This window comes from Mya arenaria, chromosome 8 (assembly GCF_026914265.1).
Source record: "Mya arenaria isolate MELC-2E11 chromosome 8, ASM2691426v1".
NCBI classification, from domain to species: Eukaryota; Metazoa; Mollusca; class Bivalvia; order Myida; family Myidae; genus Mya; species Mya arenaria.
In genome coordinates, this window is record NC_069129.1 from 33252582 (window position 1) to 33494655 (window position 242074).

At 35.9% G+C, this 242074-nt stretch overlaps 7 protein-coding genes across 11 annotated transcripts; 3 read left to right on the plus strand and 4 right to left on the minus strand.

Annotated features, from left to right (window-relative positions):
• The first annotated feature begins 65800 nt into the window (after positions 1–65800).
• On the plus strand, positions 65801–70733 carry LOC128243555 (multiple epidermal growth factor-like domains protein 6). Its single transcript, XM_052961397.1, has 3 exons — positions 65801–65991; positions 68397–70019; positions 70248–70733. The coding sequence occupies exons 1-3, from the start codon at positions 65937–65939 to the stop codon at positions 70394–70396; spliced, it is 1827 nt and encodes a 608-aa protein (XP_052817357.1). The 5' UTR covers positions 65801–65936; the 3' UTR covers positions 70397–70733.
• Positions 70734–86718: 15985 nt separating this feature from the next.
• On the minus strand, positions 86719–111223 carry LOC128242806 (RNA cytosine-C(5)-methyltransferase NSUN2-like). The gene is made up of 24 exons (XM_052960142.1): positions 111101–111223; positions 110744–110902; positions 108174–108263; positions 107758–107852; positions 106883–106984; positions 106262–106367; positions 105546–105617; positions 105212–105296; positions 104819–104961; positions 104370–104419; positions 102481–102555; positions 101249–101376; positions 100838–100914; positions 100266–100393; positions 99241–99338; positions 98589–98804; positions 97264–97783; positions 96676–96802; positions 95962–96042; positions 95284–95422; positions 93871–93910; positions 93477–93604; positions 93014–93232; positions 86719–87809 (listed from the first exon to the last, which is right to left on the minus strand). The coding sequence occupies exons 2-24, from the start codon at positions 110804–110806 to the stop codon at positions 87760–87762; spliced, it is 2832 nt and encodes a 943-aa protein (XP_052816102.1). The 5' UTR covers positions 110807–110902; positions 111101–111223; the 3' UTR covers positions 86719–87759.
• LOC128242807 (arrestin domain-containing protein 17-like) lies at positions 110914–125024 on the plus strand. Of its 2 annotated transcripts, none has more exons than XM_052960143.1 (8): positions 110914–111131; positions 112198–112525; positions 115416–115547; positions 116144–116364; positions 117917–118099; positions 119484–119693; positions 120750–120984; positions 121839–125024. In XM_052960143.1, the coding sequence occupies exons 2-8, from the start codon at positions 112411–112413 to the stop codon at positions 122045–122047; spliced, it is 1305 nt and encodes a 434-aa protein (XP_052816103.1). In that variant the 5' UTR covers positions 110914–111131; positions 112198–112410; the 3' UTR covers positions 122048–125024. The 2 variants fall into 2 exon arrangements, with proteins under 2 accessions (XP_052816103.1, XP_052816104.1); XM_052960144.1 differs by lacking the exon at positions 110914–111131 and adding an exon at positions 111345–111478.
• A 1610-nt stretch (positions 125025–126634) lies between these two features.
• Positions 126635–133743, minus strand: LOC128243850 (PRELI domain containing protein 3B-like). Its single transcript, XM_052961829.1, has 3 exons — positions 133586–133743; positions 130241–130343; positions 126635–129817 (listed from the first exon to the last, which is right to left on the minus strand). Exons 1-3 carry the CDS (start codon positions 133663–133665, stop codon positions 129692–129694), a joined length of 309 nt encoding a protein of 102 aa, XP_052817789.1. The 5' UTR covers positions 133666–133743; the 3' UTR covers positions 126635–129691.
• A 3331-nt stretch (positions 133744–137074) lies between these two features.
• LOC128243383 (solute carrier family 12 member 7-like) lies at positions 137075–155025 on the minus strand. 2 transcript variants are annotated; one of them, XM_052961135.1, is made up of 26 exons: positions 154969–155025; positions 154546–154687; positions 154016–154086; positions 153555–153683; positions 152088–152231; positions 150842–151027; positions 150313–150542; positions 149939–150144; positions 149256–149396; positions 148581–148679; positions 148294–148351; positions 147396–147514; positions 146898–147069; positions 146564–146662; positions 146158–146277; positions 144546–144650; positions 144225–144313; positions 143975–144054; positions 143100–143188; positions 142358–142476; positions 141368–141574; positions 140059–140150; positions 139236–139394; positions 138838–138956; positions 138557–138702; positions 137075–138307 (listed from the first exon to the last, which is right to left on the minus strand). In XM_052961135.1, the coding sequence occupies exons 2-26, from the start codon at positions 154643–154645 to the stop codon at positions 138216–138218; spliced, it is 3171 nt and encodes a 1056-aa protein (XP_052817095.1). In that variant the 5' UTR covers positions 154646–154687; positions 154969–155025; the 3' UTR covers positions 137075–138215. The 2 variants fall into 2 exon arrangements, with proteins under 2 accessions (XP_052817095.1, XP_052817096.1); XM_052961136.1 differs by having other exon boundaries at positions 154546–154666; positions 154969–155011.
• Positions 155026–155987: 962 nt separating this feature from the next.
• LOC128243941 (protein VAC14 homolog) lies at positions 155988–183556 on the plus strand. The gene is made up of 18 exons (XM_052961961.1): positions 155988–156166; positions 158569–158719; positions 159140–159307; positions 159907–159969; positions 160673–160780; positions 162157–162266; positions 166912–167021; positions 169314–169461; positions 172985–173197; positions 173634–173678; positions 175721–175847; positions 176417–176488; positions 176806–177134; positions 177341–177515; positions 177868–177986; positions 178895–178974; positions 179345–179501; positions 179760–183556. The coding sequence occupies exons 1-18, from the start codon at positions 156066–156068 to the stop codon at positions 179902–179904; spliced, it is 2421 nt and encodes an 806-aa protein (XP_052817921.1). The 5' UTR covers positions 155988–156065; the 3' UTR covers positions 179905–183556.
• Positions 183557–184282: 726 nt separating this feature from the next.
• On the minus strand, positions 184283–232351 carry LOC128243940 (WD repeat-containing protein 7-like). 3 transcript variants are annotated; one of them, XM_052961957.1, is made up of 33 exons: positions 232191–232351; positions 230157–230343; positions 229704–229810; positions 229221–229299; positions 227087–227255; positions 224226–224296; positions 221120–221236; positions 215900–216045; positions 211312–211329; positions 210011–210095; positions 208148–208328; positions 206949–207031; positions 206474–206630; positions 203914–204131; positions 203530–203725; positions 203131–203254; positions 202789–202982; positions 202134–202262; positions 200081–200383; positions 198864–199048; positions 198258–198484; positions 197933–198041; positions 194346–194480; positions 192984–193185; positions 192583–192609; positions 190880–190963; positions 190471–190593; positions 190067–190253; positions 189676–189801; positions 188429–188576; positions 188106–188188; positions 187546–187753; positions 184283–187194 (listed from the first exon to the last, which is right to left on the minus strand). In XM_052961957.1, the coding sequence occupies exons 2-33, from the start codon at positions 230316–230318 to the stop codon at positions 187009–187011; spliced, it is 4569 nt and encodes a 1522-aa protein (XP_052817917.1). In that variant the 5' UTR covers positions 230319–230343; positions 232191–232351; the 3' UTR covers positions 184283–187008. The 3 variants fall into 3 exon arrangements, with proteins under 3 accessions (XP_052817917.1, XP_052817918.1, XP_052817920.1); XM_052961958.1 differs by lacking the exon at positions 211312–211329; XM_052961960.1 differs by lacking the exon at positions 192583–192609.
• Positions 232352–242074: the final 9723 nt, after the last annotated feature.

Consider the following 242074-nt stretch of genomic DNA (forward strand, 5'->3'; position numbering starts at 1 on the left):
ATGGAAAAAAAGCTCCACAAATATCTAAACATAAGTTAAAGAGGGCGACCTGGTCGTGGCTTACGAAAGATATGCCAGACAGTGGCGCAGAAAGTCGTGGGTTCGACAACCGACTGCGGCATAACGATTTAAAGTAAAAATACGGTTCAAGTTGTTCTCTTGAATTGCGTTCGGCATTAAAAGAGTAGTACGAGGAAATGGTACTGGTTTGTTTAAACGAAAAACGATGTATCCCGTCTCGTCGGAGCCTAGATATATAATGCAATCAATGGACGAGAGCAGACCACCAGACCACCAGACACAATAACAAAACAAACAAGCAATATACTGGTATTTAAAAATGATGCACGGCGTAGATGGAGTGATGATGGCGGTATGTAAACTAAACAAAAATTCCTAGTTTGACAGAAAATAAATATAATTACATTATTGACACAGTCTGTTCTGTTTATTGTAGTGTAGTTAAATTATATCATATTCGCTATAAATTTGTGCAATATTGGTGGCTTTTAAAAGGGCGGCCTGTGCATAGTTCAAACGTATATTTCAATAATAAATGAATAAATAATAATTATCATGTATTTATTCCTGTTAACGGAATATCAATACTAGTTATATCTTAATATCTTTTACTTCTAAAAATAACATGTTATTTGCGACCAAAGGGAAATTATTATTTTTTCTAAATATTTTTTTTTTCGGTTGTAAGTATCAGGTCGTGACAACGAAGTACACTTTGTTTTATTAATTAAGACTTCGTAATAAAGACATATCCTTTCGTGTTTTTTTTCAAGTCAGTTCCCGTTATTATCAATGACAAGCTAATCTTTCATCAATATTATTATATTTACATTATTTGCCTCAATTCCTTGTAATATTTAGTAATTATGATTTAAATTCCATGTGACCTTCTTATATATGAATGAACGATACAACATCGTAAAATTAAGAATTTCGTTCAATATTAAGTCAACGGGACTTAGATAAACTGTCAAATTCGAATAAATATACTCTAAAATGACCAGTCAAAATAGTGTCTGTTGATATTATTACAACATAGAAATATCGCTTCGAAAAGGCCATCTCACGATACGTTCATTTGGTGGGATAGTTTGGGTTTTTAAACCATGGATATAGCGGCAAAACTTTGAAGAGTACTTGTCTTCTGGTTTTCGATGATGAATTTCTCATAAAAATATAAAGTTGAATATGGCGTTCTTACATAACCAAGCTTCCAGTCCTTTGATTTTATTAAAATTTTGCAGATTCGTGTTATCTTTGAAACCGTTTTTAGCTCGCTAAAAATGTTTCAGCGTGTGACGTCTCTTTCTTTCAAAAAATACTTAAGTATATATGAACTGTGTTGTTTGTTGCGTTTTGTGCTGTTGTTCCATGTTTCTGGTTTGTGATTGTTTGTTTTTGGTTCTATGTCTTTGGCGTTTACCCTATGCCATTAAACGGGGTTTATGTTTAAACTTTCGGCAACTGAGCTTGTTTCTGTAGTTTTTCATAAAAATATTCATTTGAAAAAATATAACGATCTTGGAATTATTTAAGATATCTGTTAAACATCTGCAGATTAACAAAACAAACATCCGTTTGATATTTAGGGTTTATTAATTGCATGAATGAGAAAAAGCCGGTATTTCAGCTATATTTAAACAAGATGTTCTCTAGCCTTTTTAAGAGGACTGCAATAAGGTAAGATGTTTCTTTCGATGATAATTTACTGAAAGCTAAGAACATGAAATGAACCATTATCGGGTTTTGGTTCACAACCTTAAACATATCATCTATTTAATATGTTTCAACTTAACATCCAACATCAATAAAGACTTGGTAAAAAGTTATTTATATTTTAAAGACAAACCTATTTGGTGCCTCTCCGTTTAAAATATTAACTAATCAAAACGCTTTATTTTATACTGTTTTTGTCTAAGTCAAAAGAGTGAGTATACTGCTAACGCCGAATTATCGATATTAAAAATATACGAACAACGCTTGCCTGTCGTAGAAGCCCCTAATTATGTAACTACTTTTCATACTCGAAGGGTTGACCAATTACAAACACTGATTTTTCCAAAATTATAATGGCATTTAGAAAATGTCTTGAAATTTTGCGTACTGGTTATAAGTTTCAACTGTATTTATTTAAGCTAATCCGGATTTTTATATTCATAACAGAACACAGTGAACAACTTATGATATTGATAATGACACCAGCACCGATTAACTCCCATAACAATATTAGAAAATCATTTCTGGAAGAAATATCAGATTTAATCAAGACACGGTGTTTGTTAGTTTTGCGTCAAGCTGATGGAATAATTGTAAAGGCGTACTAGATTGACAGGCGTAGAGTCACGTGACAAAAGGCTAACACATTTGTCACTATCGGGGTTTAATGAAATTGGCAGTGATCGTTGTCAAAGTAATATTTGATGTTGCTATAAGATTAATAAAGCATAGCGTGTGCCTCACGGATTGTGAGTAATGCATTCCATCTCGGATCTCTGATATTACTTGATATGCTTGGAGATTTGACGATGTTCCTTGAATAATGGAAATGGACCTCGCCTGCAGTGATTCTCATTTTAACTTGGGTTCATTTTGATAGCTTTGGGTTCATTTGTTATGCACTTTTGGCCCTTTAATATCTGTGGGATTAGGGGAGGTAATTACGAGCAAACAGCAGAGACATTCCAGTCAATCATTTAATAGAATTCACGCAGTCGACTCGCTATCTGAAATACATCAGCGAAAAATAATTGAATATTCTTTATATTTGTTGGTCCAGTGAAAATAATGTCAAACAGCTAAATGTCATTAACGATCAGACTGATTTTGCGATTATCACAAGACAAAGATATTACGCCTGAGGATTTGAAATCTCATGAGATCCAATGAGAATAACAAAAGAACATCATAACGTTGTCTGAGCTGTGTTTTTACGATGAATATGAATCTAAAAACGGTTCAGTTCATGTGAGCGCATCCACATCGAACGGAGTTCGGTAAATACATTTTCAATCGAATATTCGTGCCGTTGAAGTTTTTGTTGGTCCTTTGGGTTTATAGAGGTTTACAGCCATTTCAAAAGTCGACAAACCAAAGCTTGTAATTCCACCAGAAATTGAAGAAAGACTCTATTTACAAAGCAGTTAAATTGTCTCCACGCGTAGCTTACTGACAGAGTGACTCTACAATAATGAAAACTCAACCATTTGTAGCATTTAACTCATGTTTCCAGTGCTCTTCTGGCAAGTGGTACAAAAGGAAGCTCCATTCATCATGAGAAAGTAAACGGATGAAAACGAATGGTGCTGTAGATGTGCGCCATATGCTGGTTGGAGGCACCTGGTGCTGTAGATGTGCGCCCTATGCTGGTTGGAGGCACCTGGTGCTGTAGATGTGCGCCCTATGCTGGTTGGAGGCACCTGGTGCTGGAGGTGTGCGCCCTATGCTGGTTGGAGGCACCTGGTGCTGGAGGTGTGCGCCCTATGCTGGTTGGAGGCACCTGGTGCTGGAGGTGTGCGCCCTATGCTGGTTGGAGGCACCTGGTGCTCTAGGTGTGCGCCCTATGCTGGTTGGAGGCACCTGGTGCTGGAGGTGTGCGCCCTATGCTGGTTGGAGGCACCTGGTGCTGGAGGTGTGCGCCCTATGCTGGTTGGAGGCACCTGGTGCTCTAGGTGTTCGCCCTATGCTGGTTGGAGGCATCTGGTGCTCTAGGTGTGCGCCCTATGCTGGTTGGAGGCACCTGGTGCTGGAGGTGTGCGCCCTATGCTGGTTGGAGGCACCTGGTGCTGGAGGTGTGGGCCGAGTGCAGGAGGCGCCATTATTAGTAATACGTGTATTGGCATTGGTTTCAGTGTCCTACCCCATGTAATCTAATGTCCGATCATCTTGTACCTTTGTTAATACTGTTGTGTTTTAGGAATAATTATTTTACCCATTTTTTTGTAGCCGAATGAAAATATTGCAAATCCTTAGTAGTAGTGACTACATATATTCAATCTTTGCTTTTTGCACGAAAACTGAAAGACATTTTATTTTTATTTTAATGCAGAAGAGTCTACATGCATTTTGTATGATGCTGCAGTTTCTGTTTCTGCTGCTGCTGCTGCTGCTCCTGCTCCTGCTGCTGCTGCTACTACTCATGTCTTCCAAAAAATATGGCGTTACATGGATATTTATATAAATAATGTAAACGCAAAGGCGTCACTGGAGCCCCTAATTGTTGAAGCTGTCGTGTAAGGAAAAAGCTCCCTCTAAATGGTAGTATCTACGTTCGATTTCTACCTATTAGTAAACAACTTAATCCATCCCATTCGAGCGCTACGAATGTGGATAACTAAATGTTTCCATGCTTTTGTCGTTGTATTGTTTCTCTTCATTGGTTACAAACAGCATTACATATACCATCGGCGCTCTTCGTTTTTGCTGCAAAGTCAATATTTAAGAACATAAAAACTGAATATTTTTTAAATAATAATTAAAACAATAGCAATTACCTACTGTAAGATATTCTGAATGTTTTAAAATGTTTTGTCAGTCCGTTTTAAAATAATCTTTATAAAATTGCCTATTTTTTTCTCCTTTCCTAATATACTAACAAAGCTGTGAACATTTCTATTGAACATACGACCTTTTTCATGCCTTTTAACCAAATTTGTTTTATCAACCCAAATCAAACGCTTCTTGAAAATCTAAAAAGATGTTAACTCCCAGCGCTTAAAAGCGGCACGTTTTTAATAAAAATCGTCTTTCAGATTTTTTAACAAAACATGATCAATTTCACGCATGATCAACCTGTAGAGCCGCAACAAAATGCTTGGGAGGATTAATTCTTAAATGAATTAGACTGCTCAAGTGATAATAAAAACGCCCATTGACCCTTCAGATTCCCACCTGCGGGCACTTGAGCCCAAATTTAAGGGACACAAGGGTGTATCAAAGGGCGCTATATACCGAACTGGACCTTTTTTGGCAACAAAAAATGGATTTAATTTTACTAGTGATACTAATTGGAAACGGTTGGTTTTGAAATTCAGCTTATCAAAAAAAAATCAACATTACACCAATTGAACAGACCCCAATTTTTCGAAAATTCTTAAGCATTACTCACTTAGATGTTTCGAGAAATTGAGGCCAGTCTCTTATTTTTATGCTTGTTTTGCTTTGTCGCATTTTTTTTCATTAATATATTTTACATCAATTAATTAAAAGTGAAATTGAACAAGTCAGCATAAACTGAAGCTTTTTTGTGTTTGGGGAACTCAAGCATATTTCCTGCGCAATGTCAATCGTGCCATTAAACAACTGCTCAATTATAAACAGTTGCTTGGTATTCGGCAGAATGGAATGATTTAACCCCTATGCACCCCGGCTCTTTTCTTAAACAACAATTCAAACATTGAAATCCTATTTAACGACAAAATGTTTATTTGCACATTTAGGAGACTGAAACCATGTTCATTTTCAATTTAAGCAGATTACCAGACCATGTTTGGCAAGTTTAGCAAATGTCTTTCAAATGAAGCGTACCCATGTTACGAAAAATATGAAAATGTTAAGCTGACTTTCATTTGGAAAATTCTTCACCTCAAGTAGGCACATCTGCGATATTGCAAACTCCATATGTCTTTTTCTTTGGAGTTCTGAACATTTATTTTTAAAGCTAACCATCTGAGAAAAACACACAAACGTCATTCGAGAACATTTAAATGGGGATTAGATAATTTTTTTCAATTATGCTGATTTCCCTCGTTTCAAAAAGAATCAAGTTGAATACCCACGGAACAAAGCACATTTAACTGATTTATTATTGCGGTTTGATGATTTAATTGGATAATCATCCATTTGTCATATTATGATATTCCAAAGATACTTGATAATTGAAATGTATGTGTAATGGATCTGTTATTAGTCCTCATACAATGCACAATTGTATGCAAGTAGAGTTTGGTTCTGGTGTTTGGTTTAATTATACAAATATACGTATTTCGGTTATATCGAATGTTCGTCAACTCGAAGTATTACCCAACGATTTCGACATGGTGGGATTTGACTGTGTCTGTTGTGAGTTTGCCTTTTCAACGCATATAGGTCGTTTTTTCACGAACTGTATGCGTTAATGAACTGTATGTGGCACTACTAGGAATAATTGGCAACCTTTAAAAATGGTCAAGATTTATAATCTGTTAGAAATGGCAAATACATGCATTCATAGAAGCAAATTTTTCCGAAGCAATCCAGTGAGCGTTTATATTCTTTTTTAATTTTCAACAATGAAATTCTTTCAGAAAGACATGTATCAATAATTAACACAAAACATTTATTACCCCGGCCTAAAATAGTGCAAGAAAATCAAATTAATATTATCAACAATAGACATATACTAATAATTATATGAGTGCCACTATCTCATACTTATATTAAAATTATATTAAAATAAATAACGAATGAATATCGTTGGCTTAAATTTCGATACTGTTTTACACAGCTAATTCACTCACTTTTTCAAAACAATAAATGAAGGAAAAAATGGTTAAATTCCGCTCAGCATACAAACATAATCATTATTTAAAGGACCAAGACAGATAAAAGTTGAACTTGGAAATGCTAGTGAGAAATAAAAACGATCACACGGCCTGATAGAGTGATAATGAACTTGTTATATTATACAAGAGTTTTTTGCGTCAACTAAGTAGACATGACATTGTCTTTCTCTGATTACAAATGTAGGTTTTGTGACAATGATGACGGCTGTTCGTGACTCGTATACCAAACCAAGAAAATCTCATCCTATTCGCCTCGTAAACTGCATGTTTTACCAGAAAACCAATCATCATAATCGTGTTTACAAATATCGCTTTGTACCATGACATATCTATAATTTTTCTGGCCCTTTAGGGAAATCTAGGGCTGCAGTTCTATATTCTATCAATCCAGCTAAGCACATTGATCATAATTCGATTTGAATGGTTCTCTTAATCATTTGGCGGAAATGCAAATAGAATTGAGTCCCAAAGGCGTTTGAAATATTGTTGCTTTTAAACAAATAAACACGGGATTCATATGTTTATGAATATCAAATTAGAGAAATTACTTGCAGCTATAGAACTGCAATTTTACCATAACCAGCGAATGTATATTAAATGTTATTACATTATAATACAATTGTAATTTGCCTGAAGTACCTGGTAATCGCTCTTTAAATCAACATTGGAACCGGATATAAAAAATACAGTTCCAATTCGTAATCATTTATTCGTTTTTTTCAGAGAATTAAAGGAAAATCCTGGGGCTAAACGCTTTATTATTGGATTTGATTTTACAGCAGAGACACAGATATGCGAACCTCAGACAGCAATGGAAAAATATCTAATGTCAGAGTTTTGCTTTGTTTTTAATAATTCGAAAGCTTATAATGCTATCTTCTAGAACATAGAGCTTTGTTTATATGTATTGAATAATTGTTGCAGTACGGGGCAGCCTTGGGGAACACGGATTGTAGGTTATGTATACCATTGCAATTCGATATACGATTGCCCTTATTGTTGTCTGGAGATTAGAACATCAAATAAATTGGCTCTTCAAAAAGATGCAAAAACATTGACAATTTTGATAAAACGAAATTATCTTTGCTTTTCGTTGTTGACAAAGAGCATTCACGCATTTTTAAATCAAGTCATTACTTATCTGTTGCCAATGAAACGCAATAAATATCACTTACTTTATGGCCTTGTGCATTGGAACTTACTAGCAAAGCGATGGATTCTTTCATCTCTCAAATAATGATTTCTCGTGTATAATTTGAGCGTTTGTTTGATGTTACACTTTGTACTAAGTTGGAATATATTTTGTTGTTTGACTGTTAATAAGAGGCGCATATGTCATAATATGTTCTTCGATCCTATATTGTGAAGAACGACAATTCAGTGCATGGAACTTATATTTTAAAATAATGATGGAATTATTTCTTAAACATTCACATGAACTAACACGTGTACAATCCCCTGTAGTAGCTCCATATTCTTTAATCGGCATTAAAAAGTTTCAATTTGTATCAACAATATTTTATATTGGATTCATTTTAATTGTGATAATAATTTATATATTCGCTGTTAGCAAGTTTACAAACGTTTAACGGCGACCGTAATTTATGCCTTAAAGGGGTCGTCTCAAGACAATAAACTTAGTCCACATAAAAAACAATATGAAAGAAGAAGAAAGAAAGACAATTCAAAGAAATATACCACACAATATTCATATGAAATAGCCAAACATGACCCGTGATCAAATAATGTATTTCAAAGGTTTATATATTCATGTATGCGAAACAGATTTATTAACAGGCTTATTCATATCACAGTTATGACAACTATATCTTTAAAATTTAATATAATTTTCTAAAAATCATTCATGAATTATATCTCTGTGATAAAAGTGTTGACCGTGATTTCGCCTCATATACATACACCTGATATTTCATGTACTTACATGTATATTTCATGTCAGAAAATAGCTCATTGAGCTAATGTTTCTTGTTTGCATATACCCGATTTAAATAAAGATTCTTTTATCTTGTATTTTGGTACACTCTTGAGACCACGGTGAAACGCGTGTGATTTTGTTCAGAGTCAGGCAACAACTAAAATATTTTGATAGTATTTAATTTAAAAAGTACGTATTAGAATATAAGTGCTGAGAGAAGGAATGTGTTAATGTAAAAACAATGTTTAATTACAATTATTCACGTTTTGAAAAATATATACATAATTGTTGATTTAAGCAGATTTGTTCAAGTACCCGTGGTACTTCAGTATTCAGGTGGATTAGTTTGGCGGGACACTAGTAACATGATTTCCTCGTGTTTTTGTTGGTTATATGAGGAAAACTATTCTGTTTTCGTCACTCGAGGTTTTGTATTTGGTGACATTAGAAGGTATTTTACGATGTCTGAAAGTGAAGATATAAATTTGATAATATTTCCCGCCCATCCCATCCCTATTTTCAGGTTGAATTTGCTGTATCATGTGTTCTATTAATATGTATATTTATTTCATTTACAGAGTTCCACTGTGAGTGTCTTACAAAAGTTAGTAACTTATTTGTTACGTTTATGATTTGAGGTTCACCGTATATTCAGTTTCGTTCCAGTTGCTTCATGATGTTTTCCAAGATTCCGTTAAAGTTGTTGCTAACTCTTATAGCGACGTAACCACGATTGACCAAGGTTACGATCCAGATGTGCTCAGACGCTATAACCAATCTTCCAGCATCCGAATACTGCTATTACCAATGTTCCAGCATCCGAATACTGTCTTTTCCTGTGTACATGTTCACCAAATACATTGCCAATTCCTAAACCGTTTGTGTTGTTGTATTTTGAGATTAGTGAATAATTAGTTTACTCACGTATTGAGTGAGTAAAGCCCAGTAGCACGAAAAAATACATACAACGCACGCCTCAAAATAACTTTACTGAAAAATGATGAGATAAGCGCATTGAAACTGTCAGTGAAACTCGGAACTGCGGGTCTTCACTTGTTCATATGACCATAATCGCATACTATTCTCAACGTTTATCAATAGTAACAGCATAAACAATATAAGCCTCGCAAGAGCCAGTAATAGTGTGTTATGTGTTTTAGTTAGACATTAAAAGGCCGCATGTTTTAGATGTTTGGATGGTCGGAAGAATTTTGCCTAACACTATATTTATAATTGTGTAGAGTTTGAATTTGTATGGTAAATTAACTTAACTTCATAACACACGAATAACGATATGTCACCCCTGCAGGATCGTTTACCTACAATAATTACGGTGATAATGACTTGCCCTGTCAATCAAGAATTCAATGATCCCCTATATATAAATAATATCTATTTAGCTGAATAGTTGAATAGCTATTCATTTATATAATTCAAAACATAAAGAAATTGATTCAAAATTCAATAGTTTGCGATTTCCATGTTGTCGGGATTATTTCTGATATTTTAACTTTTGTGAACTTACGGATAAAAAAAGTAATACATAGTACCGTAACTATGCCATAACTATGTTAGTCTGACAGAAGCAAAATGTAATCCCCGAAGCCATTTATTTAAAAGGAAGTATCCGCCTTATAGCCGGATCTCACGGAAGGAAGAAAATCAAGGGAATCTGTTAGTCTCTCCGCACGGAACACTGCAGTTGTTCACGACAGCTCCGCATAGGTACTCTAGAAACCTTAACCCCATTGAGACCGTTATCTGGATTATTTCTTCCTTCATTTTTGTTAATGCCAAGATTAATTTTCGACTCACAACAGTTAAACTCCTTTACAGTCCGCAGTGAACCACAAAGAGTTAAAGCATTGAGTTGTAAGAACATATCAACGATTCGGACAAGTGTCGGACTTTCGGATACTCTGTTCCCCCAAAGCATACTACCACACTCACACGTAACAATGTACCAACAAGTTATTAATGTCGTCATATTTTGTTTAACAATCGTTTTTAAATAAATGGGTTTAAGGTTAGCCATCCATCATTAGGGTGCAAAAAAATTGTAAGTGCATTTGGGATATTAACATCGAGATAACTTCAATGTTTAATTCATATTGATTATTTATTATTTTATTTCTGCATGAATTATACACTTTATCACCATAATAACACTGCTTTTATGATTTGATATATTACAGGTGGGAAATAAAACAAAAACAAAAATGCTATGGTTATATAGTAATTCGATTAATTTGTTTCTTACATAACATAATGTTGAATTAAAAAAAAATCGATGAAAACTTAAAAACTATAGAAATTTAACAGTTTTTTTTCTTTTAAATGTATCTTCACCAGTACATTTTTTGTATTAATGTTGGATGGATTACCTAAAAGTCGAAGAACAACAACAAGAGCACCTTATTCCAAATGACTCGCATACCTCTTACGTTTATAAGAGGGGACGTTCCTGTTGCAGGGCCCGGAAATTTATCTGCGTTAAAAAAATCTAACATATTGCTTCAACTGGGAGTGGCGTAGGCGTTTTTAACGCATGTCGTCATGCGAGTTTTCACTCAAATACTACTGTGGTGATGTTGTTACACCGTCAATCGACTCCGTGTTTACGAGCCTGAGTATACTATCATATATAATTTATTTGAGGTTGATTGATAACTTATCACAACCCAAACAAAGTATGCCAGCGATGCCTTGTATGGTGAGGTCCCAAGTGAGTACCCAGATAAATTTATTTCTCATTTTCCATCCTCCCGGAACGCACGTGGTCGTTTTGTGGTCTGTTCTTTGTAAAAGATATCTTGTAAGCCGGTAACTGAATAACGACACATCGCCAAAGGCATCATTTGTATCTGGATTTGGATAGTGATGCCCTGAAAACAACAAAACTACCATTACGGAACAAAATTGGTCACAAGTGTGCGACTATAGTTAACCAGTCCTATAGAGAAAACGTTTCGAGATTTCCTTTATATAAATTATTTTCTAGCAAAATATACGATATGTGTTAATCTTTTTAAGTTTAAGTTAATAAAGAAAAATATAATCATATTATTATAACGCTATATAATGAAACTGCTGTTAGTTTAAAACGTAAATGATTACGTTGCATGTTTCCCCAGTAGCGGGAGTAAAATATAACAGTTAACATTGACTTGGACATGAATGTATTATGCACCAGTCAATTGTAACCACGGCCCCCTCGGTCCTGGGGGATAGCCGGGGAAATGGGCCGTGTTTTTACCTTCCAGGTTGCCCCACAGTGCCGGGTGAATGCGATGGTTTTGTTTTCGCGCCAAATAGCGGGGAATGGGCCTTACCTCGAGTCCCTGGGGTGCAGAGGCATTTGGCTGGAGTTTCACCAGCAATTCGACCCTGCAGGGCGGGGATTTTGCCAGGGCTTGGCTGGACCGAAAGTCAAGGTCCCCGCTATTCCCACCCCCTGGGGCAGCCGTGGTTACAATTCACTGGAGAATTATCATTATCTTAAAAATTTTAGCATTTATTATGTGAAAATCAAAGTACTGAAGTATTGCTTGGGGCGGGACACTTTACTTTGTCATGTTGATTGGAGAGGCAGATTAAAAGGTTAACATGATATAAATATACAGATGAAATATTTGTGTACTAATTCGAAATTTTCAAGGTTAACAGCCCACTTGTTAGGGAATGCCCAAAGTTAATTCCCAATGGGAATGAACATAAAATCCTTAGTATGATTGAAACGATATATGTACGCCCTCTCCAGCTGGTACATTACGTTCGCAGTCTATCTTTGGTGCGACATTCCAATGGTTCGAAACATCTAAAATTCGCGTAACCATTTTCTTTATTAGCAGCGAAGTCAGACGGTTGTCAACGATGTAACTTTTTAAATTGACTGCAAGACTCTGGTGAATACCATCTTAGCTATGATAGGTTGAGTACAGTGTCAAACTGAACATTTGAACTGGCATACGATTTCAGAAAATGCTTATCAACACTGAGAACTACTGTCCTCAGGAAGAACATGAACGTCATCTCAAAAGCGTTCATTTGGCAATGCAAATACCACAAATATCATGTAACATGATCAGAAGACTTAAACTGCGCATTCGATGTTTTTGTATACAATAAAAACAACACAACAGCAAGACTGCCTGCCTGTTTTTATCACAATGTATCTCACATAGCTAGCAACCAGTGTTTATGTCTATATTTTCCATCATGCCTCAAATGTTGCTTAAACCACGTGTCCATATTTGCCGCCATGCCCCAAATATGTCCTTATTATGTGTCTATATTTCTGTCGTGTCCTATAGTTGTCATAACCATGTGCCTATATTTGCCGCAATGCCCCAAATATGTCCTTATTATGTGTCTATATATCTGTCGTGTCCTATAGTTGTCATAACCATGTGCCTATATTTGCCGCAATGCCCCAAATATGTCCTTATTATGCATCTAGATTTGCCATTATGACCCAAGTTGCTACTTTATGCATACTTAAATTGAACATTTTGGGGTCTTAATTAATTATTTAACTGCAGCTGTGCATTCTAAGGCCTAAAGAAAACATTAGTTGAACTGATGAACGCTGTTTAATATCAAATTACTCATCGAAGTGATAATGTTTTCATATATGCAATGTCATCTTTTAATAATTTTCTAAGTATGCATCTATTGTTGTTTTCTTGTAAAGTGAAGCGTCATTACGTTCGTGCTAGAGATAGCTCTGTTTCATGGTCATGGGATGTCCATGTTGCTCGCGGAATTTAGCTCTTGGTGCTTGTTCGTGTAGTTGTACTTTTTTCTAGTACTGGAGGGAAGGCAATGTACGATCAGTGTTTTGCCTGAGTAATTTAAAACAAATAATTCAAATCCCGCTTTGCAGATGATCATGCTCATAACGTAGTCTTAACATACCATAAGTCGATTAAACTGTGCCTGTTCCAATCAACATAATCATACGAGGGCATTGTTATAAGACCATTACCGACAAAATTGTCTGACATTGCCAGTAAAAGCTAGGGTAAATATTTTAATCCAAAGACTAATCGTGACTACAAGCATGAATAATAGAAAGAAAAACAATTAATGAGCCGGCGAAAGTTAATTAAACTCCACTAACAAAACGAAACATTCGTTTCTGGTTATCACATCTTCGAAGATCCAGTAACCTTACAATCTGTTTATTGCGTGCAAAAAGGGTCTATCTGAATACGAGATGAACAAGCTGATAAGCGTTTTAGGCTTTCAATGATCGATTTATATTGATTCAACTCCTACAAATTCACTAACTAGAAATCAATCAAGACGAGCCTCATTGATGTATGTGGTAATGTGAGCGTGCAGTGTACCTAAGAAATGGGGATGGTTTCATTTTAATTTGTATTGAGCTGCAGTACCACACATGCATATCATTCTTTAAATATAATTCTTTACATTAAATCTTTTACATTTAGGCGTATATGTATTTTTATAGTTTTTTTAATATAATCCTTTACATATCATAAGCATTTACATATAATCCTTCACATAGCCTTGATAACTCCTCCTAAACCTAGAACACTACCGACCGAAAGCCGTGACAACGCCTCCGAAACCTAAAACACAATCGACCGAAAGCCGTGACAACGCCTCCTTAATCTCAAACACTATCGACCGAAAGCCGTGAAAACTCCTCCTAAACCTAAAACACAATCGACCGAAAGCCGTGACGACGCCTCCTTAATCTCAAACACTTTCGACCGAAAGCCGTGAAAACTCCTCCTAAACCTAAAACACAATCGACCGAAAGCCGTGACAACTCCTCCGAAACTTAAACACAATCGACCGAAAGCCGTGACAACTCCTCCGAAACCTTAAACACAATCGACCGAAAGCCGTGACAACTTCTCCGAAACCTAAAACACAATCGACCGAAAGCCGTGACAACTCCTTCGAAACCTAAAGCACTATCGACGGAAAGCTTTGATAGAGGATTCTTCGAAACTTAGTTTCTCGGTTGACAAGGCAAGGTGAAATTGAAGATAGTTAAAGTGACACTCTTATTCAAAATCAATACATTCAAACGTAAAACAAACATCAATTTCGACTGATAAACTTTTAAATAATGCATTTATGGAAAATAAAGATTACTGATTACAAGATTGTAACTGTGTATGTGATAGCAGAAAGCGCAAAAATATTAAATGATTGTTGAATGCTAAAACAATTACAGCAATCTACTATATATAGTCTCATTATGAAGATTTTTCATGTTTTATGCGCATTTCTTTCAAATTAAACTCGTATCCTTCATAAGAACCATTGTTTTCGACATTTATTCATCCTTTTTGGAATATTAAAACAATATCATTAATTGTGGTAAATCTGATATGAGAGTACAGTGCATCTTCAAACGAAAACGGGCGATGTCTTCACAAAGGATGAACCATTTGTTAAAGACCAAGAAACTACTAAAGGAACCAGCCATGATTGTTGGATTGAAACCTGTGTTTCCATTTGAATAAGAATTTAACATTCGTTATTCCAGTTCCTGTTTTAAGCTTACGGTAACATTATTTATAATCATCATACATCTTCAAGCGATGCATATTGCAAAAAACGCTTGTCCGTATTCCACCTCGAGCAAACGCTCGTATTCCAATCTGCAAGTATCATTGCATGAAGTTAAAATGACGTCAGAAACCAAAATTGGTCGTCATTAAAATGTAACTTAATATGTTATAACATATACTCTAAGTGATTTAAACCAGTAAAGTATATACTGATATATTGAAAGTTTTATTAGACCGCTCTTTATTCAGAAGGTCGGATATGACTCTAATGGTTTTTTAGCAGATTTTGATTTCATTCAGATCTTGCCTCGTGAATTCCGAATGTTCAAAGATACAACTTTCCGACAAATAAATCTATAATAATAAAGATTGAAATAAGCATATAGAACACTATTTTTTCGTATTCTATTCACAACAAACTTTGCATAATCGTTATCCATATTAAACATCAGTTTAGGTGCTCCAAACATGTCTTGACCTCAAAACAAATACAAAGCTATAAAAAGGTATTAAATTATTCTGCTGCTTTACGCATCCCCGCTTAAGGTGTCACAAACATGCAAATTCCATCTATTCGGTTGCTATAAAACAGGTAATGAAGTTATTATAATGACATGTTCTCTCCAAAAATTAAATATTTACATACAATAAAACTAGCACGTTGACTTTCAGTATTGTTTTATTTTATACATGCACACCAGGGATGATGAGTCTGACATTTATTATTAGCTTTGCTTCGAGATTAACCATTAACCATAACTGCTAGGTCGTTGTCACTGTTGTTCACAGACTGCAACAGGGCCGCTGTAAACATCATATTTTATATGTTCGTTTTCTCTTTTCCTGTCATGTTTTCAACATGCCCAAATTGCTTCTTATTTGCATAATTGTTACATACTTCTTAATTTGGGCCTTTATTTTCTGTGTTTGTCATCCGGGTGACAAACATCTAACGAGCATGTTTATTACGTTGACAGGCGCTGTCAAGCTTCCCGTGAACATTCTCCACCTGAATAATGACAACAGAGAGGCATTAAGAAAGTGTACAATGACATATGATTATTTGTTTATGTTAATGTATTACCATTTATATCATGTAATGAGAAACACATATGTCTTCAAATTACTTAATAAAGGTGTTGAATCTTGAATAATATCACTTATTCAAGTATGCAATTAAATAGTGATTTAGAAGGAAAACCTGATGTAATTTTGACCTTTTCATTGTTTAATTTACACGCAATTAACATAAACGTTTATGGTACCAGCATTTAATATAATATATAATTATATATAATATGCAATTAAATATATGATTAATGTTTCTTTACAAAATACCAAACTTATAAAACGCCTTATTGATAATAGAGGCAACCATGGTGCTTTTTCTAATGGCACTAGTGCAGGAATATATCGGGGGGGGGGTTGGTCCTTACAGTGACAACACTGGCAGCGGCCAAAGAGTACAAGTTCAAGGCCAATGTCAACGAGGACAAGGTCATAGAGATCAAGGCTACATTGGACGTTGGCAGGGACAGAATGTCTGGAGTGGTCATGGTTGGCAGAGATAGGTGGGGTTAGCGTTCTGGAATGTTTATGGCTGCAGTTTGAATATAGAAAGTGATAATTTTAGTTTGAAACAGAACTGTAGTTTTTCTAAACTTAGATATTTTAGGTTTTACTGAAACTCGCTCATGTTGTTGATGATACATATGAGGGAATCTTATGGTTGGAATTTAAAAATAAACTATCAAATAATTTATTTTATACATGTATATGCTATTTGCTGATGTTTTGGATTTTATGATACATTGTTGGCTAATATTTTTACATACCAGAATATTGGTCCGCTTTTTGTGTGTGGAGATTTTAGGCGTCGCATTCGATACAATAATGATTTTATTATTGGAGTTGATAATTTGCAAGAACGCGATATAGTAGACCTTTCTATGAATGTGTATGGTGATAAGCTATAAGAATTTCTGATTGATAGTAGCATGTGTGTTTTAAATAGTCATAAAAAGTTATGCCACTCGTGAAATTGATAGTGTACTGAGTAAATGGAAAACTGAATTTAGTAATTTGTTTGTTGATAGTCAAACTTACACTCTTGATACTCATGGTAATGAACCAAAGAGGGATTTACCAAAGTGTAATAGTCTTAATGTAATTGTGCAGTGTCTGAAGTACAGAAATCAATTGTTAAAGCTGAAAAAAGGTTAATCATGTGGAGTCGATACAATTCAAATTGATATTATAAAGAATGAGTGTTCTATTTCTTTTTTACATATATTGTTCAATGTGTGTTTCAAACTAGAATCATTCCAAGTGCATAGGCTCAAATCATTCCAAATTAAGTCCAATGTCTAAATCAAGAATTCTTAATCCACGTGATTAATAACTATATGAGGTATTGCCTTGTCATGTACTACGTATAAGATATGTTTTGCTCTGTTCTAAATGACAGGCTGCCGAAATAGTCAGAAACATTTATATTCTAGAAGATGAACAAAATGGTTTCCGAAAAGGAAGAAGCACTATTGACCATAAATCTTCATTAACAAATATTATTGAAACTAGAAGAAAATCCAGGCAATCTACATTCTGTGCTTTTATAGATGTTAAAACGGCGTATAATTTTACATGAGTCTTTTATGGAACAAATTAAGTAGTTCAATATTTGGTGTTAATTGTAATATATTGATTGCCTTAAACAATTTATACAGAAATGTATCGTCCGGTGTTAGAGTCAATTGTTTATATACTGACTATTTCAATGTACAGCGAGGATTGAGACAAGGATGTTATAATAATAACAATAATATTAATGATAATAATAATAATAATAATATGGTTGTAAATCACTTAAAAACAACATCGGTCATTTCAGACCCCATTCTGTCTCTAGAACTTCATATAAATTCACTTGTGGGGACAACATTTTCAAAGTGGTTGCAAACTATACTACCTGGATTTATTGCTGGAAGATTTTCTAGACTTTAATCTTACATCAAGATCAGTTGTATGGACTTATGGCAGGGCTCTCGGTCTTCTGATCGCAAAGTTTAAAGTAAATGGGAGTTTGCTTTTCATTGTATTCACTTAACTTTATGACAGAACAGTATGGCCTATTAAAGCATTTGGCAAATTATAGGGGAGTAGATCATTTTCTTCTTTTTACACAGTTTAGAGTCGAATCATTAGGTTGTGCTTGAGTATGTGTAAATACACGGCCAACAATGCTTTCTATAGTGAATTTGGTTGGCGGCAACTACAAGTGTAACAGTGGAGATCTGCGTCAAAACAATAATATTGACCTGATCGAATGGTTACGAATAGAGTTAATTTTCAAATTATAAAATTCTATTGTAATAAGAGTAGTAAGAGATGTTAAAATCGGCAGTTTCAGTATAAGAACCATCTGCCATTTATGAGTTCACTTCAACTGTTGGATGGACATGAAAATATGACTTCAAAAAAGGAAACTGAAAACTAAGTTAAATGTTCCAGTATAGCTAGAAAGCACCAGTCAGCAATGGCTAAATTTGGATGTGGAGTTACTACAAATTGAACTTCGTTCTCTCAAACGAAAATATGTTAAAAATCAATGCTAAAAATTGTTTCTTGATTCTAAAAGCCAGAACTGATATTTACAAGTAGTGTGTGTGTATGTATGAATACAAACCAACACACTATTTCTTATCTGCTGTTGGTATTTTCGAAACAAAGTTTTTAAGTTGGCTGAAAGCAAATTTTAAAACCCTCTGTGTAATATTTAGCTTTTGCTATTTTAATTTATAGATAATTTTAGAATGTATGTAGATAATATATCTTTTTTAAAATATCATATGTAACACCTTAAGTCAGATGTAAAATTGTTCTGCTATACCGACCACAACAGATCTGATCAAATATGGATTCCTTATCTTACCCCGATTTCTTATTTGTGAAAAAAATAGGTATATACACGTATATGTGTCTTAGTTCAATAATAAAATTGGTATAATGCACTTGTATGTAATGTTTGTTGAATGCTCATTAATTCATGAATGCACAATTCATTGCTAAGACTAAAATAAATTATAAAACTGCTTTAAAATAAACTTTGATACTAAATTTTATAAAATTAAGAATATTGGTGTGTTTTTGTAACTGTCATTTCGTGAACATTAACATTGCAAATTGAATATTCGAAGACATTCCTTCTTACAATTTGTTTAATGAATCGTCATCGAACACGATCCGGAAAATAAATGTGCAAGTCTGTCTGTGTGTCGGCTGGTCTTTAATTCAGATTCAAATTTACACATTCGGGTCACGGACGAACATTGCAAAAACACCACAGAAATATAACACCAAATCATAATTTGTTGAAGACAAAATAAACTAGGCCAGAAATAGTCTCCTTTAAAAAAAAGCTGACAAAGGGGACACCATTTATGCTTAAGACGTAAAGTATATACGACTGTAAACAAGGGTGTACCCCCCCCCCCTTCATTGATTCGCCATATTCTGGCCCATATTTACCACGGTATCCCGGCTGTGCAGATGTATTCCGGATGTCGAGGTTAGGTACGCCCAATCAGCTTAAGAGTAACTTGGATTCGGATTCCATTAGAAAAACACACAAATAAATGCTCATAAATGAAAGTAATGCAAATGGCAATTGTTTACCAAAACAAATCGTCAATCTGGCACAATTTTCAAAAATGCAAGATTTCACTGGCAAGAGTCCCCGAACCCATCGCTGTCCATCTACATTTAGATAGATAAATCCAGGGACTGCCGCTTAACACAACGTTTCAATATTAAAGTTAAATCTGATAACATTAGGATAGCGAAAATAAATAAGATAGTCTGTCATTTTAAACAGTTTCATTATGGACCCAATTCCTAAAAATGAAGAAAAATGAATTTCACGCATTCATTATGGACTCAATTCCTAAAAATGAAGAAAAAATGAATTTCACGCATATAACGGATTCTGCTCAACTTTCCTGGCGCCCATAAATTTCATTTATTATTTAACAATTGTGAAGAATTATAACAAATTATGCTAATCACTTTCGTTGGAACTATGTTGAGCAATATTGTGGTTTTGTATTGTGAGGGAAACCGGAGTGCCAGGTGTAAATCTACTTGTCCGGTTTGATTATCACCAACCAAACTCTCATAATTTTATATGCATAGGCCGGGAATCGAGCCTGGCACCTTTGGGGCAGCTAAATGTTTGGTAGACCCGCGCAATTCTGAGAAACGTCTAGGCTGAATCTGAAGTGAATAACAAAGCATGAAGCAAAGAATGGCTGGCACTACATGTTTGGGAGTGATAATCACACAATTTCGGTCACTAACTATATTTACATTCCTTTTTTTTCGCTCGCTATGCTAGCTTGTCATTTATGTATTGCATACATTATAATGACATTGACTGTTATTAAATAATAAGTATTAATGCTTGCGTGCGACGGATTATATATAGTTTAACAAAGGAACAGAAGACCAGTAAATATGATACTTTTTGTCTCCAACGTCTGAAAACGTATTTACATGCATCTTTTCGGACCACTACCATTACGAGCTTACACATCTACTTTTTTCACCAGGCAATAATACGAAGGAGAATTATAAGAAGAAATAATAAATAAATATACTAAATGGTATTAAGGATTCCAGTTCATAATTCAACGGTTTTCAGAAAGTCAGGCAGTATTTTAGTATTCAAAAAGATTTTTATTCATGTCCTACTCTATTGATCTTTGTTGGATGAATAACATACCAGTCCAACCTCGTTCGATATTGTTATTTATGCATGAATATGTTTATTATTTTTCTATTTCCCTTATATACTTTATATGCAATTGGTTGATTAGAAATGTTTATGTCACGTATAATGTAAATTAAACTTATTATGTATCAAGAAACAATATGTTTACTCTAATAAATTAATATATGTTTGAATCTATTTTGGCTTGTTTCGGCTTTAAACTTGTCCCACATAGTATTGGCTTACATTTTGTCGCACCTCGTTCTTCGAGACATCGGCTTGCACCTCGTCCAACATCTTTGCACCTTTTCCTACATGACTTCTGCTTGCATTTTGACATAATAACACTTTCGGCTTTTATCTTGTCAAGCACGACACCGATTTGAATCGTGTCCTACATGACTTCGGCTTCCATCTTGTCATGTATGACACCGACTTGAGCCGTGTCCTACATTACTTCGGCTTGAGTCTTGTCATACGTGGCTTCGGGTTTTAATAATGTTTTCTTTGTTTATTCCATGAGTTAGTACAATGATACTTTTCATTATGTAACTCTATAATCACACAGTTTTAAACCTTTTAATTGCTTAGGCAGACTGTGTGTGATTTTTATAGTTTCAAACAATAACTGCATCATATCTTTGAAAAGTTTTTGCATTAGGTTGTTTGATTTGTATTCCTTCGTCTACAGATAGGTTGAGATCTCTAATGATAGAAGTACTTGGGGTTTACCTATTAGTTTATTATTATCTGTTTTATTCATACGATTTTTCAAGTAAATGTATACTTTGATGAGATTTACCATTTACATTTTTACTTTATTCGGGAGTGTTGGATTAAGAGTGAGGTTGTGCACACAAATTAGTTTAAAGTCTAGGGATGCAAACGAATATTCGAATATTCGATCGAACGTTTGGTATTCGAATGTCGAAATCGGTATTCGAATATTCGATGGTTTTTAGTTGAAATAATTAAATCATAAACCTTTTGCTTACAACTGTGCTGTTGTGTATAATGTTTGTTTGTCTTGTTTTTATAACAATTGGCCCCTAATGCCAGAGGCGTGAAGTTGATGACAATATACTATACACATGTCATATATCAATTAGGGACATATCGTAGGGTACTTTTCTGCTGTTAGACAAGTGACATCAAACACATTTCAATTAATTTTGGGACATTTAAAAGTTATGCAATTAAAAGTATACACACCAGAGCGCTTTCTTGGCTACCAATTAAGCTGTGCATTATTGCTGATATCGCCGTGATGATATGAAGTACATGTGCTAGTTATGATCTTAAAACTGTTTTCCATGTTTCGATTTCAAGCTTTGAAATGAAACTGTAAAGTATAGCCATTTAGGATATATTTCCGCAATTATTACACAATAGATGAGTCAAATTCCATGTCTGTTTTATTATTTTACTAGTTCCCGAGTTGGTTTGGTGTTAGTAACGGTCAATCCCAGAACGAGGCTGCATGCACTTCGAAACGACTTTCCGTTTCGTAACGTCATTCAACCGGAAATTTATGGTCTTCGCTGATCAAATTGCGCATTGTTTACAAATATGCATGCAATGGAATTGAATTAATTCGATTTTTTATTGTTTTTTTGTGTAAAATATTTCGGGTTTTTTGTTGGGCCTTTTTTATTTTAATGGAGAATTTGGGGGGAATCAGGGTCCATCGCGGGTACCGGGCACGACAAAGAAGGGTAAAAAGGCACCGGATATTACTATAGAGGATAACAATAGATTACTGCAAATTAACAAGTATTTGATTTGGTAATAGAATATTCGAATATCAATTTTGCCATTCGTTTGCATCCCTAGGTTAAACCCCAAGTAAATTTACATTTTACTGACAGTTCCAAGGCGGTATCTAACAATCCTTGATAAACACCTCTAGTTTTATACATCATATATTTGAAGTGTGTTGTTTGTGGGGTTTTGAGTTGTTGTTCCATGTTTCTAGTTTCTGATTGTTTGGTTTTTATGTATATGTCATTGGTGTTGACTGTGTGTCATTAAACGGGTTTATGTTTAAACTTTCGACTACTGGACTTGTTTCTGTAGTTTTTCATATAAATATTGCTCATTGATTAACATGACTTCGGCCTTCATCTCATCCTAAACGACTTAGGCTGTCCTGCATAACTTCGACTTGCATCTTGTTACACATGACTTCGGATTGCATTTTCACTTATATTAATTCGGCTTGCATCTCCTCTTCGCTTTGTATCTTGTGTTACATGGCTTCGGCTTGCATCTAGTCCTACAAAAAATTGGCTTGCTTTGGCTTGCCGAAGTTATCTACATAGCATTGTCTTACATTTTGTAGCATTATATACTTTGTGACGTCGTCATGCACATTGTTGATCATCATTGAACCTAATCCAATATGACTTCAATTTGCAAGGTTGACATCGGCTTGCATACTGAACTACATGACATCGGCTGTCCTGCATTGCTTTGGCTTGAATTTTGTCTTGCATGACTTCAGCTTGCATCTTGCCTTACATTACTTCGGTTTGTAACTTGTCCTTAATTCCGGCTTACATGACCTCCTCGCACATGGCATCGGCTTGCATCTTGTGCTACATGACTTATGTTTGCATCTTGTCTTGCATGGCATCGGCCTGTATCTTGCAGCCTATGACTTCGCCTTGCATCTTGTCCTTCATGACATCGGCCTATATCTTATCCTTTACGAATTTGGATGTCCTGCATTTCTTTGGCTTTCATTTTATCCTAAATGAATTCGGCTTGCACCATGCCCTACATTAATTCGGTGTGTATATTGTTCTAATTTCGGCTAACACGACCTCGTCGCATATGACTTCGGCTTCCAACCTGTCCCACATGTCGTCAGCCTTCATCTCATCATTCACGAGTTTGGCTGTTTGAATTTGGCTTGCATTTTTTCTTGCATTACGTCGGCTTGCGTCTTGTTCTACATGACGTTGTCTATCACCCTGTCTTATATGATTGCGGCTTGTATCATGTTCTGCATGACTTCGGCTTACACCTTGTATTGCATGACTTCGGCTTGCATATTGTCATGTATGACTTCGGCTTATATTATCCTGTATGACTTCGGCTTGCACCTCGTCCTGCATGACTTCGGCTTTTACCTCGTCCTTTATGATTTCAGACTTCGGCTTGCATCTTTTCTTTTATATTTTCGGCTTGCCTCTTATCCTGTATGACTTCAGCTTATAACTTGCCCTGCATGACTTCGGCTTGCATCTTGTCCTGTATGACATTAGCTTATATCTTGTCTTGCATAACTTCGGCTTATATCTTGTCCTGTATTACTTCAGCCTTTATCTTGTCGTGCATTACTTCGGCTTATATCTTTTCCTGTATGATTTCAGCTTATAACTTGTACTGCATGACTTCGGCCTGCATCTTTTCCTGTATGACTTCAGCTGGCATCTTGTCATGTACGCCTTAAGCTTATACCTTGTCCTGCATGACTTCGGCTTATATCTTGTCCTGTATGACTTCAGTTTATATCGTGTCCTGCATGACTTCGGCTTATATCATTTCCTGTATGACTTCAGCTTATATCTTGTCCTCATGACTTCGGCCTGTATATTTCCCTGTATGGCTTCAGCTTGCATCTTGTCATGTACGTCTTCAGCTTATTTCTTGTCCTGCTTGACTTCGGCTTATATCTTTTCTTGTATGACTTCAGCTTATATCTTGTCCTGCATGACTTCGGCCTGCATCTTTTCTTGTACGGCTTCAGCTTGCATCTTGTCATGTACGCCTTCAGCTTATATCTTTCCCTGCATGACTTTGGCTTCAATTTTGTCCTGTATTACTTCAGCTTCCATCTGGTTTTGCATGAATTTCGCAATCGCCTTGTCCAGCATAAATTCGACTTACCTATTGTCCTGCCTACTTTTGGCATCCATCTTTTATGCATAAATTCAGCTAGCATTTGTCCTGCATGACTTCGGCTTGCATTTTGCCCTTTATGCCTTTGGCTTGTATTTCGTCCTGCTTGACTTCGGCTTGCATATTGTCCTGTATGACTTGGCTTCAATCTTGTCCTGCATGATTTCGGCTCTCATCTTGTTCAGTATGAGTTTGGTTTGCATTTTGTCCTGCATGCCCTTGGCTTGCATCTTGTTCTGCGTGACTTTGGCTTGCATCTTGTTCTGCGTGACTTGGCTTGCATTTTGTTCTGCGTGACTTTGGCTTTCATCTTGTTCTGCGTGACTTTGGCTTGCATCTTGTCATGCATGACTTTGCCTTCCATCTTATACTGCATGACTCGAGCTTGAATCGTGTCCTATTTAATTTCGGTTTGCATCTTTTTCCTCATTTCTATGGCTTGCAACTTGTCCTACATGCGTCGGAATTGCACTAGCCATACATAGATTTTGTGTGCTATTCGTTTTTGTTTTTTTTTGCTTCTTGTCTTATATCAAATCGCCATCAATTTTGCTCTACATAAATTCTTGTCGTACATGACGTCAACCTGTTTCTTTTCTAACGGTGCCTATTAATAATCATACATACGTGGTGCATTTGAACACGCCTTTATTTATAATGAATGTTCAGGTTGAAAAATTATTTATCGCCTGTGTTGATAATTTAAGAGAGTTCAGACATCCTTTTAAGATTTCGAATATAGTTATCTCTGTAATATTTCAATATAAATTGAGCAAACAATTCGATAAAATGATTTTCCCATATAAGTCAGGCACAATTAGTAGCTCATTAATCAAATAGCAATTGAATCTTTTTGCAATAATTTTGAGCTTTCAAATCATGTCATTGATCCGTACCTTTCAGAATCAACTGCATTACTCACCTAACAAGCCCGGTTTGTGTGCATTTTCAAAATGAAACATTTCCTTGAATGATCCAGTAATAACACTGCTTTCATTTTCTTTATTGAAAATAAGCTTCACTCAGAAAATATGAATATATTTTCATAATGCTAGGGTTTAGATGTTTTTTTCTTGTTTTTTTTTTCACCCAAATGCTTTGATAGTAAATATTTATAATTATCTCCGCAAGTACTGATTTGATAAGCCCATTAGCACATTAGTATACGCTATGATACCAGAAAAGTGTGGGGGGATTTGCCAAAAACTCAACATTTCCAAAATGCCCAAAACTAGTTGTACTAGTACTACTCAGAACTGATTATAAGGGAAATTTGTGGCTTAACGGACTAGATGAGCTTGTATTTATCCCACCTAAATATGTGTGTGTGTGGGGGGAGGGGGGTATTTATACAAGGATATGTATGGTAACAGTGTATGCGGCCTAACGGACTAGTTCTACTAGTACTTGTCACATCGGAATATTAAGGATATGTATGGTAACAGTGTATGCGGCCTAACGGACTAGTTGTACTAGTACTTGTCACATCGGAATATTAAGGATATGTATGGTAACAGTGTATGCGGCCTAACGGACTAGTTCTACTAGTACTTGTCACATCTCAACATAAAGGATATGTATGGTAACAGTGTATGCGGCCTAACGGACTAGTTCTACTAGTACTTGTCACATCGGAATATTAAGGATATGTATGGTAACAGTGTATGCGGCCTACCGGACTAGTTCTACTAGTACTTGTCACATCGGAATATTAAGGATATGTATGGTAACAGTGTATGCGGCCTTCCGGACTAGTTCTACTAGTACTTGTCACATCGGAATATTAAGGACATGTATGGCAACAGTGTATGCGACCTAACGGACTAGTTCTACTAGTACTTGTCACATCGGAATATTAAAGATATGTATGGTAACAGTGTATGCGGCCTACCGGACTAGTTCTACTCGTACTTGTCACATCGGAATATTAAAGATATGTATGGTAACAGTGTATGCGGCCTACCGGACTAGTTCTACTAGTACTTGTCACATCGGAATATTAAGGATATGTATGGTAACAGTGTATGCGGCCTACCGGACTAGTTGTATTAGTACTAATCCCATCTCAACATAAAGGATATGTATGGTAACAGTGTATGCGGCCTAACGGACTAGTTCTACTAGTACTTGTCACATCGGAATATTAAGGATATGTATGGTAACAGTGTATGCGACCTAACGGACTAGTTCTACTAGTACTTGTCACATCGGAATATTAAGGATATGTATGGTAACAGTGTATGCGGCCTACCGGACTAGTTCTACTAGTACAAATCCCATCTCAACATAAAGGATATGTATGGTAACAGTGTATGCGGCCTACAGGACTAGTTCTACTAGTACAAATCCCATCTCAACATAAAGGATATGTATGGTAACAGTGTATGCGGCCTACCGGACTAGTTCTACTAGTACTTGTCACATCGGAATATTAAGGATATGTATGGTAACAGTGTATGCGGCCTACCGGACTAGTTCTACTAGTACTAATCCCATCGGAATATTAAGGATATGTATGGTAACAGTGTATGCGGCCTTCCGGACTAGTTCTACTAGTACAAATCCCATCTCAACATAAAGGATATGTATGGTAACAGTGTATGCGGCCTACCGGACTAGTTCTACTAGTACTTGTCACATCGGAATATTAAGGATATGTATGGTAACAGTGTATGCGGCCTTCCGGACTAGTTCTACTAGTACTTGTCACATCGGAATATTAAGGATATGTATGGTAACAGTGAATGCGGCCTTCCGGACTAGTTCTGCTAGTACAAATCCCATTTCAACATAAAGGATATGTATGGTAACAGTGTATGCGGCCTACCGGACTAGTTCTACTAGTACTTGTCACATCGGAATATTAAGGATATGTATGGTAACAGTGTATGCGGCCTTCCGGACTAGTTCTACTAGTACAAATCCCATTTCAACATAAAGGATATGTATGGTAACAGTGTATGCGGCCTTCCGGACTAGTTCTACTAGTACTTGTCACATCGGAATATTAAGGATATGTATGGTAACAGTGTATGCGGCCTACCGGACTAGTTCTACTAGTACTTGTCACATCGGAATATTAAGGATATGTATGGTAACAGTGTATGCGGCCTACAGGACTAGTTCTACTAGTACTAATCCCATCTCAACATAAAGGATATGTATGGTAACAGTGTATGCGGCCTACCGGACTAGTTGTATTAGTACTAATCCCATCTCAACATAAAGGATATGTATGGTAACAGTGTATGCGGCCTACCGGACTAGTTCTACTAGTACTTGTCACATCGGAATATTAAGGATATGTATGGTAACAGTGTATGCGACCTAACGGACTAGTTCTACTAGTACTTGTCACATAGGAATATTAAGGATATGTATGGTAACAGTGTATGCGGCCTACAGGACTAGTTCTACTAGTACTTGTCACATCGGAATATTAAGGATATGTATGGCAACAGTGTATGCGGCCTACAGGACTAGTTCTACTAGTACTTGTCACATCGGAATATTAAGGATATGTATGGTAACAGTGTATGCGGCCTACAGGACTAGTTCTACTAGTACTTGTCACATCGGAATATTAAGGATATGTATGGTAACAGTGTATGCGGCCTACAGGACTAGTTCTACTAGTACTTGTCACATCGGAATATTAAGGATATGTATGGTAACAGTGTATGCGGCCTACAGGACTAGTTCTACTAGTACTTGTCACATCGGAATATTAAGGATATGTATGGTAACAGTGTATGCGGCCTACAGGACTAGTTCTACTAGTACAAATCCCATCTCAACATAAAGGATATGTATGGTAACAGTGTATGCGGCCTACCGGACTAGTTCTACTAGTACTTGTCACATCGGAATATTAAGGATATGTATGGTAACAGTGTATGCGGCCTAACGGACTAGTTCTACTAGTACTTGTCACATCGGAATATTAAGGACATGTATGGCAACAGTGTATGCGGCCTACCGGACTAGTTCTACTAGTACTTGTCACATCGGAATATTAAGGATATGTATGGTAACAGTGTATGCGGCCTTCAGGACTAGTTCTACTAGTACTTGTCACATCGGAATATTAAGGATATGTATGGTAACAGTGTATGCGGCCTACAGGACTAGTTCTACTAGTACTTGTCACATCGGAATATTAAGGATATGTATGGCAACAGTGTATGCGACCTAACGGACTAGTTCTACTAGTACTTGTCACATCGGAATATTAAGGATATGTATGGTAACAGTGTATGCGACCTAACGGACTAGTTCTACTAGTACTTGTCACATCGGAATATTAAGGATATGTATGGTAACAGTGTATGCGGCCTAACGGACTAGATCTACTAGTATTTGTCACATCGGAATATTAAGGATATGTATGGCAACAGTGTATGCGGCCTAACGGACTAGTTGTACTAGTACTTATCACATCGGAATATTAAGGATATGTATGGCAACAGTGTTTGTGGCCTACCGGACTAGTTCTACTAGTACTAATACCATCTTAACTTAAAGGATATGTATGGTAACAGTGTATGCGGCCTACCGGACTAGCTGTACTAGTATTAATTTCAATATAAAGATTGGTTGTGTAAAGTATGGTATGGTTGTGATAAATCTTACACTCACGGCCATAGAAGATACTTATAGTCTTCCTTTTCTTTTTCATTCAAAGCGAAGTCACCCGATTATGTACGAGTTCATCTCTTAGAATACAATACAATCATATAAAATGAATTGTCATCTCTGGAGGAAAGCAACATGTTTCAAGCTTCTGTAAAGCGTTGTCTGAGCTCGTAAATCACGACCGCGATGACGGGTCACACCTGTGGTATACAGAGGTACATACTAAACAGTTGTTCTGTCGTGTTATTACCGGCCAACTGTCTCATTACAAAACTCCTCATTTTTCTCACATTTTAATGCTGCGATTACCAACCGCAAAAAAGAGACATCCACCGCAAAAAGGGTTTATATTAAACGATTGTCTTAAATGTGTGTACCTTTTTATATATCAGCTAAGAATTGATGGATATGTTGTTGTTTTAAAAAAAAATGGAAATAATTTAAAAACTATCTGGTGAAAAGTAAAATAAACAACAATAGTAACAACAAACATTGAACAAATGTCCAAAGTAATTAATGTTAAGCATTAATAATAGGCATGGTTGTCATATAAAGCTAGACCTCTAAGAGATGCGGTATTTTCGGAGTTTAATAGTTATATAAATTGAAACACACTTGGCCGTGCATAATAAAATCAAGGTATCTGTTTCTAGTGTCAATATATTGTGGACAAATCAAAACAAAATGGTATTCATCTTTAATACCTTTTTTAGTACATAAAACACATTTATTTTTTTCTTCTTTTTCAATAATTGCATATCTACCTCTTTCAACTTTTAACATGTGATAAGACAATCTTAACCTAGCGATAATATTCCAAAGTTTATAGCTATTCATTTTTTCTATATAAAATAACATATAGATACACGTTTGAAGCTCTCTATATAACAAACGTGAACTCAATGTGTTGATATCATTTTTCCAGTGCCAAATAAATATGTCAAATAATCTAGTCCTAAAATAGGAGTTAAATCATCAGTATTAATAGACTCTAGTAGATACAAACTTTGAATCCTGTGTTGAGTAACACAGTGCGTATGTTGGAATACCAATTACTTGAGTTTGGTTTATTATCTGCATCATATCTTAAGCTTTGCAATGCGTCGTATAAAATGCAATTATCTCTTTTAAATTGATAAAGGAAATATCATGCTTGTTTGCGTACAAGTCTAGTGACATAAAGCGGGTATTACCCTAGTACTTTTTTTACACCAAGAAGTGTTTTTAAATAAATTTTCAATGGACCCTCTCCATATTTGCAGCTTTACAAAAGCCCCAGACTTCACATGACATTACCGAGAAACATAAAAAGTTCCAAACCGAACAAGTCGAGCGAGTCCGCTGAGCTATATCTGTAACCACGAGTCTTACTCATTCTTTATAAAATACCATTCCTACAAGTTTATAATTTTTAAGAAACATGTAATATCTTATTTCTATACTTAAAATAGTCGAGGCTAGGGAAATGAAGCCATATCCATTAGTCAGAGCTGTGGGACCACTCTAGGTATCATTCATCGAAGGTCTCTCGGTATTTTGTTTACAAAATAGCTCTTTGACGAATATCCCAGAAACCGGTGGGGTAACATCCCCCTTTGGATTCAAAATTATGTTTACGACACACTTGTGGATTACACGGGGTCAAGCCATAATGCAGCCATTAAAGGGCGCGGACAGATTTTTTATAAACTCAACAACAACAACAGCCTTGTAAACATCCTTCTTCGCGAGTTGTCGAGGAGTATATGTTTGGTATGTTTGGTTTGGTAAACGAACCATGTAAACACAGCAATTAATATTTTATATAACTTTGTTTTCAACATTAAGGAAAGAGACTGTTATACTGGAAATGTTTATTGAAACTGGAGCTGTTGTGATTTTTTTATGAAACTATTCATTAAAACGTGGCAGAATATAGCTAGTGACCTCGATACTATCCGGATATCTTTGGGCGTTGGAGGTAGAGTTATGTCATTGCGCATGCGTATAAAATTTATAAGAGTTACTGAGGTTGCTATATACTAATTCTCATCATTTGCTGAAACCCGGTTAGAGCTACCCTGGTTCATTAACGTGCACCAGTGTATAGCACTGACACACGGGACCCCCATTTAACGTCCCTCCCGGAAGACAGTTAGTATTTTAGGTGATGCGGCGGGTATCGAACCTGCGATCCCTGGATTCACAGTCAAGTGTTTTACCAATAGACCAAGGATGCGCCACTATTTCACAAAGTCAGGGTTATTCCTTATTCCATTTTATACTGAGCGGAATCGCATTTTAAGGTCCGCCTGCCTGAACGACGCCCGCCAAACGATAAACCCATTCTAATAATCCAGTGTTTATTGCAAATCTGTAATTAATATGTGAAAAAAGCAAAGCAGATGATAACGGAAGTGTACTGAGCATGTTTAAAAGGTAAAAAAATATATTTTAAAACTCAAACATGATTTTAAATTTAAACCTATTAAAACAAACATATTCCCTTAATGGTGAATACATACAGATATTGTTACTGAAACTTCCTTATTAAGTTATATCGCCTGCAATAAATCATGAACGCTTACAAACAGCTTGTTTCACACCGCATTGGTTCAAGTCAACGCTTCATCTTAATCCATTAGCTTATGGTTTATCATACTTCATTTCCATACTTCTGAATTATTCAAAATAGAAGCAGTTTTAGTGAATATTGTAACTTATTCATGTTTGGAGTGCCCTTGATAACCAAACTAATAATAATATCAATTCTTATGTAAAAGGAGTAAAACTTTGTAGCAAATCTGATCAAGAAGTAAAGCCAACTGCATTTTTTTAAACTGTAGTAATGCAATGTTATGTAATTTAAATTTAAAAGGGGGCAAACCTATGATGTTTCTTGGGAGATTTATCTCATAATCGAAGTTGGTTAAAATTAGTATTTATGTGAAAAACTACAGAAACAATCTTAGTAGCCAAAAGTTTAAACATAAGCCCCGTTTAATGGCATAATAATTACATTATTATCTGCACAGTTTATAAAGCAACTATATTTTACAATGTAAAATGGGATTACTACATGGTTACTGAGATGGGTTACATACACCATGACGGAACTTGGCCGAGAGATTATGCCCATAAACAAAATCACTAAGTGTCACATTTTCATTTTAAATGCTTCAAACGTCATTAATTAACCTGACTTTAGGAATTTAAGAATTGTATTAATAAATCGTCTCCTTACATTTTAAACACAATGGAGCAAAAGTATTTCAGTTTAACGTCACCCCAATTCCAATACACTTATTCGATTTTAAGGTGACGCCTCCATCTAGTTCTATGGTCGGCTGTACTGCCCTATGACAAACTTTCTAAACATTCCACTAAATGAGAATTAATTTGGGGGGATCAACACTGATATTGGATTTAAAAAAAAGCCTTTACACAAAGGCATTAACGAAATTCAAAAGGCCACAATTCAAATCCTCAACGGCTATTTGAGGAATTGTAAACGATAAAACCCTTTTCATCCTTCATTGTCACTAAAGTGTATCAGTGATTAATAAATGTTTAATAAAGCAGATTCCAGAATACTAATTATCAATTGAAAACTACAAGGACAAGCCCACTATTCGAAAATAAAACAATAAACTGAAGAAGCACAAGGCAAGGGCCTTAACGACAATGAACTAGAGACACAGACGACAATGAACTAGAGACACAGACGACAGTGAACTAGAGACACAGACGACAATGAACTAGAGACACAGACGACAATGAACTAGAGACACAGACGACAGTGAACTAAAGACACAGACGACAGTGAACTAGAGACACAGACGACAATGAACTAGAGACACAGGCGACAGTGAACTAGAGACACAGACGACAATGAACTAGAGACACAGACGACAATGAACTAGAGACACAGACGACAGTGAACTAGAGACACAGACGACAATGAACTAGAGACACAGACGACAATGAACTAGAGACACAGACGACAATGAACTAGAGACACAGACGACAATGAACTAGAGACACAAACGACAATGAACTAGAGACACAGACGACAATGAACTAGAGACACAGACGACAATGAACTAGAGACACAGACGACAATGAACTAGAGACACAGACGACAATGAACTAGAGACACAGACGACAGTGAACTAGAGACACAGACGACAATGAACTAGAGACACAGACGACAATGAACTAGAGACACAGACGACAATGAACTAGAGACACAGACGACAATGAACTAGAGACACAGACGACAATGAACTAGATACACAAGCGTATAAGCACCTCATACACAAATACAAACACCCAACACAGACCACATACTCAAAAATAAACTTACCGATAAATGATTGGATTACACCTTGGAACGGTCATTGAAACAAGAGTTCACTTGAACTAGAGTATACTGGGGGCTTAAACTAGAGAGTATGGCCATAACCTCACAGTTTTCCCAACAGTAATCAACAAAGTATAAGTAAAGCATAAGTTAACGGCCACAAACAAAGGAAGGAAGACAGAAGAACAAGCTACATAAAAAAGAAACCCAGCAGTGTATTGATAAATATTGGGGTACCGCCATGGAACGTTCAATGAAAAGCTCAGGATTTCATTGGGGGCTGCATGGCCATTACCTCACACTTGTCCCAAAATGTATCAATAATTACAAGATTCAAAATACAAACCTCGTCAGAGGAAGCATCAACTTGAATACAATGAAGAATAAAATAAAAAATAACATAAACTGATGAAGTAATTTTAAGATACAAACATCACGTGCAAACGAGAGAAACAGGCCGGAGCAGCAATGCAAGTCATATATACGATTAGAGAGACCAATGTCAATATGATTTTAATTCTTTTGTTTGTATGATGTCTGACAAGTTAACCAACAAGGAGTACTGAAAAAGGTATAACAGCGCTTACAGTCCATACCCGTTTAATGATTTAACACCCGAGAAACACAATCAGCATTGTACGGCTTTGATGAAGAACGGTACAGTACACGGATGCTCCAGAATTATCTGATTAAAGACAACATTTACTACGGCAAGACAATAAACATGAAGTACACACGAACAATAATGAGTTTTTACAAAGGAAAGTAGGCTTCCATATGTTGGTACCATAACATTTAGATAAAACAAGTTGTATGTATTTATGTACCTATAAAAGTTGTGGCTGGTTTATGTCCGACTAGAATATGAATCAAGCTTGTCATTGAGGAACGTGAATGTTTGATTTGATATTGCGTTCTATTTGGAGGTAAAGGGCATTTCTGTTGATACAAAACAAGTTTCATTTTGGGGTTCAGAGGTTTCGGCAATTTGGAAACCTATTTCGAATGTTTTGCTTGAAGCAACAAATGGTTTTGTGTACAGCTTAAACAACATGATGGAGCTACTGCATGGAGCCGTTATTTCTGAATTTCTTCAAAACAATGATACCGCATATGGTCGTTTGTCTGTTTTAACTAAATGTTGTTTCAATGAACGTTTTGATAACTGTCCGCCATGTTGTTGTTTTTCAAAGGGAGCTAGATTTCGGATGGGACGAACTGACGAAACCGCTTCCGGAGGGGCTTTCAATAGTTTCAAAACCCACTTTGGGTTTTCTTTAAATAAACTATAAAACTGGTATTCATTTTAATTGAAATATCATAACACAAACACAGTTTAAGAAACTGATATAAAACCAAAACTAGTTTCTAACCAACAAAAACGCTGGTTTATGCTTGTATAAACAATAGGTATTGTAACAAGAAAGATTGTTTATCTTCTTAAAGATATATTCCATTAGGTCGTTGACAGGTGAAAAGTTGGGGTTTTTTTGTTGTTTTTTTGTTTTTTTTCAAAAATTTGGATTTATTCAACAATATGCATTTTACATAACATAGTATGACACTACATAATACCAATTTACAAGCATGCTATAAGAATGCAGTAAAGTTATTTACGAATAATAATTGAGATACTATGAATGTAAAACCCATCTAAACCGAAAAAAGACTGGAAAAAAATGAAGGAAAAGAAAAAAAAATCTCAAACATGCATGTTAATGATCTAATTGTTCATTTCGATACATTGTTTTATTCATTTGTACAAACAACTTAAAAAGTATAGTTACAAAAACAAATTTCTTACAATTGCCCAATTATTTTTAAATTTATCTGAGATATTTGTATTTTTATAAATGTTCCATGCTAACTGAAGGCTATTTCTGAAACCAATTACTGTTGGAACAATCTTTTTTCTTTTACACAGAAAAATAAATTTCTTATATTCTAATAAAAGTACATCAAACTTAAAGTTATTATTCCCAGAACCTAACAATACAAACATACTGTTTATGACAATACTTGAGTCATTTGTATTCAACTTTTGTAGCATATCCTGCAATACCGGCTGTATTTTATTGCAATCCCAAAATAGATGTAAAAGAGTTTCTTTACAGCATTCAAAAAAGGAGCAATAATCATTTTCAACTAGTTTCATTTTATATAATAATGAATTTGTTGGTTATATTCTATGAAGCTACTCTTAATTGTAACCATTTAATATAAGAATCCTTTGTACACTTAAATACACAGCTATAGGCATTTTTCCAATTAATACTGACATTTTCATATTGTAACAGCCATTTGTGTTGACTTGTAGGAAGATCATTATTATCAATAAAGATTTTGTAAAGAAATCTGTTAACATTTTCTTTTGTCAAAATTGGGTTAATAAAAGTGTTCATACATGGGTTACTTCATTCTAAAAAGTAAAAGACATTGAACACAAGATTACAATGCCTTATATAGGCCTTAATTGCAGAAATCAATCCATTATAGTGTAAAAAGTTGATTTTCTTATCAATTATTGCTTCAATTTCCAATAGGCTATACAGATTTCCATTGGCATCAAAAACATCTTTCACACAACGAAATCCCTTATTGTATAGGGTATGAATAAATACATAGTTTCCATTAACAAAATTGTGGATATAAAATAATGGCATATGCATAAATTGATTAACATTGTCTATGCAAAACCTATCTATATATAGCATATATGCATTCATTACATCTTTCCAGAATGTGTTTGACATCTTTTGACAAATAATTTCACAAAATTTCTTACCACAGTTCAACATTTTATTTACATCAAATAATACAGACATTAATTTGAAACATTTACTACTACCATTCAATATACAATTTCTTATCCATTTTAATTTTAAGCTATAAATATAACTTGTAATATCAATCATATTAATACCACCGTCTGGAAAATCTTTTTTGAAAATGTTACTCTTTATTTTTGCTTTTCCATTCCACACAAACTTAAAAAACAAATCGTTTAGCTCTTTAACAAAATCATTTGTTGGATTAGGTAAGCTAATGAAAAGGTGTGTGAATAATGGTAGTAAAAGTGACTACCGTAAGCCTGCCAATTGGTGTAAGTTTCATCTTTTTCCAATATGAGATACTGTTTTTAACTTTTAACATTTTTTCACCAAAATTTATCTTACCCATTTGATTTAAATCTACATCAAAATGTAACCCAAGCAATTTGAATCTAGTATCGCCCCATGATAATTTAAATTTTGTTTTTATGGACCGCGATGAGTATTTCAGTGGTCCTATCCAAACTAATTTGGTCTTATCATAATTAACCTTGAGCCCTGATAATTGTGAAAAATGATACAACAAATCTACAACCTTTTTCACGGTATCCTCAGTACCATCTAACAGAAGAGATGTATCATCAGCAAATTGTGAGATCTTATACTCCTCACCATCAATTACAATACCCTTTACAGTTTGATTGTTTCTTATCATAATTGCCAGAATTTCTGAACATAAAATAAACAAATATGGAGAAATAGGGTCCCCTTGTCTACATCCTCTTCCTATCTTAAAAAACTCAGAAAGGTGTCCATTTAATTGGATCGCCACTTCAGTATTATACATAAAAATTCTTATCCATTTTTTAAACATATCACCAAATTTGAACAGACAGGTGAAAAGTAAAAACGAATTATAATTCCTGTTTAGAATGTCACTTCGAACGCACTTTGTTATCCTGAAACTATTAAATGAAATCATTATCCATTCTTAAGCTGTCTAAAACTATTTTAGCTACAAATATGTGTATTCTGCTTAAGAAAACGAGACCTTGTAAGACGAAATAAAGCACATTCCGCATTTAACTAACACATAATTGACCATGGTGACGAGTACAAACATTGTTAAACATACTTTTGTCAAATTATCTTCATCATTGGTGTTAACTTCATCGCCAAAAGCAAACGGTTAGTCTAGTATAAGATCGTCAACGCCTATCAAGCTATATGTGGAATCTCAACAGGTCTTCCGCATAAAGCTTACGTGAGCTATATGCGGGACATATGTGTTACAGTGTGTTTATAACACGTGATAAATTACGTCATATTTGCTACGTCGGAAGGCAAGATTTTGCTTAAAATTAAGACTTAAATTAAAGATAACTTTTCTTTACTACACCATTTTAAATGAAACAAAGGGCAGTCTATGCTGCTTAAAGAGCCCCGCCTTCGTTTTATTACAGGAGTTTGATAAGGTGATAAGTTTCATCAAACACTTCGACAAACCAGTTTCCTAAATAATGTTTTGACAGTGCTCCGTCAGATTGTATTGTGAAAAGGTTCGTCGAGGTGTTTTAAGAAACTAAACTCTCAATCAAACGCTGGAAAAAAAACCGAAGGCGGTGCTCTCTAGGCGGCGTAGACTGCGCTTTGTTTCATTTAAAAGTTATCTTTGTTTAACATCGTCATTCGAAGCAAAATGTTGTCTTCCGACGCAGCATTTATGACGCAATTTATCACGTGGTATAAACACACTGTATATGCGGGACAAATGTGTAAGTGCTTTATGAGATGTATGCGGGCTTACATTGGTTTTAGGAAAGGATAGTAATTTGAATGTACGAGTAAATCACGAAATCTTTTTAATACCAAGACATTTTTCTAGCTCAATTAATTAAACCACGATCATTTTGCAAAGGATTGATGATAAGAAAGATACATGTCTGAGAAAAATAATATATGTGTGTTATTAATCATTTTTATCAAATGTTCAATTATTAATTTTGTCACACATCAAATAATTAGAATTGATTGGATGCTTCGTCAGAATATTCATATTCGTTCGTCAGATTATTCATTTAAAGGGACTCGCTCATGTTTTTGGACCAAAAATTAGTTATGACGGTAATGCATTTGAAAACATTTATTTTATCATTATTTTACTCTATGATATCAAAATTGCATAAAAAATACAGATAAAATATTAAAAAATAGTTTGGTTTTATTGGGGTGCGAACCCACGCAGTTAAAACAAAAAAAGAAAACCGATGCCTTAACCACTAGGCCAAAATGACTTACACAATCGGGGTTTATTTTGACCTTATAACAATACATTGACAACGTCAACTTAATTTCGTAATAAAAAAGTCTTTTACAGGCAATGAGCGTGTCCCTTTAAATGAAAGCATATTCATTGCGAATATATAATACTAAAATATAAGTTTTTTTCCATGACTCATTTGCGCTGTATTTTAAGGAGATTGCACATAACCAAGTATAGTCCGACGTTGATATAATACAGTCGTAGGTGAGTTGAAGTGTAACAGAAGGTAGTGAAGTTTGCATGTATAAAGTTGACATTTTTTAGACAGTAATCCCGACATTATAAGTTACTGAAGCTCGAACCCAAATATGGTTTCCTGCGCCCAGTTTATTTTTATATCGGGTCCGATACTAACCCCGTTTGCATTGATCGATTCATTAGGGTGAGGAATCACGTGACTTTGAAGGGGCTCTCACATTGGTCACCACGGGTCAAAACCGATGTAAACAAAACACGGAAGTGACGTTGATTTCTAAATAACTCTTTTGGCAGAAAAGATATGAAAATAGTTCTTACCCTATAAAATCTATGCTATTTTCTGCTTCTACACATGTCAAATATTTTAAGTTTACTTGTATTTTAATGTGCAATCCTTGGACAAAATATCAGCTTTTTAAGATTCCGTCAAGTTGAATGACCGTGTGCAACTTAACTGATCCTAAAGCTGTGCTTGCCACTGTAGTTTCCATTGTAATTGAAGAATAAATCGCGGCAACATGAAAGGTTTCAAAAGTGATCCAACACGACCAATGTTACCACCAGACGACATGGAAAGACAAGATGCAACTCGCACCTGCGTTATGCAAGCCGACTAGCAGACATACGAACCCAGGGCGAAAGCAAAACCCTTGTAAGTGACATTCAAGATTAAAGTATTTAGAATTGTCTCCCTCTCTAAGCGAACCGTGCAACACACGGCTATCCATCATACAGTTCTGCATAATCTGCAGCATTCTATCATAAATTTCATTTTTTCATATGTTTGATACCAGACGGCATGGCGTAAAGGGCCTGATAAACACAATATGGTATTAAAATGGATTGTTTTACAATTACAATTAATATGATATTATTGTGAGATAAAACTACAATGCAATGATAAATGATAAAAAGATGAATTGTTCCAAGAATGAAGTAAATACATTATGTGAATAAGGCAGCATTTGCAGTAAGAGTTTAATAAAATAAAAATGAAAAAGAAAAATAAGATTTCGTTTAATAAATCACTTACTAATTGCAGCAACCTGATGTGAACTTGTGTTTTGAAACATTTGAATACAAGAAACATCTTGCAGCCATAAGGTATCAGTATCTGTCATAATATAAAATGTTCAATGATTACGTTTGGGCTTTGTTTTCAGCAGTTGGTTTTCACAAAGGTGCTTGTCAAGGCGACATTTAACTTTAATTGATATATACAATTTATGTGTTCAGCTGCAGCATGTAACATTTGAAAAAACACAAACAAAAAAGAACGCACAGTCAACTAATGGTGGTAAGTTGTCAGATGCGTACCAAGGTATACTCCTGTACGACCGAGCATACAAATGAATTTGTGTTCCCGCGAAACGGCAAGTGCTTTCAAATCGACATCAGGAATAAAATCGAATGCTGAGGAGACGTATATTATCTGTATATACATGTAACTTTTCAGTGATAAATGTTTGTAATACTGTGACTATTTGTTAGCGTTCAGAATTCTTGATAATGTGTTCCTTTATAACTGTACTCTTAAAACAAATTTACGACAGTGGACACCGCTCCTGCTCCCACCCAATATAAGATCTCCAGACCGCTTTAAAGAAATGCCTACTCGTGTAGACACCACGGCGTGACCACGCTATATTGCACAGGCGGATAGTACACATGTCAATATGACCAAACATAGAACTGTCTGGTCAAATCACCACACCAACATATCATACTATTTTGTCAAACTGGTAAACTGTATATTCCCAAATAATGTGGTCTTATCGACATAAAGTGTGTTCTTGTTCAGTTCAAAACTTCTTTAATTTTGTTCAACTGCCTATCTATCATCTTTATTTTGCAAGAGATATTGTAAAATTGTCGTGTGTGGTATACATACTACACAATAGACAAAAGGAAATTATTTATAAGAAACTTGAAAACGTAAAGCAAATGGACAACAATAGAAAACATTTGAGACATGAGATCGCTTTTTCGGATAAGATTGAAGATTGAACTCTTAAACAGGCTTTGTTTGACTGAACATAAACCTGGCAAAGCCATTTTAACAACAGTGCCTTTTTAACTTAAAAGCAATCAACCTTGCTAGAAATGACGATGGTTTGACATTAGTCACGATAACTGAAATAGTTTACATGATGATTGTTCTATAACAAACAACGCAAATTGACAAATACTCGAAATACACAAGACGGTTTTGTCAGTCTAATATCAATCTTTGACGTAATCGTAAATTATACGATTTGACCTGTGTGAACGTTTCTATTTGTTCTATCGAAAGAATGGAGGTGTATATTATACAATTTCATATTATATCAAATGTTGTGTTGTTTTGCAAAAACCAGACAGAGAGGTCCGATGATATGCCTTCGACACATTACATTATTTGTCAAAATAAAGATTTATTACGAAAAAATAGAAAAAAGCGATGACTTGCGTATGTTTGGTTTAAGCATAATTATTATATGAAAATACATCAAACAAAATACATATATCAAGCTAATATTATAATATCATTTCTTATTGTTGCGCATGTTTTAAACATGAGTAAAATAATCATTCACTTACGAATATGATTAAAGATAATTTATGTTTTATTTTTTGAAAAAAAAGCATACACCTTTAGAAGATAAAAGAATGTATTTACATATTGGGCGTTTGTTTACATGATTAACATGCGATTATAAAGAGATACATTCGTATTAATTATGTGTCTCATACCTAACATGTGACCTCGCTTCCCCCATATTTCAAATCTATTTGTATGATTTTATATTCAATGCTGAACAATTTGTGTAAATTAAAGCCCCACTCTCATAGATTTACCGAAGTTTTTTATTTTATTTTTGGTCTTGGAATGAGCCATTTTGTGTATGTAAATATCTGATAACCAGTGAAATAAAACTGCTGAAAAATATCAGATCGCAGTTTTTCATATTAACGTTCGAAAAGTGTCTTGGGAAAAATGCCAAAAAGTACTCAAACGTTCAAGCTGTGAGAGTGCAGCTTTAATAGAAGCATTTTGTATTGCATTGAACTACTTTACATAAAAACTCACGCTACTTTTGATTTTTTTTAAACTCTTATATCTGCGTTTTACGTGATTTCTTTTTCAAAACATATGCTTTGTTTGCTTATGCCCTTCTTCGGAAATGTGATCTGAGCTACAATATACTCATATTTTTATTTATATCAAGTGATGCATTTAAACTATTGAACATAAAAAATATTACAGACACCAAAGCATTATCCAATATGTGACAATTGCAATGGTTTACATATGGTCAAAATAACTTCAGATAAAACTTTTTTTTCAAATTACATCACAAATGGTAAACAACCTTGAAATTTAGCGTTTTCCTTTAAAATGTGAACTTTAAAAGTAGATCAAGTAGATCCAACATGTTCAGCCTGATTTTGAAACCACAAACCATTCAGCTTCAAAACCTATAAATATGGAAGGTAGTCAATGGTTTCTGATGGCATAACCATGCTTTGATTCACGGCTGTGTGTTCATTTATAGAAATATGGCCGAATCGGTGTTAGACCTTGAGCTGCCAATTGACCCTGCTCCCCCCAGGGGGGAATTTAATTTTGAAGGTTATGATTTTCTTAAAGCTTAAGCAAAATGCTACAAAATGAGATATGTTTACGCCCATAAGTGGGTAACGGACTTTTTAACTACGTTACCCTAAGTAGTTACTTTTAAGTTTTATCTGTACTAATTCTTCCACGTACAATTATCGTTTATGAGATAAAAGTTGGTAAATCTTCGTTCGAAAGTTCGATGAAGTTTTTCTAATATGTAATTTACCCTTTATATGGATGCTTTACAACGTCAGAATTCTTTACATTTAACTACGCTGCATGCAGATCGCGTAGTAATTTAAATTAAGCAGTTTAGCCTAATGCCTTTACTCTTAGGAATCTTAAATATGTATGCAATAATACACTTTCCATGGAATCAATTTAATCATAGTAATTAAAAAGTACACGTTAAAACACTACAATAAATTGATATTATTATTATTATTATTATTATTATTATTATTATTATTATTAATTTTACGAACTACTTTTACAAATGCATCGGCATACATCCGTGGTTCGTCATATGGAGGAGATGGTCGAGGTGTTCCAATTGGTATGAGACGGTATCGCTTTGCTGTCAACTAATGAAGACAGTGATTGATCAAACTTGAAAACAAAGCAGGTAACAAATTGTTTTTGTAATACATTGTCATAATAAGACCACAATCCTACACGCATGCTGACTTATAGTTTCTTGATCAAATGCTGATGTTGACATGTTTCGCATTAATAAAATAGATCATAGTCAGTTTGCTGATTTAAATGAATTATACAGCTATTAAACCTATTCTTTAATATAATTAGGGGCGATATATAGTCAGCAATATAGTTTAAGTATGGTAACTGAATGTTGAAGGGCTTTCAGGGGTTCAAAGGTGAGTGTTGAAGGCAATTATTTAAATACAGAGGTTTCAAAGGTTCATTTTTTAAATTTCAAGAGTAAAACACACATTCGTTGCAACATGTTTTGGAATAATAACTGGATGAGCAAATTTTACGAACGAAGATTTTTGCCCCTAAAAGCATTTGCATTTTTCGGATAAGTCTCTCAGGTGATTTAGGTCAGATTTTGACATAGATATGCCCGTTAATATTGCACTCATGTTTAAATTGGACAATGAATGAAGAGAGCTAGGACTGTGAATTGTTCTTTTGATAATTCAAGGGACATAACTACTGGAGTAACTAACAAGATTTGGCCGGTCATTGAACTAGGTCGAATATTAATATATTCATAAACATTAGTTTTGTGTAGATTGGAATAGAAATGCTTACATAAAGAGAAAACAAGGTGAATGAGGTCGCAATTCAAACTTTTAGAGTAAATTGTGCTGTCTGGCTGGTTATCAAAAATGGTCAGTACATGAATATATCAAGCCCATAAACATTGTTACCAAGTTAAGTAAATGGTGTATAAGGAATACTCACTTTAAAGAAGATAGAAAAAAGTAAAGTCGGACAATACTGGTCATAACTTCAGACAAGGTAACTGCAATATGGTTCGAAAATAAGGAGTACCATAATAAGTTCAATTGCCTACAATCACTGACAATAAAACAAATGAGTGTGAGAGTGTTGAAAGTAATGCCATAATACTACCGAAATAATGTAATCAGTGGACAAGAAATGCTGAAGTAAGGACGTTAGAAAACATTCAAGACAGCGCGTAGACGACACAGAGGGGACAACGCCTGACAACATGATCTAAATATATGTGCCACGAGACGGAGGCGACATTTAACACACCACCCATATGCAAAATTGCACGATGAACAATGGTCGTGTATACCAGCTATAAGCAAAGAGACCAGCTGTATAAAAAAATGAAAATATGCAGCATAATGACAATCGCAACGTTCTGATGGTACTCGTAGAACGAGTTGTTTCCGTGTAAAATCGTCGTAATTCCCCCACAGAAACAATACCTTATAGGATTAGTGGCATTATCTGCAATCTAAATAGAGATTGTTTGTTATCCAATTAATGATTAACTCGACCAGCCTTAGGGCTCACACATGGTCGCTCTGAGGTTTACTGCGTCGCTCGTTGGTGATCAAGCGCAATGCTCTGTCAGGCAATCTGTCTCTAAATAATTCCTACGGGGAACATTATTTTGCCATTGTAAAACATGATCCTATAACTGTTTTGTTTGAACTCCGGGAATAAAACACCGCAATACAAAATATAAAAATGTCAGGTAGCCTAGGCACCGTAATCTGTTTAATATCTGCTCGAATGGTATTGAATAAATTTAGAATCATTCATTACAAATCGAAGCGAGTGAAGAGTAAGGTTTATCATGGGACAACATCGTTTATCGTGCTTAGCAGAAATGTGGTTTTACCTGATTAAGGGACGCGTGACAACCCATTCGTACACGCGTTACAACGCTGTTGCTACCCGCAGCGAAACAAACAACGTGCTTTACGACAAATGATCTTTGATTCTTAACACATCCATACAAAGAAATAGCAAAATGTGTTTAATTAGATGAAATGCTATAAGCGAAATTGCACACGCTTCAAAAGATAACTACGTTGCCACATTTTTACAATAAAATCTTCAAATAAAATCAAAGTACGCCTGTAAGACTTTTTTTCGTTTATCTGATATACCATTTGTATTTAATCAATATGAGCTCAGCAAAATTGCAACAAAGAAATCAGCTTTGAAAAATACCTTATTTCATCTTTAGCTTCGCCTTGTAACCCAAATTGGAATTCTGACTTTGCATAAGAATATTAAACGTAATATTATAGCATTATGAACTAAAGCTGATAGAATGCTAGATCCCGAAACAGTTTATATTAATTCGGACACGCAAATCGTCCATATCGAAAAAGCCATGACTGGGAATTTCTGGTGAGGAGAGTTGTAATTATTTCTCTAACAAAATGCTACAATGTCTCAGAACCTGTGATTACATCGAAAGAAAGGGAGAAACTCCTACGGTAAACATGTGTTTAGAACAAGATAACATTGATTTTAGCCGTTTGGCCGGTCTGTACGCTATTAATACTGATTACCCTACAATGAATTGGACAAGAAATAACGGTGGAACGTGCTGAGCCAACTTAATTTCCTGTTCTGCGCAGCGTGCATCAGTTATATACCGGAAGCTTGCCGTATAAGGACGAGTGTCGAAGAAAAGAATGGCGTCTTAATTAAGGAGCCATGCTCATTTTTCTGCAATGTTTTCACACAGCAGTTAAAGAGACGTTTAATTGGATGTTCCAATAATGATTGGTTATTTGGTGGAGATTGAAACAAACCAAAAACTTATGCTGATTTCAGTAAATATACATATTACATTCAGTCTAATATTTTTTTCCATCTCGTTTGTCGATATAGAATTCAATCTTCATATAATAATTTTTGAACGGTTTTAAGAAAGGTTTTGACATAATTGACATAAAATAGCAAACTGCACCATTTGTTTTTCTGAAAGTCGTACTTGAATAAACATATATTTGTTTAAACTGTTTGCTATAAACGTGAAGTTGGAAATGTTTTGCAATGGGAAGTTGTTGTGGAATGTATTATATATTAAAATATATGTTTTACATTGCGTTGTAAATCTCAAGTTTTACGAACAAACATTTATCACATCTTCACAAAATATGTTCGCAATCCGATTCGGGTTCCTAATTAATGATTTCGTTTTCTTAAGAATATTTCATATCTAGAAGAGATAGTTAGCGAATGACAAGAGTAATTATTCGTGAAGAACACATTTGTTCATAACAATTACAGTGTTAGAAAGAAAAACGAGCGTACACTGAAATACTTTATGAATGTCGCCGTTTGAAAGCTTAGCATGAATCAAGAGTTAGATTAATAAGAAGTATGTATATCGAAAACAAACGTACGGCTTGACAAAACAGTTCTACAGTCACTGTCCAAAAACCATTGCGAACACATGACTGTTTTTAGCTCAGCTGAGCATGAAATACTAATTATTTCGGGAATATTTCAAACACATGATATGAAAATATATTTTATTTTGGCCGAAAAAAGGCTGCATACTTATTACACAAATATGATATAAAACAATGTAATCGCAAATAAATTATATAAATTACAATATTGATACCTTACATAAAGGGCGGAGGGTAAAAATATTGGACGACCGTTCCCGCGACTTAAATTCTAACAATAAATTCGAGCGCCAAATAAAAAAATCAAGCGAAGAATAACCGAATACGTATAATAACGGTACTATAGTTATCTCCCTTGTAGTAAGGATTTTTGAAGCAACCATTGCACATGGTAAGTTATTGTTACCGCCCATGTTCGTCGTCAACGATTTAGTTTTAACATTATATTTTTGACAACGATTGTCATATTTTTTTATTGATAACTTATACTAAGTCAGTCTCGTCGACACGACGTTGTACGGCTTGGTGACCACAACTGAACTCACATACGCCCAGGCCGAAAATCGAATCGAGAAGCGAGTGCGCTAACCACTGCGCTAACCGGACAGCCTGAACGATTTCTTTAAACGACATCTCTATTTTGTATGTAATATTAGCTTGTGATCATTTCTAAGTTAAGTCCCAGCGTAGGTATTGACTGGTCCCGTCTCAAGACGTCTAGTTTTTCTTCCTAGACTAATATATCGCATACTCGTGTCGGAAACCTGAAGGCATAGAATCAAATTATTTTACTAAGTAATATCAGGCTGAGGTGCTTGCAATACATTGCGACTAATATGATTAGTTAACGTCTGATCGGAATTAGTTCTTCTCCGGGCTTTTATTATTTATTCGAACTTAAGGGGCATGTAAACTGTACAGCATAAAACCTTAGCTTGATGTACTTTATAAAATGTGTGTTAAAGGACTTGTCCCAACTTTGCGCTCATAGTGTTTGTATAGACTTGAATGCACATACACTACAAAAATATTGGGTGCGAATCAGGATGGGCCTCGCCCCGTCAACAAGGAAGTTATTTATGGGTCCAGCCTGGCAATCAATGAGGTCATTTATTTCAAGTTATTTACCCTACCCGTGATCACTGAAGACATTTGTTGCCTGCGCCTCATCATCACAATATACTAAGAATATATACTTTTCACATCAAAAATACTTTTTTAAACAATTTTCTTGTCTGATATCAAAGCACCTAAAGTTAATTATATTTATAGTGTTGGGTCAGCAAAAGGTCCTCAGACCATGACCTTGATAAATTAGCATAGTTGTTGTCATTATTATCGAAGTGTTATTGCATTTAACGGTAATAAGCTTCCTTTTGGGGGAAATAAACACTGGCAATGAGGGTGTACAGGACCCATTCGTGACATTCAAGATCAGCCGGTTAACATGATATATAACACGGTATGTGCTATTTTATCCATGGCCAGTCTAATAAACTGACCGGCTGTAGGACATAAATGACACCATTCTTTTTATCTTGATGAATATCAGTCATAGTAAATCATTGTCCAGTACAACTCAGATCATTAATAGACATTAAATACAAGGCTTAAACTATTTAGTGGACATCATTTACTTGTTTACGGGTCAGGCTAAAATTATGGCTCCGAATTTCAGGCACAAATGGTTACAGACCCCACCTAAAACCAAAAGCACATGGACCCTTTGCGCTTACTTTCGCCTTTTCCCCTTGCATCATATTACAAGATGTACCATTATATATCTATACGCCTGTATTTGAAACAGCTTTTTATTACAAAAGATACTATATTTAAATTATAAAAGTTACCCTTGTTCGCCTATTTGCTTCTGCATTATGTTACAATAGCTATCATTATAACATAAAACAAAACCCCTGCGCCTATGAGACACTGCATTACATTAAAATTGCTACCATTATAAATTATTATAAAACTCTAGGTACCCTCTTGAGCCTTACTGCTATTGCATGGTATTATAATAGCTAGACTTACATTACAAGAGAAACTCTCTTGCGCATATTTGCTATTACACAATGTTAGGAAAACTACCATTAATTTTATAATAGCTAATATGATAGTTTCAGAGCTTAACTTTGGTTTGGTATATATGAACCCTTTGTGAGTAGTTACGCGGCGCGCTCCGGCCACTGAGTTATTGCGGCTTCTTTTTTACCTATTGAATAGTTTACTTAAGTTAATCCATCCACAATTAATACAAAAAGCATCAGATGGTTAAAAGTTTCCAGTTTGAATATGTTGTCACCGAGAGCGTTCTTATACATAAATATGTTATTTCAGAAACTAATGAAGATTATTGCTATATACTCATAGTACAACTTTGTAGTATTACCTCCCTTTAATATATCATGTCATAATAGTAGCGTCATATTAAAAAATGTAACCTATGCAAAAATAATAGGATGGTGAATAAATATAAATTAATCATGGAAGTTTTATTAATACTCTCGTGGTTAATATCTCTAAAAAACATTTAAACATCTTTGCATCCGAATGATGGATGACTTACCTAATTGGGATTCGAGTCCGATATTAGTTGGGGGGGGGGGAGGGGGGTTAGTATGTGTACAACATGCTTGTAACAGATAAAACATCTATACAAGTTCAAATTAGATCTAGTGTTCATAATTATTGAATATTATATCCTTATATTCTTATATATTATATGCTGTATTTCCCCCAGAAGTCTTAGTAAAGCTTACATTTTTTCAAGTAATTTTGGTTTGGGTTACCTTAGATATGTTGAACTGAGCACCTGCCAGTGGCTGTTTGGTCGACGTTCATAACCGTAGGCAACATAGATCAATTTAAATATATATATATATATATATATATATATATATATATATATATATATATATATATATATATATATATATATATATTCGCAAGCCTTAACTCTTTTAACTAGTCCATTCCAATGTCGTTCGGTGTCATGCAATAGGAAGCGTGAAGTGACCTAGAAATTTGAATACAACTTTATTTTCATTGGTCCATAAATAATTGCATCTAATTAATATGATAGTATATATTTTACATAAAAACATATAAACAATTTAGCATTGTCAGCATGCTTATAATTAAGCACGTGCATCACCATAATGACTATTACGAAAACATTCGAAGATAAATATAGAACACTATTCGGCTGTGAAAATATGGTAATTGGTCTAAACTTTGATCGATTATAACACTGGTAAGACCTACTTTGACTTACTGTAGTACTTACTCTATATTCCGTCAACTTTTCAGGCTTTAAGATATAAAAAACCCATCTGAAGACACGTTTATCACCAAATGTATGTTTCATTTAAATTAGCAATAGCCCTTTTAAATGCATTTTCTGAGAATGGCGTCATCATTTTACCATAGTTGCTTCCGTTGTGAGCAAATATATCCATATCAAACGCTGCTGTTGTCAAATGTTAGTACATTGCTACATGAAGACACCGACTGTAAATTAAAAAGGTCATTTTTATTGTAAGAAGTATTACTAAATTTTCTATCCTTGCTATATGTATATGTGAACCATTGGAAATGAAAACATTGACTGCTGCCAAAATGGCGTCATTTTGGATAGAAATTCAAGTTGGACACTCTGAGAACTTTATAGGTTATATTTCAGGTGGAGATTTGTTTTGCAGGAATCACATAACCCCGCTTTAAAAAAATAGGTAAAATATAAGCCATACTTCAAAAATATGTATAGCTGTCCGCATAGTCTTCATTTGCTGGAAAATATTTTAAATTTGGTCAAAAATGTTTATAGAAATTTAAGGGAAATTGAAATGGTAGAGATAAACCGCAACACACCTAGAGGTTGATACATATACAAATATTATCTGACATACTATGCATATAGTTTTACCTTTGCAAACACTCATTTATTTCATTAAATTATATATATTATAAACTGACATTATTTGCAAGGCATATACATCCTTTATGTTCTATACTTAGTCTTTGTTCGTCCGGAAGGTGGAAATTGTGTGCTAAAATACATGTAATACTATACGCATTATAGTGAGATGGGCATTTTATACTATAAATAGCTTTTATGTGTATACCAATAGTCAATTTACATAACCAATGTGTTCGCTCTGTCCTAGTTAGAACAAGGTTTTGCTCGATACTTATCCCCCCTTTGTTTCGCGGAATTCCGGGGACTTTAAACGTGTATTCGAGACTCAAGAGGGAGGTGCACGGTACGTATAAACTCCAAATTTGGCACTATTTGATAGGCTGAGATTCAAAATGGTTGAATTTTAATTGTAACGAAGGATTCGAGAATTAGGGTAGCATATCCCTTTGCTTGACATACAAACATGTATTTGCTATTATAAACGCGTTGAAATTGGTTAAAGAAAAGATGCGTGTAGTGCAGCCTTCATATATACACAGTTTTAGCCAAACTCTTGTTTTAAAAAATAACTGATTTCAAGCAATACTATATGCATACGCATGTAGTATGTTTCAATTAGGTCTTTTTGTTATAAGTATCAATGTACTTTTCGAAAAACTTATTGTTCTCTATGTATTTTTTCACGGCTGAACAGAAAAGTATGTGCCTTAAAACTTGCTGACGTAAATGACACAAATGCCATTCTTTCAGGCATTATTATTGTTGTTTAGTGAAATAAATTCACATTACTACTGTCACTAACTCACCACAAAATTTCGGATTATCAGACAGTCTCAGACATTTGATTAAGCGCACGCGAACCCTATCTCATAACCGTGTAATTTTGATTTTAAACAAACAACCCTTGTAGCCATTAGTTACCCACCCGCTGGCAATCCAGCATCCATTAATGCCTATTAGACTAGCACAACGTCAGTTACACTGTCATTACAGTCCTCGCCGATTCCAAGTAAATTTACCTAAACACATGTTTTGTCCATAAAAACATTGATTCCGCCTACTCGGACATTACTTTAGAACGAACTTCACTTATCATCGATGTTCAAGTAATTGTTGCCCTCTGCAAAGGTCACGTGATTAGCACGCGTCGAAGACAGACGATTTAACTTCATTTTCCTGGAAATGTCCCAACAATGAAATAAACGCTCTTGTTTGATTTAAAGCAATACGCTATCAAGTGACAAAATGTTTCTTTCGTTAATGATAAGATGCAAAATGATGGAATGGGTTTAAAACAGAGATTCTTCCATTCCTATGACTATTTCTCCGTTTATAGAATAAACTCGTAGCAGAAATATAGTTATGAACTGTCCACTTTTTCCCAAATATGTTGGTTCCTTCATCGAGCACTAACTCATTTCAGGACAAAAGTTAATATTGCATGGAAAAATGAATCGACATGAAACGTCAACTTTTTACAGGTTGTAGTCATCCAAGAGGGATAATTGTACGGAATTTGGTGAAGGATCACATGACGGTTCAACTTACTAAATATCAAATATCTGGGCCTTGAAGTTTTGGACAATCATGATTATTGCGGTCAGTAAATACAAGTTAACAAAACACAAGTGTAAAATATAATATTTAATTTGGCCGTATATATTTACTGCATGACTTTTTTAAGAGATACAAACATAGTTAAGCTCATATGAAAAAGCAGCCACAAATCCTCCATATAAGCATATGAAACAACATTAAGCATAAATCGACAGGGAATAATATCACGTAAATACTAGCATGAAAAGAAAACATGTTCAAGTGTTAGAAAAAATACTGATCGTTACAAAAACAAGGGATGGAGGGAGCGAGAAAACAAACATCCACTCCGGATTTAAACTAAAGAAGCGCAAAAGAATAATGGTGGATAATTCAATCTAAATCAAGGTAACAAGAATGCTTTCCCTTGATAATTATTTAACTTACTTAAACTTTGTTAAATTATTATAATATTATGTAGACACGTGATCCGGGACGAAACCACTATTGATCCCAAGGGCGTAATTAGAAGGAGTTTGGTGTAGAGAAATACTTGATCATGCTCCATACCAAATATCAAACCTCCGGGTCTTGTGACAAGAAGAGTTTAACAGTTTTCTCTTTTGGTTGCCATTGACACCAACGTTTAGGAACCATTTTTTTAGAAATCCAACCAAAAAACATTTCTGAGACGTTTGACTGAAAATGGTCCTGTAGATTTATTAATCAAATTCAAAGTTTTATTAGCATTCATAATCAGAAATTTTCACAACACACAAAGAAGATAGAAGATGTCATTAAGTGACAATATAAATAAAGTAGATATCAATATTCAATAAATATAAAATAAATATTACAACATTATATCGTAGACTATTCATGGCATATATTTAATTAAACAATTTAATAAAATGAAACTTAGCATGGCTTATATCGGTTGATATTATAACATATATACTTTCTTCAATATCAAGGTTGAGTGCCGAACATCTCAATCTGGTAAGGAGTATCCTCAACTTTTGGCTATTGATACAAAATCAATAATAAGAGAACAAACTTTAAGCAAGTTTTGACTTTAAACACGATTGGCGACGCACACACAATTCTCTAAAATAAGTAATAACATGGCATACACTTGGCTATTAATAATGATTAACTTTCTGCAAATTGCATAAGTGGGATTTATAAATACATCAGAAATACAAAATATGTTAATAAAGTATGCCATGTTGTTGTCCATACCAATTTAAAGTAGTAGCTGAATGCAATCAGCAATGTTCATGCTCAAAAATAAAACTACAATAACACATGTTTGTAGACGTGATAAGGTCAGTCATTAAACTATAGAAAAACAGAAACGTGCCAAGAAATATTACCGTGCTGTTTCACAAAGAAGCTTGAGTGAGCTAGTTATCCCCCGTGACTCAATGATATTTAAGGATTTATTTCTTATTTTTTGAGCCCCGATTTTGCAAATCCATAAGACGCGCTTTTCATTGTTTTATATTTGATGCTAATAATGATCTTGGTTGAAATAATTTTCGCGTTTATCAAGAACAATATTAAGGTTGTTTTTTTTAACTGGTGTTTTACGCATGCAATACGGTCAGTATGTTTCGTGTGTTTCATATACTACATAACAGAGGTTTAACAACTGTGTCCTTCATTGCACAGTGTTATTGTTTTTTCAAAGAAAGAAAATACTTATTTTTGATCACATTAGAGGCACAATTATATTCTTTATATGCAACATATTAACATTATAACAAACGAAGAGTTTAATAATGCAAAAAAACTGATCGTTAAATACCTAAGCCATAAATTCCCTATCTATATCGACTTTCAGATGCAATTTTAAACTATCTGCGCATGCGCGCAGGTAGTTTGAAGACCGCAAACTCCAAAGAACTACTTCTTTTCATGTCTTTTTAACCCATTTTCTGTCTCAATGCGCTCTATATTTAGCAGAATGACGTCGAAACCATAAAAATAGATTGGTTGTATTGCAGTCCGGGTATGAGTTTTTGCTTGTTCGGCTATTTCCGCGCTGTAATTCTGTATCCCGGCGTTTTATTTTAGCAAAATATAACTATTTTTAGATCGCTATATTTATCAGATTAATGTGGATCAAAATAACAGAGGTTCTGGTAGGAAGGTAACATAATAATATTCACTTTGAGTTTAGCCCATGATGTTACAGAAATTATTACCGACCGCAAGTGTCCCACCGCCTGCAGGGTTTGTTATTATAACCTGACGTGAAGCACGCTTATTTGTAATGGTGCATTTTTTATTTTACTTTTATGAGATAAGAAACAAAAATGTTTGTCTGAGTGTCAAAATAGTTGTATCTCAGGTTTTGCGTTGCTTATCCTTCAAATACTATAATTTACCTGCTTCACAATGACAAGATACTATTCATTCTTTGATTTTAGGCGTTTATATTTCTCATCAGATGTTTTCATTTCTTTTAGCATAAAAGCTTCGTTCGGTGTATTCTTGGCATAGTTTTAGACATTAGGCTTTCAATCTATATACGCACACATGCCCTGATACGACAGTGAGTCATGCACACGTTTGGTGAGGCAAAGTAGTTCAGAATAAACCTGTAAAACATCAAAAGAGTACCAAGCATTCATAACAACACTAGTACACTACACAGATACTTACATAAAACATAAATAACATTAGATATTCTAAACATAGTTTCTACATACATTAACTGACCACATGTTTGTCACCGCGGGAAAACGACCATCCGATAAACTCTGCATTTTGAATGGAATTATTGCTAAAGTTGTTCGTAAAATAAAATCATTTTCCTTAAACAATTAAAACGTGTATGTTCATAAAACTTGCCTAACGTATGATATCTAATCAAAGCACCGAAAACCCTTAAGAAACGATTGAAAGGGGCATGCATTGTAACTTCAAAAACATGGGGATGGGGGATATGTCTACTGAAGTAATAAGCTGTGCATTTTGAAGGGAATTATTGCTGAAGTTGGTTTTAAACAAATGATATTTCTTAAACAAAACGTGTATGTTCATAAAAGGAAATGTATATATGATGTATTATACTTTCATATCGTATGATATCTAATCAAAGCAACGAAAAACCTTTAAAAACGATTGAAAGTAGCATGCATTGTAACAAGTGAACAAGTAACGTTCACATCTGGGCACAAGCTCTCTTGACCCTCGGCACAGTTTTCACTTTTATCTATGTGCCCTTCATCTATTCCTATTGTTCAAATCAAATTTTGAAAATGCCAATTCAAACCACTGCGGCTTTTGCAATATGTATATTTAGGATATAAACCATCTTTACTGGGAGTGTTCCCAAGTACAACATTTCTGGTCACAATGAAAATTATTCCTTAACAGGAACAATATTCTAACTGAAATAACCTTCAAAAATATATCTTTTGAAATTATAGAGAAACAAAATCCGAGCGCGATGCTTATCAACTTTTCATACTATTAAAAATTTATATTCATAAATGTAAACTCACAAACGAAACTCAAGCTTTATTAAGTATCTCAAACAAAGAAAACAATTAGGGACTTGTTTGGCAGAATTTAATAAACTATGAGCGGAAAAGGGTTTTGCTCCCCCCACGCCCCCATTTGTTTAGACCATGACTTTATGAAAGTGTATCATCTTACAAACATTTAAAGACATGTTTACGCCTTGGCCGTCTGGGCGTTTGGAAACTACCGCATTTTAAATTTCGTTACCCAATAGTTTTAAATTTTCGAACATAGCTTTCACTTGTAAAATACTGTCGTTTTATAATAGAAAAAGTGTAGAAAAATGTTTTAATTCTATATAATATATGACTTAATTTTACACACCAATAGTTTTTCAGCTAAAACAAACATGTTCCATGGCTCACTATAACGTAATTTACGTTACTTCAAAACTTGCAATATTTTATGACGAAAAACAAGCATCATAATAAACTCCATCGATTTGATGAGAAATCTTTAATTAGACATTAAACTTCAGACGGTAGTGATGAATAAGACATAATGTCAAGTTAAACTTTCACATTTATATTACGTTACATCATCAGAAAAGTATGTTGGTTGTTTATACATATTAAACAGATAGTGCCTACAATGAGCATTTGTCGTCATTTTACGATCCTATCTATACAGTGATCATGTTTATGGCACAAACGAAAATTACAAATATAATTTAGAAAAACAATCACATTTTCTGATGAATGTGCATGTAGAATACGTTACTTTGTAAAAAATACGTTACAGACAATTTCTTAAGTAAACAGGACTAGATTTATGAACTTCACACTTTTCACATCACAATTCTACTCTGTTATGCAAGATTAAATTGGAAAAACATTAATAAATCATTAAATTAAAATTTAAAAAATACTAATCTGCATATAAAATACTTGACTTCAAATTTCAATCACATGACTTGAAATTTTGACCCGATAAGTCATAACATACCACTCCTATATATTTTATGTAAATGGATTAAAAATATCAATTACATTCTTATTCATGTTATCGTTGTATATATGTTTAATTGAATGTATTATATCTATCATGTAATGAGTCGCACTTTGTGTTCAAGTTACTTAATGAATAAGTTGAATCTTGAATCTTGAATCTTAAATGCGAATACTACTGCATCTGTCAATTGTAGTTTACGTTACCAGTGTTAACAAGAATATCCTTAACCATGCAACGGGACAATATATAATTATAATTGTACACAGTATGTTAAAATCACAGTCTAGAGCTGTACACGCTCGTGTGTTCCTTTGCATGCAGTTGTCTTACATGACATTAAAACAACTTGACATTTGTAAACAGTATGTGTCATATTCGTGACAAATTGTAATGCTCAAACATCTTACAGATTTTGCTTAATTTATATGAAAAACAAATGTCTACACGTTTTTTAAATCATTTATTGTAGTCAAATTTTGAAAAACATTCTTCAATCAGTGAAGTCAAGTAACTTTATTTAATGTTCGTAATACTTTTAAAGATGTACTCTTACTCTTAAATATGATTTACCACAAAAAATACAGATGTTTTAATAAACCAAAGAGGATACATAAACGTCGAAAACAATTGTTCTAATAAAGGATACCAAGTGAGGACGCAGCCAACACGGTATTTCTACCTTATGAGACGAAAATAGATCACAGTAAATCTTTAGAACTCACCAATCTCAAAAAACTGCGTGTTAAGATATTAAATACACTTTAGCAATCGTGTTATCAGTAAATAATATTTTGCAAAAATGCATTATTGCGTAAGTTTCAAAAGTAAAAGGTTTTTCACTCAAAATCCATGTGTGTATTGATTTTGAATAAGAGTGTCACTTTAACCGTTATGCTTGTAATGTAACAACATCCTGTTCCAGTCTGTGTCAAATTCATCTTCAAAAAGACGTCAGCCATATTATCAAGCTCCACTTCCTCGTCATCCTTTTCCGAGTCACTGTAATTTTCTTTTTCCCTAGTACACAAACTTAAAATAATTTATTGTGAAACAATCTTACCACATGTCCACACGTTTTCGATAATACTTGGGTTTTTTATTCAAACACTTCATTTATATCTCAATTTTGTAGTGGGTAACTTTCATGGAAGTATTGCCAGACGTATAATTGGTAGTTGACCATGCGTTTTAAGGGGTGCTCTACAACTCATGTTGATACTGTTATAGGAGTCTAGAGAGAAACCTTGAGAATCTAGGTTCTTTTTTTGCAGAATGTGTCATATCTCAATTTGTACACCTGTGTATATTTTGGTTTGCCATTCAGCATTCGATTCTATTAAAAATGAGACCAATTTTAGACTGTGAACCCATATGGAATTGGAAATAGTCATTTTCTAGGATTTAAAGGGGCACCATTGTTGTATCACACCTTGTGAAGCTATGAATGGCTAATATTACTGAACAAATATCTTCTCCTTTGTTTTGACCAATTTCATTTCCAAAGAAAAATCGCCGCTTGTTACCTTTACCTGTATGAAAAAAAAATCGCTCAAACCACTAGGACATCTGGAGATCTAACAATGAACGTTTTAACGTCTGCCTCTTGTTAGGATGAAAACAATGCCTTCTTGTAAATTATTTCAACATTGGCACCTTCAAGCCTTATAAGATTTTAACATATTTCTCTTAGAATAACAGGGTCTCAAAACTTTTCTGCCTGCAAAGTTGTCAATTTTCCCTTGGTCGAAAAGTAAACATGACATTTAGGTTAATAGTATATTTGTCATTGTTGCCCATAAAAGCCATCAATCCGTAGGTGTTCTTGTTTCGGGACCAAATATCAAGAATGTTGCCGCAGTTCTTTTTTCTTTTCTTTTTTGCATTCAACTTACTTGAATAAATCAGGGTCATCAACCAGCTTTTCGAATGTATCAGGTACTCATGGTAGGATTTGAAGTGTTGCATTTCCGACATATGTTTGTACAGCATCCTCACATGGTTTTAAACGCCATTCTATCAGCAGTTTCTAAGGACCATGTAACTTGGCCATAGGAAAGGGGCAGTTTTGTTCACAATTTGATTTTTAATGACCTATTCCATAGTTGCCTAGCCCGTTCCATGAGCACAATTTTAAATCTAATTTATCAACGGATGTTTATGTTTGTAAACTGCATTTTAATGAATTTTCACGCTGTATTGAGTATGAATTAAAATATCCATTTTTTATGCATTTAAACATGTTCTTTTGAACAAATACATATGTTTTTATATTATTGTGTTTTAACAATTAATTGATTGCAACTCTATTTGATCTTACCATTTTCCACATGAAACTTAACAATGACATTCAAATCGTTTGTCTAAGTAACGTAATCATGGTTAAGTAGTTGTTATCACTGTTTAAATAAGAAATAAAACCAGAATATGATGTGTGTATAACAAAAGCGATTAGTTGTGTAAAGGGTATTCATAATTTACCAGCATCAATCGTTATTATGCAAAATATAACTAAAAGTAATGTAAATTACACACTCGTTATCTGCACAATCAGAAGAAAGTTTAGGGATTTATTGATGAAATCGTCTAATACGTATTTAAGATATAGCATACCTCTTTCATCAAGCAAAATAACATGACTTTATTTGTATAAATACACTGTGTAACATATTATGTTTATAAAAACGTTGCTTTTTTATGTTACGTTTTAACAGAAACGTAATTGACACCAATTCGCGCGGTATAAATTATTAGAAAATCTTCATCGAACTTAAGAACGATGATTTACCAACTTTTATCTCATAAACGATCATTATACATGGACGAAATAGTACAGATAAAACTTAAAAGTAACTACTTAGGGTAACATAGTAATAAAGTCCGTTACTCACTTATGCGCCCTCCCTCAGAGCGTAAACACATCTCATTTTGTGGCGTTTCGCGTAAGCTTTACGAAAACCATAACCTTCAAAATTCTCCCGGGGTGGGGGTGGGGGGGACAGAGTCAATTGGCAGCTTAAGGTCTGTCTTTAAGGGCAAAATAAACATATGTGACCAAAAATGGAACTAAATCAATATAAAATGATTTTTATTTTAAAGGCAACCTTATATGGATTTAATTTCTTATTTCACTTAATATTTTTCGCTTATTTTTTTCACAAAACTTTTTTTCCCAAAAAATAAAACATTTCCATCTCATGTGTAACAATTACCAACATCAATATTGGAGACACCTTTCAAATTATATTTATTGATATCTTATCAAATATATTTTCAACGATGTTGTAAAATGTATGGTATGCATTATACCGAAATAAAACTTTATCACAAAAATAATGTATTTTGTCAGGTTGCCAAATATTTCATGAATGAAATAGTATAATTCTTCTGAGCGAGTTAAATAGATTACGATGTGCGTGAGTGAAGTTCATAACTTTTGTTGTTTAATTGTTCAATGCATATAAAATGATCGTACATTCGGCTTTTCACGATTTTCTGAAGATGAACACGTGCTGGATTTCGGTGTCACTTGACTTCATTAATTCTTAGAATTTAATATAGGGACGAAGATAAAAATAATCTAGTACACGATTATTCCTAATTGATTTGAGTTGTCTTCGTACTCCAAACTACGACAGTAATGTGTCAGCCTTAATAAGTGTGACCATACCATGTGGTTTGTGACGTCACCTTTGGTGAAATGTGGGTCGCATCAAAAAGGAAAATCGTCCTATTTATTTTAATCGTATGCACATTTTAAAGAAACATACTGTCTAAGGATGAAGTTTGTACTGTACTTGGTACATGGGAAATATGATGTCCATTGCATACTGTTTTTCTAAACATGTGTATGCAAATTGCTCCGTGCTTATTTGTTATTGACAAACGCATTTGTCTATTTTAACAACTTTAAGTTGCCTTCACATTATTGCTTAGTGTTAACGTCTAAACGACAAATGTCATGTGTCAAGTTCTTAGATTTAAATAACTTAATAACTAAATTGTATACAAAACTACAACTTAACTATAAATACTGAATAACTTATTATTACTTAGTATTTATATACTGTTATAGGACCATTGAAAGCTTAAATAATATTCATCAATAACAGTATGCATTTGTCAATTAGCATATAGACGATAGACGAATGCATCAAGCAGGATTTAATTTTCTTCTAGATATAATTCCTGCACGAAAACTGTTGACTGCTACCGTAGCAAATGTCGCGAGAGTGCTTTCCCGTGGATAAGAAGGGTACCAGCCTTTGGTTTCCATTTCCATTTAATGTTGCTGTCGCAGGATACTAATATTGACTGGTTCCCATCTAATTCCATTCGTTTAGTTGCGTCCGTTTGATTGATGTATAATTAAGTTAGCCTTTAATGGTCTTATTACATTGTATAAATATTATTAGTGATAATATTAAGTTTAATTGTAATCTTGTATTCTAATTAGTGCACAATAGTCAATTAAAAGTATTTAAACTTGACATATGTCATTTATCGTTTAGACGTAGACACTAAGCAATAAAATGAAGGAAACTAAAAGTTGTACGCATAGACACATTCGGTAGTCCATTGCAAACACGAACGAAGCAATTGCATGAAGGCACTTACGATTTAACCGAATGCCATAGCAATTTAAAAAGAGAAATGTCCTAAAGCAGCACGCATTAACTGGCGGATAATCCCTTCCTTAAATAAGTGCGTGTAGATTTTGAGTGTTTAAAATATAGCCATCTACATCTCCGGTGAGAAACAATAAAGTACCGTTAAAGCACATCATATTCACTTCATTTTCGACAATTGAGTAACATACTCTTAAAGGGTGAAAATCAGAGAACAACATAAAAACGTTGAAAATTTATATCATTTACTTGACATTTAAAAAATTTAAACTGCTATTAATGCATGTTTTAATACACTCAAATTTTCAAAGTTCTAATTAAACACACAGTTTAAATCTTACACCCTGTGCATATAAAACATCAATGAAATTGACTATAAAACATGTTTACATGTATAAACTACACTTTTTATCAAAGATACATTGAATATCACTCAGGAAGACATTTGTTTAGCTTTAAGGGTATGCTCAAGCAAAAGTGAATGCAGATCACTTAAAAACTGACACATATTAAATTGAAAAAAAGGAAGGAGAATTTTACGTATTAAAATACAAAAAAAAAATGCACTGTATCAAAACAATACATTACATTTTCTAAACATTGTTTCAGTTATTTCAATATTGGAAAATATCAATAAAGTGAAATAGTTACCAATTTTGAAAAATAAGGAAGTAACATTTTATGAAGGCATTTGAGCTTTAATATTGTGAAAACAATTCCTGAAAAACTAAAAACCAAACTAGACATAGACTTGAGTTTTAAATAGCCTACTAGGCGGGGTCCTAGTTGTGTGTAACCAGATCCATGCTAAGTCCGAATATTTTCGGACCGGGATATTTACCATGGGATGTTCACCAATTCCATTTCAAATTCAAATCTTGCAGCAAATTACCACATCAGTACATAAAAATCACATAGCAAATTAATAAATCTAGCATGTGACTTAACTTTATGTACCAATGATAGTAACAGAGAAATCCATAATTATGTATCGGATATTTTCATCTTCTCCCAACTCCGCCATTTTGTGTATACATGCGTTAACAGGACATCTATACTTCATGCTTGTTTATTTTTCATTTTAAAGAGAATTCCTTGGTTACAACAACAAATCTCATTTATAGTCAAATATCAAGTTCATTACAAAATGAAATGGACTTATTCAAAATAGTTTTCCGTGTTGTTTTATCTAAATGTTTTGCACACAACTCCTGGCATTAGTAAATGTCATTGGCACATGTGTTCAACTCTTTTATTGTTTTTACTCTACTATTAACCCAAACATGAATAAACATGTAATCTAGAATAAACACAAGCTTTACATTGACTCAATGACAAGTATTTCCAAACCATTTTGTGATTTAAGATCCATAAACACCACCGACCGAACTTGTGAAACTACTCACCGGTGTCAACTTTGAAATTTTACTTTCGATTTCACCACTCACACTTACTGCACTGCACACATTTGATATTTAACCATAACATGTTATAAAATGTTTTTCTCACACATAATTTACAGATATTTCTGTCTACTAATTCGATGGCAGCCGCTGACACTTATATTTTTTTTTTATCTATAAACAATAATATTTTCATGACCTAACTTGGCGGGGGAAAAATAACAATCACGTGACAGTTATTGTTTGTGTCGGCTGTTCAATTTACCAGTGTTTATTGCTATTGTTATTTTAACAACTCCTGCATATTTTAATTAATTATTTCATACAAAGAATGACTGCTATCGTCAATTCCGCCATTGCTACCGGCGCTGCCATAACAGTTGACTGGCTCACATGCTATTACTATAAATTGGCGAATACGGCTACGGAACAACAAACCTGTCGAGATATACTGCCTTCGTACTCTTATCTGTTCGTTTTTCTTTCGTTTCGCACCAAAATAAATACGGTCGGGAAAATAATTTTGAAAAAAAAAGTGAAATACATTTATTTATTTTTTGTACTTTTCGGAAAATTAGACCCGCCGGTTTTGTAAACCAATTTATATAAAAGTAGTGGCCTAAAGAAAAAAATAATAAAAGCGTAACATACACACTCTCTATAATAAAATATTTCCTGTTTGTTTTAAACAATATGTAAAATCTTGATCCACATCACTGCTTGCATTCATTTTGTAATACTTGAACAACATTTGAATATTCTGTCTTTATAAAAACTCATATACCACCAGACTTTATCATATTTCTTAGTTCTAGGTTTTGACAAAACACATGGTTGGTTGTATTAAAGTTGTGAATGTTTGTTTCAATAACCCAAAATACATTTTCACAAGATCTGTGAAATCAGTGTATTGTAGCCACAAATGTTTAAAGCCAACATGGCATCAACATTAATCAACATGGCATCGAGTATTAGGGAGCTTGTAAACATGACATCAACATTTGTCAACATGGCATCAACATTTGCCAACATGGCATCAACATTAATCAACATGGCATCAACATTTGTCAACATGGCATCGAGTTTTAGAGAGCTTGTCAACATGACATCAACATTTGTCAACATGGTATCAACATTTGCCAACATGGCATCAACATTAATCAACATGGCATCAACATTTGTCAACATGGCATCAACATTTGTCAACATGGCATCAACATTTGTCAACATGGCATCAGCATTTGCCAACATGGCATCAACATTTGTCAACATGGCATCAACATTTGTCAACATGGCATCAGCATTTGTCAACATGGCATCAACATTTGTCAACATGGCATCAACATTCGTCAACATGGCATTAACATTTGTCAACATGGCATCAACATTTGTCAACATGGCATCAGCATTTGCCAACATGGCATCGAGTATTAGGGAGCTTGTCAACATGACATCAACATGGTATCAACATTTGTCAACATGGCATTAACATTTGCCAACATGCATCAGCATTTGCCAACATGGCATCGAGTATAAGGGAGCTTGTCAACATGACATCAACATTTGTCAACATGGCATTAACATTTGCCAGCATGGCATCAACATTTGCCAACATGCATCAGCATTTGTCAACATGGCATTAACATTTGTCAACATGGCATCAACATTAATCAACATGGCATCGAGTATTAGGAAGCTTGTTAACATGACATCAACATTCGTCAACATGGCATTAACATTTGTCAACATGGCATAACATTTGTCAACATGGCATCAGCATTTGCCAACATGGCATCGAGTATTAGGGAGCTTGTCAACATGACATCAACATGGTATCAACATTTGTCAACATGGAATTATCATTTGCCAACATGCATCAGCATTTGCCAACATGGCATCGAGTATAAGGGAGCTTGTCAACATGACATCAACATTTGTCAACATGGCATTAACATTTGCCAGCATGGCATCAACATTTGCCAACATGCATCAGCATTTGTCAACATGGCATTAACATTTGTCAACATGGCATCAACATTAATCAACATGGCATCGAGTATTAGGGAGCTTGTCAACATGGCATCAACATTTGTCAACATGGCATTAACATTTTCCAACATGGCATCAATATTTGTCAACATGGCATTAACATTTGCCATCATGCATCAGCATTTGCCAACATGGCATTAACAGTCGTCAACATGAAATCAATAATTGTCTTATTTTAAATGTTAATTTTATTGGTTAAGATGAAATGAACAAACTTTAGAACAAAGCTGACACCATCAATAGAATTGGAATACAGTAAAACTGCGATCGCTCGAGGTCGCCAGGGACCGAGCCAAAACCTCGAGGGAACCGATGTTTCGAACGACCCGATTTTCAATTTTCCAGTTTGATATGAAATATCTTTCAGTGTATTTCAAGTTTGAAGTCGTCATACAGACTGTTTACTAATACACCGATTATGTGTTGCGTTGTGGAAATCGCTAATATGTTGACGTAAACTAAATGTAAAACGCAAAAGAAAATACAATAAATGAATAAATAGAAAGGTTTATTTTAACATCTGCGTTAACAGTGAAAAACGGTTTTTCACACCTTATCAAATTGCCTTTCAACTGTCATTGCAATTTTTACTACTTGCGAAAATTTTAACACCTAGCAATTGTTTGTGTATTTTGGAACACGCGTTCGGGAAAAAGTGTGAAATTATGTCCTCGTGGGAGCCATAAGGTTTTGTGCACGATTTGTGTACTTGGGACCGAGGATATTGCTCGACTGCTCGACATAATTAGGTTTCGATGCAGCGTGGGTATATTTTATATGAAAATAGAAGGAAAAAAGTTCGGGACCAAGCTCCGATCTCGAGGGAACGCCGGTTCTCGAACGACCGCTTGTTTGAGGGAACGCAGTTTCACTTGTATATCACAAATATATCGTCCAATAAAATCGCCTTTTTTTCTCTCTTTTTAAAACAAATCTTTACACTGGCAACAATTTTAAACGCCAGAAAGTTGGTCTAAGAATATCTTGGCAATGATCATATTTTTGGCAAAGTAAGGGTCGACGATTCAGCGAAATGAAAAAAGTCCACGAGCAGGAATCTTAATATCAAGGGATCCATCAGTTGGGAAAACACTACGGATAAACACGTTTATTACTCAATGAAATGTTTTTGTTATGAATAAAGAAAAACAACTTTCAAATCAATCTTTAACTAGAACGTAAACACAATAACATCCATCAATGTAAGAGTACAAACTGGATAATTATATTAAATTCGACGAAACCTGAGGTAAGATCAGAAGGTTGATATTGTTTTATGTGCATATCTCCGTCATTTCGACGCATGGCTGTCATTTCTCAGCATTAATGAAAACTGCTTTTCACTGGTTAGCTTGATTACCGCTTATGACCAGCTTCTACCAGTATGTAAACACATATATAAAACAGCTTTGCGTCCAAATTTGAACAACACATTTTTTACAATGGATCTCACTGAACTTGTTCGTCTTTTGTTTGCTGTGACTTATTTGTCGACAGGTAGGTAATTTGTTATTTTTTAACCATTTAGTTATAGTGAAGGGTTGATAGTATGCACTTCAAAAAAGTGGTTTGTTGCGACACAGTCGCATAACTATTTATTGTGTGTAAGCACATACTACCGTTTTAGTGGTCTACAAATAATTGTGTAAACTACCTACTTATTGGGCTATCCACTGTTTATACTCGTATACATTGTTTTACCTGATTTTAATGAAAAAAATGTATTGGAAAACTTGAGAAATACTGATATTGATATGAAGTAACTATAAAACTGAAATATGCCTTTAATTGTGTTACCCTGGATTTCACATTGTTTTCTAAAATGAATTCATAAACTCGTAGACATGAACTCCGTCCTTTGGATCATTTTCATATGGCTAAATGATTCTTGATACTAGCATACAGCTTCGATTTTACATTACTAAAAATAATAACTAAGCTTAAACACTACATTTAATTAATGATACATTATAATTCTAAAAATATGATTTACTTCAACTGATGTACCGGCATACATCCGAGGTTGTTTTCGATAAAAAAATGTCCGAGGTGTTCCGAATGCAGGCCAGCATATTGTCAAATGCTGAAGAATACACTGTAAATTGAAGTACTAAACTTACGGATCTTGCTGCATTTCTTAACCTGTGGATATGATATGAAAACATTGACGGCTGTCAGAATTCTTTACATTTCACTACGCAGCAAGTAGATCGCGTAGTAATTTCAATTTAGCAGTTAAACCTTAAGACTTTACTCTTAGAAATCTTACAGTGACACTCTTATTCAAATTCGATACATACAAAAGTATAACAAACATAAATTTTGAGTGATAAACCTTTAACTACTTACTAAATAATGTATTTATGGAAAATATTAATTACTGACAACAAGATAGTAACCGTGTATTTAATAGCTGAAAATACAAAAATATTAAATGATTGGTGAATGCTAAAATATTTACTGTGATTTTTTTTCTATTGTCTCATAAAGTAGAAATACCGTGTTTTATGCACATTTCTTTCAAAATAAACTCGATATCCTTCATAAGAACCATTGTTTTTGACATTTATTCATCCTTTTTGGAATAATATAACAAAAGTTTTAATTGTTGTAAATCTTACGTGGGAATAATGGTTGCATCTTTAATGATATATGCAATAATAAATAATAAACTTTACTTTTAATAAATTTCACGCAACGGTAACTTCCTCTCACAAACCAATAATAAAAAGATTGTAAAGGATCGTCTTTGTGTGGAAAAATCCTATTCGTTTAAATTCCAGCTGTCAAAAAAGATCTTATTACACCACACACAAATAATTTATTTTTATTTATTTATTTATTATTTTTTTATTATTATTATTTATTTTATTTTATTTTATTTTTTTGGGGGGGGTGTTAAATTTACCACGTTCAAGGGACAGGATCATAAAATTATTTTATTCATTTCTGACTCGATTACCCTTTGTTTTTGCTTTAAAATATTGCATTCTATTGTAGAGGTAACGAATTGAGCTTATATGTAATGTTTAACAGGCCATTTAAACTGTGGTAACATTTTGGAAATGGAAATCTTTTGTTGATGGAAAAGGGGCGAGCAGTTTAAAATTTATTAAAACGATCTCATTTTAACATAAAGTAAAACGTATATTACAAAGTTATTGAAATGGAAAAGTTGAATCACATGTAGAACATGAAGTTTATTTTCCACACCCTTGAACCAAACAAAACGTTTTATTAATCCCAGCCACATGCAATTACATTGTATGATTGTTAATTATTTTAGATTAATTTTCATATATATATATATATATATATATATATATACATATGAGGCAAAATCATACAAAATAACGTCTGAGCTCCTTAGCTTCACTTACGTCGAAGAGGTACAGGTCACAATGAAGTGTGACGACCTGGTTTATCGCTCGGGTATATTTTAGTGTTTATGGTGGATTTATATTGGATTATATTCCATACAAGTTATATAAGCTTGTCAGGAAATGACTGGAGAAACTATTGTGATGGCTAATGGCAATAGCAATAGAACAGTTTGAAGTGAATAAGAATACTTAAAAGTAAACATATGCAGTATACTGTTGTATATATTATACCATTTTAGGTTAACATAACACGTTTGTTGTATTGTGTTTGTATTAATTTACTATTGACTTGTACATATTATTGCTACATATTAACTACATGTTTAAATCCAAATGAAAAAAACAACTGTTAATCATTCCATTTCACATACCCAACCCCTACCCGCCAGAACACATTTAAAAGTCAACAAAGAATCAATTTCGCATGGCCTTAGTTGATTTGACAACTGTTAATGCAATACTGCGAAATAAAAGAAAACATTTGTCAACGGTGTGTAACATTTACAATTTTAATTTCAGTTTTTGGAGGTCATCCGGTAACTCCAGGACCCGCTAGTTGTAACGGATCAAATACACTGTGCACAGCAAACGATAACATTGGCTGTCCGAAAGGCGAAACATGTAAAGATGGAAAATGCTGTCAAATGACCATTATAGCTAGGAAGTGTAAGTCCGGCAAGCCTGGACCCTCCTGTTCAGAGACCACGCCTTGTTCAGATGGCTATTACTGCAGACATGGTACGTGCTGTATTTCACGAAAGACTACCCATTGCCCGTCAGGACCAAGCTGTTCTGAAACCAAGCCCTGCGCCGATGGGTACTCATGTAACGGAGGAAAATGCTGTCGAAAGACCATTATAGCTAGGAAGTGTAAGTCCGGCAAGCCTGGACCCTCCTGTTCAGAGACCACGCCTTGTTCAGATGGCTATTACTGCAGACATGGTACGTGCTGTATTTCACGAAATACTACCCATTGCTCGTCTGGACCAAGCTGTTCTGAAACTAAGCCTTGTGCCGATGGGTACTCATGTAACGGAGGAAAATGCTGTCGAAAGACCATTATAGCTAGGAAGTGTAAGTCCGGCAAGCCTGGACCCTCCTGTTCAGAGACCACGCCTTGTTCAGATGGCTATTACTGCAGACATGGTACGTGCTGTATTTCACGAAATACTACCCATTGCTCGTCTGGACCAAGCTGTTCTGAAACTAAGCCTTGTGCCGATGGGTACTCATGTAAAGGAGGAAGATGCTGCAAGGACAGAAAACCGAGCAATTGCATTTCTCCGGCCAAAGGACCAAGCTGTTCTGAAGTTAATCCTTGTGAGTTGGGTTACTCGTGTCAAAGAGGAAAATGTTGTAAGGAATCTCAACCTCGCATATGCCCAGAGAAGTTGAGAGGTCCGTCTTGTTCGGAGACCAAACCGTGCAAACAAGGATATAGATGTTTGTCCGGAACCTGTTGCAGATCCAGAAGAGAACAAAAACCGGTGAAACGGTGCCCTGAGCGCCTGACCGGGCCATCCTGCTCAAAATCAGAACCGTGCAAATCAGGGTATACATGTGTAGCGGGAAAATGTTGCAGAACACGTGAAGACCATAAAAGAATAGATAAATGTCCCTCAGATAGAGTAGGACCAAGATGTTCAAGAACGGAGAAATGCAAGCCAGGTTATACCTGCACAAAAGGAGAATGCTGTAGGGATCTTGTTCCTCCGTCTGTATGTCCGTCTGGTATCGTCGGACCAGACTGTTCACAGTCAAAACCGTGTAAGCTTGGCTACAGTTGCATTGGTGCTAAATGTTGTAGAGATCCTGTTTGCCCTGGTAATAAAAAGAATGCCGGTTCATGCTTGTCGCCGACTGTTGCTATGCCGAGATGCGCGAAAGGCTATGAATGTATTCAAGATTTCTGCTGTGAAACAAAACCTGTTCCTGTTAAAAGCTGTCCAGGTGGAACATTTACAGGTTGTTCCGATGCAAAGCCATGTCTGGGCGACCAAACGTGCATTGATGGTCACTGCTGTCCACAAGTGACATGCAAACATGGATTCACTGGTCAAACGTGTTCAAAGGGAAACCAAGAATGCCCGAGTGGCTCCACTTGCAAGGCGCCTGGAAAGTGTTGCAGACAATCTCCAGAACGTGAGTAGAAACTATCTAGAACTTCCCCATGCGAGTTAACTATTTATATGTAGTAATAGGAAACTGTTTTTCATTTTGTGGGCCATTGTAATTTAGGTCTAATTAAACTGAATAACTTTCCATTTTACAATTAATGAATTAGTTGTTAACTTTTCATAAATAAGGAGGAATTGTTACTCGCTTTTATTCTAAATGTAGAACCGACTCGCTTTTATTTTATGTAAACAGCTGTAGTTAACCGCTGCCCGATGTTCAGCCCACCAAAAGAGCCGACTGATTGTCCTCCTCCCAGTTCTCCGCCCGCGTGTACCACGGATAAGGACTGCAAAGACGGGCGAGCATGTTGTACTGGGCCCTGTGGACCATTTTGCACATAACAAATGTTTTTAATGCCTTACTGTTTGTCGATAATAACCTCCTGTGATAGAATTTTGCAATGAATTTATACCAGTAGTGTATACTATGCAGCTGAAATGCATTGAAGTGCTGGAACATACTGAGGATGCTGAATTATATTATGTCTTGATGGCAGTTGTACATATGTAAAAAAACATGCGCATTCAAGTAGGAAATGTCATAAAAAGCTATTCAGAGTCCTGAAGTAAAAAGCTTTCAAATTGCTTTTTGAATCGTATTCAAACTGCCGAAAAAACATTTGTTCACATATTAATGCATTTGTTGTATATATAAAAATGAATAAATCGGCCATTTATGCCCTGGTCTATTTTCTGAACCCAAACAAGATACCGCTTACCAGCACACCATTGCTATTGGAAACAAACACATATCGAAAGTGATCTAGAGTATGTGGACACAAACATTCTAACCATGTTTCACTTTTTAGGGTAAAACTTGAGGCCACTGTAGTGTTAAACAGACTTTTCATAGATTTGACATTGTGACCTTGGTTAGGTTAGACTCCAGTAAGGAACTTAACATATATTTTTATGAAGACAGGCATGTGTACCGACCAAGTTGATTTTGGCCAAATTACAGATTTTCCACACTTATCATAGAACCGAACCTGATCTATAATTTATACAGATGAACATTTCATTGATTTGGAGGCAAATAAATGGTGTCAAGAATATTAACAAGGTTATTTTTATTTGGCCTTGCCACGTAGTTTGGAGACCCCACATGAAGCATAATTAAACTTGATTAAAATGTTATGGAGACAAAAACGCTGACCCAAAAAATGGTTTCCAGAGTGTTAGCATGACAGTTCTTAGATTAATTTTTGATCTATCGATCGAATCAATGACTGCATTTGACCAATCTCTAAACTCTACATACATGTAAATTCAATGAAACCAACCATTTTGACAAAGGTTCATTATTTTATGTCAAACATGTGGCATAGTGTTATGAGTTCTTTTCTAGTATTGGACATTGTGACTTTGGTTTTTTTAATCCCATATTACCCATAATCAAGCTTGACCTAGATTGTATGCAGACACACATCCTGACCAACTATCTTTGTATTTGGATCATGTGTGGCCTTTGAAGTGCTGAAATAGAAGGGGTTTCTTTCGTCATTTTTATTTCACTGATAAATCTCATTAAATTACCGGAAAGCACTTAATAAAATTATACATTGTATCACGGTCCTGATTGTATGATATGGCCTACTTAAATTTACAAAATAAATTTAGTAAAGTTTTATATATTTCATGGGTTATAACTCTGGAACAAATAACGAGATCTGCTTGTTTATCAAAACGAATGAGATACTATCCCCATTACTATTGTCACCACATTTGCTCAGGATAAGACAGAAGGACCGTCAAGGATAATTTAGTATTTTTTTAAGATCTAAGGGCCATAACTCCAGATTGAATAGTATGATAAGGCTGTTGATCAGACTTGTTTGATATATTATGCGCTTAAACGTATCGTAACCAGTTACTGCTAGAAGCCAGAAATGCATTTTCAGGTAAGTGGTAACACGAATCTATCTAGTTAACCGTTATTAAGTTACTTATATTAGTGGAATTCTAGAACCATAGCTAGATTATCCATTAGTGTTGTACAACACAAAGTGTAACAGGTGTCAGTTCTGGGCACTTTCAAGTCTGTTTTTAGTCTGATGTTATTTATCTAACTGAAAAAGTCTCGCGAATATTAATTAGTTAGCTAGATAATTATCGCAAAAATTAAGTGGTTAACGCGAAACAATTCGCGAACGTTGACATGTTGTCTTGCGGCAGTTATATGCCACCATAAAATTAGACAGGTTTAACCAGTTAATTTTATCACGCTATTTTAGCACGGTACTAGTATGATACGGAATCAGAAAAAGACAGTATGGTGATACGGATTTATCAATACGGCTTGCTGTAGTTTCACTGTTGGATATGGAAAAGGAAATCGTTAGGCATATAATAAAGAAATATATTGGTCAAAGCTAAAAATGCGTCTTTAAGAAATCGCCTTTTTCTTTCTTTTTTGAATAAATGTTCTTAACACTTGCAACATGTTCAGGCCCCAGAAAGTTTGTCGTAGAATATTTTGGGGATTGTCATATTGTTCTTAGCAAAGTAATGGTCAGCGCTTCAGCAAAAAGAGAAAGTCCTCGAGCAGGAATCTCTGAAGGGGTCAGTTTGTTCAATCACTTGGAAAATCACTACGGATAAACACGTTTAGCTTTCAATGGTAAGTTTTTATTATGAATTAATTAAAAACAAAAACACTATCAAACTAATCTCTAACTCGAAAGTTAACACAAACACATCTATCAACGTAAGATTGCAAACCGGATGCATATGTTAAATATGTCGAAAACTGATGTTATTATTGTTTTTATGTGTTTGTTGGCGTCATTTCGAAGTATGAGTGTCATTTCCCAGCGTATAACTACTTTTCACAAGTCAGCTAGACCGCGTTCTACTAGTGTGTATCTACATACATAAACGCATCCCATTTTGAACAAAGTACTTTGTACAATGGAGTGCACAGGACATATTTGTCTATTCTTTACTGTGACCTATATATCGGCAGGTAGGCAATTCGTTACTTTCAACTATTTAGTATGTACTGTCGCTTAACCACTTATTTTGTGTAAGTACTCATAAACTATCCTGAACTCCTTAAGTGGCCTACAATTTACTGTATGGGCCAGTCATTGCATATGGTTTGAGAAGGAAAATGTTGACCATTTGCATGAAATTAGATATGAACTTCAATGTGTTCCCTGTATTTCACAGTGTATTATAAAAATCATTTTATTGGCCAAGGTCAGGCTAACTCGAAAACCGTCCCACACAATTGTGTTAAATTATGCATATTTAATTTCCTCATAACTTTTCTCAGCTAAATGAGTTGTTATATATTTAATGTCAACAGTAATAAAATGCACATCATTCCATGTACTTCAAACACTGTATTATATACCGAATATGACGTAACTTAGTCGATTTAACGGGAAACGTAAGTAGCTTAAATGAGATGCGAAAGTAGTTTTAACGAGTTACTTAATCGATTTAACGGGAAACGTAAGTAGCTTAAACGAGATGCGTAAGTAGTTATAACGAGTTACTTAATCGATTTAACGGGAAACGTAAGTAGCTTAAACGAGATGCGTAGTAGTTTTAACGAGTTACTTAATCGATTTCACGGAAAACGTAAGTAGCTTAAACGAGATGCGTAAGTAGTTTTAACGAGTTACTTAATCGATTTCACGGAAAACGTAAGTAGCTTAAACGAGATACGTAAGCCACTTAAACGAGTAACTAAGAGATGCGTAAGTCGTTAAAACGAAATACTAAATCGTTTTAACGAGTTACTAAGTCGATTTAACGAGATATATACGTAAATCGCTTAAACGAGATGCGTAAGTTGTTTTAACGAGTTACTAAGTCGATTTAACGGAAAACGTAAATAGCGTAAACGAGATGCGTAAGTAGTTTTAACGAGTTACTTAGGCGATTTAACGGGAAGCGCAAGTAGCTTAAACGAGATACGCAAAGACATTTTAACGAGTAACCTATTCGTTTTAACGAGTTAGTAGTTACTTTTGAAACAAATATTCCGTATTAGTGTGCATATAGATGTTGTTGATTTCTTTCCTTAACAGTAGCTTTTTTATCGTTTATAATTCGCTAGTTCTGTTCAAGCGAGAGCTTACGTTTGTTTTTATTTTGCAATGTATGTCATCTCTATGCCACCGTATGTTTGTCATATTTTTGTCGTTTTAACGACTGAAATAAATAAGTAATCCTGGTGTTATGATGACAAAACGTCAAATTAACGGCCTTTTGGGCGTAGCACATGTTACCATGACCTTCTATTTGACTTTCAGTTACTTTTGAAAATAGAATACAGTTTCAATTTCAAGTAATCTTAGTATAAATTGATGCCTAAACTCTGAATCTGTATCATGTAATTATACTATTGTCATCATGTATTACAGAAATGATGTCATAGCATAAGATCGAAAAAAAAAAATGTTTAATATATGTATTTAAGCATAGAAATATAAAGGGTATTGCAATGGTAGCTTGTACCTACAGTCTATTGTAGGACGTCAGTACGTGTATGCGAACTCATCATTTCTGTTTTCGTTTTTTTTGTAACAGATAGTGATTGAAATTGCTAAATATCGGTGACCAAACAGATTGGTGGCAATACACTCAAGTCTACTAATTCATTCGCCTATTCATTCCAATGTAAACAAGCAACATTTCAGATTTGTAAACAATGCCATTTCTAGCGTCTTATGTATATGACAACCATACATTTCCTTAAATTCAGTTAAAAGCCAATTGATTTCAACGATAAAAGTAGGTCGCGTTTGACCTCTCTTTGAAGTTAGGTACTTTTTTTTGGGGGGGGGGGGGTGGAAACCATGTTGCACCGGGGGCCGGTATTAAGGAAAAATCTTCTCCAGCAGAAAGTATTTATTCTCTGAGATTTTCATGATTTTGTTTTCTTTCTGATTTCAGATATTAAACTGATTTCAAAAACTAACAAATATAAAGTATTTGCATTACTCAGACTTACCCAAAATATCAGCCTGAAGTAGCATCCTCAATCTTAAAAATAGTGAGTGCATCCTGGACCACATACGGGTACTTTGCATTTAGTTATATCGTACCTGTGAAATCAATATTTTGTTCAGAAACGGTTAAACGTTGGAGCAAAAACACTTCCAGTATCGGTAGCGCTAGTCACGTGCCTTGTCTCCTGAGGGGTTAAGATTATAGTCATCATCATCAAAGTCATTAGGTCAAATCCTGGTCGTGAACATCATGACTTAAATCAGATGATAGCTTTTTGAGCAAATATATTCTATAAATGTGAAATGATTGGACGAGAGGCGTCTTGTATTTTTATCATTTTGAACAATATTACATGATCAAATGATAAGCATTTTTATTAAAAAGAACTGTTGCCTCATGAAATTAGGTATTCATTACATTGGGAAACCAACACTTTAGTTTGAAAAATATATTTATTAAATTATATTATTATTGTTTATCCCGGAAGCCGCTTTTTTGTTTAAAATGGTTTACACCAATGCAATATTGGTTTTATATCAGTTATATACATGTCATACCAATCGTAACAACTCGGCCATCTCCGGCAAGCTTCGAGATAGACGAATTCTTGTTTGATACTGGCCGAGGTGTTCCGGAACACGTCGGCCATCTCCGTCATACAACGAACCTCGAAACATTGGCTATTTTTTATTTTTAAAGGTGTTGAAGCTGAATGGTTTGTGATTTCAAAACCAGACTGAACATTGTTTATTATTGCTTCGATTTATCTTTGTTTTGCTTAAGAAGATTCCAGTGTTGTATTTGATTGATCAACTCTATAACACTGATTACAAATTTACTCAGAGACTTAACTAGTCTATGTAAGCCTATTGAGATGAAAACACCGTAGACAGATGTTTGGATTTAAACTACACCCCCTCCGACCTCATCCAACCTTAACAACCAACCCACTCAAAAATAAATAATTTCCTGGTACCAATGAAAACGTGTTTAATAATCCTAAACGCATGTTATTTAAAGATGAGGATTTGATGTTCATATATATGATTGGCGAAATCATACATCTAACGTCCAAGTTACGGCGTTTGCATTTTTAACAATGTTTACTTTTGAAAACTATTCGAAACCGGGTTTTCGACATTCACAATTTTAATTTCAGTTCTTGGCGGTATATATACAACTACAGGACGCGGTAGTTGTAGTGGATCAAAGACTCCGTGTACAGCAAACGATTATCTTGGCTGTCCGCAAGGCGAAACGTGTATAGAAGGAAAATGCTGTCGAGTGACCAAAAACAGAAGAGGACCAAGACCCCGGCCACGTTGCCCCGAGCACCTGACTGGGCCAGAATGCTCTCATTCAGAACCGTGTAAGCCGGGCTACAGTTGCATTGGTGGTAACTGTTGTAGAGATCTTGTTCCCCCGCCTGTATGTCCGTCTGGTGTCGTCGGACCAGAATGCTCCAAGTCAGAACCGTGTAAGCCGGGCTACAGTTGCATTGGTGGTAACTGTTGTAGAGATCTTGTTCCCCCGCCTGTATGTCCGTCGGGTGTCGTCGGACCAGAATGCTCTCTGTCAGAACCGTGTAAGCCGGGCTACAGTTGCATTGGTGGTAACTGTTGTAGAGATCTTGCTCCTCCGCCTGTATGTCCGTCGGGTGTCGTCGGACCAGAATGCTCCAAGTCAGAACCGTGTAAGCCGGGCTACAGTTGCATTGGTGGTAACTGTTGTAGAGATTCTGTTCCCCGTCTGTATGTCCGTCTGGTGTCGTCGGACCAGAATGCTCTCTGTCAGAACCGTGTAAGCCGGGCTACAGTTGCATTGGTGGTAACTGTTGTAGAGATCTTGCTCCTCCGCCTGTATGTCCGTCTGGTGTCGTCGGACCAGAATGCTCTCTGTCAGAACCGTGTAAGCCGGGCTACAGCTGCATTGGTGGTAACTGTTGTAGAGATCCTGTTTGTCCCGATAATGAACAGTCTGCCGGCTCCTGCGTCACGATCATGGGTATGCCGAGATGCGCGCACGGCTATGAATGTATTGGTGGTTTCTGCTGTCCACACCCATGCCAATTTGGATTCACTGGTCAAACGTGTTCAAATGAAAACCAAGAATGCCCGAGTGGCTCCACTTGCAATGCGTCAGGAAAATGTTGCAAACAAGAACGTGAGTAGAAACAGCCCCATGCGAATTAACTATTTTGTAATAATAAGAAACTGCCAATGTGTTGACCATTGAAAGTTTAAAATGTAGGTTACATAATATATTATTGTTGTCCATTTTACAATATATGACTTTTTTCAACTCGCTTACATTTTAAATGCAGACCTGAATCAGATTCTGAGAGTGATATACATTTGTCGCGTAAGATGAACACATGTACTTTTATTTTATTTAAATTGGTGTAGAAAACCGTTGCCCGTTCTTCATCCCACCAATAGACTCGTCGGTGTGTTCTACTACCAGCCCACCAGAGTGTTCAACGGACAGGGACTGCACACAGGGGCGAGCGTGTTGTTCTGGGCCCTGTGGAAATAGATTGTGCATATAACCAATGTTTCATAGTGCATTACAGTCTGTCGGTTGGACTTTTGCAAAGAAGGCTAAAATGCTTTGAAGTGCTGGACCATATTGGAAAATTAAAATACAGAATTATATTATGTCGACATGGCATTTGTACCTCTGCAATCAATAAACTAAAGAATATATAAATGAAACAATCGGCCATTGCTGCCCTGTTTTGTTTTTTCAAACCCTGATATCGCTTACCCGAGCACCATTGCTCTTGAAAACAAACACTTTTCCAATGGTTGATAAATTTTTAGCAGTAATTATGGATTTGACCTAACAAGCAAGATTTTCACAACACATGAACCACAATCAAACTTAAACAAGATTTAAAAAAATAAACATTCTTATCAAATTGTATCGAGTTTGGGCTATAATTATGGCCTCGTGTTTCCAAAATGGTTTTCTTTCATTTGCCTTCGTGACTTAGATTTTGACTGCAAATGACTGCATGAACACTAGATTGTATGAAGACAATCATACTGACCAAGCTTGACCGGAAAAAGTGCATCTTAAGCGTTAACAATGGTTATCTTTATTTGACCAAGCTAACCATTGGTTAAAAAGTTAAATTTCATTCTAAATTATGCATGCGGTGTCACAAGAACGTGACAAATGCCTCCGATAGGCCCCGTTGGACAGATAGCTATTAGTTCTTGGAACTTTATAGACAGATAGCCCTATCTTCCCATATAGTTTGGAAATATTGATAGCAGACAAAGTGTGAACACGAAGATGATAAGTCACTGCAAGATGGTGTGGATGTCACTTAATATTTTTTTGTAATTGTTAATGTGATTGTACGCATTTTTGAGCATGTATATATGAGGTATTTTTGCCAAGGACAAAGGTTTTTAAAGAAACCATAGAATGGGAAAATGACATGAAAACAATAAACTTTTGTGTTAAAAAATAATGTAGGAGGAAAAGTTTTTAAGTGAATAATGTAGTTACATTGCTTGTTTATAAGCTGAACAAGGGTTGTCACAGAGACAGCGCGCTCAACTATTCCGCCGCCTTTAAGTTTAAGGATTGCAAAGCTATGGTGAAAAAAATGCATGAATCATTGTAAAAATAGAGAACATACAAAACCTTAACCAGGATTTCTCAGTCAAATAATAATAAATGGCTATTATATTGCAAAACCTTAAACAAAATTTCTAAGTCTAATAATAAAGAGCAAAACTTTGAATTATATGCAAGATGGAGTTATCAAATTTGATTGTATAAAGTTTCAAGCAATACACCAAGAAGTTGCTGAGACATTGACTTAAATGTGCTTACACATGTACATGCACAACCTTTACCAAAATTTCGAAGTCTAATAATGAGGGGCCATAATTTACATTATATACAAAATAGATTTACTTAACTTGATTAAAAAAACAACAGGAATTTACATGCAAAACATTAAGCAGAATTGCAAGTCAAATTATGGAAGGCCCATAATTTGATAAAAAAAGAAGTTATCCAAATGCATTTATCAAGTAGGTCGGATAGTCGAGAACTCTTTTTCAATGCAATACATGATGTCTTTTCCGAGATAAAAACTTTAGGGTGCTTACATGCAAAACCGTAACGCCGACGCTAGGGTGAGACTTGTACATCGAAAAGGCGAGCTAAATAGGTTTCCGATCAATAACTGAAGAACACCGAAACCCAGGGATCTCAAACTTAGTAGACGGGTTGGTCATGAACAGTACATGACCTCTATTTACTTTGAGGTCATCGGATCAAAGGTCAAAATCGCGATGACCTTGAGCTAAAATACGTCTCCGATAATAGGTGACGATTACCCGGGTCAAGGGACCTCAAACTTGGCTGGTCATGACCAGCAAACGAATCATATCGATTTTGAGGTCAGTGGGTCAAAGGCAAGTGGTCAAAGGTCGTTACCTTGAGCTGAATATCTGTTTCCGATGAATAACGAAGAACATTTGGACCCAGGGACCTCAAACTTGGTAGACAGGCTGGTCATGACCCAGACAAACATTGCCTGGTGAAGGGATACAATTAACTCCTGATTATATGGATTTTCCTACTTCCACAGTGAAGAAGTGGGTGGGGAAGCCCAAAATTAAAACGTTTCAAAAGTTCAGCTTTTATTTAGTTTGGAGAAACAATGTATTTCAGTAGTAAAACATTCATCCCTTGGGACATGTTATATGCTAGCAGTTGACCAAATTTAACAAACGAAGATTTTTCAGATTTTGGATTAGGAATTTGTATTTTGTTTGTCGAAAATAAAACTATGTTTTGGTGTCAACATGCCACAGGCTGCCTATGTTTTGGTGTCAACATGCCACAGTCTGCCAAATCAACAATGTCTTATTAGTTATTGGTGATTTTTTTCAAATAGGAAAGATATTCAATAAAATAATGAAAACGTGGATTATATTCAGTTCCTGTGGTTACAAAAATGCAAATATCCTTCTTTAAAAGCTGCAATCATCACAAAACACAATACCTAGTTGATTGGGTAGTACTGTCTGTTTGACACAAAACATATTCATTTTGTTTAGACATTTTCGAAAGAATGCAAATGCTATTTGATTGGAAATCTGATAAAATCTCCGTTCGTAATTTGCTCAACTCCTGATGTTGCAACGGATATAGGTATTATGCTTGCTAAATATTTAACTTCAAAACTAAATAAAACAACCCGACTTTTTCACTGTGGTAGTAACTTAAGTTTACAAAGTGAATTAGGATAATTTCTGACACGTTACTGGCCTGAACTCTTAAAATAAATTATAAGGTTGGTTTGTTTATTATTAACAAATGAGATATTATCCAAATATCACCATTTTTATGCATTTTTGTTTAAGTCCTTCAACCGACTTTTTCACTATCGTAGGACCTTAATTTTACAAAGTGAATAAGGATAATTTCTGACACTTTCCTGGCCTGTAACTCTTAAAATAAATGGTAAGGTTGGTTTGTTTATTATTAACAAGTGAGATATTATCCAAATTTCGCCCCATTAGTTAAGGCTTGGACAAGCAGTGCTCGAGTATGGGCCGACAGTCAACGTGAATTTAATCAAATTTTGAAAAATTAAGGGCCATATAACATTATTTTTCCAAGGAAAGAAATATGGTCAGTTGTTCGAGCAAATTTATCCTTAACTGTTTCAATATTTAGAGAAATTTAACACCCAGATCAAGAATATTGTATTTAATTTCTGCTGCCACATTTCTCTTTATGGGACCGAATAAAGAAGACGCAGGTGGTAAGTGTGACATACCTTCTCTTCTGAAGTGTGTAATTTGAGTTAAATCATATAAAAGTTAGTTACTGCTGGGGTTGGTGGATTGCTATGAAATCCATATTGAGCAACATGGACCTTCAACTGAAGTACATAACATCATCTTCTAGTCATAAGGAGCCTGCCAATGAAGTTTCGTGATACTAGATCAAACCACTGTTCAGTTATTGTGTAGCCAGACAACACTGTAGGCTTGATCTTGTACTGAGATTATATTTTAATGCCGAAACTGGTCACGGGCAACCTACACGTAAAGTTTCAGGGTCTTCGGGAAAAACCTTCTCCAGTGATCGTGGTGGGGTCAATACATGGTGTTCCATTCGTGGAATCACAATAAAATCGATCGTGAGGTCACGACAAGGTCTATTATTTGTCTGGTCAACACACTGTCTACCAATCGCAAGGTATTGAAAGGTTCTACGATTTGCGGAGTCAGCACATGCCTACCAAACGTGTGCCAACCAATCATCGGGCAAGGACAGGGTATACCATTTGTGGAGTCAGCCCATGCCTACCAAACGTGTGCCAACCAATAATAGGGCAAGGACAGGGTATACCATTTGTGTAGTCAGCACATGTCTAACAAATGTGTGACTACTAATCGTGGGGCCAGGACAGGGTTTACCATTTGTCCGGTCAGCAATGTCTACCAAACGTGTGCAAACAAATCATGGGGCAAGGGCAGAGTATACCATTTGTGCAGTCAGCACATGTCTACCAAATGCAGTCAGCAAATGTCTACCAAACGTGTGTCTACCAATCGTTGGGTCAGCACAGGGTATACCATTTGTGCATTCAGCACATGTATACCAAACGTTTGACTACCAATCGTGGGGCCAGGACAGGGTTTACCATTTGTCCGGTCAGCAATGTCTACCAAACGTGTGACTACCAATCGTGGGGTCAGGACAGGGTTTACCATTTGTGCAGTCAGCACATGTCTACCAAACGTGTGCAAACAAATCATGGGGCAAGGGCAGGGTATACCATTTGTGCAGTCAGCACATGTCTACCATGCAAACGAGTGTCTACCAATTGACCTTACGCCATGGCTCGATAGGCCGCGCCCCCGATAATCAGGAGAAGTTACTCCGCTTATGTCCGACACTGACCAAAGATGGTGGATAAACAAAGGCGTCTCGGTATCCGGGATATTCCTGACAATATCAGCTTAGAATACATAAAAGAACAAATATCGCTAAAGAAAAAACAGAAAGCTTCTGCTTTTTTATCCGGAAGCTACATTAGAGAAATACAATTATTTGAGGGGAGTGAGAATTCGGTCCTGATTCGAGGTGAAGTACACCCGAGTCAGCGGAAATCTAATCCTTGCCATGTAGTTAATCTGGAAGTTGACACTTTGAACAAACGCCTACTAGACGTCCACTGCAAGTGTCAGCAAGGGTATGGGTTTTTTTTCATTTATCGTAAGTATAATAACCATTTAAGACCATTAGAATCTTCCCTCTTGAAACAAATGACGCTGTACACTAAGTGAATATTTTTATTTTTTTTAAGATCGATATATCTGTTATTTACAGATACAATTGTGTCATTACTTTTAAATTAAAATGTTAACCTTTCAGGAACGATGGATGCATACATTTAAATGTATATTTTCCTCTGACTATAAATACCGTCGTAAATAAAACTGCTCCTTTGAACAATCTTAGGCCATACCAAATGTTTAGCGTCAACCCTTAGTACGAAAGCCTGTCTAGCTATCCAGAAACAATAGGAGTCGTCAAAGAAGATACTTTCGGCCGTGGTAAACCAGCGGGATGGCTATGAACTAATGGTTTGACTGTTCGACATGTAACATAGATTGTTTTTGGTTAAATTGTTGTTACGTAATTCCTGATTCAGTGTGGTTTGTTGAATCATAATCATGCAAAGTATAACAGAGTATTGCAATGTTTGCATAAACACGTGTTATTTCACAATATATAAATGTTTTCACCCTTAAAAGGGTAATGAGATGGCATGTGTTGTATGCAATATAATTTTAGATGTATTTTAGGGCGTCAATATATATGACCAACATGAATTGAGGTATTGAGAACGTCGTTGATCGACCTTGACGGTAGTAAGCTAGTTGCTTATGGTTTGCAGCTAAACGCTTTTATAAAATATAAAATATCAACTTCAATGTACATATTATATCATTTTAAAATTAATATTTAACACACTTTATATTGTTCTCAAGTCTTTCAGTGTATCTGCTGTCAGTGCTGCAGGTTCCATAACTGCATCTTTTAACCATTTTTACAGCGGAAAAAAACATTGACGACTATTGACGGATATAACTTGTTTGTCGGACAAAATGGCGGATAGTATTAAAGCCGATGCGGGCTTATCAGCGCGGCTATCTGATTGGTCAATTGACCCGTCAATCAAATTCCTGGCTTAAGGTAAGGCGTGGAGTCAGCACAGGGTATACCATTTGTGCAGTCAGCACATGTCTACCGTGTGACTACCAATCGTGGGGTCAGGACAGGGTTTACCATTTGTGCAGCAAACACATGTCTACCAAACGTGTGCCTACCAATCCTAGGGTCAGGACAGTGTTTACCATTTGTGCAGTCAGCACATGTCTACCAAACGTGTGCCTACCAATCGTGGGGTCAGGATAGGGTATACCATTTGTGCAGTCAGCACATGTCTACCAAACGTGTGCCTACCAATCATGGGGTCAGAACAGGGTATACCATTTGTGCAGTCAGCACATGTCTACCAAACGTGTGCCTACCAATCATGGGGTCGAGACAGGGTATACCATTCGTGCAGTCAGCACATGTCTACCAAACGTGTGCCTACCAATCATGGGGTCGGGACACGGTATACCATTTGTGCAGTCAGCACGTCTACCAAACGTGTGTCAACCAATCGTAGGATCAGGACAGGATACCATTTGTCCGGTCAGCACATGTCTCGAAACGTGTTTTAACCAATCGTGGGGTCAGGAAAGGGTATATCATTTGTGCAGATAGCACATGTCGACCAAAGGTGTGACTACCAATCATGGGGTCAGAACAGTGTTTACCATTTGTGCAGTCAGCACATGTCTACCAAACGTTTGTCTACCAATGATCGGGTCAGGACAGGGTATACCATTTGTCCGGTCAGCACATGGTATACCCATTATGGGGTCGTGACTGGGTCTGTCATTTGTCCGGTGAACACATGGTCTAACAATCGTTGGGTCGTGACTGGGTCTGTCATTTGTCTGGCGAACACATGGTCTAACAATCTTGGGGTCATGACTGGGTTTATCATTTGTCTGGCGAACACATGGTCTAACAATCGTTGGGTCATGACTGGGTCTATCATTTGTCTGGTGAACACATGGTCTAACAATCGTGGGGTCATGACTGGGTTTATCATTTGTCTGGTGAACACATGGTCTAACAATCTTGGGGTCATGACTGGGTTTATCATTTGTCTGGCGAACACATGGTCTAACAATCGTTGGGTCATGACTGGGTTTATCATTTGTCTGGCGAACACATGGTCTAACAATCGTTGGGTCATGACTGGGTCTATCATTTGTCTGGTGAACACATGGTCTAACAATCTTGGGGTCATGACTGGGTTTATCATTTGTCTGGTGAACACATGGTCTAACAATCGTGGGGTCATGACTGGGTCTATCATTTGTCTGGTGAACACATGGTCTAACAATCGTTGGGTCATGACTGGGTCTATCATTTGTCTGGTGAACACATGGTCTAACAATCGTGGGGTCATGACTGGGTTTATCATTTGTCTGGTGAACATATGGTCTAACAATCGTTGGGTCATGACTGGGTCTATCATTTGTCTGGTGAACACATGGTCTAACAATCTTGGGGTTATGACTGGGTTTATCATTTGTCTGGTGAACACATGTTCTAACAATCGTGGGGTCATGACTGGGTCTATCATTTGTCTGGTGAACACATGGTCTAACAATCGTGGGGTCATGACTGGGTCTATCATTTGTCTGGTGAACACATGGTCTAACAATCGTGGGGTCATGACTGGGTCTATCATTTGTCTGGTGAACACATGGTCTAACAATCTTGGGGTCATGACTGGGTTTATCATTTGTCTGGTGAACACATGGTCTAACAATCGTTGGGTCATGACTGGGTTTATCATTTGTCTGGTGAACACATGGTCTAACAATCGTTGGGTCATGACTGGGTCTATCATTTGTCTGGTGAACACATGGTCTAACAATCGTTGGGTCATGACTGGGTCTACCATTTGTCTGGTGAACACATGGTCTAACAATCGTGGGGTCATGACTGGGTCTATCATTTGTCTGGTGAACACATTGTCTAACAATCGTTGGGTCATGACTGGGTCTACCATTTGTCTGGTGAACACATGGTCTAACAATCGTGGGGTCATGACTGGGTTTATCATTTGTCTGGTGAACATATGGTCTAACAATCGTTGGGTCATGACTGGGTCTATCATTTGTCTGGTGAACACATGGTCTAACAATCTTGGGGTCATGACTGGGTTTATCATTTGTCTGGTGAACACATGGTCTAACAATCGTGGGGTCATGACTGGGTCTATCATTTGTCTGGTGAACACATGGTCTAACAATCGTGGGGTCATGACTGGGTCTATCATTTGTCTGGTGAACACATGGTCTAACAATCGTGGGGTCATGACTGGGTCTATCCTTTGTCTGGTGAACACATTGGTCTAACAATCTTGGGGTCAGGACTGGTTCTACTATTCTTGGGGTCAACACATGGTATACCAATAGTGAGGTCAGGACTGGGTCTACCATTTGTCCGGTCAGTACATGGTATACCAATAGTGGGGTCAGCACAGGGTCTACTATTTGTCCGGTCAGTACATGGTATACCAATTGTGGGGTCGGCACAGGGTCTACTATTTGTCCGGTCAGTACATGGTATACCAATAGTGAGGTCGGGACAGGGTCTACCATTTGTCCGGTCAGTACATGGTATACCAATAGTGGGGTCGGGACAGGGTCTACCATTTGTCCGGTCAGTACATGGTATACCAATAGTGGGGTCGGGACTGGGTCTACCATTTGTCCGGTCAGTACATGGTATACCAATAGTGGGGTCAGGACTGGGTCTACCATTTGTCCGGTCAGTACATGGTATACCAATTGTGGGGTCAGGACAGGGTCTACCATTTGTCCGGTCAGTACATGGTATACCAATAGTGAGGTCAGGACAGGGTCTACCATTTGTCCGGTCAGTACATGGTATACCAATAGTGAGGTCAGGACAGGGTCTACCATTTGTCCGGTCAGTACATGGTATACCAATAGTGAGGTCAGGACAGGGTCTACCATTTGTCCGGTCAGTACATGGTATACCAATAGTGAGGTCAGGACTGGGTCTACCATTTGTCCGGTCAGTACATGGTATACCAATAGTGAGGTCAGGACTGGGTCTACCATTTGTCGGGGTCAGTACATGGTATACCAATAGTGAGGTCAGGACAGGGTCTACCATTTGTCCGGTCAGTACATGGTATACCAATAGTGAGGTCAGGACAGGGTCTACCATTTGTCCGGTCAGTACATGGTATACCAATAGTGCGGTCAGGACAGGGTCTACCATTTGTCCGGTTTGAGGTCAGCACAGGGTCTACCATTTGTCTGGTCAGTACATGGTATACCGATAGTGAGGTCAGGACTGGGTCTACCATTTGTCTGGTCAGTACATGGTATACCGATAGTGAGGTCAGGACTGGGTCTACCATTTCTGTGATCTGCACATGGTCTAACAATTGTTTGGTCACCATCCATGGGGTCAACACATCGGCTAGTGACAGACAACAGTTTATACAAAGAATAGAGCAAACAAAAAAACACAACATTTGTATCTGATGTTGTTTTTTATTTAAATCATGAGAACAGCAAGTTAGACATATTTCATCAACACAGTGTTATCAACTTGAGTTGTGGTAAGTACTTCATACTTTTCTGTAAGCCTAGTGTTTCATTAGGCCATATTTTTCACATCTACAAAATTTTATTTTTTTAACAAGAGTTCTATGTGTCATAAAATATGCCATCCTTATTTTAGGACACTGTAAATACAGATTTTGTCATGCAAGGGTCATAACTCTGGAGTAACTGAGGTGAAATGGCTGGTTATCAAACTTGACCAAGACATTCTACCAATACTCATTCTGACCAAATTGTATGATGATTAGAGGAAGGATCTTAATTTATTGATCACACAAGACTGATTTTAGGGATTTCTATAATTGGAGGGCCTCAACTTTCTAATTTCTCAAACAATATGGCTGGATATTGAACTTGACCAAGATATGACGCCCATACACATTCTGACCAAAATTGGTGATGATTGGGCAAAGGCTCCTATAGTCATTAATCAGACAAGACCAATTAAAGGTAATTTCTAAAAATAAAGGATGCTAACTTTTGAATGATTCAAGCAATATGGCTGGTTATCAAACTTGTTTGAGATACTATGTTTATACATATTCTGACCAAATTTGGTGATGATTGGACAAAAGCTTAAAATGTTATTGATCAGACAAGACCAATTTGCGGCAATTTATATAATTAAAGTATGATAACTCTCGAGTGACAAGAGGGATCTGGCTGGTTATTAAACTTGTCTGAGATATTATACCAATACACATTCTGACCAAATTTGCTGATGATTGGACAAAGGCTTCTTCAGTTATTGAGATGACAACATACTAGATGTCACCAGCCCGATGCAGGTAAAATTATTACACATCCTGTTTTATAAACAGGCTTATAAAATGCAATTACAGAATGAAATCGCTTCTTGATATCATTGTTAGGTAGTATGCAACCTTATAGATTGCATCGCTGCATTTCCAGCACACCAAAGCAAATGTATTAAAAATACATTTTTCCCTCCATGTCTCAGTTTTTGGCTTCCCCTTCTTTCCCAGTGTCCATCGTTTCCATGGAAACTGAAATAAAGACACCACATGATGAACCAATGCATAATATGTCATGGTATCTTGGAGATGATCAGGGGCAATAACTCCAATCACAAAGAAGAGACTTGCTACTGCACCAAGTCTTAAAGATTGTGTAAATAAGACTTTCACAGAAATGACATCAAGTTCCAGGACAGTGTTTTTTTAATGAAAGAGGATGTCATTCATAAAGCTACATATATGCCAATAGAAAAAATAGCAAACATAGGCACTACATAATTTTAAGAGTTATTGCAATACAGTAAATTCTATTAATAAATTTGTAATTAAAAATATATATTTCAATTTGATTAAATTTGATAACAATGATTCATTAACATTAACACTGTATCTCAATAAGTAAGTCCATCAACTGTCCAAGCGATAATAACAGAGGACATTGCGTGTAAATAATTTTGTTGTGTGTTAATTTTGATTGTTTATATCTGTAATGTATAGAAACAAACTATTCACTTATACTCAATACGAACTCAGCAAAAAAAATGTTTACAAACTATGAAAATTTAAATTTCCGTTACTGTCGCTATTGATATAATGTAAGTTTGCAGAGTCGATTTTAAGGTTCAGAGTAGCTAAAAAAACAAAATTTTGAGTTTGTTAATCAAACCATATATATCTGCTTACTATTAACATGTTTTTTTAATCATGTATATGTTTATACAGTTTGAAATCCTTACTGACACTTCTGTCGCTGAATTTTTTGAATCCAATAAAATTGCCGTTACTGCAATTAAGTATCTTGTTCAATATCAGATAAACCACGACAATACCTATGAGAATGTACAATTGAGTAATTCAATCTATAGGCATATAAAACAACATCAACCCAAATGGATGCCAGCATCGTCTGCTTCATATTTTATTAGTCTTCTTTTAAATGGAAAACTCGAAAGTAAATTGACAAAATATCCGTTACCTAAATTTGACCAATAACTCTATTAAGAGACAATACAATTATTATTGTATTCAGTAGTTGCCACATTGACAACATATGTTTACTGTTTAAAATGTTATTTAAACTGTTTTTAAAGTATCAGACATGTATTTAGAATAATAAAAAATTTCCGTGACCAAAATTTCCGATACCAAAAACATTTAATTGACAATAAATTAAGTTTACCTGGAATGATGACGTATTTAAGTGACGTCATGTCTTTTGTTGTTCAGCCATTTTGTTTCAATGTCATTGGGAGTACGCACGGAACATGTATTGAGTATATACAGATTTAAGATTTGGTTGGTAAGTACATGTTTCTATTTCTATTGAGTTAAACATTTAACACCATTTTACAATATTGTGTTTGCATGAAGCTCAATAAATGATATCAATTGACCACTTGACACAAAATAAAGTACCTCATATTTGTGTAGGGTTTACTGAGAGCCGTCTGAAATACATAAAATTTCCGTTACATGACAGTAACGGAAATTTGGTTTCACATGTGCACTTCGGTCTCTTAGTCAATTGGAGAATATTGTCTTTACAGCTGTATAAATTAATTTGAAATTAATTCATGCAACAACAAAGCTAATATGTATGCAAGTTTGCAACATCACTTGCACAAAATAGTCATGTTTAACTACGATAACTAGAGCTAAATGATTATTATTATTTTTGTAAGTATATGGGTACACTAAAGAGCATCTTACTGTTACTACGGACATGTGATAAATGAAATATTTGTATCTCTAAATGCCCACATGATAGATGTTTGTAAACTATCTTGTTTTTGTAGCATATACCATATACTGTAGGGCATTTGTGAACGTATTCCTGGTAACGGAAATTTCATGTTTTGGTAACGGAAATTTTATATTTTACAGATTGTTTAATTGCAAGGATGGTGAAGAGTAGGGCTAAAATTCAGAGAGAATATCGCCAGAGGTTGAAAGAAAAGAATAATTCTGACTATCTGAGAAGGGAGAGGGACAGGAAAAACAGGAGTTATGTTCCTTCGTCGTCACTATCTGAAAATGACAGGGAGGAACGGAATCGCAGAAATAGACAAAATCTACGGCGATATTATCAGAAGAAAAGAGCTGAGCGTGCCAGAAATTCAACACAAGAGACAAGTGGATATGAGAGTGACGAACATGATACAACAAATGAGCGAGGGAGAATGTTAGTCAGAATGGATTTTTCAAACAGAGATAGTGGGAAAAGAAAGGGTGCGTTGAAGCGTTGGAAAAGAGACAAGTCATTAGCCACTTCCCGCGTGAGAATGCTTGAACAAGAAAGGGACAAGCTTTTCCGAAAATATCGATCCATCCAACGTTCATTACAAAGGCTTAAATTGCGTCTTAACACAGGTCAAGCAAATGCAGAGATGACACCAAACAAGGAAACAGAAAAAGAAATGAAAGATGCAAAACTTGATAAATTCCAGAGGGAAAAGCTAAAAAAATCCCTATTATTTGGACATGTCCTGGCTAAAGAAATCAAGGAAACTAAGAAAGCTACACCTATGAGTAAATTGAAAGCACTGCACAGAGTAGTATCTGGAAAAATAGTGAAAAAATATAAATTCATCAAGCATTTGTCAGATAAAACAGGATTGTGCAGGCATCAGTTAAGCCGGAGTATCACAAAAAACCACCAAATTAGAACCAGTAGAAGGTCAAGTCGACTACAGAAATACAAGAGTGACGTAGTTGAGTTCCTCAAGCGTGAAGATAACAGTAGGACACAACCAGGCAAGAATGATGCCAAAAGGGTCAAAAAGGGAGAAAAAGTTCAAGTACATATTCTCACTGATTACCTGCACAATTTGTTTAACAAGTTCAGATCGGAAAACCCTGACACAAAAATGTCACTCTCGTCATTCTGCAGGTGTCGCCCAAAATACATATACAAGACAGCATTTACTAGTAGATTGTCCTGTTTGTGCACAAAGCATACTAATGCTGCCCTAGCTGTGAAAGCGCTGCGTAGAGCAGGAATGGATTTACCATTAAATCCAGAAAGAGTTGCCAAAGACATGCCAACACATGAAAGCATGGAAACGAAACTATGTGAAACAATTCCCATAAGCCAATGGACAAGAGTTGAGGTAGAAGAAAGGGGAAAGAAGAAATCAGTTACCCGAATTGTTGAAACTATTATGAACAAAGATAAGTTTATCTCCCATTTTGACACCCAGATGGTAGACTTTGATGAACACGTGAAAAGAATGAACACTCAATATGAGCAGATAAGACACTTGAAACAAAATCTACCACCACACGAAATGATAGTTCAAGTCGATTTTGCTGAGAATTATTCGTGCCGTTCTTTGGAAGAGGTGCAAAGTGCATATTTCAATCAGACGGCTGTAACACTACATCCAATGGTGGCGTATTGGAGACTGGAAACCGGCGAACTGACTCATAAAAGTTACATAACAGTTTCGGATGAAATGGCTCACAAAGCGTCAACAGTCGTCACTTTCATTGATGACATAATACCTGAACTGAAAAAGATTGATGACAAGCTTATCACCATCCACTATTGGTTTTTAATTATTTTCAATTGATATGTATACAATAAAATTGAAATAACCTGAAATTAAGTATATTTTTGGTACATGTTTTTGAAATGTTTGCTAATAAATTTCCGTTACCGAATCACTGCTTTTTCTTTACTACCATTTGTGATGACATGCATCATAATTGAATATTAAACAACCTTGTATGTATTACTAAACAGATTCGCAAATAAGCAAAATAATGTTGTTTAATTTTGGAATAGTATAAAAATTAGTTTTCACGAATGAACGCCTGAAGATATTTCTGGTGTTATTAAAACAAAGGTTTTTTAGAAATAGAGCCATCTAAAAAAAGTAGATACAACAACCAACTTATACACAAACATTATCAATTTCAATCCTTCGGACAGAACATGACACTGTTTGCAAAATAAAGGGTATCTATATAACATATGTGATTATATTGCATTCTAAATTCACTACTTGAATGTTAGATGTCAATATAACGGAAATTTAAAGTTAGCTCATTTGCTTTAGTGTAGTGGTGTTGGCAAATCCAAAATATCTACCAAGCCTTACACGCAATGCATCCGAAATTTTCGTTTCAGCATTAGGAAACATTTCAGAATAAACATAATATAAAATATATGGTTTGTCTCAAAGTAAGAAAATTGATTGTTTTATTCTCCTAATGGATTTACTTATTGAGAAACAGTGTAAAGCTTATGAAGAAGCAATGATAAATGTTTAAGTATGAGAGCTTAAATTAAGCCAAAATTTCACAAAATGTGCAATAATTATTACCACAGTGTTTACATAATTGAGTATTTTTTGGATGAAAACAAAGGTTGTCTCTGTGTAAACCACAGACTTTAAGCCTAAAGTCTAAATGCAGGATTTGTTATACAATTGTAAAACAAATACTGGCAATTGATCAACGCCAAACAAGATTGTGTTTAAAAACCTACTTTTTAATATCATATTTTGGCCAAGGGCTCAATGAATTTATCAAAACAACATGTTATGAAGGGCAATATTTCATTCAAGGAAAATGTTTCCAAGTAATTATAACACATTAACTGATTCATTGTTTTGGCATATTTTACCCATCATTTATAATTTTGGAAAATTATAATTGTGTCAAATGTACAAATTTGGGCATTGCGGCTCAACTAAATACTTTTTGAACTACCTCAAACTCGTAGCGGGTAATGATTTTAAAGGGACTGTGTCACAGATTCGCACCAAAAACTGTTTTTTCTGTAATGAATCTCAGGACAATTCTTTAATAGAATGTGTTACGCTTTGATATCATAATTATAAAATAAGTACCAAAATGTAAAAAAAAAATTTGTGTCGGAAACCGGGTTGGAACCTGTGTCACCCAAATTGCAGTCGAGCGCTGTATCCACTGAGCTACGAAGGATAACTCTAAATGAGTGGTATACTTAATCTATAAACCTAACTTCGTTATATTACGTGATAACATCGACAAGCCAATCACGCATAAGGAATGAATTCTGCTAGGTAGACATACCCAGTAAACTTTTTTAATAGAAAAATACGAAATAACTGCCAAACTTAATACTTTAGTTACCAAGTTCATGTCAGTTTTCGACAATTTTCTTTTTTTCTTGCAAATTGGTCATCTGGTGCACAGTTGCTTTAATTCACAACTAGAAAATTATGAGGTTGGCCGAGGTATCTTACCTTTTTCCAACTCGGGTGGAGTAGATTCTGAATCCTCTTCCATTTCATCTGCCTCTGTACATCGCTGGTCTTCCTGCCCTTGGTTCCACTGGGTAACCTCAGCCTCATCTCCTGAGGGGATGCCCAGCGGAGTTTCCCTGCCCGCCGCACTCCCATGTGGGCTAGCTGGGCTAGACTCAGACATGGATTTAGTCTCTTTGAACTGCTTCACTTTGGCCTCTGCAACACACAATAAGCATACAATAAACAGAATGTAACAGATATTTTAGTTTACTGTAAAATCTGGTTGAACATACTTCTAACATTCTTCTTATGCCTACTTGTAATTGGTTGCACATTCTTGTAACATTCTGGCTGATCATACTTGTGCTGTGTAACATTCTGGTTATATAATGACTGTAAATACTTGTAAACTATTATTTTTCTGTGTATTAAATACAGAGAAAGCTTTATATTTTCTTACGCAGCTCTGCCAACTCTACGCCACACATTCTCAGGTAGTGGGACCTTAGGTCTTTGTCCACAAACGAGCGTACGGAGGTCTTCCCTCGCCATCCACAGAATATTATGTCAACATTTGGCTCTGGGTCACTGTCAAAGAGTTTCAGTAAAGGTTATTCAAGCCTATGAACTCAAATTGCATTGTTAAACACCGACATTAAAATTCAATTTTATATTTTCTATCATAATGCTGTAATATTGCCTGTGCTGAGGATTCATTTAAACTCATTATGGTCTGTATTAAATATAATACTTAAAAAGCTCCATTTAAAGTGAGTAATTGCGTAAATATTCATTAAAATATGAAAATAAGTAGCTGTTAAAAATGATCAAATTATTTTTCAATTGAAGCTTACCTTTCAGTCGGAGTAAAATGAAACACTGCACTTCCAGGATCTGTTAAAGCAAAAAAAACAGTATATAAAATATTTTTTTCTGAGCAATACAAAATTACAATTAGGGGCGCTGTTATGCCACAAAAACAGGCCTTTATTTGTGCAATCAGAAAACCTGGCAAATTTAAGTTTATGCAGTGATCTTCACCTTCTTCCTACCAACCCCAAATCCCATCTACTTCAGCTTGCTGGATATCAAGTTTAATCAATGTACATAATTTATGCCTGCAAAAGCCAATTTTCCAATGTTCTGTAATACTGATGTTGATTCAGGTAAAACACACTCATCATACATATTGTAATTCAAATACAGTAATAAAATCATAAAATTAGACCTTGACTTAACCAACCCTAAATGCAAACCTTAGATAAGTATTTACATTTCTTCATCATCATACATCATTCCCAACTCTAGCTATTGAGCAGAACCTTAGCTATCATTTTAGCAACAGCAACCTTGACCCCACTAACCCCTTACATGATCCAAACATGCATTTCCACCTGAGCAGCTTAAAACCCCCACTTATTTCTTACTCAAGTTATTGGTTAGTAACCAATCCAAAGATACGTATTCACAAGAGCTAGCTATTTTCATGCTAAATAAGAATTTTTTCACTAAACTTTATTATCAACAACCTCGATTTTGACCCAACTGACCCCAAATGCAAGTAAGTCTAAGCATTCACTTGCTATTTTACAAGTTTCATCATTACAATATAACTAACTATGAACTGAAACTATTAAGCAGGGAGCTTGACTGTGATCAAATTGAGCCAAAATGCAGTCCCAAATGTACACCTTCATTTAACTTGATACATATAAATTAAGTTCCAATAATGTAAGATTCTTAAAACTGAAGTTCTAATTTTTAAGAAACAGCTTTATACACCAGCTACCTTCTACACAAAAAACTCCATCCTTAACTCTCACTGAAATTATTGAACTGAAATAACATATCTGTTTCTTGCTTTTGTACCAAAATCTTATAATCATGATTTTGTTGGAAAAAAAAATGATTACAAACAAGCATATATATGATAGCAGCAAATTCCGCAACAGTACAAAAGAAGTAATGTTTGTTTTCAGCTTTTCACCTTGTTAGTTGGAAATGAATGACAAAATGACACCTGAAGGACTACATGTATGAACTAAATCCACCAAATAATTCACACGAGATGATACCTTTTACAAAGATAATTGTATTACTAAATAGAATCTTTTCATTGGGGCAAAGAGTTTTTGTAAATATTTTTTAGTAGATTCAACAAATTTAGTCTGTTTTATTGATTATGCACCATTTAATCATTAATTATTAATCAAGTATTCATGATGCCTATATAAGAGAAGATATTATTTGTTTAAATCCAACAGTACCCATGGTGTGTGCCACCTCCTGAGCCAGTGGGCTTAGTTTACAGATGAAGGGGTTCTCTGAGCTCAGAATCGTGATCATGTCTTGTCTGGTGCAGGTCAAACGTCGGCCCTGGACAAACTTCGCTATTGACAAAAGGCCCTGAAAACAAATAAATATAACAATTATAGTACACCTTAAAATTATGATGATTTCTATATTCTTTTATTAGAGCAATTTAAACACTGACCATAGATAAACTTCTTCTTGGTAAGAAGGCCTTGGGATACAAGAAAATATTAATAGAAGCTTGCATGTCAATCAAAAACGAACAAAAATAATTGTCAAAGCCTTGAGAGTTGTTTGTTGTTAAAAATATGTGTATTAGCATATAAAATGGAGTACACGTGTTAACTATTATGGAATGAAAAGAGAGACTTCGAAAAATGCATTCATGCTTTCTTCTAAATTCTGTAAATGTGTACTTTAATTGCTAGTAGGACTTATTCTTGCTATCTCATACTTACAAATATTTACTATCATGACAACTTTGTGATTGTCTACCATTACTTGCTATTATATATTATGGTTGATATTTTCATTTCATTCCAGCATAAATATTACATACTTTTGCGGTCTTGTGCTAAATGATGCTTCAACGCTTTTGGGGTTTGAAAGAAAGCACAATGGAATATACATACCTCCTGTGAGAGTCTGAAGTCACAGCTGGGGACCAGAGGAGAGGGGGCGTTGGAAAAAACCCTGACTCCAAGATTGATGAACTGAAAATACCAAATAAATACATATGCAAACTACATATTTGAAGTTTATTATTTCTATTTTATTAACTTTGACAATGATAATAATATAAACGAGGAGTCAGACATTTCATTTATTGCAAATAATTGTATAATAACAATCATCAGTCCCTCATTTTTTTTCAATTTCAAATTCAATTATTTTTTTAGTAAAAAAGGGCCAGCAGATCATAATACATGTACATAAATGTACATAAATTCACAATAGCATACACAGCGACAAAAGTAAGCAATGCCAACTCCATAAACATCATGAGCAGTATAGTTGTATGGAAGATGGTTGGTAAGGCACAAATATACGTGATTTCTCAGAGTTCACGATATGGTTAATAAATTTACAGATATCGGATAGTTCTTTCAGCATTTTTTGTTGAAAATTGACTGTCAATACATTGAAAGTTAAACTTGTTTCAAAAAAATGACCCAGGTAAGAATTTCATAGTTTTTTAATACTTTTTGTACTAAAGCAAAACCATATATATTCATCTTCAACCGCATCTACATTATGTTCAATTTCACTGATATGTAGATCATGAACAAGATACCTATTATTTATTAAACAACATGAACAACATAGAATTAATGATGTCCCCTGACCTTGACCCTATCATCGTTGTTGATGACAACACTTCGAACCATCTTGGAGACATAGTACAAACTCCGTTTCATGTTTCTGTACATGATCTGTTCCACACCAAATCCATCTTCTAAGTCATAAAACTCCCTGAAAGAGACCAAATATGCTGCAAATTCTATACAAAACATGCTTCATGTTACATGAGACAACTATCTCGGTTATGTCACCTAAGAGTAAAGGTTTCCTTTTTATATACAGTCGCACCCCATTGGCTCAAACTACCAGCAAAAATACCTTGAGCAACACAAAATTCGAGGCAAACGGAAATGCTTTCCTTCAGGAGAAAGAAATCGGTCCTTTATATTCAGTTTGAGCCAAAGAGGAAACCAAGCTAAGCGAGTTCGCGCCAACGATTGGACTGTATATAATTTATTCCCTGTACATCAAGTTTGACTTGTGCTCTTTGAAAAACCTGTATATGTTAAAAATTACACAAAATTTGAAATATAGATGCTATTAACTAATATTCCCAGTCATATAAGGTTAACCAAAGGACCATAACATGATTCTTAGGTGAACTCATTACCCTCCTTGTAGATGATACTTACTTGATAGCTGGCCATATTGGATCGTCCTTAGAACAGAAAATGAATGGGTCCTCCCTATGTCCGTGAATAACCACTGGAATTTCATCAACATCATCATCACTGTCATCCGCAGTTTTCATCTTTTTAGCAGGAGGAGGTTCTGACCCACTGTTTTCCCTTTCATTTCTCTTTTCGGCATGATCCCCTTTTGCTCCCACACTTTCACTTTTGTTTACGTCTGAGTCACTTTGTGGTAGGTCTGATTTGCTTTTTATCAAATCTGATTCACTTTTTGGTAAATCTGATTTACTTTTTGGTAAATCAGATTCATTTTTTGTTAAATCTGATTCACTTTTTGGTAAATCTGATTCACCTTTTGGTAAATCTGACTCACTTGCGGTTATTTTGGCCTCCCCTGCTGGTAAATTACTTTCATGTTCAGCTCCATTTTGGTTCATCTCAATTATGGCACCATCAATTTGACTTGTTTCACTTTTTTCTGTGGTACTATTTCCATCTGTGTCTTTCTCATTCTTTGATGCTGAAACATTAGATATATGGACACCTATTACATTGTGGAAAGTATTTACTAAAGTCAACAGTGATTATCATATTAAAGGGCTCATTACTCTTCAATGTTATTGCCAATGGTCAAAACTATTCCAGGCACTTCTAACCACAACAGCAGTTATGCGTACCAAGTATCAGAATGATACCTGTAAGACACTACATATTTGTTGGAAAAATGGCAACAGTTTCGAGTCTGCCAATGTCACAATCGTGGGCATAACACTGTAAGACGCTACTTGTTTGTTGCCAAAGTTATATCAAAATCCTTTAAGAAGTCTAAGAGATATGCAGCAGACACAAAACATAGTCATATCATAGAAATATGACCTTTGACCTATAAGTGTGACTTTGATCTTAAACCCAGCTAGATGTAACATGTTCTGCACAATGTCTCAATATGGTGAAGTTATTTCAAAATCCTTCAAGCAGACCAAGAGGTATTGAGCAGACATGAAATCTAGTCATATAACCTTTTCACCATTTAGTGTGACTTTGACCTTGAACCAAGCTGGTTGTAAGATGCGCTCTTCACATCGTCACAAAATGGTGAGCATTTGTGATAAGTTTTTTTCAAAATCCTTCTTTAAAACAATTTTAAACAAACAGAAGGATGGACAACTCAAGCTAAAAAAAAATGTCTCCACATTTATGGCGGTCAGTCATAATAGTTGTTAGAAAGACAAAGGGATATGAATCGTCAAAATTTTAGCCTATAAACACTCTAAAAGCTTACATGTCATGTACTACCGCAGTCTTGCCAACTGATCTACACTTACCCTCAAAGTTCTCCACATTCATCTTGTGTTTCCTCCCATGTCTGTGACTGTTGTAGTCATTTTTGCCCTGCAGTAGGGTATTGCACAGCTTACACTTGGCAAAGTGGAATCCTCCTTTCCTGCCCCTCACAGAAAATATTATATGCTCCGCACCTGGCAACTTTTTCTCACTTTCATCTTTGCTACCTTCCTTGTTTATTAAAGGGTCTGCCTTTCCTGCAAATTATTTTTTACATTAGAATTGTTAAAACAAGATTTAATCCTCAATTTAATCCCAATACTCATTTCTTGTTGTATTTTTCAGTCCATAAAGGGATACTTTAACCATTATTATAGCCAGAGTCATGGGCCTTGAAACACATGTGCCTAAGTGATATTTGGTGTACCATGAACAAAAGTTTTATGTGAACACCTTGAGCAGTTTTTGTTTTATGGCAAATGTTAAAATGACCGTTACGCCAGGCATAAATTTCCATAATGGTGGTGATGTCGACGATGTATCGGAATATAACTGTGTGAGTTACATGTATAGTTGTCTCTACAAACGTTTGCCAACACACCGCCCACTCACATGATGACTCCAATATATCCCTGTTTGCAAGAGTATAATAATAGCTCATATTTTTAGAAATGATGTCATTGTTTGGCTTACTGCTTGACCTAGCTGAGACCCAGGGTAATTCACTCTTCTTCTCTAGAACAGCTATGAAAAATGCCCCTGTGTTCTGATGGTGGGGAAGCACTCGGATACTGAAATGGTCAGAGGAAAAATTATCACCAGTGTATAGGCTTCTATGATTCCAAACTGAAATCTTATGGAACAGGATTACTGAGAGTGGTCTAGTAGTGAGTTTTCTATTATCACACAAGATGTTGTGGGATAGATCACCACCATAATACTTCTGTCTGTTTGTAAACGAAACACTACAAGGGAAATAATTCAAGCATGATTCTATAAGCTGCTTTTACCCCAATCAAGATAAAAGAAATTGGTATAAACTATACCTGCTAATTAGAATGTTTGCTGCTTAATATTCACACAGAATATATTTGAAAGACTGTTAACTGGCATATAATGTACATGAAGTACATGAATACACCATTGCCTGAAATACGTATACTTATTTCAGGTGCCCAATACACTATTTATTCCATCTTGGCATTTTTTTTACGTATGTTATTTATTATGAACGTGTAATTGAACTAGTTCGGTAATAAAACACTTATGGCCAGTTGCTCAGCTGTTTCTTATCCAATCTTCGTTTATACAACAATAGCTAACAGTAAAATTACAATTGGTGTGATCCGTTTTAATCCTATAAAATTAATTTAAGAAAGTTTAGCAATTGGCCATTTTTGAATTGCTTTGATGCCCAACAGTTGAACCATTTGCTTTTGGCGAGGAAAAACCAAGTGATCTAGTGCTTGAGACCTTTTGGCCTCTGGCAAATGTTCACTTGTCCTTCCAAAACCTCGGGCATATAGTTTTAATGGAGATCAGACTGATTACAATTGCTCACTATTTGCTATCTAACCCAAGCTGGCCTTGAGACATCATCGATGTTGATAGCTCATTGCAAATCTGTCGTAACTTCTTACATGTATAGAAATTTAGACATATACAACAGTATGGCAACATACATTGACAATGTAATGGGTAAGGCAACAAACACTCACCATCTCTCGAGTTTGGCGTCCTGTGCCTCTGTAATGATTGGGGGGAAGATTGTTGTATCCCAGGAGTTCACAAACTGTTTAGCAGCCAGCTCCTCACTCTCGTACCAAACACCACTCTTGCTCATACACTAAAAATTAGCAGACAGAGTTTTCTCTCAATTGTAATAATATTTATAACATTGAAATAGGTTAGCCTATTATGAACGAATTTATTATAAAGAATCCATAACAGAATCATATAAAATCATGAGAGTTCTTTGTTTTACACAATAATGGTCTTTCTTTGTTGAATTTTAAGTACATTGACAAAATTTATATACAATCTTGATAAAATTTATATACAATCTTCAGATTTGGCCTTGCTTTTAAAAAATGAATTGTAATAATAACAATTACACTTTTCACAGCTTTTTCTCAATTAAAATGGCAATTCAAGTTTATGTTTGATAAATAGAGAAAAAATTAATAAACGTTTGTGTGATGAACTATGGTAGCAGCAAAATCAACAATTTTCGGTGAACACCCAAATCTACAATTTTTACAAGTATACTGTACGTAATAATATGTTATACCTTCCAACTATAAGTGCCCTTGCAGTATTTGAGGCCATTCAATTTGTCGCTCACATCAACAAGTTCAACTGCACCAGCTGTAAATATAAATAATAATACAATGAAAACTACAGGGTCAACCCTACTACATGTGCATTTCAATACAAGTTCTTATTCTCATATGGTTTATGGTTCAGACAGTTTCTTGCGCAGAGACTGGAGAGATCGGAGCGTATATTTACGAAGCAACTTAGGTTGAATTTTCAACATAGAAAATGGCCTTTTCCTATAAAGGCTGAATTTAAAGAATATATGATATATGCTAGAAACTTGTCATATTATAAATCTTCCTAAAAACAATAGATGTAATAAAATCATTATCTTTGAAGGAACAAGCTTATACAACCAATGTTTGTTTTACTCCTAACTAACCACATTGCTTGATGAGGGTCAAGATGACGGCCTCGTCTTCTATGGGGTTAAGAGAGCATGTCGAATACACCAGTCTACCTCCCACTGCCAACAGCTCAAGCCCACGTTGTAAGATCTTCTTCTGTATTCTGTAACAGCAACAGCTTTATAATCATGTATGAATGTGAAAATCTTTTGAAGTGCAATAGTAAAAAGAACCTGGATAGGATTTTGTTTTTTTTGCGACAACATTGACCTTCAAGGGAAATGCATAAAAGTGACAAAAAAATGGCTTACCATTTTTTAACTAGAGCTGTCACCGAGCGAATAATACCCCTAACATGACACCTGAACACAGGAATGGCAATCCTAAGTTGGCATGCATCACAAGGCTCAATTTTCATCTCTCCTGTTCAGTTTCATCCAGGTCAGGACAGAGTTTTTGGAGATGAATCATGCACACAAAAGAACAAAGTGAATTTGGTCAAATTTCAAGCTCTATGACTCCAAAGTCAATAGTGTGATCTCACTGTTGATGAAACTTGTTCATATTATACATTTTGCCCTTTAGCATTGTTACCCAGTGTAGTATAAAAGGATTACAAATAGTTCAAGTTAGAAACTAATACAAGTGAATTTTGGCAATCGAGGGCCATAGCTCAAGTATCAAGAATGCAATCTGAATGGAATTGAGACAAGTGATTATTTCTATAAACATTGTAATCAAGTTTGGCAAAGATTGGTTCAAAAATTTAGAGAGAGGATAAAGGGAATTCGATCAAATTGACAGATCAAGGGCCATAACTCTGGAGATAATAACATGATCTGGTTGTTAATTGATCTCAGACAATATATTATTCCCATTAACATTGTGATCAAGTTTGGTAAATATTGGATAGAAATGCTCCAGTCAAGGAGGGACTTAAAACCGACAATGATGATGCTGATGGACAACATGGTCCCTTTAATTCTGCCATGCTATACAGACCGACGGCCAAACAATTGTTTTAATATGGATTAAAAAGACTGCAAGAAAGGCGTTCTATGCATTGACAATATTTTAAAGCTTAAATGTCTGTTCTACGGATTCTTATTTTAAAATTATGCAAATGGCAGCCCGGTACAGCAGAACAATGTACGATCATCTGTCATGGAAACTGCATGGAGAAACCTGTATGATCATATGCCTTTTACCAGCTGGAAATTAAGTTAACACAAGATTATTTAGCTAGATAGACTGCATTAAAAAGTACCTGTGAAGATTATATCCACCGTTTATGTGCCACTTGCTCCAAATGTCTGGATTCTTTCTCACAGTCCCATCACCACTGTAAATCAAATATATAAATTTATTGTTGATTTTTTTTTATGCTCTGAAAGAAAGAAATCAACAAAGAGGAACAATTAGAAACTTGGAAATTGGGTAGTGACCTTAACCTTGTTCCAGCCAATCCCAAATACTAAGCAGACATTGCTGTAATCCATGTTTATTGCTGAAAATTAGTAATTACATAAGTTATTCAAATTTTCTGTATTTTTTTTACCTAAATCCAACCGCATGGAATTTTTCACATAAGGCTGCTGTATACATTATTCCATTGATCCACATATTATTCTTAACTTGGTTATTATATGTTTTTATTATGACCTTGACATCACTGTCAAAAAACAACTTCCTATAAATTTGTTATATACCAATTTCCATTGCTTAAGTTATTTATTGCAAACAGAAAAAAAAAAAGTTTAAATTTTGGTAACATCTCAACACCCCAAATTGCATCACTACCGTATTCATTGATGCTAACTTAAGTAATTGAGCAGAAACATTTTTTTTATATATTTAAGAACAGCAACCTTGACTTCCACTGACCCAAAAATGCAATCTCAAGTTATGTCTTCATATACATGTAAGCTACATACACACCAAACTTCATCACTATCCATCATCAAATTTAACTTTAATAAGTTAAAGAGTGGAAACCACCTGTTTGACTCCCTCAAACCTGCACAACCAAGGACATAGCAGAATCTAACAACCAGAATTTCGTTTCAAAATATTTCGTCAAAATTAATCCTACATATACCACTGAATGCGCTGTTTTACTTTTTCATGATTTAAGAATGTATCATGTTCCTGTCCAAGCACAGTATTTTTACTAGGGATGCAAACAAATATTCGAATATTCGATATTCAATCGAACGTTTGGTATTCGAATGTCAAAATTGGTATTTGAATATTCGATGTTTTTTGTTTGATATTGTTTTAAACCTTTTGCCTACAACTGTCTTGTGTATACAACTGTTTTCGCTTGTCTTGTTTTTTGCAACGATCCTTATAAATGCCAGAGGTGTGAACGTGATGACACTATACACGCGTCATATGTTAATTAGGGACATTTCGTCGGTACTATAAACAGTAGCCGAAATTTTACGAAAATTGGCTATTAGACAAGTGACATCAAACAAGTTTCAAATTTTTTCGGTAAATTTTAATGGCCATGCCAATAAAGGATATACGAAATCAGCCACCAGAGTGGTGTCATGACTGCCAATTAAGCTGTGCAATATTGCACAAAACGCCGTGATGATATGATTCTCATGTGCTAGTTATGTGCTCTTAACAATTCTTCATGTTTCAATATAACGTCCGTGCTTTGAAATGTACAATAGATAAGTAAAATATTCAGGGTTATTTTCGTTTTATTTTTTAACTAATTCCCGAGTAGGTTTGGTTTTCCATAGTTATATTTAGTAGAGATCAATCCCTGAACGAGGCTGCTCGTCCTTCAAAACGAGCATCCGTTAGTTTATCATGACGTTTTTGTTTGTTCAAAATCTATTGATCAGTTTGTTTGATTTATTTTTTGTAAATGGGGAATTTCAGAGTCTAATTTTCGGGAAAATCAGGGTTTCGTCGCGTGTACCGGTTATTACAAAGGCCCCGGCTATTACTGTAGCGAAATATAACAGACGTTGACTTCATTTCTAAATATACATTTTGGTTATCAAATATTTGAATATTCGATTGAAAGAATTACCGAATATTCGAATATCAGTTTTGCCATTCGTTTGCATCCCTAATTTTTACCAATTATCTGCAGATTTCATTGTTCAACATATTATAAGTAAAACCTGCACTTACCTGCAAGGAACATCACACAGTATTCTGTCATACTTGATGACTTCTGCATCCTGAAATACAACATACATATCCATCATTTATCAAAATGGCTATTCTCATTATTTCCGACAAGTAATTATGATTTGAAACCAATTTTCAATACTTTTGTTTTAATTCCAAGAATTAAAACTCAAGGTTCCATCGCCAAACACTTAAGTGCTTTTCGATCTTTCAGATCAGTTGCAGAGGTCATGTCTTCTGGGAGGCAAAAGCAAGTCACTCTGCAAATGCTGAACAATATACCAATCAAAATTATCAAAAAGAATAAGTATAGGTGAAATAATGTTGAAGATATGAGCTACACAAGAACTTAAGGTTGAGTTAATACTATGTCAAGGGGCTGTAACTGTTGCCTTATAATATAAAATCTCAAACAAAACCACAGGTGTATTTCTTGTGTTAAATTTTACCTCTGATTTGGAAGTAAACATGTTGGGAAGAATTCGAGCATCGTGATTGATAATCATACAGTTTGGGCTCTGCAGTCTTTTCACTTGATGAGTCATCAGGTAGCATCTCTTGTTGTCGGCATCATTAGCCACTACATATCCATCTGTTCAAATGTATAAGATATAACAGTTAAAATACCTGCAAACTTAGACAATATTATTTTTTCAACGCTATTCCCATGCAAAGATCAAGGTCCTGAGTTTCTCAGCCTCACAAGATAAAATCATATTTAAGAAATATTACACATCATTGAGGGTCATACGACATTAAAAGGACTGGCAAGTCAGCACCCGAAGGTGTATATGGATTTAGGTGCTAGCTGAAGACAAGTAACAAATACTACAAACACCTACCAGGAACTGGTACATTGTCATCACTGTGAAGCATCTCAATAAGCTGGGCTGTCTTAGAACCAGGTGCAGCACACATGTCCAGTATCTTGTAAAAGAAAGCACAATCAGATTGTAAATAAATAATAACTACACAATCTACCTTCAAAGCATGTAATTTAAACATTTTGATGAATTATACTTCAGTTTAAGATAATGACTGACAGCCTTTGAAAATTCCAACAATTAACAACACTCTAATTGTTCATGAATATTTTTCTACACTGACAAACTAAATCAAACAGAATGGTGCAGTATTTAAAACCCATAATGAATAACTTTATAGGTGTTAACCAACCTTATGATGTGGCTTAATATCCATGACTAGAGGTGGAATCATGCTCACAGCTTCCTGACGACTGATGTTACCCTGTTTAAACATATGATCATTTATTAACATGTGTTTTCATAAACATTAATTGATTTCCTGAAGAACTGTACTGTGAAAAATTAATGAAAAAATAAATGTATTATTTCTTTTAACATTTGCAGACATGAGAAATTTCGCTTAACTCCAGTCCTTTGATACATATATCCCATCTTAAGCATTTGGGCCAAGTCTGAAAACCATCTTTTGCAAGAAAAATTTGGTTGGACTCAGAATGAATAGAACTTATGTATTATACATGCTAACTTAGGATTGCCATTCCTGTGTTCAGTATGTAAAGAAGGACGAAGCAATGCAGTATGTATATGAATGTGATGAGAAAGTCTAGACATTTTCATCGAGGCTATTGTATTGTAATGATGGCAAAAGAGTTGGTGGTTGACAGAAGTATGATCATAAACACTCAGTTCAAAATTGTATTTAAGTGGTAAGTTATTTGATCATTTTTTTAGATTAGTCATTTAATTCTATAATTATTTAAAGCCAATAAAACCATTTGAATGCACAAACTAGTCGAAAGATTACCAGTGGACAACTTATCCAAGTTTTAAACAATTGGCTGTTAAGCAAGGAAAGTGAGATAACAAGACGCTCACTTATTCTAAACAATTTGAAGTTGTACTTACACTCTCTGTCTCTGAGATGAGAAACCCATGAAGGCTTTTCATAGTGCTGTCATTCTTGATCTGTTTCTTTGTGATATCCAGTTGCCAAGCAAGGCCATTTGGGTACCTAAAAATACATGTGCAGACACAATGTAGAGTCAAGATCAGCTCTGGTAAAGGCATTTTCCAGTACACAAAGCTAAACCCTGTTTCACACTTTTCTCTCTATTACTCCCTTCCTCTCTCACTCCCTATATATCTCTGTCCCTCGCTCCCCTTCCACCCCCCCCAACGCCATCCCCTCTCGCTCCCTATAAATCTCTGTCCCTCGCTCCTTCACACACCTCCCTAAATCCCCCCACTGTCCCTCCATTTCTCCCTGCTCTTATAAATTTGCTCTGTAATGGTATTGTGAATCATGCTGCACATCTGATAGACACAAGAGTGGCCATTTCTCTGCTTCCCTCTCGTTCATACTTTTTACCCATTAGACTATTGATACGATAATAATATATGTTTTTTATTCAATAAAATTGTTTCAGCATTTCAGATCTAAATCTGCCCATTTGTGACAATCTGTTTTTAAATTCTGCCTTTTTTGGGACCCCAGGCCTGTTAGAGCCCTACATTAAATATAGTTACCATGGCAATGACTTAGGCTCAACCCTGGCAGTGCTTCCCCCTGCTGAGACAAGTTTGTTGAAGTACTGGCCCCTCAGGATCTTTAAAATCTGTTCTGCTTGGCTGTAAACAAAGAAGTTAACAAATATTAACATGATATAGGGCATAGTTGTTGATGTCAGTATAAGATACTTTAAATCCATTGTGAAAATTTTCACTCATGTCAACTTTGTTGGGTTCAGTGTAAGCTCATATTTTATTTCAACAATGTCATACAAAAACAGGAGTGAAAATATAGTTTTTCTATGATCAGGAGTGAACTACTAGAGCCATCACTGGACTAGGGCCCCGAATGATAGCATATTTGACAGGGGAGCAATTTAAATGCATGCTAAAAGTCAACTGGGCAATCCATATTTTTCAGAATGTTAATTTAATGAAGGAAATGTAACAGATAAGTTTAATGATTACATGTTTTTTTGATAAAATAGCTTTCACAAACAATGCCAAGATAGTTTATTACATAAAATGTTCCAGTTAGATCATAAACATTTTCTTTGAGATATTTCACTACACATAATTGATGTTGGAAACTTTAGCCATGTCTTAACAATAAGATAAGGCGATTTGCTAAAGTAATCTGACCAAACTAATATCTCTTGAATGTATATCAAGGCAGGACTGCATTGCCAAGTTACAGCCCGGACAAGCCAAAACCGTACAGATGGATTAACTCCGTACGCACATCTTCTGAACTGCCATTGTGGCAACTATGCAGGGCGCTCAACACATTTGTACCTTTGTACAATTATCAGAGAACAAAAAAAATTGAATCAAATCAAGAGAGTTTGAGTCATGGAAATTTGACAATATAGTAAATTGACTTTGTTGCTTACTTGCGTGAGCCAGTTACACGAAAGGTTGTTGGTAACGGTTCCCTCATTGCTCCCATAAAGGCATCCCATTCCCCATCTGGAACAATACCTATACCCTAAAAGATGAGAGATTAACATTTGAAACTGCATAACTTTACACTTAGCCTTTTCAGACAATGTACGGACATTTCAGACCATCACCAAGATGGAATACTTGAGTTGTAAACCAATGTGTTTTGTAGGTAACATGCTGTTTTACAAAATTTCAGCACTTTTGGATAATGTAAGATTGGTTGAAAATTAGCACAGTATATAATAAGCATAAATTATTCAACATTACCGATTTCAGAACAATTGCTAATTCTAAACTTAATTTTTTTATTTGACTATTAAAGATTCAATGTCTTTTTATATAATTGCATAATCATAACTCTTACACTGTAATATCTTTCAAACATTTCATTTTTCTTCAGTGCCAACACATAGCCTTTCCCTGCCAGCTCTGGGTTCTCTTTCTTCATTGCCTCCTGAAATGTACAAACAATACCAGTAGAAATACCTTCCAAAATACTTCCTATTGTTTCTTGTTACAGCCTGATTTTTTTTAAATAATTATGAGAAGGACAATGTGATGCCAACCCTACCATTTTTAAATTCAATCTGTAAATGTGTTTCAATATGAACAGTAGATTAAAAGGCCTTAAAACTTAAATAATACTGAAAATCGCGTCAAGGTCATTCCCCAATAATGACAATCACGTTCTAACATAAAGCCTAATAAAAAAGCCAACCTACCCAGGATTCTCAATAAGTTTATGTTTTAACTGACCACCAAGTACTTATTCTAGTTAAAATTAACTCATTTTTCCAAATTTTAAACAGCCCAATTGCCTGTACATCTTGGCAGGCAGCCAGTTCTTAATGCGAACACCACCTACTCTACCCATTTTTGGACAAGGTGTAACCCTAATCGCACAGTTTATTTATTTGCCTAATGTTGAAGCACAGCCCAAACAATAAGTGTTGCCCACAAAAAACTGATGCAGGGCTTTTTCTGCCCATTTTGGGAAAAAGACCCTAGACATTTTGGGAAATTTTGCGTCGTGAAAATGCCGAAATTGGCAAATTTTACAGTTAAAAGAAAAAGCTGTCTAGTCTCCTGCGAATTAGGAAAGGATTTAATATTAGTTTATTTTCCCTTCAAAAGACCCACAATGGCTGGAACATCAATCCTTGGGGAGTAAATATCTATTGCAATAAATCATGACAGATAATATTTCATATTTCCGATCTCTGAAAGTGATGAAAATCAATGATTTCTGAGTTCAATTACCAAAAAAAACTTCACATAACATAATTTATTAGGATGCTGAAAATGCACCAGTACAGGTTAAAAGAATTTCTAAAGAAAAAAATAAATATTTATATATATATATATTTTATTTTGCTTTGGGAATGGGTCCGATAGTCGGACCCGTGGGTACTATAGAAAAAGCCCTGTGATGACACATTGAAAACCTTTTATTAATTCAATGGGTGATATATCTTTAAAACATTCACTCTGAACAATTCAGCAGTGAGTGCTTAACTAGCCTAGCAACAATGCAGTCCATATAAAGAGCCGCTTCCAAGTCTTTGACAATATTTGTTTAGGTGACTCTGGGTGTCCATATCCCACTTGTTTTTTTCCTAGCCAAGAATAACAGATCCCAGCGCAAAGTATATTGAGCGGAAAGATAATGGGCACCTGCTAGATAGTTAAAAAATGGTGATGCTTTGTTGACAGATTGATCTGATCTGAATTTGAGTTTCATGAAACACTTAACTGTAATCACAGGGGCAGGTTGCGTTGTTTTGACACACCACGCCCCTGTCCGTTTTTTTGTTTGTTTTTTTTTTATCAATTTTTTTTTTATCAATTTTTAGTAAGAATATGATGTGGAAACTGTAACTTGTGATTGTTGGCCAAAAAATTTTTTTTTGGTAAATTTTTATTTTATTATCTTTGTAAAGGGTGACGACTTGACCCTGAATTTCCATATATTTGCCGACATGACCCTGTTTAAGAAGCCATAACTTTATCAAATCTTAACCAAACTCTACATTTTTGGACTTTCCTTGTAGAGTTTGTGTTAATCTTTAAGAAAATGTACAGTTTTAACGAAAACAAATGCAATTTCAAACCCAAATTTCCTAAAACATGTTACTCGACGAACCAACTACCCGCTAATTTCACCGAAATTTTCCAGACTAAAATACATTATCCCGCTATTGCATTATCAATTCAACACGTGTACCTAAGAGAAACAATATATCTATCACGATACAGGTGAAATGGAAGTCAAATGTCGTCCCATAGAGCCGATAAAAATTGATAAAAAAAAAACGACAGGGGCGTGGTGTGTCAAAACAACGCAACCTGCCCCTGTGAGTGTAATGTGCGAAAAATATTGACTAAAAATAATTTATATGTAAGTTTTGTGTTTACATTAATCAATGCAGTGTTAAATATTGTTGATTTACAGTCAAACTGAATATATTTTACATTGGTATGATTCAGTCAACTTGTAGCGTTTAGGGAACAAAATAAATATCCAAATGTTAAAAAAGTGTGCATTATTGTGGCTATCTTCAGGAGTACATATTTTGGAAACACTGTTAAAATCATTTCAAATTCAAACTGTTAAAGCAAGATTTCAAGCAAAAATTGTCTGACTGGCAGATTTTCTTTCAGGCTGACAAAATCTTTGAGTCTGTCGGACAACACCATTTCTGCAAACTTTTACAATCTCTGTCTAACAATCATAGGAGTTTAGGTTTCAAAAAAGAGAAAATCACCAGCACATTTGGTCACGTATTATGGTAATTTGATGTTTTAAATATGAAAAATTAACACACTAAATAATTTTCTACACTAGTCATTTTTTTGCTTACAAGTTTAATGTTGCTGACAGTCGCGAAATCATGTTGCACATTATTATATCGCTTTTTTTAAGCTGACACTCACCCATTCTTCCTTTGAACGCTTTGGTCTTGAATTCCGTGCCGATTGCTTCTTCTTTCTAGTCATGATTTTATTGACGAACAATTAAAAAATCAAACTGATCTGATAATTTGCACAAACATGTGGAATATTTGACAACTTCCGGTTTCGTAAAAGTAAAACCTACAAAGAGATATTATTTTAGAGACGGTAAAAATAATTCTAATGAAAACAAGGAAATGAGCAATACTATTTTAGCCAAAAAATACGGACTGTTAATACGTATTTAAATTTATGAAAACCGGGCACCCAAACCGCACATAATTTTAGTTTTAAGTTAAAGCGAATTGTGTTATCAAGTTCATCATAAAAAAAACATACTGTACACTATGATCCTGCTGGGAAAATAAAGGTACTGTGACAGTTCAGGATATATATTTTTTATCTTTTTGCGATGCAGCTCATTTTACTTAGGTCCAACTAAAGTGACGCAATGGAGTCTTTTAACGATTGTTGCTTTTGGCAGATTCAAGACACTTAACAAATGTCAAAATTATTAATAAGTACCCTTATGGCTACTTGTGACTCTCTTGTTTTATCTCCAGCTTCAAGTACATCTATTCATACTTTTGAGTTACAATTACTTAAACTCTTTACTTTTCGCAGTTTAAAGTGCTAGATTAAAAAACGACCAGTTTGTATAGCAATTTCTTTGTGAGAACACAATGCACTAGGTCTTATAGTGCTAGAGCAGATAGGGTAAGCGTTAAACATTTTTTATTTGTTTAGGGTAACATCCCGACATTTCTAGGTAGGGTACAATGAAGGTACATTGTTTTTTTCAAATATACTTGACATGTAGGTCAAGATCATTTTCTTGCAAATAGCGCTATTTCTTGCAATTGTAGTTCTTGTATTGTTGTATTGCTGTTGTTATCATTTTATGGACCATTATTCTGTCAAAAACTAATGACAGTTTAAGTTTAAGAAAGAGTGTGTTAATGGTGGGAAGACTTTGTTATTTTTTGGCAATGCACCACTTAAAAAGTATACATTTTCACCCAATTTAGTTTAAAATACTCTGAGATAATCCTGTTTGTGAAGAAAAGTATTGTCCAAAATACATTCGCCTCTTATAATCTGCTGTTATTAGAATTTAGTTACAACAATTGTTACTATTAAATGCTTGCAAATGAACTGAGCAACTGAAGCGTACTTCTGTCAATGACAATCACTTAATAAAATCACATGCAACAAATTATTATTTTTTATTTTATTTTTTTAAATCCCTTTAAATCATACTTATGATCTCTAGCATAGTTTGCCCTTGGAAGGGCCCTGGCCCGTTTTCTATTCATCTGAGATACTGCTTTGGTTGTTTCATTGCTTACGACTTTTACTCCCTCCTATTCTATTCAAATGGCAAATGCTTTCTGTATTTGAGTGTTGTAAGATTATATTTTAAATTTGTTTTTCAGCAAAGGGAAAGTGATTTAATACCAACTTCATCGCAGTGACATTAAAACACAGGAAATTATTACTTTCTTAATAGCATCAAGAGGATATGATGAAATTTCATCACTAAAATAAAATGGTGAAGTAGTGTTGAACTTGGAACTAAGCTGGCACATATGGAGGTGAATGGTGAAATGACCTTTTGAACTCGAAACTAAGCTGGTACACTGTGAAGGATGAAGCTACAGACATTCCAGATTAGCTTCAACAATGCTCAGGGTGTGTTTAATGCCGGGGACAGTGTCAGCGGTGTTCTCCATCTACACCTGTTAAAGCCCATGAAAATGAGAAGTAAGTGGAATACTGTATTAATTTCGGGGACATTTTATGAATAACTTGTAATACCCCCACCAAACAGAGTTTTGGTAGAGGGTATATATAGGAGTGAGCTTGTTGGTTGATCGGTCTTGTCTGGACAATAACTCATGAAAGGGTCGTCGGATTTAAATGATTTTGTAAACATTTTAAACGGTAAAATACAGGTTATGAAAAATTGTTTGACTTTGGTTTCAGTCCAGTGCACACAGTGTATTTTAAGCAAATTTTCAAAAGTTGAAAAGGGGCCATTATAAAACTCTAGGTAAAATAATTATCTGTATAAATTTGCCTATCATAATAATAAATCTTTATAATCACATGATTTAAACATATTTTATTGCCTTTCTCCTTTCAACATGATCAGTATTTACAACAATGATATAGAGTATACAAAAAGCAAATGGGCTGGACACAAGTTCTAACAACATTCAGGGGCGTAGCTAGGCCGTTTCGAAATATACGCACAATTGTGGTTGAAATTTGCGGAATGCCCCTCTGGAACTCTGGGTTTTATCAAAGGTCAGAATGATACTGTATAGCAAAATAAATGTCTAAGTACAGGATCATCAGCATTTAATTAATGAATATTTAATTCAAAAATGCAATGTCCAAAACGGTTTCATAGGAAATTCAAAATGGAAATGGTCTTAAATTATAAAAATGCATAATAACGTTTGTTAAAAGTGTTTCCTTAGCTCATTTAACATTTTCAACACGAACACACTCTTCTATTTCATAGCAATAAGTCGTTTAAAGTATGTACTAAAGGAAATTGTCAACGATTACCACATAAAATTACACCTGAAAGAAAATGCAAGACGTCGATCCTATCCTTCTTCTGGGTAAAGATGTCTATTACCCGTTGCGTTTCGATTTCCCGCTCACGGTAAACATTAAGTAGTCCGTTCTGTTGTCATTGTTGATTGGAGATATGTAGTTAACCTCCTCATCGTTGAGAATGACCGCTTCGCAGTAGCGGTTGACACGAGCATAACCAGCAGCACTAAAATGCACATTCTTATGCTTGGGTATGCGTCTTTGGATGCTACAGACAGGCATTTATCCAGTGAATCATATGCTGCAGCCACAGAGACTTGAAAGTATGATGCAGATCCCAACAGCTGCCCCTGGCTTTCTTTAAATAGTTGCCTGTGGTCCCAGTTGGGTAAAACAGTCTTGACCCTGATGTCAATAATGTCTTCCCAAAGCGTTTTCTTCTCCTCGTCATACACCTCATATGCATTTGACACTGAGTACCGCAGCCATGGATAGGTTGTAAAGTAGTTGGCTTGCATTTTCCTGAACTTTCCCCTGATAATCTTCAATACGAGAACTATTCAATTATTGCATTAAACATTTTCCGCTTCCAAAAGGTTCATATTTATACCGAATTTATGCAGTTTTTACAGGGTTTGGGGAAGGGGTGGTTGCAATTTCAAATAAGTAATACACTATACTAAATCATTTTTGATCACTCATCATGATACGAGTGACGACAACTTTAATTATGGAGGAGGTGGGGTATATAAAAAGATCCTTCACATTGTAACGCAATGTTACAAGAGATATACTCCAGAAAAAGTCAAGGACAATTTCTGTCGTATTCATAAGTATAAACACAAGCCATTGTTATTTTACCAAGTCGTGAACATTCATGAAGCATATTTTTACCTGCAGTATATTCGACAATTTTGAAAAATGGGTCTTGTCAATATCTGTTGAGATTTTTAGTTTATCTGATATATGAAATAAATAGCTACCAGCACATCTTTAAAAGCAAAATATATCATGAATATTAACAGTTAAAACAGACACCTCTATCTTAAATGTGTGCTTTATTGTCCTCCAATATCAAATGCTACAGGGTACTACACATTTAATAATGCTTCACAAATAACCTAAACAAAATGTACCTCCCTGGGAACGAATACTCATAGATATTTTCCCATTTTGCTGTTAAGATGTTTAGTTTATCAGCATTGTCAACTTTTTGAAAACTATCTTTGAACCTGTCAAGATGAGGAGGTTCAAGGTTTGCGTTTTACATTTTGAAACTTGCTGCTTTGTCAACATCGTTCGAACATATTCAGTATTTATCGACGATTCATTCATAACTTGACAACAACAGAAACTACTCACCAGGCTTGTATAACTGGCTCTGTATATTGCATGGATAAAAAAGGTGTTCCTTCAACTAAGCGGAAAACAAGGCTCTTACTGAATAATAGGATTCTTTTTAGACTTTATTGTCTCACATATTTAAAATAGGCGGCCCGCGAACGCTTCACCCTCCTTACCCTACAGTTTTTATTGCATTTTTGGCGCCAAATATTTTCTTACTTGTGCAACGAATTGTACGCACGGGTGTATTGTGCGTAACGGCAGCTACGCCACTGACATTAGTAATGTTTTCCCCTTTATAATCACATTCCTTAGGACATGTACATGAGTACTTCACAATGTTTTAAACCAGTGTAAATCAATACATGTGGTTAAGCCTAGCATAAGTACAGAATGTTATACAGTCATGTAAAATCATCAATTTTACATGTATACTCTAATTATCAACCTTGTTCATATAATGAAAAACTGTCTGCTCGGATATTAAAGCTGCACTCTCACAGATTTACTGTTTTGACAACTTTTTTTCATTTTTTGTCTTGGAATGTCAATGAGCAAATTTTTGCATAAATATAAAACTAGTGCTATAAGACTGCTGACAAAAAAACAGATCGCAGATTTTCATTTACATACCCGCGCATAAAAAGCCAATCATTTAACAGCTGGGAATTTACTTATTGATTCAATATTTCAAAAAGCGACAGAAATTTGCAAAAACAGACATTTAATGCATGTTTTTCAGGTATTAAGTTGCTTTTCATCGGAGAGGCCAAGACCCACTGGACAGTGAAGCAGGGAAAGAGCAAGACAAACTATCGGGGCCGTGAGGTGTATCTCAACCAAGTCATGTATCTGTATCCACCAGATATTAGTAGTAAGTTTTATAGCTTTGATGATGGCATTCATGTATGTACATTTATGTTGATAAACATATCCTTTTTTGTAACGATTAGCTATCTTACCTAAATACAAAATCAGGCCAAAATGGCTATTATAATGCCAAATATTCATGTTTTCAATTTTTTATGCAAACATTATGCTGTGAAAGAGGTAGTCTTGTCAAGATATTGTTTATTTTTCATGAAATTAATTGCTATTTTATTTTATTCTTTTAAGCTGCACTCTCACAGATTGAACGTTTTGACAACTTTTTTTTATTTTTTTTGTCTTGGAACGAGCCAATTTTTGCGATAATGCATGGAAACCAGTTATTAAAATAAGACTGCTGACAAAAAATTTGATCACAGATTTTATATATTTAAGTTCAAAAATTGATGTTTTATGCAATTTTCTTAAACCAATGATGCTGTCACCAGTATGCAAATGCTATACTGCATAATGGACCAGTTTTTTCTTGCTGCATGAAGCCGTTCATAGCCTTGACACAGTGCATATGGGATCAGCTATTTTTAGCTTTTGGGACAAGTAAGGCAATTATGCATTATTTTTATAAATATTATATTAAACTAGGTCGAGGAACAGAAACTGTTGACCACCCAGCAGGTAACCATGCGTATCCATTCCATCTTGCCATACCTGCTGATTTCCCATCGTCATTTGAGGGAAAGAAAGGCCATGTTCGTTACTTCTGCAGGGCAACTATTGATCGACCCTGGAAGTTTGACTCGCAAACAAAACGTGCCTTTACTGTTATTCATCATCTGGATTTGAATTTGATTCCACATGCTGTGGTAAGTTTGATATTTATGTAATTATTATTAAAGATTAAATGTAAATGTTCGAGGTAAATAATGTCCACATGTATAAAATGCATTGCACGTTAAAAAATATATATTACAATATCATACTGTTCATTCTTGAATAGATTGCCAAGTTATATGACTTTATTTCAAGAATTGATATTTTTTCATCAAATTTTGTTAACATACGGTACTCTAATAATACCTGGAACTGGCCCCAATTTCTCAAACCTTCTTAAGCTTAACAGGCTTAAGTCGCTTATTTCAATTAGCCAAAATACATACTGAAAATGGATTTTGATAAATGAAAAATGGTTTATTCTGATAATCATACAGATAATTCCTACAAAATTTCTAAAAATTCTTGAAGAAGTAATTATAACACATTTTATTGAACAAAAAAAATAGTGAAATTAGCTTAATCCTGTTATAAAGGACTTAAGAAGTTTCGAGAAAATGGGGCCTGGAAAGTTCTTGATGTAATTTAAGCAAAAAGTAATAGGCGGACACTAAAATACACTATTGATTCAAGAATAGAGAAATAAATTGAAAAGTGAATCAAAAGAAACAAAAAAAAAAATTTTTTTTTTTTTTTGGGGGGGGGGGTATTTTATGACCCCTTTTTTGTATGGCTTACACATAGGGATTACTTGGTCAATCACTGTCATCACATTTTTGTTACAGATCAATAGCTTTTCAACAACTTGGTGTAGAGTCTTGAAACTGGTATGCACATTGGTCATGCACATAAGATGACCTCTATTGGTTGTGGGTCAATGTCATGGCCATGGTGACCTTAACTTAAATGTTTATTGGCGCTCCTGACAGAGTTGCCCCTATTTCAAATAAGGCTTAAATAGATAGTTAATAGCTATCAAAAAGGTTTTTGAAATTGTTAACTAACTAGATGTTTGTGCATCTTATTTATCTTTCATAGAAAAACAACTGTCACAATAATAAAAGAAAGCAAAAACAAAATAACGGTGCCCCAGTAATCCAACACCAAAAACACTTATTACTTAAACACTTTCAAGTGATTGCAAGAAAGGATACTCAAGCCAAGAACCATTATATATGCACAAACCTGGTACATTTTTTACAAGCTGAGTAATATGTTGCCTTGAAACTTTCAACGAAGTATTAGGATTGTAAGTGGGGTGTTTTCAGCATGATTTGATCATAACTCCATTTCATTTTCTACTGATTTATGCCATTTTTTTTTTTTGGATTAACTCCCCTTAAAGCACTTCAAGTTTTTCATGTATATCAAAATTGTATTCTAAACTACTGTATTGATATAATATCTTATTCTATACAACTAAACTACTGTATGATATAATATCTATACAACTAAACTACTGTATGATATAATATCTATACAACTAATCTACTGTATGATATAATATCTATACAACTAAACTACTGTATGATATAATATCTATACAAATGCCTGATAAATGCCTGAAAGGTGACATTTTTTACATTCCTGTTGTTTCTTCATGAAAAACTTCCCTTTTTTAAATTGTCTGCTTTATTCTTGCAGGTGCCAATTTATGGGGAAGAAAACAAGAAGATTGAAGGTTGTTGTTGTGATGCAGGGGAGATGACTGTGTCTCTAAACATTGGCAAGACTGGTTATGTTCCTGGAGAACCCCTCACCTACCACATGTACATTGATAACCAGAGTGACTATCATGTTAACAGTGCTTATCTCCACCTTATACAGGTAAAAAATGCCTGCATTTTCAAGAAAAAAAATCGAGATATTGTCATAGCTTTTTAGTGTCGTTGTCATTGTTGGCATAATGCAAACATGTTAGCCTCGGCCATAACTCAAATTCCATTTCAAATATTAAAAGGGACTACACACCAGATAATACAACTGCGAGAATTTTTTTTTTGTCAAAAACTTAATTTTTTTAAATTGATATTGTTGTGTACAACACATGAATCAGAATAACTGATATATCACATCACTTACGACACATGTATCTTTCGAGTTTTCTTTCGCATTTTTCCAATTCAGAAATTTTGGGTTTGTCTGCCACATAAATACCAATGAATTTAAAAAAAACAAGAACAGTTTGTATATGTTAAGATCTGTACTCATCACATGACTTTCACATGCTAAATATACACACTATAATCTGGGAAAACATTATGTGCAATATTGGAACGGATAATCTCAGCTGAGTCAGGGACAAAATATTATTTTAATCATGTAAAATGATGTATATCGGCATCATACTAGCTCAAAGTGACAATTCTAAGCTTGTCTTTTTAAACTCATCTGGGGTCTAGCCCCTTTAAGTTGAAATTTGGTACACATGCTGTAAGAGGCATAATTATGTACATATATATTTTTTTACATTTATTTAGTATAAAAATCATTCTATACAGTATAATGTGTTCTATGGGTAACTAGTGAATTTCTTTAATTCCAGTCCTGACAAGAGACATAACATGAAACAGCATACTTTCTTACTTTTTCTTTTTTAAATGTATAAAAGAATGGATACATTTGTGGAATTCAACATCAGTTAGTCACTCAGGTTTTTAGAACATTGGATTTTATTTAAACTGCCCAACGTACAATTTGGTACTCAATGAATGTAGAAATGATGTATCATTGAGTTCATTTGATGGAACAAATGTTTTCCAAGAGTTCATGACTGTAGTTGTTTCAAGATACATTCTTACGCTCAAACAAGATGTACCACAAATAATACAATTGTTTTAATTCCTCATAAAGAATGAATAAATATCGAAAAACTATGATTTTTATGAAGGATACCATGTTTAATTTGAAAGAAAGGTGCAGAAAACATGGTATTTCTACCTTATGAGACAATAGTAGATCACTGTAAATCTTTTAGGACCCACCAGTCATTTAATCTTTCTGCCTTTTCAGCTATTAAATACACCGTTACACTCATGTTATCAGTAATTAAAATTAGCAGTTAAAGGTTTATCACTCAATATTTATTTATTTTTTACATGTGTATGTATTGATTTTGAATACGAGTGTCACTTAAATTTTAAGAATGGATACATATTTCAATGTTACATTTGTCATTTCATTAAGAAGTCATTCTGTATTATCATTTCAGAGTGTAACATACTCCGGTACATCGGACAGTATTCTGTCTTCAGGACGGCCAAAGTTCCACACAAAAACATATGATTTCAATCTGTTCTCTGAGAATGTATCAGTACGCCAACACACCAACCAGCACATTAACGGTTCTACCTTAATACCATCACTTCCACCCTCCAACCTGGATGGATGTTCCATTATTGAAATCAAATACTCAGTCAAGGTAAGGCATTATATTAATAACTTTATTTATTGAATTATAATAAGAACTTTATTTTTGAATGTAACAAAACTTATATTAAAAGTAGTATTGCACACCTTTGAGGGTCATATGACATTATAAGCACCAGCCAGTCAGCCCCGCAAAGGTGTATACAATGTATGTGCCTTGGAATTAGATGAGGTCCATTCACATTCGGGAGCTGACTGGCTCAGGTCCTTATAATGCATTAGTTGTGCGTCATATTTCTTATATTATACCAAACATGTTATAGCTATTTTCATGCAATGTTTTATTGTACATGGCCTTGTGTACTTGTGGTAATTTTTTGCTGCTGTGAATATTGCAAAGCTGCACTCCGCAGTTTTATGACAACATATGGTCCATATTTTTAACGTCAAGTTAAGAACATAAAACGTTGCATGGTATTTAAATCCTTTTATGATAACTACATGGTAAATCACCATAATTAGGCAATTAAGTTTAGAAATCACAACTTATAAAAGCTGCCACATATAACTGAAATAGCTATTATCATTTTTAACTCCAATTAAATATGCATTGTAAGCAGAATAGAGAATGATCATTTTAATAGTAATATTGATTATTGATCATTTATGATATTATTATATTAAACCAAATTACAAGAAAATGCATTAAACTCAGTAGATGCATGATTTTAAACTCATTATATTTCATAAAAAAAATTCGAAAAGGGAGTGATTAAAGCTTGTTTACCTAAAGCTGAAAGTCCATTTTGGATCAATAACTGATGAACGGTCAGGCCCTTAGATCTCAAACTTGGAAGGTTAAGTTGGACCAGCTGAGGAATCCTATTGAATTTGAGGTCAGTCGGTGGAAGGTCAAGGTTGTGGTAACCTTCAGCTGAAAATATGTTTCCAATCCATAATTGAAGAATGCTTAGGCCATGGAACGAGTTGACATCCACTCCATCTGGAGTGCCTTTTTTAATGGAATTTTGATGTACAAATAGATATATGTCTGACAAAGATCATTCATAAATGTTTTGTGTCAGTTCTTGTTTTGTTTAATTTGCAGATGAAGGTGTACTGTGACTCCTCCAGCTGTGTGATCATTCGACCAATTACAATAGGCTCAATCCCAGTGAGGGAGCATCAGCCACAAGCTTCCTTAATCCAGTCTCCAAGTGGCTACAGCTCTGTGGAGCCTGCAGCCCCTACAGCCCCTTTCTTGACACAGGAGGACATCAGCGGGGTTGGTCCAGTCCTTGATGTACCAAAGGGTCCAATTATGCCCCCCTCATATGAAGAAGGTAAATTGAAGCATTTAACTATGGCCCCGCAAAAGGAAATGCGGGTGTAATTAAGTAATCACCCTGTCTGTTCAACCATATTTTTATGGAGTTTTTTCTTCAAATGATGAGTTATATAACTCCAACATACTTCTTCGTTACAAATACACAACTATGACTGAAAATTGGCATGTTGGAAAAAAAGGTATTCATGATGTATCATTTGCTTAGAAAAAGTTTCACACATTCGTCTTATTTTCAATCAATTGTTGTTTATAAGAATATGTATACCAAAAACCATGAAATAAATAATATCTTAACCATAGTATTTAATAAAACGACAAAAATAATAGTCGCAGTTATTGGGTTATTAACAGATTAAGGATTAGTAACTATTGAAATTGAAATTACGCAAAAATGCTGCACACAAGTCACTTAATTTCAATCAGAGTTTAGTTGGTGACAAAACTGACAAATTATTTGTTACTAAAGAAAGAAAAAATGATTTCCACTCATTTACTTTAGTTAAAAAAAATGTAAAATAATTAAACTTTGTGTGAAGTTGTACCTTGCCATTGCATTTTGGTTTTGGGGAGGTCAAGATCTAGGTCATCGTTATATAAAACAGTATTCTACCCAGCACCTTGTGCAATTACATGTTCATGTACAGTTAGGAATGATGTATAGTGATGATGAAATTTGATACACAGCAAGCTCATGTGGAGTTCAATCTTGAGACTGCATTTGAGGTCAAGTAGGGTCAAGGTTAAGTCCACATTTTTTTTTATTAACCTTCATAGTGAATGATAATGACATTTCTAAATCATGAAATGACAAATCTTTGTTTAAAACCTGTATTTTCTCTATTATTTCAGCCCTTGCCCCACCCCCTTCTTACTCAGAGTGTGTATTTGGAAGGACTGAAATTCGAGATGAAAATGATGATAGGCACACAGATGGGATCATGAACTGGGCCCCTTCCTATCCTTACTATGACTTTACACTGAGATACGGGGGCCAGAACCCTGGCGTTGCCACCCTAGGGCGCGGTCAAAGTGTGGAAGATTACGATGATGATGATTGATTTATTGTTGTGGTATCACCAGAAAAATGTTGAACTTTATAATTACATCATGACCATTACAGCGATGGATAAACATGCTTTTTTGAAGAGGAATGTAAAAAATAACTTATAGTAACATGTATCATGATGTCCAGTAGTGTTGTTACGCAGTCTAATTTTTGTCTGTTCTCTTAAACTTTTCTTGATTTCTTTCATTGATTTTTTTGTTTTATTTGACATAAATGTTTATGGACACAAAATCTCAGAAATTTTTATTTATTTATTTTTGAAAATACCAATATTTTTAATGCTCTTTCAGATTTTGTTCACTACGCCAAGTTGCTATTTTTTAAATTATGTCACAAAAAACTGATGTGATGGTGTTATGTTTTTCAGACTTTTGTCAAATTAATGCCAATTAAATTGATATTAGTTTAACATTTTATCATTTGTATAAAACTTTTTTTTAATTTGGGTGTTTAAATGAACACAGACAGCAATATTTTTATGAGTTGCACAGCCATTAGTAAGAATATCATTTTCTGTAATCGTGAGTGAAATAAATATCTTATCTTGATCTTCTCTGAAGTGTAACATATTTTCTTTATGTATCATGTATGATATTAGTTTTACTAATCAAATTAAGGAATTTTTAACCAGTTGTTGTTGTTTGATAAAACATGGATAGAACTTTCGATGTGATTATGTTGTAATAAAACCATATGGCATTTAGCATGTATTACAACAAAATCTAATGCTGTAATGCATTTTCATATTTCTTGGCATAATACAAAGGTTTTTGTTCTTCTTGTACTTGTAATTGGCAAGCCTTTTATAAGTCTAACGTAAGATCTTTTCATGACTGAATATAGAAACTACTCAAATTTTGCTAATGATCACCTGCAATTATTTTGGGAAAGATCTAACTGTATCTGTTTTATACTTTACTAAACTTCATAAGTCAGTCATTGCTGGAAAAAATAGTATTAATTCCACTAATGTGAAAAAAGATGTCAAGATAATTCTTTAATTTATTTACTACAATATCTCAAAATTGTCATATAAAAAGACATCATTTCTTCTGACGATAAAGATAAACCACAGAGTTTTAGAACTCTTTAATTTTTCATACATGAGTTGTGGTCCTTGGCATTTGACAAGGATAAGCTTGTCTGGTATTTTTTTCTGCTGTATCATGTTTCTTTATAAATGTACACAGATGTCATGTATCAGTAGCCCATAATCTGTAAAAAAGGTAATTAAACACCTTGCGGAGAAATATCAGTAGTAGATTTGGGTGATCTTTAGCAAAATTTTGTGTATCTATGTGTAGCTACCTTTTGACATGTACATAATGTATGCATGTTTTAGTCAAGTAAATGCTTATAAAAATGTGCTTAGAAAAATAGTTAGACAAAGGTGAAATAGGATTGGGACTGCTGATTAGATAAAATTTAAAAAATCATCATACCAGGATCATAGCTTTTATTGATAAAATAAATGTTCATTTTTGGCTGCAAGGTTGGCAACAAAAGTAGAACACGCAACGTATAGATGCTCCAGTATGCCAAAATGTTCTGTCTTTAACATATGTAACTGGGGACATGAATTACTTATGTGTGGTGAATAAACTCCAAGATGGGGTCCAAAATGGCCCCCATTAATTGTGGACAAAGATTATTGTATGTGTAGCTCAGGATGACATGTATCACAAAGATAAAAGAATGACTCATCGCAAAAGATTATCTTTTGCCGATCTGAACATCAAGTTTCATGTTTGTCTATTGACCTAAAAGCACAAAATATGTAAATATTACTTAGGGTAGGACGCAAAACCCAGGGTATCTGGTTGTGTCATAATGATCGCTTTATTTACCCTAGATTTATGGCCCTTGAAAATTTTACCATATTCATTTTGTCTACTCTCTAACTTGAGCATATTTATTTAATCATTACCAAAAGAGTGCTCTAGCAAAGTGAAATTGGTACAATTTTGACAATTCAAAGGCCATAATTAACTTGTCTTGCTTTTTAATTCATAACTTATTGATATAACATGAATTAAATACCTGTGCTTTACTATACTTTCAACTGATACTTTTATAAATTGTTTACAATATTAATGGGTATAATTTGTCAATTGAGTTCTGCCTACAGCCTGATCAACAGCCTGATCATAATATTCACTCTGGAGTTATGGCCCTTGAATTAGTTTCAACTGTAATTATGTTACAAGGATTGTTATGGAAGTTGTATTAACTTATGCTTAGTCACTCTTGTTGGTACATCATAATGCACCAAGTGGCCTTGTTTGGGGGGCAAAACTGGATTACCATGAGAAAACCCACTAATATGTCAGACGTGATGACCACAAACCAAATTCACATAAACCCTGGCCAGGCATCGAACATTGGACGCATTGGTGAGAAGCGAGTTTACTAACCACTGCGCTAACCAGTCAACCTATAATCTTTGAATTGTTAAAATTTGACCATATTGACTTTGACATCTCTTTAAGGTTAACCTCAGCATTTGTGATTCATTCATTATCAAACCATCAATACAATTACTCCCAGAGCAGACTAGTACCAAGTTGGCAGAGCTTAACAAGGCTACACCTATTGTGCAAATATATTACTTTGCTATTCACTTAAATGTCACTAGTCATTAAAAGCTGTCCCTTGCCTTCTTTACCCTGATTAGGGAAATTATACTATTGCGCTGAACAACTCTGGTTGAGGTGCAGCAGCAATTACTGGAATTACCAGTATAATTGAATGGTACATGTAATAAGTATCTGAATTTTGTCTTTAATGTATATTTATCATTTTGCTAAAAAATCATGCTTTCTTGAATTGCTTTTTTGTTTTTGGTTTACTCTCAATGCTCATTAAGCGTTATTTTTAGTTGTTATTGTATTTGTACATGCGTTGCTTTTGTTAATCATATATTTATCAGTTGTTAATAATGAAAGGCAGAATAAATAATCGCTTCTAAGTATACGTGTTTCTTATGTTTTCTCTGAAATGATTTCAATGAATCGCTGCCAAAGGATTCATTATTCCTCTGCAAAGTGGAGGTATTGGAGTCCGTCTCCCTGTTCTCCATTCATCCATTCATTAGGTGTCAAGAAGTTCACATGGCTCAATATACCTCCAAAAATGGAAAGTATTGGAGACCATCCCTCTGTCTCATCATTCCTCTGTGTTCTAGTATGTGACAAGGAGCTCACAAGAGTTATATTCCTCCGCAAATGGAATATATTGGAGTCCAATCCTCTGTCTGTCCATTCATCCATACGCTAGGAGATGTCAAGGAGTAATCTAGTTTAATAAACCCCGCAAATGGGATATATTCGAGACCATCTCTCTGTATCTCCATTTTTGCATACACTAGGTGACAAGGAGTGCACAAGACTCATTATAACCCTGCTTTGATATATTGGAGACCATCCCCATGTCTCTCAATTCCTCTGTACACTAGGAGGTGACAAGGAGGGCAGAAGAGTATTTATAACCCTGCAAATGAGATATATTGGAGACCATTCCCATGTCTCCCCATTCATCTGTACACTAGGAGGCGACAAGGAGTGCACAAGACTCATTATAACACTGCAAATGGGATGTATTGGAGTCCATCTCTCTATAAAATGTATATCACAAAATTCAGTTTTCTCCTTTTATATTTTGTTTAGAGTTATTTAGTTCAATTTAAGAAAGTACACAGATTTGTTCGCTATCTATTTATGAGCAATAACTCGTGTGATAATGGCCAGATCTAGACAAATCCTTCACTGCTCCACCACACCACATGATTTGACAAATTAACCGCTCCAAACAGACAAACTTAAGCTTTTTTTCCAGTGTCACCTGTTCAGTGTGCAGAGAACAGGACATAGTTATAACAGTTTCACCTGCGGCACACTACTAGAGGGAGGAGGCGTCAAGTATGTTCTCAAGATGCATTTGTCCAATTACCGGTATCACCAGTCAGTCAATATGTGTATGGGCATAATATCTCCAACAAGTTCGATAACAAGTCATATTGATCCAGAGTTATAGCCATTTCATTACAGAAATTACTTGTGTTCGGTCTTGTCAAATCGATAAAATTAAACCATTTTTTCCCACTATCACCAAATTTGGTCAAATTAGGTAGGAGCATAATACCTATCTTGGACAAGTTAGATAACCAGCCAAATAGCTCGTGTCTACCACAAGTTATCGCATTTAATTATAGAAATGATCTTTATTTTTCTTTACCAAACTTGGTATCCAAAAATGAAGTTAGGTGTATTATGCAACTGTTGGTGCTCTGGTTTCATTAGATAAAGGGCAATAACTCTTATCTGAAAGACCCAATCCAGATGTATCTTGCATGTATACTGGCTATCTATGCCTAAACAAATTTGACATTATTTCATTCATTTATGACCAGATGTAATTTAGAAATGGGTCATGACGGGGAAACTTTACCTTTTTCTTAATAAAATGGCAGTTTCTCTGATCATCCAGATATATCTTGCAGATGCACCAGCACACTATGGTTTTACAATGACCTCAAATCATTTCAATACAGTGGGTTTAAATCATAAGAAAAGAACATCCATAGAAAAATAATGCTTTATTGATTTTTTTAATACATACACTATTATGTTAACAGAAATTAGAAAGAACATTGTTGTAGCATTTACCTTTTTGTTCAGAAAAAGAAACCGAAATGGTTAACCTTAACATAAACAGAAGAGAATATACAGCAACTTCTCTTTTTTTAAATGGTATACATGTGGCTTAAAAAAAGTAGATCAAAATATCGAAAATGAAATTTCTACATACTGTAGCAATAAAACTAAAAGGTTAAAATAGACAGGAATGAGTTATCATTCCAATTTTTTAGGTAAAACATTTTTAGAAAATTGATTTAATGAGCCAATCTTGTATTGCTATTAAAAAAAACGAAAAGTAGACACTAACATAAAATATTATAAAACATTTTTGCTGGATGATGTCATGAGAAATCTCAGTGAATGTACCCAGTGGCTTCCGCGAGCCTTCAACAAGACATGATATTGACCATGTTCTGTTGGCAGGAGCTTTACTGGTGAAACAACCAAGTGTTCTGAGCAAGTGTTACACTCCAATGAAAGCACTGTCAAACAGGCTTTGAGTCAAGTATTTGAAATATAAAACAAAACAGGTGCAATAAATAAACCAGAGCTGGTGCTTCTAGTACAAAAATTAAGGACTATTGTGTGCAAGCCAACAGAAAAATGTATAAACATGACCAAATGCAACGTAATGAAAATATCACAGACTTTACACATGGCGATGTGCTTGTACTGAACTATTTACAGGCATTAACAGTGCAATAAAAATACGTAAAACAATCTTTTCAGATATGATAAAAATTGATGAAATAATTAATTGTATTTAAGGACAATAATCTGAATTTTAATGTATTCAATAAATACAATTAATTATTTTCTCAATGGAGGATTTGTTAGAATTTCTAAACTTCATTCAGCCTTTTCACTAGAAACCCTGCAATGCCACAAAAAACAGGTTTTCATTTCCCACAATCAGATGGTTTTGGCAAATTAAACAAACGATTGATACTATATATGCACAAGGGTAATTCCAAATGTTTCCCTATGTTAAGACTAGAGCTTTGTTGACAAAACACCAACAATGTCAAGCCGCTGAAAAGACATTATTAAAACAGTTTTATTGGCATTGTTTTGGTGATATGCAAGAGGTCATGCATGACCAAGTTACAGCCAGACCAGCATAATACAAGTTATTATGACCAATGATCTTCTAGTGTGACCTTGAACTTTGACCTATGCATGGAATTTCCACACCACACACCATATTCTAATGGTGAACATTGGTACCAAGTTATTTAAAATCCTACTATGCATGTCCAAGTAACAGACCAACACACTAGGACTGGTGTATCTTCATAAAAAACTCGTTAACAACACATTTATTAGCTGAGTTGAGATGGATGCATGATTTTCAAAAAAATGAGCATTTTGTTTATAAAGCCCTTCAAAGCAGCGAAATATTCAATGAGTGTATTAGAATGTGTATTAGTGGCTATATGTCTACAGATATATGTATATATAAATTGCACCATTTACAGTGAATGATGTGTGGAGAAAAGTACAAGTTAAATTGACTACACACGCTTGTGTTATTCTGTTTAACATGTTTACATAAAATTTGCATGTCACAAATAGGGGCTACTATTGCTTGAATTGTTTAAAGCAATATATCTGAACATGAATCTATTGATGTGACTATAATTATAATATCTCCAGGAGTGGACACTGTAATAGTAGACAATTTGAGGGGCCAAGCATCCACAATGTATGCAAACTGCTTGAAAATAGTCCAGTTTCTTTCATTCACAGACAGAACTGAAATTATATTTCATTTGTGGATCTCCTTTAGTACCAATTCTTTTAATATTGAAAACACATGGAGATCTTTTGTCCGTAACTATACTACTTCACTATGTTCTTTAATAAGATCTTGAAGAGTTTCTTTAGTTTCTTTTTCTTTTGGATCTATTTATGAAAAAATACAAATTCAATACATTTTTTTCCTTTTCTGAACACCGATAAAACTAAACTTAATTCAGTCCATCATGTCCAATGTGTCATGTTTTGAGCTATTATTGTGAAATATTAAAAAAAAATATATACATTTAACCTCTTACAAGCTGACATAAAGAAATGATTCTTTTATGAACTGTCATTGCTATTCCTGCAATGTGCCTTCACAAAAATGTGTAAAATGCTGATTTTTTTTGAAAACTGCAAAATGGATGTTAAGGCACACTATTATGATAATTTGTTCCCTCATAAACATGACCGGCATAAAATTTCTAAAAGTCATTATACAACTTGAATTCGCTAATAAATGTCATCTGTTGAAAGTGTTTACGAAAAATTATCCCTTGTAATATATCAGAAGTAAACTGGTGTTTTAAAATGAGAACTTGGTCTGAATAATATATTCAAAGAAGAAACCAATAGTATTTTTTTTGTAAAAGGGAAATAATTCTTGTTTTACAGAGGAGATGCATCTGATTGTCTAACTTGACCTTGACAATGGCTTTAAGTTTCATAATGAATTCATAATAAATACCTATAAAGTAATTGTCTGCACAAGATAATAACGATCCAAACAAAACTTGATCTGGACGCTATGACTACTTACAGTGCCACAAAGTTTCATCATGATAAGATAATAAATACAAGTGTTACAAAAGAATTATCTGCCATGCTGACACCGCAGTCGGGCATCACAAAAAGGAAACCAGTGCATGTGTGTCCTCTAAAAGTAACTTAAATATCAGTGCTTTTTTCCTTAATTCAGATCTCAATTAACAATCAGGAATGATCATAAATAACAAGATAATGAAGGTCATCATCATAATATATCACAACAGCACATTTCTTAAAAATTGTTTTATAAATATTAATTGGTGTAATTCGTTTTGGTGTATCTATAGTAAATAGAACCAATATCTTGTTAAACATGCTGCCAATTGGCCAAACTAATGCTGAATGATTCTATGTCTCATCCCTGCTGTTTGGCCGGATTTCTAGAATGTGAGTGGCTCAATGATAGAGATCTATCATGCGTTGTGGCGGGGTCAAAATGATGTTGGATCTGGGAAGGTCATGTGGTTAAGTGCCTCCAATCGTTGCTTCGCGCTGTGCTGCAACTCTACAGATTCCTGCTTGATTTTTGCCATCACGATCTCTATAGCCTGACGACCCTGTAATATACAAGCAAGATTCAGTAACATTCATGGAAGACCCATTACCTACAAGCAACACACTGCCTCCATAACATACAAGCAAGACCATGTCACATACAAGCAAGACTCTGTAACATAAAGGCAAGACTCTGTAACATACCAGCAAGACTCCATAACATACAAGCAACAACCTGTCACATAAGCAAGAAAATGCCACAAACAAGCAAGTGTCTGTAACATACAAGCAAGACCATGTCACATACAAGCAAGACTTCGAAACACCTGTGACCCCTCACATCTTGCAAATATCATGTAAGATTGCCTTAATAAGTAAAATGCTTGCCAATGTAAGTAGCCATACTCTCCCATCCACAACACACAAATGTCTGCATAAGACCAGAAATAAGTTTTATTTAGTTGACAATATAACTGAGGAACTACCTTATCAGCATTTTTGGCAATGTTGTCGATGACGAAGTGCTCGATGTAGCTGGAAAGAGGAACGCCCCGCACATTGACCACTGACTCCTGCTGTAACACTGTCCTGAAACAACATACTCTCTTATAACAAGCAGGTCTTCATTTTTTTCCCAACATGATTCCACTTCTCAGGTACACAGGTACACATACTAAAGGTTTAACGTAAGCATTGGAATGAATTATTTCCTGCAATGTTTTTGTTCTTTAGTATTGAATCATGTGACAGATATTTCATTGGAATTAACTTATTAAATCAAGCTCCAAAGTTTCAATAGCTGTCAATATATTCATTTAATGTCTCTTTTACAGCACTAATATTTCCATAAAACAAGAGATGTGTGTATAACATTATGCCCCCCCCCCCCCCCCACCCAATTATATTGATAATTGAATGAAATATGCATGGACAGAAATGACAGCTGATTTGTCACTGACATTGGATGCCGTTGAGGCAGTTTTAAAATTATGACCATTCAAAGTTTGAGGATAGAGTGTGTTATGACCATGACCTTTGACCTCAAAATCCATAGGAGTCATCAGCTGGTCACCAAAAATCTAAATGTCAAGTTTGAGGGCCATGGGTGCAGGCATTGACAAGATATCACACAGACACAGACTGTGACCTTGACCTTTGACCCCCCAAAACAAAAGGGGTCATCTACTGGACCGGCTCAACTTCCATATCAAGTTTGATGACCATAGGTCTAGGCATTGTTGAGTTATCACTCGGACAAATATTTTACCATCAAAGGTCACTGTGACCTTGACCTTTGACCCGATGAGCCCTTAGATCAATAGGGGTCATCTATTGGTCAGGCCCAACCTTCATGTCAAGTTTGATGACCATATGTTCAGGAATTGTTGAGTTATCACTCAGACAAGCTTTGGTTTACCGAGAGACCAACCCACAAGTTACATGTACATGTCACTTCTATGTCTGAGCGAGATCTGGTTGTCATATCTTTTGTCACGCCGTGTCTGTCGAGCCTCCTGTCTTCATACTGTATGTCACTGCCTTGTCCATCTAGACTCTGGTGAGCATAGTTTATAGCATTTACTTGTCCATCAGTGGTTCTGTTTGCATATTTAATGTTACTACTGTGTTCTTTTGTGTTCAACTTATATTTCAGCGTTTAAATCGTTGATTCAGCTCTTCCTGCTGTATATCATGTGACTGACAGGTATGTCATTATTCCTGTCATTGTATGTAATGTTACTGTTAAACCAGTCAGTGCTCCTGTTGTTCTATTTCCTATAACTGTTGTGTTTGTCAATGTTCCTGATGTTGTATTTCAAGCTTCAGTTGTGTCCTTCATTGCTTCTGTCATTGTATTTCATATCACAGTTGTGTCTATCATATTCTGTTATTCAATTTTCATTATAATTTCTTGGTGTTTCCTAGGTTGTATTGCATCTTAATGCTGTTTCATTCAGTGTTATGTTTTTCATATTTCATGTGGGTTTAAATGAAATCCCATTTTATAACTAGAACTCCGCGAGTCGGATGTGTCGCCTGACAAATTATTTACTGATGACATTATAGCTGTTAGATTGGCATTTTATTCATTTATAGACAATGATGTTGCCATTTAACTTTCAAGTGTAGGTTGTATTTTTGTAGAGGGTCACCCAAGGAAGCTTCCTGTAAAGTTTCATTGAATTTGGACTGATAGTTTCAGAGAAGATGTTTTTTAAAGCAAAACAGGAAGTCGTCCATTTTGTTGTTGTTGTTGTTAATCAATCGTAACCCCTTGTTGTATTTTTGTAGAGGGACACCCAAGGAAGCTTCCTGTCAAGTTTCATTGAATTTGGCCAGGTAGTTTCAGAGGAGATGTTCTTTAAGCAATTATTGACGGACGGACGACGGACAACGACCGATCACAATAGCTCACCTTGAGCACGAAGAGCACTTCGTGCTCTGGTGAGCTAAAAAAGTGTGCAAGGTAAAGTTAAACATGAAAATTAACAAAGGGCAATAACTCTAATATGGAAGGAAGAGATACAGTTTTTGTGCATTGCAATCCCCTTTAATAAGATCTATCTATCTATAAAGTTTCAAGTTAATAACTCTTATAGTTTTCGAGGAATGCCCGGACAAAATTTAAGCTTGAAAATTAACAAAGGGCAATAACTTTAAACATATAGATGCAAGAGTTACAGTTTTTGTGCACTGCACTTTCCCTCAATCAGATATACCTACGGAATAAGTTTCAGGTTGATACCTCCTATAGTTTACGAGATATGCCACGGACAAAACCTAAGCATGAAAATTAACAAAGGGCAATAACTCTAAAAATATGGCAGCAAGTGTAACAGTTCTTCTGCACTGCATTTGCCCTCAATGAGATCTATCTAGCTATGAAGTTTCAAGTTGATACCTCTTATATTCTTCAAGATATGCCCCGGACAAAATTTTAAGCATGAAAATTAACAAAGGGCAATAACTCTAAACATATAGATGCAAGAGTTACGGTTTTTGTGCATTGCACTTTCCCTCAATCAGATATACCTACGGAATAAGTTTCAGGTTGATACCTCCTATAGTTTACAAGATATGCCACGGACAAAACCTAAGCAAGAAAATTAACAAAGGGCAATAACTCTAAAAATATGGCAGCAAGAGTAACGGTTCTTGTGCACTGCACTTGCCCTCAATGAGATCTATCTAGCTATGAAGTTTCAAGTTGATACCTTTTATATTCTTCAAGATATGCCCCGGACAAAACTTTAAGCATGCAAATTAACAAAGGGCAATTACTTTAAAACTAAGAAAGCAAGAGTTACTGTTATTGTGCACTGCACTTGCCCTCCATGAGATCTATCTACATATGAAGTTTCAAGTTGATAACTCTTATATTCTACAAGATATGCCCCGGACAAAACTTTAAGCATGAAAAATAACAAAGGGCAATAACTCTAAAAATATGGAAGCAAGAGTAACAATTCTTGTCCACTGCACTTGCCCTCAATTAGATCTATCTACATATGAAATTTCAAGTTGATACCACTAATAGTTTAGGAGATATACCCCGGACAAGCGAAAATGGGACGCAGACGCCGCCGCCGCCAAAAGTAACCCCTATATGTCGTCTTTTCAGGCGACACAAAAACAGAGTTATGGCTGAGACAAACAGACAAACACATGGATGCACACAAATAACTTGTATATATACATATGAATATATAATATGCCACATGCAATAGACATTAAACTAACAAAAATTAGACGAAAATACTAAAATCAGCACTTATCTAAATATATATATATATGTCTTAAGTACTAGAGTACTGGAGACGGGGGCTTACTTGTTTGCGTCTTGTGGGTGCTGGGTGTAGGACATCTTCTCATCCACTGTGATTATGCTACAGAAGTTCAGCTGTAACATACATCACAAATGTTACACATATAATCAACTTGAATATTTTTTCAATTGGGATAATTATTTACCGTTTATTTCAGTATGATTTTTGAAATAGTAATGAACATTACTTAAAACTATACATTTAGCCATAAATTATAACTTTGAAAAAGAACATTTTACACTTAAATTTAATTAAGGTGCTTTTAATTTAAATTTTCAAATGATTTGCTCTGTTTAACAATGTGACAAACATGAAACTTGAATATTTCAGTTCAACAAGTCTGTCTTTCTATACAAATAACAGCGCGGAAATCAGTCATAACGGTGATTGCATACAAAGTTGCTAAAGGCACGACACAACTGCCGATAAAAAGTGCACAAACGGAGGAGGTAAATTACTGATAAAAAGTACGCCAATTACTGCCGGTAACGTATTCTGGCTGATATTCTTCCATCTCATTCTGGTGCGTCGTCGCCAAGTCAACACACAGGAACGACACATCCAGTAGATGTCTTATTCGCTCCCTACACACATATAGCTGTCATGATGGCGTCACCAAAGCTCAAACACTCGAGACAAACAATATACTGGCGCATAGGTGACCTTATTTTGTTGTCTTGGCACCAGAAGGTCAACTACCGATATTAGCCACCATAGTGACGGGTGTGTATGTCGATAAATGACGATGAGGCACCAGCAACAGAGCTATCAGGGATCAGCAATAAACACCCTTCCTAAAAGGTCCCAAGCAAACCTACTACTAGTGTGTCAAATTTGTATTATTTAGCTTTCTCGCATGAGGCCCCGCTACCTCCCCAAATATCGTGTTTTCTTCAAGGCCGGCGAGTTGCGTTCTTTTCAACATCGAACTCCTGCTTATATATTTCTTGCATTTTTTCAGAATTTATTCAACTCGCTTTTTCATTTCAATTTAATATATAAAATTCTGGGCCCATTCCTTTCCATGTTTGAGTTGTGCAATGCATTAGCAATATACAGCACAAACAAGTCAAAATACAAGGACATTCGAACAAAGAAACTTGATTTGATCAAGTGGGCTTGACAAAAATTAAAAAATACAATACAACAAGTATTTGTGTGTTCGTCTTTTTCGAATGAAAAGAAAAGAAACAAAAGAATGACGAGAAAGGGGGAAACGAATACATAGTATTTTGTCCCCTTTCTCGTCATTCGTTTGTAATATAATACTATATATATTTTACATGGTGGACTACTACCTCGTTATTTCGCTGAATTTTGTCGATTCTATTATTTGTTCAAATATGACAATTCGATACGGCGAAACAAATGGATGGGGCCGTATTCAATAACCTCATTAGATCTGACTTAAGTTTAAGAGAAGAACCTGAGTGTTTTGATTGGTCTGTAAATATAACTGACCAATAGGCAGAAAAAGAATGAGGCATATGGTTATCTAAGAATAAGGATAAGAATAACATTGAATTCTCCCCCTGCAGGTCAGTATCAAGACTGCACCGATGAGAATTTGATAACATCTTACAAAGACGGCGTGTGTTTTGTAGGATGCAGATGATAAGAGACTGACTTGGAAAAGCACTTTCTAGTTAAACGGTTTATGTTTGATGTTCACTTAATTCTAGGTAACTAGTAACAAAACACCCCCAATGGACACGATCATCTGTGATCATAACTTATCTTTCTCGCTTATAAAAATGAGCAAATACCACATGTCTGACTGATTTATTTCATGTCTGACATTATATACATCATAAAATATCGTACATGTATATACAAGGGATCCAATCACCAAAACATATTTACAGTATTATACATCAATACAACCTTAACATGGTCGTAAATAGTGACACACACACACACACACACGCACACGCACACACACACACATGTATTAATAGAAATTATATATAAAAAATCAACAGAAAAGCATCCAATCCGTTAATAAACTGTAGCAGGTTTTTATTACACGATTTATGCATATTTATTATATGCTTTCGGTGGTTTATAAAGATTGATCAGTGAAAAAAAAAGATATTTCATTGTTTAAACGGAGAAAATATCCGAAATGACATTCCTTTCACATATCATTTGGCGCGCTTTACTGATAAACTTCAATAAAATGCTCTTTTTATATCATTTTAGCATATAATAATAAAAAATCGTTTCAGTCCGCGAGCACGAACACCAAAAGTTAGCCACTCTGTGAAATATATTGCGATCTTACACTGAAACAAACAATTATCTTCTATAATAATAATCTTCTTTAATTTAATCGGGTCAAAATTTAAAAGGTCAGCATTTAGAAAAATGTTCTATCGATGCATTTTAATGAAAGATAGACGTACGAGTTAAATGTCATGAAACTGCTTGTCACCTTTACATTCTTAGATGTCTATTAGTCTTCATTGTCAATGGGTTTTTAGAAAATCAACGTATTTGTTGATTTTTCACTTCCTTTCGACTGCTTTACTTCTTTGCAAATATAAAACATTTTTAAATGTAAGCTGTCAAAATAACTCTTTCGTGACAAAGAAATAATTTATTATAATCACTTTTGCTTATTATGTGCCGTATTGCGGAAAGGCTGTTATTGCTCGGGTATTAGAACGACTCGTGGCCCAATCACAGTGCATGTCCTTTTTGACATTAACTTGACCGATGTTACTTTGCATTACAGTTTGTCCTTCTTTGTTTGCCAATTGAATTAATGTATTTCCTTTGAAATTCATATTTTCATAAAATGCCGAGATGTATTAAGAGTAAGTAAGTGATTGTTTCCGTGTATATAGCTGTTTATATTGGTAGCCTGTGGATTCTTGCTCACTATAGAAGATACTGATATTATTATCATCATTATTATTACACGAACTTGTCCAAAAAACAATTATTCTTCGATATATAATGATATAAGTATCTATCATGTGTTTATAAAACATACTAAACTTCATATTTTATCATGCAACGTCGAAACTATTGAAAGCATTGTTCTGCAATTTATGAACTAGTCCCTAAGTTGGAATATTTCTAAAGTAATATCAAATATAGTCGGCGCCCTTCTGGGCGCCGACTAATAAGAAATGGCGCGTTGTTGCGCGTGACTCACCTTACATGGGGGGTGTAAGATGAGTTTTTCCAGCACCGGTCACATGACCGGAAACACATTGTCCGGTGTGCAAGAATATAAGTATCTATCATGTGTTTCCGGTACGGATAGAAAAATCCGACCCGAGGGCACGCGCGTATGCCGGTAACGGGGCTTGCCGAGTTACCGGTCACGCAGCGTGCCCGAGGGTCGGATTTTTCGATCCGGACCGGAAAAACATTGATTGATATTTTTTCTTGCATACCTAAAATTGTGGGAAAATTGACATAGAAAACGTACTTTTGTACATTTTACCAAAATGCGCGTGCGACATTGTGTACTGCCGTCATAAAGCGCAGTAATTTTAAATCACTATCGACGTCAAATAGTCCCTTTAAAAATCGCGCTTTTAAGATTATTTATTTTCAATTTTAATTAAAAGTATTGTTTACTTATATTTTTGATTCCGCTTTATTGAAATTGCATACTATACCTTTCATAAACCATACAATAAATGAAATAAAAAGTGGCGCGTTGTTGCGCGTGACTCATCTTACATGGGGGGTGTAAGATGAGTTTTTCCAGCACCGGTCACATGACCGGAAACCCACGTCCGGTATGCAAGAATATTTGTGTGGTTATAGGTTCTCCTTATTAAGCCATACAGTTTGGTATATGATCACCGCATAGCTGAACTTTTTGTAATAATAGTTTTTGATAAAAACTTTAGTTGAACTCATTCAGTGTACAACATAAATAACCTTTTCGCCATATGTTTGCCCAATAAAGTGAAATTGGTTTAATTGTTTCATCAGATAAGTCTATTTGGAGATACATTGAGACTACTAGAGTTTCTTAAATGAAAATCATGTTGTTCTTATTGCCTGAGATGTAACATGTATTCTAGCTGTATGGTAAAATGTTATGGTTTCCGCTTAGAAAATGCTACTTCCTCAGGCTTTGTTGTACAAAAAGTTATCATTGAAATAGTACAGTAACTATTATCTATAAGCATCAAGCACATGTTGCAGGTGTGAACGACTTTCACATTGTCTAACGCAGATCAGAGTACTTTGAAGGAGTTCACGTAATAAACGCATATTTTTTTAATAATGCAATTTTGTACCTTTTCCCACAATCCGTATCTCCACACTTTGTAAATAGCTGTTTGTCGAAAATCCATTTCTAAAGCCAAATTAACAATTATTGATGATATTATTGTCATTGTTAAACACACTGAACACAACTTAAAATTGTGATAGGACGGTAGTTTACAGGTTCTTTTTATCTCCTTTATTTTTGTAAATTGGATATATTATTCCAGTTGTCCAAACGTATGGAATTAAACCACTATTGTTGAACAATAGCACAGCCACAATATTTTATATCATTGTGTGGTAAGTATACTGTATGTGCTCATTTACAATTCCAGTGTATACGCATATCACACGTGTCCACGCGCTGCACCCATGTAGCAGCATGTTGCTATGTTTATGAATAGATGGTGATGACCTCGGTACCGCTGCCTCGCACCATGAGTACGCGCCCTACATCCTCCGTCAATACCTCCAGAAACTCCATGTCTGATACGAAGTTAAAGATAAACATGTACAAACTCATGCATTCTACTATAAAACCAATGATTGCTAGACAGTTGATCGATCGTCTTGGTCTTGGTACCCTGGGACCAATAATACACCCAGTGGTACCGTAACACAGCAACTATGCGCAGTTGTTCACTGCTGGACTTGTTTATTTAATCTAATTTGATAAAGATGAACATTCTATAACATGAACTCCTATACAGTTTGTATTCATATCAGTAAGGATACAATGAAGGTCACTGTTGTCGTCAGTGGCGCCTACGTGCGGCGGTGGTGGGAGGTTGACAATGACAAGTTGAGCGTCGCAAGAGTTTGCTCGGATCAGCTCGTTCAAGCGAACCGCCGTGTGCATCTGATGAACATTTTCTTCAGTCCTGGGACGAAGAACAAATAGAAATCAGTTCTTTTTTAACAAATTATCATTATCAAGTTTCTATAACGAAAACCAAACATTCAGGCAATATTTGGAAATACATGTAGAAGAAAATATTCAAATCGGGTGAACCTACGGTATATGCCTGTTAACTGGTTCCGCGAGAAACTTCATGGTGCTTGGCCGCTTACTACTAGAGGGAGTAAATGTGTACTGCTGGGTTTCCCCGTCATCCTCAACATGGGGCAGGTCGATCTGTAACAATAACAGTACCGAAAGTGTCAAACGAGCGGGCGAGAGGGATATACATGAGGGGAGTTAGTGCACGTCAAGTGAGTCTACAAAGGGTATAAGTAAAGTTTAATTAATCCAGGCGACCATTGCGCGGAAAAATGTTAAAACCGTTGTGTTTTTTTACACGTTTTCACTTTCATTTATTTTCACTGACATCTTCGGTTGCAAACTGAAAACAAAAATTTCAAACCATAGCAGGGATAAGCTTACCTGCCCCTTTTGAGCATAACCAAAAGATACCTTGATTTCATGCCTGCTGCCTCGGCGGATATTATCGACAGTTTCCAGTTGCCTTTGAGTGGCACTCTCCCGTCTGTCCTTGAGTTTATTCAGCATTTCCGCCCGTTGCTCCATCTCCAGTGTCCGCTCGTACGTGTACTCCGATATGTCTGTCTCCGACTGGAAAAGAGGGAAAAAAACATTGACGTGCCTTTTACATTGTATAAGATAATCGTATCCTCATACCTTCTCTGGAAAACTTACCTGGTTCATGGCACCATGCAGCAAGGGTTTATGTATATTCCACATACAGGTCTTTTGTAAAACCCCTGTATTTGGGCACGCATTGAACTGGTCAGATCATAGTGACGAATACATAGCTTGCACACCAAGTCAAGCCTCCAAGTTAAGTCCTTACAACGTATCTAAGAATAACATAATACAAATTATCATGGTCGCGGTTGCAGATTACGGGCTTAGTGCGAGACAGCTGTAACTCATAGAAAAGCAGAAGGCGTCACAACAGTCTTGTGATAAGGTTTTCAAATTTAACGATCTAATAGAAATCGGAAATATAAGAAAAAAGTAAATTTGGATGAAGTCTTTACCAAACAAAATGATGGCTCTCTTAATGACTAATACGCCCTCCCCGTTTTGATAAGACATATGTTCGACACCCGACTTTACCACGCTAGGCATCGAGTATCACCAGGTTGATACCAACACCAGCTTCAAGTCTGGCCGGGCTTCATTCTGATCGAGGTAGGAACTTGGTGATCCATTTCTAGATTTGACGAGGTTGATATTTCAATACTTTATTAAGAAAGAAATACGTATACACTACCAATTCAACAACTTCAACCTCCGCCTCTATTCTGAGCTGATACATAAACTTCTGTAGGTCTTTCTTTAACTGAATGGTATTTTCTTCAATTTCTGGAACAGTGTTAAAGTTTCCAACAATACAATAGTATATACTCTATTATACAATGCAACTATATGTGCATGGATACGCCCAGTGATAACAAGCTACTCTAATAATAATAATAACAACAACAACTTTATTTAACGAAGATTACATACTAAGTGTACAATCATTACAGACATACTACTTATTTCCAGCATGGCCTTCACACAAAAAGTATTACAAAAACACATATACTAAGTTACATATTAAGCAACATAAAAAACATACAATCATACTATCACTATCATACATTTCTTTGACAAACACAACTCAGTTTAATATGATGATTATAAATTACAATTATTTCATACTGTAAATAATGTAGATATATTCAGTAAAACCACATTCAATCAATATATTTTCAACATTTACATATTTGGTAGTATCCATTACAAGTTGTTGCAAGAATGTCATATACGTACATTAACACAATTCACAATTCACAATTCATGTAAACAATGAACTTTTTATTATAATGTGAATTAAATAAAGTGTCAAGATTGAAATTCATGTGATAAAATTATTCTGCCAATAAGTAGCCTTTTAATGCATGTTTAAAGGCTGGTAGCTTAACTTTACATTTAATGTATGTAGGAAGAGAATTCCAAATTTGCATTGCTTTATAGGCAAATGTATTTTTTATATAGTTTGTTCTAGGTTTAACAACAAAAAGATCCTTGTTTTCTGAAGAACGCAAGCTATAGTGCTCATTTTGGCAAATGTTAACAATTCTGTGAAGTACGAAGGAGTCAAACATTTCATGCTTTTGAAAACAAGAAATGAAAGATGATAATAGCATCTGTCTTCAAAAGAGAGCAACCCTGACTGTTTGAATATGTTTCCACAGTGGCTAGTTCCCGACTTCATTATTAGCTTAATCGCTCTTTTCTGAATATTAATGATTTTGTGGTATCTGAGGAATGTGTAAGTCCCCAGACACTACAACAGTACTCTCGTATGACTAGTGTTATTCGGCTTGCCTTTGTTTGAACCCTTTTTTAACGAAATTGATGAACTAGACTACCTTTAATGAGACTACAATTAAACTGTGACCTATTCATTGTATAATAAGCTAGGTATCAGTCAAACGAATTCTGAAACAGACGACGTAATTATACATTGGGTTCGTGTAAATAAACGATTAGGTAGCTTTTAAAAGTTAATAAATGTAATATTAAAAGGATACGGGCGACAGTGAAGACCCTGAGCTTGCAGTTTTTCCAGGCGCGGTGTTGGCGGAGGAGGTAGGGCAATAGGAGCAGCAAGCCGCCATCGTGGACTATCCACCAGACGTCGATGGTTCCCCGCATCTTGGCCTGGTTGTCCGGGAACTCAGTAGAATCCTTCACTACCAGCAGCGCCTTGCCCATAGCCTCTATCACCTCGACAGTATCTGGTTTAAAAATGGTTAGCAATATGTGTATTATAAATACGCAAACTATTACATGTGATTTATATCATACAGTTAAACTAAGATTTTCGGTAAAATAAAATAATTCTGTGAAAAGTTATCAAAATGGTTAAACTTGATCTTCTATATTATAGCAATTAACATTTTGAATTAAGTGCAAACGTCTAGCCCAGCAGGCGCAAGACGTCAACCCGCGCCAACTGACTGTATCATGGCTTAACGCCAACTGACTGTATTATGGCTTGTCAACCCGCGCCAACTGACTGTATTATGGCTTAACGCCAACTGACTGTATTATGGCTTAACGCCAACTGACTGCATTATGGCTTAACGCCAACTGACTGCATTATGGCTTAACGCCAACTGACTGCATTATGGCTTAACGCCAACTGACTGCATTATGGCTTAACGCCAACTGACTGCATTATGGCTTAACGCCAACTGACTGTATTATGGCTTAACGCCAACTGACTGTATTATGGCTTAACGCCAACTGACTGTATTATGGCTTAACGCCATCATGACTGAAAGTGTTTCTTTTTAAATACCAAAACGTACGTAAGGTAGAAAAGATTGCACTTTCTAATCACGTACACACTCCAACCCAACGTTATTCAAACGTCCTTTGCCTGCTGTTTAAGTCACTAGACATTGGGTGAGAGGATTGCTGAATCGCTAAGTACCTTGACCGTGGACAATACATAAATAGTCTAACGACTAACGAATACACTGTTTGCAAGATTAACAGGTTGGAATGGTCCGTACGTATAAAATGTTTGTATGGGATGTTGGGTGTATCGTTGTTTTGCGCGTGTCTCCAGTCTTCAGGCCATCCAATCATCACCGTGTTGGGCCGTAGACCTCCAAGGCCGGCAGTCTGCACTCTATAATAGTTAACACACCCATACGAGCATTCCCAGCACAAAAATACATACAAGGATACATTGAGATTAAAGCAATGTTTTATGGGGTATCAGCCGTGAACATATTACAGTACTTTGATAATAACTATAGTTTGAACACTCAATAAGGTCAATGTACATAGTTTGAACACTCAATAAGGTCAATGTACATAGTTTGAACACTCAATAAGGTCAATGTACATAGTTTGAACACTCAATAAGGTCAATGTACATAGTTTGAACACTCAATAAGGTCAATGTACATAGTTTGAACACTCAATAAGGTCAATGTACATAGTTTCGATAACATTGATCATATAAAAGCTAGTGTATCATTTCAATAAATAATTATATTTATCACTTTGAACATAACCGTTACAATGTACGATTGAAAATGAAAGTGTGTATTATTTGGCAAACACAATATTATATTTGTACTAATGTACCGGGGTCGAATTAATCCAGAACTATTTGCGATGTATACATATTTAATTTAGCAGAACTTACATTACACCTGGAATAAATAGATCAACTATATAATCGAATGCTTTTTTAACATGAACACCGATTTGTCCATGTTATTGCACACGTAAATTGCAACTTACAGGTAAGACAGCCCGTCGAGCAGGCTTTTGGAGACGAGCACGTCCTTGAAACCCTTCACATTTTCCTGTTCCATTACCTTCTGAATGTTCTGCGTGACGAAAATAAATATAGAATAACAATATGTTCAAAACGTTAAGTAAACGCACTTCTGGAAGAAGTAAACAGTTTTGATTGACGACTTAACTTCTAGATGTTCTAAAACGATTACTTCAGTGTGTGTATACCACGTGATAAATTACGTCATATATATGCTACGTCGGAAGGCAACATTTTGCATAAAATGAACACTTAAAACAAAGATAACTTTTCTTTTACTACACCATTTTAAATGAAACAAAGGGCAGTCTATGCCGCTTAAAGAGCCCCGCCTTCGTTTTATTACCGGAGTTTGATAAGGTGATTAGTTTTATCAAACACTTCGACAAACCTGTTTACAAAATTATGTTTTGACAGTGCTCCGTCTGACGGGCGTATTGAGAAAAGGTTTGTCGAAGTGTTTTAGGAAACTGAACTCTCAATCAAACTCTGGTAAAAGACCGTAGACTGCGCTGTGTTTCATTTAAAATGGTAAAGAAATAGTGAAGTTATCTTTGTTTAAAGTCTTTATTGGAAGCAATATATTACCTTTCTATGTAGCATTTATGACGCAATTTATCCCGAGGTATTCACACACTGTACATTGGAGCATAGTACGCAGACAGAATTTTAGGGAACACGGATCCGCTACAGGTAGTTATACTATACCCGGCATGAGGCTGTTAACACTAGTTTGTACTGTAACAGTTTTTTTAAGTCTGTTACGACAACAGTTTTAGAGAAAAGCAGACAAGTATCTTCAATTTTAAGAATTTTAGTGATACAAAGTACAGTTCACCTCTCTAGCCCTGTCAATGTCGGGCGCCCTTCGTTTAACATCACCGTCAAGGACACTGCACACCAACACAAACCCTTTCCCTTGAACATAAACGCACGAGGGCTTTACAAAATCCTCTATATGTAATATAAATAAACTATTATCTACTTTAATTGTACTCACATAACACATACATGTAATGAGAAATATTGCTGGCAAAGATAACTTTTCACATTCTTTTCACATACATGTACAAATGTTTTCGTCCTACCTGCCTTCAGCTGACCAGCCAAAGTTATTATTTTCTGGTACTTCGGTATCAAATGATCGTTCAGCTTGCTCAGCACCAGCATCTGTGGCCTGTGGTTTTAAAGCGTTTCATCAGGACATTATGCATTATAACGGGCGGAGAGAGATATGTGTCTATTCTACTATGTGAAGCTTTGTTGATAGAATGTCGTATGTTCAAAATATCGAAACAGTTCTAACCGGGGCAATAAATGAAAGCCTAAGTTTATGTTTTTGAAGCTTAAAGTTATTTCATTCATACACTTCACTTGGCCAATAACGAATGCCCAAGACAAACATATACCTCCAGTTCTTGGTATGGGGCTTGGATTGCTGGACCTTGAGCAGTGAATAGCGGGCAAGGGACATGGCCATGCCTCGGATACCGTCTCCCCACTCCTTCTCTGCACTGAAATCATAAATGAAGTGCTTTATGTATGGAATAGACAAGCTTTTTGAAAACAGCCCCTGATTGACCCCAAAAAAGGAACAGAGAGTGAAAGACACAATTTTTCTCCCACCTCAGATAAGTAGATCCATTAATTTAACCATGCTAGAAATTCTTTTCTCCCACCTCAGATAAGTAGATCCATTAATTTAACCATGCTAGAAATTCTTATCTTGCCCACGGGCGAAGATAAAATGCCCGTATTGAACTTCTTTTAATGGTCACCACATTGAAATTACCTCCCTTGTTGAAGACTGTCGTCTGTAGCGCATCATGGAAATCTTGTCTGGTGGCAATATTTAGAACGCGAGTTAATTATTTCTCGCTTCAAATGTCACCAGAAAACAGTTTTTACGCACCTTTCAGGAAATAATGCTTCATGCTTCTTAGAACTTTTTAAAGACCGATCAGACCATTAACACACTCTGAATCACTGCGCGAATATCCATGACAGTTAACCACGAATTATTGCATACCCGTACGCAATTATTTTCACTAAGCACAAAAGAGTTCCGGCAAAAAAAAATACATTTTTACTTAATTTTGTTTAACTGAGGTGGGAGAAAAAGCATCTACCATAGCCGCTCGTGTAAGATAGGTTCATCCCGACCCTCTCGCAGGGTGTTTTGCGGAAACTCGGTAAACCTCGTTTCCGCAAAACACCCTACGCTCGTGCCGGAATGAACCTATCTTACACTCTCGGCCATGGAAGATACTTATAATCTTGCCCACGGGCGAAGATAAAATGCCCGTATGGAACTTCTTTTAGTGGTCACCACATTGTAATTACCTCACTTGTTGAAGACTGTCGTCTGTAGCGCATCATGGAAACCTTGTCTTGTGGCAATATTTAGAACGCTAGTTTATTATTTCTCGCTTCAAATGTCACCAGAAAACAGTTTTCACGCATCTTTCAAGAAATAATGCTTCACTCTTCTTAGAACTATTTAAAGACCGATCAGACCATTAACACACTCTGAATCACTGCGCGAATATCCATGACAACCACGAATTATCGCATATCCGTTCGCAATTATTTTCACTAAGCACAAAAGAGTTCCAGCAAAAAATACATTTTAACTAAATTTTGTTGAACTGAGGTGGGAGAAAAAGCATCTACCATAGCCGCTCGTGTAAGATAGGTACATCCCGACCCTCGCGCAGGGTGTTTTGCGGAAACTCGGTAAACCTCGTTTCTGCAAAACACCCTACGCTCGGGTCGGAATGAACCTATCTTACACTCTCGGCCATGGAAGATACTTATAATCTCTACGTATCTACTCAATCTAGTCATATTATAACGTTTGCGTGTCCATATGTATAATTCAATTATAATTACCAAAATGTATCACAAGAAAGATATCTCATGAAAATACATCTCAGTTTAGGTTTGGACCACGTCTTCCATTTCTGTGTATTCTTTATCATTATATGGTACTAGTAAAACTAAAGTAACGTGTATCCGTACCCCTTGTATTCGATGTACTTGTAGATTCCGCCAGCGAGCACGAAGGCCGCCAGAGCAAAGTACCAGCTGGAGATGATCATTAGAGTAGTGCATAGGCCAACACCGATCAGCGATAGAGACCTGGGGTCGAAAAGCTTTACAAATGTGTTGCAAATTACAGTAAATTGGAGATAGCTCGGGAGGTCGGGACCGGAAGTATACCTCGATTTACCCGATGTTTGGGGTAACAGACTCATGAGCCGCTTCCCCAGTATACCAAAACTATTGGATTTAGACACTGCCATGGCTTAGTTGTTGATTAAAATTTTATAGTTTAAACAATCATACGACAAAAAAGCCTTTTGTGAATTGAAAAGATCATTTATCTGACACGATGCAATATATCAAACATTTGACCAATACTGACCAGTGGTAGAACTTGTAACGGGGCCTCCAGCTAGGGGCTCTCAACAAGGTCTGCACAGCGCACGCCATGTTCACGAACAAATAACACATCAGGAAAAACCTACGAATGAAAAAGCACTGAAACATAACAGCAGCTTATGTTTCATAAGCATTAAAACAGGTTGGTTTAGCCTTTCTCTAGTCTATGACCTTTCGACGCAATGGTACTGCCATTGAAAACTCTTGATTTGGAGGGCAACACTTGGCGACATCAATATAATCTGACACATCATAGTATCAACTAGTTGGTATAATTAACAAGTTCTTAGCATTGCGCTTGCTTTCTAACTGCTCACATTGTAATGACGGGAGTGACGTGGTCGAGATTGCCGACAAGAACGCCTGCCTCCGCAATACCAACGGTGAGCAGGAGGGCATAGAAGGGTTCCCCACGTTTCGTGACGGAAAACACCTTGAGAAAGGGCACGATTCCATCCTTGGAGATCGCGTACAGCAGTCGCGGCGCAGCTACAGGAGCAGAAAAGGTTGAGATTAAGTTAACATGTCTTTGGCTTTGTCTTTGCTTTACAGCTTCAATCATGGCAGAAATGCATTTTCAAGTGATTTACATTTTGCTGAATGTTTTATTTAATCATTTATTATATGATGAAATATTTTACCAATTTGTTCTCTCTTAAAAATAATGAGTGAATAAGTGAATAACTATATATAATGGTGATGGATATGCAGCCCTTATCGTAATGTTAAGAAATAAACAAGCAATAAATTAAAGGTCTTACGCACAGTTGATTTCTGTTCTTTTACCTGATTATGTGGAAAAAAACACAACATACTGTTGATTGACTGTAGGCCAGCGCCGATTGTGGAAAGGAAGGCTCCAATAAGGACCATCCACTTGGTGGGCCAGGCTATGTAGGCCACCACCATGCCACCGCCAAGAGACTCGCCCAATCTATAGATATACAAAACAAAAACTTAAGGGTCCTTCTTCGAGAACAAATGGCTTTAGCAGATATGAATTCGCAGGAGTGTGTCTCCTGGCCAGAAACTAGTTATTCATACAAACAACATATATAGTTGGAAGCCTCATTTCATTACTACAACAATTCATTTCGGAAGTAACTTTCGTGACAATGTGTGAGTACTTACTTATCCCTGAGGAGGTCCCCTTCGATGTGAGTACTAACTTATCCCTGAGGAGGTCCCCTTCGATGTGAGTACTTACTTATCCCTGAGGAGGTCCCCTTCGATGTGAGTGTTTACTTATCCCTAAGGAGGTCCCCTTCGATGTGAGTACTTACTTATCCCTGAGGAGGTCCCCTTCGATGTGAGTGTTTACTTATCCCTAAGGAGGTCCCCTTCGATGTGAGTACTTACTTATCTACTTACTTATCCCTGAGGAGGTCCCCTTCGATGTGAGTACTTACTTATCCCTGAGGAGGTCCCCTTCGATGTGAGTGTTTACTTATCCCTAAGGAGGTCCCCTTCGATGTGAGTACTTACTTATCCCTGAGGAGGTCCCCTTCGATGTGAGTGTTTACTTATCCCTAAGGAGGTCCCCTTCGATGTGAGTACTTACTTATCCCTGAGGAGGTCCCCTTCGATGTGAGTACTTACTTATCCCTGAGGAGGTCCCCTTCGATGTGAGTACTTACTTATCCCTGAGGAGGTCCCCTTCGATGTGAGTACTTACTTATCCCTGAGGAGATCCCCTTCGATGTGAGTACTTACTTATCCCTGAGGAGATCCCCTTCGATGCAGGATGCAAATCCTAATGTTAGGGACAGATCTGAGTAAAATTAAGGTACTTTACATATATATGCTTTATATTGCAATGATGAAGGTGGATACAAGCTTATAGTTTTATATGTAAACTAATTTTATTCAACAGGTGTAATATCCATCCACAGTGTTGTTTTTTGTTGAGTTGCAGCCACATGGATTTGAGATAAACTTTACTATGACGTAACTTATTTTGAGTATTCAGTTAACAAATTCGCTATACGGGTGAAGGATACAGACGGCGGATGTTGATAGTACGGCAGCGATTGTGCCAGTGGGTATGGACTTCTGGGCATCCTTCAGGTCCCCCGACATGTTAGACCCCGTCATTATCCCTGCAATAGGAGATATTCATATAACAGACTACAGGGGGGGGGGGGAGGTAGAGTACGGCGGCGATGGTGCCCCCGGGGATGGACCTCTGGCTGTCCTCAAGGTACCCGGTATTTAAAAGTACATTGTAATACACTTCAACAAATGAAAATGTGTAATATAGAGCTTGGTTGACTCTGCGCGTAGTAAATCTCGGGCTATTCACAAACTTGTATCTTTACGGACATGCCTATAAAATCTCCATGCAACAATAGAAATATGATAAATAGAATTTTAATGTTTGCTGTGTATTTGATGGTGGAATGAAGTTTATCCAAAATCCAAATAGTCTGTCAAAGTTTTCATGTACGTGATCATTAGAGGAAAATTTCCTTTCAAATATATTATGTTATCATGTGACAATCTGAGTAAACGGCAAAAAAACCAGTTTTGATTATAGGGCCATTATAAAAGAAATATTGTAATTATCCCGTTAAAATACTAGTACAATTCATGTAGACCTCAATATTGGATAGTACAGCGCACGAAAAACAGTTCAATTTAAAAAAAAACTGCCTTGGCGTTGTATGCACATGTACCTGTGACGGATGGGAAGTAGATTGCCATGAGGACAGTGAATGTGGATGTGAGGTCGGCTATGATCTCCCCCCGGTCCCGATCCCCCGGTACCGTCTGTCCGATAATGTTACCCTTTTCCGTGTACCGGTGGGGAATGTTTTCTGGAGATAACGAAACAAACGCGGCATATTGATTGTGTTCATCTCACCTGTAAAGCCATTCGGAACTACTTTAAATTTTCCAGCGAAATTATCCTCGGATGTATGACGGTGTATCAATGAAAGTAGTTCGTATTTTTTTAATTAAAGTAAAAATAAATTGTAGTGTTTTAAAATGTATTCAGTATATCTAAGTTTTAACTGATTGCCGATGATGTGAATTATTGAATTAATAGTTACGATTCCTTAGAGTAAAGTCATAAGGTTTAACTCCTAAATTACTACGCGATCTACTTGCAGCGTTGTTTAATTTTCGGACATTATAAACCGCCCATATACATCCGAGGTTGTTTTCGATGGAAATGGCAGAGGAGCTCCGAATGCTGTAAAGCATGAGGAATTAAATTTCCTTGCAAACCATGTCAAATGTCAGATACTATACGGACAGCGTGTTTGTGTTTATAATGATACACATAATTATGATGATATAAATTCACGTGCTCAACCTCCCTACGATCTCATTCCTTCAATTCCCTGGTTTCTACCTATGAAGTTGCCACTGGTGAAGCCGGGTATGCCGGGGACGAGGCGAGTCTCGTGCTCCAAGAAGTACGGGTCACAGAACGTGCCGTTCTCCCGTACCGTGCAGTAACGCGCGAACAGCGGCCCGCTCTCATTCCGCGTGCACATCATCGTGCCGTTCACCGTCACCGACGCTAACGTCAAAAGCCGCTCGCCGAGGTAACATATCCTGAAGAACACCTCTTATAATAGAGTAAAGCGTAACCTCGCATGTACATGCATAGGACACAAAGAATCTGTATAGCCAAATGCACTTATCATCAGGCAAGGAATAGTTTTTTGAAAGCAATGATTTATTAAGAAGATTGTAATCAAAGCGAAGTAAAAATGTCCCTACTTGATGCTTCTTTCTGGCGAGGCGATGAACAAGCCGATGTAGATACAAATAATGGAGATTATGACGCAGAACAGCGACACGGGCCCGAACTTGGCCACGAACTGCACTCCAACGAAGCAGAGGAGAAATAAGAGTAGCAAAAGACACGTGCCGTACACGCGGTAATTGTTGATGGCGTTCGAGAGTTCAGTGACGTCACCAAATAATGAAATGTTCGGGGCTATAAATGTCTGAAATTTAGAAATAAAACAAACTTTTTTTCAGTTATGGTATAACGCAGTTTAAATGAGCTGTGCTATGACGTACTATCAATAATGAATAACAATGGTAATACTTTTCTAATGAAACAGATCCAGTAACTTTACGATGTGTTGACCAAGTGTCTATGTCAAAGAATTATTGCAAAATGGAACTGAAAGACACGCGCTTATTATTTTTAAAGCTTATGCATGCAATGTGTTTTGAAAGTCGAACATGGTAGATGCAGGTACCAAGCCAAATATACATATTGTAATAGTGGTCAACTCACCACAAGGATCTCAATGGCCCCTATGACGTACATGGAGCCGGCCACTGTGAAACCCAGGTAGAAGAGACATCCCACGGCGCCCCCAAACTCCGGGCCTAGCGCCCGGGAAATCATGAAGTACGAGCCGCCTGCAGGCACTATCCCGTTCGTTGCTATGGCACTCATGGAGATTGACGTCAGTGTCGTCTGAAAGAAACGAATTATATCATTAAAACATACCGTTTCCTTACACTTGAATTATTAGGAAATAAAAATGAATACTGAATAGCAGAGTATACCCCAGCCATTGTCAATGGGAAGATTCGCCCAAATTACACCCCTGAATCCTGATACGTAATTGACGTTATGTGTGCTATTACAGTTAATGATAAAACATGTTTGAAGTATTTTAATCTGCCTTAAAACATATGACTGAAACTAAATATCTTATATCTTTCTATACAGTTAATTCTCAATCCATACAGAACCCAGGCTTTCCCAATTTGCATATTACCAACCAAGTACATACGTACTATGAACGTACTTCCGTCTATAACGGACTGTTATACTATGAACGCACATCCGCCGCCTACAGCGGACCGTTTTAAGCCCCTGTCACACTGTGGCGACTTTTGGCTACGAGTTGTTGCGAGTTTCAACTCGCCTAAGCTCTTCAGGTGTCGTGTTGGACTCGAATCCTTGTCGTTGCATGTCGAAGACATGTCTTCTCATACAGAAAGTACTCGGCAAGCAGTGGCGAGAACTTTAAACGGTTTAAAATTGTCGTACGGGTCTTTTTTGGCGAGATATAATTCACCAGCACTCGTGGTAACTCGTGGATGCAAGTCGTGACAGTGTGACAGGGTCTATACATTACATCACCCTCCGAGAAGACCCGTCTCGAGTCTTGGTCTGGGAAACTCAATGGTAAGGCAACGCCGTTCTGGCAGTTGTCAACATCCCACCGCTGCCACCATTTGTAACGTGCGACACCAACAGATCCCTTCAGGGTCGAGCATGCTTTTCTCTGAAGGGATCTGTTGGTGTTTGTTGACATGTACGTTACAATACCAATGGATTTAATTTAATACAATTTCTTAATTCTTACAGTACCTAATGGAAATCTCAATATTAAATTGGCATTTAATCTTCACAACCACCACACAAACACCCAAAACAACAACAACAACAACAACTACAACAATAACAACTACTACAACAGAGTACAACTACACACAATCCAAACGCTTTAGAGATGAATGTTTACCGTGCAGCAGCAGAGGAAGATGATGAAGAAGCCCTCGATGGTTCCGGCCATTCCGACAAGCCACGTGACACGGATAAAGATGAGCACCCCGAATATGTTCTGGATGGTGGGCAGGTAGACGCCCAGGAGCGTACCTAGTGTGCCCTACAAGCAGATATATAACAGCCTAGAGTGTTTAACATGTTTTAGTCATCCATGTGTATATGGCAAATGATTCTAATCTACAAATGTATTGACGTACACACGATGTTGTGACCATTTACGGCAACATAATGTTGACGTTTGTTTGCCAGTTTTGTTGTACATGTACTATTAGAATATATCGTTATACATAATACACGTAAAGCAAAGTATGAATCGGTGACGGAGTTTAACACAAAAATGATCAGGCGCAAACTTGAAGCAGGAAATGGATAAGATAAGATAGATAGATAATTCTTTATTTCCTCCTTTTGAAGAAGATATTAGAAATGGTTCGCAATAGACAACGATACCGGAACGATAATAAACAACGGACTAAACAGGAAAAAAACAACGATTTTTTGTTATGCTTACGTATTTTGAACAGCCTAGGCATGTTCTGCTCTCTCATGCTTTGCATATTCTAACAAATCGTTAAACATATAGCAACCAAATAGCGCCGTGGCTAGACCTTTTTAAAATATATATATAAGGATTTTATACACGCATTTTTTCACTTCAATACAAAACGATCTCAAGTGTTATCAAATATTAACACCTCAACACAATTGTAAACATTTTCCGATAAACGCAACATTTTCGGATATGTTCGGAACGCGAATAATCGCGCTGTAATATAAACTGAAAATTGTTAATCATGCTATTGTTTGTGTTAGCATGCCACGAATATCTTTAATGATAATGACACCACTCACGTTATTCATTCCTTTAATGAGCTTTTACATGGCACCAAATACATTGTCTTTTATTTACCATGTTTTCTTTCAATAAAGCACCTTCTGCAGCTAGGTGGCGTTTTTTTCTTCTTGATTTCAATGTTTACTTCCGGAAAACGAATAAAGTTACGTCACTTCCATCATCCATACGTATAACGTCGTTTCCCGCCAACGTTATGGCAAAGTTGTATTAAAATCGGTTCATATAAATTATATTAGAATAATCGATTTTTCTTTGAATGATCCGGAACAAAACCGTCCCATGGGACATAAAATGTTTACACGTGCTCATCACTTAAAACTAAAATCATTTAAAAACAAGAACAACAAAAATAAAATAATGCGGTTATTGATTAAACATGATTTCATTATAAACTTATCAAAATGCTAGCAAAACCCGTGTGTATCTGACATAATTTTTATGTAACGTCATTATGCTATTTTGGGTCATTATGGCAATGGTTAAAAGTCAAAATCGATTATGAAAGCGATGTGAACTTGATTTGGTTTAAATTGAATGATATCATAGTAAACTCTATATTCGTTTAACCTTAGGACCGTCCGGGACCTCATCCTTTTGTTCCGGGACATCCTCGCTGAAGGAAACCTTAGTGGTCCGCACGTTAGACATGGAACTCGTGCTGATGACTCGCGCGATGCTGCCCCTCACCAGGTCCTCCTAGTCAAATAACCCATTATTATGGTAGTATTCATACCAGATATAATCTATGTAAGCGCCTTAAAAGGCAACAATTGTAGAATGAAGAATGGTGCGAAAATTAACATTTCTTAAATACAGCTTTTTAATGTTTACAATAATATCTATACATGTTATTAATGCGTTGTATTCGAAGCATGAATAAAGCGAGCCTTAACATTTCAGGAAGTTGTACACCATCTGTCTTGGTTTTATGTTTGATTGTTCGATCAAGAAGGTTTTGTCGTAAGTAAAGATAATTTTCCAAAGAGACTTGTTCATACAAACAATTCTCTTGTAGACTGGCTGTATACCTTATAGAGAGCCATTGTGTCCCGGTGTACCGCGGTGACCCCTGCCGTGAACGCATCGTCGTCAGAACCTCCTGTCACATGACAACCAATGATCAAAGTCACTTGATAGAAAAGTTACATATAATTACTCCTCTGTAGTCTAGATTTTTTACTCAAAATGTAATTAAAAAAAATCTTCGTTTTAAATACTATTACTTTTATTTATCTGTTATGGTTACACAATTTAATATCACAATAACAAATGCGCGATCTTTTTACAATGTAGGATGGAATAAAATGTTTCTCGTACCATTTGGCCGAGGGCATTGTTAGACACACACTCTTGTTAGACACTGCAACAAAGCAAACAGTTGTTCTACATAAAAAATGAGAAATAAAGGCAAATAAATCGAACAATACAACCTCTTATTTGTCGAAAATTCTTTTTAACGCAATTATATGTAAAACCAATTTTTACAGTGTATGAGTTGATTTGTAAAAAATAAATATATTAATTTAGCGAATCTATAATTTTGCCACAATCACATCACCTGTTGTTTCCGTCGCATCAGCAGTGTCGTTGTCAGCGTTCCGCTCTGACGTCGGTACGACAGTGAAGCGGACGTTTTTGGTTCCTTCGGATGAAGCCATCGCGGCATCAAAGGAGAACTACTATGGAATATCTCAAACGCTCTGAATAATATCAGTTATGTTTTTGAAATGTTGTTGCTTTAAAGTAACAACTTTGATGAACTTGATTAAAAAGAAACAACAACAAATGACTTGTTCCCCTGTTTTGGTATATAAAATTAACAACCTTTGGAAGGTTCTGAAAGATCAAACATTTTACCATTAAACTTAATTTTAGATTAAAGTCAAAATTTGGCATGAGGTAGGCATTTTCAAAATCATCTGATGTATGTATTTATAGTTGTGCATATTACTAGTTAGATGAAGTACAATGAAATACTTACACTGGACTTGTGTATACTAAATACTAAATAATAAATCCGTTTTATATTGCAAGCCACAGTTTATATTGCATGTAGTAAAAAAAATATTTGTAATGCAAAATTAAAAGATCAAAAGATAAGTACAATGGGTATTAATGCCTTTATACTAAGTCTTTACAATGAACAATGCCGCTTTATTGGGTCACCTTATTGATATACAAATCTGTGAACGTTTTACAGAGTCATCGATTTAGCACTATTTGACTTTGACAAGAGACTATCTTCATCTGCCGCTTTGGAATTATTCAACAAGCTTTTATATGGGGACCATTTAAATGTTTAAAAGGCCTATACTAGGTTTGAAACAAAAGGTTGTGTTTGTAGTCTCCGTATTATTATAAAGATGGACTAAGTTTTTCCAAGCCTGTAAAATGATGATATCAACAGTTATAATAGCTGCTCATAAATGCTGCTCGTCTGTTGCTGCGGCTAATGCCACCTCTATATTATTATTACAACAACAGCAGCAACAACAACAACAACAACAACAACAAAATATACTTCTACTTCTACTACTTCTGATTCTGTTACTACTACAACTACAACTACTGCAAATGCTGATGCTGCTGCTACTGCTACCACAACTACTGCTACAACTTCTATTTCTTCTAAGTATGTACTACTACTACTATTGCTGCTGCTGCTGCTTCTACCTCCTACTCCTACTATTACTACTTCTACAGCTTCTATTTCTTCTACTGCTGTTGCTGCTGTTTTACAGAGCTCTACTTTAATATCACGTGTAAAATTTGCAAACAATCGAATAAATATACTGTATACCGTTTAATCAACGGACCCACATAATGAATCAAGTATATATGTAAAGTTTATAAATAAATGAAAAGTATACGTCGTATATATAAAGTTGATCAGTGATTACCTCCTCCAGTCCATTGCACAAATCAGGTTAACGATAACCACTATTGGATTGTAGGGTATTGTTTTGTGCAATGCCATGTCACATGATATTCAAAATGGCGAATGCCATCAGAAAATCATAATTATATTTCCGGATTGAATTTAAGCATAATTAAGCTGTAACTTTGATTGAAATCACCATGACAGATAAGGAAAATGCCCCACTTTCCGCCGTTTGTGTGAAGGCGTTGAATGACAAGCTGTATGAAAAGAGAAAGCAAGGCGCTCTAGAAATAGAAAGGTAAATTAATTTTAATTAAAGATAACCCTGGAGGAGCTAACAGGGCAGCTGATTTTTACCCACACTCACCACACTCCTCCTCTCATTAAAATTTTAGAACCTTTTTAAAACGGAAATGATAAATACATGAACATTCATGTTAATAAATGAAGTCAATTATTATCCCCCGCCGAATTGAAGATTTCAGGAGGAGGATATTGTTTTGGCGTTGTCTGTCCGTCATTCCGTCCTTCGGTTCGTCCGTCCTTCTGTCCGTCCGTCCAGTACCATATCTTGGTAGGCATTGATCAGAAAATGTTCAACCTTGGTCAGAATGTTCCCCTTGATCAAATCTCGATAACTTTGAAAAGTGGGTCACTTTGGGTCAAATACTAGGTCACTAGGTCAAATTCTAGAAAAATCTTTGGAACATAGTAGAGGCTTTATACATGGTCAAATATTCATAAAACTTCATCAGAATGTTTTCCTTGATGAAATCTTGGACTTATCTGAAACTGGGTCACATATGATCGAATATTAGGTCACAAGGTCAAATCTTTCAAAATACTTGTCTGAAACTATTTTATGGTGGTGATAGGTCTGATTGAGTTCAAACATGGTCAGTATGTTCTTTTGGGTTAAATTTCGACTGCAATTTAAAAGCGTGTCATATGGGTCAAAAACTAGGTCTTTAGGTCATATCTTACAGAAATCTTGGGAACACTCTAGAGGCAATACATCCGCTCTAATTTCCATGAAACTTAATCAGAATGCCTCAATGAAATCTTGAAATAGTTTGAAACTAGTAGGTCATGTGGGGTCAAAAATGAGGTCACTCGGTCAAATCTTAGAACAAACCTTGTGGACACTCTAGAGGCTATATTTTTTGCAATATATCTGGACCAATCTTCATGAAACTTGATCAGAATGTTTGCCTTGATGAAATCTTAGATTAGTTTGGAACTGCATGGGTAACATGGAGTCATAGACTAGGTTTCTTGGTCAGTTCTAAATGTTACATTACATATAATTTTTTTTTTATTTCAAACAGTTGCAATCAAACTCAAACTCATGTATATATTATATTTTATCAACAATTGATTTCCTTTCCTTGACTTAGCCCAATCTGGCAGGGGATATCAATTCAATGAATTTGCTTGTTTAATGTTTCACTTAATTGACATTTTGCTTGCTTGTTTGTTCTACAGTTACATTAATGCAGTTTTTCCAAAATTGTAAAAATGCCAGTCCATTAGAACTGGGACAAATAACAATCCTACTCTCAGCTTGGACTAACAAGCTAGAGATTTTGCCAAAATACGTACCATGAATTAAAAAAAAAATCCCCAAAGTCTTATTTGAATGATTGTGAATGCATGTGTACTGTCAGCGATATTTTAGAATGAAATGTTTAGAGTTCAAAACATCATGATGCTTGACTTGAACAAATATTGATGTTTGTTGTCATTGTCAAACTCTTCTTAGCATGCTGAGAAAAATTATTCATTGGCTTTGGCAGTCATGAAAAATAGACTTTTGCATGAACAAACCAAATTTTTACACTCTTGTGTTGATTTCAACCAATGATATGACACTGCTATGACACTTAATGTCATGTAAAGCACCCATTTCATATTACTTTCCTACAAGTAAACCTGAGAGGAAGCCTCCAAAATAATGCTAGTACTAGCTTGCTTGCGCAAGCTTGAAACAGATAGTCCTGCAAAACGATGTCAAAACAGATCAAATGTCACCAAACATAATGGTATCCGGTATGCTTGGATTGACTCACTACTGCTAACAAATGTTAAATTTGGAAAGACTGCTCTGTTGTTCATATGATAATATTGCAATAATCTAGTTTGCCGGTCAGACAGATCCTCATTAACAAAAACCAAAAAGAACCAACATATGCAGGTCATGTCAGACTTGCAGGCACATTTCAGGAAGACAGTTTATATTAACATTACCAATACTTGACTTGCAGCATCATTCATGGTCTTTTGGTATTTGCTTACAATTTTCATGTACATTACCTTTCACATTGTTGCATTGTCAAGTTCATGTCAGACAACACGTTTGTCATCCTTCATCGTCTGAATTGTGGTAGTTTGTATTTGTATTGAAGACAAAAAACACTGCTCCTATCCTTTCTTCTATTTCCAATAATCTTATGATGGATACGTTAAATTTCATTTCTTCATTTGCAGCCAAAATGAACTTTAAAAAAAAGTTAATTTTGCATACTGATTGAACAAGATGATGAAAATTTTCATGAATTGTCGGAACCATACGTTTTGTATGTGGAAAAGGAGTGCAATTTGAGAAATGACTATACATGTAAAAATATATAAAGAATATTGTGCTTTTTGGCTACATTTTACCCCATTTTCTGACAATGTCAACATCTATATTCCTTGCAGAGTTATGAAAGAGTATGTGCAAAGAAAAGATGATGTGCAAATAAAATCTGTCCTGAAGATTTTAGGAGACAACTTTGCTCTTTCAAGCAACCCAAATTCCAGGAAAGGTGGTCTCATTGGTCTGGCAGCTGCTTCCATTGCTCTAGGAAAGGTAACAATTGTAGTCTTTTTTATAGTTATAAATATTAACTGATTGTCGTCAATGCACCAAAAGATATGTCAAGGTTTATGCTTCATATCCAAGTCATCCTGGGTTGAGCCCACCATAATCATTTTCTAATTGCTCTCTAAGAAAATAGCAATGAACACCTGTCGGTAGTTCTGGTTTCCAGTCTGGAAACAGATTTGGTTTTGAAACATATCAGCTTGTATAGTATTTTTTAAAACTGAAGGATTTCAATTCAATTAACATGGCTGAATTGTTAATCTTGAGCTTAAATTTTTAATATCATAGGTTTGTGAATTTCGGCCCCATTCTCAGTCAAAATAACAATGTACATGCTGGTCAATTAGACAGTCTTGTAAAGCTTCCTATGTTAATCTACATAGAATTGTTCTTTTTCAATTTTAGGATTCTTGCAAATATGTAAATGAGCTTGTAAAGCCAGTACTACAGTGTTTTAAGGACGCAGACAGCCAAGTTCGCTACTACTCCTGTGAAGCTCTCTACAATATTGTTAAAGTCACCAGAGGATCTGTTCTGCCTTTCTTCAATGAAATATTTGATGCACTCAGCAAAGTAAGTTGTATATTGCTCTTCTGGTGACTTACATTTCATGTAAACATTTCAGTAACAAAATGTGAACAATGAAAATAATGTCATAGTTTGTGACCAATATATATTGGAGCGCTAACCTCCTTGCTATATTCGCTATAGCCTTTGCAATATTCTATTCATATATTGTGTCAAGGTTATACATCACCAAATTTGATAAGGTTGGAAAATATATCTTATGTTTGGAAAGTGAATAAGTTCAAATGTTACCCCCCCCCCCCAAAAAAAAAAAACAACAACAACAACAGCTTACTTTTTAGGGCAATATTTGCATCTTCAGGGAGGGGCTGTCCTTCAATATGAGACATTACTTTAATATTTCTTGATAAACAGCCCTGAATTTGATGGTTTTGATGAGATCTGATGTTGTTTTGTCAGGGAATTAACAGTTGCTTGATAGGCCTTTTTTAGATTCTATCTGAGTTACTTACTATCCTTACTGGGTTGGACTGGTTTAATATGAAAAAATAAATATAAATAGAGCCTAATCCATGACCATAACCAAAGCAGGAGCTGTCCTTCCAATGTTTGGTATCATGTAAAAATATATCCCATTTTTCTAGCTGTATGCAGACCCTGATCAGAATGTGAAAAGTGGAACAGAACTTCTTGATCGATTAATGAAGGTAAGATACGATGTTAAGGAATCTCTCAATCTGCTTAGGAATAAGCTATTGAAGCATCGTCTCTTTTATTCCAGGCATGTGTTTTATCTCAATCACAGACACGTCTTTTATCTCAGACATGTCTTTCATCTCAATCACAGACATGTCTTTTACCTCAGACATGTCCTTCATCTCAATCACAGACACGTGTTTTACCTCAGACATGTCCTTCATCTCAATCCTAGACAAGTCTTTTACCTCAGACATGTCCTTCATCTCAATCACAGACATGTGTTTTACCTCAGACATGTCCTTCATCTCAATCACAGACACGTCTTTTACCTCAGACATGTCCTTCATCTCAATCACAGACATGTGTTTTACCTCAGACATGTCTTTCATCTCAATCACTGACATGTGTTTTATCTCAGACGTGTGTTTTATCTCAGACATGTCTTTTATCCAAATCCAAGATATCGATTTTATCTCAATCCCAGAAGTGTCTTTTATCTCAATCCCAGACATGTCTTTTACCCTAGACATCTTTTATCAAGTCAACATAATATTTTAATAGATGTAAGCCGCTTTAATTCATATCATATAAAGTGTTAATTTTCATGATTTTCAGGATTGTTTCTCTTTATGTTGATATGAATACCACTGTGTCTGTATACTGACCTACATTAATTTAAAATAAATTACATTATGTGATTTTCATTTTCAGGATATAGTCACAGAAAGTGCGTCGTTTGACCTAGTTTCCTTTATCCCTCTGCTGCGAGAGAGAATCTACAACAAGAATGAGCATGCCAGGCAGTTCATTGTGTCCTGGGTAAACTTCTTTTGCTTCATGTCCCAAAGTTAAATGTGTTTGTTTCTATTGTAATAGTTCCCGAATTTAAGAAGACATTGACATTTGTATACTTGTTCTTTAAATATATATATTAAAAGATAAATCACACAAATTTAGTAAACACATTCAACTTTGATGATGGTTATCATGTAGATTTGATTATTTTAAAAATATCCATTTGTGGTCGAAATATGTACATCTGTGATGAAAGTTTTAACCTAAGATGCTTTATACATATTGTGTTTAATACTGCCTTTTTATCATTATACCATCAGATAGATATAAAAAATTATATCGCGTAATAGTTGCTTTTGATGCATCATGTTATATAACTAAAATCTTGTGTCGCATGTAGCTCTAACACTGTTGCACCTATATTTGTGATACTATATAATATAATGTAGGTATATTAGTCAGCAAAGGCTGTTTGTGAACCCTGCCACTTTTGTCATATTTTTTTGGAACAAACAAGAGTTATGACCCTTGGGTAAGTACAAAATGGTATTAAAAATCTATTGTGGAATGAAGCACCAAAAGTGTTCCACCTACATCATGAAACTTCATAGAAATGTTGGTCACCATAGGCCTGTTGTGCATCTGCTGTTCCACATCTCAACACTTAATCATTCCTGTGTCAAGGCGGCATCGGGGTATATTCACCATTACTGTGATAGCTCTAGTTATTATAAAGAAAAGCAAACGTGTTTGAAATAAAGGTTTCCATATAATTATGCATACTATGAATATATTTCCGTGCAGATAGTGACACTGGACGCTGTACCAGACATCAACATGATGGTGTTGTTTTCTGTAGGTACATGTATATAGTTGTCTATTATTGCAGATTGTGATGCTGGACGCTGTATCAGACATCAACATGCTGGTGTTGTTTTCTGTAGGTACATGTACATAGTTGTCTATTATTGCAGATTGTGATGCTGGACGCTGTATCAGACATCAACATGCTGGTGTTGTTTTCTGTAGGTACATGTATATAGTTGTCTATTATTGCAGATTGTGATGCTGGACGCTGTATCAGACATCAACATGCTGGTGTTGTTTTCTGTAGGTACATGTACATAGTTGTCTATTATTGCAGATTGTGATGCTGGACGCTGTATCAGACAATCAACATGCTGGTGTTGTTTTCTGTAGGTACATGTATATAGTTGTCTATTATTGCAGATTGTGATGCTGGACGCTGTATCGGACATCAACATGCTGGTGTTGTTTTCTGTAGGTACATGTACATAGTTGTCTATTATTGCAGATTGTGATGCTGGACGCTGTATCAGACATCAACATGCTGGTGTTGTTTTCTGTAGGTACATGTACATAGTTGTGTATTATTGCAGATAGTGACACTGGATGCTGTACCAGACATCAACATGCTGGTGTTGTTACCAGAAATCCTAGATGGACTCTTCCAGATACTGGACGACAGAAAACTAGAGATCAGGAAAATGTATGAAATACTGCATAGTTATGGGACTCTCTTGCCAATGAGAACTTACAAAGCATTATACAAGGGAGGGAATTTAGTTGAAAAGGAAGATAACCTCACAAAATTTTAATGTTTGTTAGGACATTACATATCCAATATTTGTCTTGTGGTTTGTTTGGACATTACATTTCCAATAATTGTCTCGTGGTTTGTTAGGACATTACATTTCCAATATTTGTCTCGTGGTTTGTTAGGACATTACATTTCCAATATTTGTCTCGTGGTTTGTTAGGACAGTAAATATCCAATATTTGTCTCATGGTTTGTTAGGACATTACATTTCCAATATTTGTCTCGTGGTTTGTTAGGACATTACATTTCCAATATTTGTCTCGTGGTTTGTTAGGACAGTAAATATCCAATATTTGTCTCGTGGTTTGTTAGAAAATTACATATCCAATATTTGTCTCGTGGTTTGTTAGGACATTACATTTCCAATATTTGCCTCGTGGTTTGTTAGGATATTACATTTCCAATATTTGTCTCATGGTTTGTTAGGACATTGCATTTCCAATATTTGTCTCGTGGTTTGTTAGGACATTGCATTTCCAATATTTGTCTCGTGGTTTGTTAGGACATTACATTTCCAATATTTGTCTCGTGGTTTGTTAGGACATTACATTTCCAATATTTGTCTCGTGGTTTGTTAGGACATTACATTTCCAATATTTGTCTCGTGGTTTGTTAGGATATTACATTTCCAATATTTGTCTCGTGGTTTGTAAATTACATATCCAATATTTGTCTCGTGGTTTGTTAGGACATTACATTTCCAATATTTGCCTTGTGGTTTGTTAGGATATTACATTTCCAATATTTGCCTTGCGGTTTGTTAGGACATTACATTTCCAATATTTGCCTTGCGGTTTGTTAGGACATTACATTTCCAATATTTGTCTCGTGGTTTGTTAGAAAATTACATATCCAATATTTGTCTCGTGGTTTGTTAGGACATTACATTTCCAATATTTGCCTTGCGGTTTGTTAGGATATTACATTTCCAATATTTGCCTTGCGGTTTGTTAGGACATTACATTTCCAATATTTGTCTCGTGGTTTGTTAGGACATTACATATCCAATATTTGTCTCATGGTTTGTTAGGACATTACATTTCCAATATTTGCCTTGTGGTTTGTTAGGATATTACATTTCCAATAATTGTCTCGTGGTTTGTTAGGACATTACATTTCCAATATTTGTCTCGTGGTTTGTTAGGACATTACATATCCAATATTTGTCTCATGGTTTGTTAGGACATTACATTTCCAATATTTGTCTCGTGGTTTGTTAGGACATTACATTTCCAATATTTGCCTTGTGGTTTGTTAGGACAGTAAATATCCAATATTTGTCTCGTGGTTTGTTAGAAAATTACATTTCCAATATTTGTCTCGTGGTTTGTTAGGACATTACATTTCCAATATTTGCCTTGTGGTTTGTTAGGACATTACATTTCCAATATTTGTCTCGTGGTTTGTTAGGACAGTAAATATCCAATATTTGTCTCGTGGATTGTTAGGACATTACATTTCCAATATTTGTCTCGTGGTTTGTTAGGACATTACATATCCAATATTTGTCTCATGGTTTGTTAGGACATTACATTTCCAATATTTGTCTTGTGGTTTGTTAGGATATTACATTTCCAATAATTGTCTCGTGGTTTGTTAGGACATTGCATTTCCAATATTTGTCTCGTGGTTTGTTAGGACATTACATATCCAATATTTGTCTCATGGTTTGTTAGGACATTAAATATCCAATATTTGTCTCGTGGTTTGTTAGGACAGTAAATATCCAATATTTGTCTCGTGGTTTGTTAGGACAGTACATATCCAATATTTGTCTCGTGGTTTGTTAAGACAGTACATATCCAATATTTGTCTCGTGGTTTGTTAGGACATTACATTTCCAATATTTGTCTCGTGGTTTGTTAGGATATTACATTTCCAATATTTGTCTCGTGGTTTGTTAGGACATTACATTTCCAATATTTGTCTCGTGGTTTGTTAGGATATTACATTTCCAATATTTGTCTAGTGGTTTGTTAGGACATTACATTTCCAATATTTGTCTCGTGGTTTGTTAGGACATTACATTTCCAATATTTGTCTCGTGGATTGTTAGGACATTACATTTCCAATATTTGTCTCGTGGTTTGTTAGGACAGTAAATATCCAATATTTGTCTCGTGGTTTGTTAGGACAGTAAATATCCAATATTTGTCTCATGGTTTGTTAGGACATTACATTTCCAATATTTGTCTCGTGGTTTGTTAGGACATTACATTTCCAATATTTGTCTCATGGTTTTTTAGGACATTACATTTCCAATATTTGTCTCGTGGTTTGTTAGGACATTACATTTCCAATATTTGTCTCGTGGTTTGTTAGGACAGTAAATATCCAATATTTGTCTCGTGGTTTGTTAGGACATTACATTTCCAATATTTGTCTCGTGGTTTGTTAGGACATTACATTTCCAATATTTGTCTCGTGGTTTGTTAGGATATTACATTTCCAATATTTGTCTCGTGGTTTGTTAGGACATTACATTTCCAATATTTGTCTCGTGGTTTGTTAGGACAGTAAATATCCAATATTTGTCTCGTGGATTGTTAGGACATTACATTTCCAATATTTGTCTCGTGGTTTGTTAGGACATTACATATCCAATATTTGTCTCATGGTTTGTTAGGACATTACATTTCCAATATTTGTCTTGTGGTTTGTTAGGATATTACATTTCCAATAATTGTCTCGTGGTTTGTTAGGACATTGCATTTCCAATATTTGTCTCGTGGTTTGTTAGGACATTACATATCCAATATTTGTCTCATGGTTTGTTAGGACATTAAATATCCAATATTTGTCTCGTGGTTTGTTAGGACAGTAAATATCCAATATTTGTCTCGTGGTTTGTTAGGACAGTACATATCCAATATTTGTCTCGTGGTTTGTTAAGACAGTACATATCCAATATTTGTCTCGTGGTTTGTTAGGATATTACATTTCCAATATTTGTCTCGTGGTTTGTTAGGACATTACATTTCCAATATTTGTCTCGTGGTTTGTTAGGACATTACATTTCCAATATTTGTCTCGTGGATTGTTAGGACATTACATTTCCAATATTTGTCTCGTGGATTGTTAGGATATTACATTTCCAATATTTGTCTCGTGGTTTGTTAGGACATTACATTTCCAATATTTGTCTCGTGGTTTGTTAGGACATTACATTTCCAATATTTGTCTCGTGGTTTGTTAGGACATTACATTTCCAATATTTGTCTCGTGGTTTGTTAAGACAGTAAATATCCAATATTTGTCTTGTGGTTTGTTAGGACATTACATTTCCAATATTTGTCTCGTGGTTTGTTAGGACATTACATTTCCAATATTTGTCTCGTGGTTTGTTAGGACAGTAAATATCCAATATTTGTCTCGTGGTTTGTTAGGATATTACATTTCCAATATTTGTCTCGTGGTTTGTTAAGACATTACATTTCCAATATTTGTCTCGTGGTTTGTTCGGACAGTAAATATCCAATATTTGTCTCGTGGTTTGTTAGGACATTACATTTCCAATATTTGTCTCATGGTTTGTTAGGACATTACATTTCCAATATTTGTCTCGTGGTTTGTTAGGACATTACATATCCAATATTTGTCTCGTGGTTTGTTAGGATATTACATTTCCAATATTTGTCTCGTGGTTTGTTAGGACATTACATTTCCAATATTTGTCTCGTGGTTTGTTAGGACAGTAAATATCCAATATTTGTCTCGTGGATTGTTAGGACATTACATTTCCAATATTTGTCTCGTGGTTTGTTAGGATATTACATTTCCAATATTTGTCTCGTGGTTTGTTAGGACATTACATTTCCAATATTTGTCTCGTGGTTTGTTAGAAAATTACATATCCAATATTTGTCTCGTGGTTTGTTAGGACATTACATTTCCAATATTTGTCTCGTGGTTTGTTAGAAAATTACATATCCAATATTTGTCTCGTGGATTGTTAGGACATTACATTTCCAATATTTGTCTTGTGGTTTGTTAGGACATTACATTTCCAATATTTGTCTCGTGGTTTGTTAGGACATTACATTTCCAATATTTGTCTCGTGGTTTGTTAGGACATTACATTTCCAATATTTGTCTCGTGGTTTGTTAGAAAATTACATATCCAATATTTGTCTCGTGGTTTGTTAGGACATTACATTTCCAATATTTGTCTTGTGGTTTGTTAGAAAATTACATTTCCAATATTTGTCTCTTGGTTTGTTAGGACATTACATTTCCAATATTTGTCTTGTGGTTTGTTAGAAAATTACATATCCAATATTTGTCTCGTGGTTTGATAGGACATTACATTTCCAATATTTGTCTCGTGGATTGTTAGGACATTACATTTCCAATATTTGTCTCGTGGTTTGTTAGAAAATTACATATCCAATATTTGTCTCGTGGTTTGTAAGAACATTACATTTCCAATATTTGTCATGTGGTTTGTTAGGACATTACATTTCCAATATTTTTCTTGTGGTTTGTTTGGACATTACATATCCAATATTTGTCATGAAGTTTGTGTATTCTACAGGTGCCAGGACTGCTTGCGTGAGTTTCTGATCGGGATCCAGAAGTCAAAGACATATATAAACTTTCCTCAGATGGCTAACATTCTGATTTTCCACAGTGAGAACATGGAAGGTAGGCACTACAAACAAATTATTTATTAACTTTTCTCATGATCTGTGATAACACACTCAGTCCTGAATCAGACATGTCCATTTTCAAATCTCTGCATACCTTTATACAGAAAGCAAGATGGTTCTTGTTTGCCTATCCAATTTAATCTACTGATCTATTTCTTTCTGTTGCTCTATTCCTCAAACTTGTCATCAACTGATGAGTCAACAAATTTACACTGCTGTGTGAAATGCAATCTTTTTGTCTGCACAATATAATCCATATCTATAACTTTCAATGGCTTAATTTAGCTGCACTCTCACAGATTGAAAGTTTTGACAACTGTTTTTTTTGTCTTGGAACGAGTCAAATTTTGCAAAAATCCATGGAAACCAGTTATATTATACTGCTGACAAAAAAATAAATCGCAGATTTTTATATTTAAGTTAAAAAATTGATGTTTTATGCGTTTTTCTTAAACTGTAAGTAAGGGTTTAAGCCATTAAACATTCATTTTCGAACGGATATATGAAAAACTGCGATCTAATATTTTGTCAGCAATCTTATCATTGGTTTGAAGATGTTCACGCAAAAATTTGCTCTTTCGAAGACAAAAAATAAAAAAGTTGTAAAAATGGTATATCTGTGAGAGTGCAGCTTTAAAGCATTTCCATTCATTGATTTATTATCATTATCATGTTTCTTAATCTCAAATCATACTTTGTTATTATTGCATTGCCTGCGAATCGTGGTAGGTCAATTTTAATGACCTTTCTTAGTAAATTTATGGGCGCTTTTGTTTCCAATAAAAAATTCTGAACTCTGTTATAAAGTCTTCAATCTTTTGTTTGCAAACTAGTCATGTTCAGTAGATGACCCACACTGAGTTTTGGGTAAATATACAAATGGTCAGGGTCATTGAGAAAAATTAATGGCACTCTAGGCAGGCAACACATCCAATTTACGGAATTCTAGTTTAACGTAGCCAAGTTTAATCAATTGGTAAGTGTTATTTTCACTTATAACTTCATTTCGTTCAAGAAGCCATCATATACTTAAAACTGAGTGTTGTATATCCCTACGGAGGGATAGGGCTTATATAAATTGTTTATTTTCTTCCAGCCCAAATGTATACACATTCTCATATTTTGAATATGACTTGCGAAGTTTGTGTTTTTAGCTCGACTATTCGAAGAATAGGTGGGCTATACTATTCGCCCCAGCGTCAGCGTTCGGTTAAAGTTTTAGGGCAGGTTGGGATTTTTACTTGTAAGTCCAATACCTTTCATTCAATTGAGTTAATACTTCACACAGTTGTTCAGGGCCATCACATGATGAGGTTAGATAACTCCATATTATTCTATACACATATTATGGCCCCTGATTGACTATGAAACTTAGGTTAAAGTTTTAGGGCAGGTTGGGATATTTATAAATAACTTCTATACCCTTTTTTTCAATTGACCTTATATTTCACACAATTGTTCAGGACCATCACACAATGAGGTTAAATAACTCCATATTATCCTTAATACAAGTTATGGCCCCTGATTGACTATGGAACTTAGGTTAAAGTTTTAGGGCAGGTTGAAATATTTATTGATAACTTCTATACCCTTCATTCAATTGACTTAATACTTCACACAATTGTTCAGGACCGTCACCCAATGAGGTTACATAACTTCATATCCTTAATACAAGTTATGGCCCCTGATTGACTTAGGTTAAAGTTTTAGGCAAGTAAAGGTAAAAGATGGACTAAAAGTTGGAATTTTAATAAAATAACTTCTGTACCTTTCATTCAATGCACTTAATAAAATTCAAAATTATTTTCCACCAGCTTACAACAAGAAACATAACTCCATTTTAACCCTAAATACAAATTTTGTCCCTTGATTTTTATTTTTTTTTAATTTCTTTTGACAGGCACATTTTTACATTCTTAACCAGTTTTTTACCAAGGGAAAGGAGGGCTAAACCATATGGCCCTTGAATTTTTTTTTTTTTAATTTTATTTTGATTTCTTTTGAAAGGCATATTTGTATATTCTTTACCACATTTTCATAACGAGAAATGAAGTTATTTGAATGGCTTGCATCATTTTTCGGGTGGTGGGAGGCCAGCATTAAAGTCACCTTATGTATTGAATAATTTTAATTAGGTTTGACATAAATAGACCAAACTTGGTAATATTACATTGTTATTGTATTCACTTCTAAGTCAAAGCGGCGCAGTCGAGCACGCTGTCCTACAACAGCTCTTGTTTTACAGAATTGTTATTTATAAACCAATTTTTATTTTATGTTCTCCAAGACGACATAATCAGCAGTACAGCAATCACCTGGCTACGGGAATTTGTGTTCCTTGCTGGTCGCCTCATGTTGCCCTACACTTCGGGCATACTGCGGGCCATACTGCCTCGTCTAGCTGTGGAAGATATAGAAAACAAGAGCAAGAAAAGGTGTGTACATTAACATCTCTTTTAAGATGCTGTAGGAAAATATAAGAAATTGAGGGCATCTTGGAGCATTAAATGGCATGCTATTATGGACTATTTTTGTTACATGTGCAAAAATTGATGCCAGGATGATGACATCGCCCTTCATTGATGAAGTAGTCTTACGCCAGTAATAATATAATTATTCATTGTTAGCTCAGTCAGATTTTTATAAAAGTAGTATTGACATAGCGTGGTTTACATTGGATACATTAATCACTGAGGTCAGTGGTCTTTGTGATTAGATAACACCATATAACAGTATGCATCTGAACTCCAAACTGTGATTTTCCATTCAATCATGTAAAAGTTAAATCTAATTCATATTTATAATATGGTTACATCATATTTAATCCTGTTTCACTGTGAAAGTTTAAAACATAAACAAAAACAGTACTTAAAGTGACACTTAAAAATCATGTAAAATCAATACATACACATTTATCACCAACATACATTTTGAGTGATAAGCCTTTAACTACTTAATAAATAATGCATTTTTTGTAAATATTAATAACCTATAACAAGATGCTGAATATGCACAAATATTAAATGACTGGTGAATGCTAAAAGATTTAACAGTGGTCAACTATCTTCTCATATGGTAGGAATACTGTTTTCTGCACCTTTCTTTCAAATTGACCACGGTAAGCTTCATATGAACCATTGTTTCTGATATTTATTCAACCTTTTTGGTAAATTAAAACAGTTGCATTAATATTGGTATAACTGGGGGTAAAAGTGCATCTTAAAAAAATGGTAAACAATGATATCCAATCAATTATGACATTGATAAGCCATTCTAACAAGGCAAAATTTTAATGTATAGAATATTTTGTGCATTATATATGACAACAACGAGGTTAAAGCACCCACATCATGCTCTGTTTACGAGGTTGTAGCACCCATACCATGCTCCGTTTAAGTGGTTAAAGAACGCTCACTATGCTCGGTTTTTGTGGTTAAAGTACCCTCACCATGCTTGATTTAAATTGTAATAGCACCTACACCATGCTTGATTGATGGGGTTATGAAACCCACACCATGCTTGATATATGTAGCGGCCACATCATGCCAGATTTATGGGGTTAATTCACCCTCACCATGATCTGTTGAAGTGGTTAAAGCACACACACCATGCTCGGTTTACGTGATTATAGCACACACACCATGCTCGGTTTATGTGGTTAAAGCACACACACCATGCTCAGTTTACATGGTAAAAGCACACTCACCATGGTCAGTTTACGTGGTTAAAGCTCCCACACAATGCTCTGTTTATGCTCGGTAAAAGCACACAGACCATGCTCAGTTTATGTGGTAAAAGCACACACACCATGCTCGGTTAACATGATTAAAGCACACACACCATGCTCAGTTTATGTGGTTAAAGCACACACACCATGCTCAGTTACTGTGATTATAGCACACACACCATGCTTGCGTTACGCCTCACCATGCTCAATTTATGAGGTTATATCAACCACACCATGCTTGATTAACGCCTTACCATGCTCCATTTACGTGGTTATAGCAACAACACCATGCTCGATTTACGTGGTTATTGCAACCACACCATGCTTTATTTACGTGGTTATTGCAACCACACCATGCTCTGTTTACGTGGTTATAGCAACCACACCATGCTCTATTTACGTGGTTATAGCAACCACACCATGCTCTATTCATGTGGTTAAAGCAACCACACCATGCTCTATTCATGTGGTTATAGCAACCACACCATGCACTATTCATGTGGTTATAGCAACCACACCATGCTCTATTCATGTGGTTATAGCAACAACACCATGCTCTATTCATGTGGTTATAGCAACCACACCATGCACTATTCATGTGGTTATAGCAACCACACCATGCTCTATTCATGTGGTTATAGCAACCACACCATGCACTATTCATGTGGTTATAGCAACCACACCATGCTCTATTCATGTGGTTATAGCAACCACACCATGCACTATTCATGTGGTTATAGCAAACACACCATGCACTATTCATGTGGTTATAGCAACCACACCATGCACTATTCATGTGGTTATAGCAACCACACCATGCTCTATTCATGTGGTTATAGCAACCACACCATGCTCTATTCATGTGGTTATAGCAACCACACCATGCTCTATTCATGTGGTTATAGCAACCACACCATGCACTATTCATGTGGTTATAGCAACCACACCATGCACTATTCATGTGGTTATAGCAACCACACCATGCTCTATTCATGTGGTTATAGCAACCACACCATGCTCTATTCATGTGGTTATAGCAACCACACCATGCACTATTCATGTGTTTATAGCAACCACACCATGCTCTATTCATGTGGTTATAGCAACCACACCATGCACTATTCATGTGGTTATAGCAACCACACCATGCTCTATTCATGTGGTTATAGCAACCACACCATGCTCTATTCATGTGGTTATAGCAACCACACCATGCACTATTCATGTGGTTATAGCAACCACACCATGTTGCAACCACACCATGCTCAATTTAGATAGTTATAGCACAAGACAGTAAATGTAATTTCCTGATGATAGGGCATGTGCATATAATTGAATGTGAGTTTTAATAATTTTCTCTCATGAAATGAAAACAACATGATTATTTCAGTATGTATAATTATGTTTCACGAGAAAATCACCGAAAAGACTGTTTTTACTCATTGGTCCCTCACTGTTTTGAACTACAAGCATTACTGCCCACTATGGGAACTCTTTGTGTATCTTATCAAACTGAATTCTGAAACTTGCATTTTCTTTCCTGTACTTAATATAATGTATGAAACTAAATGTGTTGATGTTTTAAAGTTTACATGTGACTGTTCAATTAATATTTATATACTTTATCAAAGTGTATCTGTTCAAGGTTCAGGAGTGAAATGGTTTCCTTTTGTATATATATGGACTCAGGTTTATCTTTGTGTTATGAGAGAAGGGTTTACTTAGAAAGAAGTTATTTAACAAATGTGATTGCATTGCACCACGTACATTAACAATGTGTATCATGATTAAGCTATTACTTAATCACTGTTTCCTGTCGTAAGAAGCAGTGAAGTGGATTGAAGAAATCTTTATCATTTGAAATAGTTAAGAAAGTGGAACTTTTAACATCAAATGGAAACACAACAACGAGATGTTTTGAAAGTAAAATATAACTCATGTGTATGGGTTAACTATTTGATAGAGAATATGAAGATAATAAAAAGTACCAAAATTCCGAACAGCTTGAGTGAAACTGACAGCAATTGTTTGGGTATCTAGGAAGACATGATTGAAGCAGCATTTGTTAAATTTAAACATTAGTAATAAAAAAATCCATGACAAAAAATCGGCTAAGTAAATTATCAATAATGTGTATGGACATTGAGACGGACAAGGTCATTGAAAGTAAGTAAGTTGCTCATTGCTACTGATACCCTAAATTTTTGTCTAAACAAGTTATGTTAACACAGTGTACGTGAGGCAGCGGAAAGTTTAAACCGGGTTGTCATGGAGCTGATAGAGGAAGTAGATGACAATCCCACACCTGCCCAGACTCCTTCACAGGAGAGTACTCAGGGGCAGACAACTCCAGAAAATATAAGGGAGGTCATCTTTACTTCAAAAGGGGAGGTCACTTCTACAAGCAAAGATATGGATAGCAAAGTGGAGTCTGTCACTGATAAGTAAGAAAGACAGATTTTTTGTATAGCATATTTACTCCTTTTTATGTAATATACACTTAACTTTAGTATGAATTTTATGTTCAGGTTATAGTCCATGTTTCACAAAAATAATACAAGGTAGCAACAGCAACAGCAACCAATTGAAGAAGTTTGTTTTATGTGTAATACATGAACTATAACTTACTTATAATTTATTGATAATACTCAAATCATTAGGTTTGATGTCATGGCCCAATTAATGAATTGATAGGCTAATAAACAAATAGAGGGCATATAAATCTTGGCGCTGATCGGATGGACAGCAAGCAATGAACTATAGAAATTAAAAGAGAACACTGAAGGTGTCTGGTTGTAAAGGTTGTTACATAGATGTGATTATAGTTCCGATGAAGAAAAAAAAATGCATAGAAATTTGATGCCAAACTATTATTTGCAGTGGTCAGAAGGTTTACAAATTAACCACCTGTGAAGTTTCAGCAGGGTAAGAGGAAAGGTTGCATGTGGCTTGGTTTCCTTTCAGTAGACAGTTTCTTTATGTAGAATTAGTTTCCTCATGCTGTGAAATCATTCATTTATATGGTGTTCCATAGAGTTCCACAATGGAAAATGTTTAAATGCATACATTTAATTGAATGCAGACATATGGAGCAGCTAATTTAAAAATTAAGGATTGTTAAAATTTAATGTTTTTCTTCAACCATAATAAATGGTTTCACAGTACATATTTTGTTAAGAAGTGTTGGTTGAAGCCTAACATGAATGTTGCCGTTAACTGATATAATCTCCTGGTATATTTTTTGTGGTACCGGTAATAATTACATTTGCATTATTTTGTGATGAGTATGTCTTTAAGTTGCCTGTAATTCCAAATAAAATGGGATGAAAAAAACTGCTTATTTCTACTTACTGCATGTACATTGCTTGCATGAGATTTGTAGTTGTTGTAGCACACATGTATAATTTTAAATATGATTGCAGATTTTATTTTACTTTAATTTAAGTTTTCCTAATAAATATGTTTTTTTTGCTTGTTTTAAAAACAGTCCCATAATATATTTGGTGTTCTACATAACTTGCAATAGTAAGCACACGAGTGGATTGTTGATCAGTGGAATGTCTTATGTACGCATGGTGATATCTAACCTACCGGTAGATATTAGCTTTCTGATATCATCTAACTTTTGCATGTTTAGTAACTTAATGTAATACATCCATCATTAATACAAAAAAGTTAATTTTCAATATTTTTAAAGTGTTCACAGAGAGCTTTTTATTATATAGACATTATGTTTTGTAAGATACAAATAAATAAAATTGCTGTATAATCATAGTAAAATTGTGTTTGATTACCTCCCTTTAATGAATCAATTCATAAAAGTACCATCATTGTGGTGTAATCAAAAATGTAATACATGGAAATTAATCAATGGTTAATCAATATAAATTAAACATAGAAATAATCTCGATCTTAATATCTAAAATGCATTAACACATCTTTGCATCTTAATGACGGATGGCTAACCTTAAGATACATAATATGTCACATCTTGTACAGTATCTATAATTATGTTTGTCATATAAATAGCTTTTAACTAAAAGAAGAAATTAACATAATTAATACACTTAATATCAAATGAAGTAATATTGAACATAAATATGTCAAGAGGACATTATTAGTTTGGTTATTTAAAGAAAAAATCAAGTCGAGATTATGAGGATATTGTCATAGCCCTGGGGCCATGATTATGAATAGTCTCAAGTCCAAATCTAGACTCAGACTCAGAATAACATTTTTATAAAAGAAAAACAAATCATATTTATTCCATTTCTTTTACAAAAAAATATGTAAATAAGGGAAAAACATTGAAATAGTAATATATTTCAGCAAATTTTACCATCAATGCTCTGATAGAAGGAACATTACCATGAAATGAAGTTTTGCCATAATGAGTCTTGAGTCTGAACTGAGACTTGAGACTGTTCGTAATCACTGCCCCGGGTGTTGTCTGTGTCGTTGTTATGCAATAACTTTAACCTTGGCCATAAATCTAACATTATTAAAAATGTTCAAATGAAACTTGGTACACATCAGAGACAGTACACACATGTATAGCAGAGCTGATAACTCTGGGTGTTAAAAAATAAGTTTTACCCCTAATGTTTACAAAATAAAAACAGATGAGCAGAGGTGTTTACTCAGGGGTGCGTTTGTATTAATATTATTACTATGCTGTCTTGGAATGCAGATATTGAAGTAATAATGCACAAAAATAAAAACAAAAGTAAAACAGCTTACTTTACCTACGGGTATTCAGTGATAGATGATGGTGGTGCTACATTGAAGGTGTTCTGACTGTTAAGTCTCACCAGTGGTGCTTTATCATGGCCTCTCAAAAAAACAACAGTGCTAGTTAGGAAACAGATCCAAGTGTTATTTATATCAGTTGTATTCACTATCAAACTGAAATAAATTACTATTATCAAGTGCTGATCTTTTTTCTGTCACCCTCTCTCTCCCTGTAGGTCATTACAGCTTGATGTCCTGTCTGTGATAGAGACGTTGTGTATGTTGGTGAAACATCGCGAGTTCCAGACGCGCATCGCCTCACTACGATGGTTCAGACACCTGCTGGCAAAGGTCCCACACAAGGTGAATACGGCTTTAGAGGGATTTAATTAATTTTAAGGGTTCATGTTTTATAGGTAAAGGCTTGAGCCTGAGGTTTTTATTGTGTTAATTTTGAAATGAGTATATCTGGGAACAACAAATATGGAAATGTCCAAAGCGTTTCATTGGTCAAAAGCCATCTAGCAAAAAATGTATAGAAATTTTGTCAAATTATATAGTATGTATTGAAAGAGTGAGTATCTTGCACATAAGAAGAACTATTGTTTTGTGATGAGTTTACAAGACAGTATAAGCTTAGATTTAAACTGCAAGCAGAAATAGCTAGGCTTGATGGTAAATTTGACATGAGCGGAAAATATGACATCATAGTTCCCTGTGACTCCTTAGAGAATGGCGACACCCATGATGTGACACGGTTAGAAGGTCATAGATACTTCAAAGGTTTTTAACTCTTTTTGTTTTGAAAAGCATACTTCACCAGAGGCCAAAAACTGACAACATCTGCACTTGGCTATGATACCTTTTTGGCTTGTTGCAATTCTTAACAACACATGTAAGATATTTCCAAGTTTGAATTGTTTTCCTTTCAGACATTCCGTCACATGTCCCTAATCTTCCCAGAACTAATGAGGACTCTGGCTGACATTGACCAATCGGATGAGGTATTAGTTAATATGATTTTGTATTTTGCTTTTGAAATAGTTCATAGTTGTTAGGGTTATACTCCTGCATTTGGCTCATGTCTATAAATTGTTCTGCATATAGATACAAGAATGAGTTTTGATACTGGTTATTATGCATCTCAGAAATTTACACTTTTCTCTTTAGTTTATGATTTTATGATGCTTGATAGAATTTATTAGATGTATCTCTGTGTTGCCAAAATGATAAATTAAAATGTAACAAAAAATGTTTAAAAATAAAAAGTCAAGTTATCAGTATAGAGAAAATAAGCCTTATTTTTTTCTCCATTTTCTAGGCAGTCCTGTTGGCTCTTGAGACACTAGCTAAGATCACTTCATACCCAATAGACACCAGTGCGATATCTTCGAATGAACACACTTCCTGTGCACAGGATAGTCAACTTCAAACAGGAATAAAGGATAGTTCCACACAGAAGACTGACAGCGACTCAAAGACTAGTGGAAATGGCATAGTTTCAAATGACAACTTAATAAGGCATTTATCGCAATGTCTAAAGACCGTGAATGTGACAAATAAATATTTTTTGCATTTTATGGTCCAATTGATTGACTGTTTTAAGAAGGATAGAATATTACTAGAGAGAAGAGGAGCATTTATAATCAGGTATGGTGCTTTATTGTTCCTTAATTATTAGTTTGTTCTATGTTGGTATAACACATAAAAGTGACATACGTAAATTGTTTGAACCTTGTTTTGACATTCCCAAGGTAGACCTAAGAAAATATGAACAAGGTATTTACTGCAAATTATGGCCTTTTGTAATTAGTTTTTTTCTCATTCACAAGTATGTTAACCTGATATAATTTCAGGCAGTTGTGTGTATTGTTGAACTCGGAGGACATATTCCAGTCGATGTCGGAGATCCTGATTCTGGAGACAGACGTGAAGTTTGCCTGTACCATGGTTCAAACACTCAACACCATCCTCCTCACCTCTACAGAGCTGTTCAACCTACGGAACCAGCTCAAACATCTTAATTCTAAGGTGGGATGGGTTTATTTTTAGTTATGGGTACTTTGTAACTTTGAGTATCCTCTACTAGGCTAGTAGATACCTGCAGGGGTCTACACATGGACCATACTTTATAACTCTTAGAAGGCTCATTAAAACACATTTGTCAGTGAAAAAACCAGCATCTTAATTTCGAAACTGCTATTGATATCAAAGTTGTTACACTAGTGGCCATCAAAGTGTGGACATTGTTTATCAAGCAATCACTGTTGCAGTAAGATCTTTTCACAAATATCCTAGTAGTTGGGTTAATCAGAGTTGCCTTAAATTACTTAATTTCATATGTGATATGACATAATCAAGACCAAGGTATATTACATTTCAGGAAAGTTGTTTGTTGTTCAGCTGTCTGTACCGCTCCTGGTCCCACAGTCCCGTGGCAACACTGGCCTTATGTTACCTGACACAGAACTACACACACTCGTGCTCCCTGCTTCAAGTCTTGTATCCATTAAATGTTGTTCAATTGTAAAAACAATAGAAGGCTTTGTTACCAGGCATTGTGGATAATTGTTGTGTACACAAGCGAGGGGAGGGATCTATTGGCGTGCTCCCCCCTGGAAATTTAGTCCGAGATTTGGCATAGGACATTCTTCAGCATATTTAAAACAAAAAAGTTAAACCAACACATCTGGAAAATGATGTGCCAGTAAGTGCCTACAGTATGTGAAGCTATATGAGTGGGTGGTATGTGTCACATGTTTTCTTGCATACCGAACGTGTGTTTCCGGTCATGTGACCAGTGCCGGAAAAACCCATCTTACACCCCCTATGTAAGATGAGTCACGCGAAACAACGCGCCACTTCTTATTTATTTTATTGCATGGTTTATTAAAATAATATTATACCATTTCAATAAAGAGCAATCAAATATATATCTATACAAGACTTTCAATTAAAATTCCAAATAAATAATCTTGAAAAACGTGATTTCTAGTTATTTAAAATTACTGAGTTTTGATGACGTCAGTAAACAATGTCGCACACATTTTTTGGTGAAATGTACAAAAGTTCGTTTTCTACGTCATTTTTTCCACAAATTGATAATTTTGGAAATGCAAGAAAAAATATCAATCATGTGTTTCCGGTTTGGATCTAAAAATCCGACCCTCGGGCACGTTGCGTTGCCGGTAACTCGGCAAGCCTTGTTACTGCCTTACGCGCGTGCCCTTGGGTCGGATTTTTCTATCCATACCGGAAACACATGATAGATACTTATAAGACATCTCTTTGTTTCAAATATCTCACAAACTACATTGTAATTTTGTAGTGCAATATATCTGTAGTAGAATACATGCAACATATAAATTTGGCATATTTTAAAAGAGGAATTTTCTTTAACCTTGAACCAGTGGGAACCTTGAGATTACTGTGGACTTTCTCAATGAAATAGACAAACTCATTCAGCTGATTGAGTCACCAATATTTGCATGTAAGTATTTATGAGAAGAAAAAAGGCTTCGAAGAAAACAACAATACCCATGCAATAAAATGTTTTGTTTGCACTTGAATATTTCTACCTGAAATGTTCAATGAAAGGTTGTGTTTCACAAATTCTCATTACACAACAGAAGATAATAATAGCACAATGGCTTTAAGCATCGGTCAGAACACAAACAGATTTTCTTCAACTTATTGCTACTTGACAACCTAATTTCTATTGGAATAGAAAGTTCAGCTACCTGATCTGACACATCAGTGACATAATTGTACAACCCTTAGCTTAGATGCTTTTAGATTGATATTATATGCCCGTAGCGTCATTATTCAATGATCAAAATGCGGTTATGACCTGTTTTCAGACCTCCGCTTACAGTTATTGGATGAGAGTAACAGCGAGGATCTGATTAGGAGCCTGTATGGGCTGCTGATGCTTCTACCCCAGGCCGAGCCCTTTACCCTCCTCCGTAACAGGCTCAACTGTATCCCTCACTTCCAGATGGCTGCATTTGCCAACAGGTCAGTGCCATAGCGATTCCACATGCCCATACCTTCTAAAAGTGTCATTCCTTTCATAGGTAGTCCGGTTTTTTTTAAAGAGAAAAGGTCGAAGTATAACATTTGTGATGTCTTTCTCAAGATTCATTTCATTCCTTTTATTTGGGAAATTGGTCATCTAAATCTACAAGATCATCAAGAATAAGTATAAAATGAATTGATGTTCATGATAATTTACATTTATAGCTTTTAACAAATTGTATAACACCTATGCTTAAGGACAAAGGAACAGACCAAGGTTGAACGTAACCAGTACGTGCAGGAAATCAAGTTTGACAAGCTGTTGCAACACTTCCTGTCTGTGCAGTCTCAACATCGCAAGGCACGACGGAAACACCTTGGATACACACCTGATATTGTCTAACATGTTTTTTATGTTTACTCCAGTACTGTTGTAACTTTTTTTTATGAATTAAATTAGTTGCAAAAGTATTGCACTTTCCTAATGAGGTGGATTGATTGCAGATGTAAAGTTATTGAAGCCAGAATGAGTGCATATGAGAGTTACAGTGTTCAGTTATTTGACAACTTGAAATATAGTATGTGATGGTGCATTCCACTTGGAGCTTGCACAGTGCTAGGTGTTGTTAGGGGACTAGTCATTCTATTAATGTTGACTCTAAATTATTTAATAAGCTCATCTGATTTAATGCCCCTGAGGATGGGCATATTTAATCGCACTGTCTATCCTTTTTTCCAGTTTTTTGTGTCTGGGTTGTAACTTTGACATACAGGGAAAGTTTTAACATTACTTGGCACATGGGCTTGGTGCATAAAGAAGGCATGTCACATGCATGTCCCTACCTCTTTCTTCTTCACTCCCCTCTCTGGAGGTAAACCATCATGGGGTCTGGCATATACTAAAGTTTATGTTAGCTCTTCCTGAATGTAGGCTTATTAGTAATTACATAATCCTTTGAACTGGATGGCACTTCGGTGACATTTGTCACTTACTGTGACAGCTCTTGTTTGAATAATAAGTCAAGGTATTGTCGTGGCCTTGCTCTCGGTGTTAAGTCAAGGTATTGTCGTGGCCTTGCTCTCGGTGTTAAGTCAAGGTATTGTCGTGGCCTTGCTCTCGCTGTTAAGTCAAGGTATTGTCGTGGCCTTGCTCTCGGTGTTAAGTCAAGGTATTGTCGTAGCCTTCATTGAAAAACTTTAAACTTGGCCATAATTAAAAAAAAATACTATTCAAAATAAATATTTTTACTAGGGATGCAAACGAATGGCAAAACTGATATTCGAATATTCGGTAATTCTTTCGATCGAATATTCGAATATTCGAATATTCGATTACCAACATTAATATTTTAGAAGTGCAGTAAACTATTATTAGTATTCACATTTTAACCCTTCCTTGTCGTAGCCGGTTCACGCGACGGACCCTTATTTTTCACAAACTCAGCCACTGAAATTCCCAATTTTCAGAAGCAAAACAATCAAATAAAAAGCAATAGATTTTGAACATACAGAAAACAACTTCAATAATAATTTCCATTCCACTGCATTAATATTTGTAAACAAGGGGAAGATCGTAAATTTGCGGTTGAATGCCGCGAACCGGATCTCAGGGTTGTTATGTAGGACGGGCAGCCTCGTTCGGGAATTGACTTCTACTAAATATAACCTTTGGATAATCAACCCAACTCGGGAAATGGTAAAATAATAAAACGAAAAAAAAAAAGAATTCTGACTAATCTATTGTATAACAATACAGAAAATATATCATAAAACGCTTTCATATACAGTTACATTTTAAAGCACGGATGTTATATCGAAGCATGGAAAACAGTTTGTTAGCACATAACTAGAAAATGTCATTCATATCATCAAGGCAATTTGAGCTATATTGCAGGCAAGACAACACATTGCTGTGGGGGCCGATGCCGTAAATCCTTTATTTGCATGGTCATTTGGATATACTGAAAACTATTGAAACTTCTTTGATGTCACTTGTCTACTTGCCAGTTTTCGTAAAATTACGGGGACTGTTTATAATCACCGACGATGTATCCCTAATTGACATATGACGCGGATATAGTGTATTTGTCATCACATTCACGCCTCTGGCATAAGGGGTCACTCCTTATAAAAACAAAACAGCACATTTCGAGGCAATAGTTATATTATTTTATTTTTATACAAAAAACATCGAATATTCGAATATTGATTTTAACATTCGAATACCAAACGTTTGATCGAATATTCGAATATTCGAATATTCGTTTGCATCCCTAATTTTTACACATTTGCAGGGACAATACGAACATATGCGAGGCCCATATTTCTTGCTTTCATAATTGTTGACTTATGGGCTTTGTTTGATGAAAAATAACAGATGAGCATCATCATTCGCTCCTTTGTATTGTGTAGATTTTTTTTCATATCAGTTTTCTGATATAATGGATAAACAAATACATCATTCAGTACTTCATCACTGCCAAGGTAAAAAGTTGCCAAGGTCACAGTATGAGAATTTCATTTATTGTTGATTTATTTCACAGGTTATATATATAACCTGAAATGAAGCAGCATTTTGTGGCAGTATCATCCGAATCATGCACAAGTTTAATCTGCATATCTATTTTCAAGTTTTCTTTATTTTGGTCAGTTTTACATTTAATGTCGTTTTTTTGTTATAAATTTATTTACAATTATTGTTGTCATTATTGATTTAAATGTATGAGAATGTACATTAGTGTTGAAGATAGCAGGGTACTGCATGTTGGTCTGGGAGGTTGTATTTGACTCGAGTGGATTGCTTCAAAATGATAAAAATTGTTGATTATTAGCTGTCATCACATGACATGCCTTGTTTTGAGTGTAATACAACCTTTATGTGTTTAATAATATAACTGGACATTGTCATCATTTTGCCAGACTAATGTTTGACTTAAACTTTTACAGAAAATGAATAAAATCTGTATATTTAGGAAAAAATGCTGTCATGTGATAAAAGAATCTTACAATCATTGCCATTTAATACAAAATAACGGTATATTGAAATATATTACGCAATTTGTTTTAAACTTGCTGAAGTCTCGATATATAAACTTGTTTCATAAACTGTTTTTGTATTAAATGTCAACTCATGTACAGTCGTATAGTTGTGTAAAAATATTGAAGAGATCGAAACTTAAGCTGGATTGTTTAATTGCTGTTCTTATGGCATAGGCTACTAATGTTATTCTTTTTTTATTGTCATTGAGTTTGGGACCATATCATTTGTTGCTCATATCCTATTTGTTTACTCTACACGTATTGTTTGATTGTGTAGACATTTTTATAAGCTGATGTGTATCATGTTGTAGTCCATGTCCTGGACACCAGGGAGTGGTTACATCATGAACCCTAGGAGGAGTGATTTCATATCTCTAATACTCTGCTGTTGGATATCTCTCCTTGATATGATATCACTCCTAGGATTTTGAATGAAACCGCGCACAGGGCTGGTTCCCTTTTTGGTGGAGCCGAGAGAATGGTTTATACATGTTCTAGTTTATTATAGCTTGATTGTGTAGAGAGCTGAAAGCTGATGTTAGTCCCTCCTGGGCAGCTGTCAGAACTGTGTCCTTTTTTGAGAGGTCATGAGAAAGTACCCCAGGTGGGAATTGAGCCAAACCTCTGGAGTGAAAGGCGGACACCTTTATGACTAGACAACTCTTAACTCCTTGTTGGAGTTCATGACACATTTGGTGAGAGGTGGACAACTAGATCACTGGACCACTTTCACCTGTAACTTAAAATGTTATCTTTACTTGTATATGTTAGCATATTTCTATCTCTGTAAAAGATTCTTTCATGATATAATTAGGACATAAGTAAGCAATAAAAGTGCTTGATATATGCCTGCTGCATGTCACATTGTAGCACCTGTATCTGGCAGTTATAAAATGCATTCATTGTTCCATTTAGCATTTCAATAAATTCCTCTTATTTTATTGTGCAATATGTTTATTTTTTTCAAGACTTTATTATTGGTCTTAAGAAATTTTGAAATAAAATTTCAAAAGTCATTCAGTCTGTTATCCATTGAGTGTCTCAAGTACATAAAGGTACTTAATTTAAGATTCTGTCCTACAAAGTGTAAAAGATTACTCCTTGCTATTATACATGTCATGATTCATTGAAAACTTCTTATAATTCTATCATGGGTTTAATAGTCAAATCTGAAAATGTATCTTGACTATAAACTTCAGGAACATTTGCAGAAGTATTCAATAGACTAAGCAAGGCTATAAAATAAGTTACAATTTTCATATTGACTACATTTAATTAAACTATTAAAGGGGAAAAGAAGACTAATAAAAATATTTCTGGATTCTTACCTACATTTTTTGCTTGATTATTTGAAGAATATGGAGATCTATAATTCTCACCTTAGCATCAGCATTGCACCTTGGTTTAGGTTTTGCATGTTAGCGACCTTCAGTCATTATTTCAGCAAACGCATCATGTATTGCATGTAAATTGTCGCCCTTTATTATTCGATTTAAAAATTCTGGTGAAGGTTTTGCATGTAAGCACACATAAGTCAATATATCTCAGCTTCTTTCTGTAATGCATTGAAACTTCTACAAGGGTTCTCAACCATCCATCATACTTAATTTAACAAGTTGGATAACTCTATTTTGAATATAATGCAAATTATGGTCCTTTATTATTGTGCTTAGAAATTCTGATTAAGGTTGTGCATGTCATCTTATTTAACAGTGATTCATGCATGATTCACCAAAACTTTGTAATTAGCGATTGAATAGTCAAGTGCGCTGTTTCTGTGACAGCTCTTGTTTAATTAACATTCATTTGGTTATCTTATTTTATATACTAGTGAAATTATTATGTTTTAAGTACATGTACATTCCAGGCAATACCATTATTTTGTACATTCATTGTTAGGTCAAAGACAACTGCCGATACAGAAATACTGATTCAAAGATCATAAACTCAATTATTTACATTACAAATTATTTTATTTTTCTTCATTTTGTTGACATAATAAGTTTAAATTATTCATGTAAATAACAAATTCGCACACTTAACAATTGTCTGTATCACAACATAGCAATAAATAGATTTTAATGTAACAACAATAACATATTCTATTTTATTACAACAATACATAATATAATTTTAAGAATATATGCATTTATATAATAAAACATTTTAGGATACTTAAATTATAAACATCTTCCATGGCGCAGAGTGTAAGCTAGGTTCATCCCAACCCTTACATAGGGTGTTTTGCAGAAACGAGGTTTACAATGTTTCCGCATAACACTTTGCATGGGGTTAGGATGAACCTTTCTCCCACCTCAGATAAGTAGATCCAATAATTTTACCATGCTAGATATTCTTATCTTGCCCACGCCCACGGGCGAAGATAAAATGCCCGTATGGAACTCCTTTTTAATGGTCACCACATTGTTATTACCTCCCTTGTTGAAGACTGTCATCAGAAGCATCAAGGAAATCTTGTCTCATGGTAATATTTAGAACGCTTATTAATTATTTCTCGCTTTAAATGTCACCATAAAACAGTTTTCACGCACCATTCAAGAAATAATGCTTCATTCTCCTTAGAACTATTTAAAAAGACCGATTTGACTATTAACATTAACTGGATCAATGCGCGCATATCCATGACAACCACGTGCTATCCCATATCCATACGCAATTATTTTCACTAAGCACAAAAGAGTTCCAGCAAAAACTGCATTTTTACTTAATTTTGTTTAACTGAGGTGGGAGAAAAAGCATCTACCATAGCCGCTCGTGTAAGATAGGTTCATCCCGACCCTCGCGCAGGGTGTTTTGCGGAAACTCGGTAAACCTCGATTCTGCAAAACACCCTACGCTCGTGTCGGAATGAACCTATCTTACACTCTCGGCCATGGAAGATACTTATAATCTTACACAAGTGGCCATGGTAGATGCCTTTTCTCACACCTCAGATAAACAAAATATAGTAAAAATGTATTCCAATTTATTCCTTGCATATGGGTACTTTTTTATTTTTGCCTGTGGGCAAGATATGGATCTCAAGCATGGTCAAATATTTGGATCTACTTTTGCTGGGGTGCGAAAAATGATTTTTTTTATACAAAGATCAATTAATAATTGAAAATCTCATTAATATTCACATACAGAAAATGAGAAGTTGAAAATACGCAGAAATGACTATCCCCTCCTTAGTAACTTTGACTTATTCTTAAATTCTTCCAATTCCGTTGTGCTTTTCAATGAAATAGCATGTTATTTTCAATTACGTTAACTTCTTTCCTCTGATTTTGGTTTCCATTTTGCTTAATAGCAATATTCACTCTAACAGTACGGTATATTTTTTAAATGACATAAAAAAAATCCAGTACATTTTGCACTCTCTTTTTATTGCCAATTTAATTGACACTTTTCTAAATTTTAAAAAAAATGTTTGAATCTAGTTAATGATCTGAAGTTAATTCACTCCTGACCACAGAATTATTTTTTCCTTATGGTGTTCATACCTGTTTTTTTGTGATCACCCGGTTAAATGACTTGACGTTACAACGAAATACAACAAATATCCTCTAGGTAATGGCGTTTGTTGATGATTGACATATTTGACTAGAATACAGATGCTAGACTATTATAATACGTCTTGTAGCTGTGTGACTCAGAAGCAAATAAAAATTAGATTTTACCTAAAAGCATTGATTCAACATCATGAATATAATATAAATGAATGATGTGTGCACACAATCTCTGACTGCATTTATAAAATAAAAGTGGAAAGTGAATAATTAATCTAATGAAAAAACAATGTATTTGTTCTGGATTTCTAATTTCAAAATATTACAAAAATTCACAACACTTATATCACGAATAAATGATTTTAGTTTACAATATTAATAATATTACATTTTCAGAAATTTGTGTTTATACCTTTTAAATATGATACACCAACAATAATGCCAATAACATAGGAATGACCTTTTCTTCTATAACAACAGACACAATTCCTTTCTTTTAGCAGTCAATAAAGGGCTATGTATGTTCAGTGACCAATTTCTAAGCATTATTCACCTCTATATTGAGTTAAATTTACATCACACAATTCACATCTATATCAATTATTCTTTTTTTTAAATTCTATACAAACATGAATCACACAAAATATTGCAAAAGAAGCCACAAAGAGAAGAATAAAGAATGTTGAATGAATGATTTTCAATGCATGAACACTTCATTATATTATTAGTTTCACTCCTAAAGTCAGGAAAATAAGATGTCAAATTGGAATTACTTTTTTGGTTACCCTCAAAAAAATGTAATCTTAATATTGACAAAATAAGGGATGTTACCCTAAAAACAATTATGGTCCCTCAACAACAACTTCAAGCCCAAGGTATCACAATTCATTTAACACATTTTGTTTACACCATTTTTTAAAGTCAGTCAATTCACACCTGTTAAAAGCTTATCTACTTTAAACAAAGTACTTGTACTCAGAGCCGTCGGCAGTAAGCAGCACAATGATGCGTACATCTGTCCATACCAGTCGTACGAGCTTCAGCAGGTTTGTGTGGGGCTGAACGGGTACTGGCTGGGTGGCGATCTGACGGACACACTTAGTGTGCTGGGAACCAAGGCCAAATATGGATGACGATGCCGTCTGAAAAGGGAGAGGGTTTGAAGCAGATATATTTGACAACTAATGATGCTTAACCAGTTATTGATCAGCATGGAAATATAAACAAGAAAATTTAATTCGATGTTTACAAATATAAAATATCCTTTAATTGAGTAGCTGTTAAATGGTTAATTCTTTCCTGAATGAAGCAACAATTGTCTCATTGCAGGAGTAACTCATTTTAAATGGCTTATTTAAACCTCCAATAAATTTGGAGTCAATATACATATAATCCTAGCATGTAGAATTCCAGGTACATGTTTATACTGTCAACACCAAGTATTTTGAAACTACCACAATACCATTCTCTTACGCTGGTAACCTTCTACATACCTGCCAGAACTTGAGTTTCTGGTCGATATGTGAGAATGTAGCGAGGAACTTCCCGTCGGGTGAGATGGACACTGCGATCACCGGTCCACCGTGGGCACTTATCACCTGACACTTGGAGTTCTGCTTGAGCTCGTAGAAGGCCAGCTGTCCGCTCCGCCCACCGACCCAGATACGCCGTGTCTGGCTGCAACATGTCACCATGCTGAACCTGTGGACAGTGAATAACTGAGTATTGAGAACAGTGACACAGATTTACTTCTAATAAAAACGTAAAATGAATGGTCATATAAACTAATAATTGAATACACTGGTGATTTTCCACTAAATACATAGCAATGTTTTAATAACATACATGATTTCAAGGAAATCAACCATGATCCAAGTCATGTATCATTGAGAGCTAAAAAGCCAAGCTATCATTGAGAAAGATAATGAGGCAACAGGAAAAGTAACTGAGAAGTTCAGTTACACAAAATGATCTAGACTTGAATAAGCATAGAAATATATTTTATCACTGTATAAACAAGTCTTAAAGAGAAAACCATTTCCTCCTCATTTACCTGCAGATGGCTGGGAAGAGCTCTTGGAGACCCTTGGCCTTGAGCTGACCGGCATCAAGGCAGTGAATGATGATCTCCATAGCCTGAAATACACATATTATTATCACACAGTTAACGTCGCACTTAATTCTAAATAACATTGACTTTGTCACTATCATTTTGAGCTTATCCACCCAGAGTACAGAAATTTCTTGTATACAATGTAAGCTCAGAGTTGTTCCATTTATATCGTCTTGCAGTAAATACATAAACATGCTATATACATGGTGACTAGGAGTATCAATACACGTCAGAATTCTGGATATTATAACATGATACAATACCTCAACAATTTGTTCAGCTACGTCTGTTGGCATCTTGTCCACGAGGAGCTCTATAACATGGAGGATCTCAGGTTTGGACCTGACCAGCACAGAGTTCTGGATGTTGGCATGCTGGTGGGACTGGGCGGTCGACAACAAGGCATTGTACCTGGGGAGTGGTATACAGAATTGGCTGATTAAGATGGTGTAAATGTTTGGTATATCAGGGTTTAAAAACTTATGGATACAACCTTCATTTCCAGCCTATAATATCATCTGTTGGCCTTAAATAAGTAGTAAACTAAATATATAAAAAGCATTTCAGCTATTAAACATCAGTCTTTAACTTCCCTCATTCAATAATTTGTAAATTACATCTATTTTCATGCCTTTAATGTAGGGATGCAAACGAATATTCGAATATTCAAATATTCGAACATTCGATCAAACGTTTGGTATTCGAATGTCAAAATCAGTATTCGAATATTTGATGATTTTTTGTTGAATAAATATAAATATTTTGCCTACAACTCCGTTGTTGTGTTTAAAATTTGTTTGTCTTGTTTTATAACGAGTGTCCCATAATACCAGAGGTGTGAATGTGTTGACAATACACTATACACGCGTCATATGTCATTTAGGGACATATCGTAGGGTACTACAAAAAGACCCGTAATTTTACAATAACTGGCTGTAAGACAAGTGACACAAAAATCCAATTATTTTCGGTAAATTTAAATGCCTCTACCAATTAAGGACTAGTTCCCGGGTTGGTTTGTTTTTTTAGTAGAGGTCAATCCCAGAACGAGGCTGTTTGTCCTACGGAAAGACCCTCCATTGGCGTATAACGCCAATTGACAAGAAATCCATCTAAGTTCACGTTGTTTACAAATATGAAGGCAGAGGAGTATAAATTAAAAAAAATCCTTTGTTCATAATGTATTACTTTTTTGTCTTTCTGAAATGAGGAATATCAGAGGCTCATTTGGTGAAATTTAGGGTCCGCAATACGTAGTGGTTACGACAAAGTAGAGCTAAAATGCTCCGGCTATTACTTTAGCGAATATTATAATAGTTTACTACAACTTTCAAAAGATGTAGTTTGGTAATCGAATATTCAAATATTCGTTCGAAAGAATTACCGAATATTCGAATATCAATTTTGCCATTCGTTTGCATCCCTACTTTAATGCATTGAATCATTTAATCAGTGACTTCTGACTGCCCCATCTACTTTAAATCAACACAATAAATCACCTATAACTGACCTTGTGACCTCCTTGGCCATGGTGATGATGAAGGTGGCGGGTCTGGCGGTGGCGATCAGAGACAAGGCATGTCTAGCAGTTCTACATGCATCTGCTGCTGGGCTTAATGGCAACCCAAACGTCACACTAAATTTAAACATAGAATTGATTATCATTTGAAAATATCATAAACCTCATACATTAATTCATTATTCAACAAAAGTTTAGCAAATGTAAATGATAAAGATACTTTTTTCCGTCTACTTTATTCCTATGTAATGGTACCAGTCTCTTAGTCTCACACAAGTTTATAGCAGTCAACAATCAAGAAGGGGAACCAAACTTTAAAATCTACATTTTATCTAACATTCTTTTTTGGTCTACCAAAACAACCCTTTAAACCCATCCATACCTGGGAACCAGTCTATCCGCCCCTACACATAGCTCTAGAAGCCCCAGTAGGACAGCGGACACGTCCAGGTAGGGCTCCCAGACAGGAAATCCTCGCCCTATCAGGTCAATTGCTGCCCGTCTTATCGGGGTGTGGGCAGGCAGTTTCCTCGACGGGGGTTGCTGGAGAAGGAAGGTCAACGCCTTGCCTGGAACACGAGCTTATGTGATGAAGTAAAAAACATTCAGATGCAAATCAACAATTTAGTTTACTTAAAAAAGTTTTTACAAATCAATAATTATAAAGTAAGTCTTGTTAATGAAACATCACATCATACCATGCCTCAAAGCAACAGAAAACAAACACAATAAAGTCAAACTACATTTACATTTTATGTTTGATTTCTATACTGATGGAATACTTACTGGTGTGTTGTGCGAGGAGATAGTTGGACGAGGAGAACCCCTCGAGGCCCTTCCTCGCTCGCTTCCCGCTCTCCTCCATCACCTTACCCCGCATAGGCAGGATCTCAGCCCCAAACTCCGCTCCTATATAAAACAATATTGTGGTGGTGAGCAAACTCACTGCTGAATTTTCAAGAGATAAATTGTTCATTACTCAGCTCATTTAGTCATGGAAAAGTATATTTAATTTGTTCTTTCAGGACCAGACATTTTTATTGATTCAAACACCATGTTTATTTCAGTTAGCTTACATTTCAACCTTCTTAATTCTCCCCCCTAGACCCCAAACCCACCACTCCACAACCTCCAGAAATGCTAGCATCTAAACCTGTTTAACCCTCTCAAGAAGAAACGACTCAATGACTATTACCAAGCACAGCAAGCATTACAATAGCTGTAGCCTGCTTCCGTCGACTTTCAAACGACCTTGATGGCTTATGCACTGGAGATTCACCTGAAAATATACATAAGTTTGTGCAAATAATGAAAATGCACCAGAAACAGTATAATAATAAACTTACATACTGTGTGAAAATTGGTGCACAGAATATAACTTTACATTTTTATTGAAGTTTGTTTCGCATTAAATACTGTATATAAGATAAAGTTTAAAAACAATACACGAAAAAGTCAGCATTTTTAAAATATGATCGTATATATTTTAGCATCGTGTATTGCTATGAAAAACAATATGTTTTGTGTTAACTGAATGTAGCAAATCTGCAGGCATGAAAATGTCCTTCAGTACATTTTTTAATATGACAAAGTAAGAAATCGTAGAAGTGAATACATGAAAAGAGTATTAAATTATATTTACCATAGAAGAGTATACTCTGCTACTCACCCAAATGAACACAGACATAAGAAATGCAAACTCCCAAATCAACGTAATGATTTGGTTTAAACTGAAGAGTGGAATTTTATACAGGTAAATTATATCCACCATGCAAATTGCATGTTGCAACAAGCATTTTCAGTGAAAAGATATCCCCCGCCAACGATGGCTTGTTTGTGCTTGATGGCTTGTTTGTGCTTGAAGGTTAAAAAAAATCTCAGAAAGAACAAGATAAGCACATTGTTTTACTGAGAAACGGCTGCAAACAATGATTTTTTAATAAATCAAGGGCAATAACTCTAAGGAAAATTGACCAATCCAAAAGAAAAATAGACAGGCATCATCACAGTATGTTGGTTCTTATTTATTCCAAGTGTCATGAAATTCTACCAGCTAGTTGCATAGAAAAGGCTGCAAACATGGATCTTTTAATAAATCAAGGGCAAATAACTCATACTGAGTGACTGAGAAATGGCTGTGAATGTGCATTTTTCAAAAAATCAAGGGCAATAACTCCAAGGACAATTTTTTTTGGACGGGCATCATTCCAGTATAGTGGTTCATATTTATTTTAAGTTTCATGAAATTATACCGGCTAGTTACTAAGGAAAACGCAGGTGACGGACGGAAAGATGGAAGGAAGGACGGATGGAAGGAAAGACGGACGGACGGAAGGACGGACGGACAACGCCATTTCAATATCCCCCTCCCTATTTCATAGGCGGGGGAAAATAACTGATAACACTACCGTTTGGTGTTATATAAACATTTCATATCAAAAAGTTTACAGAGGCTGAAAAGGCATTCTTTTATTTTTTGTTATGTTTGAAATGGAAAACATCTAAAATATATTTAACTATTACTTAAATAGTTGCTGTATGTTTGGGCTTCTCACCAAAATGATTTCCAAAGTCTAAATGATTCTGTATCCAAGTGAATGTAAAAAGTGTAACAATTTAACAACAGCTCTCAAAAAACTATATATATATATATAAATGCAATTTGAAAATATACAACATATAAAGGAATCATGAAAAAGAACTTAGCATGAGATTTTTATTGAATTTGAATTAAGGATGAATATCTTCTGGGCTATTACGATTATAGATGATTAGGCTTCGGCTATTACAATTATGGATGGATATCTATTTTAATTATGGATGAATATGTCTGGGCTATTTCTTTGCATGGAAAAGTGTGAATGCATTATTGTATAGAACAGGGATGTTCATACATACCAATACACCTTTCTTCATTTGAATCATCTACATTGACATCAAAGCAAATTATGCCATGACAATTGTTTTTATTCCTATTTATACATGAATAAGTCTTCAATCTGCAACAACTTTAATGACTTTAAGCTTATATCTACAACATTCAATCTGCAAATGAACAATGATCATGTTCCACACATTATCATTAATTTATTTATGTTACATGTATAAATCACTTGATTTTTAGCCTCTCAAAACTACATAATAAATCAAACTTATTAAGCGATGTCAACATACAGTCATTCATATAAGTATACAAAGTTATGTATTTGATTATGTTTCTCATTATGTTTCCCCTTTTCTGAAATGTCCCTCTAATCTTCAATGATCTTTCAGTCCCATATTGCGAACAGTTAACTGACCTCCAAGGTACTGTTCACTGTCTGCCTCCTCTTCCATGTCCTCCCCGTGGGACTGCCCCTGGGCCTCGGGGTTGAGGATGCTGAATGCGGGGTCCACGTATGTTGGAAGGTGCGGGGACCATTCATCTACAACCTGCATGCGACCCTCCGGACCGATCCTTCGCAGCTCTGCCAATAGCAGGGCTTGGGCTGCTTCCCGGATCTTGAAGCAATATAACAGTTATCGTTATTAACCAGGACCTGAGGGACAATGATAATTTGAGAGGCATGACATAGCAAAAGACAATCTGTCTGGTATATTAAACTAATAAGATATATTATGCCTGAAACCTGTACATCCAATTTTAGTAATCATTCTGGACCAGACAACGCGAAAACTTTTTTTGCTTCACAGGACATTTCGACAGGTAAAAACATGTCGCACCAAATTTTTACCTGTCCCAATGTTACAAACAGTCTTCAGTTACATCAGCCTAAACCTTGATTTTAAGCCTCTTATTTAAATAAGTTTTGAAATTCCCCATTATAACAGGTTAAGATCTTCTTGGTTAGATGTGTTATATTGTAAATTACAAAAAAACATCAGGTAAAAAAAATCAATATTTCGGATCTAAAGTCATAATTTTTTTCCTCCCTTGCCTCCCAAAAAAACTCATATCTGGTTCGTCTACCCATTGAGCAGCTAGATCTTACTCTTTTAATTCATCTTTAAATTAAAGATACAATACGGTTATAAAATATAATGAATTGTACTATAAGTCAAACTCAGACACAACATTTAAGCAAAAACGAAAGTAGAGTTCTTGTTATTGGCAATGTTAAACAGAGCGGAAAGAGTGTCAGCTCGGTATATTCATCATCATATTTAAATTAACACGATTGCCGGGAACCACTTCGCCCTTAAAAAATACATACGGAATTTTGTAATTTCCGAACATTTCCGTACAATTCCGTCTATTAAAGAGTATGAGCTGAAATCGGAACATTACGTGTTTATTCGGCTTTTACGGATACATGTGCAAAGCAGGGTTTACAAATAATGATACACGGATTAACACGCTGAATAATCATGATATAATAGTTAAAAATAACTTTGAACATTAATTTAGAAACTGGAGGTAAATTTTCTGAAAATTAAACGGTGCCGACTGTAACTTTTCACCGGACATTGTGACCGACAAAAACAAAAGTTTCGCATTGTCTGGTGGACACCACCTACCATTGTTGATCCAATTAGCATTTAAAAGCCCCCACTTTCCTTTCAAATGGAGGAATCATTAAATATGCAGATAAATACACAGCTTATCTGATGGCCAATGCATCAATGTCTTGGGAGAATACTATTAATAGTGAATGTCATACCTCGAGGCATCTATCTTGCCAACGTCTCGCCAAAATCTCAAGCTGCGGTGAAAAGTAGTTCCCGGAGTCCACCAGCTCTGGAAGTAACACACAGTGATGGGCAGCAAGAAGGCTCCAGCCTTGCTTAAATTGTGCCTGGAAAAACCGGGATAAAACACTTTCAAAGTATAGGTACTATAGACCAATTTATTGGACGAAACTACAAGCTTCTTTCAACATCAAGCTTAAAAAGTAAGATAAGGCAGGTCAACACTGCTGCAATTGTTTAAAGTAGGCCCTAGAAAATCAGTGATGAGATGATAACAACACAGACAAACACACTGAGCTGCTACAATGGCCTTACCAATACAGAAATAACTGTTAAACCTAGCACATTGTAAACCTTTTGTCCCTGAAACCAGTCAGAAGAGGACTTATAAACCACTGGTACACTACCAACCACCTGATTTTTGCCTTCGCACAAGGGATTGCGTCATTGCGGATAATCATGGGGATATATTTGCAGTAGCAAACGCGGTGGTACGCGTATTTTGCGTTCATCTGCTGCTATAGCATTCAACTTTAGTAAAGATGATCAAGGCGTATCCCCGCAATGCAGCTTACCGCAACATGCAGTTATTTTAACAGGTGCCATGGGAACATTTTTTTTTTAAATTATACTGTGCTCGCAGAATGGCTTTCACCTGATTGCAAGAGTCAACATCCCCCACACTTCCACATTAGGTCGCTGGAATATTAGTTTGTTAAAGCATTTTTTGGAAATAGATATAAATTGATACTAAAATATAACTGCGAATGGGCTTTTACGCCTTTAGAAATAGTTTACACAAGTAGCTCTCTTTGTTTTTCATGCATCTTTGCAGAGGTTATTGCAGGTTTTTGTATGTGTCAAAACTAATAAAAATTGTATCTAGTTTTCATTTAATAAGTTATCATTGTGCAAAGTGTTTTTTTAAACATGATTTGTTATACATGTTACTATCTTAAGATTTTAGGAAAATCAAGATTGAATGTGTCTGACATTAAACACTAGTTCATAGTTCACAGCGCATTGTTGAAGGCGTTCTTGCCTCGTCTTCATTTGAAAAATTCCCCTAAATGTTAATAGCAATTTTTATTCACCTATGATAAATATCACATAATTATTTGCTACATAGTATTCAATACATTATTTATTCACATTCACACATGTTAAATGATGGCAGTCGAATTTAAGTAAGTTCAAAGATGACAATAGCTTCTGTTGCAAGCATAATTATAAGGGATCTAACTACTTATTTGAGTACAAACCAAGTGATTTGTAGATAACGGGTCGAGTTCGTACAAATTTGATAAAACTGACTAGAATTATATTTAGATTACGGGAACAAAGAAATAGCCTTCAGAAAATTGAAAACAGCTACCTAAATTACCGTTAATTAACACTTCCCAATGCTGTGTATAGCGTTCACTCGACCGGATAAATTATAGAAAAAGCGGTGTGTGATATGGTTATATTGCAGGGTATAGTGATAAATGGATTAAAAAGACAATGTCCACAGCAAGGAAAAACTGCGGTGATAAGCAAATTCTGAAAAAAAACCGCATGTTTGGTAGTGTACCTGTTGTATTTTGTTCTCATATCAACTGCTAAACCAATGGTATCTGTTGTTTTGTTGCCATGTCGACTAATAAACGGTAAACATTGTATTGTTGCCATGTTGACTAATAAACCAACAGTAAATGTTGTCTTGTTGCCATGTTGACTAATAAACCAGTTACCTTTTGTATTTCCGTTTCGACTGAAATAAATGATACCTGTTGAATTGTTGCCATGTTAATTTATCAACCAAGGGTCCCTGTTTTATTGTTGCCATTTTGACTGATTAACCAATGGCATATTTTGTATGTTTGCCAGTTCATCTGATACAGCATTGATACCTGTTGTATTGTTGCCATGTCATCAGATTAATCAATGGTTATTGTTATATTGTTGCCATGTCATCAGATAAACCAATGGAAAGTGTTGTATTGTTGCCATGTCATCAGATAAACCAAGGGTTATTGTTATATTGTTGCCATGTCATCAGATAAACCAATGGAAAGTGTTGTATTGTTGCCATGTCATCAGATAAACCAAGGGTTATTGTTATATTGTTGCCATGTCATCAGATAAACCAATGGAAAGTGTTGTATTGTTGCCATGTCATCAGATAAACCAAGGGTTATTGTTATATTGTTGCCATGTCATCAGATAAACCAATGGAAAGTGTTGTATTGTTGCCATGTCATCAGATAAACCAAGGGTTATTGTTATGTTGTTGCCATGTCATCTGATAAACCAATGGTAAGTGTTGTATTGTTGCCATGTAAATTAATAAATGAATGGTACTTGTTGAATCAATTTTATGTGGATTGATTAACCAAGGGCAATACTTGTAGTGTTTCCATGTGGACTGATAAACCAATAGTACCTGTTGCATGGTTTGATAAACCAATGGTACCTGTTGCATGGCTGCCATGTGCACTGATAAACCAATGGTACCTGTTGCATGGTTGCCAGGTGGACTGATAAACCAATAGTACCTGTTGCATGGTTGCCAGGTGGACTGATAAACCAATGGTACCTGTTGCATGGTTGCCATGTTGACTGATAAAACCAATGGTACCTGTTGCATGGTTGCCAGGTGGACTGATAAACCAATAGTACCTGTTGCATGGTTGCCAGGTGGACTGATAAACCAATGGTACCTGTTGCATGGTTGCCAGGTGGACTGATAAACCAATGGTACCTGTTGCATGGTTGCCAGGTGGACTGATAAACCAATGGTTCCTGTTGCATGGTTGCCATGTTGACTGATAAAACCAATGGTACCTGTTGCATGGTTGCCATGTTGACTGATAAAACCAATGGTATCGTGCATGGCTGCCACATGGACTGATAAACCAATGGTACCTGTTGCATGGTTGCCATGTGGACTGATAAACCAATGGTACCTGTTGCACGGTTGCCACACGGACTGATAAACCAATGGTACCTGTTGCCAGTTGCCAGGTGGACTGATAAACCAATGATACTTGTTGCATGGTTGCCACGTGGACTGATAAACCAATGGTACTTGTTGCATGGTTGCCATGTGGACTGATAAACCAATGGTACCTGTTGCACGGTTGCCATGTGGACTGATAAACCAATGGTACCTGTTGCATGGTTGCCATGTGGACTGATAAACCAATGATACCTGTTGCATGGTTGCCAGGTGGACTGATAAACCAATAGTACCTGTTGCATGGTTGCCATGTGGACTGATAAACCAATGGTACCTGTTGCACGGTTGCCATGTGGACTGATAAACCAATGGTACCTGTTGCATGGTTGCCATGTGGACTGAAAAACCAATGGTACCTGTTGCACGGTTGCCACACGGACTGATAAACCAATGGAACCTGTTGCCAGGTGGACTGATAAACCAATGGTACCTGTTGCATCATTGCCAGGTGGACTGATAAACCAATAGTACCTGTTGCATGGTTGCCAGGTGGACTGATAAACCAATAGTAATACAATTGCTGTATTGTTGCCATGGCAATTGATAAACCAGTAGTACCTGTTGTATTGTTACCATGTCTGCACTCTCATCTTCACTGCCAGTGCTTGTTCCCCCATCAGTCTCGCTGACCAGTAGACCATGGGGACCTCCCTGGAATGACCGCTGCCTGTTGACAAGAGTTCACATTGTAGGCAGTGAATATGTGTAAGCACTGTGTCTTATTGTTGAATCTATATTTGGTTCAAGTTCAAAATTAACACTGTGCAGGAACCCTTTAAGTGTATTCTTTGTGACATCCATGCTTTAACTGAGAAAATATGTGTCATCAGAATTGTTTTCTTTACAGGTATTATTTCATCGGAAGAAAAGGTCAATCACTCACCTAGATCTTCGTTTCTCAGGTTTCCGGTTCTTGAATGTAGCGTGATTCATGCTCATAAGTGTGTTTGCGACTGAGATGACGGATATCAGGTGCTGTGTGGTGACGGGAGACGACACGCGCCACCGTGCCTGCCGTGTGTATAATGCCACTTCCTGTTCCCGCTCCTCAGCCACGTCAGCTTCCACAGAACCGCCAAAAAATGATGGTGAACGGCCACTGTAGTCATCCTTATAAAAAATCCAGAAAAAATATACTAATTTAGTTTAGTTTAGATAGTCTTTTCTAGTTTCTAGTCCTTCAGTCATTTTACCAAAGTTCAAGTTCATTTGAAAATCTGACAGGCGTAAATAATGAATACCTTAATTTGATAACATCTGTGTGAATACAATTCATTTGTGAAGATTTGAGAAGGAAATGTCAAAGCTTAAACTAACATCAAATGAATGCATCCAAGTACTTACAAGTAGCTTCTGGTATCATGGGTTTTTAATAAGTTTTTGTAGAGAAGTAATTTGACAAATTGAAACCTTATTTGAAAGATACATGTCAATCATAAAGACTACACATTATTTGTAGTCATCATAATAACAACATCACTAGCCCCACCTCCTCATGGTCTGAGATGGAGAATGCCCTGGTCTGGTCTACCAGTGTTGACCTTCGACCTTGGCCATCCATCTGCGATTGCCCCCCAGCACACACACCCTTGTGCCACCCCGGCAACATCAATGCCATGTGACCCTCCCGAGATATCAACCCGAACGATACTGGTAACTTTGGTTTGAGAGTTCCTGTGTAAAACAAAAAAGAATATAACAATAGCTGTACCTATACTGTATGATTACTGTCCAAAAATAGAAAATTTCTCTTTATTTTCTAGTGCCATGGAAACAAGTTTTCTTATGAGAATATCATATGCAAAATTTTATGAGAATATTCCCTAATTTAATGAGAAATCAGTAATGCACCATTTAGAGCTAGAAACCAACACAAAGTCTACAAACTGTACATCAAATTATGTGTTGTAAGACATTGTTAGAACAACAAGTTTTGACTTATTTAAAGTATTTGATTCAAAATAACATTTGAGAACAAAGATTGGTACCGGTATCTTCACCTTTATCATTACTTAATAACAATGAATTGAGTGGTGGTAGTTAGACCTTTAGACGCCACCAACATATTATTGGAATGAACTTGATTAAAACAATTTCACTTGATTTTCAAGTACTTTCTTTTCTTTTATGTGACATCATGAACGATTGATTTCTTATTCAAATAACAGCTTGGTTTCTAATACCAGCCTCTATATTGTGATGATGCTTGCTTTTAAACATTTATTGCATATATGCACTTTCTATCAAAGTTAGATTTTCAGATATCATCGACCAACGATTTCTCTGCAAAGCAACAATGTAGACAAGGCCATAACTTTGTATTATATGGCTGCCCTATTAGCACTAAACCTTATCCCAATATTCATATTCAAAATGCATTAAACTTTTTGAAAATTGTTGCTACGATGATCATTAGTGTTGCAAAAAACTATGTGAAACTTTTTAATTCTATGAGCAAATACCGCAAAGCACATGAATTTCCCAGTCACTGGTTCTTTTCAAAACAATTTAATTATTTTAAGTGTACAGTCAATTTATTTTGTAACAAGTGAGATTGATATACATTTAAATAGTAAGTTATAATAATAAACTAAGTTTATGTATCTTCTGCTTGCCAGATTACATAATACATTTAACTTCTAAAGTTAATCTAATTGTGTTAGAAAATGTTTGCATAGTTATTGTCTATGACTGTATTGTACTCACCTAGTTTGTTGAGACAGAGTTTGTCGAGGTCAGGGTCGAGCCCCCAGGCATGGAGCATGGACATAAACAACTGGGCAACCTCCATCACCAGATTGTTTGTCTTAAAACTGAGAGGATCCGGTCGATTCTTGCGTGTGCTTTTTGACCCAAGGTTGGGGGAGTGTATGGGTGTCGAGGGCTGGGAGGGCTTCCTGGAGGGGGGCTGGCTAGACCCTGGAGGTTGGTTTATGGGGGTAAATCCCCCATGTGGGTCAACATTGGCCTGGATCTTCTCAGCTGTGTCCTTCACTTTTGCTATGAAACCTGTGAGAATAACATTTAAAATAAGAGAGGTGTACATCGTTAAACGTAAGATCCTTTAAATCATGTAATAATTTCGGGGCCCAATTTAGATCACCATAAATACTTGTTACGGGTATGATTCAAGGACCTGGTAACCTAAAACAACTAGAGCTGTCACAGGAGTGACGAATACCCCCAAATGCCGCCTGGACACAGGAATGGCAAACCATTCCTTTGAAAAGAAGCCATAACTCCAAGGTTACTGCACCCGCACCTTCTTTTATCATGCATGTATTGTTTTATTTAAATCTGTTGAGTAATTTAGAAGTTACACTGCTGAAAAACTAGCTGATGCTCTAGCTGATCTCTTCTGGAATAAGACATCTAGAGCATTCATGAGCTTTTCTTCCAACACGATCATCATCAAATTTTGACCTTGGCCCCACCAGCCCCAATATCGAACTTGACCTGTATCTTCTGATGTTACACCTGTGTACCAACAAATGTTCAAATCTGTCAAGCCTTTCATGAGTTATCGTTCGGAAACCATTTTTCTATTTCTAGTAACGGTGACCTTGACCCCACCAGCCCCAATATCCAACTTGATCTGTATCTTATGATGTTACACCTGTGTACCAAAAATTGTTCAAATCCGTTTAGCCTTTCATGAGTTATCGTCCGGAAACCGTTTTTTTTTTTTAGTAACAGTGACCTTGACCTTGGCCCCACCAGCCCCAATATCGAACTTGACCTGTATCTTCTGATGTTACACCTGTGTACCAATTTTTTTTTAAATCTGTCTAGCCTTTAATGAGTTATCGTCCGGAAACCATGAAAACCGACCGACAAGCTCACTAACTTGATCTGTATCTTCTGATGTTACACCTGTGTACCAAAAATTGTTCAAATCCGTCTAGCCTTTCATGAGTTATTGTCCGGAAACTGTTTTTCTTTTTTTAGCAACAGTGACCTTGACTATGGCCCCACCAGCCCCAATATCGAACTTGACCTGTATCTTCTGATGTTACACCTGTGTACCAAAAATTGTTCAAATCTGTCAAGCCTTTCATGAGTTATCGTGCGGAAACTGTTTTTCTATTTTTAGTAACAGTGACCTTGACCATGGCCCCACCTGCCCCAATATCGAACTTGACCTGTATCTTCTGATGTTACACCTGTGTATCAAAATTTTTTCAAATCTGTCTAGCCTTTCATGAGTTATCGTCCGGAAACCGTTTTTCTATTTTTAGCAACAGTGACCTTGACCTTGACCCCACCAGCCCCAATATCGAACTTGACCTGTATCTTCTGATGTTACACCTGTGTACCAAAACTTTTCAAATCTGTCTAGCCTTTCATGAGTTATCGTCCGGAAACCGTTTTTCTATTTTTAGTAACAGTGACCTTGGCCCCACCAGCCCCAATATCGAACTTGACCTGTATCTTCTGATGTTACACCTGTGTACCAAAATTTTTTCAAATCTGTCTAGCCTTTCATGAGTTATTGTCCGGAAACCATGTAAAACGACAGACCGACCGACAGACAGACCGACCGACCGACAGACCGACAAGCTCACTCTTATATACCCCCTCAAACTTTGTTTGTGGGGGTATAATTAAAAGCCAGAGTTCAACACTGAAAAAAGCAACATTCTAGGCACTCTATGACAGCAATTTTTTAAACAGTATTCTCCTCAAGAAGATGACAAAAAAAATCTATTAATGTTAAAAAACAGAAGACAATATCTTAAGATAGCTTTTTGAAAGTTACCTGCGATGGTGGGAGGTGAGTCCGTTTCATCTACGGAGGCCCGTCGGCTGCCTGGTAGCAGACTGGACAGGCCTTTGGCTTCCAGCTCACCCGGGGACATAGTAGCAAACTCATTGGTAAGCAGTTGAACTGGAAAATGAAACTATTTTGAGAGCCCTTTATAAGAATGATTATGTATTAGATACCCTGTATTACAAATATGTCAAAGCAAAAACCAGTTCTATCATTTAAACATTTAACCTCTAAGCATGAGCTTGATCTTTGAGGTACAACCTGTGTCTTGTGAACAACACGCCGCCTCATCATGGTAAATCTTCTCAGAAAGTTTTTTGAAAATCCTATAAGGCATGGTTAAAATACAGCCTAGACAAGGTTCTGTCCGCACAGATTTACATACGAACGCACATGCACGGAACCCCCATAGTGACAACTATGTCTCGCTCACCCATGCGAGCTCGATAAAAAATTACATGCACTCAACTTACCACAGATAATTGATTATTTTAACAACAAAAACCTTCTTACTATGAAATGACCATATCTTTTACAGCATGATCCAACTGATAATTTATTAAACTGCATATGTCCAAAACATTACTTAAATCAGCATAATTTCTTCAACATAATTATTTTACACATCTAAAGTGATATATACCTATGAGGGCTTCCACATCAAAGAAGAGGACATGCCCCTCCGGGTCCAGCATGTTTGTCTTTATCCCCTCAATGTACATGGGATACTCCTGGGGGTGGGAGAGGTCAAGTTTGGCACCTGCTGTCTGCTGGTTCTGGTTTAATTGCTGTAGTTTCTGCTGGGCCAACGTGCGGAATGTTGCCAGGTTGCGTCGTCTAAAAGGTTACATTCAACCATTATAATGTGAAAAATATTATAATGAAACTTTGTGAATAATTTATACTATCACTTTGTTCATTTACACAGGCAAACTTCACACTGAATATTGAAGAACATGTAAATGAAGTATTGGTAGTGTGTAACCTGAATGCCTGAGCCAGCGTTAGGTTGGGGTTTGTCAGTTGATCATGTATCGGCACAGCATTCTCGTCACAGTTGTTCAGGATTTCCTCTGCAGTCAGTCCATGTACAACTCTGTCCAGGTGGCCTGAAGGCAGAATTGTGTACACAATCTTTATTTCGTATACCTAAATACTAAATCAAGATGCATTTCATACATGTGACTTCCTGCAAGTTGAACTTTAATAATATTATAATTTTTAGCCTCAAAGAACCCCGTAAATATTTTGATCAGATATATTATTTTGACATCTTTTCTCTTAATGTAATGTATTTATTCCTTATTTTGTCAACTTTGACACTTCTGCTTACATGAAGGAAAATTGCTTCGAAAAATTTCAAGACATAAATCATAACACATACCAGTCTCCATCTGCCAGACATAGACAGTGCCATCTGAACAACTGACAACCATGAAGTCATCAAGGGGCCGCCAACGAATACACTGGACGGGAAACAGGTGCCGTGAAGCAAGCATAATACACTTGCGCTCCTTCATGCTCAGTAATGCTACAGAATGGTCAACAGCCACTGAACACACTGAGGTCAGCACACGCACCTAGAGAGATGAGCAGAAGTAAGAGATGTCAATATTGAGATATTAAAGATATATTGCTATATAAGTTTAGGGTGAGGAATATAGCGTACATTCAAACCTGAGCTTGCTATCAACATAGCTCAGGTATAGAAAACAAGTGCTCTTTAAACTTTGTAAACATTAATGGACATAACATCCCCACATCTCACATTACAGTTGCTGGGTGGAACAATGAGCTGAGCGACTTCTCCTCCGTGCACAGTGAATGTGTGTAGTCTCGTGCCGTCCTGTATGTCCCAGAGAATGACTGAGAAATCTGCTCCCCCCGACAGTAGGTGGCGGGGGTCGTAACGGGTGCTCTCATTGAATGGATACAGCAGGCAGTTCACACGCCCATCATGGCCAGATAGGGTTAACAAATGGATACCTGGAAAGGAAAATATGAAATAAAATGTGAATGCATGTAAGTCATTATTTCCAAATATAAACTTTAAAGTCATGTTCAAAATAGCAAGAGCCCCACAGAGCAAAAACTTGTCTGTTTGTTTAAGTCAAAAGGGGCTAAACACACTTTTATAGTCTGAGTTATTGGCCTTATTTTTAATGTGCATATTGTGTCCCACTTGAGAGGTTGAAATGTTTGTTAAATTGTTGCCAAACTTGTTTCATTTTACACCTTGCATAGATTACTCATAACTATGGTCTTTAATACTTGACTTTATGATTTAAGTCTTCAGATTGCTGAATCATTACAAAACCATTCCCAGATGACACAACACCTGACTACCATCAATGGTGAGCAAAACAGCATTCTCAAATACTCATGATGATATATTATGCAAGTAGTATTATAATGTTATTAATTAGGTGATTTCATATTGGCCTAGTTATTTGTTCGAGGTTAGCTGTATTTGCCTGAGCCCTTTCAGGCTCAGGCAAATACTGCTGACCGAGGACAAATAACTGGGCCAATATGAAATCACCTAATTAATAAGTATTTTATTAATGAACTATTACCGTTTTGGTTAAAAACATTCTTATAACTTACCTATCTAGAAGTTCATGATTAAATTACTTAGCCCTACTAAAGCTCCTGGTTTAGAAGCTTGCTATTCAGAAGTTCAGCATTTAGTAGTACTACAAGTAATTATTGTTTAGCACCTTGTTATTCAGAAGTTCATGATATAATAGCACCACTAACAGTCCTGGTTCAGCAGCTTGTTATTTTTAAGTTTATGATTTAAAAGCACTACTAACAGTCCTGGTTCAGCAGCTTGTTATTTTTAAGTTTATGATTTAATAGCACTACTAACAGTCCTGGTTGAGAAGCTTGTTATTTAGAAGTTCATGATATAATAGCACTACTAACAGTCCTGGTTGAGAAGCTTGTTATTTAGAAGTTCATGATATAATAGCACTACTAACAGTCCTTGTTTAGAAGCTTGTTATTTAGAAGTTCATGATATAATAGCACCACTAACAGTCCTGGTTCAGCAGCTTGTTATTTTTAAGTGTATGATTTAAAAGCACTACTAACAGTCCAGGTTCAGCAGCTTGTTATTTTTAAGTTGATGATTTAATAGCACTACTAACAGTCCAGGTTCAGCAGCTTGTTATTTTTAAGTTCATGATATAATAGCACTACTAACAGTCCTGGTTGAGAAGCTTGTTATTTAGAAGTTCATGATATAATAGCACTACTAACAGTCCTTGTTTAGAAGCTTGTTATTTAGAAGTTCATGATATAATAGCACTACTAACAGTCCTTGTTTAGAAGCTTGTTATTTAGAAGTTCATGATATAATAGCACTACTAACAGTCCTTGTTTAGAAGCTTGTTATTTAGAAGTTCATGATATAATAGCACTACTAACAGTCCTTGTTGAGAAGCTTGTTATTTAGAAGTTCTTGATATAATAGCACTACTAACAGTCCTTGTTGAGAAGCTTGTTATTTAGAAGTTCATGATATAATAGCACTACTAACAGTCCTTGTTGAGAAGCTTGTTATTTAGAAGTTAATGATATAATAGCACTACTAACAGTCCTTGTTTAGAAGCTTGTCATTTAAAAGTTCATGATATAATAGCACTACTAACAGTCCTTGTTTATAAGCTTGTCATTTAGAAGGTCATGATATAATAGCACTACTAACAGTTCTTGTTTAGAAGCTTGTTATTTAGAAGTTCATGATATAATAGCACTACTAACAGTCCTTGTTTAGAAGCTTGTTATTTAGAAGTTCATGATATAATAGCACTACTAACAGTCCTTGTTGAGAAGCTTGTTATTTAGAAGTTCATGATATAATAGCACTACTAACAGTCCTTGTTGAGAAGCTTGTTATTTAGAAGTTCATGATATAATAGCACTACTAACAGTCCTTGTTGAGAAGCTTGTTATTTAGAAGTTCATGATATAATAGCACTACTAACAGTCCTTGTTGAGAAGCTTGTTATTTAGAAGTTCATGATATAATAGCACTACTAACAGTCCTTGTTGAGAAGCTTGTTATTTAGAAGTTCATGATATAATAGCACTACTAACAGTCCTTGTTTAGAAGCTTGTTATTTAGAAGTTCATGATATAATAGCATTACAAACAGTCCTTGTTGAGAAGCTTGTTATTTAGAAGTTCATGATATAATAGCACTACTAACAGTCCTTGTTGAGAAGCTTGTTATTTAGAAGTTCATGATATAATAGCACTACTAACAGTCCTTGTTGAGAAGCTTGTTATTTAGAAGTTCATGATATAATAGCACTACTAACAGTCCTTGTTCAGCAGCTTGTTATTTAGAAGTTGGATCATTATGCACTGTACAGCAGGGAGAATGATGATGGAGCCGTTACTTCGCCCACATGCCAACCGCCCCTGGGATGGGATGTACACAGATGCTGTCAACAATGCTCCATCCTCGATCTCTCTCTAAAGAAGGTGGGAAATTTTTCAATAAAATTTCAAGTCAACTTTGTTATGTGAAGAACTCATATAAATGATATCAAAAGTATTTTAACATATTAGCAGACTAACTTTCTACAGCTCCAATGATTTCTAAATGTATGGAATCTTTCATATGGCATGCTACCAATCCAATTACTTAGGTATGTAATACCTATACAGTACAACAAATGACTCTGTTTGACAATCTAAAACAATGTCTTACTGATGAACTATATCCTAAATTTGGCCATGTAAAGTGGAAATATTGACCATCAGATTAATTATTTTTGTATAATATCTTACAAATCCATCGAGTATGCCGGCTGGAGGGTGGCTCAGAGAGTCCCAGACGCTCTGTAATGTTGCCGCACACCGTGGCTTCAACACTAAAACATGAGAAATCTCAACCTTCATTTCTTCAATTATAATATGAAATACAAATCTATTACAATTTGAACATAAAATCATCATGCAAATCCTTTATACCTAATTGTCAGTTTGTTTGCCACAAACACTTTTCCCCAGCTCTAGGACTGTATTCATGAACTAGAAATGTGTCCATAGGACACGGATGCCCCCACTTCGATTTTTTGTCACAGAAAATAAGCCATAATGATTATTCAGGATAATCTGCACAAGGGCAAATCCTTTTCAAAAATTAGATCGGATAAGATATTTTTTAAGTATTGTTGGGAAATAAAGGGCCCTAACTCCTAAATGATTAAAGCGATTTCCATGGCTATCGAACTTGATCAAGGTATTATGGTCACAAACATGTGTTAAAAGTTTGGTGAGGATTGGACAAACAGTTTTCAAGAATTAGATTGGAAACAATCTTCGGGACGTATTTTTCAAGTCTTTTTTTGCAAATAAAGGGCCGTAACTCCTAAATGACAAAAGCGATTTCCATGGCTATCGAACTTGATCAAGATATTATGGTCACAATCATGTATGTAAAGTTTGGTGAGGATTGGACACATACTTTTCAAGAATTAGATTGGAAACATATATTTTTGAAGTATTTTTGGCAAAAAAGGGCCGTAACTCCTAAATGACTAAAGCGATTTCCATGACTATCGAACTTGATCAAGATATTATGGTCATAAACATGTGTTTAAAGTTTGGTGAGGATTGGACAAACGGTTTTCAAGAATTAGATCGGAAACAATCTTCGGGACGTACGTACGTACAGACAGACAGACGTACGTACGGACAAGGGCAACCCTATATGCCGCCACTTTGTGGGGGCATAAAAATGGTATTTTTCTGAGAAATTTTAAAAACCTTGCAATGTAAGTTGAACAAAAATATGCCAATAAGCAATAATATGAAAATTAATTGATTTTTTTTATATCTTACTAAGATGCTTTGTGAATATGGCCCCATGAGACATAACAACAATATGGCGGCCTTTAGTATCATCATCATGAATACCATCACATAAATAAAACCCAAATTGTTATATACAAAAAAACACATCTGAAATCAAAATGATTTGTTACCTGGCAGCCTATCAAAGCTTTCTTGTCGTACAAGTGTCATCTGCCTCTCGGAAACGTCAGGGAGTTTCCAGATGACAACCTGGCCCTCCGAGTCTCCACGTAGCAGCAGTGTGGTCCTTGCTCCATCTCCACGACCAGATATACTGGAGAACAGCTGCATTGCGGGTGCACACGCCAATGTCTAGCAAGGTAATGGAAGGTATCTCTTTATGTGTATTATGCAAGGGTATGTCAGCGACAAGATTTGATGAAAAACACTTTTACCCTCTTGATTATTTGTTTCTAAGGAGTGTTTATCTACCGGTATATACCTTTGTTCAAATGGTTCATCTCGATTCTTAAAAGAAGTGATGGTGAGAGACTGCCAATGCTCATCTTTCTTGGTAAAAAGTGCCATCAGAAATATGGGTCTTTCTTAACATGTACATATTTTCTCTGGCAACGTGTGTACAAAGTCACATTTGAAATTTTCAAGTGAGTTTTTAGTTCTGGCCAAGGGTCAAGGTTTTAAGGTTAATGGTTTATGGCCATGATGCTTTGACATGTTCAAGGTTTTAAGGTGTATGGTTTATGGCCACGATGTTTTGACATGTTCAAGGTTTTAAGGTGTATGGTTTATGGCCACGATGTTTTGACATGTTCAAGGTTTTAAGGTTAATGGTTTATGGCCATGATGTTTTGACATGTTCAAGGTTTTAAGGTGTATGGTTTATGGCCACGATGTTTTGACATGTTCAAGGTTTTAAGGTGTATGGTTTATGGCCACGATGTTTTGACATGTTCAAGGTTTTAAGGTGTATGGTTTTTGGCCACGATGTTTTGACATGTTCAAGGTTTTAAGGTGTATGGTTTATGGCCACGATGTTTTGACATGTTCAAGGTTTTAAGGTGTATGGTTTATGGCCACGATGTTTTGACATGTTCAAGGTTTTAAGGTTAATGGTTTTTGGCCACGATGCTTTGACATGTTCAAGGTTTTAAGGTTAATGGTTTATGGCCACGATGTTTTGACATGTTCAAGGTTTTAAGGTTAATGGTTTATGGCCATGATGCTTTGACATGTTCAAGGTTTTAAGGTTAATGGTTTATGGCCATGATGCTTTGACATGTTCAAGGTTTTAAGGTTAATGGTTTATGGCCATGATGCTTTGACATGTTCAAGGTTTTAAGGTTAATGGTTTATGGCCACGATGTTTTGACATGTTCAAGGTTTTAAGGTTAATGGTTTTTGGCCACGATGCTTTGACATGTTCAAGGTTTTAAGGTTAATGGTTTATGGCCACGATGTTTTGACATGTTCAAGGTTTTAAGGTTAATGGTTGATGGCCACGATGCTTTGACATGTTCAAGGTTTTAAGGTTAATGGTTTATGGCCACGATGTTGACATGTTCAAGGTTTTAAGGTTAATGGTTGATGGCCACGATGTTTTGACATGTTCAAGGTTTGAAGGTTAATGGTTGATGGCCACGATGTTTTGACATGTTCAAGGTTTTAAGGTTAATGGTTTATGGCCACGATGTTTTAACATGCACGATGTTTTAACATGTTCAAGGTTTATGGCCACGATGCTTTGACATGTTCAAGGTTTTAAGGTTAATGGTTTATGGCCATGATGTTTTGACATGTTCAAGGTTTTAAGGTTAATGGTTTATGGCCACGATATTTTGACATGTTCAAGGTTTTAAGGTTAATGGTTGATGGCCACAATGTTTTGACATGTTCAAGGTTTTAAGGTTAATGGTTTATGGCCACGATGTTTTGACATGTTCAAGGTTTTAAGGTTAATGGTTTATTGCCACGATGTTTTGACATGCATGCAGAATGTGAATATTTCTCCTTGCCAAACATTGTAGAAAGCATACCTTGTCCATATTTAAATCCAGTACATAGTAGGCGTGGGGTGAGGAAGGGGCTCGATGGTGGTAGCTCTCACTGTCAGGATTTGCACTGAATACAGAAATAAGCTTTTTTCTTCTTAATTGTGGTTAATATCTCACTAAAAGACCTGAGTTCCATGATACATAGGTAATCTTGTAATTATATTATAACATCTACAGTTTTATACACTTTGAACTTTCTGAATACAAGAGAAGCGCAGAGTATTTCTACGTATGTACATGCATGAGTAGGTAAATCACCATTTATCTATTAAAAGACCAGCAGCTAATTGTATAAACTGGTTAGTTGTTTGGCTTGGTAAAAGTTTACCAAAATGTTTATTGATTTGTCAATATTAATCTAATAATTAATGTTAACCAATCAAATTATTTAAGGGTGTTAACTAGTCGAAATATAACCTGTGGTCAACTAATCAACCTTTTATACATTTGGCTGCTGAAAGTCATGTTAAACTTTAAGAAAAGAAAAAAAAAAACGTTACAAAATTCTTTCATTGTCAATCCACAAACTTCAATTTAATGATTGTGCATGATGAATATATGAACAGTATCTCCATAAGACTTTCTTGGTGGATTCAGAGCAAAACAAAATATTACGGTAGCTTTTACAACTAATCTAACATTGAACAACATGGAACAAACAAGCCAGCATGAAGCAACTCTACACATATTACTTGCAGCTAACAAATAACAGACACACAAGATAGAAACAGAGTTTGTTTGAGAAACAAAACTGGTGCACAAAGATTAAAGCAACATTTCATTGATCTAACTCACATTTCCTACAGAAATAATGAAATACTTTCCAAATATAGAATCAGACTTAAGAAACATTTTGTCCGGCAAAGAGACCATTTTACTTAAACAAATGGAAATTCTATCTCATATACTTCAAGAACATTGTCTTTCAAAGTTTGTCCCTCTTCTCATGTGTTTGACAGCCCTGAGTAAAATGGCCAATGGTCAAGTGAAACTACATGACCAGTGAGAATACCCCACCAGTTAAGAGATATTTGTTCAGTCTACTTTCTGATCAATTATTTTAACTCCAATAAGTTTGTTAATGTGCAAAAACAGTCATAAACTCCAAATCTTACAAAAGCATATTAATTGTAAAAACTAGTGATCAAATTTGAATAAATTAAAACAAATTAGTAAAGCATACACATGCTGCATTAGGCTCATACATGAAACAAAATATTTCAATTAAAGTTAAAAATATATATTATAATTATGAATATCGCATGCATGGAGTATCTACTTACTCTTCACTGACATCACAACTTTAAAGAAACAGAAGATATCATTGCCTCACTCAAAATAAACAGAACCATTAGAAAAGTCTCTCGAACATGCAAACAGTATACATACTAGCTAATCAACATACCATTTGTTGACAATTATATTTTATTTTTTATTTCATTACATCTTGTCAACATTATATTCAAAATGCAGAACATAAATGAAGGAACATGTATTAAAAGTGCTTGATGTTATCAAATATAACATATAAATTTTGGATTAAGAAAAAAATATCATAAGAGCTATGACATAAATATAAACCTTTAATCAACTGACCTTAAAATCATTAGGGTTTATCTACTTCTCATGACCAATTTTTTTAGCTCAAGGTCGCCATTTACAAATTGACCTCAAAATCAAATAAGGTTTATCTGCTGGTCTAATGATGACTAACATGGCTACCAAGTTTTAGATAGGTCCCTGTGGGAAAGGGTTCACAAGTTATTGATCAGAAACTGTTGGGACAGACAGACAGAGGCATAAGAAATAAAAATAATAAATCATGTGCCAACATTGAAAGTTTTTAGCATTTAAATGTTTCTATTTCTCGTTTCAGGTGAACTGAACATATTTCAGAACAAAACATTTTTTTTTAACAAAAATTCTATCTGAGGTAGTAGGATAATAAAAGGTGTTCAAGAGGCCTTTATTCTACCCATTATTTCTTTACCTATATATTCTTAAATATAAGCAATCACACTGGGTGGGTTTAAAGGATAAAAGAAATACACAAATCCATTAGTCTCAATTCTATTGCTCCTCAAGTAATGCATTGCTAATGCAAAATGTTTAGCAATACAGACTCCTGTAATAATAATTGCAGCAGCAGCAGCAGCAGTTACCACAGGTAACAGAAAGCTTGCAGTTTGAGCCAAGGTTTCTTATGGAAAATACTAGCATTACAGAAATCTACCTCTGTGTACTAAATTATCCTAAATAAAGACAGATCTTTACATTATATAAACACTGTAACAACCAGACACCATTTGACAAGTATTTACCTCTGAACAGCCCTTCCTTTTAGCAAGCTTTTAAAAATGGGGTTTAAAAATTGTTAATTAGTCTCATATTGATATTTATAAATACAATTAACTGTTGAGAAAGTGTCAATAAACTGTTACAATTATTGTTCAACATTTATTTCATACATCAGGAGTAAACAAAATAGTCACATCCTCCCCAAAAACAGCGGGCACCGGTAACCATTATTTTAATATTATTTAAAAAAGATTCTGAAGCAAATTGTATAAAATATTGATTAAGTTATCCAAAGGTAATCTGTTAGCACTTTTAAATTATTTGATTGGTCGATAGTTATTATTGGATAAATATTGACCAATCAAATAAATGTTAACTAACATAGGCTAACTTTGACCAAACCAAAGAGTTAAATATCCAGTTTTACACAATTGGCTGTTTTTTTATCATATTTTATACAACATGCTAAAGTCTTACATAAACTTGTGATCATTAAACATGGACAAGCTGATTCAGCCAATACATTTCGGCCATGGTTCCAATCAGGGATGAAACCAGACTTTAGAAACATTGAGCCATCTGACACAAACTTAGGTATTCAATCATCAAAACAGGATCATCAAAACAGGATTTCTTTATAGTCTATAGATAGAGAAAACCTGCCCTGATCCATGACTGCTGTTTCACTTTAAGAACCTAACCTGTCTGAAACAGCTGTAAAATTCAGACATCGCGAAAACCGTCAGTCTGACGGTCCTGACCGGTAAATCTTGACTCGGTTCGACTAAATTTGTGATGGGTCATTCCGTCTGATACCTGCCGTCCACTAGGCCCCTGAAGGGTTCCCGAAAGCGGAATTTGCAAAATCGGGATGATTCGGCATGTCTTCGCGATGATCTGGAACCCTTCCGTGTCCTTCCTTAACACTTCTGGAAACCTTCGGGCCAAAACGGGATCGAAAAAACTTCGGCATCCAAATTTTAAATGTTAAAATTTGGACGCCAAAGGATTTATTCAGGACGGCTTCGGGATCTTCGGAAAACCATCGGGAACCATTCGCGATGTTCGGGAAACCATTGCCATTAACCCGGCATCTTCGGAAAGCCTTCTGCGAGGCTTCGTAATCTTTTAGCCATAAATTCCTTCAATTCAGAATCATTAAAGATCTGGAAGTCTGACATGAAAGCCCATACCCCGAGGTCACACCAGATAACTTTTAGTTTGCATCGACTAACGCCAAAAGGACTATGCTAAAGAAGCCCTTGTTGGTGTGATACAAACTTCCCGAACCCGGTGGCTTCTTGATTTGCACATGTTTGCCATCAAGAGCACGAAGAGTATGAGGCATGTTCCACCTTCGTTCGGCATGGTTTATATACCCCGACTATCAACTCCGCAACATTTCAGCATTCTATCGCCAACAATTAGGCATGTAACTGCAACCATTCAGCACGATCGGGAAACATTTGGGAGCCGTTTCCGGAACTGTCGGTATTCTTTTGCGTCGCATTCAGCTGCTTCGGATAGGATGCATGTGAATACATGCCGAACGGGCCCAATGGCAAAGCTCCGCCCATTTATTGATATATGATCCCGAAAGGTTCCCGAAACTAGCAAAATTTTATCGACAACCCTTTCTGCAAAGCATCGGGGCTGTAGTGGACGGCAGCTATGACCAACAGTTTTCATGGCCAGATGTAGAAAATAATGAAGATATAATCTTTATCAATTATCAAACACCGCTTAAAAGTAAAAATAATTTATTTGCCTCCCTTTGCAATACATTACCAAGTGCGAGTGTAAAAAAATGGCTATCTTAAATTAAGCTGGTTTAGTAATATTTTGTGAAATAAAGCTCCGTGAACTGTTATTTGTGTTCAAGTTAAATATCTAAATACGTTTTCATTTCTTGTAAATGTAAAATTAGCAACAAACAAAAATTGTTGGACCGGCAAATTTTCTTTCGGACCGACAAAATATCATAGGCTGTCGGTTCAAATGACAGAGACTTTTTCTGAACATTCGCGATGTGTGAAAATTACCTTGTTTGTACACATTTTTCACTGTTTTATCAATATCTTTGGCTCCCTTAAACGAGCAAATATAAAGATTTTCAGCAATTATTTTCATTTCATAGCCTATTTGATAAGGCATAGATTTGTCCATGGTTAATGACCAAAGGTGTTATGGATAATCATTCACCAGAACAACATCTCAAAGCAGAACATGCACATTGAAATTTATGAAAACTAAAGGGGGGCTGTATTCACTAACGTCCTGGGTCTGTGTTTCAGACTCAGACTCAGAAATGCTATTATAGGAGCAAAGATGGTAAAAAACGATGCTACAAATACTCTGTTCTACAATCAGGTACACACATTTAGTCAAAATTAGTTGTATTATGTATATTTCAAAACATATAAACATTCAGTTTTCTGAGCTGGAGTCTGAAACTAAGTGAATAAGACCCAAGGAAAATGTGTATTGGCCACAATAACAAAGGTAACACAAAAAAGTTTCATACTGGAATATTTAAAATCAAGCACATTTGTTATAACATTCCATAAATCATCATAGAAATTACAGTCACAGCTTATCGTATTTGTAACTATTATTTTTATATTTAATATCATTATTGAATCTAAGAAGCATAAGAAAGTGGTCTAAATGATAGCTATGAAATATAGTGACTTTCTTGTAACTCCTTGCAACATGAAGAATTAGAAATAAATAGTGAGGGTATAATGTTGTTTTTCTTTCACATGAGTTGTGTATTGAGGTGAAAATTACTTATATGTATTATATGCAGACAATATTGAAAATGCATATAAAACATTGTTTAAGTAAAATAATGACATATGTAAGTTGATTTTCCTACCTCATAAAAAGTGTTAAATTAATTTCTACAAACTTATGTCTTTTTCATTAGTTGTCACTGTAATTAACATTTGACCTCCAATCCTCACTCCGTTACAGTGACCTTAACCTTGAAGTGGATAGTACATCACATTGTGATCCAAGTTTCATAAAGATCATTCCATAACGCAGGAGATATAAAACACACATGAAATGCACGACTTAAATCCTAAACCATTTACTGTGACCTCAATATGGTGAACGTTTTGCTGTTAAGTTATAATTGGAGAATGTATGGAGCAGTCATGAAAATCACATGTTATCCTAGTGCGACTTCGAAATTGACAAAAGTTAGCTGGGACATGCTCTCTGTAATTTGGCTGGCTGCGCTAAATAATTCTGCAAAGAATTCAAAATCCATCCATCGGTTAACCAGTTTTAAAACAGTCACAAAATGTAAGGCTCAAACTTTTAATATTGCCTTGAAGAGAAGAACATTTGATCCAAGTTTCAAAAACATCACATACAATATTAACAATTATTCTATTGAAATGGAAGAAGTACATACAGCTATATTGTAAAATTTTGTAAAAAGCAGTACACAAACAGCTGTATTTTAGAATTTTGTATAAGGCAGTACATCCAGCTGTTGTGTATCATTTTGTACAAGGCAATACATACAGCTGTATGTATCATTTTGTACCAAGCACTTCATACTTTGTGGGTAGTTTGTACAGGTATCCTTTCCCCTCGTTACTCCAGACAACGACGCGGTCAACGCTGAGAAAATCCCCACCGGACCATCGCTCTCCGCACCGGTTTGCTTCTGAACACAGCAGCGTAAAATCACCAGCATCGTAAATCTGAAAAACAAAAACTGATATAAAATTCTGTTAACCAACACATTTACCTCAGACAGGGAAATGATTTCCTAATATAATGAAGGTGAAATTGCCCTGTCCAGGAAAGGATTTCAACAGGTTAAAATAGATAAACTTTCTTTTCTTTTTGTCAAGGGCTTCCCATATTCTGTTATATAACTGCTACTGGAAAAGGAAAACTCAAGGAAGTCTTTAAAAGTCCAAATTGACAAAACACCATGCATAAGGGCATATACTAATGTATTCAATGTTTACCGAAAGGCTCCAATTTCAGAACTTATGTCAGGAAAAACCCCAGTGCCATAGAATAAACAAAATCTTATTCTCATTACAATAAATGTCCTCAATATCAGATTTCACCAGCAAATCATACAGAATCACATCAAGTAAGTGATCATACATCTCGAAAATTGACCTTTTCCTTGTATATGATGTATCTCCTTGCTCTGATCATGTTATTCTAAATATAAAGCCCTAATGACAAACATAAAATCAATTTGGCATGAACTTATCGTTTTTGCAAAATAAATGCTTTAAATCTATACACTGGTGTGTCCATGTATATCAGAAAAAGTATTCTTTACAGTACTCTAGTCAGCATAACAGCGTATCTGCTCATGACAATGATGCACATAGAGTTCTTAATCCATACATGATCCTTAATAGAACACATTTTCTAAAAACATCTAACACTTGAGTAGTCAGACAATACAACATTAAAACTAAGCTGTGTAACAAGCAATTCTGTGCAATCTAGCGCTGAACAAACATAACAAATAAAACAAAACCTGTGAATAATAGCATACAACTTATCTGTAACCAAGTAAAATATTAAAGGCAATTTTATTTTAACAGCATGATTCCGACACAACAGCTTGTTAGAAATTAATATGATGTTATATTTACCAGTGGATACAAATATTGACTGAGGCATAACAAAACATTTATTATATTTAAGAAATGTTACACACCACTGAGGGTCATATTACATTATAAGGACTGGCTTGTCAGCCCCCTTAGGTGTATATGAACCTTTGGGTCCGGATAATAGCGGGGACTTTGATTTTCGTTCCAGCTGAGCCCGAGTAAAATTCCCACCCAGAGGGGGCAAACTGCTGGTAAAATCGCCGCCAAATGCCCCGCACCAACAGACCCTAGATAAGGCCCCTTCCCCGCTATTTTTGATGCAAAGACAAAATCCACGCATGCACACCCTGCTGGGCCACCTGGAAGGTAAAAACGCGGCCCATTTCCCCAGCTATCCCCGGTATACCCCCGGACCTGGGGTGGGTGGGTGGGGGGGCGTGTTTCTAATTGAATGGTCCATTATATCTCTATTTTTACCCATTTCCTACAATATATGATCATGTTGCTCTTATTTTCATGTAATAAATAAGGGACGAATTTCATGTAATAAATAAGGGAAGAACCAACACAATCAGTAAAATTGTAAAGTGGAATTGCGTATGAAATACATGCAGCAATAATCAAAAAAATATTTACAGCATGTCAATCCTGTGAAAAAATAAAAGCAAAAACAGGATCGCCGTGGAGTGAACAACAATGCTTGTCTGTCTTTCAGGCCAGCAAGGGACATAATTCCACAATTGTTATGACCAGAGTTATGGGCCTTGCTTTACAAACCTTAATTGTCTCATGCAACATGTGTAGTACCAGGTTACATATGAATATCTAAAACAGTTTCAGACTTATGGCCATGGTTAAACATTCTAAAAGATTATGAGAATACCAATCAAAACACATGTGCCAAATTATGTTAGAACCCTCCGTGCATGACAAAGTTACAGCCAAAACATGTCCATCTATACTCTATTGGAATAAATGCAGCATTTCATAATGATAAACCTGTAAGTGTGACCTTGATCTTTCATGTCATTTTTATGTTCCTCATACATGTGGAAAGTACCTTAAAAATCCCTTTGAGCATGACAAAGTTACAGCCAAGACACAGAAAAGAGGAAAGACAGTGTGATTTATTTATGCCTGCAGGGGCTTATAAATTGTAACTGATTCAGTTTTCAATGACACTGTCACTTAGAATACTTTAACTTCCATCCCTCCGGATGGTTCTCACGCTGTTAAATCATCTACTTATACATGTTGAGTGGCTACAAACATTGAAAGTAAAATACTGAGGGCTGCAAATCCAGACAGAACTGAAACAGAATCTCATTGGTTTAACTGATTATGAATTCTAAAGGCAGTTTCTATGGCAACAACAAGCATCTTACCCTTCTTTCTTTCCCCTCCCCAAATACAGTGGGAGGGCGAAATGTGTACACCTTCAAATGTACAGAAATGCATCTTGAATAGGTATAAAGGTTTAGAATGCAATATTCAAGTTCTCTTACCCAGGACAGAAAATAGGTGAAAAAGGTTTATTAATTCATTGAAAAAAAAGAGTTTTATATCACTAACTTGTACATGTTGAACATAAGTATAGTAAGATGTTAAATTAGCTTACAACGCATGGATTTTCTTGCAATATTTGCAAAATGTATTTGAGGTGCAAATACCGGTAATAATAATCTATTGTCTGTGTTAACTAAGCCGTTTCATACAAAAAAGTTGCTACATACAGCTATAAATTGTAAACAGACAATATTCAAGAGTTTCAGTTTCTCACCAACCAAAACTAAACAAGCTTCCCTTGAATCTGACAGAAACAAGCAAGATTTCTTTAAAAAGATATAAATTCAAAATAATGAGTTTTAAACAAGACACAAATAGAATGCTGTAAGCAGCCTATTGTTTTAATGATTATTTTGTAAAGGGAGGAAAACATGCAAAATACCACAAAAAAACATGGAAGCCTTCTAGAAGCAAGTAGCACTATGTCCAACAGCTGTAGTAAAACTATTGCACATGACAAAAGTGGGTTCACACTATGAACATTTGAAGCATTTGAAAAGTCTAAGAAATGAGCCCAAATGTCAGCAAAATTATGTTCCTAAGAATGATTTCTTACAGTCACACTGCAAACATTTAACATCTGGCACACATCAATTTTTATGAATGTTTCCTAGCATTTGACAGCATGTGCTAGCACCTGGCTGCATTTTCCAGTGTTTTACTTAGTTTCTATTAGCTCGGTGAACATTTGGCAGATGTAGCACATGTGCAGTGGTCGACAACTAAGTCCAACTTGGATTAACAAATACTCAGCACAGGTAAGTGTCAGGCTATGTCTTCAAGAAGTGGTCATATGAGTTCTGTTGTTCAAAGTTCACCTTAACTACGGGGTTTGCTATGGAAAGCTGGCCTACACTAGCCCCTTGCATTACAATCACATTGATTGCGTCGGATACCTGTTGGACAAGCATTCCGCTAAGTTCACCAGCGCCAGCAAGCTTTTAAGTCGACTGTTGCCAACAGAGTCTAATTAAGGCAAACTTTGTTCAACTTAATCAAGTGTTCAGGAAGGATCACAAACGGAGCACAATTTACACCTATGTTTATTTCCAAACGTCCACAAAGTTTTTGCATGAACACAACGTAACATAAATTCTTATAATCAACATTTACAAGCGGAGCTGGATGTTTGCCCAAATGTGGGTAAACGTCAGTTCAAACGTCGTAGTGTGAACCCAGCTTGAGATTAAAATAAAAGCATGTGAAAAAAGATCACAATGAATTAAATTTTTATGAATCATAAATCTTAGCTCTAACGTGGCAGCTAAGCATACATTTGCTTTTGTTTCAGAATGATGATAAAGTCTAGCATACATTAATTATCAAGTATCTAGAGAAAAAAACTTACAAACATAAAGATGTTTTTACAAAACAAAAGAAATATCTTGAGAATGTATCATATCAATTTTTTAAATTTTTGCCTTTAAGATATTTTGAGAACAAACTTTTGTATTCATATATCTCTAGTAATATCACGGTATTGACACTGCTCAGATAGTATGTGATTTATAAAGGCCATTAGCTCGGTTGGTAGTGCACCAGATTTGCAAGTATGGGCTCCTAGGTTCAATCCCCTGACTTCCCTCATACTTTTTAAGCTTATGAAAAATGGGACCATGGCTATGGCTGGTACCCATTGTATGAGTGGGCCCGAGAATTCTGCAGATTCAAGGATCTCATCATTATATAGTCCTGTCTTGGAATTTGCTGACAAACTCCAGCATAGAGGAGGTATATATCAGGGTATTGGTCAGAGAGCATGTGAATTATTCCAGGATGTAAGCACAGTTGATAGAGCACCAGGATGTGCTGGATGGAAAGCCTGTGACATGTATCCTTTGTACATGAAGGTAAATAACAGACTATATGTATATGTAGAGACACTAACAAATGTTGACCTTTCATATACCAGTATTAATCCAAAGGTATTTATATAGCTCCAGAGCAGATAATTACTGTATAAACCTACTTAAATAAAGCATTACATAATTATCAGTCTTTTTTATTTGATATAGCAGATCTTCCCTATACATTAGTTTAAAATCATGGAATTTTAACCAAAATTGAAATCAACCATTAGAACCATTCATAAAACTAGATTTCAAGCATTGTTTTCTCCCACACTGAAAGCAATAAGCAAGAGAAGATGCCACTGATGTAAAACTAATTTAAAAGCAAATACTGTCTAGATAATAAGTTTTCTCCTGTTTTGTTTTCTAGGATGCCTAAAATAACAATCTTGAAAGCATGATAAAACTGGCCACCTTGCAGTTACAGGAGGAATTCCAGTGATCATCCTAAACAAGTAAATATCTCTGCCATAGTGTAAAACGTTCAGCTGCATCATGGTCTTTGTAATTCATATACCTTTCCATTTGTTGTATGCAACTTTTAAGTCTCAAAGTGCACCAAAGTTTAACCATTTAAAACATTCAAATTTCAGAATAATAACTAATCTTTTAACAGTGTACATGTAAGTTAGCTTAGCTTAGGACAGGATCAAACAATTTTCAACACTGTTGCTTCTTTACAATTTTCCATGATGGCAGTGGTCTATTGGTCTATCAGAGGAAGCAACCGCAGCTTATATTAAATGTCATGCGATATATGCCATGTAACATACCTGCCAGTACTTGGAGCACACAATAAGGACAGTACGCTGGTTGTAGGGGCAGCAGGTCAAGGTCTGGGCATTCAGGCACCGTATCTGCTTAGACTCATCTTCATGTATAACCTTGCTCTGGAGTGACATATTTCTATCATGACATTTATAGCTACATCACAGTATTAGAACAAAATTGTATTTGTAAGTGTTAGAAAGATATAATTATTGGTACTAATATTTGATGTATGATTGCTTATACACTCTATCAGGGCCGAGACTTTCACATCACTTACCCTTGCTTCACTCCCACTCAGGGCCCACACATTCAAATCACTTACTCTTGCTTCACTCCCACTCAGGGCCCACACGTGCACCACTTAGGGCCCACACAATTCAAATCACTTACCCTTGCTTCATTCCAACTCAGGGCCCACACGTTCACCACTTAAGGCCCACACCTTCGCATCACTTACCCTTGCTTCATTCCCACTCACGGCCCACACCTTCACATCACTTACTTTTGCTTCACTCCCACTCAGGGCCCACACCTTCACATCACTTACCCTTGCTTCAATCCCACTCACAGCCCACACCTTCATATCACTTACTCTTGCTTCACTCCCACTCACAGCCCACACTTTCACATCACTTACCCTTGCTTCATTCCCACTCAGGGCCCACACCTTCACATCACTTACCCTTGCTTCACTCCCACTCAGGGCCCACACCTTCACATCACTTACCCTTGCTTCACTCCCACTCAGGGCCCACATCTTCACATCACTTACTCTTGCTTCACTCCCACTTAGAGCCCACACCTTCATTGCTTCACTCCCACTCAGGGCTCACACCTTCACATCACTTACTCTTGCTTCACTCCCACTCAGGGCCCACAGTTTCACATCACTTACCCTTGCTTCACTCCCACTCAGGGCCCACACCTTCACATCAATTACCCTTGCTTCACTCCCACTCAGGGCCCAAATGTTCACATCACTTCCTTTTGCTTCACTACCACTAAGGGCCCACACCTTCACATCACTTACCCTTGCTTCACTCCCACTCAGGGCCCTCACCTTCACATCACTTACCCTTTCTTCATTCCCACTCACCGCCCACACCTTCACATCACTTACCCTTGCTTCACTCCCACTCTGGGCCAACACGTTCACATCACTTACTCTTGCTTCATTCCCACTCAGGGTCCACACCTTCACATCACTTACTCTTGCTTCACTCCCACTCAGGGCCCACACCTTCACATCACTTACTCTTGCTTCATTCCCACTTAGGGCCCACACCTTCATTGCTTCACTCCCACCCAGGGCTCACACCTTCACATCACTTACCCTTCCTTCATTCCCACTCCGGGCCCACACCTTTACATCACTTACTCTTGCTTCATTCCCACTCAGGGCCAACACCTTCACATCACTTACTCTTGCTTCACTCCCACTCAGGGCCCACATCACTTACCCTTGCTTCACTGCCACTCAGGGCCCACACCTTCACATCACTTACTCTTGCTTCATTCCCACTCAGGGCCCACATGTTCACATCACTTACTCTTGCTTCATTCCCACTCAGGGCCCACACATTCACATCACTTACTCTTGCTTTATTCCCACTCACAGCCCACACCTTCACATCACTTACCCTTGCTTCATTCCCACTCACGGCCCACACCTTCACATCACTTACCCTTGCTTCACTCCCACTCAGGGCCCACATCTTCACATCACTTACTATTGCTTCACTCCCACTTAGGGCCCAAACCTTCATTGCTTCACTCCCACTCAGGGCTCACACCTTCACATCACTTACTCTTGCTTCACTCCCACTCAGGGCCCACACTTTCACATCACTTACTCTTGCTTCATTCCCACTCACGGTCCACACCTTCACATCACTTACCCTTGCTTCACTCCCACCCAGGGCCCACACCTTCACATCACTTACCCTTGCTTCATTCCCACTCAGGGCCCACACCTTTACATCACTTACTCTTGCTTCATTCCCACTCAGGGCCAACACCTTCACATCACTTACTCTTGCTTCACTCCCACTCAGGGCTCACATGTTCACATCACTTACCCTTGCTTCACTGCCACTCAGGGCCCACACCTTCACATCACTTACTCTTGCTTCATTCCCACTCAGGGCCCACATGTTAACATCACTTACTCTTGCTTCACTCCCACTCAGGGCCCACACCTTCACATCACTTACTCTTGCTTCACTCCCACTTAGGGCCCACACATTCAAATCACTTACCCTTGCTTCATTCCCACTCAGGGCCCACATGTTCACATCACATCACTCTTGCTTCATTCCCACTCAGGGCCCACATCACTTACTCTTGCTTCATTCCCACTCAGGGCCCACACCTTCACATCACTTACTCTTGCTTCACTCCTACTCAGGGCCCACATGTTCACATCACATCACTCTTGCTTCATTCCCACTCAGGGCCCACATGTTCACATAACTTACCCTTGCTTCACTCCCACTCAGGGCCCACACCTTCACATCACTTACCCTTGCTTCACTCCCACTCAGGGCCAACACCTTCACATCACATCACTCTTGCTTCATTCCAACTCAGGGCCCACATGTTCACATCACTTACCCTTGCTTCACTCCCACTAAGGGCCCACACCTTCACATCACGTACCCTTGCTTCACTCCCACTCAGGGCCAACACCTTCACATCACTTACTCTTGCTTCACTCCAACTCAGGGCCCACATATTCACATCACTTACTCTTGCTTCACTCCCACTTAGGGCCCACACCTTCACATCACTTACCCTTGCTTCACTCCCACTCAGGGCCAACACCTTCACATCACTTACCCTTGCTTCACTCCCACTCAGGGCCAACACCTTCACATCACGTACCCTTGCTTCACACCCACTCAGGGCCAACACCTTCACATCACTTACCCTTGCTTCACTCCCACTCAGGGCCAACACCTTCACATCACGTACCCTTGCTTCACTCCCACTCAGGGCCAACACCTTCACATCACGTACCCTTGCTTCACTCCCACTCAGGGCCAACACCTTCACATCACGTACCCTTGCTTCACTCCCACTCAGGGCCAACACCTTCACATCACTTACCCTTGCTTCACTACCACTAAGGGCCCACACTTTGACAGCACCAGAGTTGGATATTGCCACAATCACATCATCTGAAACACAAACATATTAAATGAAACATACATTTACAGGGTTTTATATATTACTCCTTTTATTCTTCTGATTATCTTCATTCAAATAGACTTTATGAGCCATTTGGATATTCCAATATATATAAGGTTTCAGGTTAATCACATCTAATTGCATTATTCAATTTGCAGGCAGTGTAAAAAATTGAATGACAAACTATGTAATGTGTATACTTAAACAGTTTGAATTACTGCCAAACGCAACTGTGACGCCCTGCCAACAACTTTTGCAACAAAAAGAGTACTCAACATGACCCTCCCGCCATTGGTACGCAACAAGATCCTACATCCACTGTGTAATCCACAAGACCCACCCCACCCTACATTGTATTCTCAACAAGACCCACCCCCATAGGTACTTAACAAGACCCACCCTACATTGGGTACTTAACAAGACCCACCATCCACTGGGTATTCAACAAGACTCACCCTCAATTGGATACTCAACAAGACCCACCCTCAATTTGATACTCAACAAGACCCACCCTACATTGGGTACTCAACAAGACTGACCCTCAATTGGATACTCAACAAGACCCACCCTTCATTGGGTACTCAACAAGATCCACCCTACATTGGGTACTCAACAAGACCCACCCTACATTGGGTACTCAACAAGACCCACCCTCAATTGGATACTCAACAAGACCCACCCTTCATTGGGTACTCAACAACACTCACCCTCAATTGGATACTCAACAAGACCCACCCTTCATTGGGTTCTCAACAAGATCCACCATACATTGGGTACTCAACAAGACCCACCCTACAATGGGTACTCAACAAGACCCACCCTCCATTGGATACTCAACAAGACTCGCCCTCAATTGGATACTCAACAAGACCCATCCTTTATTAGGTACTCAACAAGATCCACCCTACATTTGGTACTCAACAAGACCCACCCTCAAATGGACACTCAACAAGACCCACCCTTCATTGGGTACTTAACAAGACCCACCCTACATTGGATACTCAACAAGACCCACCCTCCATTGTATACTCAACAAGACCCACCCTTCATTGGGTACTCAACAAGAGCCACCCTACATTGGATACTTAACAAGACCCACCATCCAATGGGTATTCAACAAGACTCACCCTCAATTGGATACACAACAAGACCCACCCTCAATTTGGTACTCAACCAGACCCACCCTTCATTGGATACTCAACAAGACTCACCCTCAATTGGATACTCACCAAGACCCACCCTTCATTGGGTACTCAACAAGATCCACCCTACATTGGGTACTCAACAAGACCCACCCTACATTGGGTACTCAACAATACCCACCCTACATTGGGTACTCAACAAGACCCACCCTATATTGGGTACTCAACAAGACCCACCCTCAATTGGATACTCAACAAGACTCACCCTCAATTGGATACTCAAAAAGACCCACCCTACATTGGGTACTCAACAAGATCCACCCTACATTGGGTACTCAACAAGACCCATCCTACATTGGGAACTCAACAAGACCCACCCTACATTGGATACTCAATAAGACCCACCCTCCATAGGTACTTAACAAGAGCCACCCTACATTGGGTACTTAACAAGACCAACCATCCGTTGGGTACATGTACTCAACAAGACCCAACCTCCATTGGATACCCAACAAGACCCACCCTACATAAGGTACTCAGCAAAGCCCACCTTCCATTGGGTACCCAACAAGGCCCACCCTACATAAGGTACTCAGCAAGACCCACCCTACATATTAAGGTACTCAGCAAGACCCACCCTACATAAAGTACTCAGCAAGACCCACCCTACATAAGGTACTCAGCAAGACCCACCCTACATAAGGTACTCAGCAAGACCCACCCTACATAAGGTACTCAGCAAGACCCACACTCCATTGGGTACCCAACAAGACCCACCCTACATAAGGTACTCAGCAAGACCCACCCTACATAAGGAACTCAGCAAGACCCACCCTACATAAGGTACTCAGAAAGACCCACCCTACATATTAAGGTACTCAGCAAGACCCACCCTACATATTAAGGTACTCAACAAGACCCACCCTACATAAGGTACTCAGCAAGACCCACCCTACATAAGGTACTCAACAAGACCCACCCTACATAAGGTACTCAGCAAGACCCACCCTACATATTAAGGTACTCAACAAGACCCACCCTACATAAGGTACTCAGCAAGACCCACCCTACATAAGGTACTCAACAAGACCCACCCTACATAAGGTACTCAGCAAGACCCACCCTACATAAGGTACTCAGCAAGACCCACCCTACATAAGGTGCTCAGCAAGACCCACCCTACATATTAAGGTACTCAACAAGACCCACCCTACATAAGGTACTCAGCAAGACCCACCCTACATAAGGTACTCAGCAAGACCCACCCTACATATTAAGGTACTCAACAAGACCTACCCTACATAAGGTACTCAGCAAGACCCACCCTACATAAGGTACTCAACAAGACCCACCCTACATAAGGTACTCAGCAAGACCCACCCTACATAAGGTACTCAGCAAGACCCACCCTACATAAGGTACTCAGCAAGACCCACCCTACATAATAAGGTACTCAACAAGACCCACCCTACATAAGGTACTCAGCAAGACCCACCCTACATAAGGTACTCAGCAAGACCCACACTCTATTTGGTACCCAACAAGACTCACCCTACATAAGGTACTCAGCAAGACCCACCCTCCATTGGGTACCCAAAAAGGCCCACCTTTCACTGTGTACTTAATAAAAAGACTCACCCTCCCGTTTTGCTGGTCGGAGCACACAACAAGCACTGATCCAGTCAGGGGATACACGGGAACACAATGTGTGGGTGATGTCAAATGTGAGAGGATTGATCAGCAGAATTTCTGCATAGTAGCCATTACACACAAGCTTCACATCCTTCGTGTTCCGGAAATGGTACGCCTAGGAGGTAAAAAAGTCTCAGAATTAGCTTTTCATAATTTCAAGAAGCCTGTTTTCACAGTATGACAAATATCAGTCAATTTTTACTACTAACTCGACTTAAAACAAGAAACATTGCATATACAATTTAACATAATAACACAATTCCTTATGCTTATCAAGAATGCAAAAGATATAATAAACCTGCTCAATAAATATCATTAAAAGTATACAGATGGGCTAAAAAGCTAAAGAAACAAAACACTTCAAATTATGAAATAAAATTTCAAACAGCTGTCACAGGATGTGACAAATACCCAAAATTTGACTTTTAAGCTCGTAATACCGGTCTATAATGAAGCAATGACAAAAGTAACACAACACCACCAAATTCAATGAAATTTATTTGGAGCATGGCATACACCAATACATGTAGCAACTCAATTATAACTGAACTGCACAATTAGAACCTTAACAACACACAACATCTTATAGTACCACAAACCTTGGACTTAACAAGAATTATTTAGTTGTGAACCAAACCCAATTTTATTTAGTTGCAATCTATGAAAGGTGTAATTATAATCTGTCATGCATTCCAACTTTTCCTTCATTCATATCTGCAGATCTTATTATAATTAAATATAGGTCATTGAGTTCATATCAATGAATTCATAAACTAGAAATGTGTCCATAGGACACCGATTCCCCCTAATGTCACGTTTGTCACAAAGAAAAGGGCAATTGTTTTTGTCCATTCTTCATAAATATGCATCATAATTATGAGATCCACAACTTAAACGCATAAAAAATATACCTTCCTAAAAGATATTCCTAAAGCCCTCTATTTTGAAGTTAAAAGCGACACAAATTCAAAAATACCAATTTTTCTTATTCAAGGGACATAACTCTGGATATACTATGTTCATCATCCCATTACCATTCCCCTAAGGTTTCATGACTCAAGGTTATATCGTTTTTGGAGTTTTGGAACAACACAAGTTCAATAGTGCCAATTTTTTATTATTCAAGGGCCATTACTCTGGTTTTACTAAGTGCAGCAGGAAACGAAATCCCAGGTGCAAAACTTCATCACCTAAAGAACATTTCACCAAGGTTTCTTGACTGTAGGTGAAATAATTTTGGAGTTTTGAGTGACCCAAGTCCATATAATACTTATGGACAACGGAAAGACATGAGCAAATCTATATTCCCCCTCCTGCAGGTATGTTTGGGGCATAAAAAAAATAATGTGCAACATTGACCTCTGAATATGACCTTGAACATTGAAATGTAAGCACAAAAGTCATGCAGTGCACCGTCCAATGGTGCTTGACAATTATCTGCTGTTTGATTGAAGTATCTTCAATAATAACAAAATTAAGGCTAAGAAAAGCATTGCAATAAAAATATTAATCTTATAACACTCACCTCTTTTGAAATTGTAGCTGAATTTTGTGTGCGAAACACCACACCATGGTGCGCAATAATTCTATGAAGTTTGATTGAAATCCCATTAATCAAAAACATATTTTTAGAAAGCCTAAACTGTACAACCTTGACCTTTGATATGAGAGCTTAATCTGTGTGTTTATGCAGTACACATTTCCCATGCTGTTTTACAATTCTGTGAAGTTTCATAGAATTCCCATTTATACCGTAGTTAAAAAAGTTATGGCAGCAGGTCTTTCCATGGTGCTCTTCAATTCTATTTAGTCAAACTGAATTCAAATTAATAGTTAAAAAGTTATGACTGAGACAGGAAGTATTGCTATTAGACACTTGGACAGAAGCACACAAAGTTCAAAGTCCTGCCCATATACAGATATGCATACATAAATACATATAGACAACGTGGAGTTGGACAGAAGGACAACAAGCACAGTGCGATTACTATTTGCCAACTGTCATGGGCATAAAAGTTCAACAACAACACTTTTAAGGCCAGAAGTATATGTTCATGACATGTAATATGTTGAGAGATACCTGCATGCTACTGTGAGTGTAGGACATCTTGGTTGTCTCAATGCAACGGCCATCTGCTATGTCCCAAAGACACATCTCTCTGGAAACATCGTCAACAATGTTTACTTAATTAAATCTGAATATGGACTGCCTAGTTCAGTCATCAGTAGCAATGGCAGATAGAGTAGGTCTTTACTATTCAGAACAAATTATCAGTGGATTTATCAAAATAGTATAAGAACATTGTATATTGATGTGTACAATATGTTTTTATCAAAATCAGTTAGTTTAAAGTTGGTAAGTGATGATTATAAAAGTTATTTTTCAATATGGTCCACTAAAAAACTGTATGTATATTATTGACAATAACCACTTATGAAAACATGAACATCTTGCTATTCCCCTAGCAATGGATAAAAATACAAAATGTAACTGGTTGACCCAATTGATCAGTATGTTATCACTTGATCAGTACATCATAATTCTAGACTAGTATAGGCTTGCCCATTTTCTGATGCGCTGACTAGGAGGGTGTTGCCTTGCTGTGCCGAGCCTGGGGCAATACACGATATGGCTGCAGTGTGGCCAAACAACATATGGCGAGGGTATACCTAGGTGAGATATACAAAAACATCAATTTATCTGCACTTTATTTCCAGAGTTTCCTGTGTAACATAATTCATGGGTTAATAATTTCAACATCACATATACTACCAGAATCTGCCTGTAGTTTTAGCCATTATGAATTATCATTATGCCATCACAATAAAACTTACATGTAAGGTTGAAGTATGAAGTGTGGAACATATACCTACAGTCTTACTAAATATCAGTAAAGCCAAAATTTCAATTGGTTCATGCATCTTCCTTACAGACCACTCAATTTCATTTCTTTTACACAGTAAAATGCATAGCACAATATCTTTTAACTCCACACTAAATAAGTGCAAGACGTACCTCCCAGGTAGGTGTTACATCCCATACACAGAGCTGGGCATCATTGCATGCAGTGACGACATGCTTCATGTTGGAAGACATCCATATGGCCGATATACAGTGGGTTGGGGCATTCTTTCCCCAGAGAACTACTGGTACCACTATATTGTTACCAACTACCATGTTGATCGCTCCCTTATTAGGTCTCCTGATGGTGGAAATCTTTATTACAAAAGTTGAACAAACATAACAAAAGCAGTCACAAAAATGTGGGTTGAAAAGCCAAAAGACCACTTTAAAACAAGACCAGTATCAGCTTTAAAACAAGACCAGTATCAGAAGGGCCAAGTAAGAAAAAGGTCCAGTCTGAAATGTATAATTTACCGGTAGGTCATTTTCTGATGATGAATCTTAGTACAGAACAATGTATCAAGAGCATTTTCAGGCTTCCTGTTCTATATTACAAAGAGTATTACTTGGACATATATATATATACATGTATGCTAGGTTGTTTGACCAGCCACCTTCAAAATTGTGCGTCTCAAAAGAATATAACAACAAATCCCAGATTTACAGTTGGCAATCCTCTAGCTGTGTATTATGGCGAATAGTGTTGCAATGTATCGATGCCATTATTAAGATTTTATTAAACATCTTGGGGATTTGGTAGACCATATACGACTTGGCCATGTACATAAAATCTTTAATAGCAAATGCCTATCATACTTACATGAACATTTTACTTGAGTCTCATGCACACATTCTTACAACAGTAGACATAGTGCTGGAAATTTTAAAGTGCCACAGGCTGACAGTTTCATATTAAATACTTTCTTTTATCAAGCAATCCAGGACTGGAGCAGTCTTCCAAAAAAGTTAAAAGAATTGAAAAATAAGAATACTTTTAAAAAAGAAGTGAAATCACATCTCATTGTTGGTATGAAATGTGCAGAAATGGAAGATTTCCTATTTTATCAATTGTTATTTATTTAATCTTGCATATCAGTTCTAAGATTTTTGTCATATTATGCTAAAGTGTCATGTGGTTTTAACAGTCGGTTGCATTATAACTGTAAAAGTTTGATCTCAAACATTTAATCATTCTTTAACTGGTCAAGAGTACATGCATGTTATTTTTGTATAAGAAAACCTAATTTAAACAGCTTACAACTGAGATCTTTGGCAAATAATTATATTTGTCATAAGGACCCCATTGGAAATAAGTTGAATAACTTTAATGGGTTATCCTGTGTTATATATTTGTCACATTGAATTTAATCTTTATTAACGCACGTATGTATCCAAAGCATTCTAATGATGTTGTGCTGACTAGAGAACACGCCAGAAAAAAACCCACTTAGTTACTGCAGTAATTATATATATTTTGATTTTTTGTCCTATAAAAAATAAAAAAAAATAAAAAACTATGCTTATCAAACAATCTCTTCATTAATATAGATGCGCACTGCCTGATGTGACATCATTGAATGTATTAATAGATGGTCTCCGGGGTTCCATTCTCTGCAGTATTTGGTTCTTTAAGTTACTGTTATACTAGAACACACAGAGAAGCCAGTCTCCATTAAATATGCCTTAATAATCAGATGTTTAAAATAAATGTCAGCCATTAAATGCATGAAAAATCTATGAATAATGACATTATATGATTTCCTTCGATGAGAATATGCTTCAAAAAGACTAGATTGATTTTAATTTTGTTAATCAATTATTTTAAAGTTCAACCACATATGTTGTTTTTTTGGAAATTTTGCAGCACACCCTGTTTTATTAATTGGTCACCAACTTTTGGGGATAGGTGATCGTGCGGGTCACCTGATGAGAGTTACTGTTGACAGATGTAATTATACCCAAAGAAATACAAAATCAATCACATATCAACGTTTCTTATATTTCCATATAATGATATATATTTTTTATACATGTATATACATTAAAACATTAAATGCGTAGGCCTTTAGGTTGATAATACTGATGTTGTAAGTCCGATTGACGTCTATCCGAACAATAGTCAATAAGAATAATTTGTTTTCTTACAATTCACAAGGGCTCTATGGACAGTTGGGTATAAGTCGTATCTTCATAAGCATATGCGATACTATCTGAAGCCCATGCTAATCTCTTTTCCGAGAAAAACTGCTATAATTTAATTTTAATTCATTTCCTGAAAATTATCATTTTCGTAAAATAATATTACTTTATAATAACGGGAAACGGCTATGGTCCACTAGTGTTTAAGGTGACGTTTCTCCCCTTCCACTTATTGAACAATCGAGCACTCTTGTTTATCTATCAAGTTATAGCTGATTTGCTAAGTGATTATAAAATAATCATTTTTTTTCATTTGGGCTACATAGCCAGGCATTCGCTGTTTGGTAAGATAATAATTCAGTCAGAACCGTTCTACTCCCATATTTAATTAACTACAGTCAGTTCCCGAAATGGCACTGCATGCTTTTAATTATTATCACGGACATACGTCCGTGTTAAATAGATCTATCAAAAATTTAAATAAAATCACAAAATAATAGCTATTTCTTTTACCTATAGACTCAATGAACAAATAGCTGGTCATCTCAAACACAATTTGTGCAGACTCATATAGACATTAGATAGCTCACCCAACTTGTTGCCTATTCATATTCTAACAGCAGTCACATTAACTGACACTGGGCCTTAAAGACCGCCCAAGTCTTTTTGTATATAACTATTCTACCACAAGTAAAGTAAAACTTATTATTTACCAACAACTGAATTTCGTTGAAAATAATGTATTTATATGTATGACATAATTGATTCTCGGTTTGCTCTACTGAACAGGTTAGACCAGTTTATATCCTGGTTCCAGCATTAATCAACACCGCTACTTATATTTGCGCAGATCAGAATTTACAAGACTGTTGCCAATTCTTCTGATTTAATGTCGAAACTCCAACACAGGTCGGGTCGGCGTTGATTCCTTACGCCTGAAATGCGTGCCACTATTAAGAATCGATATTAGGGCATCTGGTCTTCAACATCTTTCTCAATTACAACTTCTACTTTATAAATAAGGCAGGCGTGTATACTATAAATTCTGTTGAAAAAAATAAAACAATATATTATAGCTGTGTGTAGTTAGTTAAACATACGACATTGGACATTCAGACATGAAATGTCCAATGTCCATTGTCCTGTTGGCACGACAATCATTTTTGAAAGCTCAATGTCCAATTTCCAATGTCGTGCCAGCACGACTTTCATTTTTAAATGTTCAATGTCCAATGTCCTGTTGGCACGACATATTCATTTTTGAATGTCCAATGCCCAATGTCCAATGTTGTGTCAGCACAACTTTCATTTTAGAATGTCCAACGTCCAATGTCGTGCTGGCACGACTTTCATTCAGTGTCCAATGTCGGATGTATAGCTAACTTCACACAGCTATTTATCATTCTTAATCACGCTATTGTCTGTGAAGAGCATGTTAAATGTTAAGGCGTTCACGTAGAAAGTTTATTAAATTTTGATCCCTAGATTTCTTAACTTGATGATGTGCAAAAAAGTAGGAAAGCAATTGAATATCAAACACTAAGTAAATTTTTGACAATCAATACTAATTTAAAACTATTTGTCCTTAATTCTTTTATCAGATCAAATTTCATTTACTGCCCTATTGTTTCGCATTTTTGTAGCAAGATCAACACAAATTTTTTTTTTAGAAAATATCCAATACAGAGCTTTAAAAATTGACTTTAATGGTTACACCTCAACTTACGAAAATCTTCTTCATTGAGTTCAATTGCTAACATAACATATGAGCAGACTCAGATGCATCGCTGATGAAACTTACATATGTCTGAACACTATCTCACCAGAATATGTTCAATAGCAATTTAACACGTAATTTTAATTTCAGATATAAAATCTGTGTAGACGTTCCATCAGTAAGAACAACTAAATATGGGAAGAACTATTTCCGCTTTTAGGCAAGTCAGGTATGGAACAGCCTGCCAAAGCAAATAAGGTGCTCTCAAACCTACAAAGAATTTAGAAGGCTGATCCGCACCTCAGGGGCGGGTCCAGGAATTGAGGTTAGAGGGGGCGTAACTTAGGGGGCAACCTTTAGACATGCGCCCCTACCTCAGAACCGAAAGTATATGGCATAAACTATTTGCATGGGGGTTGAGGTTACTCCCTCATGATTTTTTTTACAATTTGTAGTCGTTAAAATGGAATACCGCCCGTATTAACCATTTTACAGTGGCATGTCAACTAGCGGAAACGTACGCGAGTGGATTGGCCGTACAGCCGGGAAAACTAGTTGATGTTAGCATTGTACACAGTGCTCTAATCCATCTTACTTTTTGTCATTGTCTGCATGAATATAATCAGAAAAGGCTTTTTAAATTACTTTTTCCAAAATGTAACCTATTTAAAACTATATGCTTTTATTTCCAACTCTTCTGTCCATTGTTATGTTATGCATGTGTGTCGGAAAACATCTCATTTCTAGTTATCATATATCCAGCTTTTAATGTTTATTTTGTATCTTGTATCTTGTATCTATACACATTGGCTTATGTTCTATCGAGGTCGTGAAGTCTGACGTCCATAGAGTCATTGGCAGTCATTCTAATAAACGTTATAACATGAACACCATTGTTTAATTCCATTTATTATCTTTTGGAATACAAACTTTTGTGTTTTTAAGTCCAACAGGAAATCCACTTTTAGCAAAATTTATTAAAGGGCATACTTTTTTAATCAATTTACTAGAAAAATGTAAAACATAACTTATATATTTTGAAAAAGAAAACATTATAAGAAAGATTGAAAATAAAAGCAGCAAGTCAAACATAAGAAATTCGAACATATGTGTCAATGGCTTCGTTTATCAACGATTGAGAATTTTACGACAGATTTTTAAAAACTTATTAGTTAAGGCAATATCTATTTTTTTTTATAATTTTAAAAAGTAAAGAAGTAAAGAAAAGTAAAGAATTAAGAAAATATGAATGCGTTAGAACTTAAGTCAGTGTACATGAGTTAACACCATGATTTTCTTAGTACTTCTGTTTAGAGATATTTATATAAACGGTCCACGTCCGAATACTGCTGCCGGTCACCGGCGACAACTGTTAATTATTGCTTTATGAATGTTTCTTGCTTATGTTCATATCTATAGAAATAATTTTATTTTTTAAAAACCAGCATGGTACTATAACGTGTATTTCATTTATGTATATTATTTGATTATTTCAAAAAACTGAACTAAATCGTTAAAAAGTGCCTCCCGATCTTGCCGTAAGAATATCTGTGGCAGCTGTGAACACCGTCCGTCCGTCCGACGGAGGGGCGGCAAACAACCGACCTCTGTTCCTAGTAAGAACAGCTGTTTTTTCCAATGGTAAACCCAATTCCGCGGAAAACGCTCCTGTCTCAAATTGCGCTAAGCCATCAGAACCCCTGGCAATGATATGGCTGGCATTAAATCTGGACGCAGCGACACACATGTTTCGCACGTAGTCGCATACAATAGGCGGCGGGTACCCACAGCCAGGACAGCAGTCAGAACATGTCGGTGAGTCCGCGTACGAGTACCAGTTATCTGTCCAAGATGAACGGATGCCGTCCAGATTCGTCCACGACTTGAATCCCACCATAGCATCATACGGGCGATGGGCGTCACTGTACGTTGAAACGGTGGGGTAGTCAGTGCTTGGGTCTTTCCCACACACAGTCATCTGGCGGCGCCGAAATTTCTCCCAAATGTAGTCGATGAAGGCATGGTGCATGAAGAAGACGGGGTCATAGGCGGCCGTATCTAAGCCAGACATGTCCCCGCCAACCCAAACGTGCGGACCGCCGTGCCTCCATTCCAGATTATTTGTACCGTTTGCAGTCGGACTTTCGATCTCCTGTAAGTGCATGCACAAGGATCAGTAAGTATACAAAAGGATCAATTGAGTTTTTAATAGTCGATATGCTAGGGATTATGCAGATCAGATTTCCTTACCAATGACCACTGGATTCTAATACCACAGACATATTGTAACATAACTTATAAAAATAGCTCTGGCTGAGTTTACCAACACTCTTTTGACAAAGTCGAAGCCTACGATCAACTTTGCGACTATTGGTAAACATGGAGGAATTTGCATGAATAGTTGATTTCAATCAGAAGATATTGAATGAGGAGAGCATGACACATTTAGGAAGTTGTAACATTTATAATGGATCAGACCGGATTTGAATTGATGAAATTTGAAAGATATGTTCTATAAAGATAATTTTATAATGTGTAAAGTACCTTAAGGAGACATTTTGTCATGATTTGATCAATATCAGGCTTTTTCATGAGGCGACTGAATCGGCCGAATTGGCGCTGGAGACGGCCGACCGCCGAGACCCAGCCAGCAGCCGGTCCACTGACCACGTCTCCGTCCCCGTTGCCCATATACTTCGACGTCCACAGGAGGGAGCTGACGGGGTTGTCCATGGCGTCATCCAGTGTGGAGTCCCAGTAAGGTAGCGCCACTCCCGGCTCGTGCATACGCAGCGCCTCCTCAAACCTGTATACATTTACTGAGATCATGCAGAACTCATGCATTTCCGGTTATGTTAGGTTGTTTTATAGACCCCCATAGCTTCATAGTTTTAAATGATGCCTAGAAACTATATATGGATGTTTGTAATGATAATTTAGTGGACTTTGCCGAACGTATCAAGAATGAGTAAATGATTGGCCGAACTAGTAACTACTTCAAAACGTAAACATGGTGTCTGAGTACATGACCCCATTCATAGTTTGGATAATCAGATAATGATCTATAGCCGATTTACATGGTAATGTAGACCCTGTGCCAGGGCAGGAAGGAGGCACCATCATGGTGCAGGTCCGCGGCTTCTGTGTGCAGCTTGGCGAACGTCCGATATTGGCCGCTCTGAGGAGGGAAATGGTTTAGTTAGTTTATACAAGTTTCTTAAGCTTGATTTCCATTCATCATCGTTCATTGACGAAGGCGGGTATATTATATCTCATGTATCTCATGTATCATGTTATAGTTCGTTTTCTGCTGTTCGATTTAGAGAGGATGGGAAAGTGCTCTTGGTGGGGCTCGAACATACGATATCTTGGTTGAGAAGCAGACCACTCCGACCACAGGGTAACAGCTATATTAAAAACTAAATGAGCGTGGATACAGCCTATATGGCGCTCAATTGACAATTACCCATGTTAATAAAGGAGTCGTGGGGAAATATTCAGTTGACCGCCATACTGTTCATTCGCTGAAGGAGTCGTGGGAATATATTCAATTGACCGCCATACTGATCAGTCACTGAAGGAGTCGTGGGGAAATATTCAGTTGACCGCCATACTGAGCAGTCACTGAAGGAGTCGTGGGGAAATATTCAGTTGACCGCCATACTGATCAGTCACTGAAGGAGTCGTGGGGATATATTCAGTTGACCGCCATACTGATCAGTCACTGAAGGAGTCGTGGGGATATATTCAGTTGACCGCCATACTGTTCAGTCACTGAAGTAGTCGTGGGGATATATTCAGTTGACCGCCATACTGTTCAGTCACAGAAGGGGTCGTGGGGATATATTCAGTTGACCGCCATACTGACCAGTCACTGAAAGAGTCGTGGAGAAATATTCAGTTGACCGCCATACTGACCAGTCACTGAAAGAGTCGTGGAGAAATATTCAGTTGACCGCCATACTGAGCAGTCACTGAAGGAGTCGTGAGGAAATATCCAGTTGACCGCCATACTGTTCAGTCATTAAAGGAGTCGTGGGGAAATGTTCGGTTGACCGCCATACTGATCAGTCACTGAAGGAGTCGTGGTGAAATGTTCAGTTGTCCGCCATACTGTTCAGTCACAGACTACTTCTGCTTTTAAACCGCATTACAGCTTCGACATCAAATTTGCAAAGCAGAAGAGTTCAAACTACGACTCTTGACTTTCTTGTGCAGTTAGTATTAGCAAAGTATTGATGATGGAAGTTGTTCATACATTACAAATGACTAGATTTACTATGGACTAGACATGCTATGTCAATCGAACTAATATTGATAATACGTTTTATTACATTTCATAATCTGAGTCTCAAACACGGGCTAAAAGCGTCCATGGACATTGAGCAGAGAACTTGGATCTTACCCTGTACATCTTCATGAGGGCGCGATGAAAGCGACTCCTTTCTTCATTTGTTAGCGTTCGGTATTCCTTCCTCACCCGGTGGCCCGAGGGTGGGTACGCGTCCCATTGCTGACAGTGGATGAAGATAAGAAACACAGTGATATTTGATGTATCTTAAGTCGATTTTCAATCCAACTCACTTTTCCACATATTCTATAGCATGATTGAACATTTTATGTTTTATTCCTTTTAAAATCGCATTCTCTCAAACGGCAAAAATTGTACTAATTTAAGTCAGATTTATTATTCCTGAGTTATCACTCGAGTTTATGTTCTTCTTTAGAAACAAACAATCCTTATACTATTTAGCAATTGTATTAACAAAATGCATAAGATTTTTAAAAGAGTAAAACATGAGTGATTTTGAATGCCATGCTTGAATTTGGACGAATAATCGAGTTATATCAAATTATTTAGAACGCTTCAATGACCGCTGAAAAGTGTCCACTAGAAAGGATAACTTCGTTCGAAGTGATATTAATATGATCCTAAGACACTTTTACAATACATTTAAATATCGATAACTTGGGCGGTAATGTTGAAAAACTCTGCTGTATTTGCGATTTTTCTTCATTTGGCAATATAAGCCATTCCGTTCGCCAGAAAGGCCGTTTCCTGGACTACCGTTCCAGCGGCTGCCGGAACTTATATATCTTTCTTGTTTATATTTTTATTTGTAGAATTAATTTCGCTTCTGCCTGTATTAGTGTTTCTCAAAAGTTGAAAAAGTTTTTTTTTATTACTTTCGAAATGGGTCTTATAAATTCACATTTTTTTTTCAAAGTATGTCCCATAAACAGGTTACATTAGGAAGAGGACAATATTACACAATTACATTTGATATTACGGTGGTATTTATCTTCTGACTGTAAAGGTAATAACAACTACATTGTAAGCATGCAGTATTTTCTATGACTTATTGTTTTCATAACTACTTGAAATGTAGGGCACTTACAAATTGAGAGAAAATATGGTGATGCAAATGAGTATTTGGATAATTACAATTTTGCAATGAGTTCTTCTCAAACATATTTACCAACAGCACACTTCAATTAAAATGATTTTCTGTTCTTAAAACGAAATCCGTTTCATGTGCAGCTAACTGTGGGGTTCCTAAAAGAGCCAGTCAGCGACAACGTCAAGTTGCATAAAGTTCGTAAAAATCCGCCACCTTTCATGGAAATATTCTAGTCAACATTTGTTTTTATTGAATTTGGATTGTTAACGAATAAAAGGTTTGTTGTGCATTACGTGTCAGTTTTTGGTCATACCATAACTTATATACATATTATCGGACCAAGCAATGGCCACGGCCAGATTCCTGTAATGCCGACTGCCAAATTACAATTAAGGTACATGACCACGTTCCTCCGAAAAATATGAATGTCGGCCGATTTTAATGAAACTTGGAGCAAACAATCGTCAATGACTATTCTTTAACGAGGTGTATTTTTTTTTTTAAATCCCGTTGTTTGTTGATTTACAGCGCCACCTAGCGGACACGTGCTTTTTGGCACAAACGTTGATAAAACCGTAAAACATATATAATTTTACGGCTTTTTTTTATAAAAAAATAAAATCGGAATATAATTTATTGTACGCTGAATAAATAATCCTATAATTTGAGTACTAGTATTTAAGATTTTTTTATTAATTTTAAGTTTTACGACGAAAAGCCTTTTATAAGGAATCGCCAAAAACAGATACCCAGCGGTGAATGTGACGTATTTATTTCGAAAACGAACTCGGGTAGGGTATGTTTTTGTTATCTTTTAGGAAATGGAATAGAATAATGAATATAATTATACGAGTGCCCAGAGACACCGGTTACGTAACTGGCTAAATCTCTGTCAAACGGAACACCTCGGCCAGTATCCAATAGGTGTATCTCGAAGTTTGCCGGAGATGGCCGAGTTGTTACGATTGAATCTCTATGAGAAACGTCTTTATGATAATTTTATCTGAAACGATGTTAACACAAAAAACGAGGTTACGCTTGAAAATTTACGATATTAACCCTTACGCTCTTTAGTGAAACGGGGCCCTGGTATCCAAATGGATTTAAATTGTACCACGTGTTTGGCGTATATATTTAGTGCGTTTTGAACAGTGTTCCTACAATTGTTCTATAGGATATTGAAACCCTAAATCTAACCCTTACGCCTGGAAATATGCGACCTTAAGCCAGGCTATACGTTACATGTCACAGTTCGCACGTCTTACCTAAGCACTATCATAAATATCAGGGACTTTCGACCATTGGCCTGTTTATGTAAAGTTTATTTCCGATTACATGTAAAGGATATGATACTGAAAGGTTCTTACAATCGTTGAACGAGCAACTGTCACGTTTGTTTCCGTTCGCCCCTGTAATTCTTCCGCCACAATGTTCGGCGCAACGGAGACTGAAGAAAAATCGGCCTGGCTGGGAGCGGCCGCCTGCGGCATGTACCCCACCAGCTCTTGTAGGAAAATTGCGTCCTCTGACGTCAGTCTTGTGTCTGGTTTGAAGCTCCAAAACAGGTCCTGGAGAAAGATTTACCCAACAAGTCTAAACATGCAATGGAAACAAAAACAAAAAGAAACAAAATGTTGCTAAGTGTGTTCTGTCAGGTAGTACTTACACCGACAGGTAGTACTTACACCGACAGGTAGTACTAACACCGAAAGGAAGTTCTAACACCGACAGGAAGTACTTACACCGACAGGTAGTACTTACACCGACAGGTAGTACTCACACCGACAGGTAGTACTTACACCGACATGTAGTAATTACACCGACAGGTAGTACTTACACCGACAGGTAGTACTCACACCGACAGGAAGTACTCACACCGACAGGTAGTACTTACACCGAAAGGTAGTACTAACACCGACAGGTAGTACTTACACCGACAGGTAGTACTCGCACCGACAGGTAGTACTTACACCGACAGGTAGTACTCACACCGACAGGTAGTACTAACACCGAAAGGAAGTTCTAACACCGACAGTAAGTACTAACACCGACAGGTAGTACTAACACCGACAGGTAGTACTCACACCGACAGGTAGTACTTACACCGACAGGAAGTACTAACACCGAAAGGTAGTACTAACACCGACAGGTAGGACTAACACCGACAGGTAGTACTAACACCGACAGGTAGTACTTACACCGACAGGAAGTACTTACACCGAAAGGAAGTACTAACACCGACAGGTAGTACCAACACCGACAGGTAGTACTTACACCGACAGGTAGTCCTAACACCGAAAGGTAGTACTAACACCGACAGGAAGTACTAACACCGACAGGAAGTTCTTACACCGACAGGAAGTACTAACACCTACAGGTAGTACTAACACCGACAGGTAGTACTTACACCAAAAGGTAGTACTAACACTGACAGGTAGTACTTACACCGACAGGTAGTACTAACACCGACAGGAAGTACTAACACCGACAGGTAGTACTAACACCGACAGGAAGTTCTTACACCGACAGGAAGTACTAACACCGACAGGAAATACTAACACCGACAGGAAGTACTAACACCGACAGCTAGTACTTACACCGACAGGTAGTAATAATACCGACAGGTAGTACTCATACCGACAGGTAGTACTAACACCGACAGGTAGTACTTACACCGAAAGCTATGACTAACACCGACAGGTAGTACTAACACCGACAGGTAGTACTTACACCGAAAGCTATGACTAACACCGACAGGTAGTACTTACACC

Excerpts from the sequence above, each read along its gene's own strand:
- LOC128243555 (XM_052961397.1), top strand. The coding sequence starts at position 65,937 with ATGGATCTCACTGAACTTGTTCGTCTTTTGTTTGCTGTGACTTATTTG. Across the intron at positions 65,992-68,396 it reads TGTGACTTATTTGTCGACAG|TTTTTGGAGGTCATCCGGTA; the intron begins GTAGGTAATTTG and ends TTTTAATTTCAG. Across the intron at positions 70,020-70,247 it reads TTGCAGACAATCTCCAGAAC|CTGTAGTTAACCGCTGCCCG; the intron begins GTGAGTAGAAAC and ends TTATGTAAACAG.
- LOC128242806 (XM_052960142.1), bottom strand. The coding sequence starts at position 110,806 with ATGACTAGAAAGAAGAAGCAATCGGCACGGAATTCAAGACCAAAGCGT. Across the intron at positions 106,985-107,757 it reads CGTGTAACTGGCTCACGCAA|CCAAGCAGAACAGATTTTAA; the intron begins GTAAGCAACAAA and ends CTTTGTTTACAG. Across the intron at positions 99,339-100,265 it reads GACGCCAAACTCGAGAGATG|TATCCGAGTGCTTCCCCACC; the intron begins GTGAGTGTTTGT and ends TGACCATTTCAG.
- LOC128242807 (XM_052960143.1), top strand. The coding sequence starts at position 112,411 with ATGAAGCTACAGACATTCCAGATTAGCTTCAACAATGCTCAGGGTGTG. Across the intron at positions 112,526-115,415 it reads AAAGCCCATGAAAATGAGAA|GTATTAAGTTGCTTTTCATC; the intron begins GTAAGTGGAATA and ends CATGTTTTTCAG. Across the intron at positions 120,985-121,838 it reads GCCCCCCTCATATGAAGAAG|CCCTTGCCCCACCCCCTTCT; the intron begins GTAAATTGAAGC and ends CTATTATTTCAG.
- LOC128243850 (XM_052961829.1), bottom strand. The coding sequence starts at position 133,665 with ATGTTACAGCTGAACTTCTGTAGCATAATCACAGTGGATGAGAAGATG. Across the intron at positions 130,344-133,585 it reads CACCCACAAGACGCAAACAA|GACAGTGTTACAGCAGGAGT; the intron begins GTAAGCCCCCGT and ends ATGTTGTTTCAG. Across the intron at positions 129,818-130,240 it reads TTGCCAAAAATGCTGATAAG|GGTCGTCAGGCTATAGAGAT; the intron begins GTAGTTCCTCAG and ends TGTATATTACAG.
- LOC128243383 (XM_052961135.1), bottom strand. The coding sequence starts at position 154,645 with ATGGCTTCATCCGAAGGAACCAAAAACGTCCGCTTCACTGTCGTACCG. Across the intron at positions 151,028-152,087 it reads TCTTCCTCTGCTGCTGCACG|ACGACACTGACGTCAATCTC; the intron begins GTAAACATTCAT and ends CGTTTCTTTCAG. Across the intron at positions 144,055-144,224 it reads GGCTGGTCAGCTGAAGGCAG|GGAAAGGGTTTGTGTTGGTG; the intron begins GTAGGACGAAAA and ends TTTATGTTCAAG.
- LOC128243941 (XM_052961961.1), top strand. The coding sequence starts at position 156,066 with ATGACAGATAAGGAAAATGCCCCACTTTCCGCCGTTTGTGTGAAGGCG. Across the intron at positions 159,970-160,672 it reads TTCTTGATCGATTAATGAAG|GATATAGTCACAGAAAGTGC; the intron begins GTAAGATACGAT and ends TTTCATTTTCAG. Across the intron at positions 173,679-175,720 it reads ACCTGTGAAGTTTCAGCAGG|GTCATTACAGCTTGATGTCC; the intron begins GTAAGAGGAAAG and ends CTCTCCCTGTAG.
- LOC128243940 (XM_052961957.1), bottom strand. The coding sequence starts at position 230,318 with ATGGTAGTTGGTAACAATATAGTGGTACCAGTAGTTCTCTGGGGAAAG. Across the intron at positions 198,042-198,257 it reads CCTGAGAAACGAAGATCTAG|GCAGCGGTCATTCCAGGGAG; the intron begins GTGAGTGATTGA and ends TCTTGTCAACAG. Across the intron at positions 192,610-192,983 it reads CAGTGAACAGTACCTTGGAG|ATGATTCAAATGAAGAAAGG; the intron begins GTCAGTTAACTG and ends ATGTCAATGTAG.